This window comes from Uloborus diversus, chromosome 4, assembly GCF_026930045.1.
Source record: "Uloborus diversus isolate 005 chromosome 4, Udiv.v.3.1, whole genome shotgun sequence".
Lineage (NCBI taxonomy): Eukaryota > Metazoa > Arthropoda > Arachnida > Araneae > Uloboridae > Uloborus > Uloborus diversus.
Window position 1 is genome coordinate 161590648 of NC_072734.1, and position 288358 is coordinate 161879005.

Consider the following 288358-nt stretch of genomic DNA (forward strand, 5'->3'; position numbering starts at 1 on the left):
GTTAAATAAACTAGTTAAAACTCCGTACACGAGTCTCAGTGTTACAAGAAACTTCTTCACGCGCGGAATCAGAGAGGGCACTTTTACAAAACGGATAATATTTATATCGCCGTAGATGTCTGTAATAGAGAGGTTTTACTGAAATACAGTAATAATTTTTACTAATAATAAAGTTGAAAGTCTGTCTGGATCTCTGTGACGCGCATAGCGCCTAAACCGTTCGACCGATTTTCATCAAATTTGGCACAGTATTATTTTATAGCATGGGGGTGTGTACCTCGAAGCGATTTTTCGAAAATTCGGTTTGTTCTTTTTCTATTCCAATTTTAAGAACATTTTCCCGAGTAAAATTATCATAAGATGGACGAGTCAATCACCAAGTTATCACAACGTGGAACCGTAACATGGGCAAGCCAATTGGCGAGAAATTCACCATACATTATTCGTAAATATACAAGCGAAACAAAAGACCTTTTAATTTTCTACTGCGGGCAAATGTTTTAGCATTCTTAATTTCAACTTTTGTCTTTTGATGCTTTTAGGCAATTTTTAAAAAAGTGGTTAAAATAGATTATTTCTTCTCATCTCAAATTCGATTTTAGAAGAAAGTGTATTTTAACTACTATAATACAACAAAAAAAAAAGTATTTGCAATACTATGTTCTAAACCTCAACTTACCGAAATTGTTAAATTTAAAACAATAAGTAAAATCGTAAAAAATACAAAATATTTACTCCAAAAAAAAAAAAAATAAATAAATAAAAATTGAGGAATGGAATGTGATTAAGTTTCCAAATTCAAATCGATTTATCGAGCTTTAAGTGGCACTAAAGCGAATCTTGCCTCCCAATATTTATAGTGGAACAAAAATGGAAATGGCAACGAGAAATAAAAGTTACAGATTATCATGATTTCGTTAAGTGATCGATAAATACGTATTGTGCATTACAGTATAATGGCGGGCCATTTATTTTCTTTGAATATATGACGCACAAGATGAAAAAAACACATTATAAATGAAGAAAATTAATCATATTATGCCTCCTTCACTATTGTAATGCATACTTGATCAATATGACCGATATCTTACGGTGTGATTTTCGTTGCAAAATATGCATTATGACATTCTTTTATATATTATTGTTGATATTTATTGCTCTGTTAAAATTATTCCACGCAAAATAAAAAGGGAAGGAAAATTAATTCTTCATAATTATTCTTGATAGGCTTTACCCTCCTTTTGAATCAAAAATTTATTTATAAGTTATTTCTGCATTATTTTTTTCTGGTGCTTTAGATTTTATACTAGCATAAGTACCCGGCGTTGCCTGGGTCAATAATAATTGTGAGAAACAATCGCTACTTTCTTTCGTTTTCTGTTTTAACTGAAAGAACTCAAAACACACCGCTTTGACGTGATTAAAAATCGAGCTTCTTCCTTACCCATAAAAGTAAAATAGCAATAAGTATAAAGAGCGAACGAGTATTCATTTAGAAACGAAAGCACGAATTGAAGCATATAAAAACTTGCAGAATTTCCAAAATATGAACTAACAAAAACAAAGATCACTAAAAAACCGTGCGCTTTATTTGAATAGTACACACACACAAACAAAAATAAAAGCTCTCTACTATGTTTCGGTAAGTGTGCGAAAAGTAGAATTTCCAAATGTGCAAATGACTTTAAACTCGTTTGCTCCGGAGAAGCCTTGATTCAAAATTTTCATTATTACTTTTAACATTGCTGTTGTAAGGCAACGAATTTTCGTAACAATGGGTTTTATATTTATTCATTTAATGGGGAAATTACATGAAATTTATTGTTTTTCATCATAACGCTTTTAAACTAAGTTTTTTATTAATAAACTATGGCCTAAGTTGCTCCCTGATAATGTAGCTATCTATGGAGAAAAAATGGTTAAAATCGGTCCAGTAGCTTTGAAGATTACCCCGGACGTACATACATACACACACAGAGAAGTAGCCATTTATGTATAAAGATTGTTCTTAACGGTGGTTTCAATTGTTGAGTGGTACCGGATATTTCATCTTTTACAGTAATTTTATAAAATTTATGCTCCAGCATCCATAATTCGAACTCGAAGGAAACTAAGAGGAAATACAAATTATTTACGAATTTGAATTTAATATGTTTTTTAAGCAGCTATGAACAAAATTGGTCAATTTACAAAAATAAAAAAAGAAAGAAAGAAAACTTGGCAAAAATTTATCTAATCTGACCGTGCTTTTCGTTAAATACATAAGCAAATAAATAGCATGTTTTTAACATTTTTAATATTTTCAAACGCCTTAGCAATAAGTTTTTTCAATTAGTAACTGGAAAATGAAGTTATTACTTCCCCGTTTATGGGTTCCAATCAGAAGCAGCGTGTGTAGAGCCTACATTTTTTAGTAGTTTGTAGTGCAGCGCACTACTTTTTTAAAAAAAAGCAGAGTAGCGAGTAGTTCGATACAAAAAAGTAGCAGTTTGTAGCGATTTCTGGAAACTACTTTTAAATAAAGTTAAAAAAAAAAAAGAAACAAGTTTCAAACAAATCTCACTGGTTCAAATCTTATGCGCTTACATCAGCAGATGCAATGAGAAATAAGATTCATAAAAATATTAACTGAACTCAGATAAATCATTTTAATGCTAAACGTTCTATTTGACGCCATTTGTTTGTTTGGCATCGTATATTTCATATTTCACCAATATTAGAATTGAATATAGTGTGACTTAAACAGAAATGAATAAGCGATAACTGACAATTTAGTTGCACATTTGTGTTTTCTAAGAAATTTTTGTTGTGTTCCAAGAATGTCCGGCGGATGAACCGCTTGAATTTCAATGGGCTTATTGTTCCTAGGATTCACCAACTGTGGAAGCTACTGTAAATTTTATACCAGAGCATGATATTGAACAACCCTGGTCGACTTGGGAAAATAACAGAAATTTTTCCGCGTCATGCAAACTTTGCCCGTTTAGTAGAAAGCTTTCGGTATCAATGTCATTCGCATATAATTTAAAAATTGCTCATTGAAGTGAGTTAAGCATTATCAATCAATTTTTATTTTTCGAACAGCATCCTCTTATGTATAATAGCCAATGATCGAGTACCCCGCGAGTTTCAACAATGAAACTCTCGCCACGGCATGATAATTTGATAATGTGTTTTGGTAATGTTTAACATGCAGGGAAAGACTTTATTGTGACAAGGCTGAACTCGATCCAGTAACTTACCTGTTTTACTGGTAAGAATGTGTCATTTCATGAGAATGAAGAAAAGAAAGAATGGTCAACAATGAACGCTACCTTACTGGAGTTTAGGGCTAATCCACTGGAGTTAGGGTTGCAATTTCAAGTATCAAAGGCTTTGTTCAAATGTAGGAGCAATTTTCACCCGTCATACCTTGACGGCGATTTTCTAGTTTATTAATATTTAATAATAATGAATACTAGTACACCCCGTTTGGGATATTTTTCATATTTCTTTATTTTTGTTTTTTTAGTATCTTGAAATGTCTATTGAATGTTGATATACTTTCATAACAAAAGTCTATTATTAAATATTTGTAAGTTTTTGAGATTATTTGGAAGGTTTAAAAAAACGTTTTTGTTTCATTTTATCAGTGGCGTAAGAAAGGGTTCAGGTCCGGACCCTTAGCTTGAAATTCGACATTAATGAATAAGTCCCTACAAAATAAGTACAAGTCCCTTAGTTCCCATAATGAAAATTAAAGTTTTTCTCTTCTGTTTAAAACATGTTTTACACCATCTTTTTAATTTTACGTATACAGTCGGACCTCGATATAAGGTCACTCCACAGGACTTCACAAAACTGACCTTATAAGCGGGGTGACCTTATAACCGATTCATATATATTTATAAATAAGGATGTATTTACAAGGGTGTATAACATTAATTCTTTTCAAAATTTAATACGTCCAAAAACATCAGTTAATTAAACTATAATATTTGAATTGATTTGAACCAATTGAAATTTTTGGAATTAATAAGAAATTTTGAAATGCTTTTTTAAAGCTTCCATTTAGAATAAAACTGCATTCAAATATGCCCAAGCAAAGAACTGATGTGCAACCTCAGTTCTTTGCTTGAGTTGCCTTTACCTCGCGGAAATTACATTAATACAGGACTGACGCATTTTTTCTTTAGTTTAAGCACAATGGTTTCTAAGTATCTTCTGAAAATTTTCTTCGGCTTCTAATGACTGGTAAAAAATTGCGATATGTACATACTGAGAGCCCATGTTACTGCTTCATATTTTAGTATCACTGTCGTAACTCTCACTTTCTACTGTTAATTTACTACGCTAATAGGAAAAATGACTTTTCACTTTTTAAGGATCGTATATCGCGGAAAATTCTTGGAAGTGAATCGATTAGGCAATGAAATCATTTAAAGAAGTCAGGCAAAAGTGATCTTATAAGCATTTAATATATTATGACTTGATCATATATCCGATTATACATAACATAGAATTCCTATTCAGCAAGCCGGGACTTTAGAAAAGTGACCATATATTCGGGTTAACCTTCTAAGCGGATGACCATATATCGAGGTCTGACTGTATTTACGTCTACGTGAAATTTAAGTAAAATTATGATTGCTTCTATTTACACGTTCAAGTGTAGCCGAGTTACACTTCTTGAGTTAAATATTCGCTGGCAAGAAAAGACTAAAAATATGAAGGTTGAATTATTTCAACTTTTAATCCTTTCCTGCAGCGAATACTCGTAAAAAACAGTTGGAAAGGAAAAATTAACTCAAAAAAAAAAAAAAAGAGAGAGAGAAAGAGAAAGAGCAAATAATTCTTTGTAATATTCAATGCTCAAATGATCTAATTTATTAATCTAAACCACTTTTCGAATTTATTTCCTTCAAAACTCATGTATATCTTCTTCTTATTTATTCATTGTTTTAAGTAGCGAAGTGGTGATTACATTTCAAAAGTAGTTTGTAGGAGTTAAATTTTAAAAAAAATAATAATAATTAATTTGAATTTTTGGCATCTTGAATTCAAACTATGTTTTTCGCAATCACGAGCGTGTGTGTTTGTGTAGGCGCATGTGTGTGGGTGCGTGGGTGCGTAAGTGTATGTATGCATGTGTGTGAGTGAGTGGCGTGCGTGTGCGTGTAGGTGTTCGTGTGTGTGTGTAGGCGTTCGTGTGTGTGTGTGTAGGCGTTCGTGTGTGTTTGTGTAGGCGTTCGTGTGTGTGTGTAGGCGTTCGTGTGTGTGTGTAGGCGTTCGTGTGTGTGTGTGTGTGTGTGTGTGTGTGTGTGTAGGCGTTCGTGTGTGTGGGACATGGACGCCACCGCCCAGCAAAAGTGGATTTCGGGGGACAGTGCTCAGGACCAGTCGCGCCGCCGCCGGTGGACGGTGGTGCTGCAGCCCTGGTCCAAGCTGAAAAAGGAACCGGAACATCAAGGACTGTCAAATGAGAACAATAAGCAATCGTGATTGCTCAAAAAAAAAAAAAAAAAGTCGTTGTAACTCGTACAAAATAAATGTAGTTTTTCTAGTCACTGGTTCCAGTGCAGTTATCTTTCTTTTAGATATAATCTAACTTCATAAACATTTGTTGCTAAATTTTTGAAATGCCCTGTGTGAGCCATCGATGTAGTATAACTATACCTGGGGAATCCTAACCCGACAGCGTCGTAATGCCGTGATTAGGATATGCGTAGCCTTCACAATGCAGCCAGGTTAAGTTTATCTCAACTATAAATGCACAGCTCCGTTTCGGCTACCACTGTCTGCCATTGAACTCGCGAATCTTGAAGTAAACAGGCAAAAGCGTAGCCTACAAGGATGCAACGCTGTTTGCATCCTATCAGGCTACAGCAAAAGTTGTTTGAGCGCATGCGCTTTTCGGACGCTTGCCCGTCTACTTGAAGGTTTCGGTTGCGCATGGGACCGGTTTCTCATTGTGTATCTAGTTAATCCTGCACATATGGTACAAGTACTGAAGAAATGATCTTGAACTATCGGAAATTTCCTGTTGAAAATTTGAATCGCAAGAACTTATAGGAACATGATGCTTAATTTTGCTGGGTTTTATTTCGCTATATACATTTCTCAATTACAGCAGCACTTCTTAAAACTTAGATGCTTAAACGACCGAATATTTGTTCATTTATATTTTCATAAACTGTCGGAGCACAAAGTGTTCCTGCAAGAGATATAATCATAATCGAGAATTCTGATAATCGAGATCTCGGGAATCGAGTACTTCTCATAGTCGGAGTGATTGACAATCGAGTTCTTCTCATAATCTAGTGATTGCCAATCGAGTTCTACTCATAATCGAGTGAATGACAATCGAGATCTTCCGAAACCGAGAACTCGAACAACTGCAATCGAGATCTTTCGAAATCGAGAATTCGACTTCTCGATTATTTTGAATTGAGGTCTCAGGATCGAGAACTAGAGATGTGAAAATTGAGAGCTCGAGATATTAATTAATAATTTATATGTAGCAAAAACATTTAATTAGCAATGAATTCGCAACTCCAATAAACTATAGGGGGCGCTGCAGCCACTGTCTAATGGCGGATGAAAAAGGTGAAACAAACAGATGCCGTAACCATAGATTAATAATAAGAATAGACCCTTTTGCTGCTCATAAACCAAACCATGTGACTGGTGGATATCCTAGCAACAGCGGGCGTTGATCGTAGCAGGCGATCAACTCCCGCGAGAAAAAAAATAAATAGAATTGATGGAACACGAAAGAATGATCTTTTATGGAGTCCAATTTGTAAATTTGTTATTCTAAGTTGTAATATTTTGTTAATATAGTGAGTTTTTCGTTTAGATAGTATTGTGAATTTTCTTTAGTCAATTTCAATAACTCTCTAAGCAATTAAAGATGCAAGCGCCCAAAAAGAATCGGCAAACGGTAAGATTTTTACCTAAAATTTCAATTTAAGATTCCGATTTGTACATGTTTGCGTTAACGCAAAACGTTTACGCCATTACGTTAACGCCAACGCTGACGTAGCAGTTCCAAATGAAATAAAAGTTACTGAAAACTGTGATCAAAAACTCATTACTAATGTCAAAATAATGCATATCTAAAAGAAAAACAGTTTAATCTCTGCACCTGGAAAAAAAATTGTAATGAAAACACATTACGTCTTAAAATACATGTCGAGTGCCAAACTATAGATAATGTTGCCATCTAGCAACCATGCTGCCAAAGTTTTCGCCAAGCCTCCCACCAGTCACATGATGTATCCATGAACCAATTTTTTCATCAGCTAGTCTGGGAATGCTCGGTCTACTCTTATTATTAGTCTATGGCCGTAACTTATAACTTGCTTTGAAGTTTAATGAATGACAGTAATATTTCATCGTGCTTGTGGGAAACTTTCTTTTCTATTCCTCTGAAATTACATTACACCACAAACTCTCTGAAGCCTGTAATTTTCTCCAAAGAAAAAACGTGGAACGGAATGTTTTACGTTTTTCTTTAGTATTGTTAATCACCGCAAGGTAGCGTATTCGAGCTCTGGAGTTGCGAATAGTTACGAAACATGAAAATAACGACATTTAAATTCCGAAGTTCTAACGTTGCGACATCATTGGGAACATTCTTATTAACTGGAAAACAACTGAGTGTTGCCACTCAAAGTCAGTATTTGAAATACACAAATAATAATTGAACTTATAAAGTAATTTGAAGCCTACATCAATCATGATTTTAAAAAAATCGCCGATAGTGTATGGGAAGAAAGCTCATCACGAAAGTACTTCTATAAAACTATAAGAATTATCATTTAACAGATTATTTGAAAAGTTCAAGAAAAAATTCGTTTTTGGACAGAAGAAATGATAAGGAAAAAAAATTGCTGCATCTGAAGAAAGTTTTTTTTTTTTGAGCAATCACGATTGCTTATTGCTTTCATTTGAATGTTTTGATGTGCTATCATTTTATTTTCCCGCCAGCACCCTCTGCAGCACCATCGTCGACCGTCCGCCTCACGATGCTGCTCTCTAGCGAGTAAAGTCTCCAGGTTGCACCAATATTCTACACTTACACGCATACATACACACACATACACAAACACACGCACTCAAACACATACACAAATACACACAAGCACACAACTACCCACACATTCATGCCTGCACACAGACACAATCACATAGGCCTACACACACACCCCGCCCCCACGCACACAAACACTCATGCCTGCACACAGACACAAACACATATGCCTACACACACATACACATGCCCCCACACACAAACACACATGCCTACATACACATACTCGTGATTGCGAGAAACATAATTTAAATTCAAAATGTCAAAATTTAAATTATTATTATTTTTTTAATTTCTCACATGCTTAAAGCAGTTCTGCTAAATTATTTACAGATAATTATACCTGTTACTTCCAATTTAACCTTTTAGATGAATAAGTACTACTGCTACTCAAAAAATACACTGGCACGTAGTGTCAGCATTCATAGACTGCTAAAGATTTCAAAGAAATTCTGTAAGGATTCTATTTGCTTCTAAAAATAGATCTCACGGGAATCATACAGAAGTCTTTTCTCAGAATCTCAAGAAAGGTGTTTCTAGAGGGTTTAAACAATCACATTTCATTCTATAGAATTGTATTCACTCTTTTCAGTAGCATTTCCAATAGAAGTCTTAGGAGAAAGTTTTCAAAGAATTCTAATACTGATTTTAAATGGCAGCCTTAAATGGAAAAATATTAAAGGACAATTTCTAAAAGCTCTTTTACGTAAGATTTTCACATACTTGTACAATTTTCATATTAAATCAGGGAAGGTAAATTATTTTGAGAAATAGTATTCTTTTATTTGTGAAGTGAAGAGTTTTTCCTTTTCTTTTTTCTTTTTTTTTTTTTTTTTGAGCAATCACGACTGCTTATTGTTCTCACTTGACTGTTTTTGGCGTCTTTTGATTTTTCCCACCGCCACCCTCCGCACCATCACCGTCGACGGGCTCCTCACGATGCTGCACCTCTAGCGAAAGCCGTCTCCAGGTTGCATCCATGACCTACACACACGCGCATACATACACAACTACACACACACACACAAACACATACACATACGCACACATACACAAACTCATACACACATACAAACACATATACACACGCATACAGACACCCACACATACACACACAAAAACATACACACAACTACCCACACATTCATGCCTGCACACAGACACAAACACATATGCCTACACACACATACACATGCCCCCACACACAAACACACATGCCTACATACACATACTCGTGATTGCGAGAAACATAATTTAAATTCAAAATGTCAAAATTTAAATTATTATTATTTTTTTAATTTCTCACATGCTTAAAGCAGTTCTGCTAAATTATTTACAGATAATTATACCTGTTACTTCCAATTTAACCTTTTAGATGAATAAGTACTACTGCTACTCAAAAAATACACTGGCACGTAGTGTCAGCATTCATAGACTGCTAAAGATTTCAATGAAATTCTGTAAGGATTCTATTTGCTTCTAAAAATAGATCTCACAGGAATCATACAGAAGTCTTTTCTCAGAATCTCAAGAAAGGTGTTTCTAGAGGGTTTAAACAATCACATTTCATTCTATAGAATTGTATTCACTCTTTTCAGTAGCATTTCCAATAGAAGTCTTAGGAGAAAGTTTTCAAAGAATTCTAATACTGATTTTAAATGGCAGCCTTAAATGGAAAAATATTAAAAGACAATTTTCTATTACGTAAGATTTTCACATGCTTGTACAATTTTCATATTAAATCAGGGAAGGTAAATTATTTTGAGAAATAGTATTCTTTTATTTGTGAAGTGAGGAGTTTTTCCTTTTCTTTTTTTTTTTTTTTTTTTTTTTTGAGCAATCACGACTGCTTATTGTTCTCACTTGACTGTTTTTGGCGTCTTTTGATTTTTCCCACCGCCACCCTCCGCACCATCACCGTCGACGGGCTCCTCACGATGCTGCACCTCTAGCGAAAGCCTCCAGCAGAGATGTGCAGATTCGTTTTCGTAAATCCGAATCCGAATTTGATTCACAGTTCCTTAACGTGTCAATCCGAATACGAATACATTCGTATTCACAAGTGTGAATTCAAATACGAAATTCGGATTCATACCTATGAATCCGAATCCGAATCTATTCAGATTCAGACCTGTAAATCAGAAATGATTTGGATTCATATCTGTGAATACGAATCCATTTAGATTCACACTTGGATTCACTGAAAAATTCAAGAGCCCAATATAAATAAATAAATGTCTGTCTGTACCTCGCTGCAGGTAGAGTTTTCGGTGTTAGTGAATTTCTGAAGAACAGTGACGATATTGTTATGGGTCCAAAAATTTTAAAAGTGGAATTCTACCAAAGTCATGTAAATTGAAACTTGATTTGTTTATATAATTTTACCACAGATAATTTATCTCAATTTCACAACTTTAAAATGTAATGAATATACTGTGATTGATGTTACAAAGGACCAAATTTGATTGTAAAAATTTGTTGATGTTACAGATACTTATACCGTTGAAAATGCAGATTCTCTCTGAAACGTTTCGTTCATAAAAAAGAACAAATATATTATGATGGAAGAAAACGGTTTTTTATTCAATAATACAAACATACATTTCAACACTCTATCTCCGGAAGGAAGCATCGATCACAAAGATAATTATTTACTAACAGTTCTACTAACCAAATTTCTCACGGAAAAACAGAAAATGCGTAAAAGAAAGCTAGGTTGTATTTTGTATTTCGCATTTATTTTCAACTATCGCAACCGTTGACTACTGCGAAAACGTTCCTGTTAGTACCAAAGAGTACTATAATAGGGTAGAGGAACGACTCGTATACTGCTTCCATTGGCCGCCATGACCAAGCACGGAGACCGGTTTGAGAGAGATTAGAGTGGCAATAACGGTAGTTTCGTTATGAAACATAATGAAATTTAAGCGGCGATAAATGTTTTTTACTGCTGCTGATATTTTTCCTCAAATGCAATTTTAAATGGAAATAACGATGGAATCTGCTGGGAATTTTTGTCAAATAATTTGTGGTTAAACTGCATAAAAAGTTTTAATGAATGATGTATAAAAACATAATGCACTGACAGAATACAGTGATCTTCAACAGATAAATTGGGAAATTTTTAATCAGAACTCAAGAACAGTAAAAAACTCTACATATTTTATTAAACAGATTATAAACTAGTGTTTAATTTGTTGGATCTTACATCATAACAGGGTTGATAAAAATCAGGATTTTTAAATATATATATATATAAACTCGGATTTTTTTTATTTAAATCGGATTTTTCTGATTTAAATAGAATTTTTCAAATTTAAATTTTTTTAAATATAGTATTTGATACTAACAAGTTAAAATGCTCAAGTTAGATGTTAAATCAGATAATTCTTTTCCTATATATGGTTAAAAATTCATAAACTCTAAGTGTCTCTCTCTCTTGAGTAATTCAGAAATCAGTAAAAAATAATTACACATCTGAGCTTGATAAAATCTTACTACAATATAAAGTCCCATATCCATATGGGTGTATTTCCCAGATATTTTTTAACAATCAAAATAAATAACACCTTTCTTTTATCTAAGGGAAAAAAAGGAAATAATATGGAAGTACATAAACTGAGAAAGAATAAAAATAGCGTAGAACATTGAATTTATTTTCCTTTTTTTTTTCGCTTTTTTTTTTTTTTTTTGGAAAAATAACACCTGAAATAAAATGCACGAAGAAAAAAAGGAAACCATATGCTTCTTGTATTTTAAATATTTTTATAAAACTTATCAAGGACTGAAAAGAAGACTGTTTTTCAGAATTCTTATCTTATAAAACGCTTGCATATTTTTTCCCCTACTGTTTTGACTTACGGTAAGTTGAGGAGGATTGTATGTTTATTTTTTAGTGAATAAGTAAATAGCTTAACTAGGGTGGTTCAAAAATACATGTAAAAAATTAACTCTAATTTGAATTCCGAAACTTTGAATTCAAATTATGTTTTTCGCAATCACGAGTTGCGACAAGACTCTACTGGTTAGAGTTACTGTTTCTAGAAATGGCTCCCCCGCCCAAGCATGTCCCTCCTCCTGGGTGGTTACGTGTGTATAGTTGTGTGTGTAGGCTTACATGTGTGCACGTAGGCGTGTGTATGTGTGTAAAGGCCGTGCGTGCGCAGGCGACTGTGTATGCGCATGCGTGTGTGGGACATGGACGCCACCGCCCAGCCAAAGTGGATTCCTGGGGACAGTGGTCAGGGCCAGCCGCGCCGCCGCCGGTGGACGGTGGTGCTGCAGCCCTGGTCCAAGCTGAAAAAGGAACCGGAACATCAAGGACTGTCAAGTGAGAACAATAAGCAATCGTGATTGCTCAAAAAAAGTTTCTAATAGATAACAGGACACCCCTCAATATTTTTTGGACTTGTGGAAAGAAATATACCGGAAGAATTTTGACTTCTTATTTCAACTGAAAGAGAGTGCTCAACTCCCTCCCCCAAACATCGTAAGTATGGGGAGGGGCGTTAAAAATTACATTGAACTGAAATAACAATGCTACACATTATAATATACAAAAGTAATATGCATATACATTGCAAAAAAAAATTATTTACAGAAACACAGCTGGGGAAATTAAATGTTTCCAAATTTGTGACATTTCCCATGCTACGACTAATGTTAAATTGAGCACCCTTTTAAAATTTGAGTAAGAAACTAAAACTTTTACAGCACAATAGTATTAGTAAGTCTGAAAAAAAAAATAGGGTGTTTCCTGGACTCGAGCTAAAAAAAGTTTTTTTGAACCACTCTAAGCTTAACTCTTAATAGGTACGTATCCAATTTTATTTATTGAGCAATCACGTTTGCTTTCATTTGACCGTCCTTGATGTTACGGTTCCTTTTTCAGCTTGGACCAGGGGACCACCGCCCACCGTCCTCCAGGCGCGGCTGTCCCCCGGTCCTGAGCTATCCGCTTCTCCTGGTCGGAGGCGTCCATGTCCTACACACACGCACGCTCACACACATACAAACACACGACTTCACACACATACACTACGCACACGCCTACGTGCATACACACAGGTCTATGCACACACACACACAACTATGCACACGTAACTGCACAGAAGGAGGGGCAGGCTTGGGGGGACAGGAGCCGTTTCTAGAAACAATAACTCCAATGAGTAGGGTCCTGTCGTGATTGCGAAAAACATAATTTGAATTCAGAATTTCAAATTCAAATTAATTTTTAATTTCATTGAAAGGTAATCTCGTTTCATCTTATACATATAAAATCTGAGTATCTATCTATCTATCTATGTCCAAGCTTCTTCTCCCAAATGACAGTGAACTGACCATCGAACCAGGTATCGATGGATTCGTCATCTTCCCGTCTTCATGTTTGGCTATTTAACATAATCCTCCGATAATAATTAGCGGAGATATCAATTAAAAATTATTAATTATGACTCTTAGATTTCAAAATAAAATCCATATTTTTCGAAGGCTTTCCTCCATTCAAATTATTATTCAGTGCTTCAACTCAACTTTCCGGATGAACGCTTTTATTAAAATTTACAGCGTGAAGAAAATCATTGAAAAGAAACATCTGTTGCAATTTTTTTTCTCGAATATAAAGAAATAAAATTAGGCTTTTATTTTAAGGCTTTTCCTGTAATCAGGGTGTTTAAGTTGTTTACTTTTCGATTATTTTGCCGTAATCCGCAGCAAAATTTTGCTGTTTTTTTTTTTTTTTTTTTTTTTTTTGTTCAAGCCTGATTGTTAAATACGCGTCACATGACATAACTTTCATTTTCGAGGAGGACCGTGCACGTCGTAAAGTAAATGAGTGATTTACAAGTTATTTGAGTTCTTTGAGGGTTTGTACCTGGAAAACGGATTGATGTAATTCTTGTACGACCATGTGGATAGAATCCATCCAAATATTTATCTGAGTGGTATGTTGCATTAATAAACACCCGGGCAACGCCGGGTAGTAGACTATTTTATGTAAAAAGCGGATTGTTATTGTGCATAAATATTTCCGACATAGTCTATCAGATGTAATTCAGTTTAACGTGAGTAAAGATTATAGTTGATAATGCATATATTTTCCCCTTTTGTGCTGACTGAAAATGTACTCATAACTTGTATCATTGATAACGATTATTAACGTTGATGAGGTGTTTTGGCAAAAATATGTTTTACTGGTGTTTTGCAAACCTTGCTTTACGCGCATTTATTTATTCCTTAACGCGTTAGAAACTAGTGTCAGTGTACTACAAAAGCATCAACTGGACTGCTCTTACATTTTTTAGGTAGCCCGTGCAACGCCGGGCACGCAGCTAGTATATATATATACTTTGCAAGTTTTTTCTTTTTTAATGTTAATTGTTACTATGATTTTTTTATATATTTTTCTTCGGTTTCAATTACATTTATTTAATAACAATATGAATTTCTTTTGTTTCTTTTAGTAAGATTACTTAATATTCCGACGAATACGAATTATACGAATATAATTGCGATTTTCGCTTAGATCAGCACTAAGTGGTGATTTTTTTTAAGCCGGTGAGTGATAATGCCGATGCTATTTCCCTAGAGAGAGCCTCTCATAAATCTATTCGAGCTTAATGTTTAAAATGTGATGCGAATGTTCCCTCAAAAACTAAAGAAGTTCAGGTAAACATTTTGAATACTTCGAATTTAATACGCCATTTACAGCGATACCACTCCACTGATATTGTGGAAGAATTCAAAGCTAGTCTTATATCTGCTAGGGAAGAACTCGCTATCACGAACCCCCTAGGGAAGTCCCTAACTTGGGAGAATGAACTTTTTTTTTGTTTTATTTTTAAAGGGATAAATCTACACACTTATACCTTGTCTTGAAGGGACGTAGTAAAGCACATCCTGAAAATAGAATACTTCGTTCGAATGGAAAACGTATGATTAATATGCTACTAGAGGTAAAAGTTCAAAACTGTCCCAAGTATGGGCACCTGATTTAAGAAAAAATTTGCGAAAATTTTTAGTGTTCATGACCATAAAATCATGATTTTTAACTTTTTATGGACTTCTAAAACCTGGATCCAGTAGTATTCGACTTGGGGCTCCAAATAGTAGGAAGTTCATTTTCGGGTCAATTACTTAGTTTAACGCCAATAAATATACATCCCAAAACTCGCTAACACCCACAACTCGAACTGTAGCGAGGTACAAAGAAACATTTATTTATTTATATTGACCTTTTAAATTGAATTTTTCAGTGAATCCAAGTGTGAATCCAAATGGATTCGTATTCATAGATGTGAATCAGAAATGATTTGGTCTGGATTCATAGGTCTGAATCCGAATAGATTCAGATTCGGATTCATAGGTATGAATCCGAATTTCGTATTCGGATTCACATTATCAAACATGAATCTATTCGAATTCACACTTGTGAATACGAATGTATTCGTATTCGGATTAACACGTTAAAGTGCTGTAAATCAAATTCGGATTCGGATTTACGAATACGAATCTGCCCATCTCTGGTCTCCAGGTTGCATCCATGTCCTACACACACGCGCATACATACACAACTACACACACACATACACACACAACTACACACACGCACGCACGCACGCACACACACACAAACACATACACATACCTGCACACATACATACACATACATACAGACATCCACACATACACACACAAAAACATACATACACACATACACACAACTACCCACACATTTATGCCTGCACACAGACACAAACACATATCCCTACACACACACATACCCCCCACACACACATTCATACACACAACTACCCACACACTCATGCCAGCACACAGACAAACACACATGCCTACACACACAAACACATAACCCCTACACACAAACTCATACCCCCACACACAAACACACACGCCTACATACACACACTCGTAATTGCGAAAAACATAATTTTAATTCAAGATGTCAAAATTCAAATTAATTATTTTTTTTTCTTTTCACAAAAGTGAAAAGGTGATAAATTTAAATTCGTAGATAGTTTGCAGTTCTTTTTCGAAATTAAATCGTGGAAGTCAGTGGCACAGCTGAGGAAGGCAGAACCGCTGTTTGATACATATTGCCAATTCTAAGATGGTAGTTTATATACATGTTAGGAATGTTCTAAAGTACCCTCACCCTGAAGATATATTCTGGCTGCTCTAGATGGGGGAAGTTAAAGTAAATTTTAAAGTTACAAATGAAACAGATGAAATATCCAGTGCCACTCCACTACTAACGTTAACAAAAAGAGCGTTTTTATGAGGGATTATCAGCTGTACAAAAAGCTCTCGTGTCAGGAACTTTAAAAAAGAAAAAAACCTAAGAAAATTAATTTGAATTCTGAAACTTTGAAATCAAATTATGTTTTTCGCAATCACGAAGTGCGACAGGGCCCTACTCACTGGGAGCTATTGTTTCTAGAAACAGCTCCTGTCCCCCCCCCCCAAGCCTTCCCCTCCTCCTAGGTGGTTACGTGTGTATAATTGTGTGTGTGTGTGCAGGTGTGTGTTTATGTGTAGGCGCGCGTGCGTCTATGTTTAGGATTGTGTGTGTGCGTAGACCTATGTGTATGCACGTAGGCGTGTATGTGTGTGTGTATGAGCGCGCGTGTGTGTAGGACATGGACGCCATCGACCAGAAGAAACGGATTCCAGAAGGCAGTGCTCGGAGCCGCACCTGCAGAGGCCGGTGGGCGGTGGTGCTGGTGTCCCTGGTCCAAGCTGAAAAAGGAACCACAACAACAAGGACGGTGAAATGAAAGCAATAAGCAATCGTGATTGCTCAAAAAAAAAATACTTATTCTAATATTGTTATTCATGTGTGGTAATATTTATCTGAAAAATAGGTATTGAAAAACTTACGAAAAATTTATGAAAAAACATAGAAAGAAAACAGAAATTAAATATCCACCCTTAATTAAGTCAAACAACCTTGTACAACAATTGAAAATCTTTCTAAACATGAGGATGATTTGAGATGTTTGGGCACAGAAAGCTTGGGGAAAATAAGAATGGAAAGTTGAATTATTTTCAAATTTTTTGAAATTTGCTGACATGAAGAAAAATACGGTAGGGAATCTATCATAATCCTCATATATAATAGCCGATGGTCGAGTAACGCGCGCGTTTTAGCAATGAAACTCGCGCCACGGCATGATAATTTGATAATGTGTTTTGGTAATGTTCAACATGCGGGGAAAGGCTTTATTGTGACGAAGGCTGAACTCGATCTGACAACTGTTTTACTGGTAAGACTGTGTCATTTCCGGGGAATGAAGAAACAAAAAGCTGTGTGTGTCAACAATGAACGCTATCTACTGGAGTTTAGGTTAATTCACTGGAGTTAGGGTTAAAATTTCAACCATCAAAATATCACCAAACAGGCAACTGCTTCGTTCAAATGTGGAATAAGAGAAACAATTTTCACCCGTCATACTTTGACGGGCGACTTTCTAGTATAAAAATAAAACGCGTTAGAAATTCTTCTTGATCTATTTAAAAACCAGCAAATGAATTTTTCCGATAAAATTTTTTTTTCAATTGTTTATAACTCGCAGATAAGTATTTTCTTTATATATATATATATATATATATATGAGTTTTGATTCATCGAAAGCTGTTTTAAATTCTCAAAACGCTGGGAAAATATTTTTAATAGTCACATTTTGCAGAGAAGAATGGTCGAACTTGAATGGGGTCGTTTCCATAATTTTAAAAGTATTTTTTTCTGAAAGAACATGCTTAAAAACATAGGATCTGATCATTTTTTAAATAATTTGTTTAAGTTTAATATTTTTAAAAATTTACTTAAATCGGCTTTTTTTCAATGTTTATGCTTCTGTCCGATGACATCACAAATGATGAAATGTCATTCTGTGTTGCCATCCACAAAGCAAAATATTTAATTCGCATCTTTATTCACGTGTATTGGCAACGATATGGTAGGTAGCAAGCGTCGGGCTCAATTTTAATTCGCTTCTTGATTATCATAACGTGGAATCGCGGTAGAAAGATGCGGCAAAGTGCATCATTTGTGACGTCTTAAAGACCACGCCTTGTTTTCAAAACTGGCTATTTTAAAAAATTATTAAAAAATAACTGTTGGAAAAATAAAAGTATTTTCTGGGTCCATGTTTTTTTTTTTTTTTTGCTTAGTTTATCAATTTCAGTGACAAAAAGTACTACTTTTGACTGAAGGAAACAACCCCATTATAAACGTAACTGTGCATCAAAGTTTTTAATGAGCTTGTCGCTATAATTTGTATGCAGAAGGAGCTTTAGACAATTTTATGTTTCATTTCAGATTCTTCAATCATTCTTCGTCCAAAATTTCCAAAATAACAATAACTTCTCTACATAGTATAAAATGAAGTCTCCACAAAGCGTCTGTGTGTTTGAACTAACAAAACTAGAGAACTACTTGGCCGATTTTATTTTGAAATTTTCACAGCTTGTTCCTTTAAGTCCTGAGAAGGTTTGCAGACCAATTCGATGAATAGTTCTTTTTTTATTCCAATTTAGGCCCGATTTTCACATAAATTCCCGAATAGGGGGTGAAAAATTACTCGCAAATAGTAATATTATATATCGTTGGAAAGGGAAGAATTTTCCGCGTTCTACGCAATTTGTTCCAATGCTGTAATTTAATTGCGGCGGGAGTTTTTTACGTTTATAGCTCAATTTTTTTTAGGCTTAGCTGAAATATAGGCACTACTTTCTTCATTAAATCCATCAATAAAAAGTGAAGGAATTGTCCCACAGTTTTCTTTTTGACAGCATTGGAAAGAGCTGCTTTTTTTTTATTCCAAATCTAACTCGACCTCGGGTCGAAAGTTAAACACTCTATCTCCATTAGAAAAAAAGTTACAAGCGAATTAAATGAAGTTCAAAAATCTGTTCTCTATTCAAGTTTTGAACCATTTTATGTTGCGTTTCCACGGTAACGCTTTTTGAAACCTTTGTTCATTTCCATCTCTCTCAGTTTTCAATTCTTAAACTTATTTTATTTTGTGTTTCCATGGTTACGCCTTTTAAATCCATCTTTCTCATTTTATTTTAATTTCTTAAAAGTATTTTAGTATCTGTCGTCATTATTTGGAGCATGCATTTTTTGCATGATTGTTTTTTATTTTTCTTTCATTTAATCTTGGTTATTGAAGATACTTCACTTGAAGCAATGGTTTTTTTTCAAGGTAGACCGGGCAAAGCCGGGCAACGCAGCTAGTATATTAATAATTTTTGTTATTTTTATAAGTCTTATTGTTATTGCTATAGCAACAACAACACATCTTTGATGAACGAATAGCGAATTATGCGACAGTGTTGCATGGCGTTTATAGCAGAGATATGGGGTGGTTTCCTTCATTCAAAAGTACTACTTTTAGTCATTGAAATGGATAGAATGAGCAAAAAAAATTATATGGACCCAGAAAATACTTTCAGTTTCCCAACAGTTTTTCTTTTAATTAATTTTTTAAAATGTCCGAGTTTTCAAACAAGGCGTGGTCTTTATAACGTCACAAATGATGCAATTTGGCGCATCTTTCTACTACGTTTCTACGTTATGATAATCAAGCAGCGAATTAAAATTGCACTCTACACTTGCTATCAACCATATCGTTGCCAATACACGTGAGTAAAGATGCGAATTAAATATTTTGTTCTGCGAATGGTAACATTAAATGGCATTTCATCATTTGGATTTGTGATGTCACACGACAGAAGTGTAAACAATGAAAGCGCACCGATTTAAGTAATTTTTTAACAATATTAAACTTAAATAAATTATTTTAAAATGGTCAGATCCTATGTTTTTAAGCATGCTCTTTCAGAAAAAAATACTTTTAAAATTTTGGAAACGACCCCATTGCCTGAGGTACTTCTTTTGTGTGCCACTGCATGCTGTCATCACTGTCACAATTCTCCAACAAAATTTGAGTTGATTTCTGTGCAATGTAAGCAGCGTTGGAATAACTTTCCTACTTCTCCCCCCTCCCCCCCCCCCCACTAGTTGAATGCATTTCCTTACTTTCATCAAATTTCACAGTTAAAAAAAAAAAAAAACAATAGTGGAACGTTTATTCGCTGCTACGACCGACTTCTATTTTACTGTGGCAAAAAAGCAAAATTGAATGCAAACTAAACAAAATCTAAACGAAATCTGCTTCACGCTGCAAAATAATTTTTAATGCCCCACTTAATCAGTGCGAAAACTCAGCATATTCATTTTAGCCTTTCAGAAAACTAAAAAATCCTCTCAAATAAGTTTTCCTTTCACTGGCTTATTTATTTTACCCCGAAACAACATTTCTTCCTTCAGTTTTCTCCTCGGCGGAAGTGGTCAAACGAAAACGAAGAAACATCATCAACGCCTCCATGCGAATCTTTTCATGCAAATTACGTCATAACATCAGTTGATGACGTATGCTTTTCCGCAGCGACACCTTTCGGATACATTTTCGCTGTTCTCGGGGTTACCATGAATTGGCAGCTTAGCACCGAAAATTTATTGAGTGGGATTAATAAGTTAAGAATTGGAGAATTTGTTTTTATGCGCGAAAAATAATAACCATGTAAACTTTTCATGAACACGTTCCTAAATATAGAACATTAGTACATGTCAGAAACAAAGGATTGATAGACATTTCTGTGCTTCTGCTGAAAGTGGCATTCAATTTTATTTCGTTCCATGAAATGATTTAGAGATAACTTGATGGAGCTCTTATTTTTTAAGAAAGTTTTTAAATTATTTAAAAAGTACAATTGAAAATGTCATCATAGCGTTTGATTCAAGTTCTTTCACATATTGCTCTCTCTTTCATAAAAAATAAGAAATTTTAAATTATGTTTAAAACTACAGCTCATTAAAAAATGGCGCAAAGTGTAACTCTTACCGTTTTGGAAACAAATTCATTCATTCTTTAAGAAAACTAAAACAGAAATGCATTTCACTCGTGCTAAACCAAAATTTTAATTTTTCCTAAAAAAAGTGAAGCATTTCATTAAGTTTTTTAAATCCCTTTTCTTTTCAAAAAAAAAAAAAAATTATTATTTGTTATTTAGATTTTTATATAAGATATTACTTAGAGCTTTAATGAATATGTATAAATCATTTTTTCTTCGATACCTTATTTATTTAAATGCACATTTTATCCTTTCCCGTATAAAAAGAAAATGAAGAAACGGGGTTTTTTACGTAGCGTAATAATATCGCAAAAACGCTAAAAAGAAAGTCAAAACCAAATAAAACAGTTAAATAAGATTTTGAGTAACAAATTTATTTAATGAAAATAATATTGTCTCAGGAGTATCTTTGTATCAAATGTAAAGATTTAAAAATGTGCCTACTCCTGTTTAATTAAAATATAAATATCTATATCAAAATGTTGGTGAACTTATAGCCGGATTGTTCTGTTCGTGACGGTTGAATGGCTCAATTAAGATTTTAGACCTCGAACGAAGTTTTAGGATTTCCACACCTTCGAAGTTTTGTTCTTACAAAGTATTTTTTTAGTTTTAAAATTACATAAAAAAGGATAATACAATTACAGGTTTTCTTCAATTTTGGGCCAGTAATAGTTCTTACAATCCTGATAAATAAACGCTTTTTGGCATTTCAAGATGAACCGAACTGCAATAGATAAATTATTCGCAACTCCAATAAACTATAGGGGGCGCTGCAGCCACTGTCTAATGGCGGATGAAAAAGGTAAAACAAACAAATGCCGTAACTTATAACTTGTTTTGACGCTTAGTGAATGACATTAATTTTTCATCGTGTTTGTGGGAAGTTTTCTTTTCTATTCTTCTGAAATTACATTACACCATAAACTGTCTGAAGCCTGTAATTTACTCCAAAGAAAACACGTAGAATGGAATGTTTTACCTTTTTCTTTAGTATTGTTAATCACCGCAAGGTAGCGTATTCGAGTTCTGGAGTTGCGAATTGCATGCGTTATTATTATTATTTTTTTCATATTATAATAAGGTAGTGATGAAAAAAGAAATCATTTTTATACGGTTGTATGCTTTGGTCTATTAGTATGAGCTTAAAATTTTGCGAATTTCATACCCAATTTTATTCAAATTAAGGTAGCAATGTCTTTATTTACGATATTTTTTTTTCAATTACTGTTATTTAGTTTTCCTTTGGCAACGGTTCAAGGGTAAACGTAAAAATTCTTTTAGAAAAAAACTTTAAAGTTAAAAATTTTAATAAATTTACTTTAGGAAAAAATAATTTTGTTTTGATGTTAATAGTTCGTTTATCGTGAATCAGGCTTATTTGTAAAGTACTCTATGAAATCGTTCTTATTGACTTGATCGCCCCCCCCCCGTTTGAATAAAATGCTATTGAAATGTTACTCCATCTGAATAAGTGTCCCCCCCCCCCCATTATTCAAATGGCGTAAACTTTTTGAAGTATTTATTGTTATCATTTTTTTGCATGATTAGTTTCTCATATTTTTGTCCAATTACTTATTAAGGAAGAAAATGGATCGACTTTAATATGCTTCGGTTTAAAAAATAAATGATGGAATTTTCTGAAATGTAATACTTAAAAGTTTTAGAGAATGAATTTTATGTCAATCCACTTGTTTTCTGTTTTCAAATAAGTCGCGTTTTGTGTCTCAAACTTATTTTAACCGTTATAAAGGTAGAATTGAAAGTATTTGGAATCTCAGACATTAGGGTGGTTTCCTTCAGTCAAAAGTACTACTTTTAGTCATTGAAATGGATAGAATGAGCAAAAAAAAAAAAAACATTCACCCAAAAAGTACTTTTATTTTCCCAACAGTTTTTTTTTTTTAGTTAATTTTTTAAAATGTCCGATTTTTCAAACAAAGCGTGCTCTTGAAGACGTCACAAATGATGCACTTTGCCGCATCTTTCTACCACGTTTCCACATTATGATAATCAAGCAACAAATTAAATATTGAGTTCTACGCTTGCTATCAACCATATCGTTGCCAATACACGCGAATAAAGATGCGAATTAAATATTTTGCACTGTGAATGGCAACACTGAATGACATTTCATCATTTGTGATGTCATCGGCAGAAGCCGTAAACAATGAAAGCGCTCCGATTTAAGTAATTTTTAAAAAATATTAAACGTAATCAAATTTATCAAAAAATGGTCAGATTCTATGTTTTTAAGCATGCTCTTTCAGAAAAAACTTTTAAAACTTTGGAAACGACCTCATTGAGAGAAATATGTACGATTGGAGTTAGAAAATCCATGTTAATAAGTAGGTCATTCCCATCCTTTCAAAAATATCCAGGAGGGGAAGGGGTGCAAAGGGTATGCATTCGAAAAATTAAGTAGGGAAAAAACAACAAAATACATACAAAAATGCAAAATTACATTATGTTTCTGAAATCTACCCCCCTGATCGACCAAATGGCTCTTTAAGTTTAGATGAACTTCTTCTTTAAAAGGAGAAAAAAAATTGAAAATAAAAACTTCTTTTCTGAGCGTTAATAAAAATTTTATGCTAAAAATGTTTTGCAAATAAAGTAATGTATAAAAAACCCGAAAAACTTTTACCGTGATTTTTGTTAAGCCTAAAAGAACGTAATGAAAAGCGACATATTTCGTACAAGCTATTAAACTCATCAGAAATTTCCTGATATCAGAAGAACAAAAGGAAGGGTTGGTACCTGTACTCACAATTGCAAACACCTGTTGCTGTCTGTGTGATGTTTGTTTGACGGCGAATGGGAAATACCCGGCCACTTTATTGCAACATAACAATATGTAACTCTCTTTCTGTAAGACTAGAATTATAGATGTATTAATAAAAATCTCTTTCAACTTTTCAGAAAAACTTTCTCAATTCGATAAATAAACAAAGCAGACATTGTTAACTGCATTTCTCCGGAGTAGAAAACGCATTTCTCGTTGAAAACTAAGTTAAATATTCGCCAGCTTCCAGTCAGTTAAAGGAGGATATCTGTGACATGGTAATCTAAATTTAGTTATGAAGGAAATAATTACAAATTATAATTAGTTGCGTTTTCTAAATTTATTTTCCCTTCTGCGCTTCTAAATGTCGTTAAAAAAAATTGATTTGTTTGAAAAAATTATTTTTTTAGTGAAGGAAGTTTCTCTTCATGTAATATTTTAAAAGTTTTTCATCGTTGAAGAGTTTAAAATTAAATAACTTTGACTTACACTTAAAAATCAAATACTCCATTTATCATCTTTATTTTATTTCATCGGTAAAAATATTGTTATTTCATTTGAAAATATTTCAGAGATAGTTAGAGTTACTCGGTTTTTAAGATTTTACAGTATTATACTGAAAGTTTTATATTTAATATATCGCTTAGCAACTAAATTTGAACTTGAGAAACTTTTACTTCTTACAAGCCGAGAATATAAAGCTGAATAACAAAATAAATGCCAGGTAACTTATCTTAAATTCTGAGAATTGATCTAGAAAATAACTTAATTTTATGCCATTTTTACTTTACGGTGAGCATATTTTTAAAAGAAAAATTCCAGGATAAAAAAATAGAATGTTAGTGAAATAGTGTTTTTAGAAATTATTTGATGGTAAGAGCCCAGTTTATATATAGGGTTGACATCATTGTCAAGCATTGACACAAACCGTTTATGTGCTGTAGAAAACCATCAAAACGTGATTTCATAACTATTTTTTTACTCTATTAGAAATAAAAAAAATTCAATAAAAAAAGTCTAATGAAATGGCTACAATATGCTCAATATATGAGCTGCTAATGTTTTGAACGAATATATTTTCTTTTTAATACAGGAATTTTAAATACTGACATCTATAATTTTTATGTATTCAAATGTGAGTAACCATTATTAATTTTAATATAAAGTATCAATTTTGTACAAAAAATTGCACTTTAAATTATACCCGCTTTGTATATGCTGCGGATGCGGATGTGACGTAAAAGGTCACACACAAAATGAATATGCACTAAATTTAAAAAATCCAGTAGGAAAAAACCCGTTTTAGAAACGGTATAGGAAATATTAGATCTAGCCTCGAGAATAAATTTTAAAAAAACATCAAAAAAATGATTTTGTAACTGTCTGACTTGTCGAAGCTGAAAACGTTTTCACAATGGAAAATGAGATCCTTATAAATCCAAATTCCGTAAAACATGTATGCAAATATTAGTGCAAGTTGTGCTTTGCACAGATCTCCATTGGTACTTTTCTGCGCTTTGTATTTTAGTTAAAAAAGTCGGTTTCTGATTTGTTGAAAAACTTGAAAATGAACAACAGCTTTAATTATATCTGGAGACATTTGCTTATTCTGGCATTTACAGCGGCAAACAGCGGCTGCCAACTGAATTAAATATTTATCTGATATCAAGCATTTTTATTGACTGATAAACTGAGCATTTCAATTGCACAGCAAAAAGAGCAAAGACGGTTCGTGTACGAGGAGTGCAACTGTTCCTCACTTCCAAGAGTAAATGGGCTCTTCCCCTCCTCTTTTCGAAGTTCAAAATTAACAATCCATTAAAAAAATAGTGTTGATCGGTTCACGTGTGTAAAGAAAGAATGACTGACTTTATAAAAGTGTGTGTTTCATATTTCTCTCATGTTATTTCACAAAAATTGTGAGTTTACTTTGAATTTAAAGAAATCTGTTTAATGTAGCCATCTGTCCCAAATTTCAGAAAGGTCAATTGCTAATTATATTACAATCAATAATGTAGCCAAGTTTCCCAAAATTGTGAACTTTAGAACAGTGGCCACTAAACGTCCCCACCCCCGCATCTCATTTGATCCCCCCCCCCCCCGAATCCTCTTCTTTGGTTCACCAGCCGCCTATGAAGAAGAATGCAATATAAATCGATAAAATTGATTTATTTTAATTTATTACTAGAGACAGCTGAACTGTTTATAAAAACAGCCGAAAACTTTGTACTATATGTGTAATATACTGAAACAGTGTGTATAAAATTACGAACCGAAGTGATAAATTGATAGCTAAAAATTAAAAAATAAATAAATAAATAAACTGAAAGTAAACTGCTGTCTTGCGACTAACAGAGTGAACGTCTTCCGTGCAACAAAAAAGAGGTTCGACGATCCCTATAGAGCGAGATAGTGAAGCCTTCTTTTTAAGCCAACTATTGTTTTGATTTTTTCAAGATATTTTCTCTTGATTTACATAGGACGGTTAACACCATATTTCTGTGTAAAATGTGTCTTTTTAGGTCAAGGTTATTCTTTTACTTTATTTGCAAAAAAAACTGAAATCTTCCATTTTTGAAAGAAAAGAAAGTTTTTGACTTCTCTGCAGAACGGACTATAGCAATTTTAGTAAGTGTGTCATCGGGGCATTTCATCACGATATTTAAAACAAATAAATTTAACTTTAATGTACTGCATGTAGGGAAGCAGGAAATTAAAAACAGTAGTTTCCTATTGAAGTCTAACAACTTCGCTTCTAAACGGAAATTGGAAGAAGCCGTAAGATGCACGAAGGTGGTTTTGCTAACTTTAAGCAGTTTAGTTCACAATAAAAAAAAATCTGACTCCAAAAATTTCGGTTTTGTTTTTTAAATTAAAAAAAAAGACCTTGCGTCTCCAAATGATAATTTCAGGAGAGCAAAGCTTGTTATGCTATAATCAAACATATAGAAATGTTGTCAAAACATGCTGAAATTTTCAAAAAATATGACTGATAATGCAACGGTTTCTGTAACCCGCCTGCGGTGATACATTAATTAATGAACAGCACCTTAATTTTCAGCTCGGCGCACCTCTGGAAAAATTCCATCGCCAATCCGCGGCACATCTTTTAACCATTGACTCGAACTATTCAAAGGAAACATTCCAGTTTTCAGCAGAAATAGAGATATAAATTATAAACCGAAGGAAAAAAAAAGCCCATAATTTTGCAGAGGCAAGAGGCAGCCTTGGGAGAGAAGATATGAGGAGGGTAACGGGTATAATACCAATAACTGATGATAGAAACGTTCTCAAGAATTGACGTTTTAATTAATATTTCCGCTAATTAAAGTCGTAGAGAAACAAAAACTGTGTGAATGTGATGTCCGAAAAATTACGGATCTATCGATAACTGATTCGATCGTCAATTCTCTGCTGCGGCGTTCGGAAGAAACTAGTGACATACATAGATAGATACACACATAGATACTCTCGGATTTTAGTATTTAAGATTCTTATTGTTGTAGTAAAACGTGTGGCACAGGAGTAAAGAAAAAAATTCCGTTCTGTACAGGAAAGTTAGACTAGAGTTTTTTTTTTTTTTTTTTTTTTTGAAAAACCGTTCGGCTGCGTCAGTCATGTGTTTAGCTTGGATATTATAACAAATCAGAGCTAAGTTAAAGGCAAATATTGATTTACTTTCTTTCACCTTTTCAATGTTGTTATTCTTGTATAATAGTTAATAATCACTTTGACGATATGGGGTGCCATTGCCTCGAGAGACTGGACTTATTTATTTAGCCCTTTCAGACGTGGCGTCCGGTATACCGGACATGAACTTTAAACAGCTGCTAATCATTTATTAATTGAATAAATTTCTCGATTTTTTCGTAGTTAACTCTTTACAGTCTGCTTATTATTATTTTTCATTTTTGGATTGACAACATTAAGAAATAGGGATTGGGAGAATAGGACTGTCTCATTTTCCCAACCACGGATTCTCGTCGCAAAAGTGAGGGGTTATTTTCTAATTTTTTAAAAATATGTAATCTTTTATTAATCATTTCAAATGCATATATGTATTATGTTTTATTACTGTTTGGAGAATATTTTACAATGAAGTTTGTTTGATGTTTCATCGTTTTTTCATCTGAAATATGTATTTCAATAATATTTGTCCGGATTATTGGACGTGTCATAATTCTTTTAATTTTTCACCTATAAACTTGAAATTTTGTCTGTAAGATGCTCTTTACCATAGTACACTGTCTACCAAATAAAAACATTTTTGGTTAAGTATTTCAAAATTCCGTCTGAAAGGGCTAACCCTTTCAACCCAATTACAACCCAAGAAAGGATTTATAGCACATTGAGGAGGAAATAAGACCCAAGGTCCTGTTTTGGAATCGAACCCACGAACTCCTACATTCAGAGCGACGCTTCTACTGCCGAGCTAGCTACAAAGGCTCCAACTTTTTCATTAAACAGAGTATAGTCAAGGAGGAAAAAGATGTTCTCACAGTCATAGGCAGGGTTGCCAGAATTAAGAACACTAAATACGGGACAGGCTTCTGGAAATGAAAGGGGGGGGGGGCATTTTTAAGACGTCTATTCATGATAAATCTGAAAAATTCAATCGCTACAAAGCATTAAACCTCACAAAATGTCGCTTCTCAAAGTATAAAATTCTGGCTTAGGGCGGTAACTTAACTGCAAAATGTAAAAATTGTTTTCATTGCGATTGACGACGCATGCGCAGGGATATATTTCCAACATTAGTCAATTAGCAAAGAAGAAGCAACCATTCGGTTCCTCATGGTCTGTCGCCAAAACAAAAACATACATACCAAATCAAAAGGAAAATAATTTTTGCGTTTGCTGCCACATGATTTTCTTATTGCTCATTATTTCACATTTTTTGTTTTCTTTATTTTTTCCCCGTAAAATAATGTCTCGTTTTGTAAAATATTGTTATCAGTTAGAATACGGGACTTTAGCCGTCCCGTATGGAAGTTCCCCGGGACGCGGGACAATTTTTCAAAATACGGGACTGTCCCTTGAAATCCGGGACGTCTGGCAACCCTGGTCATAGGACCGTATTCTCGTGTAGTTGACACGACTCCTCCACTCCTGTGCATTGATTTATCTACTCGTGGTAGAATCGTTTCCAAAATACCAGCCTACGGCTCATAGGTTTGAGATCGGTAAGGTTTTGAACTCTTGACTGGAGAGTTGCGGGTTCAATGCAAGCCGGTCGAAGTTGCTCGTATACGTTAATGGCACTTGGTTCACGTTAAATCTGCCATTGTCACACAGTGCTACTAGTTATACTTCAAAGCAATACCTATGGGGGGGGGGGGGGGGGGGGTTGGATTAAGGATTGCTTGACTTCCGGTCTAGATCAAAAAGGCTGTGTTGTCTTCAGGGCCCGATCCTACGGGTAAACCTACTATTTCTGGGAGAAAATGACATGTTATAAGATTAAGAGATTTTTCGTGAGTATGGTTTTGGTTCTCCTTGAAATGGCATGATCTGGATACTAAAGTTTTATTCTAAAACTAGCGGTACTCGCAAAACTTTGCTTGTAGTAGAAAATTATAAGGTCATTTGGTTGGCTTGTATATTTACAAATACTGGATGATGAATTTCTCGCCAATTTGCATGTTCAGCTGCTCGCCCATCTTATGGTAGTTTGCTCGTGCCCGTTATGGTAATTTGCTCGTCCACGTTGTGATAATTTGCCCGGTAAAATGTTCTCAAAATTGGAACAGCAAAAGAACAAAATCGAGTTTTCGAAAAATCGGTTCGAGGTGCGCCCCCCCCCCCCCCATGCTACAAACTAATTCTGTACCAAATTTGATGAAAATAGGCCGAACGGTCTTGGCGCTATGCGCGTCACAGACATCCAGACAGAGAGCCTGTCTTTCAGCTTTATTATTAGTAAAGAAGATAAAAAAGAAGTTTTATTCTAAGACTTTTTCTTTTTTTTTTTTTTTTTTTTTTTGATGCAATTAGACTCATTTTTAATGATTTATGTAGCATTATTTTCTTGCAAGAATGTAATGAGCGTGAAAAGTGGATTCCCAAAATAATAAACAAAAATCAGATAATATTATTTTTATTCAAATAAAATATCATAGTTTGAAATTGATATTGTATGCAAGACAACTACCACATTCCATACAATTTTAGCATGACAACAAATAAAATAATTCAAGTGCTCACCATAGTTCGGAAAATATTACTTATTTTACGTAAGATTGTACTATCGGTATTCCAGAATAGGTGCCTTAAATAAATGTAATCTGACACTGAATACTTAATTAAGTATACTTTTGCATTTTACGATAAAATTTCTGCCAAAAATGTCGCCGAAAACTGTCATTATTTTGGATCTTCGACCAGCGCGTAATTATAAACTCCGTAATATTCTACCTTTCTCAATCAATATGTGTCTACTAATCACCTCCAGGGTGCAACGAGCTTTCTTTAAAAAGTCGACGCAAGCATTAATCTACATCGCTTTAAAAGAAAAATGTTTAGTAATAATTCCGTTGATTTGCATCGGTGAGAAAAAAAAATATTGCTTAAAACTTTCCTTGTTTGAACAAGAAGTACATGAATAATTGGATGTGTTAGAATGATAGTGGTGTAAGGCCAACATTTGCAGTTTGAGCTAAGCGAGGATTTGTGTATATCTTTATTTTCTGTATTTTGTTGTACCAGTTGCGCAAAAATTTACAATGATATATTTGCTCTTAGGAGAGCCACAAAATTGTTCACTAAAACGAACTGATGTTGAAGTGAGAATGTTAGTAGTGTAAGCAGTAGCATCACTACTGGGGGTGGTCCGTCTTGGTTGACACTTCTCTGGAAGGAGAGGGTGAAACCCAAAGTACATTCAAGAGTTTATGAAATATTTTAATTTTTCACGTCTTAATATTTTTAACAAATACATCTTACACTAACTTTAAACAAGAACATTTCATCGCAAATGAAGAACAACATTGCGGAGAGGAGACGGATACATTTTCATCTAGGACAAATTTTACATACAATTAGTTTTTATAATTTAAATTTCTATTTTAATGTAAACTTATGTTAAGTAAAATTTTGTTTCTGAAAACTGCACGAACTTCATGTTAATATTAGACTTTAAAAGTTTTTTTTTCGGGGGGCGGGGGTGGCACAAAAAAATTACCACTCCAGGTGACACCCGTGCTCCACCTGTTGACCCTTCGCTCCGCTTTTTTTTTTTTTTTTTTTTTTTTTTTTTTTTTTTTTCAGAATTGTCCATTTTCGTGAAGGGGTGAAATGGAGAGGAAAGTCGAAACGGAATTACCTAATGCGCCTTTGGTTTTAGAGCTTGGATACGTCACCTTGGAATTTAAGAAAGTAGCCAAACTGGTAAAACATTTAAATTTTGAGCGGTTTAGGCAGATGTCTCATTGGGCAGGTCAGATCCTACGTAAGTCGGTCTTGGTTTTGCTTCTTTTAGCAGCCATTGATCAGAGATAACAATGCCTCCTATAGTTCATTTCAGTTGAAAATTGGCGAGCGCAGGGCTACAATAAAGAATGCAAAGCCTGTCATTTTTACTTTTTTCCCAACTTAATGCAGTTACTGCTGCAGCTTAAACCCTGCAGGTCTAAATATTCGCATAACGAAAATATACAAAGGGTACATTTTTTTCACATCGCCAAAATGTTGCTAAACTCAATATGGCTTGCCTCCTTCCTTCCTTCTCTAATATTTTCATGAATGGACTCGTTTTCCCAAATGATTGACAGGGGTCATTTGTTCGCGGTCGTATTATAGATGATTTTCAGCATTGCGCCAGGTGAGAGCGCAACCAGAATTTACCTTCTGGATTGAAATGGGCTATTTCCTTCAGTCAAAAGTAGTACTTTTTCTCACTGAAATTGATGGAATAAGCAAAAAAATAACATGGACCCAGAAAATACTTTCATTTTCCCAACAGTTATTTTTAATTAATTTTTTAAAATGTCCGATTTTTCAAACAAGGCTCAAATGATGCTCTTTGGCGCATCTTTCCATCGCGTTTCCATGTTATGATAATCAAGAAGCGAATTAAAATTGCGCTCTACGCTTGCTATCAACCATATCGTTGCCACTGCAGCATTGCACGTGAGTAAAAATGCGAATTAAGTATTTTGTTCTGTGAATGGCAGCACTGAATGGCATTTCATCATTTGTGATGTCATTGGCAGAAGCATAAACATTGAAAGCGAGTCGATTTAAGTAATTTGTTAAGTAATTTGTTAGAAGTATTAAACGTAAACAAATTATTTGAAAAATGGTGAGATCCTATGTTTTTATGCATGCTCTTTCAGAAAAAAATACTTTAAAATTTTTGGAAACGACCCCATTGGCAATACGTGTTCAAACCAAAGTTTCTGGGAGGTTGACACTCTTTCATGAACGCCATTTTCAGTTTTCGATGTTAGTTCCATCCACATGTTTCTAGCTAATATTGAACTAATGGAGGAAAAAAACTGATGAGCTAAGGATAAAAATATAAAAAAAGAATTAAGTATAAATCTTCACTAGTTTGTTTTAAATAATTTTTCTTTATCGGTGTAGGACTTATACGCACAAGCGCCCTATATATAGAGCCACAAATGATACAGTTGAAATTCCCTATTTTGGAAAGGCATTTTAATAGGCAGCAATGACTAGAGATTCAAATTCAAGTTTGTGGAAAACATATCTTATCATGTAAACAAATATGTGGGGAACTATAACTAAACTTTTGGTTTGATGATATTCCCAAATTCACCTGTTTTTCTTCTAGCGTAAATACGAAAGATGCTTGAAATGTTTCAAACTCGTTCATTTTGCAATTGAGTACGGTTGCTGATAGACTTTTGTCATACAATCAGCTGTTCAAACACTCTTTCGTGTATGAAAAATATAACATTCATTTACAGGAGCATTATTGATTAAAATAAAAATATGAAATCGCGTATTTAAGAGCCATTGTCTGTAAGGATCAGGCAGGTTGTGATTGTTGACATTTTTAATTTTCTTTATTTTTGCAAATGTTGTTCCTTATCATGAATGTAATGTTTGTGCAAAATTTGAGCTTTGTCTGCCTTACCGTTTTTGGGAAATTAAATTTTTTAATTTAGGGGGCGTGGCACATTTTTGCGTGTTTTTCAAATTTGCAGATTTTGCTTTAAGCGCCCCTATAATGACATGGATTTTTAAATTCTATACTATTATATGGTCTTCTTAGATACTATTACAGCTGTCAACTCGGTGTCACTACGAGGGCGACGGCCACGAACTCCGTTAAAAAATGACCGAAAATGAATTTTTTTCTATATTCAAGGCCAATTTTCTCAAAGCGCCTTCATGGTGACACCAACATTTTTAGATCATTTTCTAGACACACTTACATACATCAAAAATATGTATCAAAATGGGTGTCACTATAAGGGCGCCAGAAGATATTGGAACTTTTATTCGATAAATTTCACAAAAACACAAATATTTAAAATCTAACTACAACTGTCGCCCTCATAGCAGAGATCTGATACTAAATTAGGTTGATAACCAACATGTTTGTCTAACATTTGCACAAAAAAAATCGGTGTCACTTCTATTATTTTTGGAAATATAATCGTTCGAAGTTAGTACGTTATGGCGTTTTTTTATATTTATTTATTTAATCTTTTCACCCCCAGATAGTGTTTTTGAACATATTTATTTTTAATTTAATACAAAAATGTGTATCTTTTAACATAAATAGCTTTGGGCAGTAAGAGCGTCTTTTTCTTGAATAGAAAATGCCCGTTTTGATATAGGTACAGACAGATGTATTGTGCATAATATGTCTAGATTATCATACCAATACTCATCTTGTTTTTTCGGCCAAACAAATCTATTTATTCCAATTGTTCTTGACATACATTTGACCTCAACTTGCAAATGGATTTTATACGAAAGATGTATAGAGAGAAGCTCTTACAAACATCTTATATAAATGCTTCAAATTTTCAACTAATAAATACCCCTGCATTGCCAAAAGTTCAATTTAATGAAATTGGATGGTCCCTATCTTTACGAGCTCAGTTCAAGTTCACTTCAAAGCAGAAGGAGTATTTATAAGAACAATTTACGATTGGTGAAAATACTGGGAAAAAACAACATTCCTGTCAAGTTGCACACTAGATGAGAAATGCAGTTTGTAACGGGGAAAAAACTGTTCGTTGCTTCAGAGTATTGTACTATGAAACAAATCCTATCCTTTTTTTTCGATGGAAGAAACAAAAAAACGAATGCATTATCAATACATCAAATGAGAATATTGAAGAAAGCGAACATTCAGAATCTGAAACTGAATTTGAGGATAACGTAGATCAAAACGAAGAAAACATTAAGAATCAAGTCAAACCAATTTCAGAAAGACGGTCATCTCTTATTGAAAACTGCTAATTTTGTAGCACTAAAGCATGGGAAAACATGGTATCCTAGAAAAAGAGTAGAAATTGACCATTTGCAAGTTTATGTCAAATGCATGTCAAGAGCAATTGGAATAAATAAATTTGTTTGGCCGGAAAAAAACAAGATGAGTATTGGTATAATAGTCTAGATATGTTATGCACAATAGATCCACCTGGTACCTATATCAAGACGGGCATTTTCTATTCAAGAAAAAGACTCTCTTGCTGCCCAAAGCTGTTTATGTTATAAGGTACACTTCTTTGTATTAAATTAAAAATAAATATGTACGAAAAAAAATCTGGGTGTGAAAATATTAAATAAATAAATATAAAAAAAAACCGCCATAACGTACTAACTTGGAACGATTATATTTCCAAAAATAATAGGAGTGACACCGATTTTTTTTGTGCAAATGTTAGACAAACATGTTGATTATCAACTTAATGTAGTATCAGATATCTGCTATGAGGGCGACAGTTGTAATTAGATTCTAAATATTTGTGTTTTTGTGAAATTTATTGAATAAAAGTTCCAATATCTGCTGGTGCCCTTATAGTGACGCCGATTTTGATACATATTTTTGATGTATGTAAGTGTGGCTAGAAAATGATCTAAAAATGTTGGTGTCATCATGAAGGCGCTTTGAGAAAATTGGCCTTGAATATAGAAAAAAATTCATTTTCGGTCATTTTTAAACGGAGTTTGTGGGCGTTACCCTCGTAGTGTCACCGATTTGACAGCTGTAACAGTATCTAACAAGACCATATAGTAATATGGAATTAAAAAATCCATGTCTTAATAATGGCGCTTCAAGCAACAAGCACATTAAAATCTGCAAATTTGAAAAACCGGCAAAAATGTGCCACGCCCCCTAAACAAAAAAAAAATTGTTTTCTCAAAAATGGTGAGTCAGACGAAGCTCAAATTTCGGATTTACATTACATTTATGATAAGGAACAACATATGTGAAAATAAAAAAAATTAAAAATGTCAACAATCACAAATGCTTTAAACTGCCTGATTCTTACAGACAATGGCTCTTAAATAATGCACTAGGCACAGAATGCATTCTCCCGGAAAGCAGAAATTATTTATTTCTAACACGTAAGTTCCAGATTATTCTGCAAGATCTTTAAAACCAAATTTATTTCGAGTTAAAAACAATTTAATTTTCCACTCCTAAAATTTCCGAGGCAATGAGTTAACGAAGCTGTGCAATTTTATATTTTAAAAATTTCCCTTAGAAGTTGATGAAAATATTTTCCCTTCGGCATTTTGGTAAGAAACTGCAGCTAAGCCAGATAATGTAACTATACTACAGTAATTTGAGAAATTTTTCAGCTCTAAAAGCATAAGCAATGTTTGAAGTGAATAATGATGTTCAAAAAATGAAACTTGGTTTGTATTATATAAAGTATAAATAATCTTATTTTTAGGAAATGCATAAAAATTACATCATTTTGTCTAATTACTGGTGCTTCGTGGAAATAAGCAGTTCTTTTGTTCCTAATTTCGAATAAAGCTGCTAGACCATGAATTTCAGGTAAATTTATCTGTTTATAATGAGCTGTTTTTTCTACTATTGGACTGAACTTGGAGCGTAGTTCAGGCAAGAGTAAACTTAAAATTCGTATTTTGCGAGTGAATTAATTCTACACAAACGAAAATTTAAATCGAAATTTTTTAATTTTATGCAAATCGTTTTTTTTTTTTTTTTTTTTTTGACGACTTTTTTAACGGTTATAAAATAACGTGAGCTGTTTAGAACTCTCTAGCAAATGAAGTGTTGGACGAAACATTGCCTTATTTCATGGGCGTACACAGTAGACCATGGGATTTTGATTTCTGAAATAAAAAAATAGTACAAAAAATCGTCACCAGGGGAAATTTTGGCGTTGAAAAGGTGTATTATTGTGAATATTGAAGGATTAAATGCTAACTGCCAAAATATGCATCAATTTTATTCCCAAAATATGATTCTTACTAACAAATTAGGTTAAATATGACCAACATCGAGGTACTTTTCATGTACTGCATACAATGCACAATATTTTCCACACATCCGGAGGGGGATTAATTTCCCCTATCTGCAATATTATTCGAGTTTTCAAAGTTGAGACATCGGGAACATGTCGTAGAAACACAACACCATTAACAAATCCCCATGGCGGAATGTCACAAGGTGAAAGATAGGGCGACCACGGTGGTCATACCGTAGGAAATACAAGACTAATAAATCTGCTATCAAAGAAATGAGAAATGTTGTCGCCGTACACTCAGTACCTAAAGATCAACGTGGGGTGATGCAACCATCTTATATGAATATTGTTCGAGAAGAAATCCTAGCTTCCGCGCCAAAATTTCTTCGCGACGACTTTTAGTATTATTCTTCTCTTGTTACGAATTGAAATTTCTTGTTGGTTTAATTGAACCTTATTTGAAAGCAACAAATATTTGTAGTTAAAAACTTGATGTGTGCTGAATTTTTTAGCATTTAATTCTTCAGTTTTCGCAAGTATCCCCCTGGTGGTGAATTTTATTACTGTTTTTTTTTTATTGCAGAAATCGAAATCCCATGGTCTGCTATGTACGCTCATGAAATTTGGCAATGTTTCGTCCAATAATTCACTTGCTAGAGGGCTCTGAACACCACACCTTATTTTATAACAACCCTGTATTTTTAAATAAATAAGAAATAATAATCAATATGAGTAAGTGCACTCATATTGCACAATAAGTGAAATAGAAATTCTATGTATTTATTCTGTATCTTTACAGTGTTAAAAGAGTCCTTAACCAAACAGGTATTCTGAGAAAAGTTTTGAAAATTGATCCAAAAGGAGTCCTTTAAAATGTTCTGAAAAAAAGGACACAAGTTCATGTTCAAAAATGTTGAAAAGGTTTCTGATGGTTTGCAGTGTAGTAAAAAACTACTTATTGGCGCATTTCTCATGCCGGTTGTGAAATAAAAAGACTTCAAACACACTTCTTGAGGATATTTTGTTTTTATGATATGACTCCATCAAAGATACGCCAAAACCTCTCTGGTACGTAATTTCCCTTTATCATTGCTTTCTGTGAATTAGCAACAATGGCAATTAGAATTCAAAGTCAAGCAGTGGACAAAATGTGTTTTAACGCCGACCGTCAAAAGTAATCTTAGTCTTACCAGATAGCACTGTAATTGATCATATAGCTCAGTAAGTACAGTTGTGTGAGATTTGATCTTCGTTTACAGACTCATGAATTTATACAACAGTTTAGGGCAGAACAAGGAATCGGAGTCAAGGCAGAGATCATCAGTCGCCGTATCCCAACTTGTTTCTTCATATTTCAGAACTTAGGTCTTATCGTAACCGATCGTTTCCCTAAAAAGAAATTTTAGAAATATGAGACTTTTAGAAATGTGAAAAATTGTAATCCTTTCTCGTGTAAACATCATAAACTTCTATTGTCAAGCTTAAAATGTCAATATTTTGATCTCCAAATCCATTTTTATAACTTGGATGGATAGTAAAAGAGTGAATTATTTTTTAAGTGGTTACTGAAATCAGATTTAGACAGCCTTCCTTATTTTCTGCACAGCTTTTTCCGCCGTCAAATTTTTTAGAACTTAAAAGTTTTTAAAATAAACTTTTTTTCAGAAGTAGTTTAACTCTAGTTATTCAGTCTATTACACTCACTGGCCAATGGATTAGAAACCCAAGATCAATATTTTATTGGACCACCTTTTGCACGGAGAACTGCTCTGGGTATCGAGTCTACAAGCTTCTAGAGTGCATTTTTATCCGGAGAATACCATGCATTGGCAATGCAGCTTTTTAAGTCTTGTAAATGATATAGAAGAGCAGAGTGCTCTCTGGGTGCGTCTTTCCACCATATCCCACACATTTTCTATGGAGTTAAGATCCGGGCAACGCGGTGGCCAGGGAAGGTGTTGGAAGTCAGACTATGCTTAGCAAACCGATTTTCAGTACTTCTGGCACGATGTAAAGTTGCATTATCGTCCATGAAGTATCCGTCGCCATTAAGATAAAAATGCAACGTTGCAAGGTGCACTTTATCTGCCAGTATATATAGGTATCGCATGGCTGTTTGTTTACCCTTGAAGAACACCAGGGCACCACTTCCACGCCAGCAGAACAGTAACTCACGTCATATAAAAAAAAAATGCGTACTTCATTCCTAGTATGCATTCAAATGCAAATCTCAAAGGTTTCAAATTCATTGGCCAGTGAGTGTGTTTCATTTTTATTAAATCATATTTTTAATGTGTTTGAACTATTAAAAAAATGCAATGATTGATAGTGTCTGAAGTACTTTTTTTTTTTTCAAACTACCAAATTTAAATTTCTGTAAAAAATGATTCAAATAATATTTGTGTAAAATACTAAAAAGAAATAAGCTTCTTCTCGAATGATTCCATCCTGAAGTTGATATCTTTAGGCATTAAATGGGAGAGTTTTTACAACATCGAAACACGTAAATGTTATTTAGTTTTTATCGTTGTGCGATAAATCTTTGCATTACCGTAGTCAATAAAACGATTTTTTAAAACGAAAACTTCAGAGCATAAAAATTGACTGATAGATTACCACATCCGATCAATTTGTCACTGATAAATAAGAACAAGAACAAGACGAAAAGAATCAAATGAATATTATCCTTATTGTTCGCATGCTCTGCTATAAGAAGACAGATGATGCTCCATTGACAGAATTCTTATTTTAAAATAACAGCAGTCTGCATAGCAGTGTTAGTGCGACTTTCTTGAATGATTGCGTCGGCAATTGTCATTGAATCAATATTTTCTCTGATTTTGAAATATTACATCGCTCATCCATTCATAAACTCAAAAATTACACAAAGGTTTTTTTGCAGAAATTTTTCTTACAAATAAAGTTTGCCGTAAAGTTTATTAAAAGCAACATAACTAAAAATATATAGATTTATTAGTCATTCCCGAAACAAACACCCAATGAGTGTTCCTTCACGGCAAAATAATTTTTTTCGAAAAATTACCTCTAAAACTTATAGCGGTGAAACGCTCAAAGGTCAATCTATTTGTAAAACATTTTGTCCATTATTGATTGAGATTTGTTCACTGTTCAGTCGGAAAACGGTTATTTTTACAAAATTTTGGCAATCTTCGATTCTTCAATAATGTTAAAAATTACTAAGTTCTGAAAATGTTTATTTCTCATTTTCAATGAGAGAATGTCCATTCTCGAAAGCGAAGGCTAGCACTTGGGATAGGTTCCATCTTAAAAGGGGCGACAGGTTGAAGATGGGTCCTTTCTGCTAGCACTTGTTATCTCTGTCTTTTTCAACGCTACTTAGGCAGAACTTCTGAACATGTTAGTTTGCATTTTTTTCTTCTAGGTTTCCATCAATATTGTGATCAAATCAGGGCAGACCTGACGCATGCGCAAATTCCCGGGAGATTTCGGCAAAAGAAAAACGACAGTACTTTACTTTATTCTAACACTTGACTGATTTTTCTCATATAAATAGTTTGATGTTGGTTAGCTTGATATTGGTACCAAAATGGCTGAACGTGAACCATTATTTCTCAAGTAATTGCAAATTTTGCCAGTACGTAGTGACAAATCCAAGATAGTCGAAATACGGCAAAAAGAACTGTTTTTCAAATACCCATACCTCGGGCAGTAAGAAAAAAATACTTTAAAAGTTTACATATTGTGCAATTTGTACAAACAACTCGTTTTTACGCATGTACTATGTACACTTTATTCCCGGAATTTTAAACTTAGCCCTTTACTTTTTACTTTCTTCTATATCTAAATATAGAAGAAAGTATTGAATTCGTGCAAATTTTCGAATTTCGAATTTTAACGGATTCGGACGTTTTGAGGTGTGCTGAGTTCATTTCGACCATTTTTGGAAAATGTCTGTCTGTCTGTGTGTGTGTGTCACGTATGTGTGACCAGTTTTTGCGGCCACTCTACAGCAAAAACTACCGCATGAAATCGAACGAAATTTGGTGCACCTATGTGCCCCTATGTGAACGTGTGCCCATTGGTTTTTGGCGCGAATTCCTCGAAGGGGGGTGGAGCAGTGGGACGTTTCTTGAGTTATGCGTACTTGCTATTACCCAAGAAGTAACTGGCGGAATCAAACAAAATTTGGTCCATATGTTGCCCCTAACAGGAACAGATGCTTATTCAATTTTTGTGTCAATAGCTCAAACGGGGGTTGAGTTATAGAACGTTTTTGTCGTCAATTGTGACTGCTTTATCTCGATAAAAAACGAAGGGAATTAAACAAAAATTTATCGACAAGTAGCCCTTAGAGATTATAAGAGCCGATTTTATTTCGGTGCCAACAGCTAAAAAGGGAGTGGCGCAATCGAACGTTCTTTCTTTCTATTGTGAGTGCCATATCTAAAAAAGTAATGCTACGTTCTGATGAAATTGGGAATAAATGTGAATCCGTATATGTAAACAGGCGTTGGTTAAATTTTAGCGCCAATTGTTCCAAGAGGTGCTGATTTTTTTATTTATTTTTTTTTTCGAATAAAAATAGCTTTATTAATGCAACAATAAGAAATATAAATCTTAATAAACTGTCGTCTGCGTATTTCTCGTGATTTTAATTGTATAGAAATAATCGGAAATATTATCTCAAAATGATTTAAAAATTTTTACTGTTGCCATCTTATGTTTGTTAACAAATAAAATATTCGTAATTAATTCAAGCAAGCCTTTTAAAATAACTTTCAATTTTCGCTCTTTGCTTTGATTTTGCGATAATTCAGACATTCGCAACTCCAGAGCTCGAATACGCTACTTTGCGGTGGTTAACAATACTAAAAAAAAAAGGTAAAACATTCCATTCCACGTGTTTTCTTTGGGGTAAATTACAGGCTTTAGACAGTTTGTGGTGTAATGTAATTTCAGTAGAACAGAAAAGAAAGCTTCCCACAAACACGATGAAAAATTACTGCCATTCACGAAGCGTAGATGCAAGTTATAAGTTACGGCATTTGTTTGTTTTACCTTTTTCATCCGCCATTAGACAGTAGCTGCAGCGCCCCCTATAGTTTATTGAAGTTGCGAATTGGGATGGTCGTCAAGTTTTTGCACGTGTATTTTTGTTTTTGTTGGGAATATTGCTTCCTGAGAAGGGATCAGAATTATAAAAAAAATATAGAAGAAAATTTCGTAATGGCCACAACATACTAGTTATATTTTCGAATATGAAGTATCAACTTTCTGAAAACTTTTCTTGTATTTAAGCAATAATGATTAATACTTGTTAGGGGAAAGGGGGTGACTGTACGGTCACACCCGCAATAGTTATCTTTCAAGTACTTTTTTTTTTTTTGGAAAGTAGATATACTTCATATTAGGAATTATAATGGTTCCTTGCATTCGAATATATTACAATTTAAAGCCAAAGTTTAAAGTTCCGGGAATAAAGTACAAATACATATGAGTAAAAACTTTACACCCATGTGAATGGATTGATCAATATGAGACCATAAGTTTTAGATGTGTTTTTTAAATTAAATCGGTTACTATGGAGTAACAAATATTTCTAATATCGGGTGTTTCATATGGACTATAAAGCATATTGTAACAAGTTTTTTCTTTCTTTTTTTTTTAAATTTACATGTCGACTCTCAATAAATCGAAGTCTTATAACTCGAATATTCCTCCATTTCGAAGTTTTTATTAAAAATAATTTAGTGCTCTCAATACAAAGTAGTCTTTATGTCTCGAATGTACTCCTTTTAAGTCGAAGTTTTTCAAAGAGTTGCGTTTCCATTTTATGCTTAAAAATGCGGCCAAAATAAAAATTAAAGAAAAGTTTTTTTCCCTTTTAAATACATTGCTTTGCTTTTAAATACATTTGTGTGGGGGGGGATTTATTTACAATAGTGCACCTTAATGCACCACAGTGTTTCAAGGTAACGCGAGAAATAGCAGATCGGGCTACTTTTTGCCGTGGCTGACGATCTGAAATTTTATTGCTGGTTAATCTGTAAGACTTAACATTTTGGTCAAAATTGAAAAAAAAAGCCTTTATTTTCTGGATGATTTAAATGATTTTGATTTTTAAGGCAAAAACACTTTCAAAAGCAATATGAACTAAAATCAAGAGAAAGGAAATTGGGGTTTTAAGAATCGGTAAGAATTGTAAACTTATTATTATTAAGTACTTATTATTATATTTTATACAAACTATAAGTATTATTGCCTATTTATTAAGCACCATTCCTGAAAAAGAAAAAAAAAATAGATTCTTCAGAATGTTGGGAAAAGAACTTCTGATAACTCAAACTACCGATTACTCGAAAGTTTTAGCCGGTCCCTTGGGACTTCAAATTATTGAGAGTTGACTCCTTATACTGCGCGAACGCGTATTATTTAATGTATCATGAGGAACTAAAAAAAGAAACACCTTTATCGGGACACAGAATACAATCTAACACAATACAATTTTGTGCTAACAGGTAAATATTTGATTTAAAACATCAGTATTGAATACTACAATAGACTGGTAATTATTTTCAGCTCTCAAGATTAATAATTTCTAGATCGAAACCTTTCACATTATTCTTTATTGAACTGATAAAAAAGAATCTTTGATGGTTTGGAACAACTGCATGACAGCTCAAGACATTGCTCAATCCTAGTTTTAGACGTGAGTACGTAATATAGTGCACCAGAATATTGCGTCGGTAATAACATACGAACGTCAACATTTATAATGTGGACAGATATATATATTCCTTTTTTTTTTGGAACAAATAGAGCCCAGAGTGGAATAACAGTATTCTTCCCTTTTCTCTCAATGAATGTTTCTCAAACACATTCTACATCGTTAGGAAATTTGTTGTGGGAAAAGCCGATAAGTTTCTTTTTTTCTTAGTTTCTTTTGTTTTTTCTTTTTTTTTTCTCATTCTTTTAAAACTTAAACTACAGCTTACTGATATTTTCGACAATGATAATATTGACATCTTAACAGCATTATTTTTTCTCTTTATGAAAAATCAAATCTTAGCAATTATTAGGGGAAAAAAATCAGTTAAAGATAGGGATTCACATTTGTAATTTTTTTATATATTTTTTTTTTACACAATGAAAATGGTTTCAGATTTAAAAAATAATAATTTCTAATTTATTTATTTAAAAAAAAGAACGATTAATGCATAAAAATATATTACTCCTTTAGCTATATCCAATGTATGGTTAGTTTCACCGCACATATCATACATATGTGGAAAAGCTACATTACTGATTACGGAAAACACCGTGAAGCTCTCTCTCTCTCTCGTTCGTTGCATTACTAATAGAATTATTTTTTCAATTTAAAAAGTTCACTTTGGTAAGTTCAGATTCGCCTCGCCAGCATAAGTTGTTTACAAGCGCAATTTTGCGCATAAAAGAAAATTTCAGATACCAGTGGCTCGTTTAAAGCTTTTAAAAAGTTTGTTGTTTATTGAATAATTTAGTTATGGTAGGTAATAGTCTTTTTAAAAAAGAAAACAAAATAGTTAAAGCGTGAACGAACACGAACGCTATTCAAAGTGGAGAAATGCTGAATTCTGAAATAGATCATGTTGTGGAACCTCGATAACCCGACACCCCAAGGGAACATGAAAACATGTTGACTCAAGCGGATGTCAACTTACTGAGGTTTCATTATTTTAATTCTTAAAGAGTTTCTGTATCACTTACTTACTAATGTTAATATTCACATTATGAAAATTAATTTCAGTAAATAAATTTTCTCTTTTTGAAAAGTACATAATAAAACCACTAATATTATTTGGATGCCTCGTGAGGAATAAATCCATAATTTCTGAAAGGAGGTGAAAAAGCTTCTTGTAAGTCAGGCCTGTTAAAGATAAAAGGTCCTACTCACAACATGTGAAAAATATGTGCAAAGCATGTCCTCCAGTGCCTTCTTTCACTAGAGGACTTCCATGGATACATTTATCCTACCCTTTACAAAGTTTTTAGAATTGCACTAACAGCACAGAGTGTAGTGGCTGACTCCCCTGGAAAAAGGATAGAGATCTCTAAGAAAAAAAACTTTTCCAAAAATGTATTGACTGTCCACGAAAACGCAGCGTAAAATTCCAAAAAGAGGTCAGTACAGAAGAATGTTGGTAGCAAAATTTGGAGTACAATAGCAATTGAATGTCGACTTATAGTAGTTTCTAAAAATGTGTGTCAAGTTTTTGCCCATTAAAATTAGCATTGGGCCAACTATCAGAAAAATAAATGTCATGTTACCGTTATAGTCGAGTTACCGAAGTTTCACTGTAGGTACAGGATTTTTCAACTGGCATTTCACAGTAAGATATGCGACAATTTACCTTTTAAATATGAAAGGAAACAAAATAGGGAAACAGTAGGGAAATGTGATCAAAAAAGCAAAAGACAGTAAGTAGTGCTGTAGTTGGGAAAAAAATGTTCTGGAGGTTTGGGAGGACTCACCAAAATAAATAAATAAGTAAATAAAAGTTGATTTGAAACCAATTTGCATTTTTCATGCAAGAAAAAACATATATTTCGGGAGTAGGCGTCACCCCATATCCCCCCCCCCTAACTGCAGCACTGACGCTAATGTACAATGTTTTCAATGGAGAAGCGTGTCAATATTATACACCATATTGGAAGGTTGCTGCATTATATATCTTAAGATAGAAAAGTGTAGGTATCATAGGAAAAACACATAGTTCACGGTATAAAAGGTTTAATTTATCTTTTACGCTGGAGAAATGCATATACAAGGTGCTAGACATTCAGAAGGTAAATACTTCAATCGAAAATTCAGTGAAAAAAAATATGTCACTATGTAATTTAATACATTTTAAAAACACGTCAATTAGCTGTTCACAATCAATGATATACATCGGTTAATAATTTCAAAGTGCGTCGAATTATTGTCAGCAATATATAAACGAATAACTAGAGGGGTTATTATGAAGTCTTAATCTCCCCGCCTGCTGCTGAGTAGCGGGAAGAGCCCGGTAGACATGGACGCTGCTTGGCATTTGGTAACGAACTAGGCTATGATTTAACAGCGAATTTTTAAATGTGTTGCCAAATTTGGTGACAAACAGTGTCAGGTTGACTTCACAACAAATTATAAAAAAGCCACAAGCCAATTTGAAGAAAATATATTAATACATATGCATAAAACTAATAATAGACGCCAATGCAGCAGAAATCGGGATGACGGATTTTTTCTCTCAGAATTTGCTCTTTATTTATGTGTATTATTGATTTTATTCGCATTTCATCGCAAAGCATTTTCGATAATGTTTCAAATATCTACACGTAGTTTAAGTTCTAGTTTGATTTTAGCACATTCACTGTATGTGAATTTTATTAGTTTCTAATTTGGGAAGCACTATATAATTAATGTTTCACAAGGTTTCTAAAAACAATTACACACTATTTTTATAAGGAAAAATATCTTTTATCAGAATTGGAAAATTAAACATTGAAAAATGTCATAAACGAGAAAGAATTTATGTACTTTTTTTAAAACATATCAATATATAATAGCTAGATCGGTTAGACAAGGAACTGATTCTTTGAAGTAATGTTAACTTAAATCACGCTTTTAGTGAAACCGAAAAGTGAGTAACAAAACCTTAGTGCACAAAATTATCTATGAAATGAACATCGGAACCTACAAACATTATCATTGATCGCCATTTTATTTACTTACTGTTCAGGCATTTTTCAAAGGAAGGTTCTCTTTGAAAAATGCTAAACAGTCATTTTTGTTTGCACATATACAATATTTATAACGCCCCTATTAGCGTATGTCACTCATCGAAATTCGGAAAGAGTCTCAATTATTTAGACATGCGTATTTTTAATCTATGTATTTTAAACAAAATTTAACATCGTTGAAAATGAAAAAGAAAAAAAAAACGCAATTGAGATTCTTGAAATATTACATTTGAATGTTTTTTTTATAAGTACCTAATTTCAAACATTCTGAAATGTTGAAAATAAAAGACACTTCTCTTATTTCACAACCATCTTCCTCTTCATATTTACTTTTTTATGGAACTGATCACTATTACTGTCCACTTATTATGTGTATTTCACTCTCTCAAAATGAATTTCAATTTTCTAAAAAGTATCAAGGAGTATATTTACGCCTTGAAAAAAAAAAGCCCAGCGGTATCTCAGTTTGTAGATATAAAAAAGGAAAGAAAAAATCTTCTTGTTATGCACCTACAAAAGTGCTTTAAAAATGATAATGAAAACTCTTTTCCTGTCCGAGTCGATACTTCATTCAACTTCATGATACCGCATTTCATCACTCGGATATTTAAGAGCAGCACATTCCGACAGTAACACACTTCCCAGCCTCGTTACTAACGCACGGAAGCGAATGAGCAAACATTAAAATTTCACGAACTTCATTGAAAACAAACGATTTCGTTTACGTCTGCCAAATAAAAAGGAAAAATGCTGATATCACCTGTTGCCGATCTTTTATGCACAAGTCTCAAAAAATAAAATAATTGAATAAAAATCCGCTCCGGAAAAGCAAAATATTGGATGGCGTAATTTGGCGCGCGTCCTTGGCGACAATCATCCCCCATCTTTCTCCTCGGAGCAGGTGGCCGTCAGTCTTCAGTCTAGCAGGATGAAATGGAGCCGCTCCTTAACAGGTGCTTGTGGGCACTCGGAGGCAGCGACGGCCCGCAACAGCGCCTACCCTAGGCGGCCGCAGCATCACCCCTCCCCTCTCCCCCCGCCGCATCTCGGAGGAAGCAGGCCAGAGGCATCGGCCCAGGATACTTACATCTGTTGCGCCTACAGTCCGAGATGTTTTATCATTCAAAAGGTAGGAGACACTTGTCGATTCTTGTTGACACTACGGGGGCAGGAGCTTCCGCTTGCTCCTTACCATACGCTGCCTCGCGACGGGCAGGTGGTTGCAGAATTTGGATATTCCTGCACGGGACGAAACGTTTCGTGGTGTATTGAGATCGCATGCTCAATTAGACAGAGATGGGTCTTTTCCTTCACGCTGGTTTTCCTCTCTCTGTAATATAGCTTTTTCCACGAATGTACAATGTGTGCAGTGAAACTGACCATACGGTGGCGTATATCTCGGAGAGTAATGAAGATGGAAATATGCGGTTACTGAAATATCGCGTATTCAGTTAAAGATATGTTTCCCTTCATGATGCTTTCCTCATTCTGTAACGTAGCTTTTCAACGGATATACAATATGTGCAGTGAAATTACCCATACGGTGGCATATATCTCGGAAAGTAATGAAGATATTTATTCTCGGTTACTGAAATATCAAAAACTAATTGATGAACTTTTTTCGTCACAGTGTTTTCTTCACTCTGTAATGTAGCTTTTCTCCGGATATACAATGTGTGCAGCAAAACTAACCATACGGTAGCAAATATCTCGAAAAGTAATGATGATAGAAATATGCGGTTACTGAGGTATCGCTTTCTGAGAAAGAGATAGGGTTTTCTCTTCGTGGTGTTTTTCCCATTCTGTAATGTAGCTTTTCAGCGGATGTACAATGCATGCAGTGAAACTAACCATACGGTGTCATTTACTGAGGAGAGTAATAAAGATAAAAATATGCGGTTACTGAAATACTTTTTCGGAAAGAGCTTAAGAAAAGAGTATTCGAATAAATATGTAATTAGTGAGCGTTCTAACTTAAATTACGTCTTTCGATTCAAAGCAAAGGCATTAAACTAATCCATACGTACTATATTATTACTGACATGCATTTAGAACTTCTTATTGGTGTGTACTTTTCTAAAGTGCATATTAAGTGCAAAAAACGCATGCACATATGTTCAATGTATATTTAACAGTGGATAAAGTGTTATTGCATTTATAACCATACAGTGGTAAATATAATAGTTTCGTTTAAAAGACAGCATTGGGTCATTCTACTTATTAGCGAGGGGGAAAATGAACCACTGTTTTATTACTCGTTAGTAAACTACACTGTAGTTATTACATTCACGGTTGAATTACATTCATACGGTCGATCGCTAAAATGCGACTTTTCTTTTTTTCTTATTTATTTTAACAACTCAGGCTAACATGCTAAAATAATCTCAAATTCATCAAACGATTAAATGGCAAGCCTCCTATTGCTCCTCTAGCGGAGCGAAAGCGCAGAACATGTCCACCATATGGTAAGCTTTTGGAAATCAACCACGGGTTAAGCAGACCTGTTGCTCGGAACTCAGCTTCATCCTCTTCGAATGATTTACGTTAACAGCATCCACTTTCGCAAGCGATCCAAATTTTATTTTGACATTTTAAGAAATGTGTTTAGATATTTTTTTAATCTGATTTTTTTTCCTTCTATTATGACTTTATTGATGTTTACATGTATAAGGCATGGCATTCAATTTTATAAAATTTTGAGCAAAATTTAATTTAAGGTTAGCTGATATGGTTATTCTAATAACGTTTTTATTACTTCTAGGCTTAAAAAGTTTCTTTGACGAAATACCAAATGAATAAATATTTTTGAATCAATACATGAAAAAAAAAGTTAATTAGTCTTTTTTGCTATTTTCATATAATTGAGCCTTTTCAGGTAATATTCTGCAGGGACAAATAAATTAAATGCAAGTCTAAAAACTAGTCGTAAAATATTTCTGAAAATAAATAACAAAATAATTGTACAAAAGTGCTTGCACGAATTAAAATTGAATACATTCTGAAATTATTTTAAGATATGTTTCAGGCAGGGAATACAATCTTGTACATGTTTTAGCCCTTAAATGACATAACACTTATTTCTGTAAATTAAAATTATGCACAATCATGTTTTCAGATCATTAAAAAAGAGTTTTCAAAAGAAAATTTTTAGAATTACAACATTTAGTACAATTCTACTTAGCTTTCCATAAATTAGGGAAAAGATGACAGCCTATTACAAATTTGTTCTTTTTTTTCTGTTTTAAAGTTACTTTTAGTATGCCCCGAATTGAAATCTGCTTGTAATAGCATTTCCCTGTTCAAAGACTTCTATTAATAAAATTTACAGCTAGAAATTTTTCAATATGTATTTACGTAACATTGCAATTTAAATAATTTATGGTAATGGGATATGAAGAAAAAAATTTCCTGCACATATGTGTGAAAACTTTAAACAGGATTGTATTTATAAAGTGTCTTCGAAATAAAAGTAAAATCAAATTGGAAAATAATTATCATACATAAACTTTTTCATCAGTTTACTCCATTTGGTTAGATTTGAAAAATATACTGTAAATTATCAAAGGTAATAAAAATTAATTCATAAATGAGAGTTTATAATTCAGACTGCATCAAGCCAAAAAACATTTTATTCCCCCGAGCCAAAGGATCAAATTAATCATTTAATTAATAATAATAATGACAACTTTAAATTTTTGTTAAAAGTATTGTTTAGATTTTATTTCCTTCATAAAATAATTATAAACAAGCTACTTTTTCGAATAAAGTGCTTGAACAAACATCAAAATTTTAAGATGCTTAAAAGTATATGACAAATGTTCATATCACTACAAGGTGAAGCCAAAATTTCGGAAAACAATGTGGTGTCATAAAACGAGGGGGGGGGGGCAAAGTTTTAAAGGCATTTAATGCAAGAAAATAAGTGAATAGTATCTGCTCTCTTGAAACTTTGTTGCTGTAGAACAAATTCGGATAATTCTTTCGTAAGAAAAATGTTGAGAATTTTTTAGGTTAAATATTATGCAATGCATAAAATCACAAAAAAATAGAACTTTATAGCGTTTTTAGTTATTTTTGCTATTTACTTCCTTTTATTTCGCAGAAAAAATGGCAAAGAGAAAAAACTAAAATTCAAATTATGAAATTCTCTGAACTGGCGTGATACTGCTTAAATTCTGTTGAAAAACAAGAGCACGAGTTTCAAAGCACGCATAAATAATGAATTTATATATAATTTATAATGAATAAAGAAAAAATATTTCAAAAAACTGAATTGTATGACACGCACAAAGTTCATAACTGTTTAAAGGTTTCATAACCGAAACTAAGGCAATGTTCGGCGAAATCGCTCTTTTAAATGGGGGATCAAAACAAAATCACTGCAACTTTTGAGGTCCTTGTTAAATTTGCCTTCCGAACTGTTCATTTAAGTGAAATTTGAACTTATTTTTTCTTAAATACTTTCGTTCAAATCCCAGTTTCTCGAAATATATTCATAAGATCATTTTTAATTTCGATTTTAATCATTTATTGTTATATATTGGTGTCAATGGTTTCATATTTTGAAAACACACTAATTTTTTTAATGCGTTTTTTTATTTTTCAAGTTTATCTTTTTATATTCTCTCTCTCTCTCTCTCTCTCTCTCTCTCTGTTTTTCCCTTCATCTAACGTATTTTTGACATTTTGATTTTAACTGCCTGTTATGAAAAATATTAAAATATGATTCAAAGACTACAGTAATTTTTCTTTATATATGTAGAAAAAAAACTGCAAAATATTTCTATAAAAATACAGAGGGTAGCCAAATTGTTATACTGAAACAATTGTTTCTGTATTCTTATTGTTTTTTATTTTTGTTGCACAGTATTATTATTTGAATACATTTTGAACTTTATTTAAAATTTTTTAGTTTATTTTGGCATCACTTTACTTTTCTTTTGTTTGTTTTGATTATTATTTTTAATATAAGGGATTTCAGTGTCAGTTTCCATTAAAATTTCAAGTTATACTAGCTTCTTCTTGCAAGTGTGATTGAGAATACCATCAAAGCATGGCACAGTACTCCGAGACAGCAACAAGTAGCCATACCATGCATTGAAAACATGCCACACTGCATCCGATCCGTGATAGCAGCAAAAGACGGAGTTACTAAATGTTAAATAGTTGATTTTTTTAAATCTATTTATAGTATTGATCAGAAGGTAATTTGCGTTTAATATGTTTAATCTATGATGTAAATAAACTTTAAAATGTGTTCAAATAGCAAAACTATGCAACAACAAAAAAAAATAAAAATATACAGAAACGTTTGAGTACAATAATTTGACCACCCTCTGTAGTAACCACTTGAAAGAAAATCATAAAAGTGTGAAAAAACAACAAAATCAATCATTTAAAGACAGTAAAAATTGCCTTAAAATACATGATTTACTTAAATATCCGTACCAGTATAATGCACAAAAAAGCGTCGTATTTTTAATCAAAATAATAATAATAATAAATAAATAAAACCAAAGTAAAATTTTGAGTGCATCCTCTCCCAACTTGATTTCCTGTTCTCTTGGATTATTTTTGCATAATACATATGAAAATAATTTATTTTCTTCTCATTTGTATTTTCTCAAAATCTACAATAAAGCTACAGGACAAAATATGATTACTATCCCCAGAAGCTAACACCCTGATTACCGATCCGGCATATAACTCAAAGACTTTTTAAAGGCCTACTGAGATTTCGAATGATAAACTGGATAGAGACATCCTATATAAAAGGGGGGGATAAAAAAGCGAAGATGAGATGCTGAAATAAAGAAATTCATATGGGTGTAATTGCAAATAAGTAATAATTTGACTCAACATAGTAGTTATTAAAAGTAAAACCTTAAAAACGGAATTTATTTCAGATAATTTACTATTAGATATACGGACTTGACAGTCTTTTTTTTCTTTTTTTATAGCAAGTCTTTTTATTTTATTTATTTATTTATTTTTTAATATTTGTTTCAGAAATATTTTTGCATTACCCTTTGTGAAAATATAATGTAAAAGGAACACATATAAAAAGCCAAATTAATACAAGTAAAATTATTGTTAACATAGTTTCTAAATGAATCTTATTTTTCCTTAACTCAATAGTACCAACGTTTATTATTATTGTTTTATTAATATTACTAATATTGTTGTTGTTATTTATCATTCTAATAATTTTATAAATAAAAAAAACGTAGTACTTCGGGAAAAAAATCATTTAAGCCTTATCGTTTAAAAAATAAATAAATTTTATTGCACTTATAATGAAAGAGGCACACTTACAATTTTTAGCAAATAAATCAAATTATTGCTTTTTTAATTAACAATGATTCAATTAAAATTTCAAATTTAAAACAATTAATAGAAAATAAATAGATTTTACTGCACTCAATGTCAATTTTCAAATTTGAAACAATTAACTTCCTTTCTTATTTCAAAACCAGAAAATATACCAAAAATATTCTACTTAAATGTGGCATTTGCATCAATCTAATAGCTTTATAAATAACAAATGAGAAGTACTCCGAAAAATAAATAGGCAATTTTATCCTTAACGATAAAAATAAATAAATTTTACTACACACGTAGTGAAAGAGACTCACTCGCAATTTGTGGCAAATAAAACAAACTATTGCCTTTTTAAGTAACAAAAACTCTATTAAAATTCTTAATTTAAAACAATTTAAAAATTAAATAAAATTTACTGCACTGAAAGTAAAATTACAAGTTCAAAACAATTAACTTCCATTCTGTTCCCAAAACCTGAAAATATACCAAAAAATATTAACTTTAAACGTCGCATTTACATCCATCTTTTCGCTTTATAAATAACAAATGAGAAGTACTCCGAAAAATAAATAGGCCATTTTATCCCTACCGATAAAAAATAAATAAACAAATTTTACTGCACTCATCGTAAAAGAGGTTCATTTATATTTCACTCCAACTTTTTTCCCGATTACGATGGAGCTAATTTTAGCAGTCGATTATTAAAAAGGAATTTCTTTTCCCCATGTTTCTTAACACCATCTTCTCTGTCGTACTGCACGAATCGATTGGAGCAAAAACAGCAACAGATTCGGCTTCCTCGCTCCTTCCTCTTATCCCCCTACGCAGGGGTGAATGGGGGTCACGGGGATCTATCGGATCTTTGGGATTCGGCAGAACCGAAGCGTGCTGCAACGCCCCCTCACCTCGGGTTTCTACCATATGGAAGGGAATTCTTCCGGAGATTGTCGTCACAATGGGAATTTTCGTTTTTGTTTGGTACACAACAGGTGTTTATTTTCAACCACCCGTATTTGAAGTTTGTGGTAATCATGTTTTATTATGAATTAATGCATTGATAAGATTACGAAGAGCTGGAGACGGCGCATCGTTAAGCTGCTTTTTATGTTATTTTATAAAAGATTGCATTCAGCAAATTTTTGAGACCATATTGCTTTTTCAATGAAAACAAGAGAAACGTTTCTTCTTCTTTTTTTTTTTTTTTAATTCTCATTTCATTTATATATTTATTCATATATTTTATATTTTTATTTTCATCATGCCACTATGCATTGTATGAAACCTAAGCAATTCAAATGCTTAATAGCTTGAGACGATGAATCGTTAAACTACTTTCGTTGTTAGTGGATAAAAGATTAAATTAGGCAAATTTTTAAGACCAAATTGTTTTTTAATGAAAAAAAAAGAAATGTTGCTTTTTCTTTTTTATTTTCTATTTATTTGTTTATTTATTCATTTATTTTTATCTATTCATTTTATTTTTTATTTTTACTATGCAACTATGCATTGTATGAAACTTCAACAACTCAGATGGTTAACATCGACGAATCGTTAAACCGCTTTTTATGTTATTGGATACAAGATAACATTAAGCAAATTTTCGAGACCTAATTGCTTCTTGAATGAGAGGGAAATGTTTAGTGATGCATTGCACGATACGTTAGCAACTGAGATGTTTAATAACTGAAACGATGAGTCGTTAAACCTCTTTTAATGTTATTGGATAAAAGATAACATTAAGCAAGTTTTCGAGACCTAATATTTTCTTGAATGTGGGAAAATGTTTCTTCTGCTATGCAATTATGCATTGTACGATGCGTTAGCAACTGAGATATTTAATATTTGAGACTAAAAATCATTAAACCACTTTTTCTGTTATTGGATAAAAGATAACATTAAGCAAATTTTCGAGACCTAATTGTTACTTGACTTAGAGGGAAATGTTTCTTCTACTATGCAATTATGCATTGTACGAAAACGTCAACAACTGAGATGGTTATTAACCAAAACGACAAGTCGTTAAACCTCATTTTATGTTAAGATTTGAATAAATACCTTTGGGCTTGAAAAGTAAAATAAGATGTAACAACGTTTTATCGTTAAAAACCTGCAGGTTTTTGTGCGATAAAAGGTTGTAATATATTATTTCACTTTTTATGCTATTGGATAGAAGATTACAATAAGCAAATTTTCGATACCAAATTGTTTTTTGATTAAGAAAGAATGATTTTTATTTAATTTTTTTATTATTATCGTAATTATGCAACTATGGATTGAACGAAATTTTAACTCCTAAGATGTTTAATAGCTGCAGACGACGAATCTTTAAACCACTTTTTATATTACAGGATTAAAGATTACTATAAGCCAATTTTCCAGACCAAAATATTTCTAGAATGAGAAAGAGGGAAATTAAAATGTTTCCTTTTTCTACAATGCAACTATGCATTGCATAAAAAGTAAACAGTTGTGATACAGACGACGAATCGTTTAATCGCTTATATGTAATTGGATAATAGATAACAATAAGCAAATTTTCGAGAAAAAATTACTTCTTGAATGAGGGTATACGAAATATTTCTTTTTTCTACGGTGCAAATATGCATTGTAAGCAGGGCCGCCGAGAGTCAGTTTGGTCTCCTGGCTAGACTCCCTCCATAAAACTTGTTAAACTGTTACTGCTCTAATTCCTTGCCGGGTTCTCCCAAAGGCCAGGCCCTTAGTTTCTGACTAGGCTGGCATGGTCTCTCATCGGCCCTGGTTATATGAAACGCAAGCAAATGAGATTTTTAATTGCTGGAGACAACCAATCGTTAAACCATTTTTTTTTCATTTATTTATTTATTTTATAATTTTTAATGTTATTAATTGAAAGGTTACATTAAGCAAAATTTCGGAGCAAAAATTATTTCTTTAACGACAAGGAATGTTTTCTCCTACTGTATAGGTATGTATTGTGTAAAACGTATGCAGCTGAGATGCTTAATAGCTGGAGACGGCGAATCCTGAAACCACTTTTCTGTTTTTGGTAAAAACTAACATTAAGCAAATTTTCGAGACCGATTTACTTTTCAAAAAATATTTCAAAGAGAAAGCTGAAGCGAAAAACTTGTTTTGCTAACAAAAGGATAAATGTTACTAGAGCATCACATGATCGTGTTTTGGAAAGGAGCGCGTATTAGTAGAATACGAATAAATCTCAAATATAGGTACACGAATAAAGCGTTGCTCTTTAAAAAATGTTACCTTCAAAGTAACGAATGTCAATGTAGCAAGTCAGTTGCTTTTTCGTATATTTATTGTAGTTAAATAAACCTATGGGGCTTAATTTTTCTTTGTTTTATTGTTAGACCAACTAATGTTATTATCGACTAAAAAGTCGCCCGTCAAGGTATGACGGGTGAAAATTGCTTCTACTCTTTTACATTTTAACGAAGCAATTGCCTGTTTGGTGATAATTTGATAGTTGAAATGGTAACCCTAACTTTAGTGGATTGACCCTAAACTCCAGTAGATAGCGCTCATTATTGTCCGTATTTTCGTTTAATCAATCCCTTGAAATAACTCCTACCAGTAAAACAGTTAAGTTACCGGATCGAGTTCAGCCTTGTCACAATAAAGATTTACTGCATGTTAAACATTACCAAAACATATTATCAAACCATCATGCCATGATGCGAGTTTCATTGTTGAAACTCGCGGGTTACTCGATCATTGGCTATTGTATATATGAGGATCAATCTATTCGTCTAAATCAGCAGTGCTCAACCTGATTTTATACGAGGGCCCAATTCACATTAAGATGAATCTCACAGGTCAGAACACATATAAAATATAAATATATTTAAATATTTGTCCTAAATAAAATTTGAAAACACGCAAAAGGACAGAAAATTACAAACCAAGAATTTTTGCTTTTCATTACTACACGCTTATTTTACCGATACAAATTTCCTTCAATTTTAGACACGAATTTCTAACTATAAGGCTCCGAATTTGCAACAACAGTTCATAATACCCAATGAAGATATTCAATTGTTTTGAAAGGTCGCAGAACATAGTCTTTACTTCCTTTTACAAAAAAGGAAATATTGTATTCGCGAAAAAAATTTCACCCAAAAATCGGCCTTAATTTCCATTTTGCTCACCCCCAAATGAGTAAGGAGTTCCCCCTAGGAACGTACAGACACCCCAAATATCCATTTTGACGATCTCCGAGTTAATTACAACAAGTTTTCTCGTGACGTCTGTATGTATGTGCGTATGTGTGTATGTCGCATAACTCAAGAACGGAATGTCCTAGAAAGTTGAAATTTGGTACGTAGACTCCTAGTGGGGTCTAGTTGTGCACCTTCCTTTTTAGTTGCATTTGTATGCTCCAAAGGGGGTCTTTTGCCCCTTTTTGGAGGCAAATCATTGTTAATTTCGATGTAAACTCAAGTGGTGTTATAATTTGGCGGACACTTGCCGATATATCGCCAGTCTTTTGGTCGCCAAGTTTTGTCGTCAACTTTACGACAAATTTGGCGATTTTTTTTAAAAAAAATTTTTAATCTGGTTTTAATTTGGCCACTGTTGGTGATATTTAGAGAGTAAACTATTGATACTCATATTAAAACTGCCAATAATGGGGGAATGACATTAAATTGGGGTAAAAGGAAGTCATGTGATGTCACATCAGCTCGTTTATTCTTAAGATTGACCATAACAAGGTCCCCATGTCCCGCAGGTCGTAAGTTGGGCATCACTGAGCCTTCGAAAAGTTTTATTGGCAACGAAAAAAAAATGATTGCAATAATTTTTTTAATATTTAAGGTCGTAATCAACCGCCAAGTGTTATTTTATTACTTTTATGCCTTTTGGAGATAAAGAAGTTTGATAACGCCCGCATCTGCTTCCACTAAAGAGATCTACATGCATCTGAAATGGAAACAGGATGTTCCGTCTAGAACTGAACGAACCTTTTTTCTCCTATACTGGCATTGATTTTCTAGCATCATACCCATATTTTATCAATTATCTAAGGTGGCAAATTATGCCAAACATATCTTTTTTAAATCCAAAATGAATTTCTAAAACAAAATAGGGCTCTCATATAGGAAAAAAAACTTTATCATATAGAATGTATATCAAATTTAGTTTCTCAAAATGTTATGCTTTTTTCTGTAAATTTCAATTTTTAATGACAATTTCTACCGGGAAAATTTTGAATTTAGCTATTTTGTTTAATATTTTTGCGTTCGATTTCACTAATGGCGAATTGAAGAACAAAGTTACAAAAAACAAAAATTTCTCTGAATATAAATATTACTATTTAGAATCTAAATAGGTGAAAAATAAATAAACAAACTAATCAAGCAAGATCACAAGGCAGCATCTCTACCTTGAAAAAAAGTCATATGCAAAAAAAAAAATTTTAACCTCAAAATATTCCTCAAAATCAAAAGCAATATCGTTTGCAGCTCTGTTATTTCAGTGAAAAATGAAGCACCTTGGATTTCTTTTTTACCCAGTTCACAAAAATTTAAAAAAAATAAATAAATAAATTACAGAAAAAAAGTTTTATCTAACTATATAATTATCAAAAAAAAAATCAAACAAACAAATCATTGCATTTCCTTCTTTTGGGTAAAAATAAAGCAATCTCGATTTGCTTTTATTTTCCGGTTTTCCAAAAAAAAAGATTTAAATATTTTAAATGAAACTTTTCAATAATTACTGTTGTACAATAAAAACATTTGCGCTTTTTATTCACGTCATGTTGATTTAGGCACTTTATCTCTGGTTCCGTCAAGTAAAATCTACGAGAAATGGTATTTCGATTTTTATATAACGTCTATGGAACTTTTACTATTTTTTATTATTTCTTTATATCTTTTAAACACGAAATATTTTTTATCTAGGAAAAAACATGCGTTTAATATATTCCTAATATGCTGAGTAAAATGAAATTTAAACTCTCTTACTTCACAAACTGTAAAATGCTATTTTCCAATTCGAGACATAAAATGCACCATTCTCCGCGATTTTTTCTCTGTGCAGTATAAAATTTAATTAAACATTCGTGGATGACCAATAAAATTATTATTTTTTCATGGTAAAATACAGCATTCATCCTCTCAACAATAATTAATTCTGTTATTGAAATTTATTAAACTATCGTTCATACGATTTCTAAGATAAAGTTTGTTCGAAAATATTCCATCAGATTAGCTTCTGAAATAAAAAGTACCTTAAAAGTAAAGTTAAATGTACACAATCATAAAAGGAAACTCATAACTGTGTATTTATTTTTGCTTTATTTACGCATACGTATTATTTATTTTTATTCATTTATCTACATATTTATTTTCATTTGAAATTCAGTGCTGATATTTATTTTAGTTTTTTATCTATTCTATATGAAGCGTTGAATTCTAATTAGGGGAATGTAGGATGAAGTGAAATAACGGGTAAAGCTAAATTATAAAATATTTTACAGTTTTCAGCACCATCACTCAGGCAGTATTTTAACCATGCTTGACTGCGAATAGATAGCGGGTGAAATGGAAGCGAAAACTGACCACTTCATTTTGTAATAGGTAGAATCAGCGAGCACGCGTAATCGGCAAACTTTCTCGCTGATCCTACCTATTACGAAATGAAGTGATCCGTTTCCGCATCAAGTTCAAGCGCCATCTCTCAGCGGTCAAGCTTCACCTCTAAAGATCTAACAACCAAACGGCACGAACTTGAGGGTCACAGATCTGGATGAACTTCTGGATTTAGGTCAGTTCGCACTAGATATGAACCCAGGTAAAGCGGTTTGACTGCATAGGCCCGAGTATGGCTGCAACGGAGGTCCAAAGTTGTTATTTGAGTCCAGAAACGCAATGGTATTTCATTTGAAATTATATTTTGCCAGTACCTTTTTCTTGCAATTGTATTGCAGTACACTGTAAAAAAAAACTGTAAATTTTGAAGAAGTTATCCGTATTTTTTACAGAAAAAAACTGTTCGTAATAAAATACAGGATTTCTCTGTTTTTTTTAAATCTGTAACCGGTTATACTTTGTTTTTCTTCGAATCTTCGAAATTTCGCCCGCGTGTTTGGATTTTGGTTCTCGTGCTCGAGTTTTTGATCTTATATTTATTTAAAGCGAGTAAGTGTTAAATCGTTTGCAACTTCCATTTCATTGCATCCTAATCAATATTTTATTATTATGTTTTTTTGTCATCTGTTACAGAGGCATATTCGGAAATTTACCTTTGTATACATGTATTTCGTAGTAGTATAGTAAATATTGAAATGGATTTATGAAAGTATAGTTTCATTTTTTAATCTTCATAAAATAATAAATCAGCTTGAATAAATAATAAAAATACGGAAGATTTCTGTAAAATAAACGGAAGAAAACTGGCGTCCTGGCTGACAGTTTTTTTCTGTAAATTTTACGGAATTTTTTTACAGTGTAAGAGCCTACTGAATGCCTTGACAACATAGAATAAATCTCCCCCTCCCCTACTACATTGTATTGATAAGAGATGCCGAACATATATAGAGGGAAAATACTATGTTAAAGTTTCAAATCCCAATGAAATCGCCATTGCAGTTCTGCAGTCTTGGAACTCTTGGTTCTAACAGCAAAAACTTGAGGGTCATGAATCTGGATAAAATTCTGGATTTAGGTCAGTTCGTACTAGATATGAGCCCATATAAAATAATTTTAGTGAATCGGCTCTAGTTCGGTTGCAAGGAGGGGCTAAACTTGCTTGTTTGGCTCCAGAACTGAAATTGTGTTTTCCTTGGAATTTGAAGCTTTGGCACAATATTTGCTCTCTTAACATCTTTCGTGTAGCTTGTTAGTACAACGTAGAGGCGGGGGAATTTATTCTAGATTGTGAGTGCTTTCAGTTGGATGATACTGCAATCCAATAGCAAGAAAAGCGTAAAAAAGTTTAATTTCAAAGGAAAAACCATTGTTTTTCTGGAGCTAAAATAACAACTTTGGACCCCCATTGCGGCATTTGCCTATGCAGTCAAACCGCTTGACCTGGGTTCATATCTACTGCGAATCGACCTAAACCGAGAATTTCGTCCAAATCCGTGACCTTCAAGGTCGTGCCGTTTGGTAGTAAGATTTAAACTAGTGGTACCCGCACGGCTTTGCCCGTAGTAGAAAATTAGAAGGTCATTTGGTTTACTCATCCATGTTATGATAATTTGTTCGGTTAAGTGTTCTTAAAATTGGAACAGAAAAGGAACAAAGTCGAATTTTCGAAAAATCGCTTCGAGGTGCACACCCCCATGCTACAAACTAATTTTGTGCCAAATTTCATGAAAATCGGTCTAACGGTCGTTAGACCGATTAGGCGTTATGCGCATCAGAGACATCCAGACAGAGATCCAGACTTTCAGTAAAGAAGATGTTCTGTATAATTTGTCAAGTGCATGTAGGAAAAGGGAAATAGTTCATGTCATTTATTTATTCGATTACTTGAGTATTCATTAATTAGTTTATTCATTTACACTATTTTTTATTTATTCACTTTTTCATTCATTCACTTTTTTGTTAATTATTCAATATTTTATTCGTTCAATTTCATTTACTCATTCACTTATATATTTGTTTTATTATTTTTTCATTTTTTGTTTGATTTATTTAGTCGTGCATCAATGTATTTATTCAATTTAATAATAATACTTTGAATTATTAAATAACAAATATTTCATTGTAAAATATTTTAATTTAACTCGTTTTGCCCCCAAAGCGATAAATTCTCACTTTTATTTCAAGATAGATACTTACAAAAATGAACGATTACTTTTTAATACAAGTTCTATCATAAAATAGTGTTATCTCTTCATATACTGAAGTTGTCAAAATAAACTTCTAATCTGTTCATTTTGAAACATTTAAGCTACATTAACTTTTTCACTTTGCCCTACATTTCTCGAGACGAAATATATTTATCTAGATTCGAGATTGCAAAAAGACAGAGCTGTCCAATGCAGGTCTTCGAGCGTTTCCTGCTATAGCTATTTTATTTTCATTCATTCGTGCAGTCTTCTATTTCATTCTAAAATTTAGAGTAACACAAAAAACAATATTTTCGATGAAACATAAATGCAAAAGAAAACGTTTTTCAAATCAAAATTTTGAGAAGAAGCTAAAAATAAAAGCGAGTAAAATCAACGAATACTTTCGAGCGTGAAATTTATGCAAAAAGACATCCAGAGAGGCATTTTCATCTATCACTGACAAGTTCATTTGAGTACTGGGAAACGCTCTTCGATTTATTCAAACGGATGGGATTCATTTGATTTTCTGCCATTGAAGCTAATGCTTTGTTTCATAGAAATAAGCTCTTCAAATCAGTGTTGTTCAGATTGCCGCATCAATTGCTTCTGTTTTCAATGTGAGTTCACGTGGAAATAATATAACTGTAGACTGGAAACAGTTAGAGCAACATTTTTGCTTTGTTTTTTCTTGAAATCTCAAGCAAATAATACATGTTCTTGGTAAGTTCGTTTTTATACTTAAATAGAAACGCGGAGTTCATAAGTTTAAACCATTATGAAATTTCAATCATATCAAGTCTATTATTCTAGAAAAACGAACGTTATAAAATTCTTTTGACAAAAATACCAAATCTTTTTCTGATATTGGTAGGTAAACAAAAGCAAACAATTTTACGAAGTAAACAAATTCTATTTCACCGTTTTCTGCATCTGGATTGCAGTTGCTGTGATGCCTTAGGTTGTCAAATAAAATGAGTTCTAATTTTTAAACCCTCTCCTTTATTGGGGGTGTATGCTTCCTGCTTTAAAAAAAAAGTGTTTGATTAGTAGTACTTTCAAAAAGTTTTACTTTTCCAAAATTGGTGAAGTAGCTTACAATGGATATATGAACTGATGAATTTCGTTAGAAGTCTATGATTCTCATAGCCTTAAAATGGGTGAACGCATGTGACTATGTATTGATTGAAGTGAAAAACCAACGTAAATAAAGCAAATTCTCAAAAAATACCACATATAGCTTTTTCAAGGCACAAAGGAGCCTCTTCATCAGTGAAAAAACTCACCACACAACAAGAAACTCGTGAGAGAGTTGAACGTCACCACTTGGACACCGTTATATATACCAATTGGATCAACCAATAGTAATACACGGCAAGAGACGACAATCAACCACTTAGCAAACTATAAGTCAGCCTTGGAGCGCGTAGCAAGGGAGGGGAAGAAACAACAAATTGTTGTTTGTTTGTGGAATTTTGGATATCGAAAAATGTTTTATAAATAACTTAACAATAAAATAAAACGAATTAGTTCTGTCGTAGGAGAACCTTTTCATTCATTAAACATTAATCACAGCAACCCTTCAAGCGGCCGTGACGTAAAATTCCTTCACCCAGCGATGTATTGAAGAGCGGTCGTGTCGAAAAATTTCGCCATGAATATTCTTCCATAGAATTTTACGCCGCAGCCGTTTTCGAAGCAGAATATTCAAGGCCAAATTTTTCGACACGGCCGCTCTTCAATACATTGCTGGGTGAAGGAATTTTACGTCACGGCCGGTTGAAGGGTTAAAATCAATGGTGGTACTACAGTTGAGGCAAACCTAACCTGGCTGCATTGTGAAGGTTACGCAGCATTAAGACGCTACCATATTGGATTTTTGACCCAATCATAGTTCATTCAAGTCTCTGGACGATTTATTTTGGTGAGTCCTTGGTTTTGTAAAAGTTACAATAAAATTACCACGGACAGAATTAATTATAAATAAAATGTTGCACTTTTTAATTAATGCATATGTGGGTCATATTTTAGCTCCAAGAGATTTATTTTTGCAGTGCATTCATTAAAAACAAATTAAATTAAAATAAAATCTTAAACAATAAAGAAAAATTGCTATGTAAGGATTAGTTTCAACAGGAAACGTATTTAAAAAGAAAGATACGATTAAAGTACTTTTGATCTACTTAACTGCTTTGATTAAAGTAAAATTGTAGAAAATCATCTTCAATGACTGATCAAAGTTGATTATCAGACGTGATTATTGTTTTTCCTAGGCATAAATAAAAATTTTAGAAGTTTAAACAATTTAATTTGAGATGATGTCAAAAAGTCGACTGTGATGAATTCTTCAGATAATTTGTCGAGGTTAAACCGAGGAAGATGACCTTTTGGCATTTGGTTACCAACTTATGATTTCAATAGAGATATAAAAGCAATGTGTTTCATTTTTAATTTTAAAAATATTTACTGTGTTGATTGTTATGTAAACTATTTGTTTATAATTTCTGTCGTACTTGATTTAAAGAATAACAACAAATTCCATCTTACGATGAACAATTCGTTCTTTTAAATGATTGTATAAAAATGTGAAGGAATTTGTTACACTTTTAGATAATTTATCAGAAAATTGTCCATAATAAAAAAATAACTACTCATCGCTTTTTGTTTTTCCAAAACGGTCTATAAACCTTCCCAGCACTATCAAAAACAATAATGTCAAAAATATCTACACGTAGCCAAAAAAATGAATAAATTTTAGTTAGATTTATTTCTAATCTATTCTTTTTATACATTTACGTCTCCCTTGAAATACCCCGCCCCCTCCCCAAGTCTGAGAACCCCTTCATAAATGATTTAGTTTTAGGCCCGACAATCTTAAACAATATTTTTCTTAACGTTTTAAATAAACTTTTTGCCTGTCTCTCGTTCTGACTACCGTCCGGGTCATAGGAAATGTTCAATTTATGTGACGGAAAGGCCAAAAGTGGTAGATTTCTCTCATAAAAGCCTTACGTTGCTCTGGCACAAAAATCTAATCCAATCGGACGCGGCAAAGCTTTTGAAGAAAATGCTGTACGATAAGCATAGGAAATAAATCGATTGAGTACCTTGGCGTAGCAAATTACAGAAACTTTATTCTAGGAAATCTGAAGTAAAGAATGCTTTACCAATTTTTTTCTGAATTTCTTTGTGGCTATATTAAGCATTTCTACTATTACTACTTCTACTACTATTACTACTTTTACTACTTCTACTACCATTACTACTTCTACTTCTACTACTATTACTACTTCTACTACTAATACTATTACTACTTCTACTTTACTACTTATTGCGAAGCGTTTGCTAACCGATTTTTCGAACTGTGCTACAATGATGATTTGATGCTTGAGATTTTTTTTTTATAACGCTAAAGCAATTGCTCCAAATAATCACAGTATTCTTGAATATTTCAAACCACAAGAGTTTTTTTTGTCGTCTAAAAGACGTATGCACTACAGGGAAAACGCATTGCAAATTTGAAATCAAACATTCTTCCTTTAAATAAAAGTCCACCCCCTCCCTTCCCGTAAAAAACCCCCATGGTAATTTGGGGACTTCTTGACACCTTAACTCTTTAAGGCCAAGTGGTTTAGTTTGGGTCAACCTAGCCCCCCCCCCCTCCCCCACCGACTTGTAGGATTTAGTGGACTCATTAAATCTACATACTTATGAATCTATGAATCTTCGAAGGCTACTACAACTTAAATTCAAAATAATAGAATATCAGAACTGTTTGAAAAAAAAACTTGTCAGTGAGCCCTGAAAAATGAAAGCATGCAAATTAAAAAGACTAAAACTCGTTATTCATGAATGGGTAAATCAATTTAAAAATATTTTTAGATATTATTTTAACAATTTTTGGATTATTAACACATTGGAAAAATAGATAGATTTTTTTTATATAGGTCAAAAAATTAGAATGATCTATTCATTCAATGTAAATTTTAAAAAGTAGCGAAAATAGGGCGGCAACTTACTGAAAATTTGCATACCTGTTACCCTATAGTTTGTCACAAGTATGGAGCTTGGTGCGAAACACGAAGTTACATATTGTATCATTTCTTAAAGTTAAAAAAAAAAAAAAACTATCAAACTCAATTCAAATGAACGTTTTACAACCTATGATATTTAAGATTTTAAAGGAATATAGACGGACTGACCAACTAAAAAGTAACCGAAGTAAACGAGGTAGAAAAATTGTAACACCTGGCAGAGATGAACCCAAATTAAAATAAATTTTCCAAAATAACCGTTGAAAAATGCTTCTTACGACTATAAGTGTTGGACAGAATGTATAGTTATCTTATCCACTCCAACTACTTGAACGGTTGCATAAACTGCAGTTTTAATTTCGGATCTACGAAGTAAGACCAAAGATAAACGTGAAGCAAAAACGTGCATGACTCTCTTGGAGCAAAGAGAAGCTCAAACAGGGGCAATAACGTTGGAAAAGTATTCAGTGATGAATATCTTTTTGAAATATCTGTGAACAAAAAAAGGTGTTCGGGTTTGACGTTTAAAAAGAAAAGTGTCTGAGAAATCTTGTGTAAGACGTTCTCTCCACTTTGATACATCCTTCTTGGTTTGTGGGTGCATGAGGGCTGCTGGAATTGGGAAATTATATATACATATCTTAAAATAAAACATTGCGTGTCTTCCGCTGCTTATCATTAATACTGCATGATACTTCATCTGAGGCACAGCAGTGACACATTTTATCTTTCAGCAAGATTCTACTCCGTGTCACATCTCTAAATCGACCCATAGATTTTAAAGAGAAAGAGGATTTTCGGTATTAAACTGATTAAGCAACTCTACCAATCTCAATACGGTCAAGAATTTGTGGTACCGTCAAATCTAAAGAAAGCGGTTCAAGACCTGGTGCCCGCCAATAAAATTGAGCTCGTTGCCGCATTGAAGAGGATATGGAAACAGTGTTAGAAACGATTAATCTAAACATGTGGTAGGATCCTTGAGAGAAGGGATTAAAGCATTGAATTCAGCAAAAAAATGACGCATCCTAGTATTAGTATTGTTTCTTTTGAAAGTGTTTTCTCCCCTTTAATTTGAATGCTCCAATTTTTTGGCTCAATGTAAATCTTCAGCACTATAAACTTTTGGATTATTCTGTCTAAGATTATTTTTAATTGAGTATATTTGAAATTAAATGCGCACTTTAAGGTCTAAGAATAGTGGCACGTTCGTTTAAATACCTTATTTGCACTTATGTTTGGTTAAAATAAACTTTTTTCCAAAAAAGTGGGAAGTATTCTATTATTTTGAATTTAGGTTGTATATGGGTTGAAAGACAAAATGATGATAAACTATTTAATAGTTTCGAATTCAATCTGTTTTTCGGGAATTTTTACTGTATGATTGTATCGCATTGTAAAATTTGTGTGATTTGAAAACACATTTTGATAAATAATATAAATACCGATGAAAACTTCAACCATTATGTTCCCTTTTCCCTTACTACGGGAGATCTCGACGGGTATCTACGGGGCACATCTCAAAAATCTTATAGAAATCAAGAAACAGATAGAGAGATTTGATAAGTGTATAAAGGTACAAGACAGCCACTTGAAAATCGCCAGAAAACTAAAGTATTTTTTGCATCGACGGCTATAACCATCAGTAATATCTATCTTAACCTCAGATTTTTAAACTGTGAATAACTTTTAGCAGTAAGTTACCTCCCCTATGCCAGGGCTAAGTCAGAACTACATGCAATATGCCAGACAGCTCGGTTATCTCATCCAGAGACTGCAGTTTCGTTCTGATTCGAACTCTTCAGTCTGGAATAATGAATAACCGAGCTGGAGTCAGATGTCATCTCAATTAAGCTGAGAGCGCCAACAAACTGGTGTGATAACCGGGCTGTCTGGTATATTGTATGTGGTTCTGCCTTAGGCCCTGGCTTAGGAGCAGTAACTTACTGCTAATACCCAAGCTTTGCCTTCAGTTTTCGAGTCGAAGAGCACCAGGCTGCGGTCACTTGCTAGTGAGATTGATTTCCTTTATCTACTAATTTGTTGGCGCTCTGAGCTTCAATGAGGTGAAATCTGCCTCCAGCTCGGTAATTCACTATTCCAAACTGAAGAGTTCTACTAAGAACAAAATTGCAGTCTCTGAATGTGATAATCGGGCTGAACTTGAAAAACTTAATAGAAAAACTTTTGATGTTTATTTTCTTTCTCAATATCTGAATTTTTATCAGCTTCGGTAAACAATGATAAAGAACTATATCTGATCACATCTAAAATAAGTGTTTTCTAAACTCTTCTAAAGCAACGATTTTCAACGAGTCATCCGGTGGCCCGGCTCTGATCCACATACAAATTTGACCAGTCCTCAGAAATTTTTACTCATCCACCATAAAAAAAAATTCTTACTAAAAAAAAAACATATCTTTTGAGATATTTTTCACGTGAATTTTGTGGTTAATTTTCAAAATTGTCTGTTATTTTCTTAAATGAGTACTCACTTTTTTGCGCATGTATATTTGTTGCAATAATTACATATCTACTATCTTTAGATTTAAATCATTTGTGACAGTTATTTAATATTGTGTTAATTTTTATTTGAAAGAAAAAATATTTATTGATATTTTATTTATTTATTTTTCAACAGAGGAAAAAAAACCCATCAACCCGCAACTTATTCAACAACATTCAACAACAGTACGCTAGTTGAAAGTTCATTTAATATTTTTCAAAATAAAAAAACTTAGTTAAAAATATAAAAAGGAAGTAAATGAGGGAGGGGGGACTTTACCGGTCCGATTATTTATTTTTTTTTTCAATAAATTTTTCACGCTCTGTGAGCCAAAAAGTTTTTACTAAAGAAGAAAAGAAAGAAAGAAAAATCCTTACCGGTTTGAGAAAAATAAGTTCAAAAAGTTTTGCCGGTCGGTGGGTCAAAAAAAGTTCAGAAATGCTGTTCTATAGGAGTTTTTTAAACGTGTTGAGACATATACCAAATGTCAATACGCCCCTAATAATACATTTTTCAAAAATCTCTCCAAAATATAACGGAACGAAACGAGAACTTCGGGAAACAAAAAAGAAGTTTAACGCCATGAAATAGCGGAAAAAGTGTTGCAACATATATTGTGGATTCCATGCTTAAAAGAATGGCTGCTATGATCAAAGCCAGCGGCAACCTAACATCACATTGAATGCTTTTCGGCTCAATTGCACTCATTTATTATCTTTTATGCTTAGAAGAGCAAGAAATTGTTTCTTTCTTTCCTTTTCTTCCGAAGGAACCGAAATGGATTCCTATATCTGATATCCCTTACAATTTTTCGCATGTTATTTATTTATTTACTTATTTATTTATTTTTCTCTTTTAAGTAACATTAAAGAGTTCTTTTTGTTCCAAACCTAAATCATTTCTTGGCTTAAAACTAATTTAACATATGAGGCAGTGAGAAGCAAAGGGACGCAAGTGGCAAAATTAAAAATTTCAGTACTCATATTAGGTGAACCTCTCCTCTGTCTTGGGGCAAGAGATGGTACTAGTAGCCCTGGTAGTTGCTGCTATACAGCATGATTTAGGGAAAAAAATCAATGAAAGCCTACCTAGGATGTTATCTTTAAACGTGTTTTACTCGAAACTTGAAAATGTCCACTTGCATCCCTTTGCTTCTCAGTGCGTCATATTGATGTTGAAAGATTAGTTGAGCTAAAAAAAAAATTGTTTCGGGGGGGGGGGGGGGGGGGGATTATTTTTGAAAAATGTTGATAGGTTTCTGAAACTTATTACGCTTTTGGCCAGTAGTGTAGTTTATTTTGTGATGAAAACCATGTTATGTATCTGAAGTCGGTTTGCTTTGATACAACGATTATTGGCGTTGGTTCAATATAAGAATTTCTCCTTTATCAACCTGAACATAAATGAGCTCGTCCGAGGTCAAATATCAAGTTACCCGAGTCACACTATACACATATGAAAGTTTTAATCACATTACAGATTTTTGTTTGAAAAATGTAAAGAATTTTATTTTACACTTTTGGAAAAAATTACTTTAGTTGGCAATCTTTCTTCTCATACTTTAAGTTGAGTAACTGTTTCAATCAAAATGTACACTGCTTTGCTTTCACGTATAGTATTCAATAGATTTCCAGACTACTATTTACTTACGCTATTCCTACACAGCTATTTCTTCTCTTTCTTCATGTTTTATGAAATATTTCTGGAATGAGTTTTGAGCGAAGCAGGAAGCATCAGAAGCATTATTCATCAAAATTAATCCTTAAAACAATTTTCTTGCAGTGTTTCCTGTACTGAGGAGGAAAAAATATCACTGGAGTAGAAAATACAAGCAATTTCTTATACAGCGTAATTTATAAAATGCAATTTCTTAAGCAATTGTTTCTTACATAGCGACCGCCGGGCAACCCTTTCTACAAACGGCGAATAATCCCCAGACAAAACTAGTACTGGAATCAAACCGTCAAACCTTCCGTCATTATCCATAGATATCCTTTTAGTTCAACGATGGTCGTTAATGGAAAGTTAGTCGGCTGGATTTAGTATTTGTAATTAGCATTTTACTTTATTGTACTTGAGTCAAGAAATTCCATTAGTAGGGAGAAATTTTACTCTTTTAAATTTAAGTAAAGGAAACCATTTATCCAACTTAACATTAATAATGGTCTTTTGTCAGTATTTTCCATATGCAAAGATGACTTTTCTTTTATGTCTAGAGTCTGTCTTTGAGGACAAAAAATTTAATAAACTTGAAAAACACACATTATCGACATTTCATTTTATTACAACAACAGTCCCTGTTTAAAGATAAGAAGACAAGCTCCTTTCCTAAAACAATAGAATTTTTAATCTATAGGTTTATGGATTTTTTTTTCCATTCAGCTGTCGTTAAAAATATTTTAATCCTATCACTTGGTTCAAATTTACATTTATAAGAGAAGTCGCTTGAAGAGTAGTATACTTTATGGATTTTACGAAAATAACATTCTTAGTTTATTGCTGGTCTTTTTCGTAAAATCATTAAAAGAAGTCGGATTATTAGTGATATTAGTGATGGAAAACTCACATGCTAATAACAATGGTTATATCTATTCTTCAAAAACAAAATCTTGCTATTAATTTCAAATCATTATTTCCAATAAATGTGACATTAACAGAAGATTTAATGCTATCTGAACTGCGAAAGTTTCAAACCATTGTCGTTTCTGTTATGTAAACTTTCATCAGACAGAAAACATTGTACTGATATATGCTTTCCACTAGAGGCGACATAAACAAAAAACAAAGCATCTGTTTTACCTTTTAACCTACTTCTGTGAATGAAAAAAAAAAAAAAAAATCACGAATTTAGTTTTTAAGCATTGTAAAAACATCGCTAATAACGAAAAACAAAATAAATAAATTATGAAATTGTTTAAATAATTTAATATTGCAGTCTGACAAGTGAATAAGCACCTAAGCTCAATTTCATTTTTAAAAATTTATAACATCTTTAAAAGCATTTGTCACGTGACAGATAACATTTCATTATATGTAAGCATTTTTTTTTAAGTGGGAGCACTTTTATACGGTTTGAAGTCAAGTTTTTTCAGAGGTTAAAATGAAAAAACAAAAGAAAAAAGTGCAACAATCCAATGAATGACACTTGTAACCAGTCGAACAAACTCAACATTTTCTTGTATTTTTTCTCTTTGTAAAGGTGTAGAAGGAAAATTCTACTTGCTGCCAATGGTCCGTCCGTAAATGATGTCACACATTTTTTCTACATTTTTATTCCCCCCCTATTCCCCCTTTTGCCACAAAATATCACACTTCAGTATACCCTCTTTGTCACATGTCACACTATTTTTCAAAAATATATTGTTATAAAAAAAGATGTGATGTCACATTTCTTATTAGCACCTCCCTCCCCTTAGTCACAAACTCACAATTTTACGAACCCCCTCCCCCCCTCGCTCAGAGTTTGACACCATTTGTAGACAGCCCCTAATTCATCTAAGAAAAATCTTTTGGAACTTTAGTTTTACAAAAAAAAAAAAAAAAGAGAATACGAGCTGTTTATTCACTGGTCGGTATACCCTAAATATTTGAAAACTCTTTACGAAATAAACGTATATAACTTTTTATGAAACTTTTAACATATATAACTTTTTATGAAATAGCGGTTGATCGATTTGTATATGTGCTTTTAACCACTTTCTTTGAAATAAATTAATCTTCAGTCACCCATTGTCTCCCGTTTAAGATATGGCTGACCAAAATAATTTTTTGGTCATTCAATTCCTCCTCCCTCCCTTTCCGTAAAAAAAAAAAAAAAAAAAAAAAAGAAATGTTTTATGTAAATATGAAGTTCGTACAATTTTCAGAAACAACCTATTTTTATTTTCGCGGTGTACCGATAGTGAAATTAAAAGACAAGTATTAATTACGATTGCATTTTCTGAAATTCCCCCCCCCCCGATTTATATGTAACCACTCCTTCCCCGTAACATTGTGCTCTAGTTTTTATTTTTTTATCTTTTTATTTTTTTTACTTATTTTATTTATTAATTTTTTTAAAGATGATAAGTCAAACATAATTTAAGGTATATTGCGGGGAGATTTTTGAATTAAAGTATTTTTTATTTATTCCCTTATATCCATTTTGGGTATCACCCGGGGCAGTCCCCTCCCCCCTCCCCTTTAGTGACACTACTGCATTATATGTGTCAAAAATAATCGCCTTAGCCACGTCTCAAACCAACTTCCCGTCCGAAGACAGTTTGATATTATGTACCGCAGCATTGCCTTATGCGGGTAGTGAAAAGGTCACAAGGTTCGACGAGAGAAACGATTTTCCCAAACCGATCGCGATCATTTCTTACGTTTCGATCGGCCCGAGGCATGTCAATTCCCCTCGAGATTGTTAGTTGAATGCATCGACTGTAAACTTTTCTTCTTGGAGCGCTTTTGGGCACAGACTAGAAGTTTATTATGATAAAGATTTGTACGTTGAATTTAGCTATGACTTGGTTATGAAGTAATTGTTCTTTTTAATAGTTCACCAGTTTAAGTTCTTTAATGAATGGAACCTTTTTAAATGACCATTTTTTTTCTTTGAACCCTGGTGTTTCATGAATAGTATAGTTCGAATGCTGAGTACTGGAAATAATTTATTTGCAGGAAAAATGGAAATTATTTCAAACAATACTTACCGATTTCAAAAAGTAATTTAAAAATGTATTAAAATACTTCTCCAGTATATTCAAATAAAATTTTGAACTTTAATGGATACTTACTTTTATGATTTCAGATATATACTTAACACTAGACTTAGAAGCTGAAGCTGAATTCTCATAACTGGTTCAGCATTAAGACAATGTCGGTGTTTATTTTTCGTCAACACATAAGTCGAAACCCCCATTTTACTTGTTTATATAGTTGTTAATGGAATGCCTACATGGTGTTTCATGCCAATGAAGAATATTTATCTTTTCAACTGAAACAGAATTCCGCAAGTTTCATTAGTTTAAATTTTTGCTGTAAAGATGAATTGTGTTCCATTTCAACAAAAAAGCGTATTCTTATAGAAACATAGTTGAAGTGACAATAAAATAGTTTTTTATCCCAATTTCATTCTGGTATTTTCTCTGTTGTTCAATTACAAAATATCAAAAAAAAAAAAGTTTGTCTCAAATTTTAAAATGTTAATTAGTTTTCTGAATAAACGTCTCCATTATTAAAGCCCCCTCCTCTTCTAAAATTTTTTCATTCTTGAAAAAAACCGAAGACATTGTGGTCATTACGCAAGGTGTTTAAAATTACTATTACTATTATTATTATTAGAAAATCGCCCGTCAAGGTATGACGGGTGAAAATTGCTTCTACATTTGACTGAAGCCATTGCCTGTTTGGTTATATTTTGATAGTTGAAATTGCAACCCTAACTCCAGTGGATTAACCCTAAACTCCAGTAGATAGCGTTCATTGTTGACCGTTTTTTCGTTTCTTCATTCCTCTGAAATGACACAGTCTTACCAGTAAAACAGTTAAGTTACCGGATCCAGCTCAGCCTTGTAAAAATAAAGCCTTTCCCTGCATGTTAAACATTACCAAAACATATTATCAAATTATCATGCCGTAGCACGAGTTTTGTTGTTGAAACACGCGCGTTACTCGATCATTGGCTATTATATATATCAGGTTTTTTTTTTCCCCTGAACGCTTTTATTTATTATTTTTTTATTTATTTATTTTATCTATTTTTTTTTCGTATTCAGCAAATACATTTCATATAAATAATGCACACACACACAGTACATAATATTTATTTTCTTTCCTACGATTAGATAACTTTTTGAGTTTTACGATAAAAATGTTCCACATAAAATTATTTCAATCGAAATATTACAATAATGCTCACTCACACCTTTTCTTTTTTTTTTTTTTTTTTTTTCAGAGAATCGTGCCAATACAAAAATCATTTTCATCTTTTAAGTGATATTTTGGAACAAAATTTTCTCTCGACAGTTACTATCATAGTTGAAGCAGCACACGTGAAAACTATAAGTTAGTAACAAAAGTGAAGATGTTATGATAGAAGCAATTCTGTTAAGTTTTCTAGTGTGAACTTGTTCGGATTATGTAACACCTGACGATAATCTTCCACTTTCACATTGTTCATGTAGCGTAGCTGCAGATACTTCTGAAAAAGATTATTGTTACCTATAGCAGTACATTATTTGATATTTTTAAAATTCATTTTTAGCATTGATGAAAGTTCTCACTTTCCCCTGTTTTGATGTAAATGAAATGTGTTCCTTCAGTCCTCCCTTTTAAGAAACCAATACAACAACAAAACCAGAAAACATTTAGTGTGGGTTGGTAACTTTTTTAACCCCTAAAACAAAATAAGTTATCGTAGAAAACACACGCAGTTGGCATAAGAATGTTTTTTTCTCTAGCGATTGAGAAACGACAAAGGTTATGTTTCGATGCAATTTTAAAATATGAAATGAATGTAGAGTGACCCAGTGATCTTTTGCATTTTATGAAGAATAAATGATTACTTGTGTTTGTGCCAGGTATTATAAACTAATGTACTTTATATCAGGGCTGCGGAGTAGGGGGTCGGAGTCAAAGAGTCGTAGTAGGACTGATTCTAAGGAAAAGGAACTTTCTAAAGTTCTTAGGGGTGAGTGAAAGTTTTTAAAAATTCCAAGAGTAGGAGTCGGTCATTTTTCCTCGAAGTCTGCAACTCTGCCAGTGCTTGTGGAATCGGAGTGGAACTGATTTTGGGGTAAAGGAGTCAGAGTGGAACTGATTTTGGGGTAAAGGAGTCGAAGTGGAACTGATTTTGGGGTAAAGGAATCGGAGTGGAACTGATTTTGGGGTAAAGAAGTCGGAGTGGAACTGATTTTGGGGTAAAGAAGTCGGAGTGGAACCGATTTTGGGGTAAAGTAGTTGGAGTCGAACTGATTTTGGGTTAAAGGAGTCGGAGTCGAATGTTCTAAATTCTAAAATTTTCGAAGTCGGAATCGAAGCCTGAATCTTCCCATTTTTCTCTCCGACCCAGCAGTCCTGCTTTTTATAGGAGAGTAATTTTTACAATGTTTTCTCAAAATTGGGTTTAATAAATCAATTTTTCAGACAATGATTATATGAACCAGATGATTAAGGTAACAATGAAGTTATTGCATATTAACTGAAATATATGATCTGATACAATGTTTTCCCTTTAATCTAGAAAACGAGAAATTGCGGAAAGAGATATTTATCTGGGAAAAAAAGAAAGCTGTACGAATTGCAATTTCTCTACTTTTTGTTGAAGACTCAATACTGAGAGCCTTTTTCTGCCTTGTTTTTTTAAATCTGTTTGCAGTTCACTCAGCTTCAGTTTCCGAGTAAAGGGCTCTTTTGTCACCGTTTTCTTTTCATTTGTCGTCAACGATGTCGTCACCTTCTCGTTTGTAACTGTAAGAGGATAATTGTTTCATCATCACTGTTTTTTGAAAACACTGAAAGAATTACTCTTGGGTAGTGTGGTCCAAAAATAGACGTACCCCCCTCCCCGTTTTTTGTTTTTTGTTTTTTTTTTTGTTTTTTTGTTTTTTTTTCTCAACATTATGTTAATTAGGTTTGAATGCTTGTTATACACAGTTACTTTGAAGTCTTGAGAGTCATAAACATCGGCAGAACACCATCCATGTCGTAATACAGCTGAATTCTGTTCCATGTTCTCGCGGACGTTTTGTAGAGTTTCAGTGACGCAGTAAAAGGGAGGTTTTAGTTTCAAAACGCTCTTTCAAAATTCTTGGTTGCAACACATATTTCCAATCCTAATCAAGTAGTTAATGTACAACACATAAGTAGTGTTGCAAAGGAAAGGGAAAAACCGAATTTTTTGCGAAGGAAATTTTGAACCCGGCCATTTTCAAGTACTTTAAAGAAATAAAAAAATATTTATATTTTAACTCTTTTCCTTCACGATTTAAAAATGTCAACGCTTTTCACTGTTGTAAATGCAAATTACGTAACTTTTTTCTGAAAAAATAAGCCAAATAGACTATTACGAGCATCATAACTACCCTTAACTGACTAATTTTTCATTGGTTCGCAATTAAATATTTAATTGATTGATTTGAATGCTTAATATTTTTTCGATAACTACTAATCTAATTAAACACTAAAATGATTTATTTCTACATTTAGTACTCTTAAATAATAGCATTAAAATAAGTCATTATCATTCATAATACTACTTATCATGTCAGCACGATTTGGTTACATAGGTTTTTTTGTATATCAACCAACAATTTGAGTTTCTTTCAACAAAAAAAAAAGTTCAGTAAGAATATTTTTAGTTTTAATTTGATTTCTCAATTTTAAATAGCTTCTTCTATACCGTGAAAATACAAAACTTTTTATCAATTATAGCAGCAGAAAAAAATATTACTTAGTCATGTTGTTAGTCTAGAATCAACGTGGAAAACATAGAGTTTGTTTACTCCCATAATTCTCAACATTCCCCCAAAGTTCCGGATTTATTCCCCAAAATTCCCGGGTTTCTTCCCGTAGCTCAAAAACTGGGTTTTTCGCATAAACGTGGTTATGACTAGAAAAAAAAAAAAAAAAAACACCCAAAAGGTAATTTCTGGCTGCGCCACTGGAGGAGTTTTGAGGGTTCCAAAATGTTTTGCCGAAAATCCCGATGTTTTACAACTCTTAAGACTTCAAAGTAATTGCGTTTAACAAATATTCAACTATAACTAATATTATGTTGGAAATAAAAAGAGAGGGGGTGCGTCTACTTTCAAACTATTCTGTAGTACTTATAGGTTACTGCGCAATATTATCCCAAAGTGAACAAAGTTCTAGTTACGATTGATACAAGTCAACTTTTTTTCTTCGACATCCGGTTGAAAATTTGCACAAAACATTTTTGGGGTTTTAAAGTTAAAAAGTGCTTTAAATTCATTAAAAACTTGATTTTGAAGTAAAATGTTTGCAAAACAAAAATAATTAATTCAAAACTACTAAAAACACCCTTTTCATTACATAAAATACACCGCGAGCTCAGTCATTCCATCCGAGGACTGCAGTTTCGCGTTTTTTAGCACTCACCAGCCCGGAATAGGAAGTAATTGATCTAGAGGCGGAAAACCTCTTAAGGGAGCCAAGACAGTCAAACAAAATAGTAGCTAATGTAGAATTAGTACACCAGATGAGTGACCGCAGCAATGGTGCGGTTTAACTTAAAGATTGATGGTAAAGCATGGTATATTTTGCAGTAAGTTACCGCCCTAAGCCAAGGATAAGGCAGAAATACATAAAATACACCGCCAGTTCTATCCGAGGACTGCAGTTTCGTGCTTTACTAAAAAAAAATTCAACTGTTTGTTGTTTCTTCTGAGATATGGACTAATTAAACGTAGGTTTTGTAGTTGATTACATTGTGTTTCTAATGCGAAAATGCTGCCCGGACGATGAACTTTTAAAATGCAAATTTGACAAGACAAAAGCTGCCAGCTAGCTTCGGAAAGTGGATTTCTAGCATATTCTGACTGAATATGAACATTATTAGTGGTTTTCGAGAAGGAAAGTATTCATACATTTTGCCTTAAATATATTTGATTTTAAATACAACATGTGTTGGTGGAAATATTCCTTAAATTGTATCGCACGTATTTGGTTTAACCTTCGCTACATGCATGAATCTTATCAGATTTCTCTCCCCCCCCCCCCATCTTTAATGAATACAATGCAAAAAAAAAAAAAAACATCGTAATACAGTGGAACTTTGCCATTTGTCCGCCTCTCTACTCATATTGCTCGTTATTCGTCCAACTTTTTCAAGCAAAATTCAAGTCGTCGTTCGTTCTCTTCTCCGCTATCCAGACAGCGTAATTAGTTATAGGAATTGGTCGATGACCACAGAAATGAACTTACAACTAAAAAACTACGTGAACTGTACAGGCAGTAGAAAGGAGAAGGGGTTTAAGAACCTTCTTCAGATGAGGGGGGAGTCAAGACAGTAAAAGAAACTAAATCAAATTTACGATACTGTTAAAAATATTGTAATTTTTTTTTTAAACCTATTTATTTTAAAGCATGCTAAATGAAAAGAAAAACATATTTTAAATGAATTCAATTCAATATCTTTGGTATAAGAAGTTCTTTTGTTGGATAAAATTTAAAGAACAATTACTCATAATTACCGCATATCAGGGACGTAACCAGAAAATAATTTCGGAGGAGCGGGGGTTAAAAATTTGCATGCGGAGCTTTGCGCTATTTGTGCTAATGTTCAAGACGTCGGGTTTATCTATTATGAAAGCGTTTTATGCGCTTAATATACATATAAAAGACATTTGGAACAATACTTTTTGGAAAATTTTAAATAAAATCGCACATTTAAAGGTCAAACCGAACTTTTCGGGGGGGGGTGAACCTAAGGACCCCCCCCCCTTGTATACGGCCCTGTCGCATATATATACGTTTAAAGTTAAATAATATTTGTAAAGTATTTACTGCTAAAAACAAGTAGAGAAACTATCCAATTCAAAAGAAATTTCCAAAGAGATAAAAAAAGAGGGTGTTGTACAGAATAAAGAAATGAAAATGAACACAATTTTTGCATGCTAAAAAATCGGATCAAAAGTTGATTTAATAAAATAATAGTTTAAAAAACTAAAAAAACACGCTTTCGTAGCAAAATGAACTAAAAAGTGAAAAATAATCTTTGGATGATAGTAGTTGACCAATCACTTAATTTTAATGTAATACAAAAAAGCATGGGGTGCTGTCTATTTACATTTTTGCTTGGGCAACAAATGGAAGAAATTCAAGACAAATGATAAGAAGCCCCCCCCCCCCCCACGCTTTTTTATATTACATTAAAATTAAGTGATTGGTCAACTACTATCATCCAAAGATTATTTTTCACTTTTTAGTTCATTTTGCTACGAAAGCGTGTTTTTTTAGTTTTTTAAACTATTATTTTATTTTTCTGTTTTTTAGTCTTATGTTGGAGAATTATCAGGCAAAGTTTTTTTTTTTTTTTGTGCGGTATATGAAAATTTGAATCAGATTGGGACTTAATTGACGAAATTATTTATAAAACGAGTGCGAGGTAATATCTTAAAGTTAAGACAAGGGCACCCCGATGGGAAGCTACTGTGAGTCATCGATGTATGTTTGCGGAAATCATATTTATATTACTTTGAAAATTTGAGATGCATTTGAATAAAAGTTTTGTTCAACAATGGTCCGATCGGCAATGAATTTCCAATTAAAGGCTCACCTAAATTTTAGCATGAAATTAGTTAAAAACAATTATATTTCATGTTCTAATTACCTTAGAACATTGGAACAAATTTTGTTTGATGTAGAAAAATTAAAGGTTTTTGAAGATTTTTTTAAATAGTTTTTGCGAGCATTTTTTAATGTATTTTTTTTTTCAATTTTTCCTTTTTCACATTGTTGGATTCATGCCAAAATATTGATTAAAATGGGAGGAAACTAACAATTAAAAGAGTTAATTAATTAATTTGATTATAGAATACTGCATTGTCATCGGGTCTGAGGTCGCGTGCCAAATTTCAAAAGAATCCGATCGCAGAAAGTGGGCGAAATTTGAGCTGCAAGATTCCGTTACAAGATACATACATACATACATACAGGTGAAGCTAATAATAGCGTTTTAATAAAAAGACGCGATTTTCTCTTCTCAATAGTAAAGCTTTTATACATTTCATTTGTAACGCTAAGCAAAAAATCATGTGACTCGCCGTTTACCAGTCACAAAGCGAAGAAAAGAGGCGTTCTCCAGCCTTGGAGAATGAAAGAAATAAGCATTCTTGAACGCTCAGATTTAGATAATCATTCAATTATTTATTTCTTATTTATTCATTCATTTAAAAGTCCGTTCATTCATGTATTTATTCTTTTAATAGTTTGATCATTTATTCATTCATTCATTCATTCATTACTTCATTTATTTATTCTTAAGTAATTTATTCATTCATTTATTTATTTACTCAAAGAAAAATATTTTAATAATCAAATAAGTATTTTAACTACCCATACATGAGCCAAATTGATAATTTCCCACGTTTATTTGCGGTACAAATTTGCTGATAAAAATGAAAATAGTATTTCAATATTAGTTCGATTGTAAGATATATTGTTATCCTTTTATACACTGTAACTTTCAAAACGAATTTCTAACTGGTTTGTTTTAAAAAATGTAATTCATTGTATCACTTCACTCCCAATTCCATTATATGTGTATGTGTGTGAGAGTGAAATATTCGCTTGAAAAAAAATTTACTTGTCCAAATTCCATTTTGAAAGTCTCCAGGCATTAAGAAGCCAACTGCTAACTTCATAAATTGGCTAGGAAATAACTGAGTTTAGATTCCCCCCCCCCCCTCTAACAATAGTTGTGAAATTTCTTCTTTATTTTCTGTTATAAAAACCAAGATGACTCGGACTTCATCGGAAAAAGCGTGAAATAGATTTATTAATGGATTTACTAGTGAAGTACACGAACGTCGCAAATGGAGTTATAAGTGTAATGTAAGATATATAGTATTTCCGAAGAAATGAGTTTCGAAAGCTCAGATCTTTTTTTCCGTCACCTAAATAGAGACTTTGATTTACTATTTGCTTGTAACAGAAAATAACTAACTCAATTATTAAAATTGTACATGTCGGGTGGGATATAGCCCGTAGCCCTTTCTTAATTCTATTCATTGGGTACCTTTTTTTCACCCATTTGTCCGCTGCTAAAAATAAATTTCTTTACTCAATCAGAAACAAGAAATGCGTCGAGATCTAAACTAGCCTACTTTATCGTGTACAAATATCGATTTCGTGGCATTAGTTAATTCAATTTTTAGACGATCAATTCTTTTCGATGTTCTTTTTTGTAAGTAAAGATAATTATTTACTAGACACAGATCAAGAGATCATATGTTCTTTTAATATATGATCCTGTCCTAAAAATTACTTTCAAACATTTTGCGTTTAACCTTCAATCAATTCATGTAATTTATGTATTCAATTTGGCTTTTTTTTTTTTTTTTTTTTGCGTGTTAAATGATATTTTTGTTGAAATTGTCTAATTTCAAATTTTTATTTATTTTTATCATTGTAGCTTTTACTTATATATATATTTTTTCTTTTTACCTTTTTAAAACAATTACAACAAAATAGGCTAAATTGAAGAAATACTGAAAGAAGTCAGTTTTATTAACTAAAACATCCAGTTTCGAATTGCATTCATATTTTGCTGAACAATCGGTCACGTTTTGAAGAAAATTCATTAAAAGGATTTATCGTTTCGCTTGCTGCTTATTTTCAAAAGGTTTAGCCATGACTGCTTTTAAGCTCCCAGACCTCCCTACTCCATTTCGAAGATTTAAGTTTCGTTCCGTGGCATCTTAGAAACTAAATTTCGCCCTACTGTTGTATGAAAAGTATGAAAACTTAATTTCGTCCCAGCTCCTTTTTGAAAACATAATATGTATAATGTTCTTTACGTACTCCAACATAATGAAGATTAGGAAGTGCAAATATTTTTATGATATTTCATCGCTCTGTCCTAGAAGGTAATGAAGAATTTGATCCCGAATTTAATCTTTTCTGAATTTGTTAAGCATCATCTGTCCGTAAATTGAAACTTCTGCAATTTTTTTTTTAATTTTATTAATTTTTTTATTTATTTATTTTTTGAGAGAATTTTTTAATAAAAATTTTAATAAAATACTTTTTTTTTCCACTTTTATCTTTATATGATATTTTACAAGAAATTCTAAGTTGTTTTCTGATTTTGTCATTTTTTTTTAAATTTTTATATTTTTCTTTTTTGGTGAACAAATTACCTAATATGGAAATCGCTGTGTTTTTCAAAATAAATTCAGTTATTGTTTTTCCTTTAAACACTCTCCTTCTTTAACTTTTAGAATGGGGTCGTTTCCAAAATTTTAAAAGTTATTTTTTTCTAAAAGAGCATGCTTAAAAACATAGGATCTGACCATTTTCTAAATAATTTGTTTAAGTTTAATATTTTTAAAAAATTACTTAAATCGGTGAGCTTTCATTGTTAATGCTTCTGTCCGATGACATCACAAATGATGAAATGCCATTCCTTCAAATGATGAGCAAAATATTTAATTCGCATCTTTACTCACGTGTATTGGCAACGATATGGTTGATAGCAAGCATTGAGCGCAATTTTAATTCGCTCCTTGATTATCATAACGTGGAAACGTCGAAGAAAGATGCGCCACGAAATGCATCATTTGTGACGTCATCAAGACCATGCCTTGTTAGAAAAATCGGACATAATTTAAAAAAATTAATTAAAAAATAACAATTGGGAAAATAAAAGTATTTTCTGGGTTCATGTTTTTTTTTTTTTTTTTTGGCTTATTCTATTAATTTCAGTGACAAAAAATACTACTTTTGACTGAGGGAATTAATCTCATTAAAGAGGTTTCCTGCAATTTTTGCTTTTCGCGTTGAAATATTTTTTCAAAAAACCTAAGCTTTACTCCCTTTAAAAACTATTGTCATATTTTATAGATTGAGTACCTGTGCATTTTAAGCGCGCTTCATAGAAATAACAAACTGCTTTTCGATTGTAGTTTTCTTTTTGAGACTCATTGTTACGTTCAAAACTGTTCTAAAACATTCTGTAAAAAATATGGTACAGTTTTTTGCTGAACGAACAAAATACAAATATCTTTTTTAATCGTTAAATTTAAATTTCTCATTTGAAACCTTAAAATGGAACCAAACTAAACAATGGCCTAACTTCGGTGAAATGAATTATTGTTATGCAATGTAACTATCTCTTTTATTAAAAAAAAAAAGTAATGTCAAAAAAATTGTGGCAGGAAGCACTATAAATTTTGCTGGCTCTGTTTTAACAAGGTTTATGAGCTCAGCGGGAAAACTCTCTCCCAATGGAGTGAGAAAACTATCTGGAGTGACATCTAACGTAGAATGAGACTACTCAGAGATCATTACTCAGAGGTCTACTCAGAGAGATGTATAAATCTTTTGTAATTGCTTATTTATGTAAGTTTCAAATTACAAATTTTGATTCAGAAATTAAATAGCTTCAGAACTTCCTTTCCAAGGATAATTTGGGGGCATTTGAAAACATTTTTGGGGACACATAACAAAAGACAAAAAGATGTGTGATTAAGCACAATCTTCGGTTCTGCAAGTCAAGGGGGCCCCCGCAGGTTTGTTGTGCTTACAATCCTGAAATTTCTAAATCGGGCCCTGGTGCTCTTCAAAGCGTATCATTATGCATATTTTGCATCTCTAATGCATATTTCTATCAAATTCCTTTTGTCTTTGGGTGGGAGCGGGATTGTGTTCTAATTATGAGCTCTTTACTTTCCATTTTCTGTGGGTGGCAGTGGGGGATTTTTGTTTTGTCGAAATGGAACTTGTAAAGCATTTTTTAATCTGATTCTTTCAAAGAGAAGCTTTAAATAAGTACGAATCAAATAATATTGCGCAGCAATGCTCGGGGGATAGAGAGCGCCAGCGAACAGGGGGTGGAGCCCCCTATTGTGATAAGTTATAGTTAAAAAAATTATGACACAGTTGATAAAATATTGCGGAATTGAATAGAGTATTTGAACAACAAGGAGCCATACACGAGCGTGAGGAAGTTTCGGTCAAAGTACATTAAAGGAATAGTTTTAGCAAGTTCCTTTGTATTTTCTACACTTGTCTGACTTTTTCAAATGATTGTTAATTCATTTTTTTAAATGATGTGTTTAAGAACACTTTCAACTAAACTTTCAGCATTTTGCAGTAGGGGAATGTGGGGCAAAGTGAAATAGCGGGGCATAGTGAAATGGTGAAAAATTTGCTCTGCTTTTAGCGCCACCTATCTGGTAATATTTTAACTACATAGTAGGACATGTAATCTATTCCAGTCAGGAAAAAAATATCATCGAAGATAAAAGCATATAATAATACAGGCAATTTTCAGAAATTGATGCTTATATTGTAATATATTGTTGAAAGTAAAAAATTGTTTTCGTTATTATAAAATGATAAAGTTTTTGTTATTAGCATTTTAAATATTTATTGGGACATTTTAATACTCCGTGAGATATTTGTTTAGTTAATATTAAGCTTATTTGTATTTTAAAAATTTTCTACAATCAGCCAAGTACATGCGGGGCAAAGTGGATAGGGCAAACTGAAATAGTTTATTTTGTTTACTCACTCAATTATTTACTAAATCATTTACGTATTCATTAATTAATTCATTAATTTGCATTCCTCCATTTTGTAATTCACTTATTTATTCATCATCCACTTATTTAATGAATAAGAATTCATTCACTCCAGTACTTTTTCATTTATTTTTCTTCTTACGTTAATTAATTATCTAATTTAATTTGCTGTTTAATGTTTCAGCATCGCTTCATTTATCCATTAAACCTGTTATTTACTGATTTATTTGATTAAAAATATTTTCTATAATTGAATAGAAAATATTTCATTCAAAAAATATTTCATTTTCACTTTGCCACATGAAAATAATTTCCACTTTGTTTTGAAGGAGCAAATTTACTGCCAAAAATAAAAAGTACTGTTTCGATGCAAGTTTTATTATAAAATGCAATGTTGTTTCTTTATGTACTGTAATTTTCAAAATAAATTTCCAATTTGTTCATTTTGAAAAAGTTCAGTCATCTTGACTATTTCACTTTGCCCCACATTCCCCTACTTTCAACTAAAGACCTAAGAATGCCAGAAATAAATTGATTTAAAGTCTCGTATGAAACACATCACCCCAAAATTGTGGCAATTAATTATAATAGCTTGTAATTATTTCAAAAAGTTACAGATATCTAATGATATCAAAGCTTTCCGATGTTTACTGCAATGTAAAAGTATATTAGTATTCATACACTCATTACTGCAATCCAATTGAAAGGCTCGGGGAAAGAATGTGATATGCCACACGATGTGAATTTTCAGTAGGCCAATTTCCATCGTATAAAAAATATTTGTAGAATAAGTGAAATACGTTCTATATCTGGTAATACTAAAACCAGATTTTTTTTCCCTCTAAATGACATAATCCATTGTCATGTTTATTTCAATTTTAGTTTTGAAAAACAAACATTTTTGATCGAAAAGTCACTCACTCCTTGTGTCTTGTCACTTTTCTACCCCGAGCGCTTCAACTCAATGTTTCGTATTTTAAAAATTGTGTACTATTGTAAGAATGTGTAAGAATATGCTTGGCGTTCTTTCATCAATGTGATTTTTTTTTTTTTTTTTTTTTTTTTTTGCGATATTGTACTAAATGCGGCGATATACATATTTTCCTTATGTTGCGAGACCTGTAGGAATGACGCTAGTTTTACTTAACTTTATTTTTATTTTATTTTATTTTTGTTTGTTTGTTTTTTTTAATATTGAGAAAATTGAGATCGAAGTAAAGCATTTCAATCTTTGCCGTAGTTTTCAATTTGCGCTTGAACAAGTCCAGTTTCAAGCAAGAGATAAAAAAGTCTTACATAATTCTGAAATATTATGCAGGAAACATTTTAATCACAAAAAAAAAAGATATTTCTCATTATCTTTACATCCAATTACCTAGCAAACGTTCATAACAGATTTCATCATTGTATCATTGGTTAGTGTTACTAATCGCACTCTCAAAAACTGCTTCTGAAATAAGGGGCACATTTTGAATTTTTGTGCCCTTGAAAATTAAGAGGCACCTTTGAATTATAAGGCACCTTTGGTGCCTCTAAAATTAAGAGATACACACATTGCGATTCGTCATTGCTTCAGTGCGATCTTCAATTCAGAAAAAAATTCTGGGGGACACTCAACCCTCCTCCCCCCTTCCCGTTACCCTAACATCGTCAAAAATTGCATAAAATTGCGATTTTGGAACTTTGATTTCGAAAATATGCCGGGGAGAGAGAGCGCCGGAACCACATTCTGTCTCCGTTCATTGTTAGGGCCTAATGTCATCACAGGTGTCTTACAATTGCGTTTTTCGGAATTCAACTACAAAAAATTTCCGACGGAGAAACCCGAGCCTCAGTTCCTTTAAAATTACCGAAGTTTGAAATTTGCGTTTTGGAAACTTCAATAGCAAAAAGTCGCTGATAGACTCTTTGGGCCTTTCTCTTACGTTTCCAAAGATGACCTGCAACCGCGTATTTTTAAACCTTCAACTTCAGAGAACTTGCGAATCGTCTAAAATTGCGTTTTTGGAACTTTAATTTCTAAAAATTCCGGGGCAAAGGAGAGCCCCGAACCCCTTCCGTTCCAGAACATCATCAATGATGGCGTGAAATTATATTTTTCGGAATTTCATTTAAGAAAAATACTTTATGGGGAGAACCTCTAAACCCCTCTTTCGTAAAAATCATCGAAGGTTGTCTAAAATTACGTTTTTGGAACTTAAATATCGAAAAGTTGCCGGAAGAGTCCCTGACGTCTCTCTCTTACGTTACTAAAGGTGTTAACTTTTATTTTTAAGCATTTTCAGGGCTAGAAAAGATTTAACAGTTCGTTTAATGGGGGCCTCAGTGACTGTGTGGTCAAATCTACGCGATTACTTCACCTTCACACGCTTAAGGGGACGGGTTTGACTCCCACTCTCGCTCCGCATGTACTTTTTTTTTATTTGAAAGTCATTACTGTAAATGTTAGGCAACAAAACCGTTTGTCGACAGTTGCTTTTAGTTAAAAAAAGTTTCAAGAAAAAACAAGCAAACTAGTGGATCTGTAGCTACTACAGAAAGTGAAAATTCGATGGATAAAGAAGCCAGCTAGTTGCCAATGACAGTCATTTTCCTATCAGTAGGTCTTTCGAACAAATTTGTAGTCAGTTTCTTTAAAAAATGTAAGAAGAGTAAGTGAAAGTTAGAGAATAAATAGAAGCCCGGAGTCGGAGTTGGTATGGTTTCCAACGATTCCGACTCCGACTCCTTTTTCTCAAAATCATTCCGACTTTGACTCTTCGACTCCGACTCCACAGCCCTGGCAATAAGCACCAAAAGAAAGAAAGTTAATCCAATGTTGAATCATTTTGTAAACTATTTATGGGTTTCTTAATTTATGTCGCAGACTGCTGAAAGAAATTCTGCTGCCGGTCTTATTAATTCATTTCAGAGTGGCGATCGCCCCCCCCCCCCCCGCCACCACCTTTCCTTCCTTTAATATGTGCTTGTCCCCCTCCCCCCCCGCCCCCCACAGCACTAAGCATTTCAAGGCAACGCCGAGGAAACATGCCTCCAACGTGAGTTTAAAGTGTGCTTTTCTTTTCTTTCAGTTTTTCCATTATATCTCGAAAGCTTGTATTTAGTAACTCAACTGTTACTAAAACATGGAGCATAAAATAATTTTCGAGAAGGCGTTTTTATTTTTTCTGCAACTTCAATAGTTACGCAGGTATTTGCGTTCAAAGTCGATGAGCCTCTGAATTAAAAGCAATTTCCCTTAACCAGGAAAAGCCATTGACACGCTTCTTTTTGATTAAAAATAAAATAACGCCATTGAAATGATTCGGTTTCTTGAAACTAGAGAACAGGATAACGTGGCTGAAGAATTACGAGTAACGCTCTTTTGTCATTGTTCTAAAATCATCCCAAGACCGAACAATCATCCACCAAAATGCAATTTTCCCTTTTCTTTCTTTTTTTTTTTTTTCGATTCAAAGACCAGTAGCATTTGTAAACACATTTCGCCGAGCAGAGACCGGTCAGTAGAACCCTATTATTATGAGACGCCATCCGGTAGGTTTTATTTTTGTCGTAAATACAAATATCGTATCTGTAGTTCAATAATCTACAAGCGCATTTCACGCCCCGCCCCTCTCTCGCAAATGAAAATCAGAAAAAAGTCGACTCAAAAATTTAGTCAATAGTACTTTCTTCTTATGAGTATTTTCAGCAAACATTTAGCGTCGTGAACAATGGAGTGATGAGATACAAAAGAAATTCGACCAATGAATATTTACGTCTTGAAAAAGAGAAAAAAAAAACATTTAATTTGAATTTTGACATCTTGAATTCGAATTATGTTTTTCGCAATCACGAGTGTGTGTGTGTATGTAGGCGTGTGTGTTTATGTGTGTGTGTGGAAGGGGGGTATGTGTGTAGGGGGGAATGTGTATGTGTGTGTAGACAAATGTGTTTGTGTCTGTGTGCAGGCATGAGTGTGTGGATAGTTGTGTGTAGGTGTGTGTGTAGGTGTCTGTATGTATGCGTGTGTGTGTGCGGTAATGTGTGTGTATGTATGTGTGTGTATGTGTTTGTGTATGTGTATATATCTGTGTGTATGTGTTTGTGTATGTGTGTGCATGTCTGTGTATGTGTTTGTGTGTGTACGTGCGTGTATGTATGCGTGCAAGTGTAGGATATGGATTCAACCTGGAGACGGTTTTCGCTAGAGGAGCAGCATCGTGAGGCGGCCGGTCGACGATGGTGCTGGGCAGAAGGTGCTGGTGGGAAAATAAAAATGATAGGACGCCAAAACAGCCAAATGAAAGCAATAAGCAATCGTGATTGCTCAAAAAAACATAACTCCGTGCCTGCAGTTTTTGGTCTAGCGTTTGCATATCACGCACTCCAGGTCAGTGGCGGATACAACGGGAGGATCATGGGGGTCATGACCCCCCCCCCCCTTAAACCGGCTGCAATAGTATCCGTCTGAATTGTGTTCAAACACTGTATGAATAAAATGTAAACGATTTCAGTTGTCTTTTCAATTTATTAACTATGTTTAAAAATAAATGTTTGAAATTTCTACTTTTATTGCTTATGAAATTCATTTACTAATTTTCTAACTACCGAATAAATACCTTTTGCTAAAAATTAAAATAATCAGTTATCCAACGTTTTGAAGCACGAAAAATGTAAATTATTGCATTTTTTGTGCTTCAAAGCGTTGGATAACTGATTATTTTACTACATTTCTGTCTGTTTGGACTCCAGACCGATTTCGTGCTTTTTATTGACACCCAAGCATTTTAAGAAACTTTTCGTGTCCAAAGCTGGATGTTCGTTCTGGGTGCGGGAGGTATTCTTTAGCATGACCCCACTAACTAAAATGGTATTCTGTATCCGCCCCTGCTCAAGGCAAAGGTCTTTTTTTTTTCGACACATGAGCCCGTGTATTTTTCAAGTTTAGCAACTTGTCCTCATCCTCATATATATAAAATAGCAAATGATCGTGTGACGCTCCTGACGTCATCAACAATGAAACTCGCTCCACGGCATGGTAATTTGATAATATGTTTTGGTAATGTTTGACATGCAGCAAAATGCTTTATTTTGACGAGGCTGAACTGGATACGGTATCTAATTGTTTTACTGGTAAGACTCATTTTAGGAGATGAAGAAACGTAAAAATGGTCAACAGTGAGCGCTGTCCACTGAAGTTTGAGTTAATCCACTGTAGTTAGGGTTTAAATATAAATTATAAAAATACCACCAAACATGCAATGGCTTCGTTCAAATGTAGAAGCAATTTTCACCGTCATACCTTGACGGGCGATTTTCTAGTATGAATATATATATATATATATATATATATATATATATATATATATATATATATATATATATATATATATATAGCGAATTTACTGATTGAGTAACGCTTCTGATGTCACCAACAATGAAACTTGCGCTACGGCATGATAATTTGATAATATTTTTTGGTAATGAAGGATGATTTTCTAGTTTTTAAATATTTTTCGGGGTTCATTTAGATTTTTCGATTAATAATAAAATCTAATTATTATTAATCAGGTTTATTTTGCAGACTTTTTTAGAGATTTTGATTTTGCATCGCAGACTGCTGAGAGAAATTCGACTAGCCGGAATTTTTCGCATAAGTGAGCGTAATCAGTGTTTTTCTGATCAAAATTTACAGCCTTTGCCCCCAACCCCTCCCTTCTCGGAAAATTCGAAATGACCACTCAGCATGTGACGAATTCTCTTGATTTCTGTGTTCATATTCAAGCAATTATTTTTTCTAAATCAGACACTGAATCATCTCTCCCTCTCTCAAATAAATATGGCAAAAAGGGGCACATGTGAACGTGATATGTTTTACTAGAGTAACGTCAAGCAAAAAATCTTTAACTATTCTCAAGTAATGGCTGTACCAGCCTTACTTCTTAAAGTTAACTTTCAGAGCAAAGAACCAGTTTATGTATTCCTGTGGTGACATCTTCTTTGTTAAAGCATTTGCTGATGTACTTTTACCACTGTCTTCTTCGTGTAAAAATAAACACGGCGGGAGTTATTCGCGTTTTTAAATCGAATTTTTTTAGTTAAGCTGAAAATCAGGCACTATTTTATTCGTTAATTCTATAAATAAAAAATGAAGGAATTGTCCCACAGTTTTCTTTTTGACACCATTGGAAAGAGCGGTTTTTTTACTCCAGATCTAACTCGACCTAAAGTCGCAGGTTTAATCGACTGTCTCAATTAGAAAAAAAAATTGCACGCGAATTAAGTGAAGTTCAAAAATCTGTTCTCCATTCAAGTTGCTAACCATTTTATTTTGCGTTTCCTCGGTATGCTTTTTGAATCCATTGTTTCTTTCCTTCTTTCTCATTTCAATGTCTTATAATTATGTTATTTTGTGTTTCCATTGGTTACGCTTTTTATAAATCCATCTTTCTCATTTAATTCTTAAAAGTATTTTAGAATCTGTTGTAATTGTTTGGAACGTAAAATTTTGCATGATGTTTTTTTTTTCTCTATTTAAGCCTGATTGTTGAATATACAGTGGCTCTCAAAAGTGTTCGTACACTTTGAAATTTTTTAGTAAAACCGAAATAACACGAAACTGAATTCGAATATGAAGTCCAAAATTTTTTCACATCATTCCTATGTCATTCTAAATACAACCCAGTAGTTTTTTTCAAAATATTGACGGATTTTCTTTTTGAAATGGGTCAAAAAACGAAGAGACAGAAATAACACGCCACAAAAGTCATCGTAAACTCAAATATTTTCGAATAAATTCATGATTAAAATTATCATATGCCGTTTTTTTAATATTTTGGCATTGTGTTGACCCTTAAAGGTCATTTAGCTTCAATTTTTTGTTTATTTATTACTTAATATTTTGCTTATTACTTTAAAATGGCTGGTATTCGTAAAAAACTACAAACACCATTTGAAATTTGAATTTTTTCCTCGCAGTGGCGGTAAACTGGTTTAAAATATCTCTAAATTAGTTTATTTATTCCATTCATTCTAAAGTAAAGTGCTTGATAAAATGCTTTGAAGAAAATAATCGGACCGAAAACAAGGTAAGAAAAGGTCAACCGACGAAGTTGACAAAGCGTGATCAAAGATTTACAGTTAAAAAATTTATGAAAAATACACATTTGATTGCTGTAAAAGTTTCTACAGAGTTAAATGAAAATTTTTAAACTTAATTTTCACTCAAATTGTTCGCCAAGTCCTCTGATTAGCTGGATTAAATGGAACTTCCGCAGAAATTTTCTTGGCCGTGAGAAAAACAGAAAGCTTTCGCTTTTCGTCGCAAAATCAATGATAAATAAGCTCAAAACGTTTTGGAATTACGTCCTACTTACAGATATAAATGAATTCAACATATTTGGCTAAATTGTTGTATAATTATAAATAGAAGAAAAAAATTAGGAACTTAATCTTAAAAACTTAGTTGGGAGCTGTTAATCATTACGGTGAAGGTGTTCTTGTGTGAGGGTGCATATCAGCACCAGTACTTGGTAGTTTGGAATTTTTTAAAGAAATAATGAATCAAGCTGTTCATTTAAATATTTTAAGAACGAATTTTAAACTCTTAGCCGAAAATTTGGTTATCGGAAACAATTTTGTTTTTTTATCAAAATAACGATAAGAAGCACACGGTTTTTAACATTTGCGTCTAGTGCCTCGAAAATTGTCCTAAAGTTTAGAAAATACCCCTTCAATCTCCAGATTTGAACTTAATGTAACATATTTAGAGATATCTGGAGACTAGATTACGAAAATACGGCTTTGAAACGAAAATAGCGCTAGAAACAGTAAAACTCGCAGTGTGGTTGAACACTTATTCAGAAATTACGCAAAAAAAGGAAAGAAAAAAGAATGAAATCTATTCTCAGGACGTTTAAAAGGTGTTGTTGATACTCATGATTTCTTCTAAATAATAACTTAATAAAAAAATAGATTATTCAATAATATATAGACATTTTTTAAAGTGTACGAAGACTTTTATGGGATAAAATTTCCGACACTTTTTGGTTTTTGGCAAAGTTGACAAAGCGTTATCGGAGGTTTACAGTTAAAAAAATTATGAAAAATACACGTTGGAGTGCTGTAAAATTTTGTGCAGAGTTGATTGAAAATTTTTACATTTAATTTTCACCTAAAATTGTTCGCCGAGTGCTCCGGTTAACTGGATTGAATAAGACCTCTTTCCGCAGAAATTTTCTTGACCGTGCGAGAAACAGAAAGCTTATGCTTTTCGTCGCAAAATCAATGATAAATAAGCTCAAAACGTTTTGGAATTACATCTTACTTACAGATAAAAATAAATTCAACATTTTTGGTTAAATTGTTGTATAATTGTAAATAGAAGAAAAATTAGGAACTTAATCTTAAGAACTTAGTTGGAGCAGTTAATGAGGATGGTGGAGAATTTCTTGTATGAGGGTGCATATCAGCATCAGGACTTGGTTGTTTGGAATTTTTTGATGAAATAATGAATCATGCTGTTCATTTAAATATTTTAGAAACCAATTTTGAACTCTTAGTCAAAAATTTGGTTATCGGAAGCAACTTTGTTTTTTATCAAGATAACAATAAGAAGCACAAAGTATTCAACGTTTGCTTCTAGTGCCTCAAAAATTGTCCTAAAGTGTAGAAACTACCGCTTCAATCTCCAGATTTGAACTTAATGTAACATATTTAGAGATATTTGGAGGCGATATTACGAAAATACGGCTTTGAAACGAAAATAGAGCTAGAAACAGTAAGACTCGAAGTGTGGTTGAACACTCACTCAGAAATTACGCAAAAAAAGAAAGAAAAAAGAATGAAATATATTCCCAGATGTTTAAAAGGTGTTGTTGATACTGCATGATAGTTTACTAAATAATAACTTATTAAAAAGTTAGATTATTCAATAATATATAGACATTTTTTAAAGTGTACGAAGACTTTTGTGAGATAAAATTTCTGCCACTTTTTGGTTTTTGATTTAAAAAAAAATTAAGTTTTAATATTTTTTAAAAACTTTTTATGTAGTTTTCGTAAAAATTGATCATAGATCTTATAATTAAATACCCATTCCGAAATATTAATTCTAAGAAATGGATACTGGCCTATTTCATTGAAAGTCGTGATGTGCGAACACTTTTGTGTTATTTCTGTCTCTTCGTTTTTTGACCCATTTCAAAAAGAAAATCCATCAATATTTTGAAAAAAAAAACTACTGGGTTGTATTTAGAATGACATAGGAATGATGTGAAAAAATTTTGGACTTCATATTCGAATTCAGTTTCGTGTTATTTCGGTTTTACTAAAAAATTTCAAAGTGTACGAATACTTTTGAGAGCCACTGTGTATCATTTGGTCTATCGTTTCGCACCAACTTCTAAAATTGTGTTTAAAAACAATATCGATGTTGTTTATTGATTCAATTTACTTATGTTCTTTAATTTTATTCATTGTTGTCGCAACTAAACATAGAAACTCATTGAAAAAGATTGAAACAACAATATTCAAACCGACACCCACAAGAAAATTTTCGTAAAACCGACAACAACGGCTTTTCTTTCCTTTAATGAATACTGAATTTCAAAGAGCCTCATTAGCTAAAAAGAAATTCGAACTATATGTCTTTCATTCCACTAGTCATAATATAAAAGAAAGGGTAATGTAAAAGACAAATAAATCGCGATTCTAAAGAAAACTTTCAGCAATGATAAAGTTTACGAACAAAAGAATTCGGCGACTCGAATATAAATGACACACTGTGCACACAAAAGTAACTGGACTATCTTATCCGATTGCTTCGTCTTTACGAATAATTGAAAAGGTGATTTCTGCCAGCGGGACTAGAAAGAATGACTAACAACCGAGTCATCATGATAAAAATCCTACGTTATCTTGATATTTTGAAGATGGCGGTGTTTTCAAGTTTGTCACCGCAACTATTATATCAAAATAGTAACAGGATATCAAAATGAAAAGATAGTCACTAGATTCTCTGGAAATAAAATTGTCCCTTTCAAACTACATTTTAACTCTCTAATAAGAGACATTAAAATTAGACAGTTTAAATTCATACATCGCTCGTTTGCAGGGGCGGATTCAGGGGAGGGTCAAAGGGTCAGCTGACCCCCCTGTGACAAGATTTTTTTAATGATTATTATTCAGATTTCAAACTTTTAAATCCGAAAAACTAGTATTAAAAAGAATGTTTTCCCTTTTTTGCTTCGTTCTGTAAGGTTTTTCTTCCTAATGCGTCGTAATCCAAAGAATATGACTGAATTCGTTTACTGGGCTACTGCTATTATGAGTTTTTTGTTCATTTTCAAAAGAACAATCACCTCTAATGAGCTTAAAGTCAGAGCACTCTTCCACTTCAAACCACAACGTTTTGTGTGCTATAAAATATTTATATAAATGTGTCCATCTATTTAATATGGTAACGTGACCAGCCTGTCTGCCAAAGAAATATGATTTTTAGTGAAAATTTTGGGGTATATGATCCATGGAACAGGTTACGCCATTGAAAAATTTAGGGGCAGTGGGTAATTTGAAAGGGATTTGATTTAAATTTTTGGTGGTGGGGGGTCGTAACCTATGAGGAGGTATGCCATCACACTTCGGGGGTGGCACCCCTGTTTAACTGATTTTTTATGCGGTATAACACGCTGACCATTGAAACTTGACCCCTCTTTCAAAACATTCTGGATCCGCCCCTGCTCGTTTGGAAGAAGAGTGCCACAATACGAAATTTTTAATTTTCTTTTTCTTCCGCTTAAAAGCCTTCAAAGGACGTTATCTTCTTTGAAAAATAATGACAGATTTTTTTTGTTCGAATATTCACCACTGGAGAGCGTAGCAAACTTACTTTTCTAAATGCTAATTGCCTGAAGAGTTCAACTTCAAACGCTTTCCCCTTAAAATTTCATTTCTTCGTATTCTGGCACTCTTTTTTTTTTCCCAAATGAGCGACATTGCTTTAAAATTTTTCAAAAGTCACTAGCTCAAAAAGTTTATTTATTTATTTTTATTTTTAAAATTGTGTGAAAAACATGCTAAAACCACGAAAAGCATTTGCGTTACATATCAAATCAAAGTGCGTGTAATTTCCTTTAAAATTAGCTATTATACCACTCAATCTCCAATAGAATTTGAGTTACAACGTTTAAAAGTCCAACCGACATGTGATGCAAAGTACTTCCGAGCTTCGAAAATTAATTACTGATTAATAACGAAAGATAGATTTTTGTAAAAAATGTATATAAACTTAACACAAAGAGGAAGATTTTGAAAGTTTTATGATAGTAATCAAAGAAGGTTAGGTTGAATGCATTGTTGATTTCACATGGAACGACTCGGATACATGTATTATATTTCCTGTAGTCGAAACATGAAGTTAAATTTTAAGTTGTTTCCTCATTTTTTCAGTTTTAAGCTGTAAATTTAAGTATCTATGCCTTTGCTTCATATAATGGTAAAATAGATTAAATTCTGGAATTACGAAACGTTGAAGCACATAAATTATGTTTATTTCTATCAGGAAAAACTGTTAATGGTTGAAAATCTATATTCACCGTAACGACTTACGTTTATGTTTGACCATTATTGCTATTGTGACATAAGCAAACAAAAACGAGATACCCTCTAAAAATTATAGTGAAACTAAAAAAGTACCATTGTAGAGCCTTTCAGAATAGTTCGCAACTAGGCCTTCAAAGTTTGGGAGGTCGGTGTGGATCAGGGAAGGATGAGACGATTTGTATCTCTCCCAGAGCTATTCCTCATCACTTTTTCCACATTTCAGCAACATGGCTAGAGGCATGCTACTTTTAGGTTTATCTTAACTGCTAATTTATAAATTGTACAGTAGGGGAAAGTGGGGTAAAGTGAAATAGCGGAGCAAAGTGAAATGGTGAAATATTTATTCTGCTTTTAACGCCATTTATCTGGTAATATTTTAACAATATAGCAGCACATGTAATCTATTCCAATCAGTAAAAAAATACCACCGAATGTTAAAGCATATGATAATACAGGCAATTTTCAACAATTGATACTCGTATTGTAATATTTTGTTGCAAGTATAAGTAATTTTTTTGTTATCTTAAAATTTTCAAGTTCCTGATATTAACCTTTTAAATATTAATTGAGACCTTCTAATACTCTGAAATATTTTTTTAGTTAACATTAAGCTTATTTGCATTTTAAATATTTTCTACAATCAGTAAAGTACATGTGGGGCGAAGTGAAATAGTTTATTTTGTTTACTCGCTAAATCACTTGCGTATTCATTTATTAATTCATTCAATCACTTATTTTCTTATTTATTCACTCTTTTAGATGTTCATTTATTTTTCATCATGCATTATTTAACTAATTTTATTTTCAGTTTAATGTTTCAGCATCTTATCATTTACCCATTAAACCTTTTATTTACTGATTCATTGGGTCAAAAATATTTTCTATAATGGAATAGAAAATATTTCATTGGAAAGATATTTAATCTTTCACTTTGCCCCATGGAAAAAAAAATGAAAATTTTCCACCTTTTTTTTTGGAAGGCATAAATTTACTGCCAAAAATATAAATACAGTTTCAATGTAAGTTTTATTATGAAATACAATGTTCTTTCTTTATGTACTCTAATTTTCAAAATAAATGTAATTTTCAAAATAAACTTCCAACTTGTTCATTTTGAAGAAAAACTCAGTCATCGTAACCATTTCACTTTGCCCCACATTCCCCTACGTATTAAGTGTGTAAGGCAGGAAAGAAATCGAGAACTTACCTTTAAAAATAAATTAGTCGTTTTCTTTAGGTGTTGTAAAAAATAGCCTTTTCTTGAGATTAACTCCAAAACACATCAAATAAAATTGGTCATTCATAGTAACAGGTAAAATATTTCATTTACTGAAAATTCAGAAATTAAACAATTTTTGGTTTAGACATGAGATAACATCCGATGTAGCACACTTTCTTTCATAAACAGAATTTTAAAATGGTTGTCAACAATGCTGCAAACATTTTAAAACATGTATGAAACGTTTAAACATAACGTGTGTGACCTGGGATTAACCCCTATACAGACTACTATTTTAGGGGGAAACATGCTAAAGAATGCCCCCCCCCCTTTTCCAACGAACTTACGGTTTTGGGCACGAAAAATTTCTTAAAATGCTTGGATGTCAATAAAAAGCACGAAATTGGTCAGGAATAGGGTTTCTAACAGACATAAACTTTGCAAATTAATTTCATAAACAATGGAAGAAGAAATTTCAAAACTTTACTTTTCGAAAATATATATATAAGGAACTGAAAAGACAACTGAAATCGTTTTCATTTTATTCATACAGTGTTTGAACCCAATGTGGACGGATCCTACTGTCGACGGTTTAGGGGGGGGGGGGGGGGGGGTTCAAAAAAAAAATTTCAGCTAGAGTCCGGAACACCCCCTATTTTGTTTAACCTTATTAATAGTATTATGCTGTAAAAGTTTTAGCTTCTTACTCAAAGTTTAAGAGGGTGCTCAATGACCCCTTAATTTAACATTAGCCGTAGCATAAAAAATGTCCCAAACTTAGAAACATTTCCCCAGCAGTTTTTTTTTTTTTTTTTTTGTAAATATTTTATTGCAATGTATATGCATATTATTCATGCATATTATAATATGTAGCATTGTGTTTTCAGTTCAAAGTGTTTTTAACCCCCGTCCCCATACTTATGATGTTCGGGAGAGGGCGTTGAGCACTCTCTTTCAGTTTAAATAGGAATCTTTAATTCTTCCAGTATATTTATTATACACAAGTCAAAAAATATTGAGGGGTGTCCTGTTATCTAGGAGAAACTTTCTTTTCTACATGCATTTTTTAACCACCAGGGGGGGGGGGTTACGACCCCATGACCCTCCCCTTGTATCCGCCACTGCCCCTATCCAGGTACTACACATGCTACGGCTAATACATAAACGATTCATAAACGTTTTGAAATGGTTGTCACAACGTTGACAACCATTTTAAGATGTTTACGAAACGAAGTGTGCATTTATGGTGTGGAACCTTTTTTCTAAACAGTTCGTTGAAACAGTCTTTTTTTCTTCTTTCAAATTTAGACAACGATCGATGTATTTTTTTTTTTAAACTGTTTAAAAAAAGCTATTCCAAGAACAAGTATGCAAAAACTGCTGTATGAACACTTTATGCATTTTTTAAAAAACTTACGCTCTGTTTAATAATCAAAGCAGTACAATTTGAAATGATGCTAAGTTGCTGCTTTTAGCGTTTTTATCGTGTATCGTCAAGTCAATAATGAGCAGCTTAGCAAAAATATACCTAAATGAATAAACCATTCGCTTTTTTCAGTCTGAACCAAATAATTTTTCAGAATTAAGTCATACTTAATCTAATTAAAATGTTATTCTTTCTATAAATCATGTTAGAAAGAGTTCAAGCAATCATTAGTTATAATTAGTTCCTGTTGAATGAATTTTGCATTTGATAGTCATTAGAATTGGGAACTATGATTTTTATAAATTTCTATGCTATTTATATTTTTACTTAATCAGTGTCACGCTTTAATTCTTTATCAGCGATAGATACATACTTTAATGCTTAAGTAAATAATATTTTTTCATTTAAATTTGGCATCATACAACCCACGCATACATATGAATGTGGGGGTGAGGGGTGGAAACATAGTGAATTTAAAGTCAATTTAAAACTACAATATAGTTAGAAATATAGATAACTGACTGCGTAAGATTTTTATTGTTCATAAAGTAGAACTGATTAGATGATATTTATTCTACTTAGAATTTAATGCGGCACACTATTTGTTAATAACAGTGCTTATTAATTGGTTAACAGCACAAGAAGTCGCATTTGCTCCAGGGTGCAGTATTTTTTTATGCACCAGTTGTGGTTTTTAATTTTATCTTAATTATCGTAATCATAACCTCGTACTTTTAATACTTGTGGTTTCCACATGAGGCAGTGAGAAGCAAAGGGATTTAAGTGGCAAAGGTAAAAATTTGGAGATTACCAGTGAAAATGGTAGATGAACCTCTCCTCTGCCTACGGGAAGAGATAGTAGGGGAATGTGAGGCAAAGTGAAATATAATAGTTAAGGTGACTGAGCTTTTTCAAAATGAGCAAATTGAAAATTTTTTTTGAAAATTACAGTACATAAAGAAAAAACATCGTATTTTATCATAAAACTTGCACCAAAACATTAAATCCTACTTTTGGCAGTAAAAGAAAAAAGTGGAAAATTTTCACTTTTTTTTTTATTGAGCAAAGTGAAAAATGAATTATTTTTCGAATAAAATATTTTATATTGGATTGTCAAAAATATTTTTGAACAAGGTTTTGAGCAAATTAAAGGATAATTTGCTCAATAAGGTTTTGAGCAAATTAAAATTGTACCTTCAAAAAAAAAAGTGGAAATTTTTCACTTTTTACTTTCTTCTATATCTAATATATAGAAGAAAGTATTGGATTCGTGCAAATTTTCGAATTTCGAATTTTGACGGATTCGAACGTTTTGAGGTGTGCTGAGTCCATTTCGGCTATTTTTGGAAAATGTCTGTCTGTCTGTGTGTGTGTATGTGTGCGTGTGTGTATGTGTGTGTGTGTATGTGTGTGTGTCACGTCTGTGTGTGACCAGTTTTTTGTGGCCGCTCTACAGCAAAAACTACCGCATAAAATCGAACGAAATTTGGTACACATATGTGCCGCTATGTGAACTTGTGCCCATTGGTTTTTGGCGCGAATTCCTCCAAGGGGGGTGGAGCAATGGGACGTTTTTTGAGTTACGAGTGCTTGCTATTCCTCAGGAAGTAACTGGCGGAATCAAACAAAATTTGGTCCATATGTTGCCATTAACAGGAACAGGTGCTGATTCAATTTTGGTGTCAATAACTCAAACGGGGGTTGAGCTATAGAACGTTTTTTGTCGTCAATTGTGACTGCTGTATCTCAAGAAATAATGAACGGAATGAAAGAAAAATTTATCGGTAAGTAGCCCTTAGCGGGTATAAGAGCTGATATTATTTTGGTGTCAACAGCTAAAAAGGGGGAAGCGCAATAACCCGTTCTTTTTTTCCATTGTGAGTGCCCTATCTCAAGAAGTAATGCTACGTTCTGGTTGAAATTTGGAATATATGTGAATCCATATGTAAACAGGCTTTGGTTCAATTTTGACGCCAATCGCTCCAAGAGGTGTTGATTCTTTTTACTTTCTTCTATATCTAATATATAGAAGAAAGTATTGGATTCGTGCAAATTTTCGAATTTCGAATTTTGACGGATTCGAACGTTTTGAGGTGTGCTGAGTCCATTTCGACCATTTTTGGAAAATGTCTGTCTGTCTGTGTGTGTGTGTGTATGTGTGTGTGTATGTATGTATGTGTGTGTGTATGTGTGTGTGTATGTATGTATGTGTGTGTGTATGTATGTGTGTCACGTCTGTGTGTGACCAGTTTTTTGTGGCCGCTCTACAACAAAAACTACCGCATGAAATCGAACGAAATTTAGTACACATATGTGCCCCTATGTGAACTTGTGCCCATTAGTTTTTGGCGCGAATTCCTCCAAGGGGGGTGGAGCAATGGGACGTTTTTCGAGTTACGCGTGCTTGCTATTCCTCAGGAAGTTACTGGCGGAATCAAACAAAATTTGGTCCATATGTTGGTATTAACAGGAACAGGTGCTGATTCAATTTTGGTGTCAATAACTCAAACGGAGGTTGAGCTATAGAACGTTTTTTGTCGTCAATTGTGACTGCTGTATCTCAAGAAATAATGAACGGAATGAAAGAAAAATTTATCGGCAAGTAGCCCTTAGTGGGTATAAGAACTGATTTTATTTTTGTGTCAACAGCTAAAAAGGGGGCAGCGCAATCACCCGTTCTTTTTTTCCATTTTGAGTGCCCTATCTCAAGAAGTAATGCTACGTTCTGGTTGAAATTTGGAATATATGTGAATCCATATGTAAACAGGCTTTGGTTCTATTTTGACGCCGATCGCTCCAAGAGGTGTTGATTTTTTTTTTTTTTTTTTTGCGAATAAAAATATTTTTATTAATGCAACAATAAGAAAGATAAATCGTAATAGATTGTCGTCTGCGTATTTCTCGTGATTTTAATTGTATGGAAATGATAGGAAATATTATCTCAATGATTTAAAATTTTTAACTGTTGCCATCTTATGTTTGTTAACAAATAAAATATTTGTAATTCATTCAAGCAAGGCTTTTAAAATAACTTTCAATTTTCGCTCTTTGCTTTGCTTTTGCAATAATTCAGACATTGAGATAGTCGTCAAGTTTTTGCATGTGTCATTTTGTTTTCGTTGGGAATATTGCTTCCTCGTCAAGCATGGGGAGGGATCAGAAAAAAAAAAAAAAATATATAGAAGAAAGTTTCGTGATGGCCACAACATACTAGTTTTTTTTTGCGAATAAAAATAGCTTTATTAATGCAACAATAAGAAAGATAAATCGTAATAGATTGTCGTCTGCGTATTTCTCGTGATTTTAATTGTATGGAAATGATTGGAAATATTATCTCAATGATTTAAAATTTTTAACTGTTGCCATCTTATGTTTGTTAACAAGTGAAATATTTGTAATTAATTCAAGCAAGGCTTTTAAAATAACTTTCAATTTTCGCTCTTTGCTTTGCTTTTGCAATAATTCAGACATTGGGATGGTCGTCAAGTTTTTGCATATGTAATTTTTTTTTTTTTTTTTTTTTTGGAATATTGCTTCCTCATCAAGCATGGGGAGGGATCAAATAAAAAAAGAAAAATATAGAAGAAAGTTTCGTGATGGCCACAACATACTAGTTTTTATTGGGCAAAGTGAAAAATGAATTATTTTTCGAATAAAATATTTTCTATCGGATTGTCAAAAATATTTTTGAATAAGGTTTTGAGCAAATTAAAGAATAATTGACTAAATGAAAAGATAATTAAACAATATACTAAAAAACATATTAATTAATTAATACATGAGGAAATATAAATAATATATAAAATAGTGAATGAGTAGGAAAATAAGTGAATGAATGATCTAATAAATGAAATATTAAGTGAAAAAATGAAATAATTTAGTTAATAAACGAACACGTAAAATATTTAGTAAATGATTGAATGAGTAAACGGAATGGACTATTCCACTTTGCCCCGCATGCGCTTGACTAATTGTGAAAATTATTAAAAATACAAATAAGCTAATTATTAACTAAATAAATAATGCGTCAAATATTAGTAGGTTCCAATTAATATTTAAAGTACGTAAAATACATTGCCAACTCAGTCATTCCATCCGAAGACTGCAGTTTCGTGCCTTTTTGCACTCATCAGCCCGGAATAGGAAATAATTGAGCTTGAGACGGAAAACCTCTTAAGGGAGCCAAGAGAGCCAAACAAACTGGTAGCTAACGTAGAATTAACACACCAGATGAGTGACCGCAGCAATGGTGCGGTTCAGCTCAAAGATTGAAGGCAAAGCTAGGTATTTTGCAGTAAGTTACTGCAAACTTACTTACTGTAACTTACTGCAAAATATTTAAAGTGTTAATATCAAGAACTTTATCATTTGATAATATCAAAATATAATTTGACTTACAACAAAATACTGTAATTTGAGCTTCAGTTTTTGAAAATTGCTTGTATTATCATATACTATGATTTTCAGAGGTATTTTTTTCTTGACTGGAATAGACTACATACAATACTACATACAGTAAACTCTCGATTATCCACGGAATATGTTGGCAAGGTAACCGCGGATAAGCGAAAACCGCGGATAATCCGAATAATAGGTAAAAAACAATACTTAGTGTATGCAATAGATAAAAAAATATTAGTGACTCACACTTTCATTTAAATTATAACTAAAACTTTGCTACATTGCATCTATTAACATTGAATATAAAAAATATATGTAAAATCTAAAAGCGAACAACAACACAATCATAAGTTTTTGTTTTTTTTTTTTGACCCGCGGATAATCCGACCGCCGATAATCGGGAGTTTACTGTAGTTAAAATATTACTTGGTAAGTGGCGCTAAAAGAGGAGTAAATATTTCACCATTTCACTTTGCCCCGCTGTTTCACTTTGTCCTACATTCCCCTACTAGTAGACCTGGTAGGTTCTGACGTTCTCTTATGCAGCAATATTTAGAAACACTTTTTTATGAAACCCTACCTAGGACCTCATCTTTTAAACGCATTTTATTCAAAACTTGAAAATGTCGACTTACATCCCTTTGCTTCTCACTGCCACATTTTATATACGGCAGTGTATATGTACATTTGTGTTGTATATATACATTTGTGTTGTATATATACATTTGTGTTGTATATATACATTTGTGTTGTACATGTACAATATGTATATGTACATTCGTCTTGTAGTTTATCATTAAATGAGTGTAAAAAAAATCATGATTCTTTTTAAATTCCCTTGCTTCAAAACTTAAAATTTCGTTATCATTTTATCGAAATAAAAATAATATTCCTCTATTTTACAACAGAAACTACAGATAAGTTCAGAGCTCAAATTGATCTGACGACAAAAAGGGTAAAAGAATATTTAAAAGTTCGAAACGTGAAAGAATTTATATTCACTGAGAAAACTCTGAAGCACAGAGTTACTCAAAATCATAGCTTGCACCATAAATATCCATTAGGATATGGAAATCGAAGAGTCCGTGTTTCCATTCCCTTTGAAATAAAGCTGTCTAGCGAAGACTAAAATAAAAATTCATATCAAGGAAAATTGAAGTCTTAAACAAATGAATCGAATTTTATTTTTAGAACGAAAATAAAGCACTACTCGTAACACAAAGAATAACATTCATACATTAAAGCAGAAAAGGAAGAATAAATAAGAAAATCTTAAAGTAAGTTTAAAGCCGATAATTTTATTCATTAGAAGAAAAAAAGAGCTCTAGTATTTTTTCTCCGTTAAATATTGTGGAGTGAATTTTAAGTACATTTTCATTCCTACATTACATTAGATTTATTGAATAAAGCTTTACAAAAACATTTGTGTAAAAAGAAGATCTGAAGTAAAACCAATGCAAGACTTTCACATCTTTATATTACTAATAATAAAGCTGAAAGTCTCTCTGTCCGGATGTCAGGAGGATGTCTAGATGTCTGGATGTTTGGATCTCTGTGACGCACATAGCACCTAGACCGTTCGGCCGATTTTCATGAAATTTGGCACAAAGTTAGTTTGTAGCATGGGGGTGGGCACCTCGAAGTGATTTTTCGAAAATTCGATGTGGTTCTTTTTCTATTTCAATTTTAAGAACATTTTCCCGAGCAAAATTATCGTAAGATGGACGAGTAAATTACCAAGTTATCATAACGTGGAACCGTAACATGGGCACAAGCCAATTGGCGAGATACGAAATTATCATTACGTGGAACCGTAACATGGGTACAAGCCAATTGGCGAGAAAATTCACCATACATTATTTGTAAATACACAGGCGAACCAAAAGACCTTCTAATTTTTCTATTACGGGCGAAGCCGTGCGGGTACCACTAGTTTTTACATAGAAATAAATAATTGTTTCAAGGCTTTTGGAACTTCTACTGTCATGAACATGAACTGCTAGAAAGGTGTTGAATAAAAGCAAATAGCTTTTTCAAGGCATTGGTAACTTCTGCTGCTATGAGTTCAAGCCCGAAAGGTGTTGCATAAAAGCAAATGAGCTCTTTCAAGGCTTTGGAAACGCTTACTGTCATGAACTTAAACACACAAAAAAACTGTTGTATAAGAACAAATTGACTGTTTCACGGTTTTGGTAGCTTTTCTACTGTCATGAAACTTAAACAGTCGGAAAGTTGTTGCATAAAAGCAAATTAGCTCTTTCAAGACTTTGGAAACGCTTACTGTTACTGTCTGTTTTCGTTAGCTGAGAATTCCTGCCAATTTGCGCATGCGTCATGTCTGTTCTGATTTTATCAAAATAGGGAGAAAGACCCAGAAGTAAAAGGTACAAAATGACGTGTTCAGCAGTTCTTCCAGTGCGAACGGAAAGTGCCCATCATCAACCTATCTCCCCTTTTTAAAATGGAATCTATCCTGAGTGCTAGTCTTAGCTTTCGAGAACGAACAGTACAGTATAACCTCGATATCTGGAATCTCTCGGGACGGGAAATGTTTTCGAGATATCGAGTTTTTGAGTTATCAAGGTTTTTAAAAAATTACACTAGTAACTCTCATATTTACACACACGTACGCTATATGCATTTATATATGTACTGGGACCACTTCGAATTACGATCAATAAAGTAGTCTTCAATATTTCACTAGATTTGAAATTTTCTAATTGTCGAAAGTGCACAAGATGAGATTTTGAAATGAACTACAATTTCAACTTGGTTTTTCACCTAAAAATTTAAAAATTCTAATTTTATCTTTAACCAGTAACCTCAGATTCAAAAAGTTCTCAGCAGCCATTTTGTAGGAGTTAAAAAATCTGAATGATGAAAATGAGGAACGCATTTTCCGTTTTCGCTTGAAAACTGACGGACGAAAAACTGAACCCCTTTACTTAAAGTGGACAACATGTTCGAGAGAAATGCATAAAGATTCTAAACTCTGGGGAAAACACAGCACCCCCTTCATACCAACATTCCCCTATTATCTTCCCCAATCCCCTATTCACAAAATTTCCAAGAAAAGGGATGAAAACGTTAAGCAATGTCTCTGAACTGGTTTTACTACAAAAATTTGCCAAAGAAAAACTACAATTGAAACTTGCTTCTGTGCAAAAATTTCGACATATCAAAGGTTTCGAAAAATAAATTTCGAAATAACTATGGAAAATACATAGGGGTTTTTATGGAAAATGCTGGGGAAAATTTTTGTTTCGAGACATCAAGGGTTTCCTGATATGGAGGTTCGAGATATCAAGGTTTGACTGTATTTACTTAAGAAGTCAAAAAGCTGTTGCATAAAAGCAAATTAGCTGTTCCAAGGTTTTGGTAGCTTACTACTGTTATGAAATAGTCAGAAAGTCGTTGCATAAAAGCGAATTAGCTCTTTCAAGATTTTGGAAACGTTTTTTGTCATGAACTTAAGCAGCTGAAAAGCTGTTGCATAGTAACAAATTAGCTATTTCAGCTCTTTGGAAACGTCTGCTGTCATAAACTGAAACATACAGAAAGCGGTTGCAAATTAGCTGTTTAAAAGCTTTGGGAACTAAGTAGTGTCATGAACTTAAACAACCACAAAGTTTGAGGAACTTCTTTGTCAGTGATCAGTTGAAATGGCAAGATAACCGTACTGCTTTCACAAAAAGAAAACGAGCATCACATGACTTCCTTTTACACCAAGTCAAGATTATTTCCCCATTATTGGCAATTTTAATGTGATTCAATAGTTTACTCTCTAAATATCGCCAAGAATGGCCAAAATGAAACCAGATTTAAAAATTAAAAAAAAAACGCCAAATTTGTCGCTAAGTTGGCAACAAAATTTGGCCACCAAAAGCTTGGCGATATATCGCCAAGTGTTTGCCAAATTATAACACCAGTTCAGTTTGCATTGAAATTAGCAATGATTTCTCCCCAAAAAGGTGTAAAAGACCCCTTTTGGATTATAAGGGAGGTGCACAACTAGACCCCACTAGGAGTCTACGTATCAAATTTCAATTTTCTAGGACATACCGTTCTTGAGTTATGCGACATACATACGCACATACATACGGACGTCACGAGAAAACTCGTTGTAATTAACTCGGGAATCGTCAAAACGGATATTTCGGGTGTCCATGCGTTCTTAGGCACTTATCCACGTGTGGTCGGATTGAAAAAAAAAAACTCAAAATTCTTTCGGGGAAGAACAAAATGGAAATGAAGGTCGATTTTTGAGTGAAAATTTTTTCTCGAATACAATACTTCCTTTTTTGTTAAAGGAAGTAAAAATCAAAAAATTACTTTCTTCTTCGGTGCTGACTTAGAATCGCGAAAAAAAATTAAAGGCGTTTTCCCATTCTCAGTTTTGAGTAGAAATACTGTACTGGAGCAAAATAAAATAATTTCTTTCCTGAACTCAGATAGCGAAAAGTGGTCCTTTCATTGGTTCTTTGAAATTGCTAAGACTGATGCGTACATAACAAAAACGAAACTGCAGTCTCTGAATTTGATAATCGGGTTGTCGGTATAGTGCATGTAGTTCTGCCTTAGCTTTGGCTTAGGGGTGGTAACTTACTGCTCAATGTTTAGAAAATTTTACTCCAAAATATAAAGTTCGATTGATGAATTTTTAGCTTTTTTGTTCATAAGCTGCTCTTACGGGGAAAGAGGAACAACGGGCGCGACTGTTCCCTCATTTTCAAAAGCAAAGGGGCCTTTCCCTACACTTTTCTAAGTGTCAAAATTATCGATCGATCAAAAAGTGTTGGTATTGACGAATTCACGTGTTTCAAGTAAGAAGAATTAACTTAATAAGTGTGTGTTTTATATTTTTATCACGTTATTTTTTTCATAAAAATCAAAATGGAATTTTGAATTGGGGGGTGGGGTGGAGGAATGAGTCTGTTGTAGCCATCTGTTCGATTTTGTGGATAATTTTACCAAGAATGACGTTACGACCCAATACTATATCCCAATTTCACAAAATAAATTCAACTTTTAGAGCACCACCCACCGAAACTCCACCCCTAATTCAGCGTCTTCTTTGACCCCCCGAATTTTTTGGTGCACCAGCAGCCTATGATTTTCTTGATGCGATATCTAAAACACTTTCACGTTAAAAATGTTTAGCAGAACTATTCAAAATGCACTTGCTGGCTATTGCACTGTTTTGTTCATCATGTAATATTTTTTCTAATTTTGTGTTAAAAAATGGTTTTTAGTCCTGTATTTTTAACCTATAGCTCATATATTATATTTTTGTTTAACAATTTCCTTGTTACCATAAAATAATATCAATAATTGAGCTGAATAACCGTAACTAAGTCACATTCAATAATACACGGGATTCCGAGGAAATATTTTTCATGTTTGTGAAAACGAAAGAAATTATTATTTAAATTTTCTTGAGAAACGAGCTGATGTGTGCATCACATGACTTCCTTTTACACCAATTTAATGTTATTTCTCCATTATTGCAATTTTAATGTGATTCAATAGTTAAAATATCACCAACAGTGGCCAAATTAAAACCAGATTCGAAAAAAAAAAGAAAAAAATCGCCAAATTTTTTATTAAGTTGGCGACAAAATTTGGCGATCAAAAGACTGGCGATGTATCGCCAAGTGTCCGCAAAATTTTAACACCACTTGAGTTTGTATCGAAATTAACAATGATTCCCCCCCCCCCAAAAAAAAAAGGTGCAAAAGATCCCTTTAAAAACTCCCGAATGCAACCAAAAGGAAAGGTGCACAACTAGACCCCACTAGGAATCTACGTACCAAATTTCAACTTTCTAGGACTTACCATTCTTGAGTTATGCGACATGCATACGCACATACATACATACGTACATACAGACGTCACGAGAAAACTCGTTGTAATTAACTCGGGAAACGTCAAAATGGATATTTCGGGCATCTATACGTTCTTAGGTATATATGCACGTGGGGTCGGGTCGAATAAAAAACTCAACATTCATTCAGGGGTGGGCAAAATGGAAATTAAGGTCGATTTTTGAGTGAAAAATTTTTTCGCGAATACAATACTTCCTTTTTTGTAAAAGGAAGTAATAATAGCACTATAAAACCGAAAAAATTCAATTCTAGTACTGATGGACATAAACTGCGACATTAAAGAAGGGAAAGGCAATTCTTTTCATACCAAAGCGAACAAATCCCTTTACAAGAAAAAGGAGTAACTTATACCCCATTTGGAATGAATTACACAACCTCGATTTGAAAAGCAGAAGGGTAGCAAAAACATGAATTGCACTGAGAGACAGATTCCTGAGGTTGGAAGTCTTAACCGCTACCGATGTTAATGGAGATAATACAATGGATATAATCTTCAAAACTCAAGCTGTTGAATGCATTAGAACGTTAGTTTGAAAATGGAGAAATATTTAGAGCCCGTTTCGAGCATTTACTTATAAGGTATGAAGTGTATTTTTATTTTTTCGTGCAGAAACTCAGGCGAAGAAGAAAGGTTTCCAAACACCAATAACGATAATCGATGGACACAAAAGTTACTTGCAAAGAAGCTCGAGTATTGTCAAACTTCATCATCGGAAATTTTGTTCGAAGTCGAGACGTTTTCTTCATGGCATCTCGTTTAGAGTTCATTTATTTTTTTAACTTGTTGCTAAAAAAATAAATGTGATAGTGACGTGAAGAATTTTACTCTGAAAGCCCGAAGCAATACGAGAATTTCAAAAAAATAATAACTGCAGTGACGTACCTAGTATGGGTGACACCCGGGGTGATAATTTGTGGTGTCCCCCCCCCTTAAGACGCAAAAGAAAAACAAAATTTTATGTAAGCATGACGACGTTCATGCAATTTTCCGAAACAACCACATTTGTGTCGTAACGAATTATTTTTTTCTGAAAGAGCATGTTTAAAAACATAGGATCTGACCATTTTTTGAATAATTTGTTTAAGTGTAATATTTTAAAAAAATTACTTAAATCGGTACGCTTTCATTGTTTACGCTTCTGTCGTATGACATCACAAATGATGAAATGCTATCCAGTGTTGCCATTCACAGAGCAAAATATTTAATTCGCGTCTTTACTCACGTGTATTAGCAATGATATGGTTGATAACAAGCGTAGAGTGCAATTTTAATTCGCTTCTTGATTATCATAACGTGGAATCGTGGTAGAAAGATGCGCCAAAGCGCATCATTTGTGATGTCATCAAGACCACGCCTTGTTTGAAAAATCGGACATTTTAAAAAATTAATTAAAAAATAACTGTTGAGAAAATAAAAGTATTTTCTGGGTCCATGTTTCTTTTTTTTTTTTTTTTTTTTGCCTATTCTATCAATTTCAGTGACAAAAAGTACTACTTTTGACTGAAGGAAACAAACCCGTTTTCATTTGCTAATTATTATCCAGCTTTTGCGATACACGAAAGCTTTTGCTTTGGAAAAGAAGCTTCTTGTAACCTGAAAACACGTGTTTACAATATTTTTGCCATGTCTGAAAAAATAACTCGAATTTTCTTTCATTATTTGTAGATGATCCTTTTGCTAAAAACAAAACGAGAATATTTTCCATCTGACATCGGTGATCTCCAAAAAGGCTTTCTGCAACTTTATTGACGTAAAATCTTAAAATCACGATTTAAATTACTTATATGACGACAGCAAAAATGTCACCAAGTTTATTTGTTTGTGTGTTGGGGGGAGATTTCTTTGGAGGAGATAATATTTTTCTGCAATTAATTACTTTTAAACTGCAGTATGCTTTTTTCCCACAGAGAAAAATAAACATATATACGTAATTGATCATTTTTCCACAAAAGCAAATAAAAAGTTATATTATACTGCACTGTTTATGACCAAATAATGAAAATGGACCATTTTTGGAAATGAAAAGTAATTAATTATAACATTAAGCACGTTGCGTAAATATTTGCCTCATTAAACGAAATAAAGGCAATTGTTTAACAGCATAAAAGTAAAACGCGAGAATGTCGTTTCAATGCCTGGTAATATCAGATTTTTTTTCTAAGAAAGTTTCATGCGGTAAAGTTCTTTGCGAAAAGATAAATGTTTACAAAAATTGTTAACATTAATTAAAATGAGAAAATATCTACTTCACAAAATGAACTGCAATCTTTTAGTGATAAAAATATTAAATGGGGTCGTTTCCAAAATTTTATAAGTATTTTTTTCTGAAAGAGCATGCTTAAAAACATAGGATCTGACTATTTTTCAAATAATTTGTTTAAGTTTAATATTTTTAAAAAATTACTGAAATCTGTGCGCTTTCATTGTTTACGCTTCTGTCGTTGTGATGAAATGCCATTCTGTGTTGCCAATATTACAGAGCAAAATATTTAATTCACATCTTTACTCACGAGTATTGGCAACGATATGGTTGATAGTAAGCGTAGAGCACAATTTTAATTCGCTTGCTGATTATCATAACGTTTAACCGTGGTAGAAAGATGCGCCAAAATGCATCATTTGTGACGTCATAAAGACCACGCCTTGTTTTCAAAATCGGACATTTTAAAAAATGTATTAAAAAATAACTATTGGGAAAATGAAAGTATTTTCTGAGTCCATGTTATTTTTTTTTTTTACTCATTCTTTCAATTTCAGTGACTAAAAGTAGTACTTTTGACTGAAAGAAACCACCTCATTACAACAGTTTGTTTTATTTGATTGCTTTTATACTCTGCTTGCAAGTTACTTACTGTGGTATACTGTAAAAGTACTTATTTTTGCTAGCTGTAATTTTCGCAAAAATGAAGATATCGGTCATTCCGAGAGTTGAAAATCTCGCGAAATTTAAATATAAAGCAAAATTTATGCATAAAAAATAATTCGCACATCGCGAAAATTTAGGCCTTGCGAAATATATTTTATGCATAAATTTTGCTTTATATTTGAATTTCGCGAAATTTTCAACTCACGAAATGACCGATATCTTCATTTTCGCGAAAATTATAGCTCGCAAAAATAAGTACTTTTACAGTACTTAAAAAAAACGATGTGAAAATGAGCGCCTAACGTGAGCAGTGCATACACAAGAAATCTTTCAAATTGTATTTTCTAAAAGTACCACAACTCTCTTTCATTTATTCGTTTTACTTTTATTCTTTTATCAACTTTTTTTTCTGTTATTTATTTTTCTTAAATTTTTGAATACCAAAAAAAAAAGTTTCATTGAGACATTGCATTTTGTCTTAAATACTTCACAAGGCTTCGATGGATGAAAAAAATGTTACCTTAGTGTGAAACATTGAATAACGATACAACACGTAGACCAGCGAAAAAAAAACAACTCAATACCACAGAAGAAGTGTACCTATATACAACGCAATAAGTCACAGTATTGTGTCCACAGTCGTCAAAAAAAGAAAAAAATCTTAACTGATAAATACTCATAAAATGAAAGTTATTGAAGAAAAGATTCCGAATTGTATACACGTGCTTTGGTGTATTAGGAACCCCCTTTTATTTTTTTTCAATGTAGAAAATTTTGATTCTTGCTGACGATTTGTTTGTACTTTAATTGGAGACTGCAGCTTAATATCTATGATTGAAATTTTTTTCTGGATTGAAAAGGAAATTCCTTCTGCCTTCGGTGAGTCGAGGCTAGATCGAAATTTAATTGCCGTGCAATTTATCTTGGAAAACGCTAGATTTAAATTCGAGCTTAAAAGTTATTATAGTATCTGCATACAGTGCTGATAAAAAAAGAATTGCATCACCCTAGCATTTTCACAACAATGGGGTTATGTGAGAAGTTTTGTCGACCGATTGACGATGATAGGTAAAATTCTGCAAAAGTTATGAAATGAACATTTAACAGCTGGAATCCGATAATTGTTTACGTAGATCGGAACCTGTTTCCGGGCCAAGGCTAACTGCTGACCCCATGCTCATTTTTCCATTTCCGAACCTGCGTGTGAGTTTAGAGAAAAAAAAGTACTTAACCCCATGTCGAATTAAGTCTAATGGCAGGATAAAGGTTTTTTAATTGTTACTTACCAGTTTTGCCCAATGGCACGGAGCAGAATCATCCTGGAAAATGACGTTTAGAACTGAAGTAAATTGATCCCGGATAGTAGGAAGCAATTTCTCCTCCAAAATGCCAATATACACCAGAGCGTCTACTGTTCCTTGCACAAAGTGAAGCCCACCAACTCCTTGATCAGAAATACATCCGTAAATCATCTGGGATACGGGATGCTTGACTGTTAGTTGAATGAAGTCGGGGTGATATTCCTCTCTTTTGCGGCGAGGGTGATGCAATTTGTTTTACCACCACTGTAGTTTTTACTCGCAATTTATATGTCTAAGTAATAAACAATTTTATCATATTAGAATTTTACTCTCTTATGAAGGCATGCAAAAAATAAAGCTGCTCTAAATTGTCTGTGTTACGATGACTTCCTGAACGCTTAATACGAAAACATGCTTTCTTCCAATAGCGTGACTAGGAATTCCTCCTACCTAAAATCAGCCAACTCTGATACTTGGAAGCGATAATTGAATCAGAGATAATTTGACTTTAATTTTACACACGCAGTATTATATACATTAAAATGATTAGATGATGAAAAACGAATTCTAAGTGAAATGGAATAACTTTAACATTAATAGGGTAGTTTTCGATTTCTCAATTTTATTTTTATATGATAGAGTAACATGTATGAACATCATAGGTGAAAAAAATTTTGCGATACGATAAGTAGTTTCGTTTAAATTAATTTTTAAAGTTCAAGCGATTGTGACGTCAAATGGCACAGGAAGTGACGTCATGATATCTTCCGCCGCGGGAGAAGCCGAAGGACGTGCAGTTGGCTTCGAAGATGAAACGTAAAGCTTATCTCTTCGCATTTAACTCCTCGCGCTTCTGGAACATTAAAGCTCTCATCCTCTCGGAAATATTAGAATACCATCATTAATGTTACTTGAGGAAGATTATTAGATTGTGCTTTAACGAATCCGGCCCCCATAGTGTGTTCAAAAAGGATTATTGAATTTCTAAAAAATAAAAATATAAGCGCGCACAAAATGTCCGAAGCGAAAACAAGGGATCTTTGGCGGAAGGCTGCCCATTAGTGCCCTGTGACGTAAGCTCGTGACGTTTCAGAAAAGCGCACTTTTGCACGTGGATTTTTAAATATTCATTAAAAATCAATCACGGTGTTTTAAAATTCGGCGATGGTGAATTTTTTAGTTTTGAGAGTTAATTAACAATATCCAATAGTCAAAATATGAAAATTTAATAGGTTGCAACTTCCCTATTATGGCTGCTTAATTTTAAGGTTCAAGGGAGGGGTTCGGACCCGACGGGTACCATCCCTTTCCTACGCCACTGCTTTATTCCAATGTGTTGTTATTTGTGCTGGCTTCTAAAAGATTTATAAATTCCACTCAATTATTTGTAGTAATTTTAAATGTACTTTTCTTATTTATTTATTTCTGTTTATTGTTTTTTTTTTTTTTGTTGATTTATTATTATTATTTTCTCAATTTTTAACCTAAGTATTTATGTTTTCTTACCTCTTTGAATCAATTGCTGTTGATGTAAAACAAAAAACTATAATGTGTTGAAGTTAAAATTAGTGTTAAAATTTGGGGCTCGGGCTAACAAATGTTCTTTTTCCCCACAACCCTCCTATGCACAGTCCAAAATCAACGGTAAAAAAACTAGTCATAAAGTGAATTTCATAATTTCATGTGCATAAAAGTTTAAGCGTGAAGCAGCTAAAGTGTTTTTACTGTATTCTCACCCAAAAATCAATAAAAAGATCGATTTTTCAGTTTTCTGTTTAAAATGTAGTTTGACACCTTTAGTGTAACTGGGAAAAGTTTTGAAGCGATCTGATCAATATTAATATTGTAAAAAGGTTTTTAAATACGTGCTATTGTAGTATTTTCTAATAGTTTTGCTCTTTTAATGCTGTTTCTTTAGCTTGAATATTGCACAAAACCGTAGCAGCATTTGAAGTGCTTAAGATTCAAGTTTTTTTTTTTTTTTTTTTTTTTTTTTTTTTTTTTTTAGTTTTATACAGTCGAACAGAATTAGGGACGGGTTTTAGTATATCTTAAAAAGATAAAGTACTTTAAATGAAAAAGTAGTCGAAATCGTGTTTCCATGGCTGCAAAATTTAAAATTAAAAAAAGAAATCTAAAAACTTATTCATTAAGAGCAAAACTAATCTCTAAAGTTGTTAAGCATATAAAAAAAGTTTTGGTTACAAAACCTAGACAGATGAAAAAGACTTTTAAAATCTTTACATTAAAAGAAAAAAAATCAATTTTTTTAATTTCATATTAAATTTAATTTTGTTTTCATGCGGAATTTATGTTTTTTCCTTATAACCTTTAACAACATAAACCTGGGATAAGTGTAATCCTTGAAGTTGCTCTAAAGGAACTAAGTTCCCTTAAAATGCGCGATTTGATTTTTCAGTCACAAAAAACAAATTCTTTTATAATATGTAATCTCGTTTTGATGTCACAAGTATCGCTGATCCACCTACGCCGTTGAAACAAGGGACGCCCCGATGAGAGGTCACGGGAAGTCACTGTGACCTCCCAAAAATTTCTTGTTCGGCAAAATCATTGCGGCAAAATTTGCAGTTCTCGGCAAAATTATCATCATTCGGCCAAATTTGGAGTTCTATTCGGCAAAATTTTCATCATTCGATCAAATTTGGACTTCTATTCGGCAAAACGTGGAGTTTCGCTACGCAAAATTATCATCATTCGGCAAAATTTAAAGTTCTATTCGGCAATTTCGGTCTGACAGTTCGGTCAAATTCGGAGTTCATTTGGCAACACTTTCATCTTTTGGCCAAATTTGGTGTTCCATTCAACCAAATTTGGAGATTCATTCGGCAAAATTTTCACCTTTTGGCCAAATTTGGAGTTCCATTCGGCAAAACGTGGAGTTTCGCTACGCAAAATTATCATCATTCGGCAAAATTTAAAGTTCTATTCGGCAATTTCGGTCTGACAGTTCGGTCAAATTCGGAGTTCTATTTGGCAACACTTTCTCATCTTTTGGCCAAATTTGGAGTTCCATTGAACCAAATTTTTAGATTCATTCGGCAAAATTTTCACCTTTTGGCCAAATTTGGAGTTCCATTCGGCAAAATGTGGAGTTCTATTCGACACATGGATAATTTCCGCCCTCCCAAAAGTTTAAGTTTGGGGCACCCCTGACTATCAAATTTTTAACGGTTATTTTAACTGAATTTATGAAATAATTTTTTACACCTCAATTCAGATTTTACACAACAATAATTATTTATTGCATGCTTGGAAAAGCGTTCGCAGTGCCCAGAATCATTTTTTTATTTAAAAAAAGACATTCCTTGCAGCAGTTTCATCCGCTTCAAAAGCTGCTGAGCAATTTAGAGATATTTAATGAAATCCTTTAAAAAAAGATAAAAACGAAAATATAATAATAATAGCAATAAGGAGAAACATTGCACTTCATTAATTTTTAATAAATGAATCCTCATCTGTTAAAAAAAAGCATTCTTCCAGTGAAATTAAATATTACGTAGGAATGCAGCAACTTAAAAATACTTAAGGGGATTTTTTCATTATTTGCCTCTCTTATGTTCAGAATTTTAACGTTTGTGCAGAAAACCCAAGATAATTTATTCTTATTTGCGTTCGATTTATGTATACATATCAAATTGCGGTGTGAAAGTATCATTTTAAATATTGGTTTTTGAAGACTTACGGTATTCTGCTCCATGCTCATTTAAAAATTAGGATTTAACTGAAATTTAAGTTCACATCCATGTACTTTTTTGAAAAGTGGGCCTTAGGAAAGACAAAATAAAAAATAAAATAAAAGTAGAAAAAATTAATTGAAATATGTTATTGATTTTTTTTTTTTTTTTTTCATTTTCCGCTAAAAAAATTACAATTGCTTTACATTAAATAACAAACTGAGAAAAATTATTTAAAAATCAGCAAACAGTTTACTATTGTCTTAGCAGGAAACGAAAATTTGTCACCGTTGCCTCCCTAAATTTTTTTTTCGGCAAATTTAGCCGACTATTCGGCAAATTTGGAAACCGTATTGCAGCGTTAATTTTTTTTTTTTTTTCCAAAAAGATTTCTTTAATATGTCTAATGTTCCGTCTAATTAAATGGACTGCAGTTATGCTACACGCGCTTGCTCGTATACAGTCGGATCCCGACTTACGAGAGGGATGCGTTCCAAGACTCCTCGCGTAAGTCGAAATTTCGCGTTGTGGAAAAGTGTTGCGTATATGATTTTTTTTATTGACATACCCAATCATTTTAGACATTTAAACACCTTTTAAACTGTTTTTGACCATTTTTTAACTATGCATTAACGTTTCTTACAGAAAGAGCTGAATTTTTACCGATTTTTAAAAAACGTTTCATTATTCAGCATAAAATACTGGTACGATACACGAAATTAGTGATCAATGGTAGAGAGCGTCATAAAAAGAAACAGTACGGTACGTACAGTATGTAGTAATAATAAAGCACTGCACTGTAAGAGTACTATACAGTAGATACAACAAGTTACATTTATAGCTTAAAAATTGAAGATGATGATTTATCCTGCGTGATCTAATCGTCATTCTAATATATTTTTAAATACAGTAGCTTCGCATTTACTTTTATAACATTTACATCTATGGTGACACCCCCTCTGGGACCCCCTGGATTTATATGGATTGCCTTCTCTTCTTGACCTTTAATTATACGTATGAAAGATTCCCCCATACCTAATTGTCATGCTACCTCGACCCACTTTCTAGTTGTTCAAGCATATTGTTGCGCGTCAAAGTAAGTTTCTAAATTTAAAAACTCTTACCATCTATTTAACTTCTTCAACGCTTCCAAAAGTCGCGGGGCAATGAAATCATTTGTACTGAAGTCTTCAGATATTCCTTCGTGTAGAAATTGTGACACAAACACTTGAACTTTTTAACTTAGAAAAATTTAATTACAGCACAATAAACTACAATGTTAGTTGCAAATAAAAACTTGTTAATTTATAAACACAACATAATGAAGATATCGGCAACGAACTCTCTCGAAAATAAAATCTCAAGAATTTTGAATATTACATACTGCTATAAGAACTGCTACGAGGTGCGCGAGTCCGGCTAATTTATTTAAACTTATCTACTCAGTTCAGTTCAGTTCTTGGGCGTTTTCCACACTCCCCACCTTGAGTTCAGGGCTCGGGACTCCGGAACTCAACTTCAATGCTGTCAGGCTAGGTGATGAACTGGTGGTGGTGGTGCAACACAAATCCTCAAGAACAGTCACAGGAGGGGGTTTTGACTTTTGAAGCTCACAAGATGACACCGCTCCCAACTCCAGAGAACACAACTTTTTAACAGGACGAATGAAGACACCCGTTTTTGTCTTGACTTTAGCAACTCGCACACATCCATCCTTACTTGTGAACACTTCTAGAACTCTTCCGAGTGGCCAGTCAATTCTTTTACAGTTATCTGTCCACACGATAACTAAGTCACCAACTTTTAGAACTGGAGAATTATTTCTATTAGTCACAGGTTGTCGCAACTGTCCGAGATATTCCACTCGAAATCTCGAACGGAGATCTTTTCGTATTTTCTGTGTATACGCGTGACGTTTATTTAATTTCTGATGATCCAGCACATCTAAGTCTGGAACACCGATTTCTCTAATCTCTTGCAAAAACATAGAAGGTGTAATCGGGGTAAGATCTTGAACGTCATCACTAACGTAAGTCAACGGTCGCGAATTTATGATACTCTCACAGTCGCAGAGGACTGTTAACATCTCTTCATAATCCAACGATGTTTGACCCAAAACTTTTCTTAAAATTCTCTTCAAAACTCCTACTAACCTTTCCCAAAATCCTCCCCACCAGGGAGCAGAAGGGGGGATAAAAATCCAAGCAATAGAAGAAGCAGTAGTTTCATCTTGAATCTTTTTCCAATCAATCTTGCTTAATTGTTTTTTTTGCGCCAACGAAGTTCTTTCCGTTATCGGAATAGATAATTGACGGTCTGCCTCTTCTCGCGATGAATCTCCTCAACCCCAAAAGAAAGTTATCTGTAGACACTGAAGTCAACATCTCAACATGAACAGCTCTAAAAACAGCACAGGTGAAAATCAAAATCCAAACTTTTGAGTTATCTTTGAGGATCAAGGGTCCTGCTAGATCTATTCCTAGAATTTCGAAAACTGATGCATCTTTTACACGATTTTCCGGTAAAACACTTTCCTGAACTTCGGGCGGTTTAGAGTTGAATCTTCGACACACAATACAGGACTTGATTGCCTTCTTAATGGTTTTCCGGCTCTTCAAAATCCAGTACTTTTCTCGAAGCGCTGACATAAGCAGTTGTACGCCACAATGTCCTAACTCTTTATGTTTCCACCGAATGAGACTAAGGACAACCGGGTGTTCGGAGGGAAGTACAACTGGAAGCCGAAAATGCATGTCATCATCTCTAAAAAATATCTTCGTTTTCACTCGAATCAAGGCATCGTCGCCTACGATTGTATTGATCGACCTTAATCTTGCGTCAGGATTTCTTCCAAAAGCTTCTGATTGAATTTGCTTTAAAATTACTTGTTCAGCCTTTTGAAGCTCTTTACTGTCAAGAACACCAAATCGTCTATCTTTTTTGGATTTTTTACAATTTTCTACAAATCTGTAAATCCACGCGGTGATTCGTAGTAGTTTAACGTAAGAAGAATATCTGTAGTAGTATTTTCCCTTATCTTCGGAGTTAGTAGCTGTGATTATAACTTTCTTCTTTTCTGCGTTCACTACTTCCATGGCAGGCGGAAATTCGTCTTTCGGCCAATATTCGGCAGATCTCTTCAACCAGTCCGGTCCGCACAGCCATTCCGTACGCAATAGCTTTCCTAAGGTACATCCTCGGGACGGAATGTCAGCTACGTTCATTACTCCTGGTACGAATCTCCACTGTTCAATTTTTGTCAGTCTTCTGATTTCTTGAACACGATTTTCTACGAATGTTGCCCACGGGCCTTCCTTTTTTATCCAAAATAGCACATCCATAGAATCTGACCAAAAGACAGTTTTTACGGCTTCGAGACGTAAGTCGCATATGATGGTGTTTGCTAATCTAGCTCCAATCGAACAAGCTAAAAGTTCAAGACGAGGAATCGTAATCTTTTTTAAGGGAGCAACTCTAGCTCTAGCGGCAATCAAATGACAAGTTACTGGGGATCCAACCTGTTCCACTCTAAAATATATGCACGTAGCATAAGATGTCTTGCAAGCATCACAAAAAATGTGTAAAGTTATGTCTTTAAGAGTAAATGGCAATTTGGATAAACGTCGGGATATTTTTAGACTGTACAATTTTGCAATCTCATTTTTCCACTTTTCGAAACGCTTCACTAATTCATCGGGAAGCCGAGAATCCCATGAAGCTTTGATTTTCCAACATTCTTGTAAAATTATTTTGGGTATCAAAGTTATTGGGCAAGTAAAACCAATCGGATCGAAAATTTGATGTGTAACGGACAAAATAGTTCTTTTTGTGATTGGTCCATCTATTGTTATTTTTCTGACATCGCACGACAGCGTGTCTTCAGCGGTGTTCCACAAAAGTCCTAAAACCGACACCGGTTCACTTTTTTCCAAGTTAGCGATTTCAGGAATTAATGCATTACTCTGCCAACCTCTAAGATCAAATTTTGAGGATGATAAAAGCCTACAAGAATGTTCACGGAAATTTTCTAATTCTGCTACGCTGTCTACGCTAGCCACACAATTATCCACATAAAGAGAATCTCTAAGTTTTTGCGCAGTTTCTTTAAGTTCATCTGGGGCTTGATCGAGATGGTAAGCAAGTGTACCGGCCAGAAGAAAAGGGCTGCAACTTACGCCAAAAACGACACGAGCGTGGCGATAAATTAGTGTCTTTTCTGGATTGCCCTCTGCCCACCACAAAAAACGCAAAAAATCCCTATCGGCTGATTGCAAAGCTATCTGTAAAAAAGCTCGACGAATATCAGCAACCACCCCAAACTTTCCAATCCTGAAACGGTTCAAGATGGTAGGGATCAATTCTATCAAATTAGGCCCTTTCTCGTTGCAATCATTAAGAGATAAACCTCCTGGTAAATGAGCGGATCCGTCAAAAACTGGACGAATTCTAGTAGTCGAACTTTCCTTAACTACTGCTCTGTGTGGGAGATAATGAGAAGCAGTTTCAGTTTTATTTTCTGAAATTGGAATTTTTTCTATTATTCCCTCTGTTTCCCATTCACAAAAGACATTTTCGTAGTCCCCTAAGTTTCTTGTATATTTAAGATTTTTTACCGTATTTTTCAAACGTTTTTCTGCCAAATTTTTATGATCATTTAGCAAATGAGGATCTTTTACCCACGGTAAAGAAACAATATATCTCCCATCCTCTTGCCTTCCTATTGTATCTCTAAAATGCTTTAACGCCAATTCTTGGGCTTCTTTTTTATTTATTTCCTCACTTGGATCAAGAATTCCCAAAGAATCTAAATTCCACAAATCATTTATTTTAGCGTCATTAACATGAAGAGATAACAGTAACAGTGAATTATCTACGTTAGCTTTATTTGAGTCTTTTCCCATGAGTGTCCATCCCAACTTAGTTTTAACAGCAACTAAACCGTTCGAAAAATGTCTGATTCCATTCGCGTATAATTTATCCGCTATATCCGCTCCTAACAACATGTGTATTTCATTATTATTTTCTTCATACAAACATGTTTTACTCATTGACGATATATCACTCAAAAATATACCAGCCCGCTTCAAAATTTTAATACACTGACCTGTCTTAGCCTTCGGAATAAAAGCGCAAATTTTCTTCTGATCCATTACTTCAATTTGAAAACTATGCTTCCGATCAAGACTACTCAAGAGCACAGAATAACGATTATGCTGTTCTGTAGTTTCTATCCCTCCAAAAAGCCCATGCTTAACAATTTCAGTTCCCGAACTCTTTAACCCCATTTTATTTGCAGCAAATTCCGAAATGTAACTTTTTTGTGACCCTGAATCGACAATTACACGCAGTAAATGTTCTAAACCTTGATTTCGAATACGCACAATTAAAGTTTGCAAATAAACTTCATTCGACGAAGATTGGTTTGAGAGGACGGAATTTTCAGGAGGGACATTCTTATCTACGTTAAGTTTCTGCTTATATTTAGTAAAACACATTAAAGAAGAATGTTTTCCCTTACAATGCTTACAATTTACGTTTGCTTTACAAAACCGAGAAATATGCTTCCTAATTTCTAAACACTTGAAACACGCTCCCTTTTTCATCAGGATATTTTTCCGTTCTTCTAGCGATAAATTACTGGCAGATTCACATTCAGAACTGAAATGGGTAAATGAATCGCAAAATACGCATTTAATTTTTCTGGGATTTTCTATCTCATCGGTAGAAATCAGTTCAGACGCGGTAGCGATTTGTTTCCTATTCTTCCTTGAATCATTTCTAACACGGTTTTCGACAGTGTTTTGCCTATGTGGCGCGAAAGTCTCGTTGGGGGAAATTTGATTTATGTTAACTGACATAATATGCATTGCTCTTTCTCGCGACATCAAAGATTTTGACAGAAAATCAAGTAAGTTTGTCAGATTTGAATGGGTATTACTTTCTAATTTGCTATATTCTAAAACTAAATCCGCAGGAAGGATTTTTAATAGCAGGGGGCATAATACACTAGTGTAATTTTCCGATGACAAACCTAATGCTTCTAAACACCGTATTTGCGTTGTACAGTTGTCATAAAATCTTCGAAATGCACGAACATCATTAGAGTCTCTAAGAGGTTGCATATTGATGATATTATTCATATGAGCACTAATTAATAAGTCGGTTTCAGCATATCGGTCCTTCAATGCTCTTATCGCGTTATCATAATTTTCAGCTGTAATTGGAAATCCTTCAACTGTGTTCATGGCAGTTCCACCTAAATATGCCTTTAGGTAGTTGAATTTGTCAACATTATTCAAAAGTTCATTTTTATGTATCGCAGATTCAAAACTGTTCCAGAATGTTAACCATTGGCTCACATCTCCGTAAAACTTCGCGATAGTCAATTTCGGAAGTTTAACTCGTATAGTACTGTTGCTGCTTGTTTCAAAGCTTCTATTTTGATTTTCGCTGATGCGACTGACTTCCAACGAATTCTGACGCATTTCATTAATTCGTTTAGTAGCTCGAAACTTCCAAACAGTCACTTTCTCGCGATATTCTTCCGAAGTTTCAATTTCTTTTTCGAGTTCGTTCGGTTCAAAATTAGCTTCTAGTTCGCTATCTACAGCGCTTAGCATTTCAAATTTTAAAGTTAATATTTCTACAAGTTCTTCCACGATGTTTGCATCCACCTCACTCTTTGCCAATTCTGTTTCTAGCTTATTTACTGCTTTTGTTACAGCAGCTCGCATTACAGCTCGCTTTTTACATAAATTTTCTACACTTTTTGACATTTTAGGTTGAATATCTTCATTTGTTTTAGACATTTCAACAAGTTCTTAACTTTTAAATACAAATCAAATAACTTCACTGCAGTCCCGGCAGGGATGCCATGTTGCGCGTCAAAGTAAGTTTCTAAATTTAAAAACTCTTACCATCTATTTAACTTCTTCAACGCTTCCAAAAGTCGCGGGGCAATGAAATCATTTGTACTGAAGTCTTCAGATATTCCTTCGTGTAGAAATTGTGACACAAACACTTGAACTTTTTAACTTAGAAAAATTTAATTACAGCACAATAAACTACAATGTTAGTTGCAAATAAAAACTTGTTAATTTATAAACACAACATAATGAAGATATCGGCAACGAACTCTCTCGAAAATAAAATCTCAAGAATTTTGAATATTACATACTGCTATAAGAACTGCTACGAGGTGCGCGAGTCCGGCTAATTTATTTAAACTTATCTACTCAGTTCAGTTCAGTTCTTGGGCGTTTTCCACACATATTAAGAATCTTTCCTTTTTATAAAATTGTCTCAAACTTACGCTTTTTGTTTCCATCTTCAAGCTTTAGATGAAACAGAGTGCCTTGGTGCCACAATATTTCATCACCTTCCATATTTAGAATAAATAAATGATAAATAACTAACAATGCTATGTTTATAGTGCGGTATGTGAGAACTTGCACAGTCAGCAGTGCTGAAAGGATGAAAGTACATCCACGAATTTTTGTTGAGTAGTCAATAACAAAGCCGAAACATTGCATCGCGATTCCTTTCCAAATATTTTCGTGTTGAGAGCGAAAAATTCGCTTTACCTCTAAAATTCGTTGCTCCTGAAAAAGTCGCGTTATACCATTTCGCGTAAGTCGGTTCGCGTTGTAGCGGGAGTCGACTGTATTATCATTTGGTAAAGTTCGAAATTTCATTTGTTAAATTTAGAATTTTTCCACTCCCAAAAATGTAAGTTCGGGCTGCCCTTGTTTGAGTGTACAAAACAAAGATTTTCTTAGATGGTTAAATGCGAAAAAGCAATTTTTTACTGTACCAGTTTTCAAAAGTAAATAATTCTTACTTTCTTCTTTTTGACAAGATTTTGTAACAGTAAATATTATAAACTAATATAAAACATTATCTGTGTATTTTCAGAAATAAAAACTTCATTAAATTTACAGCATGACTTAAAGACGAGAAAAATGTGTACGTGAAACTTGATGTTTTAAATTTTGAATCAAATCTCGATTTTGTAAAAAATCAAGTTTTTTTTTTTTTTTTGATAAGAACACTAAACTGCGTGAATTTTTCTGTGTTTCATTCGGATTTTTTGATGTAATAACGTACGTTCTCACACATTTCTATACATAGGGGAGGGTGGTCCAAAGCGGGTAGGTCGCCCAAAGCGGATAAGCGGGTAAGCCTTCGTATTTTTACGATAAAATTCCAAAAACTACAAGTTTCGAGCGTTCTTCGAAAACCTACCCGCTTTGGGCCACCCTCCTCCATTTCTAAGTAACTAAAATTATTGAGTTAATTTTTTTTCTACTATTCATCAGCTTAATAACAGGACATTTAGCAGCATATTGATTCATGACATAAATTTAAGCGAAATCATTAACTATAATAATATTCTATAAGCACAAACTAGGAAATTCCTCAATACAACTTCACTCTTTTCATGCAATTAGTACCGTAAATGTCATAAGTGTATACTTTCTAAATATTTTAAAGCCAATGTTAACTAAAGCAATTAAAATATTCGATGATAACGAAATGAAACATATTGGATCTACGTAATAAAACAATGAATGTATATTGTTGAATGGCTAAACAATAGTTTTTGTTTAAAAAAAAAAAAAAAAAGAAAATAATAATAATCGCGTCTAAAATGTTTACTGCTGGTTGTTTTACTTTAAAATGTACGCGCCGATATTGAAGTGACTTATAATCTAGATTTAATTAGTATGAGCATAACTAACAAATAATGAAGTACTGTCTGATCACGGATTGTATGGAAAGACAAACACCGTTTTACAGCCGGAAATGGACGAATCTATTAGTTTTTAGCGATGTCAGCTTTTGCAGAAGCAGAGTCTCATTCAAATGAGCGGAATACGTGCATCAAATTTTTACTTTTCCCCCTTATTCACATAGATTCGTCTTATCTGGACGTTTGAAAATTCCATGTAATCCGTGGTTGGACAGTACAACTGGAACTCTGGAACTTTAGTTTAAGCTTTAATACTATACCCTTACTTTAAAAAGCTATCGATGAGACCTTTTTTTTTCTTCCTTTTTCCACCTCAGATGAAAAGCTCCAGAAAATAACATCAAAAAGAAAAAAAAGAAAGATTGCGCTGTTTCCATTGGAAAAGCTTGTGATTTACTCGAAAAATAAATACAATTTTAAAAAATGCAAGAAAGGATTTTGTTTTAAGCAATGTAAAAAACTTAAGCTTAAGTATAAAACATGCATAAAGTTTAAAAGATTTCATGTAATTTTAAATTTTACTTGGAAAAAAATTAATGATAGTTTTCTTTTTTTCCACTTGACACAACAAATATTAGACACTTTAATTCAGGCATCATTAAAGTTTGGACTAACAAAATCAAATTAATTAAAGTTTTTGAATTTCTTGAAAAATAGCAATTTTTTATTAATATTACTATTTGTTTATTATTTATCTTTACGTACTTGTTACTCAACTACGCAATGTTAAAACGCTCCTTGTTTACAATAAATGTGATATTCAAATCTGCACGACAGTAGAGAGATGTTCATAAAAACACACTAAATACACTGCAAACTGACCATAACGAACATTCTATTTCTATTGTCTGTCCAAACATATTTCTCGTTATGTTAAAAATACGCTCCACATTTGCGTTCGAAACTGATATTGATTCAGCTGTTGTCAGTTTTTTTCACTTACTGTCGAAGCTTTAGTTGTGAAAAATATTTTTTTCAAATTGGTGACTGTCTTTTCTTTCTCCGCATTGTTTCTTGTTGATGCATATTTGACCTTGAACCAGTAAATTTAAGCCTTTGTATTCTATTGCAACAACTGTTTGGCACACGACACACTTTTAATCTTTGGATGATTTATGATTGTTAATAAACTATAAAAAGCTTAGGAATAAATCTGCAATCCTTTTTCATATTGTAAAGTTCCTCCCGCCGTAGAATAATTAGAAAATTGCCCGAAAGTTTAATCTAAAATGTTCATTTTAAATTTATTCATCTTTATCGTTTTATAGCTGGAAGACAGGGTCAGAAGACGGGGTTTTACGCCCACACATCCTCTATAGAATCCTTGGCTTCGCGCTATGTTGCCGTGCTTGTAGTATGTTAGCATTGGTTGCAAAGATATCTATAAAAATTATTACGCCCCCCCCCCCCAACCCCTCAGAAGAGAGTTTTAGTTGAGCCGCTAGAAGAAAATAATAATAGATGTCGCAGTACCATATTACTGTAATTTGTAACTTTATTTTAATTTATTTTATATGTGAAATTAATTTTTGTAAACGGAAACAAAAATTGAATTGCAAGTGACCCGTGATACCCAACTGCTTGCCGTAACCCAAATTCAAAAACACTAAACGGTAAAAACTATTTTCTGTTGAAAAAAAAATAATAATAATAAATGCTTTTACTATTCTTGTGAAGAAAAAAAAAACAAAAAAGTAACTCGTAAAATTGCTGCACAAAATAATTGCAGTTAAATTTATAACAAAAGAAGTGAAGGTCCTCGACATTCTTCAAAATTTATATTAAAACTAGTGGCACCCTCACGGCTTTGCACGAAGTAGAAAATTAAAAGGTCTTTTGGTTCGCCTGTATATTTACAAATAATATGTGATGAATTTCTCGCCAATTGGCTTGTCCATGTTACAGTTCCACGTTATGGTAACTTGGTAATTTACTCGTCCGTCTTATGATAATTTTGCTCGGGAAAATGTTCCTAAAATTGGAATATAAAAAGAAAAAAAAAACGAATTTTCGAAAAATCGCTTCGAGGTGCACACCCCCAGCTACAAATTAAGTTTGTACCAAATTTCGGCCAAACTGAAAATTGGCCGAACGGTCTAGGCACTATGCGCGTCACAGAGATCCAGACATCCATACAGAGAGACTTCCAGCTTTATTATTAGTAAAGATGCAAGTGGTCAAAAATTCAAAAGAACCTAAGCCCCACTAGCTCCTAGTAAATTAAGTCCTCATCCTAGTGAGGGTCTTTCCAAGGAACCCTCCTGGGGGATGACGGAAATAGAATTGAAAACCTCTTCCTATTATGTGTTAGCTTGAAAGTAATTTTGTTAAATTTTGACATGTTTTTTTTTTCCCCTCTTCCTTTTGGAGGCAGATAAAGCTCCTTTCCCAACTCATCCGTTGAAATACGGATAATTTTTTCCAGGAAACACCACAACAGCCATTTCACCTGTCGAGGCTCATATGGGCTCATACGAGACCGATTCGCGCGGTACCGGCTCACAGCAGTTTATTGAGCTCCCTCGACACCCCCACTGCCCACATGGGAATGTGGTCAAGTGGACTGTGAAGCTCTTGAAAACGTCGATTGTTTTTTAACATCTGTCCAAGCGCATTGTTCCATTCGAAAGCTGTCAGCTGTCTTTTCATCCCATCCTTCTAGATCCATTCTCAACTTTTCCTTTTCAACAAGTGTCCTGTGTAACCAGTTTTTATGTTTAGTTAGGCTTTTAATCCTTTTGTATGTAGTTGTGTTGTAGGTGCTTCATCACTCCGTGGGTCGGGAATGCAAAAGAAAGGACAATTTATTTTCCCCCTTTTGATCCAACGTATTTTCCTACAAGTAAAAGAAACGAACAAAGTCAGAGGGTTGCGGTTTGACTAAATAATAAGTCAACAACATTAAATTCTATCTTCTTTGCCATTACAAGCTTCAAAAAAATGGCTCGATTTTTCTCGTGTAAGCGAGTTTGACAGTACTGTAATACGCTTGTGAAAGGCTTGTTAGTGAGATGAATATCTTAAAAATGAATACATAAAGCGATGATAGTAAAATCATTTTCAAGTGATCTTTTGCACCATTTCATGTATTTGAGAAGCAATCAAAATGAATTTCGGAATTCCAGAACTCGTGACAAGTCGATATATGAATCCGGAAATCAGATATCGTTCGAAAAATATGCCCGGACATTCCTATGTATTTGCTCGAGACAAGCGACCAAGAAAAGTGGGTACTCAAACCAAATCCTACTGGAAATGCCTAACTTGTAAAAGGAAGAGGTACCTAGAAAAACATCCCGGACCAATTGCAACATTGCAGCTTTTGCATAGTGATGAGGGTTTGATTATTATAACCGATCCAGATACCGGACATCACAAAAACTGCGCTCCGTTCCCTGATTCTGTGATAGAAGCGAACGAACTCATCCAAAGGGCAAAGATTCAACTGAAAGGTGGCGTAAAACGCCCAATGGAAGTGTACACGGAGATGTGGGAAACAGTGGCGAAATATCCTATTGAGGAGCAAATGAATATCGAAAATAAGTTGCCTTCTTACAAAAGAATTCGTACGGCACTTTACAGAGTGTCACACTTAGCAGCATCTCCTGTTACAGATCAATGCAATTTATCTATGGGACACAAAAAAGTGAGTGTGGTTAATTTATTTTTTAGTAGCTTTAGTTAAAATGTGTAGATCAGTGGTGCCCAACTTACGGCCCGCTGACCATATATGGCCCGCAAAATTAATTATTTTATCTTAATTTATCATAGAAACTTTGCTAAAGCGTTTTAAAGAAGGAAACCTGAAGGTTCTTTACCCCCCCCCCCTCCCCCGCTTAATACCAACCCAATTAAAATTATTTATGATTATCAATCTTAATAATATCCACCAGTTAAACAAAATTCAAAAGTATCAGACATGATTGGTTGGTATTATTTTCGTGAGAATGACCTGAAAAAACAAGTTCTAATTTCAACTTCACATTCGTCTGCCGAAAGGTTACATAGCAATCAGGTGCGCCCCGATGGGGAGGGGGGGGGGGTACTATCATGTTCCAAAGATTTACTTGTTCGGGAAAGTTTGTCTGACATTCAGCTAAATTGTCATCATTCCGTGAAATTTTGAGTTCCATTCTGCAAAATTGTCATCATTCGGCAAACTTTGTAGCTCCATTCGGCAAAATTTGGAGTTTCATTCTGCAAAATTATCATCATTCGGCAAAATTTAAAGCTCCATTCGGCAGAATTGGCATTCTTCGGCGAAATTTGGAGTTCCATTCGGCAAAATAATCATCATTCGGCAAACTTTGGAGCTCCATTCGGCAAAATTTGGAGTTTCATTCTGCAAAATTATTATTATTCGGCAAAATTTGGAGCTCCATTCAGCAGAATTATAATTATTCGGCAAAATTTTTAGCTTCATTCCGCAAATGGAGAATTTCCGCCTTCCGAAAAATTTTAGTTCTGGGCGTCATTACTAACAAATTTCAGCAATGATAAAATAAAAACGACCGCTTATATGTGCAGCAAGCAGAAAAAAGAACAAAACATCAATAAAAATGTGAGCAATATAAACCAAATGGTAATTTACATGTCGGGAAAAACAGCTCATCTGCATTACAGTCGCGAAAGATTTAAAGTTTTTGTTTTATCTCTTTTTCCTCACTGCAGTTTTTCTTTCCTTAAATAAAACCAATATTTTGTTTTCTTCCGTACATAATAAAAGAGCAAACGTTTTCAGTTCTTACTTCACGTGTTTAGTCAATAGATCGATATACTCGATTTGCAGATGCAAGTTTTAGAAGTCGAGGAGCAACAGAAGTGATTCCAAGAAATGAAATGCTAGATTTCAGAGCAGACAAAGAGAGAATATTATTTGGGAAAATATAAGTGCTCAATCTGTATTATTGGAAATGCGAAAATGGTTTTTTTGCTTGCAAATGGAGAAAAGTGGAACGAATTAGGGCTCGGTATGCATATTTAGCTTTTACGATAATGATTTTTTTTTTTTTTTTTTTTTTTTGAATTCCTCGCTAAACAGATATCCCTTGTAAATCACGAATTTAATTTGGAGTCCCATTCTATATCAACTGAAAATTGAGTAAAACAATTTTTTCTGTGAAAAACCTTTTTGATATCTATTTCGTAACCATTGCGTTTCGCAAAGTTACAATGAATCATTCCTTTAGTTCGTTAGACTAAACCGTGATTCACTCCTCACCGTGACACCTGTTGTCTCTGCTACAGATAATTAGTGTTTTGTCATACAAAAAAAGTTTATATTTTTTTAATGTGGTGAAGTACTGTTCTGCATTGAATTTAAAGTAAATTATCATTATTTTTTTCTCTATTTCATATTTAAATGTTTAATTAAACTAATGCTTCCAAACTTCGCTATATTTCAAGCACATTCAAAGCTATATAAGGGTTCCCAAACTTTTCTGATTAGCGGAACCCTTTGAAAAGTCAGAATTCTCTCACAGCAACCTAGTCTTTCCCTATTATACATATAAATACATCGTGATACCGTGTACTAATGTGGACACTTCGTGACCACCTTTTCCTCTCCCTTGGGCACCACTGGGTACCGCGGAGCCCGCTTTGGGAACCCCTGCTATAGACAATAAAGTATCTTCCTGACTGTAAATGAATAGTTGCAACTGATAGCGAACACTTTACGAAAATGATTATACAGTGAATGATTTCTATTCATTCACAATTATAAAATTGTAGTTGATACTCTAGGTAGAAATCATACTTTATCTATCAAAAAAAAAAAAAAAAAAATACTAATCCGTTTAAAACTTAAAAATGATTCAAAACCGTTCAAATCATAAATATAATTGCACGGAAAAATGTTTGAAAACGATAACGTTTGCCGTTTGTTCCAGAATCCCCTACATCTATGGCAAATGCTAGCAATATATCACAGGACTTTCACACCGGGCCCATGAGGATTTAAGAAAAAAATATAGTTACCTCGGCAGGTTCACCGTGCGTTGTTTGCGGAGTCGGGGTCCGAAGTTGGGATCCACTAGTTTACCCACTGGCCAGGCCCGGCATATAGAGGGGTTGGGGAATCAATTGCTTCCCCCCTGGATTTGAAAAACAAATGTTTTTATAAGCGATGTGCTGGATATCAGAAGGAAATTAAAGGTCTATATCCGTATCGCTTTTGATCTTTTATGTTCTTAAATTTCAACACATATTTGATTTCTAAATATAAGCAGGGGCGTACACAAATTTGGGGAACGCCACAAATGACTTTTTCTGGCCCCCTTCCACATTGTTTACCTCTATATCTCTACATATATTTCACCGATCTCGGCCCCCATCGCAGGGCCAACAGGTGTGTCCCCCCCCCCTCCTGTGCACGTCCCTGAATATAAGTAGGTGTAAAGCACGCTTAAGTTCCCCTTAAGTTGAGCTTTTATATCTTATTCAAATTACAAAGTATCGTTTTTGAAGTCAAATTGTAACATCCGACGCAAAAAGGAAAGGGGATAATAAGTTTAACAAGTGTATCTGCTAGTGACAAAGTAGCTCCTGAACAGATAAACAGATTTTGGTAGGGGAGAGTGTTGTACCTTGGAACGTTTGTATCTTGGAACACTGATAATTTCTAAGAATCTATATTTAGCAGCCATGTTTTTGTAATTTCTAATTGTAACCTTAACGACTAAATGGGGCCACAGTAAAAATCAGAATCAAATGAGTAAAATTGACGATTTTGTAAGAGAAAGAAAATTTTATGACACCAAAGTAAATATTTTCTTTATTTTCATTTCATTTCTTGTCTTTGTACTTGTAAATTTAATCAACTGAATTTTAATTTGTTGTAAAAGAGAAGTACTTTAAATATTTTGCTTATAAGAAAATAATTGTAGTTCGTCTAGATTGACCATCATTTTGGTTTTTCTTAAACCACGTGGGGATTGTACCTTGAGGCAACCAAAAATTTTGTGCTTTAGAACACATTCGAAGATACAACATATGCATGGTTCTTAATAATTAAGATATGTTTAGGAACATGGAACAATGTTCTAATCTTATGTATTGTTTTAAACACATTTAATGTTAGATAATAATTCATTATTCATAATTCATTATTAAATTTTCATAATTTAATTCACTACCATAAAAAAAATATTTTTTTGTTTTCTGGTGCGAAATTGGTTTAAATATATTGCATTTTCCTAAATCATGAAGACTTTCCAATAGTACACCAGGATGTGTCCCAAGGTACAATAGGATGTTGTACATTGGGACAGCTTGGAACTTTTACTTTAAATGGCTGGCAACATTTTATTTTTAAACTGTCTGAATTTCAAAAAAATATTTTGCATGGAAATATGTTGGGGTATTTTAATCTGACTTTTAGGTTTTGAATTTGATTCAAATAATTGACGTTAAAAATTAAAATATGAAAAGTGGCTCAAGGTAAAACACTCTCCCCTACGGGGGTTTTTTTAATTATGTTTTTTTCATTTATTTATTTCTTTATTTATCTTGTTTAACGGGTGATTTGATCGAAAGTGTTCTAAGCTTGTTTTCGTCTTTGTATAACTTTAATAAATACAAGATATATTAATTAAAAACCGACTTAGCATTTTTTACAATTTTGGTAGAGAAAACCCACCCGTACGTTAAAAATATTGGCACTAATCGAAAAAACAAATTTTTCTGTGTTTAATATTTATTTGGAACTTCCAAGTTATATACAACAGAAGTTATAATCTTGTTAAGTAAATTTTAAGTACAAGCGATTGGTAGTAATTTTATTGATAGGAGATAAGGAGAAAAAGCTCAATGATTTAAAATTTTTATCTGATGTCAGTTTTTATTTGTTAACTAGCTGTACCCGACGTGCGTTGCTGCGCCAACAAAAAAAAAATACATCATTATACTGATTTTCATGACAATCGGTTGAACGGGGCAGAAGTTGCTACTCTGCAGTGCCACCTGGTGGCGAGTGGCTTCAATGAGCATATTATGCACCTTCTCCGTGGAAAAATACATATATATAGCAATTTTCATAATAATCGGTCCAGGTATCAAGTGAAGCCGTGACTATACTCAAATTTTGTACTCACGCAGTTTGCAAGATCAATCAATCGCTAAAAATATCAAATAGAAAAAGTTTTAAATCCTCCCGTTGCATGAAAAGACATAAAACAATAAAGAAAGAATTTATTTGTTCAAACTCAAGAAAAATGGCAACAGCTAACTTCTTATCAATGAGATCTTTCACGCGAATTAATTTCTGCAGTCGATAATTTTATTCGTATTTATCCAATGGATTGTGAATTAAATTAGAATAAAAAAGGAACTATCGATCGGATTTTTTTCGAACTGGTCTATAAACATTCCCAGTACCAAAAATAACAAACGGTGAAAGTTTCAGCCAAATCTGCCGGGTAGTTTTTGAGTTCATGGATGACATACAGACAAACATTCATTTATATATATATATAGATAATGTATGCTCTGACCCTGGAGATTCATCCTAATATGAGGTTGTCCCTCTGGGACAGGGTTCTTTTTTTTTTTTTTTTTTAAATTTTTAATACCTTATTAGTTATTAGTTATGGTTATTGATTTGGGGTTTGTATTATTCTTCATTCTGGTTTATCTCGGCATTCTTTGAAAAAGGTGAGACCTTTACAAATAGTAAATTCTATGTTTACTATTTGTAAAGGTGGTCTCGGCTGTGTGATTTCGTCGGCAGGGGCGAGACAGGAGGAATGGGTCACCGCTGCATTTATACCGAAATAAAATGCGAAAAAATACTTCTAGCCTGTCCAGTAGCAGTTTTAGACTCTTGCTACTAAATGTACCAAGCAAGCTAGAAATATTGTTTCACGTTTTATTTAAGCATGCAGCTCTCTCCCATTCTTCCGAACTCTCACCCAATTTTAGCAGAGACTTCTTTTAAGAATTAGATCATATTCTTGATTATGTTTCCGTTGTAGATGAAATTTTAAAAGCAAAAATTCCCTTATCTTCATGCGGGAGTACCTACAGTGACAAATTTTAAAATCGGGTAATTGAATTAAGTAAAGATAAAAAAAATTGAGGTCCGTATCCGTATTCGCGGGTCTAGACTCAAATGATCCGTATCCGCGGATCTACATTTTTAACGATCCAGGACATCACTAGTTTTTATGCATAAGTGGGTGTGATTTTTCCCGTTTTCAGATAAAATTTGCATTGATTTTACACCCTCAGCCCCCACCCCTGAAAGAACTCGAAAAGACGGGCATGCTCACTGCCGAAAAAAATGAGCAATACATTAGAAGTAAATAAACAACCTTTTTCTTTTATAATTCAGTTTCCAATGTTTCCACAATTAGTAAATAACAATATTTTGCGAGAAAAAACTAACACTAGTCTCGGATTACTTCTTTGAAGTTCACGAAAGAATACCCCGACATGTACATTCCACGAAATAAAGAGATCCATATTTATCCATGGAAAAGGATAAAGAGTTTCTAACGAGGAGAACATGCGGGAAAATGAAAGAGCAGAGAAAAGAGAACTTTCACTTCCTAATTATATTTTTAAAATATTTGGATTCATTCTACTTTTAGAATTATAAATATTTAGCAGCACGGAAAGAAAACACCTTAATCTTTCTTCAAAGAGCACGCGCAGATAACGAAGATGTTCGGAGAAATCGCGATACACGCCGAAAAATTGATCTTCCGAACTCCATCCACCTTTATTAGCTCATAATAAGAGCTCGCTTATTATCTGATGCTATTTTGAGCCCGAGTCGGATGTTGTAAATCTTACCCCACGGAGAGAGAGGGAAGATTAATCGCAGATGAGCACAATGATCTTCCGATGCGTTTAAGTGTTTTCTCTTTGGAGGAATGTTGCTCAGTGATACTGATGGAAATGGAAACGAGGCAGCTTTTAATTGCGATTTATTGTTAAATTAAACTTCGCAGTTAATTTAGAGATCTGTTTATCAGATGTTATCATTTTGCTCTTTCTGAAAACTGGCGCTAAATTTGATGGATTTTTTTTTTCTTTCTTCTTCTGAACAATATTTTCAATAGTTTAAAAAATAATGCAGGTGTTAGATAAATTTTGGCTTTTTTTTTCTTTTTTCATCTGAACACATTTTTTCTGTTATTTGTCAAAATGTTTTTCCTGACTTTTTTTTTGACCGCACATAACCATTTAATTGAAATAAAAATGTCATAATTATATTTAATTTTGTATATAGCATCCTTTTCCTCTACTACAAATGTAATAATATTCGTATATATAAATATATATATATATATATATATATACAGGGGTGATTGTGGTCCGGTATTTTACCGAATTTCCGGTATTTTCGGACGTATTTCCGGTATTTTCATGTTTGAAAATACCGGAGTTATGTTCTTTTTTCGTTATGCTTTTATCTCCCTACCTCAGCAATTTATTTTAAATTAGATAATACTCATCAAATATACCTGCAAGAGCCTTAAGATGGACAACTATCCCTTAAGATGGACAAATGTCAGGATAATTTGTATAACACCAGCTCAAAAGTAACTTTGTAATCCATTAAAAATTTAATTAAATGTGCACGCAATATTTTGACTCAGAACTATTTAAAACTATGGCAAAGGTGCACTTAAGTAATAGGGGCCAAAGATTACCCCCCCCCCCGTTCTCGCTTTGAAACTTTCAGGTATTTTTTGATGAACTCACAATCACCCCTGTATATATATATATATATATATATATATATATATATGTGTGTGTGTGTGTAGTAAATATAATATTTATATTTGTTATAATTACGATATGTTTCAATAATAAATCATATTAACATTACGTAACGTTTTTCTGATTAAGAAATACAAGTATAATATATTCATATGTTATAATACCTCATGAGGTATGAATTCATATAATAATTATTTATTCATGCATTCAAATATTAGAATATATGAATATATTATTACTATGTATATGATTATATTATTCATATAATAAAATATTCATAAATTATAATACCTATATGAGGATTATTCTTTATATTGTACTATAGGAATACGCTCAATATGATTTTAGCAGAACATTTGGAAATAAAATATCTTAGGTTACTGTTACAAACTGTGACTCATTTGAATTTAGATTTGTATTTAGTTGATTCATGACAATATATGACTGATTTCAAAATTATGTCTGTTTTTCCCGACGTGAGTTTTGGAGAGTACCCTCCCCGTTGTTTTTTAAATTGGGTTAGTCAGCTTTTTTTTTTTTTTACTCATTCATTTCCTCTTTAACTATTAAATGAATCAGTTTATGTGTTCATTTATTGTTTCATAATTAGTCAAATCATTCATTCAGTGGAAAAAAATTAAGTAATCAAATAAAAAAAATTTATTGAAAAAATATTTTATTTTTGACTTCGCGAATGCAAAATAAATAAATAAAAATGAAATTTTTCCCTTTTTTTAATTATGAAAAGTACTGTCAAAATGGAAAAGTAACTTTTCAAAACAAGTTTTAAATGCATTGTTCTCTCTGTGTACTGTACTTTTCACAGCATTTTTTTTTTTTTTCACTTTGAAAACTAAGTTATCTCAACCGTTTCCTCGAGCCCCTAATTTTTCCTAAAAAGTTTTGATTCTTCATCATCGGTTCACGATTCGAAATTAGGATGTGAAAGCTATTCATCAATCGTTATTGGCTCCTAGCTTTTTTGTTGCAATTGCCAAACTGTTCTGCCTAGGTGTATTTTTTAAAATAATTCAATTAGTGTAAGTTTAGTTTCATTCATAGCATATAAAACTAATGAAAAAAAGGGCATAAAATTACATCGTCAAATTAATTTTTTAGCAAAAAGTTTGGCGTCAAACGGAACTTCTGAAGGTAAAATTCGGTCAAACAAAATATTTTAGTGTAAAACACGCATAACGCCCTCTTATTTTAAGCACTTGTGGTCCTCTATTGCTCTGTCCTCCGGTGCGCCACAGTATGTGCTACATATGGATGCATTTTTTCTCCGTGTGTTGTATAGGTGTGTGAAAATGTAATATGCATTTTTAACAGTTATGACCATCGACTGAAAAATACCATTTAAATACTAATAAACTGAAAATAATTTATGAGAATGACATATTTCTCGTTCGTTTATTTATTCAGTTGAGCACCGTGAAAATGCTCATAAAAACCAACGTTATGAGTCTTTAAACTGAGGTCGATCCTGATTAGCATATGGAAGACGCAATAATGCTTCTGGACAGAGCCGTCTGAGAATTGCTAACTCGAAGTAACGGATTTGTTCAGCTTAAGAAAATAAAATGCATCATGTACTGTTAAAACGGAAAGGAATCGGTAAAATCTCAAGTATGAAATCTTTATTTTCAAGAAATTGTAAGATAGGGTGCTCCATCCAGGGTTCGCCGATATATATCATGATATATATCACGACATATATCGGGTATTTATTTTGAAAATATCATGGTATTTTCGATATTTTGTTTTTTAACTACGGTATTTTCAATATAAAAATTATATTAATCATAGTAATATTGTTCATTTATTGTCAAAAATAACCAAAAAGTAATGCACTATATTTTTGTGATGTATTAATACAGCAAAGTAATATAATATTTCTTTTTATTTTATGTTCATTTTTATTATTAGTAATGCAACAATTTTAATTCATATTAATAGTAAATAATTAAACATTAAACGTGGTCAGAAAAAAATATAATGTCTTATGACTGTGCACTAACTGATGCATGTTTTTTATTTCGAAATCATATAACTACAAAAGTAGCTAACAGAAGAAAAATGAGTGAGACAGCTAATGCTAAATTAAATTCCTAATTGATAAAAATGTTAAATGAAATGTTAGATATAAACAATGAAAAAAAAAACTTTAATTTTATGTCTGCATATTGTAAAAATGTAAGAAAATAAAGAGTAGTTTGAGGATGCTTTTACTATTTTGAAGATTTTAGTTTGTGTTGATCGAAAATATCGGATATATATCAAAATATTGGATATTTTCAAAAATATCATGATATTTTTGAACTCTGAGGTGATCTGACAGGTAACTGAATACTTAGGACAATTCTATTTTCATAAATTCATAATAGTAACGTTAAATCTGTAGCAACCGGTAACTAGTACCTGACATTAAAAACATTTTAATTAATGCAGATCCGTAATTATACTGTACGGCAGTGACTACTTAAGGTTGAAAAGACTACTTAATTTGACTAGATTACACTGCGCGTAGTAGAAAGCCCCTTCATAATGCTACTGGCATCATTCTTACTAATTCTGACATTAATTACCTCCTGAAAATCTAAACATGGTCAGTGTTTCCCCATCTGCTCAAAAATCAGCAACATTCCTGGATAATAATGGGCCGCTAGTGTGCCTATTTTTTATCAGTAACATACCTAGTGAAAAAAAAAACACATGAAAGTTTCCGCTAACAGTCAGTACCCTTCCTGAAATTAACCAGGAATTTTTCTGAAGAATAATCATAAAGGTCTGGTTAAGAATTTGGAGGCCCCTAAACAGCTGGGGTCAAGGCCTACTTGGTCTATTCAGTAATCCGGCCCTGCCAATCGTGTTTCTGTATTTAATCAATAAACTTCCAAGAAAATGTATATGTTTGTAGTAAAAGCTCGGCACCTTTCTGATTTACAAAGATAACACTTAAAGCAAATATGACCGAAGCAAATATGGCCGAAGCAAATACGATCTAAAGACTATGGGCCTCAGCCAATCAGGAAGAGCCGATTGAAGAGATGATGGCGAAACACCTAATAAAGAATCTGAGTATATCTTTATACTGGTAGCTAAAAATATTTTCCAAAACAGTAAGAAGTCTGTAATCATGCAACTTGTAGCGATTTCGAAACCTTCTGGCGAACACCGCAGGCACCTTGAAAAGAATTGCTTTCTCTCGAATTATGCAGAATAGGCTTCTTTACAAGGCCAGATTAAGGTATGGACATATGGGGCGCAGGCCCAGGGTACCAAAACTTGGGGAGCACCAAATCTGTTACTTTTATCTTTAAAAAAATGGAGTTTTTCCGTATTGCACAATAGCAAAATGCAATATTAAATCTTCAAAATAAAAAAATAACTTAAAAAAGTTCTCAATTTTTAACATTTTTCGCAAGTTTTAAGGGAATCCAAAATATTCTATTACCTTACTATATAGGACTAAAGGAAAATTGGCGGCAGGGCCTGATTACCCAAAAGGCTCAGGAAGCTTGAGCTTCCTCTCAGAATTAATAGGGGGCCCAAAAATGACTTTAAAATTTCAGTTTTTGCTTTTGAATGTATTTCTAAAAGTATTCAAACATTAGAACTCGCAAAATAAAAATTTTGGAGGAATTTTTAAAGTGAGAACACAGTTCATAAAATGTGGTAGCAAGCTATTTCCAACTGTGAAATTTACCCTCGACGATGTGCTACAATATACTTTTATCACGCTTGATAAATTTTATGAAATGATAAATCTGAAACAGCAATAAACCACCTTTATCTGCTGCGAATGGGAGTACAAAAATGTGCAATGCACAAAAGTGTTCAATATGTGGGGGAGGGGGGAGAAATAAACTTTTATTGGAAGACTGCTTGGCCGTTTTTGGAAATACAGTCGAGCCTCCATATCAAAATTTTCTATGTATCGAAATCCCAGCAAATTTCCATGTCTATTAAATAGAAAAATTGTTTCTATATATCGAAAAAAATCTCTCTATATCGATATTTTTTTTACGTGACATTCGTAGGTTTTTTTTCCACTTTAGACTTTTTATCTCATGAAAAATGCAGGTTAGGGGAGAAAATTATTTTCACAAAAGGCTGCTACAAAACTCACAAGGAATCTGAGGTTGAGGGTTGTGTAGATAGGTCGTTCTGGAGTTCTTAAAGTTTTTTTCAAATCGTAGTTGCAAGTATAGTAAAATCAGTTTCAAGTTTTTCCTTTTGTCGGTTGATTATCATTCCTAATCTTTTTAGCTTCAGTGAAAATCATTCACAAGTTAAGTAAATTGATATTTTACTTATCTCTCGATTACATTGTCAAAACGAAAATCCCCTAACGTTGCGGATCAAGTTGAATTGCCGAAGAATGGAGATATATGAAGGCACAAAAATGTCATTCTTGGTAAATTTAATATTTCCGCAAGCAGAGGGCCTGCTGTTATGAGAAATTGGAAAGCCCTAGTAAAAGTACTGAAACTTACAGAAAACTTTCACTAAAAAACATGAAACGACATTACAGTTTTTTTTTTTTTTTTTTAGAAACAATGCAGTGCTCAGTAAATGTTTCACATTTAATTTTTTAATTATTAACTTTAATTTAATCCGATGCTCGTATGAATTAGAAATTGGGTTTCATACACGAAAATTAGCTTTAAATTTAATGTTTAAATAGGTTTTTATGATAAAATAAGATCGTTTCTATGTATCGAAATTTCTATATATCGAATTTTTTCTCGGAAATTTGCTACTCAGATATATGGAGGTCCGAATGTAATACATATAGCATCAGTGAGTTTTGTTTCAATGTGCGTAGAATTTTTAGAAAATGTATACTGAAAATCTCCTCTTTTTCCGTAAACCTATTTCTCCCCATACGGAAACTGATAACAATGTTTGCAAGACGTCACAGTCGGACGTCAGAGAACTAACTGAACAGGTTGCTTGGCTGACACAGCTGCGTTATCTTCTTTCACGTGAGTGTGAAAGAGAACATCGCAGGAATATTGTCTTTTTGAATGTTATGAACACATGGCGGTCATCAGGGACAGATTAAGGCATGGGGGCACGATCCCAGCAGGGGTGCCCACCTAGGGGGGGTCATGGCGCAGACTGCACCATTGATATTCCTAGGGGGTGCTTTAGGGCAGAGGCGTAGCTAGACCCGACTTTCGGGGGGGGGGGGGTTACTAATAGGTAAATGTTTTTAGTATTAAAAAAATAAGAGGGAGGTGAATCTTACATACTTTGGAATGGGGTGCCCCAATTCCGATACTTTGTGTCAAACAAAACAAAAGCATTTTTTTTTTTTTTAATGCTATGGAAAATTCAACTTTTTTTTTCTTTTCTTTTCCCTCCATTTAATTTAAAGTGAAATTTTCTAGTAACGTCTTGTCAAAACCAGTCGATCTAAATCAGGGGGAAATCACATATCTGATGAGCGTGTTCCGTTCATTTCAGTGTGACTGCTTAATTTAGAGGCTGACACACATCTACAAAAGCTGGCATTCCTAAAAGCTAATAGATACTTCCATTTCCGCCTGTAAACTGGATGTTTGACTTTCAATCTCATCGGTGGTCAGACTATAAAGACTATTTTTACTAACTTGGTTTGCACTAAAAGTATGAAATAAAATAAAAAAAAGACTTCTTGAATTATAACCTGCAAAAAAATGAAATTGCTTTTCATATCGTTGCATTTATATGTTGCTTTTTATGTATTTACATTTATGCTAATTCTAAAGCAGCTAATAAAATTTGAATAAAAAAAGTTAGGGGAGAAATATAGGCGGCAGAAAGTTATTCGCTCAAATGCATACCATCTGTTCTCTTTTCAAGTCTTTATTTTTAATTTTATTAGCTGCTTTAGAATTTACATAAATATCTATTTAAGAGAGCAACAGCAATTTTCGAGTATTATAAACAGAAGTCTTTTTTATTTTCTACTTTTTAATGCGAAACAAGCTAATAGAAAAGATCTAGATTCATTTCGTTTTTAAACATTTTATTCATGTAATGCTATGCAGTTTTTCTTTTGAATTAAAATAAAATTACCTTTAGAAGGGTCCGATGGGACTAATGCTGCTTTGCAGACTGTACTTTGTTTTACCAACTTGGTTTGCACTAAAAGTATGAAATAAAATAAAATAAGACTTCTTGAATTATAAGACCAGACCAACAAAAACCTCTATCGTCTCGAATTCCGGTTATGCTATCATTTTTGGATTCGAAGCCCAATGATCTTTAAAACAAAAACATTTTCTTCAACTCAGAAACAGAGGAATTGTCTTCAAGAGTTGAGGAGGCAGTGGAAAAAAGGGAGAAATGCGTTCCACAAATAGGCTTTCCAGGGAACCAAAGGACAGTCGTTTCGCCCACTTTCTTGGAAGAAAAGTAAAGGGGTGAAATTCACAGGTTTGACATGTAAGATGAAAATTTCAAGTTCATGGTTAAAGGTCATTCAAGTTAAAAGCCATTTCGCTCTGTTATCTGCATTAGTACTGTTATTTGGTTGCACTCTTTCTTAAAATTGTGGTTCCTTAGAAAACCGAAATGATAGGAGTGAAAGGAAAGTAAATTTTTCTCAAGTGATGAAAAAAAGAAAACCGTAGAATACTGGCAAAGTAAGATTTGCAGCAATTGCTAAACTCAAGAGGATAAATAATGAATAAAAAAAAACATAAAAATAAAATAAATAAATAAAAAATCAGGGACCAAAAAGTAATAAAAGACTTTTTCTTGAAAAAGACATGCTTAAAGTTTCTTTTACTGTCAAAATGATTCCTTAAAATCGCAATAAATCACTTAATAATGTAATAAAGTAATAAATACCTAACAAAACCAATAAAGAGGAATTTTAATCAAGAGCACATATTGTCTTTAGTATTGATTTCAAATTTTCACCATCATATTTCAAATTTCTATAAAAAGTTTCTTAAAGCCCCCGTATCTCAAAACCTCTTTATCTCGATTTTTTTCTTTAATGTGAAATTCGAAAGATAGATTCGACTGTATGCAATATTCCCACTGCGCGGCTCATAAAATTAAACATATTTAACAATTTGCAGAATCTATGACAAAGAAAGGTTGCATATACGTGGATTTAACTAATCAATCTCATTTCTAAAGCAAAATGTCAAATTTCCCTCAATTATCAAAAAATTGTCGCAGCAGAGGGAGGCGTCTTTATGCTTGAGGGACACACATGGAGCAGATTTTCAATGGCATTGGGGGGGGGGGGGGCGGAAGCGAAGTGAATTTTTGACCTTTGTTACTCAGAAAAAAGTCATTTTGATTTTTTTTTCCTTTTTCTTTTTTTTTTCTTTTTTCATTCTCTTCTTTCTTCTTTCTCTCTCTTTTTTAGACTAACCTTTCGGGGGGGGGGGTTTGTCCCCAAAACCTCCCCTTAGCTACGCCCCTGATTTTAGGGGGTATTTTTCCCGATTGTAGGGGGGTCTTGCTTGGGGGGTCTTCGCATAACTGAGGGGGGGTGCCCTTGCTCTTAGGGGTGGTGGGCACAACTGGATCCCAGGGCCCCAAAATTTTGGGACAATTGGAGGGTCATTATGAGGGCCTTGCCCCCCCCCCCCCCCCATTCCCCAGCCCTAAACTATATTCTCCGTTCCCATTATGATCAAACATTTTATGAACAAAATGTAAACAATCTCAGTAATCTTTTCAATTCTTTTTTTTTAAAGCAAAAAACTTGAAGTTCTATTCATTACTTATGAAATTCATTAGTTAAGCTTTATTAGCTGTTTTATTCCTAGCCGATTCGGTGCTTTTCATTGATACCCAAGCTATTTCAAAATTTTTTTCGCAACCAAAAGCGTTGGTTCATTCGGGGGGGAGGGGGGGGGGCAATCAGCATGGGCCCCTTTTCTAGTTAAAGGGGGTGGGCAATGAATCTTTAGACTGAAATGGCATTCCGTGTCCGCCCTTGGGTACCGTACATACTCAAATTCCACCACAAAAAGATGTAAAAATAGAATCTATTGAAACAATATTCATAAAAATATACCTATTTTGAGGATCTCAAAGCCACTCTTGGTTTAGCTCCATATTTACACTTTTTAAAAGTTACATAATATTACTTTTAATATTTATGGCTTATTGCAACCATACAAGATTTGACGACATCTTTTAATGCAAATTAAATATATACATGACGTCTATGTTATAACTAGCTGCGTTGCCCGGCTTTGCCCGATCCACCTTGAAAATAAAAATTGTGTCAAGTGACGTCAACAATCAAGCTTAAATAAATAAGTACAAAAAAAATAAATAAATAAATAAACATCATGCAAAATTTTCCTCCCAAACAATGACGACAGATATTAAGATGCTTGTAAGACATTAAATCGAGAACGATGGATTAAAAAAAGCGTAACCAAGGAAAACACAAAATAAAATAAGTTTAAGGAATTAAAATGCGAAAGAAAATGGTTAACAATTTGAATGGAAATGAGATTTTTTGAACTTGATTTAAAAAAGGCTTGTAACGTTTTTTCCTTTCGAGATAGAAGCTTAGTTTTTCGACCATAGGTCGAGATGGATCTGGAGTAAAAAATGTCGCAAGTAATTTTTCACTCTCATATTCGGGAGTTTATGTGACATTTGGACCTAAATTGGAATTAAAAAAAAAAGAACTACTCCTCGAATTTTTTTTTCGAACCGGTCTGCAAACCTTTCCGAGGCTGAAAGAAAGACACTGTGAAAATTTCAGCGAAATCGGCCGGGTATTTCTCGAGTTTTTGTGTGTTTAAACAAACAGACGCTTTTTGGAGACTTCATTTTATACTATGTAGAGATGCTTTTTTATTGCTTATAGCCTGTCGATAAATTTAGCCTGATTGTGTGATAAGCAAGTATCAAAATATTTTTTTTATTTCACTACGTTGTGTCAACGGGGGGAGGGGGGCAGTAAATAAAGTTCGCGCACAGCGTCCTTAAAACTGATAGTCGAGCCTTGGCGATCAATAGTCGTGTTCAACCACATCTTCTTTGAGAAATGAATAAAGCATATCTTAGTGCCACACAGTAACCAAACAAACAACGTATTTAATGCACAAATAATGCAAGAAGTGCTCGGAAGCCTTGACAACTAAAGCTAATACTTTTCTGCATTGAAAAGGGGGATACGATTTTAGTTTTTCATTATTTTAATTCAGTCGGTAGGTCTAAGCATAAGTCTTCGCAGGAGTCATGTTGGACATGGGGGGGGGGGGAGCTAGGAGGCACCATAGCGTTTCATGCTTTCTCTCCTTCCTTTTGCGGTTTTTTTTTTTTTTTTTTTTTTAATTATGAAGGAAAATGCATCAGTAAAAGAAGTGTATATATAAAATTAATATTCCTAGGACAATGCAGTTACTCTGACAGGTTACAATGATGTCGTTTTCCAGCCCATTTAATGAAGATTTCTTTGCTAGTTGCCTAAAGAAGTATATTTTGGTCAAGAAAAGATAACAAGCTTTTTTTTCTTCCACAAAATGCGAGCAGAAAGTTATTAAGACACAGAATAATTAGAAAAGCATATTAAACTGCCTTCAATATACCCTATGAGCTTAATATTTTCATTTCACAAATTCTAAAAATGCATTCCATTATCCATTTCGCTTCTGATTGTGGATGATACAAAGCAGTCCCCCATTCCTCTCCTTTCCATGAGTGAATGTGAAAAGATGGCTCAGTTTCCAGAACACTCTTGCCCGATTGCAATTCCTAGAAAACGTATTAGGAATGTGGGCAATGAAAGGTGAAAGGGAACAACCTGTTTTAAAGGCGATAGTACCAAGCAAGTCGTTTCAGAGTAAGTTCGTTTCTTGGCAAGTGTTACTGCTTTGGAATTTTAGGGTATTTTGCTATGGTTACGCAGAATTTGTCCAACCTTCGGACAGCGGCAGATTCAGGGGAGGGTCAAAGGGTCAGCTGACCCCCTGTGACAAGACTTTCATTATGAATATTACCAATCTTCAAATGTTTAAATTTGAAAAAATAGTACAAGGAAACCTGGGGGCAAAAAAAAAAAAAAAAAAGAACTAATAAAAGCCATAGGACTTTTAGCGGCAGCGAAAAATGAGAAAAAAAAAGAGAGAGAGAGAAAAGTTACAAATTTTGGTTTTGAGAGCAGATGAGTGGTAATTGATGTAAATCTCCCAACTTAACTCATATTTCTTTTACGATTTTGATGAATTTTGTACACAACAGCTTAGACATGAATTAAACTTATATTAGTACCCCTACATTATTTACATATTAGAACTACTTACATTACCCCAAAGTATTTTGAGGTGTCACAAACACTTGGTAATAATTTCATTCAACAAGTAGGACTTGTTTAAGTAAAACAATCGATTTACTAATATCTAAACAATGAATACATGAATAAAAAGTTACCGCACGAGTGCTGAATAATGTTTCGTAAGAAGATTATACAAGGTAAAACATATAATTATGTTCTGAAAATTTTGACATTTCCTTTCATACATTCGTTATAGTTTTTAGTTTTGGTTCCTAAACTGGAAAATAAAATAAACAAATGAACCATAAAAAGTGGGGTGGTGGGGGGCAACCGCAATCTCCCGAATCACCGCCACTGATGATCAAACATAGTTTTGATTTTCAGGGGGGATGACTCCGCCCCCCCCCCCCCCCAATCCTGTCTCCTTGGCTGCGTCACTGCTTGTTGTATGGCCCCAAAATGTTTGGGTACCAAAAATAGGGTAAATGTCTTTCTTTCTTCCCCTTTTCTGAATCAACTAAAATGCGCGGATTTTCTTGTAAGAGGGCACCAAATTTTACCAGGACCACTTTGGTCTGATCTGGTTCTGTTGGTAGTTATGGAACATGAATTACAATGTATGAACTATATGTCCGTTGTTCATCGAATTTTTTTAAACTTATTGTCCACGTCAAAGCAATAATTTCTAACTTATTGACAACCTGCAAAATTTGCAACTATGTTAAGTCTAACTACCCACAGCTGCACATTCAGTAAAAGTTAGGGCACAGAAACTAAGATACGGATGCATGATCTTCAATATTAAAATCCGACCGGGGGTATTTCTCGAATGAAATGAAAAAATGCTGTAAAAGTATAGCATTGAACTATTTTTAAAAATGTATGAAATTGTCCAAAGTCAAAAAATTAAAAATGTATACCTGATCGTCAGTACACTAGATTTGCTATACTTTGTGACACACTGTATACAACAAGTGAGAGAGGAAAAAAAATCGGTAAAAACACCAGATTACTGTTCTAGCCAAATTCATTTCAACTTAGATTTTAAGATTTTTTTATAATTTACTAGTGGTACCCGCACGGCTTTGCCGGTAGTAGAAAATTAAAAAGTCATTTGGTTCGCCTGTATATTTACAAAAAATGGATGATGAATTTCTCGCCAATTTGCTATGCTCATTTGCTCGTCCACGTTATGGTAATTGCTCGTACACGTTATAATTTACTCGACCATGTTGTAATAATTTACTCGTCCATGTTATGATGTTATGATAATCTTCTCGATAAAATGTTTTTAAAATTGGAATAGAAAAAGAACAGAATCGAATTTTCGAAGAATCGCTTCGAGGTGCTCACCCCTATGATACGAACTAAATCTGTGTCAAATTTCTGGAAAATCGGTAGAACAATCTGGGCGCTGCTATGCTTGTAACAGACATACAGAGATCCAGATGTACAGATTTTCAGCTTTATTATTAGTAAGGATAAGAATTCACTGAATACATTTTCGTTTTTGCGTGGGATGATTATAAGATATGATACTTTTATTACCCTTAAATTATACCCTTAATTATTTCTAACGTGTCCCAAACACAGGGGAAAGTGATGAGGAAGTCACTACTAGGTCTACGTTATTTTGACAATAATCTAATCCTGAGCATAATATTCACTCCATGATGTGGGATGGGGGTAAGGGGAGTCCAGGGTTCCCCTTCGGAAAATTTTCAAATTTGTAGTCTCTAAAATGCATTTCAGCTTTATATTTTTAAAAAACTTGCAATTCCACTTTGATTGTCACCCCCCAGACGGGTAATAGCCGCGGTGATCCCCCCCCCCCACCCCGTTGTGACACCACTGGTTAAAATACATATTATCGTAAGTGAAGGAATGCATGTGTATTTTGAATTAAAGAATGATTTACTGAGCGAACGATAACTAAATAACGTTCAAATGTCTTATTTATTTTGTTTAAAAGAAAATGTTCTAACATGTCTGCGAAAATCTTTTGCTTAACCTACAGCAGCTCACCAGGGAATCACTCGAATAGTGCAATAATGAAAGAAAAATTAAACAGGTAGCAGCATGAAGAGAGATTATATTTTTTTACGTAAAAGGTATTTGCACTTGTGCCCCCGTTTTCGAGAGTAAAAGTTCTTTAAAGTCTGCCGAAATTGAAAGCAAAGCGCCATATTTAAAGATTTGGCGACGAATTGAAGATAGCAATTTCTTGCGAAAGATTTCACTGTTGCATGTGACAGGACATCCATCTGCAAAGCGTGTGAAAAATGTCTTCCATTACTCACTGAAACGCGCTAAATTTGGTCACTTTCCGACTTTAAGACATCATAAGTTCACCTTACCCCCTATCCTCCCCCACAAAGCGTGACAACATTTGTGAACGGCCCTTTATTGATGAATTAGAAGGAAGAGTCTACTCCAATTCACTGTTTGAGAACTCTCGTACCCCCTCCCCCGTTCGACCTTAGACCATTAGAGATAGACCTTAGACTATTAATGGTCTAAGCGTTCGACCTGCCGAATACCCCCCCCCCCCCCCAGATCCTCGGTATTGTAGCATCCCTAGAACTCACAGCCTAAGGTCGCTATTAGTATCTCATTGACCTAATTTTATGTTTGAATTGAAATTTGTGCTTCAATTCCCGGAATTCTTTCAGTACATGGTTTTGATATGGGGAAATGCGGGAGGGGGGAGGTGGAGCTGAGGGAAAAACATTGGGAACTCCCAACGACATTTTGAATTGTAGCATAGCAGTTCACTAATATATTTTTTGATAAAATACTTGAAAATTATAACAGTGTTAATGTGACTAAAAAGAAAAAATACGAACTTGATCGTTAAATAGCAGAATGAGATGTTGCAGATGTTCATATTTGGAAACACATTTATACCAGATTGTAGAATAGTAAATTAACGCAGCATAAAACTGCTTTTTCTGGCAGGATATGGGGCCCCCAAACAATGGGGGACCTGGACAACTGCTCTACTTGCCCTTCCAGAAATCAGGGCATGAGTTATTTTATGAACAGTAGTATACAGTAAAATAAAATTCTCAAACTCTTTTTGAATTATTTGAATATTTAGCTTACAACTTTTTGGTAATTAAAATATTTAACTGTACATTTCAAAATTAAAAATCTTTTGTTGTGTTGCAGGTCAAACCATCTAACCAGATTACGGAGGAGCTACTTGATAAGGAACTTCCAGCGATCGAAAATGCTTCCTCTTCTAGTGATAATAATACCGAAGAAAATCCAGTGGACTCTTTAGAAGTACTTCCCACATCAAGCAATGGTAAGTGATAGCATAAAACTAGTTACTAGAACTGTAAGGCAAGAAAAACAATAGAAAACTAATGGAAAATTTTGAGTTAATTTATTCAAAACTAGCGATACCCGTACTGCTTTGCCCGTAGTATAAAATTAAAAGGTATTTATTTCGCCTGTATATTTACAAATAATGGATGATGAATTTCTCGCCGATTTGCTATGTTAATTTGCTCGCCCATGTTAGGGTAATTAGCTCGTCCACGTTATGATGATTTGCTCGTCCACGTATGATAATTTGCTCGTCTATGTTAATGATAATTTGCTCGGTAAAATGTTCTTAAAATTGGAATAGAAAAAGAACAAATCGAGTTTTCGAAAAATAGGTTCGAAGTGCACACCCTCACAAACTAATTTTGTACCAAATTTCATTAAAATCGGCCGAACGGTTTAGGTGTTATACGCGTCACAGGGATCAAGACAGAAATCTGGTCAGATATCCCGACAGAGTTCCAGATATTTTGAGCTTTATTATTAGTAAAGATATGTAAAACGTAAATGCTTGTGTTCATTAACATTAATCTGATGCAAATTGATGCATGAAAAAATGTCTTCAACCGCAAAATTGGGTATTGAATGATGGTAATATTGTCTTTGAGGGTATCGACATTGTCAGGGACTTTGAGAGCCAAGACCAAGTGTGTGCACATTTCCAATTTGACTGACATTCTCATCTCGGCGGCCCCGAATATTGTTCTATTCTACAAAGACTTCTGTGTTCACATTCGTTTTAGTACTGAAAGGAATTGGACTTCATACCATCATTTTGCTACTGGACGAATGCTGCGAAAACTCTGGTGGACACAGAGAAACTCTGGTGGACTGGAGACATGGAGACTCCAGCGCACTAAAACGTGCGCTGGGAAAGTGGTTTTAACCACTACGATTTGGCGATCGGAACCGTCTAACTTTCAGTTGCGCAAACTTAGTTTAACGCATGATTTCACTTCCATCGTTTGCTACTGGACGAAGGCTGAGAAAACTCTGATGAAGCTAGAGTAACGATAGAACTAGAGCACGAGCTGGAGTTACTATTTGACGTGTGTAGAAGAAAGTGGTTTTGACCTATTTGGCGATCAGAACGGTCTAATTCTCAGCCAAGCGCGCTAACGTAGATTTTACTTCATCATGATATGACTAGAAAGATACCAAATATAGACCCCGCCCCCTCCTCCCTCTTCTTTGACCACTAATAAAATAAAACATTCGCCCTTTTTCCCAATAATTATTTAGTCATTTCCGTCATTCTGGGCTTAACTGAACATCCAATTTGAAAAAACACTACAAACATTTGAATTGTCGTGGAATGAACTTTTTCCTCGCCAACATAGTTTAAATGAATTCTTAATTACAATAATTTGTATTCAATCATATTTCATACTTGGTCTATTTTAAAGAGCTTTCTTAATGGAATTTTCATGTATACAAAGACTAACCCTATAAAAATCACGTTAACATTTCACGTCATTTTCTGTTTGAACTACTTTGAAAACCTTTTAAATTATCGGAATTCCTGACAAAAACACATACAAGACTTAACAATACTAGAAGTAGGAACTCCAATATCAAAATTATTTGCTTTTGATTCAATTTTAAGAATTCAAAAGTTACAATTTTGTGTACATTACTTAACAACATCTCGCAATAATGCAGAGTTAATCTCACAGGTATTCACGCTAAAGTATTTCTTAACGAATTCAGTTCGTATCAATATTAATTTTTATAGTACTCGCATCACATTATAGCGAGGAGTGCTCTCTTGCATGGATGAAAATACAGTAACCTTTAGTTATATCGCTCTTCTCGATAAACAACAAAAAAGCACTATAGACGGATTTCGATAACTCGAAGCTTATAACTTGAATATTCCTTTATCTCAAAGTTTTCCTTGGGTCCCAAGCTTTTAAAACTGTTGTGGAAACTTCCTATTCCTATAACTCGAACTACCAAAAACTCAAACGTTTTAGCCGGTCCCTTGGGACTTCGTCTTATCGAGAGTTGACTGTATATCCGAAAACGCAATATCAAGGTCATTAAAAGTAACGTTTTAATTACCGTACAAATTAATGACTTATGCAAGTACAAAAAGATTATTTTATTATCATATTAGAACGTTTTTCGTAACAGAAACTGAAAAAAAAATAGTCTACTAGTTTTTATTTCAATATAAAAAATAATAATCTAAGATATTTCTATTGTTTTCTGATGGAATACGAATGGAAAGTTGCAGGCTAAGTTGCAACGAATTTATGATATGGAGAACATATAAGTCCTTTTCATCGGTTATATTTAAAAAAATAAATAAATAAAAAATTTGGGAAATGTAACTTTTTTTTTTTTTTTTGCGTGTGATGTCAAATGCAAAGCAACATTTTTTTTTTTTCCTTTTAATATAAGTTTTTTTGGTGACCAAAGAAACGGTGATATATCCGAATGAGCGATGTGACAAAAGGTTACTAGTTCTTTTTAGTAGAAGTAGTAATGCAACACGTATCATTAATCTGTCTTTTATCGCAATTGGCTTTGTGATAAAGCATTGTATGCAATAATTTAAAATATTGTTGCTTTTCGTAGATGTGCAAAATTTAAAAAATGAAAGCTATTTTTAAAAAAGTAAATACAGTAGAAACTTCGTCGTTCGGATTCGCTGGCACCAAAGGCAATCCAGATAAACGAAAATCCGGGTAATATGGAAAATAAGCAAAACAAATCTAGGGGAGTTGGTGCCCTAAAACCTCAAAAAATAATCATCGTTCAGTTTTATGTATTCAAAATATTAATATCATGAACATTCAAGTGACATAGAATTCATGTTTCTATGTAGGTTAAAAGTAAATCGATTTAAATATTAATGGGGCAGAAATGTATTAAATTGAAAGTTGAGGGATGTGGGACGAAGTGAAATAGTTAAGATGACTAACTTTTAAAAATGAACAAATTGGAAATTTACTTTGAAAATTACATAAAGGAAGAGCATTGCATTTGAAATAAAAACTTGCTTTGAAATAGCATTTTTTTTCGACAGTAAATTTTCGCTTTAAAAAAGGGGGGAGGGGATTTTTTCAGGGTTTTTTTTTTTTTTTAATGGGGCAAAGTAAAAAATGAAATATTTGAGAATGAAATATTTTTTATTCGATTATAAAAAATACTAGTGGTACCCGCACGGCTTTGCCTGTAGTTGAAAATTAAGAGGTCATTCGGTTCACCTATATATTTACAAATAATGGATGACGAATTTCTCACCAATTGGCTATGTTCATTCGCTCTCACATTCCACGTCATGATAATTTCGTAATTTACTCGTCCATCTTATGATAATTTTGCTCCGGAAAATGTTCTTAAAATTGAAATAGAAAAGGAACCACATCGAATTTTCGAAAAATCGCTTCGAGGTGCACACCCCCATGGTACAAACTAACTTTGTGCCAAATTTCATGAAAATCGGTCGAACGGTCTAGGCGCTATGCGCGTCACAGAGATCCTGACAGACAGAGATCCGGACAGACAGAACCACATCGAATTTTCGAAAAATCGCTTCGAGGTGCACACCCCCATGCTACAAACTAACTTTGTACCAAATTTCATGAAAATCGGCCGAACGGTCTAAGCGCTATGCGCATCACAGATATCCTGACGGACAGAGATCCGGACAGAGGACATTCAGCTTTATTATTAGTAAAGATTTTCGATCAAATGAAACAGCAAATAAAAAGTTGAATGAATAAATGAAAAGATGTGGAAACAATAAACGAATAATTAAATAGATTAATTGGTTAATGTATGAGGACAAATAAATGAGTGATTATAAGGGTGAATAAATTAGAAAATAGTTGAAAGAATGAATAATTATTTGAATTACTGAATGCGTAAAAGATTTAATAAATGATTGAATAATTGAACGAAATTAAGGATTTAACTTTTCCCCGCATGTACTTGTCTTTTTGTACAAAATATTTAAAATAAAAATAAGTATATTAAACAAATAAATACTGCACCGAATATCAGAAGATCTCAATTAATGTTTAAAGTGTACCAAAAATAATTTTCGACTTACAACAAAATATTACAATGTGAGTATCAATTTTTGAAAATTGCTTGTATTATCAAATTCTGTGATTTTCAGAGATAATTCTTTCTTGACGGCAATAGACTATATGTTTTACTACATAGCTAAAATATTACTATGTAGGTGATGCTAAAAGTAGAGTAAATATTTCACCATTTCACTTCCCCATGCCCCACATTCCCCTACAAATAATTTTATTTTCACAAGCAATTTTCTCAAAACGTCAGTTTTAAAATCTCATGTTCCTTTTTCTAGAAAACTACTCTGCATATTGCTTTGGAATTTTCACCACATTTCATTTATATGATGTTCATAATTATACTGAAGTGACATTTTTGCTTTAGGGCGGACACTTTTTCCTAAACAGTTGTTTTTATGCTCAAAAATTATTTTTTTTGTAAATTTTAATTAAAAACTGACTATTGGTAACAATTTCGTAAATTATGAAATCATCAGAATTGCTTCAAAAATTCACTTCAATAGAATAGCCACTTAGATATAACTTGAAAGCATTGTAAAAAAAAATTAAGTTTCTAGCATCGAAACTTATTGAGGAAAAGGTACATAAAGCTCAGCAATTTTCACATTACGCTGATATAAGGTACTGACTCTTCTACTTAAATAAACATAATATGTATCTTTTATCACATCAAAAAGAAAAAGCTTTGTCAAAAATTACTTTACATAATTTACACTTTATCATTTATATATTATTCAATCAAACAGTTAATCATTTAGTTCAGCTGCAGTGGTGTCGAACTGACACTCCTAAGTACACCATGATATTTATTAGATTGCTATAATATATTGCGCGAACTATGCTGAGGATAGATTTTATCAAAATAAAAAGCAAAATTTATGACGCACTTATAGTTCAGAGATTATAATTTAAAATTATTATTTGTGTGTATAAAAAAATAATTAAAAAAAACTTTTTTTTTTTAACTCTACGAATTTAATCCGAAACAACCGGAAATCCGGGAGAGCGGATGTCGAATAAAGGAGGTTTTATTATATAAAACTTAATTTAGTTTTAAAAGCTTGGGGGGTCATTTTTATAAATGCCAACGTTTATCATTTTTACTTTCATTCATTATTTTGAAAATTAGGAACTTCAGAAAATTTTACTCCTCGATAGCTGTAATTTTAACTACTGTGTAAGCAATTCTCACTAAGAATGACAAAAAATACTTCAGAGAGGGAAAAAAAACCTTTTCCCCATTTCGATAAATACATGAAAAATTGTTAAAATTAAACTAAGCAAAGCTTTAAAAAAAAAAAAAAGAAAAGAAAAAATATATATAAAACATTTTTTCTGTTTAAAAGGCTGTTTTATGATTTCAATCCAGATAGATCAGCCATTGTTAACTTTTATGAATTATGGATATGGGGTACATTTATAAAGAAAAATATTAAAATATCTCTTGCATTCAGTAAAAAAATGTATTCCCAAACATTATTTGGTTGTAATGGAACGAACATAAAGATAATGGGATTGAAATAGAAATTTATTTGGACATTAAATCATTATCCTTTCCTTTAACGTAATCCTTTACTTTCTTTAGCTTAATTCATGGTAGCACTAGAAATTTCGTGCAATTTTTAAAGAAAATAGTGAAGATGAATAAACCCACGCAACGTCAAACATAAAGAAATAAAATACATGGTTTCACACCTTAAGGAAAATTCTGGATAGTTCTAAGCGAGGAAATTTAGAAAAGAATCAAAGGCAATTACTTCGAAATGGGCAAATTTAGATTTAAAATAATTATTTTCGTTTTATTTATCTAATAAGTAATTCAGGTTCTAGTGCTTATTTGTATATCAGGGGAATATTGTAAACTTCAATATCTTAACAGATCTTCCGCAGGTTTGAGTGAGAAAAGCAAAAAAGAGAGATTTAACGCCTCTGCAAGCGTATATCACGCATTGAAAACCAGAAATACGCTGCAAAAATTTAGTCAAACTATGTATACATCTATTTCTATATTTATAACTGCTCTGTATTTATTTATCTCTCTATTTAGTTATTCATCTCTTTCAGCCTATTTTATCAATCTATATCTGTAATTATATCTTTGTATTTATCTATATCTTTATTTAGTTTATCTCTTACTACCTATTATTTATCAGTCTATACTTACCTATGTAAATAATTTTCTAAAAACATTTGCTATATGTATCTCAGTAACTCTTATGAATCTGTGTATAGGTATCTCCATACCTGTCTTGATTATCTATCATTCAACCTGCCTGTTTGTATTTATATACCAATAATCTTAATCTCTATAATTATCTATTTATCTTTCTATATCTATCTATGTAAATGATAATTTTTTGAAAACATTTTCTACATCCATAACCATTAGGAACCTGTGTAGAGCTATCACCATATCACTCTTGATTATCTATATATCTGTTTGTTTGTATTTATATGCCAATCTTTATCTCTATAATTATCTATTTATCTCTCCATATTTATTAATCTATCTATATACATTTTTATATTATTTATTTTTCTATCTATACACATTTGCATTTATCTATCTATCTATTTAGTTATTATCTCTTACACCCTATTATTTATCAATCTAAATAATCGTATGTATATCTATATATCTTTGCATTAATCTATAACTCTATTTAGCTATTTATCTTTTACTGCCTATTATTAATCAGTCTATACTTATCTATGTAAATAATTTACTAAAAAAAATTGCTATATGTATCTCTGTAATTATTACGAATCCGTGTATAGCTATCTCCATATCGCTCCTGATTATCTATCAATCAACCTGCTTGTTTGTATTTATATACCAACAATCTTTATCTCTATACTTATTTATCTATTTACCTCTCTATATCTATCTATGTAAATATTATTTTTATGAAAATAATTTCTATATTTATAACTATTATAGCTTTGTAAAGCTATCTCCATATCTTTCTATTTATCTCTCTATATTTATTAATTTATATCTCTCTACGTAAATGCTAATTTTAGGAAATCTCTTTGTGATAGGTCACTCATCATGTTTATCAGAGTTATCAAAAGCATTTTTCAATCTGTATCTATCTTTGTAAATATTAATTTTATGGAAAAAAAATTCTGTATCTATCCTATAACTATTATGAATCTGCCCGTAGAACTATTTCTACATCTCTCTTAACTATCTATCAATTTGTTTGTTTGTATTTATATGCCAATCTTTATCGCTATAATTATCCATCTATTTATCTCTCTATATTTTTTAAACCACATCTATCTATATAAATACTAATTTCAGGAAAATTTTTTGTGATACATAATTATGCCCTCAACATGTTTATCAAAGCCTCCATATTAATCAATCTATCTTCTATCTAAAAAGAATAATTGACATCTCTATTCCGAATTTCATGTTTTTAGGCTTTGCCATTTACCAGGATACTCGTCACACACAAGTGTACGTGTTTGTTTGTTTGTTTCTGTTTATGTGTACGTGTGTACACAAAATTATAATTTTCTGCAAGTCACGTACGCCTCTTTTTTAATTGGTCTTACATGGTCTTTGAGAAAAAAAATATTGTGAGGCTCAGAACTTCTTTCAAGCATCGAATCGCCTATTTTCCTGCATTCTAAGCAAATGGCATTGGTTTTGAAACTAAGTGTTCGATCTTTTCAACTATGCCAAAATATAAGGCTTACAAAACAAAGGGAAGCGAACCAGAAATGACATTCCATACGTTTTCATTCTATGTTCCTTTATTGTCCTTACAAAATTAAATAAATAAACAGAAATAGTAATAATAATAATACTTTTGATTAAAAGTAAGCAAAATCCCACGATTAAAACGAAATTGTGTCAACGGATTTTCCTTGACACTTACAAGAGTTGGTTCATTGTTTCGTTTCTTGAGTCAGAGACATATTGTTCAACGTCTTTTAACACTTGATTGCGCAATACATTATGGACGATTCCTGTGAATCCCTATTATGTCGGTTTTTTTTTTTTTTTTTTTTTTTTCAAATAAAAAATTGATTATTGAAAATCTTTAGCTTTTTTTTTTACAGTTTATACTTCAGTAAAGTTTGCTACTCACTAATCTAATGTCTCAGGACCGTACACAGGAATTTATTTTGGGAGGAACCGAAGCGTAATATTATGAGAAGTTTTCAAATTAAAGCTTGAAAGTATTAAAATTCTTATTCAAAATGAGTAGTTTAAAATTTATTTTGGGAGAGGCTAGGGTCCCTTCGGCATCCCCCTTTTTTTTTAATTAAAAGAAAAACCATAGAATTTTGTTATAATTATTGAGATTTAAGAGAAAAAAAAAAGTTTTTGAATTATGTGGGGTAGGTTGTTCCGGTTCAACATGCCCCACTAAGAATGGACCAACCTACCCCACCTTCTTGGTCTAAAAAAGTGATGTCATAATTTTTTTTCTTTTTGACAAAAAATTAACAAATTGCCAATTATTATGCACTAAAGGAAGTTAATTTAAGAAAGAAGTTCAATTTTTTTACCGCAATCTTGATGAAAACCATTAAAAAAAATAAAATTACAGTTTTCTGAAAATTACTCAAGACTACTGAAATAACATTTTCTGGAATAAAATTTGTTCAATATAACTGTACCATGTGATTTTATTATAGGATTTGTAGGGTCATAGGTGCTATTTGTTGGTCATAAAATAAAATAAAAAATATTAATAGTATTAAAATAATTGAGACCGGTCCAATGTGCCCGCGGTCCAACGTACCCACCCCACCCCACCTCCCTCTACATCAGCGGATGCAATGAGAAATAAGACTCATAAAAATACAAGATGACCTCAGGCATATCATTTTGACGCCATACGTTCTATCTGTTTGACGCAATTAGTTTGTTTGCCATCGTAATTTTCCTATTTCGCCAATATTTGTATTGAATAGAGCTTAACTTCAAAGAAAAGTGTGTGATTTTTCACAAAATAAAAAAAAAAAAAAAAAAAAAACCCTTATGAGATATTTTGTACTAAAGCCAAAAAGTGCCTTATTGATATTTCCTAAATTGAATTGAAATTATTTCTTTAAAATGTCCTACCACCAAGAAAACCAAATATCGGCTACCAACAAAACCAGATATCCACCGCCAAGAAAGAAGAAAGAAAATAAACGTGCGACTAAGGACAATTTACATAACAGAACAAGTTGGGTTTTTCACTCCTCTGTATCTCAGCCTCATGAAGACCCCCCGAAGTTGATTTTTGGTTTACTCTATCTCTAGTGACCCCTGACGAAGTCTTGATACATCGATTAAAAATATTTTAGTACAATGTTATGCATATTTCATTTCAGTGGTAACAAATTTTTATTTTCGCAACTGTCAAAGTCAACTTGACGGCATCGGCAGTTGTTTGCGAAATAGTTAGCCTCAGTTGTTTGTAGCATCGAGTTATGTTTTGTTTTCTGAGTATGTAGTGCGTCATAATGAGATCAAGAATGTGTAAAAACAGTCCCGATGCATTTTGTTGCGTGTGTGGTGATTTAACGATAACAAAACATCAACAAAACATGAAAGTATTTATCAAAAAAGCTTATCACGCTTACTTCGGGGTAAAGCTTGGTGATCAGGGCAAACATTGGGCTCCAACAAAGTGTGTTTAGCTACTGAGAAAATGGACAAAAGGTACACGTAGCTTTTTTACCCTTTGGCTATTTCTATGGTATATAGTTAACCAAAAAACCATGGAGACAACTGTTACTTTTGCTCCTGCGATGTCAAGGGTTTCAATTCAAAAAATAAACATACAATTCAGTATCCTAAATTATCGTCTGCTACATTGGCAGTACCTCCATGAACTAGGAAATTCCTATCCCTCCACTTTTCCCAACCATTCAACAGCAATCATCAGATGAAAGTTCAAACGACAAAACCGATGAAGAAAAAGCAAGAAAACCAATTTTGTTCAAAAAAAAAAAAAAAAACGAACAACTGGCTAATGGTGATAAAACTGTCTTGTTTTTTTAATGAACAATTCAATTTTATAAGAATTTTTTATGAATACAGATTCAATAAATATTCTCTCAGAATTTTTGGCAGTTTCTATGAAAATTTTCAAACACTTTTCTTGAATACCTGACGTGCTGGAAAAAAACTAAGCTTAGATTCGTGATTAGCACACCTCATTTACTATAGGGCACCTATTAAACTTGAAACACTTATTTTATGAAGACAAAAATGTAGGCCTGTGTAATTCTTAGTAATAATCTATGTTCAGATGAGCTGATTTATCAATCTAAACCTATTTTCGTTGAATCCTCTTACGGTGGGTGTGTGTGTATAGATATATTAGGGGGTCCCAAAAAATCGAAAGCTGATTTTTCAAATCGCACACCGGCATACCCTCTTATGTATTTCCTTTTACGCCAAAACAATTGCAAAAAAAAGTTTCATATGATTCGAAGAACGGCCCATCTGAAAGTGTGAACCAGCGTTTGTAATGCTAGGCCAAATTTTAAAAAAAAAATTACTAACTCGAAATTTCTGTTGATCAAACGTTGCCCCAAAATCCCACATGCAGCACAAAAACATTTATGAAATTAAAAAAAAAAGATATTTAGGTGTGCCACACTTGGCCTAAAATTGATAATTTTTGTTCAAAAAATGGATTTTTTCCGATACATATTTTTTTTAATGTTTGGTAAATTTTATGAAATTATCAAGCTGAAAAATATGAACCGTGAAGTAGGTAATTAGCGTTAAATAAAAATTTTAGCTCTAATGCAAGATTTAAGTCTCTCGCATAGTACTCAGTCATGATTTTTTCAAGGTTAAGTTAAATTTTTCATTATATATATATATATATATATATATATATATATATATATATATATATATATATAAACTTTTTTATTATTCATTTGCAAGTGTTGATCTGAAAATGTGTTCGCTATACTTTTTGAACTCGATTTTTTATTTGAATTTATATGTAATGTTTTTCAAGTTAAATAGAAAAAAAAAATCAATTTTTTGAAAAATATTATAAATTTTTAGCCAAGTTATATCAAAATGTATTATTATTATTTTTCTAATTTTGAATAAATGTTTTTGTGGTGCTGGGGTGCGTGAGGCAAAGGGGTAACGTTTTATCAATAGAAATTTCGAGTTTCTAAAAAAAATTTTTTTTTTTTTTTTGGCCTAGCATCAAAAGTACTGGTTTACACTTTCAGATGCAAGCCGGCACTGGTTGCCGTTGTTGATAAAATATGATTTTTTTTTCCCACAATTGTTTTGACATAAGAGGAAAAATATAAGAGGGTATGCTACTTGAAAAATCGATTTACATTTTTTTGTGGGACACCCTAGTGTGTATGCTTTTTATTTCTTTATTTTTTGAAAAGTAGCGAAGTAGCGACTACATTTCGGAAGTAGCTTATAGTTGCTACATTTGAAACAAAGTAGTTGTATTTGTAGTTAACTACATTTTTAACGAAGTAGTTGTAGTTGTGGTCGCTACCAAAAAAAATGTGGTATTTCCAACCACTGGCTCTATCCATACCCATTACTGAAAAAAAAGCATGATAAATGATGTACTTAAATGTACAGGGTCCGACATATCAATCACCCGTATTTTGCAGAGGGCGTTGTAGGATCCGTGGAAAGAATACGATGGTGGAGGTGGTATAAATTGATAGCGGTATTCGCGTCACTTGTAATGGGGTCGTCTCCTAAATTTTAAAAGTATTTTTTTCTGAAAGAGCATGCTTAAAAACATAGGATCGGACCATTTTTTAAATAATATGTTTAAGTTTAATATTTTTAAAAAATTACTTAAATCGGCGTGCTTTTAATGTTTATGCTTCTGTCCGATGACATCACAAATGATGAAATGCCATTCCTTCAAATGATGAGCAAAATATTTAATTCGCATCTTTTAATCACGTGACGTGTGATGGCAACGATATGGTTGATAGCAAGCGTAGAGCGCAGTTTTAATTCGCTTCTTGATTGTCATGACGTGGAATCGCGGTAGAAAGATGCGGCAAAGTGCATCATTTGTGACGTCATAAAGACCACGCCTTGTTTGAAGAATTGAACATTTTAAAAAATTAATTAAAAAATAACTGTTGGGGAAAATAAAAGTATTTTCTGGGTCCATGGTTTTTTTTTTTTTTTTTTTTTTTTTTTGCTTATTCTATCAATTTCAGTGACAAAAAGTACTATTTTTGACTGAAGGAAACAGCCCCATTGTCGCTATGACGTGGTGCGCAGTGGCGTAGCCAGGATTTCATTTCGGAGGGGGTCCAATCGAGGGCTGGATTTAGACTTATCGGGGCCCTAAGCTATTTCAGGTATGAGGCCCCTTTTGTAGTTCGAACAATGTTTCTTGCGATGGTGTAAGAGGCAATTTTTATTATTATTTTAATTCCTTTAATATGTTTGTCTCTTTCTTCTGATACATACAGCATATATACTTTACATTTTATTTTTTTTGTTTTTTGTTTTTTGGGTGTTTTTCCTGCTGTCTTTTTTGAATTGAGCTTAATAGGAGAAATGGTATCAAAAGAGTGAAGCAGGACTGCCCTTGAAGTGTAGTATAGAATATCCCCAATTGTAGGGGGTCCGGGCCCGGGGGAAATTTTGAAAAATAGACATAAAATTCTGTGTTTTGAAACCTTATAATGTGTAGTTGGAACTACAAAAATATCAGGACAGAAACAGGGAAACAAAACTTTTTAAAAGTTTATACTAAGCACGAGAAACTTCTTTCAGCAGACCACGTTGTAATAGGAAGTGTGCTTAGTACTTTAAATTAATAATAATGAGTAATACATAAACATACTTAGTTGTTCAGCAAGAAAAATGAAGCCGAAAATAAAATTCTCAATATCGTTATCTACGACGGGGGTGCACTTGCACTGAAAGTATTTTTTCCTTGACTTGACCGGTTCTCTGTCTTGTTTCCAAGCTAGATTCCCCACTTCCCCCAGAAAGTCCAAGGCAGGGGAATTCCAAGAAATTTGGAGGGAACTAAACAAAGGAGAAGTACCTTTTGTTACATTCTAAACAGGTATATGTTCTCAGAATTTGGTTTACCTTGTATCATTGAAGTAGATACAATGTTTTGGTGACTGGAGAATCATTGCAATAAAGCTCTAACCTTAAGTCTCCACCTCATTTCGTGCCCCTCCTCTCCCCCGTATACTTAATTTTACTGAACCAATTCTCCTTTTTTTTTAATTTAGGTTATATATTCTACAGGAAAAATATAAAAACATATTTTTTCTTGTTCCCTTTGTTTGCTTGAGTATAATGCTTATTTTCAACAAAAGGCCTTTTTTTCTCCAATCATATATTTACACTTAGTCACTTCGGGAAGGGGGGGGGAGTCGGGACCCCCCCCCCTTGGCTACGTCACTGGTGGCGCGGTGAGTATCTTCGTGTGTTATGAATGCGTCTCTTAATGTCTGCTCTTTGAGTACTACTCAGCAAGCATTTCACATTCGATTCCGACAGGCGTTTTTGTTTTTAGTTCAGTACCTGAGTCTCTGACATAACTCTAAAAGCTAAGAGGTGGGAGGTGTTGTGGAGAAAACTACCTGAGTCACCAAATAGAATTTTGATACCTAAACGTGAACAGTTTTACTGTCTGAAACAAGATCACGTCGGTTGAGTTGGAACCGAATGCAAAATACTTGCTGAGTTATAATCACAAACCATCGTTACGAATATACTCCGCCACAACACGCGACGATGCTCGACGCGCCGCGCTATTGAAACCACTGCGAAGGACACCTATATTGCTATCGATTGATACTGCTTCCTCAACCGTTCCAAACCGCAACTCACACAGCGCTCTATCCTAATACGGGAGGTTGATATTCCGGACCCTGTACAACCGAAATGTTATTGATTTGTTTGTTTCAAAAAAAAAAAAGAGATACTGTTACTATTGCTACTACTACTACTATTAATTATAATAATAATAAAAATAAACATTTTAAAAACTCATTTGTAAGTTACGTTATATTTGCACATTTCAGTTACAATATTTGTTTTTTGAACCTCTAGTTAAATGACTCACGAGCACCTGCATAGCAATTTTCGTAAAAATAAAGTTGCCTTTTACTCCCCTTGTTTCGAATTACGTTAAAACCTAATCACCACATGCTGCACGTATGTTTCCTAAAATATTACTAACTAGTGGCACCCGCACGGCTTTGCCCGTAATAGAAAATTAAAACATCTTTTGTTTTGCCTGTATGTTTACAAATAATGTATGGTGAATTTTCTCGCCAATTGGCTTATGCCCATGTTACGGTTCCACGTTATGATAATTTCGTAATTTACTCGTCCATCTTATGATAATTTTTCTCGGGAAAATATTCCTAAAATTGGAATAGAAAAAGAACCACATCGAAATTTCGAAAAATCGCTTTGAGGTGCACACACCCATGCTACAAACTAAGTTTGTGCCAAATTTCATGAAAATCGGCCGAACGGTCTAGGCGCTATGCGCGTCACAGAGAAACCTGACAGACAGAGAGAGAGATTGAGAGATCCGAACAGGAGAGACTTTCAGCTTTATTATTAGTAAAGATAAAGAAGATATAATGAAGCTTTTTAAAAATCAGCTATTTTTTATTACAAATAGATTGCCTTGTTGTAGCTCGAAGCACTGTGCTCGTGCAGAACTTTAAGTTTGAGATGCTCACTGAATTACGCTAATCACGATTTACGCTAATCATGGCTTCAGTAAATAAGGAAGATACTTTTCTACATTGTGAGAAAAGTATATACTCAATGCATTTTATAAGAAAAAAAATCAAAATACTTGCAAAATATATAATTACGTTATGTTTTTAAAATCCAGAGCTTGGACAATTGCAACCCCCCGCAGGACGCGTAAATGACGATAAAGCTGCACAAGTCAACAGAAAAATTTAACCAGTCCTCACTACAGTACATGTAACAAAAGGGAGCTAAAAAAGTAAGAAAGAGAGGAAAAAAAAAATCCTTCTTCAAAAAAAAAAAAAAAAACATAAAAAATAAAAATATCCCATATGACATTTTTTACGTGGATCATCGGCTGTTATTTATATGAGGATTTTGAAATTTAAATATTTTTTGCGATAGTTCTTTAATATTAAGAAAAGTTTTATTTTTTAATCTATTTACTTTAAAAAAAATGATCTACCGGACTGCAAACCTTTTTCAAATTTTTTCAAGTCCACGAGTCGAAAACTTCCTTATTCTTTTTAAGGGGAGGAGGAAGGAGCCTTACTTTTTAATTTAAAGTTTATTGGCTGCTTTAGAATTAACCTTAACATAAAGATATTTAGATTAACTGCAATTTTTTACTGTTACAATCAAGAAATCGTGTAGAAGAAAAAGAGGTACATGCGAACTTTTTTTTTTTTTCATTTCTTCATTTTTTAAAAAAATATTAGTAATTTTTCAGATTAAAAATGTCCCCACGACTGAATAGTCTTTTTTTTTTTTTTTTTTTTTTTTTTTTTTTGCGTCATGAAATTAGTTTTTTTTTTTAAATATTCCTTTACTTTATGGTCTTTTTGAAAAATGTCTTCAATTACGACCCTTTGCCCCCTATAGGGGGACACATATGAACACGATTAAAAAATGTAAGACAAGCATCACATTTCAACGAAAAAGTCTTTAATATAAAACGTATAGTATATACCAATTACATTGAAGAGTTTGTAACTTTAAATGTGTCAGTTTGAATTGTAGAATAATTGCGTCATTAAGAAAATATTCTTCCCAAACATATAACCCTGTTCACTTAAATTTTAACGTTTCGTAGCATGATCTGAATATACTGAGTATATAAGAAAAAACCTGTAAGACCGCATAATACAAAAAATATTTTATTAAACAACGTGTTATTATGTATTGCTTTTAAGCTTCGTACATAGTATGATAGTAAATTTGAAAATTATTTTAAACTTCAGTTTTTAATTAAATAAAAATGTTTTGCTTTTTCTTTCCTGCAAGTTTTATAGGACACTAAAATGTTGACCAACTATTTAGTTTAAAACATTTTTTTAAATAAAAAATAGTAAAAACAATTGAGTAAATATTTAATATATATATATATATATATATATATATATATATATATATATATATATATATATATATATATATATATATATATATATATATATATATATATATATAATAGTAATAATATTTAACAATAAATTTACAAACTGATTATAAGATTAAAAACAATAACATTACAATAAGATTAATGACAATAATAATTAAGAATATTTACACATTTTTAACACTTATAAATACCTTACACTAATAATAGTATTTAGAATGGATATGGGAATTTCCTATGTGCTCCTAGATGTTGTGTTTTCAAGTGCCTCAACAACTACCATAGAACCAAGTTGCAACAATAAAGGATTCTTACTTTAATGAAAAAAATTCAACATTTTCATAAATTTACTTGAATGTTCATATAATGGCTTGCAATAATTTAGTTTAGCTTATTAATTCGTTTAAAATATGTTTTCACGCGAAGAAGACAGTGATAAAATAAAACACAGCACCTGCTAAAAAGAAAAAAAAAGTTGTCACCATAGAAACATGATCTGGATAAACCCTAAATGGTTAATAGGTAGAAGTTTGGTCAATAGGTAGGAGTTAGTTCAATGGACTTGAAGTTATCACATGTGCCCTTCCCCCTCTCCCCTACTTATTTTTTTTCACACGTGCCAAAAACAATGAAAAATAATTAATTTTAAAGTTAACATACTTTTGCTTATAATTTCTAGCAGTACCCGCACAGTGATGCCTGTGCTAAAAATTTAAAGAAAATCCGTTGAATTAAAGAAAAACAAATTACATCAAAATTACATTTATAGTAGCTTTCAAATGTAGAAAACTCCATAATCCATCGCCAAATTCGCCAAGCGACTTTCTAATTGAAAAGAAAATCAATTAACATACGCACAATGAATCTTACTAATATTATATATGCGAAAGTTTGTCTGTATGGATGTATGGATGTATGGATGGATGTTTGTTACTCTTTCACGCAAAAACTACTGAACGGATTTTGATGAAACTTTACAATAATATAGCTTATGCATCAGAATAACACATAGGGTAGTTTTCGTCCCGTTATGGGGGGCAAAACCCCCTTAGGGGGGCAATAAAACACAATTTTTGTATAAATTCTCTAATATTGGGATGAAAAAATACTTGCACATATTTACATTTACTAATATTATATATGCGAAAGTTTGTCTGTATGGATGTATGGATGTATGGATGGATGTTTGTTACTCTTTCACGCAAAAACTACTGAACGGATTTTGATGAAACTTTACAATAATATAGCTTATGCATCAGAATAACACATAGGGTAGTTTTCGTCCCGTTATGGGGGGCAAAACCCCCTTAGGGGGGCAATAAAACACAATTTTTGTATAAATTCTCTAATATTGGGATGAAAAAATACTTGCACATATTTACATTATATGTCCATCGAAAGCTCTGATTTTTCTGCTGAAGATGGCACCTGTTCGAAATTTCTAAGTAGAATAAAAAACGAGTTATGAGCTTTTTAGATCCATGTTCGAAGGCTTTCCTCAACTCAATACAGTATTTAGTGTATCATCTCAACTCCCTGTCGATAGCGACAATTGTTGTATTGTTGACTTTCTTTGCTTTTCGTGATTGTTCAAGGCTTTTCTCAAGTCAAATCTTGAAGTAAGATTTTTGCACAAAATTGGCAAATAATACATGATTTGGCTGGTGATTTTCCATTTAAACGGAACTTTAATGTAATTAATGGTTTTTATTATTATTTATGCTGATTGAACACTTACTCATTATCCAAACAACCAGCAGATCGCCAAAATTTTTGCAGTAAGATTTCCGTAGCTGATGTATTTGGCAGTTTTTTCAACGTTGCTGCTTTTGAAGCCGAAGACTACGTCATAATGTTTCTCAGCTTTCACCATGTAAACAAAATATCGCCAATCAAAGAATTTTCAAAAGACTTTTTTTACTGTGTTAAATAATCCAGCAACTAAATTAGGCAAATCCATAAACAGCACAAAAACTTCCATTAATCTTCCTTTTTGCACAATTTCAAACAATCACCAAATTTTATTACTTATTTTGGTAACATTTTGGATGAAACTGTTTAGCGCCATTTTATGGTGACCAAAAATATCTCAGCATCTGGCTACGATATCTCTGTAACGAAAATTAATATCATATCGTTTTACAAAGTAAGGAAAGAATGGGGGAGCATCATCGAAGGTACCCCGAAACGACTTTCGCAAATTCGGTAAAATCGCACCAAGAGCCACAATGATTGAAATTTCCCGCAATAACTAAAGCAAGTATAAGGGGATTACGAGCGCAGCTACTTTTTTTTAATCACTTCGTACTTCATTAGCCATACAGAGAAGGTTTTAGACTCCATGTTAAAAAAAAAGTATCAACAGATTAATCTTTTTAAACATGAGAAGATTAATTTCATGTTTTTTAAATTTGTATATGCTTAAATATAGTGCTTTCGTTTCTAAATCTATACTACTTTGTTCTTTATACTTATTGCTATTTTAGTTTTATGGGTAAGGAAGAAACTCGATTTTTAATCACGTCAAAAAGATGTGTTTTAAATTCTTTCACTTAAAGCCAGAAAACAAAAGCAAGTAACGATTTTTTCTAATAATTATTACTGACCCAGGCAACGCCGGGTATTTTTGCTAGTTTAAAATAAAGTAATGACAGTAAAATATTCATAAGCAACAACGGCAACTTCCTCCAAAATGTTTAAAAGAAAGTAATTGAAAAATTTTCTGGAAAATGGACCTAGTGTTATAGTTGAAAATTGTCTGGAAAGTGGACCTAGTGTTATAGCTTTTTCTCGAAAGAGTAGCCTTGAAAATTGGCTTAATTAGAATCGCTTATATCTTCGGTTCTAATTAAGTGAGAGAAATAGAACAAACACCTTCTTATTCAGAAAAAAAAACCCTTTCCAACGATACATAATGTTAGGGGATGGGGGGATTTTTTCAACTACCAATTTGGCAAAACATGTGAATTTTTAGCTTAATTAATTAATTAAAAAAAACTAATTCGAAATTCAGAATTCGGGCTTCGAGGTGCACACTCCCGGGGTACGTTCGAATTTTGTGCCAAGTTTCAGGGCTGTAGGTGCTATGGGGTCTTCTGGCCATCGGGTACAAACAAAGAAACACCGTCACCTTTTTATATTTAGATGCCAAAAACAATGCAAAATAATAGTAATTATAAAGTAAGTATGGTTAATACATTTAACAAATTAATTAAGCAGACATATATTGGTGGATTTTTGGGCATTTTAAACTTTTTTAATAAAGCAGGTTTTCGAGCTTTCTTTGATTCAAGTAAAGCATCAGTTTAGAAGCGTTTTTTGAAAGAATTTCCTTTTTTTTTCACTAGTTCAAAATTGCTTTTAAGTTCGAGCATACAAACTTGCAATATTAAGAGCAGATAGTAATAGCGAGGCTTCACTGGACGCGCATCGAGTGAAGCCTTGGTAATAGTATAAGGTGTTCTCTCTTTATGCGTAATAGCGTAATGCATTTATATTAAAACGAAAGTAAATCAATCAATCAATATTTTAAAGCATAGGTAACAGGTAAATACATTTTAAATTTCAAAACAATTCACCTGAAATAAATTTCCAAACGAAAAAACTTTGGAATATAATATGAAAAATGTGCTTCTATTCTAAAGGCTATTTCTATAAGCTTGGTACGCATTAAACAGTATGAAATTTATTTATATGATTTCTTGATTACAACACTCAAAAATTGCAGTTACGCATTTTTAACATTTATGAATACCGTACAATAATAATAATATTTCGGAATGGATATGGGAACTGTCCACATGTGTTCCTAGATGTTGTGGCACATGTGGTCTTGAGGTAAATTCTAAAGCATTGTAAGATTTTATTTAGGTGGAACTACTTTGATGTACCCCCCCCCCCCCAAATCGGAAATTTGGCGACTTTTTTTGTTTTTGTTGACTCAAAACTTCGTTGCCACAAAAATTGTTGCCACAAAACTTTTTAAAAAACTCAAAAAATGGTACAAAATACATGAAAATACTAAATTTGGCAACAGTAAAAACCTAAAAGCTGAAAAAACCTAAATTGGCAACACCAAAATAAGGAACAGCAACCCTAAAAAGTCCGTAGGGAATGCCAGATTTGGCGCGTAATTTTTGGGGGTGTATATCAAAGTTATACCATTTAGGTAAATTCTAAAACATGAAATTTAGATTCAAAATTGAGAAAAGGAGAAATGTAGGCGGTACAGTAAAAGCTATTTTTACGAAGCAGCATTCTGCCATTAACTGAAATATAATATAAGGATTAAGTGCAGTTTTTGATAGTTGTAATCGAGAAATCAAGTACTTATTTTATTTCATACTTTTTAGTGCGAACCAAGCATATAGAAATAGTTAGAAACATTTTAAATATTTTATTTCATTTGTAGATTTATTTATTTATCACATTTTGTTTTTACAATGATAATCAATGTATAACCACGTTTATAATAAAAAATTAACTTTAACCAGGCAGGCTCGATGTATCGAACTTTTCCGGGGCGGGAGCAATTCAATGCAAAATATATAAAAAATAGAAAAAATCCCACCCCCACTTAAATGTAAATACATTAATTTCTGAAAACCGTGACTAGCAGTTTCTTACTCCTGACACCTCTAAGTTACAGGCTTGTATCCAGAGAAAATAAGTACAAAATTAAACGCAGGAAAAATAATTGCAATAAGTTTACGTCAGGGGTGCTCCCCCCCCCCCAAGAGCAAAGGCGCACCCCAGGGCCGGATTAGCCATAGAGCAGAAGTAGCAAATGCTACGGGCCCCGCGCCATGAAAAAAAAATTCAAAGAAAAAAAATATGCTTCACGGGACGCTCGGCAGAAGTGATAACTTTCATAGAATTAAATTACTGTCATTATTTAATCCTATGAAAGTAACAATTGGCTCATGGTAGCTATGATAGGCAACGAAATTTTTGCATTGTATGTAATCTAAAAATCTTGCAAAGACTGCATCAAGTACAATTCCGTGACTTGTAGTGGCTTCTTCTGGCTTATTAATCATTTGTAATTGTAATTTGGATTGTAGAAACGATACAAAATTTTTAGCTCGATCAGAAGCAAAATTAACATTGAAATCTCCGGTTAAAATTAAGGGAATTGTGTAATAAATAGAACCGACTTCAAAATTATTCAAAATGAAAAATAATTTTATTCTTTGATCACCATTCAGACTACTTTTAAACATAAGTTTAGATGTCGCCACAAAAACAATAGATTAAGTGACGCGCCGTTTCTAAATATTTGTTTATCAGAAAAAAGACTCAAACTTACGAAACATTTTAGATTTTACTCTGTGATGAACAAATTAAATGTTTATTTATTATTTTGGTTTTCTCCGCCGTCCCCAACCCCCGCGTTGCGGAGCCTGCGGGGATGTAGTTCGTTTAAAATATGTACACCTTATCACAGTTCAAAACCCTAAATGAAGCGAGATACTTTTAGTATAACTAATCGCAAAAATGTTTATGTTTTGAAAATAAATTTAAAGATTTAATACTTTTTACTTTCTTCTATATCTATATATATAAAAATGGAGTTTGGTAAATTTGTTCCCTAAGATCTCAGAAACTACCCGGCAGATTTGGCTGAAACTCTCACCGTTTGTTCAGTTTGGTACTGGGAAGGTTTATAGACCAGTTCGAAAAAAATCCGATTGATAGTTCCCTTTTTATTCTAGTTTGTCCACATTTTCGCATAAATGCCCCAATATGACGGTGAAAAAATACGTGCACATATTAAAATTATGTGTCCATCGAAAGCGCTTATTTTTCTACTGAAGATGGCATCTGTTAGAAAGTTCTAAGTTGTATGAAAAACGAGTTATGAGCTTTTTTTGTTCCATGTTCGAAGGCTTTCCTCAACCCAATTCAGTATTTAGTGTCATCTCAACTCCCAGTTCATAGTTAGAATTGTTGAATGTTTTTATGTTTCGTCTGACTGTTTGAGGCTTTTCTCAAGTCAAATCTTAAAGTAACGTTTTTTCCCCAAGATTTGCTAATAATAATTAAATTTGGTTGATTATTTTCTATTTCAACGGAACTTTAGTGTAATTAATGGGTTTTTTTTAAATAAATTATTTGTGCTGATTGGATTTTTTAATCATTATCCAATCTAACAGCAGAAACCTCGCCAAAATTTACGCAGAAAGATTTCATTAGTGGATGCATTTGGCAGTTTTTATAACTGTCGCGGTTTTTGAAGTCTAAGACTACGTAATAATGTTTGTCAGCTTCCACCATGTAAACAAAATATCGTCAATTAAAGAATTTTTAAAAACTTTTTTTACTGAAAATAATCCAGCAACTAAATTTGGCAAATCCATAAACAGCACAAAAACTTCCATTAATGTGACTTAGTGCACAGATTCAAACCATCGCCAAATTTTACTACTTATTTTGGAAACATTTCGGATGAAATTGTTTAGCGCCATTTTATGGTGACTAAAAGTATCTTATCATATGGCGACTATATCTCTTTGACAAAAATAAGTAACATACCGTTTTACAAAGTAAGGAGGGGGAGCATTATCCAAGGCATCCCAAAACGATTCCCGCAAATTCGGTAACATTTTAAATCGCACCAAGAACCCACAATAATCAAAATTTCCAAAATAACTAAAGCAAGTTTAAGGGGATCACGGGCGCGCGGCTACATTTTTTAAACAGTTCGTTCTTCAATAGCCATACAGAGAAGGTAAGACTCCATGTACACAAAAAATAAGTATTAACTGATAAATCTTTTTAAACATGTGAAGTTTAATTTCATATTTCGGAAATTCTTCAAATTTGTATACGCTTTAAATTTCGTGTTTTCGTTTCTAAATGAAGACTATTTTGCCCTTTTTACTTACTGCTACTTTAGTTTTATGAGTAAGAAAGAAGATTTTAAATCACATCAAAAAGGTGTGTTTTAAGTTCTTTCACTTAAAACAGAAAACAAATACAAGTAACGATTGTTTCTCATAATTATTACTAACCCAGGCAACGCCGGGTATTTTTGCTAGTCTAATATATAGAAGAAAGTATTGGATTCGTGCAAATTTTCGAATTTCGAATTTTGACGGATTCGAACGTTTTGAGGTGTGCTGAGTCCATTTCGACCATTTTTGGAAAATGTCTGTCTGTCTCTGTGTGTGTGTGTATGTATGTATGTGTGTGTGTGTGTGTGTGTGTGTGTATGTATGTGTGTCACGTCTGTGTGTGACCAGTTTTTTGTGGCCGCTCTACAACAAAAACTACCGCATGAAATCGAACGAAATTTAGTACACATATGTGCCCCTATGTGAACTTGTGCCCATTAGTTTTTGGCGCGAATTCCTCCAAGGGGGGTGGAGCAATGGGACGTTTTTCGAGTTACGCGTGCTTGCTATTCCTCAGGAAGTTACTGGCGGAATCAAACAAAATTTGGTCCATATGTTGGTATTAACAGGAACAGGTGCTGATTCAATTTTGGTGTCAATAACTCAAACGGGGGTTGAGCTGTAGAACGTTTTTTGTCGTCAATTGTGACTGCTGTATCTCAAGAAATAATGAACGGAATGAAAGAAAAATTTATCGGCAAGTAGCCCTTAGTGGGTATAAGAACTGATTTTATTTTTGTGTCAACAGCTAAAAGGGGGGTAGCGCAATCACCCGTTCTTTTTTTCCATTTTGAGTGCCCTATCTCAAGAAGTAATGCTACGTTCTGGTTGAAAATTGGAATATATGTGAATCCATATGTAAACAGGCTTTGGTTCTATTTTGACGCCGATCGCTCCAAGAGGTGTTGATTTTTTTTTTTTTTTTTGCGAATAAAAATATTTTTATTAATGCAACAATAAGAAAGATAAATCGTAATAGATTGTCGTCTGCGTATTTCTCGTGATTTTAATTGTATGGAAATGATAGGAAATATTATCTCAATGATTTAAAATTTTGAACTGTTGCCATCTTATGTTTGTTAACAAATAAAATATTTGTAATTAATTCAAGCAAGGCTTTTAAAATAACTTTCAATTTTCGCTCTTTGCTTTGCTTTTGCAATAATTCAGACATTGGGATAGTCGTCAAGTTTTTGCATGTGTAATTTTGCTTTTGTTGGGAATATTGCTTCCTCGTCAAGCATGGGGAGGGATCAGAAAAAAAAAAAAAAGAAAAATATGGAAGAAAGTTTCGTGATGGCCACAACATACTAGTTTAAAATGTTAATTGTAAATAAATGTTATCACCATAAACAAACCACAAGGTTAAGCTTAAATCTGAAACGATAAAATTGGCGTATTATTACGACCAGGCTAGGATCTATATTTTGCCCCCCCCCCCCTCAAATAACTATTTAACGAGTGATTGTTTTTAAGTTAAAGTCAGTTTAGATTTTATTCTGTGATGCACAAATTAAAATGTTTATTTATTATTTTTTGTTTTCACGATCGTACCCAACCCCTGCGTTACGGAGTCTGCGGGGATGAAGTTCGTTTAAAATATGTACACCTTATCACAGTTCAAAACCCTAAATGAAGCGAGATGTTTTCTGTGTAACTAATCGCAAAAATGTTTTTTTTTTTTTTTGAAAATAAATTTAAAGTTGAAATGCTGTTTTGAATATATATTGTATTGTTAAACTCCCCTTTCGTTGGGAGATTGCGTTATGTTGCGACGATCATCCAGCTTCTGTTAGTTTCATTACTTTTTCTACTATCACTTAACGCTTAAAGCTGACCCAAAGAGTAAAGAAACAGAATTTCCCCGATTACACGTGCTTCTGTCGTATGCACGAACGAAAGGAATGCCAGACGAGAGTTGCACCGTTACGCGTTATGTCACAAATCGGTCCCCCCCCCCCCCCAAAAAAAAAAAGTTATCACTTCAAACAAAATCCCGTGTAAACTTTTTTTTTTCTCAATCTTTCTCTCCTTTTTTTTCGGATACAGCTTTTCTCAGCAAAAATAAATTTCCAGATAAAAGATCATTACTTTTTCTCCATAAGAGCGCAGACTCATAACGTATACCGGATAAAATCGTCTTGACCATTATCAACGACTCTGGGCGGGAGGGGGCTTCTTGTGGACACCTTCGAACACCCCGACCACCACCAACAGCATTAAAGATCGTCCAAAATTTTATTTAGGATTCCACTTTCAAAAAATTATCTGAGGAGAGTCGCAGCGAACCAGGTCCCACATCCAAAAATGGCATATAATCGCGTTTTTGATTTCAGTTTCAAAAAATTTCCCAGTGAGAGCCCCCGAACCACTTTTCCCACTAATGTTATCAAAGGTAATCAAAAATTGGGGTTTTGGAACTGTAATATCCAAAAATTTCCGAGGGTAAGCTCGCGGAACACTCTTATATCGTCTAAATTGCATTTTGGGATTTAAAAGCTCAAACAATGCGCAGTGAGGAATAGTGGAAAACATAAGTGGGTAATACCCCTAACAAACCTTTAAAAGTATATGCCTATGTATTTATCATAAGCAGGGCTGGATTTACGTATAAGCTAAACAAGCTGAGTTTAGGGTCGCCACTTTGTTGGAGTCGGCCAAATCCATAACATCGCAGGATTCGTTTCTAAAAAAATGAAAAGGGCTTGAAAAAATAAATTTCATTGCCAAGTACTTGAAAATCTTGAAAATTTGCAAAAGTGTAGTTGAAAGTGTACCTTGAATTTAAAAATTTCTAACAAATGTCAAGTTGAGGGGGATACCAAAATTTGCCAAATTCAGCTCCTTGATACATCCTGCATCAAAAATGCGAAAATCGTGGTTCTTGCATTTCTGTAGCATATTGCTTGAGATAAATGTCTGTGACTCACACATGTTTCATATCTTGATATTTATTATTTTATCCCGAAAGCTGTATTTCGGGAGTTCTTATGTTATTGTTTGCTTTTATCTTAGTTCGACTGCATACTGTTAACCTGTTTAGAACTAGGGGGAAAAAAGTACTGTGAGGCTCTGAGAAGATGAGCTCCGACTCTGACAATATTTACCTCTTTTTCGGAAAATAGGGAGGGGATAATTGGCACTAAGTTGAGTTGAGAAACTTTCTTAGTAGTTTTTCAAAAATGTTCCAACCAAAATCCGAGCCAATAACACGTCTATTTTTCACTAAGCTCCCCTAAAGCAGGTAAACAAAGGCAAGGGCACAGCTCAACTAACCAGCGTTGCATTATGCACTACCCTTTTTTTTTTTCCACTGCGTATGATTGAAAAAAAAAATGTTGCTATGAGAAATCTTTCCTTTTTTTTCAAACATAAAACAGGTATTTCTTACAAAGTTAGAACAATCCTGTAAAATTATAAAATCAAATATTAAAACGTCAGACGGAAAAGTGCAAGTTAATTGCCTTAAATAAATTAACTGTTTTAGACCCCTTGAAAACAATGAAATAAGTCTTTAAAATTCCTTGAAAAATGCTTCAATTTTATTTCTTACAATTGTCTAAATCTGTACACTAATTATTTTAAAGCATTTTTTTTTTTTTTACATTTTTTACTACTGATCAATTTTTATTTAATTCGAAGCTGTGTTAGTCGGTTGATCAAAACCTTACCTAACTACTATACCAAAAGCCGTTGTGAGCAAGTGACGGATATAACAATGACGAGATTTCTTTTTTCATTTCTCTCTCTTGTTTCTTGTCGATTCTCAACAATGTGACGAACCACAAGCAATTTTTATTTTGATTGATCTTAACTTGGAAAAGAATGTATAACTTAAAAGGTTTTTGTTTGTCTAATTTTTTCCTGATATTTTTGTAGTTCCAATTATCCCTTATAAAGCCTCAAAATGCAGAATTTTACATCTATTTCTCAAAATAATTCCTTGGAGAACCACACCCCCCACCCCCTGACATTGAAGATGTTCAGTACTCCACTTAACGGGGATCCATGAATCACTCGCCCGATACCCATATCCCTCCAAGATCACTGAAACAAAAACAAAAGAATAACCGCGGAAAAAAAAGCTTAAAAATCGAACAAAAACATGGGCTTCAGTATCAGCGAAAAGAAAAACTTACACACCACGAAAAAAGGTATGCTCCTTTGCCTCCAACGCAGTTGTCTAGGCTACAAAAAAAAAAAAAAAAGCGCCCCATACCGGAACTCGCTACTCGTTAAATCTGAATCTGGCTCTTATCATAAGAGTACCCCCCCCCCCCCCCCGTCTCCATGAAGAAGTCTGCAACGGTTTATTATCATATGAAAACGAGGGCCCTTTGATAAGCATTTGTTACGGGCTCCGTGCTTGCTTAATCCGGCCCTGGCGCACCCCCTACAAATGTCCCTCGAAAGCATTTTAGTACTCTCGCCCCCTAATGGGAAAAGTACGTCTTAAAACACCCCACCAGGTGGGCACCCCTGTATACATGTGCATTGCTCTCTCGTCCGCCCTAGCATATGCAGTATGAGCCCTTTAACCAGGCACTTTATTTACAGTTCTACCATTGCCAGATTGAGCCATAGTGTGGCCCTGGCCTAGATAACTTGTGGGATTTCCCCTCATACTGTTCTCTCCCCCCCCCCCTCAATCAGATATCTTAGTTTTCTTACCAACAAACGGGGCACAATCAGACCCAAGGTACCACATGTTCTCGTAAAACTGGTGTCCCTCTCAAGGAAATTCGAACATTTTCAAAGTATTAGTTTTGAAGAAAGATGAGGAAAGAAAAAAAAAGTTTCCATGCTTTCGTGCCCCTAAAATTATGGTGCCCAGATTCGCAGGAATGTGAGTTAATTAAGCAGGAATGTGAGTTAACTTTTGCAGTTTTTAAAATTGTTTTTCGCGATATTTTTACAATACATTGAGCTTTAAGAAATAAATAATCATCTTTGTGTAAAAAAAAGTAAATGTATAAACAACAACGTTAAAAAACAGAAAATGTCAAAAACATCACTGAAAGGTATCGGGATTTCTTTTTTTTTTTTTTTTGTATGAGGCCGTTTTTATTTTTACGAAAACCTTTTTTATATGTTTTCTGTCTGTTTGTATGTGTGTGTGTGTGCGCGCGCGTGTGTATGTGTAAGCCACATCCGTATTTAAGCATTTTAACTCCTTGGCGAAAGGAATATTTACTTCTACGGAATGGCAACAAGCGCAGAAAGTCATCTTAAATTTCCCTTCGAGCAAGCCGCCCCGTCGCCCTTCGGACTATTCAATTCCGAAATGCGATTTCGGTTTTGTGCTGGCATTTGCCAGTGATGATGTAAGACGGTGGTGAGTAATTTTCTTTGCAATCGTTATGAATTTTGTATACTTTTGCGTTTTTTCTAAGTGTTCGCTTTGAATGTGAATTCTTAGTTTGCGAACGCACTCTAACTCTAGTGATCTAGATTACCGGGAAGTATCGTAGTGTAGTTGTTCAGCTCCATAAGAGGCTAAGCCTAACTTGTGTTTTCTTATTTTTATGGTGAAATTTTCCACGTAATTATTTTTTTCGTTGCTAAAAATGCTTTTATTTACAAATTAAAGTTTCGTCCTAGTGAAATTGGGTTAAATATAATTGTGCATTGTTTCTGCTCACGTGATTCGCTTCTGGAAATTGGTCCAATGCGATTGGCCTGCGAAAACGTGTTCGCCTGGATAGGCCATCTTAAGTATCGTCTTTACTTACTTCTAAATTGATGTGATTGAATTTTTCAGATCATATGTTCTGATGTATAAATATCCACTTATTTTGATAAACAATGAGCATTTATATTATCATTCGATTGTTCTGAGTATGCGCAATGCTTCAAAATGTACGCTGCCCCCAGGTATTCAGTACATGTTTAATCGCAGTAGATAGAGCGTGCAAATTTAGGTACATAGCTTATTTTTTTCTTCATAACATTTATTTCGGCTCTTTAATTTTGTTTATTAAACGATTTCAGCCCTTTAAATGTTTTAATATTGAATGTATGCATATTAAGAAATAGTCCGATTTCCCGATTTTTTTTTATTAATTATTGTTTAGCATTAGTATTTAGATACATGATCAGTGGTCTTTTAATGCTGTTTTAAAATATTTATTTATATATTTATTCATTTAGTTAAATTATATCCTGTGTTAAAGGTATATCTGTTGTAATCTATAGAAATTCGTGATGCCAGAAATTTCTTGTGCATAATTGAGGAAAAACTTGAACCAAAAATTACTTTAGCCAGTCGGTTTTTTTTAATATTTTTAATGACATGTAAATTAATGCAATGATTTTCGAATCACAAGGACACACTTTTAACTGTGATTGTATTGCATCAGAAAATTGAAAATTCAGAACTTGTTGTGTACATGAATATTTCTTTTCCTTTATAAGGTGTGTGTAATGTTATAGTTTTGTTTTGTAGTGTTTAAATTCATTTTTGCTCATAAAATCTATTGAAATTTATGTTGAACATTGAATGGCCTATCAAGAGTTAAAATTTTATGCTTTGACATTTAAACAAGCTATATAATGTACAAATATGCTCTATTTTGTTCGAAATCTTTAATATAATGTTTATTAATGTCAATAAAAACAAATTTCTTTTAAATGGTATTACATATAGTGTCGGAATAAAAAAGCTTGGATCCACCTGAGCAAACTTCATTTTTGTCGAAAATATGCTCTATATTTTTGTATAAAATAGTTTTGTTTCAAGAGCGCAAAATATTATGTTTTGAGTTATGTTAATTTTGACCAGGGGCTGAAAAAATTATGTATTTTTTTTGTAGTGAACTACAACAAATGATGCATAATACCAGAGTATTTGACCCAGAGTGTACGTATATGTGTTGAATGTACAAAAAAGTTATTGAACCAGTATTACAAATTTTTAATTTTACGGACCAAAGATAATTATTTGGAAACACCAGATGTTATAAAACATTTTTTTTCATGCAATGCGTGATTCAAATATATATCCTTTTGAGTAGTAACAAAATCGCCGACTATAAATAAAAGAAAACAATCTTTAAAATTTGGAAAAGAATAGGCGGCTGGTGCACCAAAAAAGTGGGATATCAAACGAGAAGGGTTGTACCAGTTTGGTGGGCGGTGCCCCTGAAGCCGACTTTTTAAAAGAAGTTGTGCAATTGAATTTTCATTATTAATTAAAGGAATTTTTTCTCTAAAAAAAATATGGACACCGCCACAAATTGTTGAGATTAAACCTACTTCTTAAATCGGTACAAGCGGCAATTAGGAAGAGAAATGATAAGCGCCAAATTGGGGCCGCTTTGCGGCCCCTTCACAAAATTCCGCATGGCAAAAGCGGCCCCATTCACAAAATTCCGCGTCGCAGAAGCGGCCCCAATCACAAAATTCCCCATCGCAAAAGCGGCTCCATTCACAAAATTCCGCGTCGTAAAAGCAGCCCCTTCACAAAAATTTATAAAAAGGCAGCCTTTTGACAATATTTTTTAACCGCAAATGTGTACGCATCTACGCGGGAGCCTCTTCCACCTTCCCCCATCTTATCTTTTTGCTTGCTGCGTGAGGTGTTTTTGCTTGAGAGCGTCAGAAGGGGGACGGGAGAGGGAAAATTGTGATTGGTAGCTTGTTTTCAGGAAAATCTTAAATTTTACTTTGATTACGCAATATATATTTAGTATTAATTTGTGTTGAGTTTCAAAATCCAATTCTAGAATAACTTTACTTAAAATAAAATTATTTTACATGCTGTTTTTATATTTTTGTTTTGAAGATCTTGATTTCCTTACATCGGCCATGGTAAACGAAATTTTCGCATTTTTGATGTTTACTGTGCTTTGTTAAGAGGCAAACAAGTAAAATTTCTTATATATTTATTAACATCATTAAATCACAAAGTTTTAAACAAAATACCTACTCTGTAAGAACGTCAAAAGTCAAAAAATTAAACGCTGAATGCTGGTGCAGTATTATTTTGGGTTTTAATTACTTTTAAGTTTTTCAAACACATACATGGAATCTTTAATGAGTATTTCACTTCTGTGTTAAGAAATATGTGATATCTTTGAGTCTGTTAATATTGTATTTATTAGGAGTTATCATTACGTTCAGCAGCATGTGCAATTTTCATTGCTCTTAAAGTGTTTGAGAGGGGCAAACAGGAAATCTGTTGTGAAACTTTCACCTTAAGAAAGTGTGCCTTGCATATGTATATTTGTAAAAAGCAATAAATGTAATGTATGTGTCAAATTACGAATAAAATGTTAAGGGTCTTACTTCCCCCCTCCCCCAGCACATTTTCTCTTGACAGCTTTCAGGTATTCTTCAAGAACTTGCAATCACCCCTGAAACCTGTCTAAGGCTTTTCTATAACGATACGACAGCAAAAAATGCTTTAATATAATCTTTTCCAAGAAAAAAATCACAAGGTCTTTTTTACAAAAATAAAGAAAATTCACAAAAATATTTTGCTTTTTCACAAAAATAACGAAATTTCACAAAAATATTTTGCCTTTTCACAAAATGGGGACCCAAAAAATAAAACCTGGATCGACCCCTGAGAGTTAAAATTTTATGCTTTGACATTTAAACAAGCTATATAATGTACAAATATGCTCTATTTTGTTCGAAATCTTTAATATAATGTTTATGTCAATAAAAACAAAAATTTCTTTTAAATGGTATTACATATAATGTCGGAATAAAAAAGCTTAGATCCACCTGAGCAAACTTGATTTTTGTCGAAAATATGCTCTATATTTTTGTATAAAATAGTTTTGTTTCAAGAGCGCAAAATATTATGTTTTGAGTTATGTTAATTTTGACCAGGGGCTGAAAAAATAATGTATTTTTTTTGTAGTGAACTACAACAAATGATGCATAATACCAGAGTATTTGACCCAGAGTGTACGTATATGTGTTGAATGTACAGAAAAGTTGTTGAACCAGTATTACAAATTTTTAATTTTACGGACCAAAGATAATTATTTGGAAACACCAGATGTTATAAAACATCATTTTTTTTCATGCAATGTGTGATTTAAATATATATCCTTTTGAGTAGTAACAAAATCGCCGACTATAAATTAAAGAAAAGTCTTTAAAATTTGGAAAAGAATAGGCGGCTGGTGCACCAAAAAAGTGGGATATCAAACGAGAAGGGTTGTACAAGTTTGGTGGGCGGTGCCCCTGAAGCCGACTTTTTAAAAGAAGTTGTGCAATTGAATTTTCATTATTAATTAAAGGAATTTTTTCTCTAAAAAAATATAGACACCGCCACAAATTGTTGAGATTAAACCTACTTCTTAAATCGGTACAAGCGGCAATTAGGAAGAGAAATGATAGTAGATACTAGAGACGTACCGAGTAGCACTTTGGCCGAGTTACTGAGTGCCGAGTTCCAATTATGTTTTAAGAAGAACCACGACACAATAAACCTCCATGTCCAAATAATAGTTATTAAAACAAAATTCCAGGTGAAATTTAATGACGCATTATTGAAAAAATTTTGTTTGTGTCAATAATTTTAAATAAGTTATTTTTTAAACTAAAATTAAACAAATACATAACAGGTAGGATTAATCAAGTTGGAAATTAAAACAAATTATTTAAATCTATACTTCTAGTCCGCTAAACGTAAATAATTTTTAAAAGCAAATGGAACAACATTAAAAGCACAATACAGGAGCACTGCAGACACGTGTTTCTGCATTATAGGGAACATCTTTTTCAGTGCATAAAATGTAAGCTAATGAATGTAAAAAAATCTGGCTTTTTTACGATGTCTTTAAATCCACAAGCTCACATTTTGTGCATTAAAAAAAGCATTACTTGTAATGCCAAAATAGGTGTCTACAACGTTCCTGCATTTTTTGTGCTTTTCACGTTTTATTTTTTAAGAAAAGGTATTTTTATAGTTCAAAAATCCATTTAATAATATAAAAAAGCATAACAAACTTCATTATTCTCAAAATTGTTAACGATTGCGGCATATTACATGCTTGCAGTTTTTTATTAATTGTAAAATCTGCTTTGAACAATATTCAATTTTTTACAACTACTCAGTATTGTTAGAGTACCTGATCAAAATTTGGCCAAGTACCGAGTACTCAGCAAATTGGCCGAGTACCGATGCACTCGGTACGTCTCTAGTAGATAACAAAATGAGATAGTCAGGGTTCGAAACTATCTGATGTTTTGAAATATATCTGATATTTTCAATCAGTAAACTGAAGTCTTTAAAATAATAAATACACTAGGCACTTTTTATATGAATTAAAACTTACATTTCTAATAATATTAAGAATATAAAATAAGTTATTTTAATGATGTATTAATTCATCTTAAAAATCTAGTACATAATATTTTGGTTATTTTTAATAAAAAACAAACATTATTACTATGATAAATATGATTTTTATGTAGAAAATACTGTAGTTGAAAAAATAAATATCGAAAATATCATGATATTTTCAAAATAAATATTGGATATATATCTGAACCCTGGAGATAGTTAACTCTTGTTTATTGCAGTTAATTTGTTCCAGGCTTTACCGTGATAACTGAATTTCTGTGAAGTAAGTTTCCGTAATATGAGAAAATGAGTTATATTGGACATAATCGACGAAACATTCTTAACTTTGGCTCACATTTTAATGTGCAAAATAAGTTTTAGTATTTGTAACATTACTTGCTGCACTTGTCTTTCTATTTTCGTTATTCTTAAGTTTTAAAAACTGCTGCTTTTATCACAAAATGCTATGATCCAGATATGCCTTCTGCCAAAAACAGCGAAGTAGAATCATCGGGCACCACATGACGAAGGCAGAGTCAAGTGCCTTCTCGTGGAAATCGGACAATACTAATCTATGAAAATAGCTCAACTTGATCGATGATGAATTAGTTGCCACTAAGTGACCGTATGTGTCCCCTTTCTTCCTCTACATTTATCCTCATTAAAGGTATTACATATACAACTTAAAAAACTAGTATACTGTTGAACATCACAGATGTATTTACTCCCAGACTTATATAAAATGAAAGGCTTTCTGCAAACACAAATCCTAACTGGAAAATTTTCTGCAAATAATTATTTTGCCTAGTTCACCCTTAAATAATTAAATTCATATTCAAAGAAAGACAGAAGAAAAAGTGCTTTAAATCGAACCAGGTATCAAAATTCATAATTTTCCTACCTTCATGTTTAGCTAGGCGTTAAAATTGTACAACTGTAACTAGTGGAGATATTATTTAAAAATCAGACTTTTCTCCTCTTCGTTCTTCTTTCAGAATCACTTTTAGATAGCTTCTCCTTTATAGACAGTTTCGCTTTTCCACCTCAAAGCAGTTTTTTGGCAACCTGCCCGTTTCTCCTACTTAGTCGTTCTTTCCCAAAGCCACCTTTTGCCCCAGCAAAATTATAACCACTTTTTCCCCCGTGGTTATAATTTCTCTCTTTTTATGCTTTAAGCAGAAGTGTTCTGATCTTTAAATGGTTCAAGTTTCTGGTTGAGAGCATAGACATGGGAAACTGGATTCTCAAGTCTGGTGGTAAAGAGGTGCGGTGGACTGGCAATGGAATAGTTCTAGAGGTGTGCCGTGCTGAAGATTAATTTACTAATCATCATTAATTGAGTTAATGATGAAGTGCAAATTGGAATGGAATGGTTCCAGAGTTATGTAGGGTTAAAAATTAATGAGTTACTTACTACGTAATGTACCGCTGCAGGTGGCAAAAATAGGACGAAGCCCCCGAAGTACATCGGAGAAGAAAGCTAATCTGGCCACCATGGCGGCTAATTTATATATGGGGTGACGTACCCAGCCATGTCGGGGGTTGTTTCGCATAAGGCTAACAGCTAAGAGGCGGGTGTGTGCGAGAAAAGTCTATATCGCCTCAGAGCAACAGTAAGTCGTCTAATCCCACAAATAACACTAAGATATTCTGCTGTTGCTCTGAGCAACGATATATGGGGTGTTCCTGTTTAATCTGCTTTATTTTCGTAACCATTCGTCTTAGATGCATACTTCCACAGAGCTTCTCCCAGGATAAAAAAAAGGCAGGCTGCTTTTTTTTAAAGGGACGTTTTCGAGTTGAATGCATTTTTTCTGTACTAAAAGGCTTGTCGTCGCCTCCTAACAACAGTGGTAAAGGTCAAGACCAGTGGTTGGAAGTAGCGACGCTACTGTAGTAGATACATTTTTTAGTAGTTTGTAGTGTAGCACACTACTTTTTAAAAAGAGTAGTATAGTGAGTAGTGCGATACAAACAAAATAGTAGTTTGTAGCGATTTCTGGAAGCTACTTTTGAATAAATTTCAACAAAAAAATAAATAAAATAATCAAGGTTCAAGCAAATTTGATTGGAACAAGTTTTGCACAAGTGCATCAGTGGATGCAATGAGAAATAAGATTCGTAAAAATAACAGCTGACCTTAGGTATATCATTTTGACGCCATACGTTCTATCTGTTTGACGCCATTAAGTTTATTAGTCATCGTAATTTTCATATTTTGATAAAATTTAATAGAGCTTGACTTAAAAAGAAAAGTACATGAATCAGTGATAACCGATAATGTGGTAACTCCATTGTTTTCTGGCTGTAGAGAATGTCCCGTGGTTGAATGTTTTAATTTTCAAAGAAATTTTTGTTCCAATACTGTAAAAGCACTTATCGTGAAAATTAAGTATTGGTGATTCTGAGAGTTGAAAATTTTATATGAAGAGACCGAAATTTGAAAAACAGAAATATTTCATTCTTAAACTTTTGTAATTACAACGGGGATGTTTCCGAAATTTTAAAAGTATTTTTTTTCGAAAGAGCAAGCTTAAAAACATAGGATTTGACCATTTAAAAAATAACTTGACTAAGTTTAATATTTTTAACAGAGTTCGTACACCTTTGAAAAAACTTGAAAAGTGCTTGAAAAAAATTCATTTTCAAGTGCTTCTTAAGAACCTTGAAAACGTTTTAAAACTTTGAAAAAGTTTCTTAGTGCTTAAATTCTCTTAAAAATCATTGGATTGTGCTTAAAAGTTTTAAAAAAAGTATTTCACCAATGCAATTTTCTGAACTTGTGCTCAATATACAACATCACAAAAAATTGCTTCCGAGTTTGGGATTTTAATCCTTTTGCATCTTGTAGATATTTTGATGTTTTTTACAACCGAAAGATATTTTGACATGTGGTACCTTAGATTAGTTTATTTTTTGTTTAATTTCATTAGTTTGAAATTTCAGTCTTTTTGCATCTTGGAAATATTTAAATATATTGACTAATTTTATGTTATTTTTATATAATGCTACCTTAGATAAGCGTATTTTATGTTTAATTTTAGTAAAATGCAAATTTATTTTGTGGGAAACATGACAACTTAATTCGCGAATATTTGCTTCCCTTGTTTGAGATTTCAATACGTTTGCATTTTGTAAATATTTTTATATTTTTGACAACTAGAAGTTATTTTGACACATCCTACATCAGATTAGCTTATTTATCTTTAGCTAATTTTCAGTTATAACAGATTTTTTGAAAAAAATTTAAATTTAAGCAATTGAGAACCTCACAAATTAACTTCAAGTTTGTATTTTAAATATAAAGTTGAATTATATAATTTTATAAAGTCGAATTTATAGGTACATAATTTTCTTCATGTCTGCTAAAATAATTAAGGTGTGTAATGGGTGTTTGCATTACGATTATTCACTGGAAATCAAAAAACTCCTCTCTGGCAATGCCATTGATCTTGGGTATTTTGGTTTCTTCCCATAAAAGTTAAAAGCATGCATGAAAGGTTTTTTTTTAAATATTAATTAGTTGATTCTACAAAATATACTTCTTTGAATGTGGAGATTGCAAAATTAAACCTCTTGGGATCTATTTCTCTTTATGACTGAACTTTTGAGACATTTTCAGAAAAACTTTTGACACAGTAGATCTTTCATCAAAGTCTCTTGTTGTTGAAGAAGTAATTTTGTTTTCCTATTCTTTTTTGAAAATTATTACCTTATTTCTACGTTTGCAGTAAATGATCTGCATACAATATTTTTTGTACAAATTTATGATATTGCCTTGAAAAAAGTTTTTTTTTTCTTTGAAAAGTGCTTGAATTTTTTTGATCGAAAGGAGAGCTAATCAAGAGTGTTCTTAAAGATAGCTTGCGTCTTAGGATGACATTAATTGATGAAAATATTAATTAAAAACCTCTAAAAGGTTTTTGCGATTTTTGCAGTGAAAACATATTTAAAAATTTAGTACCAAAAAAGAGTAATTTTTTCTGCGTATGATAGAATGAGTTTAGAAATTCATGTTGTGTAGAATTAGAATTATAACGTTTTTTAAAAACATTTAAATAAGCCAAGTGGTGACTGAATTCATTGTTGACCGACAACGAAATTTAAACGTAATGATTGAAAATTTTTAATCTGCTGCCAGTTTCTATTTGTTGACAAATAAAATACTTCAACTGATTTTCAATAGTACAAGGGCCTTTAAAAGCATTTTCAATTTTCCTCCCTCCTACATTTGCGACCCAGTGAGGGTTTTTTTAATTTTTAATTTTAGTTACTTGTTTTAAAGTGTTTTCAATGATGTTCAATTTGCTCCTACGCAATAGATGTTATGTGTGCAATGCTTGAATTTTATCATTCTGTAAAGTTGGGATTTCCAAATTTGGCATATTCAAAATTCTCCCCTTCGCAACAATTTTCGATCTTCGCCCATCATTTCACATAAATTTAATAAAACCTGTAATATTTTTAATTTGTAAATAAATATAAATGTACGTTCTTGAACCATATGAGGATAAACATTTTAAGTTCAGTTTATGTTTTTTTTTCCTAAACAACTTCAACTTTTAATAGAATTTGTTTGAAACCATTAGGAGAATGTAAAATAATAATAATTTACACATTTACTAAAAGAAAGAAAGAAACCTTCATTTTTTTCAGAATAAAAATCAAATTGCTAATTTGAAATTGACTGAAACACAACATACAGGCAAAATAAATGTACTATATATTCGCTATTTTGTTCAATTCAACTTATGCTCAGATTTTTATAATGAGAATAAATACTTAGTCCAAGAAAAACTATACACTTCAAAGTATACATGACATGATGTTGTCACCTCCCCCCCCCCCCCCAAAAAAAAAAAAAAAAGTGGATCGTCCGGCATAGAGCGCCTTCCACCTCCCCTCCCTGGTATGCATATTGTGTGTTAAGTCATTAGCTAACTCAATGAATCAGAATAGAATTTCACATCACGAGTGAAATCCCCCCCCCCCTTTATTTTTATTTTTATTTTATTTATTTTTGAGCAATCACGATTGCTTATTTGCAACTCCAATGAACTATAAGGGGCACTATAGCCACTTTCTAATCGCGGATGAAAAAGGTAAAACAAACGCACTTGGTAACCAAGAAAATGCTAATAAACCTAGTAAATTTGTTCAGTAAATTACCGCCCATTAGCCAGGGCTAAAGCAAAAATACGTGAAATACACCACTAGCTCAGTCATTTCCAGCCGAGGACTGCAGTTTCGTGCTTATTAGCACTCATCAGCCCGGCATAGGAAAGTGACTGAGCTGGAGATGGAAAACCTCTTAAGGAAGCCAAAAGTGCGAAACAAACTGGTAGCTAATATAGAATTAGCAGACCAGACGAGTGACCGAAGCAATGGTTCGGTTCAACTCGAAGATTGAACGCGAGGCAAGGTATATTCAGTAAATTACCGCCCATTAGCCAGGGCTAAAGCAAAAATACGTGAAATACACCACCAGCTCAGTCATTTCCAGCCAAGGACTGCAGTTTCCTCTTTTGCTTTAGCCCTGGCTAATGGGCGGTAATTTACTGAATATACCTTGCCTCGCGTTCAATCTTCGAGTTGAACCGAACCATTGCTTCGGTCACTCGTCTGGTCTGCTAATTCTATATTAGCTACCAGTTTGTTTCGCACTCTTGGCTTCCTTCCTTAAATGGTTTTCCATCTCCAGCTCAGTCACTTTCCTATGCCGGGCTGATGAGTGCTAATAAGCACGAAACTGCAGTCCTCGGCTGGAAATGACTGAGCTGGCGATGTATTTCACATATTTCTGCTTTAGCCCTGGCTAATGGGCGGTAATTTACTGAAAACATCAGGATAGTCTTTTCATCATTTCCACATCGTCACTTTTTTCCGACCTGCAAGAAAAGAGGTAACCATGAGAGTTCCGCTGAGAATGAGTGGAATTCTCCTAGAACAACTGATTTTTGCTGACCGAATTTGTACGCTAAGTCTTGGACTAATATAAGTCGAAAGTGTTTTCCAGCTCCAAAATCTTTATACCCTTTTTGTACAGCTGATGGAAGCATCGTTGTCAACAGTTCCAACGAGTATGCTCATGTGTCCTCTTATTGCAGCATGCAAAACATGAATGAAGATCCAGAAATTAGCGTCTTCGTGATTTTATGGCACTAGAGATGTCTTATTCGATGAAAATCACCGTCACATCATTAAGAGCAAACATAAGATCATATAGCTAGTGCAATCATGGAAAACAATTCTCTTATCTGCGTTTAGTAGAAACTGAACCAGTTCTTAGAAAGCAAACCATTTTCTCTAAAATGATATCTTTCTCTTATTCTTCTTATATGTCTTACTTGTTGTATCCTGAAAAGAATGCAGATAGTCCACCGAAAAATTTTCTGTCCTAGGTCGTTTTATGCGACTGATGAAAGAACCATCATAGACAATGGCGTCACAATGTATCTCCATTGCACTTATTTTAAAATTAGCATTCATCATTTGCATCTTCATCATCCCATCTTTACTCGTTTTCTTCTTCTCTCAAGTTGTTTTCATCAGTAGGAATACTATAATTTAACTCACTGAGCAGGAATGTTATTGACCAGACTTATTTCCCGTTCAAAGAGCTCCATTTCTTAAAATCGATGGAGGGTGAGGTTGATTTTCATAGAGGAGAAATTCAACTAGGTTGAAATTTACGGTATTGCAAATAATGAAAAGCTTTGAAACGAATCTGTATCGGATTTTAATCTTTTCAGTAAAAGAGCAGACTTACTGATTTTTCTGGAAAAATGAAATGCTATAACGTTATTGTTTTTCTACCCGTGAACATAAAGTGACTTTTGAGTCACAACTCTTTTCTCTATAAATTTGTTGCACTGTTTTTTTCCTCAACTTGCCCAATCTTCATCAGTTGCTCCACATATTCTTCGTGTACTGCTACATTCGTCTCCAATGAGAACAATTCTTTCGATGACTTTAAAAATGGATCTCATGTTTAGCTATTTCTCTTCTAGAACTTTCTTGAAAACATGCTTTGGAAACTGAACATTTCTTCATTGCGCACATACAGCGTTTCTTTAAATGAGCAGAGGTAACTTTTTCAAACTGTGTAATTAAATCGATAGTTTGAATACTAGCCAACATCCATCTTAACGCAGTTGGATCTGTGAAAGACCAATAGCCCCACCATCTCCTTTCACTGTCGCATTGTTTTGCGAAGTATGGTCCGATCCAATTACAGAAAACACGTTCATTGTCTTTTTTACAATAAACGTTTCTTTTTCAAAGGCTTTGTGTACGTCTGGAAGGTTTGTGGGTAAAAGAAAAAGATTTTGAATAAAAACTAGTAACCATCCAGCAGAGTTGCCAAAGTATATGTATAGCGTACAGCAATAAAATGAAAAAAAACACACACTCACACAAAATTAACTCCTTCAAAGTTTCAGTAAAGATACTAAAGTTGGTTGATATCTATGACCTAATAAACTTTAATTTTAAAAGCACCAGCTTTAATACGGTGCTCCAAAACTTGAATTTGTTTATATATATGTTTTTTTTATATATAAAAATGAGAAAAAGCTTACTGATGATCAATTGGGTGACGGAGAATTAACAGCAGCAACAATAGTAATAATAATAATGAACAGAAATTTAAAATTCAACTTTAAATTTCTTTCTATTAGAGTTATGTTGTCTCGAAATTAATTTCTCCATTTTTTCTTTAAGTCCTTATTCTATTATACCCTTCGCAAATAGTTTCAATTATGTGTGCTCAGTCATTTAAAACGAGGGGCATCATGACCGGATAATTGGACAGTTCAGGCAATTAGAGTTTGGATAACTGGAACCCTACTTTGATATAACACTAATGTAATGTATCTTCAAATTCAGAAACCTGTAATTATGTTATGGGGGGAAAAATCACTTCAGGGAACTCACAATTTAAAAATATCTATTTAAAAAAAAAAAAAAACACTTTTTGAGAAGTTATTTCTGAAATTAGACATTTTTTGGAGTTTTAAATAGTAAAAAATGTAATAAACATCCATAGAATGACATAACCAATGATTTAATAAATTTTAATATCGAAAGTTGAAAAAGAATAGCCTTTTTTGGTTTTGGACCAAAAATGGCCGCCAGGGGGGTTTTGAGGGGGATTTTGGAATGCCTCCCCTTCCTAAAATTTTTGTTTATACAATCTCTACAAGCATGCCAAGTTTCATAATTTTATCACAATTTGCAGTTTCTTCCCCCGTAGCCCCCCGACTAAAAAGATGGAATAACAAATTGTTAAAAACTTCTGGTACGAGTTGTGCGCTGATCCTCCATCAGTATTCGATGAATCTGGTTTCAGAAGGAGAGAAATCTTGTATCGTTAAAGTGCTATTATCTGAAGCAAAAGATTCATCCACCATCACAAAACGAACAGCTGGTGTCATGTATGAGGCAGTGAGAAGCAAAGGGATGTAAGTGGACATTTTCAAGTTTTGAATAAAACGCGTTTAAAGATAAGATCCTAGGTAGGCTTTCACTGATTTTCTTTTCTAAATCATGCTGTATAGAAGCAAGTACCAGGTCTACTAGTACTATCTCTTGTCTCAAGATAGAGGAGAGGTTCACCAACCATTTGTACTGGTTATCTCCAAATTTTTAATTTTGCCACTTACATCCCTTTGCTTCTCACTGCCTCATATGTAATAAATGGAAGATACCTGCTTGGTCATATTTTTGGTAATGATCTGTAAGCTTCAAGGAAATATTCCAGCAACGCAATGTATAGGTCACTTGTACGTATGGGAAAGCTAGTGTCATTTTTGATGGGTGCAAAGAAAGCACCACAGAAATATAATCTGCGTCCTGTTACAACAGCCAAGCCTTCTGCTCTAGAAGACTTTCTGCGTCTCAAATCTTGTGCTTGCTCTGAGGGGTTCATTGGATATAATGAATGTTTGAAAAGTCTGAAAGTGAACTGAAGTGCTCAATTATATGCTCAAACTGTGTTAGACATAGCTGCAACAATAACGATTTCGCTAAGGATCTAGATTCCAAAAAACATCTTGATAACGAAGACTTTTTGTTACAAGATTAGGAGAAATCATTTGAAAACAAAAAACAGGTCAGCGTAATTTTTCTGGTCATTTAATCAAATGTGCACCATCAGAGAGGGTGGGCGGGGGGAGGATAATATTTTAGTGTATAATTTTGTTTTGGGAGATGAGCTATGTTCTTATGGGGTGGACAGTCCTGATTTAATGCATTTTAGATTTGCATGGAATAATACTTCTACTTGAAATAAAAGGGGGGGGGGTGAAGATTTATTTTATTTGACGAAGGGTGGGGGGAGTGCTGTAGCTTTGAGAGGAGGTGCACCATCGATCTTGGAGGATGGACACACTCGATTTCTAACTTTAGCATAGCATAAAATAATGTTTCCATATGAAATGTATGGAGTGAGGTTCGGGGGTACTGCTTCGTTTTACGGGGATAGGGGGGCTCTGTAGCATTGGTGGGTTATGTCATCTGTCTTGGGGGTCAAACACCTTTAATTTCATGCTTTTAAATTTAGTATAACATAATATTCTCACTTTAAATTTACTCTAAAAATTCTGGAAAAATACCCAAAACAGCAATTTTTAGATGCCCCCCGTTCAAAAACCCGACGCACAATGGGGTGGGACTTTTTACCTGTTCTTATTGGGAGGGTAATAAACAATTTGCACCAGGTTTAGCTTTTTTTTGGATGTTTGGGTCCGACTCCTATTTTTACTGTACTATGTCAAAAGGTTTCATCTGTTTTGTATAACTATGTCAATTAGTTATATAAGAATAACTACATTACTTCTATTCTTTCACTATTACTTGTTATTCTTGCAACAATTATTATACTGTTTGAAAATTTAGTTCAAAATAATTTCAATAAATACACATATGTTTTTAAGAGTGATTTTAATAGTTTTTTAAAATTCTTATGCTAACTGGTTTCTGGAAGTAAAGTATTTAAAAAAAAAAATTCTGATATCTTTCCTTGTAGAAAAATTTAATATACTGTTTTGTAGGTTTTTTTTTTTTTTCCAAAAAAAAATGACTTGATATGTTTTTTTTTAACCATTTTGTTAAAAAAGTAGCATCTTTTTAAAATATATCTTTAGTTCATCAACTTTACACAACTTAAAACGTTTAAAATACCACATTTTATACAAACATACAATGGATTTTAAGTAGAGCAAAGAAAGGAAACCATTATCATTGATAACGTAAATCAGGGAAATTTGATGAACATAATCAGGGAAAAGTCGGGGAACTTTTTTTCACAGTTCCTGTCGCCACCCTGTATTAGATCCTCATTAATTTGGAAGCTTGCTATAAACTAAAACATTGATCTAAAATGCAGTTTCCTGCCAACTTCTCATTTACTAATTTATTTGTTTATTCATTTTTTGAGAAAAAAAAAGTCAAAAACCTATTTTTACTTAAATTTACAATATTTAAATAAAAAAAATATTGAATAATTGTTTTTCAAAGCGCACAGAGTTCTATTTATTCTTATGAAAGTGTGAAAACTCCCCCCCCCCCCCCCTTGTACTTTAAAACTCGGCGACAATAGCCGACACTAAGTTTTTCGGGTCAGTGGCCGCTGGCCCGTTGGAAAATTTCCGAGTCTTGACCTTTACAAGGGACTTCTGTATTTTATGAAAACTTAAAAATGATACTAATAATAATGCTGCAGATTATTTTCAACTGCCCAAAATAGTGTCGCAGACTGGCTAGAAAGATTCTGCTACTGGGAGAACACACATGCATACATACACACACGCACATTCGTACACACACGCTCGTGATTGTGAAAAACATAATTTGAATTAAAGATGTAAAAAACAAATTGATACATATATATATATATATATATATATATATATATATATATATATATATATATATATATATATATATATATATATATATATTTTGAGCAATCACTAATGCTTATTCTCACTTCACCATCCTTGCGGCATTTGGTTCCTTTTTCAGCTTGGACCAGGGGTCTCTGCCGCACCACCGGCCTATGGTCCTGAGCACTCCTCCGGGAATCCATGACTCCTGGTTGGTGGTGTCCATGTCCTACACACACACGCCTTCACACACCAATATACACTGACACACGTAACTGCCCAGGAGGAGGAGTAGATTTGGGGGACAGGAGCCATTTCTAGAAAAAATAATGCCAATGAGTCGAGTTCTGTCACAACTCGTGCTTGCGAAAAATATAATTTGAATTCAAAATCTGACTTCAAATTAATTTTCTTCAATTTTTTTTTCCTTTTTGAGAATTAAGGATTATTTTATTTTCTACTGTAGCTCTTTTTCATGTGAGACTTTTTTTTTTTTTTTTTAATTTTTATTTATAAAAGCATTTCTCTTATATGATTGATTATGTATGAATTTTCATATTTACTGTTTCTGTATTTAAAAACATAATGATTGGTATATCTATGGATTTGACTGTACATTCACGCTTGCAAGATATACTAATTATTATTTTGTATTTAAAAATTTTTTTTTAGAGTTCATATTATGGTACACAATGGTTAAATGAAATTTAGAAAAACTAAAGTTGAAAAATCCTGGTTTAAATACAAACATCTGAGTAAATTTTCCCACCCAGCATTATATGGCTAAAAATGTCCCAATAAAAGGCAATAGGAAAACTTATAAGCCTTGATGTTCAACAAAATCCATGTGATTTGGCTGTCTTTTTTATATAAGAAAGAAAAAAAGTCTAAGTCAATAAAACACAATAAAAAGGAGTTTTTTTTAAAACTTATCTCAATTTATAATTTTGTTCTGAATTTTGATTATAAAATAAAATGAATTATAACTAAAATTTTTTACAGGCCATGTCTCTCACAGTCATCCTGGCAGTTACCTTAATCAAGCAACTGCTCAGATATGCAGTTCCAATAACCAAGCTTCAACATTTAATTTAGAACCTCGTGAGTAGTTATAAAATATTACATTGTATAAAGGTTTATCATATCTGTAATCCTTTTGCTATGTTGTTTCACATTGAGTTCTTTGGGAAACCAATTACATGCTGGAAGCATGTAATTGGTTAATTTATTTTTTGCTTCTTTCCTTTTTTTTAAAGTGAAAAAGCACTTCAGTTGACATTTAAAAAAAGATGATTGTCTTTTTAGTGTGTTACATGTAGTAGCCATACATAGTGATATAAATAGTGTCTTTATGTTTTGAAGATTTATTATGCTTTGAATCCTCTTGGTGTGATTAAATTCCCATTGGAATTTTGCTCATAGCGAGGAGCGAGCTGCTACATTACACAACCAAGGGCCAATCTGGGGTTTTTTTTCTCACTACCTATTTTTGTGAAAGTGTTTTTTTTTTTTTTTATTATTATTTTATAGGCTCATTCTCATTTTTGGTAAAGAAAGTTAGAGCAACTTAAAAATTAGTTTAAAAAGTGCAAATGTCATCTATTTAACAGTTTTTTCTTTGGGGGGGGGGGGGGGAGCTTAAAAACATAAGAGGTAGGAAAAAATACCATTGTATCTCAGCTCAATAGGCTTTGTACTGTGTACAATTCAGGAAATCATCAGATAAATGCCTCCCAACTGATGCTAAAAGATTGTGTAAATGCAATTTGACAAAAATACAAAAGGTTACAGTTAAAAATGAGTTAAAATACTGCAAAAAAAGTTGTTACCTACGTGATTGATTATTATAAATAATCTTAGCATTTTTTTGTATGAGTAAATTGTTTTAAATAGAAAAAAAAGTTTTCTATTTTAAAATGCTTATTTAAAGCAGTTCCCAAAATTAGCATCAGACAGTTAAGTGCCAATAGCACCTCATGTTTTTTTTTTTTTTTTTTTTTGCCAAACTATTTGGTTTGGCTGCAATTTCCAAATTATGTTGATTAGATGCATAAATCATGCAAAGATTTATGCAAAACTACAAAATAGACATAAACAGGGTTCGTACGGGTCATGGAAATCCTGGAAAGTCATGGAAAAAAAATAACAGAATTTCAGACCTGGAAAAGTCATGGAAAATTGAAATTTTCATTGAAAGTCATGGAAAAATGTCCTGGACAAAGAGAAAGTAACAGTAGCTAAAGGAGCATTAGAAATCTTGAGTGATTTAACAGTATAGCACATAAAAGCTATTAAAAGTTGGAAATTGAACGATCGAAAAGTCAAATCTGAATTTTGAAATCTTATTGCATCCACTTCTGTCGTAGCCACTTGCCATTTTTTGCGATGTGATGTTACTGCCTGGACATCACTTATTTTAAATTTTCTGTTATTTTCAACACTTCTTATATTCATATTCTGTAGTAGCAAAATTTCACGTTCTTAGTTTTGCCACGCCCACTCAAAAAAAACAATTCAGTTGCATGCAAGTTCGATTCCATCACTCGTAAGGACTTTATTATCAAATTTATCAGAGTTTATCTTAATTTGTTGAATGTTTTAGAAAATAAAGATCTTAAGTCATGCGATAGAATACAGAAAAAGAGGAATTATAATGCTCTAAAACAGTAGTGCCCAACGTACGGCACGCAAAACTAATCCATGCACCCCACTGCTATGTTCAATGTCCGGAATTAACAGTGTTCTGGAATTTCTGAACCTATTAATTTATATGCATTTGAAAATATGCAAATTTGTAAACAAAACAAATATACTTTTGAATCAGAAGATTGATTCATTACTGAATGTTTTTTTTTCAAAAAAGATCTGGTTTAGAAACAAAGAACTAAACTATGGCTTTACTTTAAAGAACCAAAATACTGTCAAGTTATGTGGAGGATTAAATGCACTGTTGACACTAAAAGGTAACTTTTGAAGCAAATTTTTTTAAACTTAGTGATGACTTATTCAACCTTTGTCCCATTCAATATCATTCTGCCTGTTTTTCAAAAAAAAATCAAACATTTAAGCATTATCATATTTGCTTCACTGCATTTTTACTTTATTTAAATTTGTATGATGAAGACAAATAAGAGTAGATTAGTTTTTTAAGTGTGCACTTATATTTTTTCCATTACAAGTAAGTGCTTCAATGAGACTGTGGCATTCATATAGACGTTTTGCTGATGCTCATTTCCAAATATTACAAAGTTTGAGGTTAAATAGTGCTATTCTCTTCATGTAACAAGGTCATGAAAATTTTCATTGAAGTCATGAAAAAGTCTTGGAAAAGTCATGGAATTTCTTTATCTAAATAGAGTATGAACCCTGCATAAAATATTTAATTAGCTTTAGAAATACTTTTTACAAAAACCTGAGAAACTTGGTACAAAGTTATCGCTACAGTACATGTTAATATGAAGAATAGAATGCCAATTCCTTTCTAAAGAATAAAATGTTCAGCTAATAAACTTGATAAATTTTAAATTCAACTGCTATTTAAATTTTATACACTACAGCATAAAGCAAATAGGGCATACAACATATAGCATTTTTTTTAAAATCCTCTCACCACCATTTATTTAGTTTATATGGCTTTGATAATTCATAATTGTGTAACACAATTTTAATGAAGAAATTTAATGCATACTCTTTCATGCCATCCTTTTTTTTCCACAACAATAGATCACATACACGGAAATTTCCGAAACTAGGTGAAAGTTTTTTTTTTTTTTTTTTCGAATAAAATGTTTCAAAGATTGATGCTCACAAGTAGAAATATCCACTCTGGACCCTGACATGAACTTCAGAGGATAACTTTATTATTTTCTTTAAATGTGGTACACTAATTTTTTCTCCATTGATGGATAAAAAAATCATAATTACCATTCAATAAATGACAATGAATAGGGTTAATAATAGAAAAAATAAAATACAATCATAGGGTTAGACAATTAGTGCCCTAATTTATCTCATACTGTGTAAAATAAGTCATTGACATTATTATTTGTAACTTATTTATCAGTACCAGTATTTTGCTCTTTCAGAGATATTTACCTAAAATATATTTATTTGCATATCCAAATATTTTATTCACTGCAGGGTGTCCCATATCTGGAAATTCATAAATTACTAAAAACTACTTGGTACTCGGCCAATTTGCCAAATACTAGGTACTTGCCCAAATTTTGAAAAGATGCTCGGCCAATACAGAGTAGTTTTAAATATTTGAAAATTGTTCAATACAGATTTCACAGTTAATAAAAGAGTGCAAGCTTATAATATACTGCTATCATTTACAATTCATATTCACAAGCCAAATTTAAATTTTGAGAATACTGAAGTTAGTTATGCTTCAATAGAGTAAATCTTGATTTTAATGTCCCCCAAGTTAATAAAACTTATTTATTAAAAATGGGGCAAAAAGAGATAAGTATAGAATATGAAATTTTTATATTATTAAATGGATTTTTTCTACAAACAAATATTGTTTATAAGAAATGTAAAAATACCTTTGCTTAAAAAATAAAACAATGTTAAAAGCACAAATGTGCAGGAACGCTGCAGACACGTGTTTTGGCATTACAAAGAATGCCCAAAAGGTAAGCTTATGGATTTTAAAGACTTCCGACAAAAGTCGAATTTTTTTTTTGTCGAATGTCTTTAGCTCACATTTTATGCACTGAAAAAGAAGTTTCTTGTAATGCAGAAACACATTTCTACAGTGTTCCTGAACATGGATTTGTACTTTAATGTTTTATTTGCTTTTATAAATTACGTATGTTTGGTGGACTAGAATAGATTGATATAATTTGTTTATTTTGAATTTTAAAATTTTTTTTTGTAATTTTTGACACAAACAAAATTTTTTAAATTTTGCATAATTTTAGCTTGTGAAAAAGTAATGTTTTCCTGGAAAAATTGCATCCTGTGAGTCATGGAAAGTTACGAGCAGAAGTCATGGATTTCAAAACTCGAAGAAATGTAGCTGACCCTGTCACTAGCTGAATCAATGTATTTTTTGCTATCAAGGTCTGATTGTAGAATTGCCTCACCTAAACTGCTGTTACAGTACAGGGTCAAATTTGTAAGCATTTGGACGGGACTGGCACATATGACTATTAGAGGACAGATATCCTAATCTGAGAAAAGAAAACAGTATTTCAATGAAATTTGAAGTGATCCAATATGGATTTTTGCAAAAAGTAGTGATTGTGGTCATACATTTCTCTTCCTTACATGTGACAGGGGAATGACAAAAAATAAACTCGGTTATTGTTGTAATTATATTCAAACAAAAAAAAATATATATATCACTAGAAATAAGGTTGAAAAATTCCATACAAACGAGTTGATCTCTCATTGATTCTTTATTACAATATTCAATTAACAGAGGACAGGGCAATAGCAGTCAATAAAAATACTTAACAAGATTTGATGTAGGAATGCTCATCATCTATCCGTGACTCAGTTTATTTTTGCAAAATAAACGAATTAATAATACTTCTATAATGAGATCACTGTTCAAAGATTGAATTAATGGTTAGTATAACTTTTACCAGATGTGAGAATCATTAATTTCATTTTTTGAGAGGGGAATGAGAGAAAAAAAAATTGAATGTTTTTTTTTTTCAAAATAGTATAAAAATCTTAAGAAGTTTTTACTTTTCCAACATTGCATAATAGTTAATATGTTCAACAATAATTTTTTTTTACAAATATATTTGGGTTTCTGAATTTTTGAACTGATTTTGCGTCAAGATGGAGGTAGGCACACACCGGGGAATGACATTTATCATGCAGAAAATTTAGTTACATGCATAACAATAAGCTTGTTTTTGTCTATTTTATGACAATGAAAATACATTATTAAAGCATTCTAGTGTCAAGTTTCAGTTTTATACAAGTTAATTTGTCATTTTTGGATCAAGGACATGAATGTAGCTGTTTAGAGAAAATGACCCTGTTAAATAAACTTAAAAATCTTCTGAAAGACGCTGAGATGTTTTTGGTTCTTATGTGTGGAAAAAAGTAGAAAACTTGGTGCCGTGGGCATTTTTGAATGGATACGTTCAAAACTACATCAGTGATGTCATTTTGTTTCTTAAATAAATGTTTCTCTCTTTGCAGGCGACAAAAATTCAAAGGTTCAAGCAGTTTTTTCAGAAATGGAAGAAACAAGTGGAGTTGTTACTTCTTTATCATCCGAAGTTGTTAACAGCACTGCCAGTGCAAACTCTCTTTCCTCAGAATCCTTAAATTTTCAACCTGCCCAATCACATGAAATAATATACCCCAATCAAATTGAAGGTGTGTATAGCTATGATATTTTTTACTGTCATATATTATGGGTTCTCAAACTGAGTGCCGTGGCATCCTGTTTATTTTTTAAATGTTATATATATCTATAAATATTTCTGTATGTAAGTTCCTTTATTCTTGAAACCTATTATGTTTTCTTTTGAAATATGCACACCCTGCGTCATATATATTACTTGTTTGAATTAATAGATTTTAAAAAAAAATGTGGCTCATTCTTTTTTCAATCCAACTTCCTTCCTCACTATATCTCTTATTTAAGTTGTAATATTCTATGCTTATTTTTTCAGTGGAAATGGCGTCTGGAGAAAGGACAATTGCTATTCCTGAACTGAAAGCTATGCTTCGGACTCAATTAGAATATTATTTTTCTAGGTACAAATTTTTTTTTTTTTTTTTTTGCTGTAAACATTTAGATCAACTTATTTTCTGTTGAAAGTTCTCTAAGTGTTTCTGTTTCAACTATTTATCAATATTTTTGATCCATTCATATGCATTTTTTTAAAAAAAAACCATGGTTATTGTAAAAATTAAAAAATATACTTAACCACCTAAAGTTTGACATTATTATTTTTAATTGTCAGATAATTATAAAACATGTTAATTTATATTTTTTTCTCGCAGAGAAAACCTTTCAACTGATGCATACCTTATATCTCAAATGGATAGTGATAATTTTGTCCCAATCAGCACCATTGCTAAATTTAACCAAATTCGACGCCTTACTGAAGACATCTCTCTTGTTGTTGAAGTTCTTAGAGGTATGTGGTAATTTGTTTTTAATTTAATGTAGATATATGGACTTGTAAGTTATTTATTAGAAATGACTAAATACTTGTGCAATTCATTCATGCTGGAGAGAAGGGGGTAATGTGGCTTTTAAGTACTTGAATTGCATAACTAAATTTTTGCAGTTTAATATGCAGTGGAAGCCGTCTGTAGTGCGCCTAATTTACACCAATAGCAATAACAATAGAAAGAAATTGCATTTTCTCAACACTTGATAATGAATTGAATAATCACATATACAGTAAAACGTCGATTCAACGATTGTCAAGGGACTGAAAAAGTTATTGTTAAATTGAGAAGCATCAACATTTAATACAACCAAGCTTGGACTAGTGAAATGTATCATTAAATTGAGGAAATCATTAAATCAAAGTTATACTGTAATTGTACAATCTAAAATCTGAGATAATGAAAAGAATTTAAAAAAAATCCATGTATTTTAAAATCAAATTGTCAAGAAAATATTGCAAACGGCCATTTTAAGGTTACAGGCCTTTCATCAGTGCAAAAAAGTGCTCAACATATAGAAGAGCTAATCTAAGAGAGCACAATCAATATGCTGATAAAATCATTGGCAAGCCTGTTATATTTCAACACAACTGTTTATTCAAGTTTGAGAATTTAATTTTGCAATTTTTTTATCCTGAAACAATGAAAGCAAAAATAAATTTTATTACATATGCTGTCACCTTTTGTGTTGCAGAATCAGCTGTTGTCCAAGTTGATGAAGCTGGTGAAAAAGTTCGTCCAAATCCTCGATCAGGTGTCTTAATTTTGAGAGAAATTCCGGAAACTACCCCTCTAAAGGTTCGTGTTTGTTTTATTTGTTTTCTATTTTAAAATGTATAATGAATATGTCAATGAAGAGTCAAGGAAAACATTAAATTAAATGCTTAGTGATGGTACCAATTTTTCCTGCAGGAGCTTGAAGAGCTGTTCAGTAGTGAAAATTGTCCTAAGTTCTCCAGGTGTGAATTTGCACATAACAATAGTTGGTATGTTTTGTTTGATACAGATGAAGATACCCAAAAAGCTTATCGATACTTAAGGGAAGAAGCAAAAACCTTTAACGGAAAACCAATAATGGTGAGTTGGGGTTTTTTTTAATCCTTAATATTTTAACATGCATGAATTCTGCACATGTCAATTGTGAACTTTTGGTTAAAAAGGTGAAAAGGTTAAAAAAAAGTTTCAATGTATTTTTTCTTTTATTTTTTGCCAATTTAGAAAATAGATTATTATAAGAAATAAGTTGAAGCTTCTTCTGGAAGAACACCAGAAACAGAAAGCATTATTTCAGGAATTGGTTTAAAATTTTATTTGCAAATTAAGCTTTTCAATAGTAGTCTTAATGTAAAGAATGACCACAAATCAAAATTTCCAAATTAAGCTTGGCTTATCAATATTTTAACAATATAAAGTTTTTTTTTTCCTTTGAAAAATTGGCCCTTTCATAAGCAGTGTTTCAACTTGACTCAAAGATTTTAAAGGCTGTAGTAAGCACCATATTTTATTTTTTTAATGGCGCCTAAAGATTTCATTTTGTACCTAGAAAGCTTATCCCAGATATGTAGTGCTAAGCTTCAATTCAAGGCTATGAACTTTTTGAACTTAAAAGAGGTTCATAAAAAATGTTAGAGATAGCATGAGAGTTACGATTGTGATTCTGATGAATGGTAATTTGAATTAAACCTGGAATTGCAACATTTTGGAGAACCAATTCATGATATAAATAATGCAGTCAGTAACTTTTTTACAGCAACTAATGTTTCCAACCCCACACCGATTTCAGTCCCGCATGATTTCAGTGATTGTAAGGAACCAGTTCCGCAAGATTCTTCTAAAAATAGTAAACGTTGTGATTTTTCGGAGGGTTACTTCAGTTAGTAGTTCTTTGAATTTTGTATACCAATTGTAGAGCACTAAAAAGTCGGATCCTAATTAGCAATCATTGTTTGGTAAGCAAAAGTGTGCCCTAAAAAAGTCTAATGCGTCGCTCGTATAGGATGTGAAAGAATTTTTGCTCAAAAATTAATGTGCTTTATGTAAACGTGCTGTGGCTCCATTACAGTTGCTTTTTCTAAGTTTAAATAATTGGACATTTTGTAAGAGATCCCCATTCGCTTAATCACCTTCTGAAGTAGAGTTTTCTATTCTGGTGCTTGGTTTTTGCTCAAGAGCTGCAGACTTTGGACAAAAAAGATGGCCATTGGAAGTGTTTGGCTGCATCCAGTTTAACTTGCATTGAGAATACCTTTATTGCTTCATAAACGTTGAACATTTGATCCGTGCATCTGATTCTTACAGCAAGGGGTGAGTGCTGCTTGGTTTCACCAAGTCGCAGTCTCAGTCAAATTTTTTGGATAACTTAACTAATTTTACCTCATTTAAAGAGACATTCAAAAGCTTGCTTATAAATTCTAACTTACTGCATTGTCATGCGAGTCATCCTGTGTTTCAGCTAAGTTTATGTTGCCTCTTTTAGGGTTGTGCCGAATATATAAAAGTCAAGTTTTACATTGCTTTCTTCTTTGGAGAAAAATAGAATGCACTTTTCGTAAGTTAAAGGCTTTGAGTGTATTTCTTAAGCTTACAAAAGTGCTCCTATATTGCATTCAGGCTACCCCAATGGGTTTTGCAATCTGTATTATCCTTTTCCTATTTTTTCTAAAGCTTAATTTTCTGAATTTTAAGTTTTAGTGATGGTTTTCAAAAATGCTTTTAAATTGTACGCATTTTCTTAATTGCTGAATGCATGAAAACTGATGTTTCGAATGAGAGTACCAATTTATTCTCAGAAAAATATATTTCATTTTTACTGTATTCTTATTTAATGGCAAATCCGCTGCTCATCATTTGAGACACAAGATTTTTCTTGCTCTTCTTGCAGATATATTAGGAATGTGATTCAAACTTCAGATGAGGTATGAAAATAGTCGTTTTATGAGAGGCAAAAGTTGGAAAACGTTTGCATGAAAAAAAAATTTGCGGGATTGGAAGTCCCGCAGGATTTTGCTCTCGATCACGCGAAATTAATTTCGCTGAACATATGGGATCCTTCAGGATCGAGATTGGAAACCCTATCAGCAACACTGTCCTTTTGATGAAAATCTCTGAATCTGCTTTAGCCCCCTTTTTAAATGGGCTAAAGCAATTTTTTCTATAGTTTTACACCTAATTTGATAGATTAAACAATGCGTTTGTCCTAACAGGTAGTTAAAAGAGATTAGTTTTAAGGAAATGTATTTTTAAAATGCTTTTAATCTTAAAAAAACAATTTTATTCAAAAAACAAGGACATTTCCTTTTTAACTAAAAAGTTGTGTGAAAGAAATAATCAAGTGCCCATAGTAGTGGAATTGTGTTGGGTGGCTCAGAGCAAGTTTCTTAGTATTAAGGTCAAAGTGTTTGGTGAGATGAAATCGCTCTTTGAGTGATTTGGAATCTTATGGGTGTAGATTTTTTCCCTCCATTTTTGACGATAGTCTGCAACTTAGTAGAGGTGATTGGTTTGTCCTAGCAGCTATAATTCGGTGAAATGATCACCATGATGAAGCTCTTGCTCAAAGTCTTACTCAAAAGTGTGACCAATTCCAATAATAACAATGCAGGGGCTACTTAATTAGACTGGATTATATTGCAGCAAAACCTCTTCAAAGTATTTCTGAAATAAATCTTGCTAATGCTAATTCTTGTGTAAAATAACCCCCTGAAACCAAATACAATCCCCGTTAAGTCTCACTTTTTTCTTTCTTCTATATCCAATATATAGAAGAAAGTATTGGATTCATGAAAATTTTCGAATTTTGACAGATTTGAACGTTTTGAGGTGTGCCAAGTCCATTTCGACGATTTTTGGAAAATGTGTGTCTGTGCGTCACACCAGTTTTTTGTGGCCGCTTTACAGCAAAAACTACCACATGAAATCGAAAGAAATTTAGTACACATATATGCACTAAACATGGGGCATGTGAACTTGTGCCCATTGGTTTTTGGCAAATTCCTCCAAGGGGGGCGTTGGAGCAATGGGACGTTTTTTGAGTATGCGTGCCTGCTATTCCGCAAGAAGTAACTGGTGGAATTAAATAAAATTTGGTCCATACGTTACCCTTAACAGGTACAGGTGCTGATTCAATTTTGGTGTCAATAGCTCAAACGGGTGGAGCTATAGAACGTTTTTTGTCGTCAATTGTGACTGCTGTATCTCAAGAAATAATGAACGGAATCAAACAAAAATTTATCTACAAGTAGCCCTTAGAGGGTATAGGAGCTGAATTTCCATTCTTTGCTTTGCTGTTGAGATAAATCGGGAATTGGGATGGTCGTTAAGTTTTGGCATGTGTAATTTTGTTTTTATTGAGATTAATGTTTTCTCGTTAAGCTTGGGGAGGGATCAGAATTATAAGAAAGATATAGAAGAAAGTTTCGTGATGGCCACAACATACTAGTTTAAAATGCTTATTTTCTTTTTCTTTTTTTACTTTTTGGCAGTTTCAGAGCCATTATTTTTGTCTGGAGGGGAAGGGAGCATTATAATAAGTCATTAACACTATGGGGGGAGGGGCTAAAAAAATGCTAAGTTCAAAAACATGAACATTTGGAGCAAGTCAGGAGACTCATAAGGGTATTTCCCTCTAAAACATGTTTTAAACCATCAAAGCCAATCCTTTTTTTTTTTGCTAGCGGTTTTGATTTAAAACTTTCTCACTTATTTTTTATCATAAACCAGAGTATAGAACTCATTCCTTATAGCCCCGCGTCCAAAAAAAAATTTTAAAAAATATATTGGAAGCAACTCATTTTGCATGGTCAGAATCACAGCCTAGATCTTCGGTAAAGAACATTAAGCAGAATATTCTTTTAACCGACTTTCTAATAAGCAGGCTTGACTATATATTATTAATGCTACTTCATAAGCATAGCCAAGTACATAATTTTTTGTGATAACGTTATTTTAAAAAAAATGAAGTTTCTTTACTGACTTCAAAATACGATGCGTCCCATATTTTTTCCATATGCATAGGAGTGGGTCCCTTGCTCTGGTTTTATGAAGAAAAATAACTTTTAAAAAATATGTTTTGATGATTTCAACAATATTTTAGTGTCTAATTCAATATCAATTATATATTTATTAGTCTCCTATCATGCTCCACATATTTATGCCTTTAAATTTTGCCCCTCTATAACCCCTCAAAAGAGTCAATGACTAAAATTAAGTTCTCCCCCCCCCCCCCCCCTTGCCAATAAAAACTGTTTTGAAATTGCTGAAAACTGCTAAAAATTGGGTGGCATCCATTCCAAAAAGGGGATGTAATGGCTGGAAGTGATCATATATTTGGATTTTACGTAGTTACTAGCGAGGATTGTCAAGCATTTTGAAAGTGTTTTTTTTGCTTGTAGTGGTATTATTGCCTCTCAAAGTATAATGTTCAGAAACAAAATAATTTAAGTTTCAAGAACATTTTAATAAATTTATTAGCTTGCATTTTAGCTAACACATACGTTGTGTACACTTACTTAAAAAATCAATATACAAGGCTGCTTCCTTTTCTTGGTTGTTAGTGCTACTTCTGATTATTTAAGCAGTGTGCTTTAACGCATGTAAACTAACCATATATAACCGGTGTGCCCATGTAGCCAATTCTGACTGTAGTAATGTATGAAATCATGATCGTGACTTTATGTTTAATATATATTTTCAGGCTCGCATTAAAGCTAAAGCGATTACATCTGCCCCATTTACGACTTCCTACAAAAATGGTGTGAATAATACTCAGGAGACAGAAAACTATAACTCACCTACTGTAAATCCTCAGCAACAAACTCCTGTCCAATATACTTATACTAATGTTCCAAATGAAAACTACAGCAATCAAGTAAGTATCTTTTCTAAGATTGTGCAAAATGTCAGTACTTCTGTTCGTGTGATTTTTGTAGCTGCTAACAAAGATCTGAAGATAAATCAATGAAAAATGTTCATTATTGCTTTCATGATTACATGATTGAAAGCAAAAGGCATTTTTTTACTAAAATTTTACCTACCCACTGCATGTTGATTTTCATCCCTACTTATAGTTTTGAGCTATGTGTGCAGATACTTTATATTTTTATCTTACTTTGCTGATGTTGTTGAAATTTTTCAATTATTTGTCCCCTATTACTAGGTATGTCCGCCATTCTATCCTCCAACCATGCTGCAAGCATGGGCCCCTTCAACTCCTGCTTGTGTTGACTTGGGAACGGTAAGTTCCTGCAGTTTTATTAAAATATTACCTGTTTTATGTCTAAGATTATACATTAAGAAACTAAAATTCTTGAGAACCATGAAAAAAAAAAGTTCTGATTTTTAAATCAATTATATACTGCAAGCACCTTAAGTATGCACCCTTCCCCCCTCCTCTAGATTTTCTCTTGCAAAATTTCAAGTATTTTTTCATGAACTCACAATTGCACCTGAAAAGAACTGAACTGTGGTTAAGCTTGAAAAGAATGATTTTTTATAGCCATATCCTGAACTATTTGTGCTTCAGTATTTTTCTATTGTGGATTTGGAAGTTAGTGACAAGACAGTTAAGATTCTGTAATTTTAATAGACTAATTATGTTTCGAAGTCTGTGTCATATCATGGCATTAGAATAAAGCTGTACTGAAATTGGAAAGAAATATTTCGAAGTTCAAAAAAACTAGCGTACAGATGAAGGTGCCAAAACTTAATTCCCAGCAGCTATGGGTTTTTTCAGAAATCAGTGACATAAGTTTCAGTTTTCTGCTATTATCAGCTTCAGCATAAAATGACCTTGTAAGCAAATAAATTCATAAAAGTAATTTTGTTGCACTCAACTGTAATTTCTCCTAACTAAGCAGTAAATGTTTTTTTAAATATTTGATCTGTTTGATACATATTCAGAGTATATTAGTAAAACACTTGTTCTGAATGTCTTTATTTTAGGTTCTTTCTGTGAATGGACTTTCCCCACAGGCTGCTTTTAGACCATTAAACAATAATACTAATAGACATAGTTATTCTTCTAGAGATAGGTATGTGTTTAATCTGAACATTTATGTAATCTTAAAATCTTCCTAAAAATTTATTATTAAAATAACAAACTTAAATTTTTTTAAATATTTCACTCAAATGTGATAGTTATTAATGCATGGCTTACCATATTATGACTACATGATTATGTGTTAACTGAATACATATTTTTTAGCTTTATACATGGTTTGTCTAATAAACTGCAGAATTGTAAGAGTAGTTAATAAATGAAAATGTGTGGGCAGGCGTGGCGCCATCATGCAGATGTTACAGTGTTACCAATCAGTGCAAAGGTGGAACAAATCTGCATCGATTGTGTTAGCATTTGCAGTTTGTAGATGGTTAATACAGGTGGGTTCTATAGAGCATGTGTTATGGTCGATGATGGAGCAAAGAATGAATATAATGTTTGTTTTACAATTGGGGAAAACACAGAATGAAACCTTCCAGTTACTGAAAATTGCATATGGCATGCACGCTTTGACAATGCCAGGGAAAATGTAAAAACTAATGCAGTAGGCATCACAACAAGATAAGGAAATGAGAACACATTACACAAGATTTTTAGGGAGGATTTGGGGGCAAGAAAGATTTGATGGTTTTTGATCCCTTTTTTATCAGCCTAACAGACTCTATGTAGAGTGGAAACTTGTGGGAACTTAATCAACGCTGCTGGCCAACATCTTTTCTGCAGTCTTCTGTACAGGAGACTGATTTGGTGTTTACCAGTATGATTCTGAAACAAAAGGACTAAAAGTGCTAACTAGAGATCACCATCTTCTCCAAGACAAAAAATTTTGTTTCCAGAAGTTGAAGGTTAAAAGTAATGTTGATCACTTTGATGCTCATAGACTGATCCATCACGACCTAATCAAAGTGTCAACAAAGAGTGCTATGACGCTGTTATGCACATAGTGTGTGACCAAATATAAATAAGGGCAGCTAGCTCCTACTAGTGATGAAAGACCCTACTGTGATCTCAATGTGAAGTGCATTTTGACAAAACATGACATCATAGAGGTTAATCATCCTCTGCGTTCTCCAGATTTGTCACTTCCTGGCGTTTACTTGTTACTTATACTAAAGACTACTGGAAAGGCATCTATTTCAGGACGTATACGACATAAAGAACAACATAACCGCTCTCAACTTAAGAACATGTTTTTTTAAGGACTACAAGGCGTTAATCCAAAATTTGTAAAGCCGCGCAAATATGTGTGGATTTAAATGTATGTTTAATTTTTATTATTCATGCTGTTGTATAAGCCCAAGTCCTGGAATTTAATAGACACACAATGTACATCTAGTTGAAAAATCTTATTTATTTTTATTATTCAGTATTTTTTATTAGATAAATTAGATGTGATATTGAAGGTGGCAACATTGAAAACATCTGAGCATTAAAAAGAAATTTTAAAATAAGATTTGTTCATTTTGTAGGAACTTAGAATGTGTTGTTATAAGCTGGTCATCTCTTCCTGTAAAACCTTTGCGATCATTTATCCTATTAGTTTGTCCCTTATTTTATTTGTATTTTTTGTGGCAATTTTAGTATTTTATTGTAGTTTTATTTATTTTTTATTCCTGTAGTTTTCACATGAATTGAACCTTAATTTTTTTATTTTGTTTCTAGGCCAGTAAAAACATACACTCCACAAAATTATAATTTTTCACGTAGTGAACAAAGCCGGTATTTTAATAGAGGACAGTCCACATCTTACCTCCAAAGGCAGCAGTTGCATCAGCAGCCATCATTTCCTAGCATTGTTAATACGAACAGCTGTGGTTTTGAGTATATGCCATACACTTCAAGGTCACGAAATCTACCTAACTTTGGGATGGATATGAACTTCTTTACAGCTCCAAATCTTTATTACAATAAATTACCCTCACTATATCCAGCACATGCATCGCAGGCTCGGCATAATCCAGTCCTAGTGCCTCGAAATCAAGTGGGATTAGGTGCAATAAATAGTCAAGACCAAAGCTATCTTACAGTTGGCAGCAGTACCGTACTGCCATTTTCAAAGGATTCTGTGTTAAATAGTACGTCTTCTAGTATATCTTCTAAACAAAATACTGAATCCCAAGCAAAAGATAACTGGGGAGCAAGTCAAAGGTAAGCTATAATACATTTTCTTCCTTGTTGTTTGAAATACCAAAAAATTTCTTGTCAAAATAATAAATATTGTTCATCTTATTTAAATTACGTTTTTAATAAATTTTCATCGTCGTAACTTACTAGTCAAAAATATGCACGTAACTACAGGATAATTCCAAGTCCTAGGTGCAGGTTTTTCCAGCTTCATTTCTAAGAAAGATACTCGATTTTTAGAATAGAGCATGTTGGTGTCTTGAACGTCAAAGAAAAATTAGTAGAGAAGTGCTATACACCCTTGTGTGTATTAATGGAATCAAGCCAATTTTTTTTACAAAATCACCTTTATTTACATCATTTAATTATAAAATCAAAATCACCACTTAGTTTGCTACTGGTCATAGTCAACTAGAGTTTTGCACTTTTCTTTGAATTCTTGATCTCTAGACCATGTTTTTAGCAAAGCACAAATCATTTTTTCTTTTGTTGTGCAATCAGTTTTTCACTCAATGTCACAATGGCCTGCCTCTTTCGTTTAGAAATATCAATGGCTAACGAAAAGATAAAATGTGACCGGATTGGGAAAAGCAGCAAACATTAAGAAAACACAATATTTATGACAAAAAAGCGTGAGGTTATAGCGCCTAATCAACTGGTAGGCTAAACCTGTTATAAACAAAGATAACCTAAACAACCTAAAAAATTCAAAAATTAAAAAATTCCCAACTTGATTCTATTAATTCGTGCAAGGGTCAGGGTTCGTACGGGTCATGGAAATCCTGGAAAGTCGTGGAAAAAAACAATTTCAGACCTGGAAAAGTCATGGAAAATTAATATTTTCATAAAAGTCATGGAAATTCATTTTAAGTCATGGAAAAATGTCTTGGGCAGTAAGAGAGCAACAATTGCTAAAAGAGTGCTAGAAATACTGAGTGATTTAGTAATATTGCATATAAATTGAACGATCTCGAAAAGAAATCCCAGTTTTGGAATCCAATTTCATCCGCTTCTGTAACAGCCGCTCATCTTTTTTTTGTGATGTGATTTTACTACTGGGGCATTACTAATTTTGAACCCACCATTATTTTCAGTACTTCTTATATTTTATATTGTAGTAGTGGACTCTCACTTTCTTGATTTTGCCACGCCCCCTCAAAAAGTGTAATTCAATTGCATCGGAGTTCGTTTCAACTACTTGCAAAAAGTTCATCATTAAATTAATCAGAGTTTATCTTGATATGTTGAAGGCTTTAAAATGAAGACTTTAGTCAGGCAGAACATAGAAATTTCATAGAAAATTCTTTATTCATAAAAATAGTTCAGAACATAGAAATAGGGGAAGTCTAATAGTATTCTAAAACAGAATTGTCCAACATATAGCTCGCAAACCTGATCCTTTTAGCCAGCTGAAATATCTGGTTTGGAAAAATGAATTTGCTGTAAAATGTGGCTTTACTTTAATGAACAAATATGCTGTCCAGTTACATGAGTGATAAGATGCACTATTGACATCAAAGGGCAATGTTTTTGTGAAGTAAATTTATTATTTTAAACTTATTCAATTTTTATCCCATTCATTACTATTCTGCTCTATTTATTAAATATTTATTAGACATTTAAACATCAGTGTAATGCGTTCATTATATTTTTATTTTACTTGAATTTGTGTGATGAAGACAAATAAGAATAATTTATTACTTTCAGCAGTATGCAGATATTTTTTTAGTCACTCATGTAAAAGTTTTTCTAATGCCCATTTCCAAAAAAAATGGCAAGTTTGACTTAAATAGTTGCTATTCTCTTCATGTAACAAGGTCATGAAAATTTTTATGAAGTCATGAAAAAGTCATGGAATTTTTTTATCCAAATTGAGTATGAACCCTGAAGGGTGTAAGATGCTCACCATACTAGCTAAGAGCAGACTTAAGATCTCGAAGGGACTGGCATTAATCGGCATTTTACCTCAGCTTAAAATTTTTAAAACTATTGAAATACAGTAATTCCGTTACAACAAACTTCATGGGACCAGATATTTTGTTCGCTGTAACGAGAATTTCGTAACGGACTAAAAATTCATTTTGTTGAAACGGAAATTTCGTTGTATTGTTATTTGTTCTACTGGGATTTCACTGTTTTCCTTTTAACATAGGTATTGTAAGGGCTATTGTATCTCACCAAAATTAAATCATACTGGTTTTGACTTTTTTTTTTCAATTAAAAAAAATGAATAAACTCATAATTTAATATACAATTTTAGATTAAATAAATAAGCAAAGTACACAGTTAAAGTTATTAGAGAAATTACTGTGTAGGACCCCTTGCAGGTATTCAAGACAAATATGACTTATCATTTGCTTTCGACTTATCTCTTTTTTAGAACTTAAAATGTTTAGCTTGATGTTTGGGTAATCTTTCCTTCAAAAAAAAAAATGAAGCATGAAAAAGATCACTTGTTTAATATTTTTAGTCCCTTTGCTAGTTTATGATTTTAAAACTTTTTTGTAGAAATTTCTTTTAAAGCTTAAAATTCTTAAATTTTTGGCCTAATCTTGATCTTTAATCCTTCTTTTTAAATGTATATTCTACTGTTTATATGTTTTAAATTTTATTCTAGGCAGCAGCGAGGGAAAAGGTATTGGAAAGAAAATGGCAACTCAAACAGCTCTAAAAGTGTAAGTAATTTTTGAATGTCTTATAAATCCTAAATGTATTGCATATTATGCTAAACATTTCACTTTGCAGCAGCAAGCGTTTGCCAAAAGTGCTATACAGTCGACGTATGTTATAACAACCTTTGTCGTACAATCAAAATTGGTCGCTGTAAAGTAAATGTAAAGGATACAGAACAATTGTTTAGTCATATTTTTAGAAACACTTACTGTGAACAGTTATGCTTCATTTTAAAATAAAACAAAGAAACTAGGAAAATACTAAATGATTGCACTTTAAACTTTTTTTAATATTTATTAATTTGAAAACTATCTTACATTTGGGTGAATGCATTAAGCAAAATGTACCCTGAAAAATTATAGACCATGGTTTGCTTCTGCTTTATTTGAGATTGTTTTCGCACCATCTTGCATTTGCAGTTCTTGGGACCTTTCACGTTCAAATACCCCTTTCATTTGAAATATTTAATCATTGAAAACATAAAATTGTTAATTATCAGTTTTCAAATTGATAATATTGAACCACTAAAAGTTGAAACTTAATTTGGGACGTTATATTGAATCGAGCAGTTCAGTTTTCACGTTCTAACGGACGTTAAAATAACATGTTTATGGGATATCAAACAGGACTTCATGCATCGGTTGTTGTAACAGAAGGATCGCAGTAATGAGGGGTCATTCTAAAGAGAGTTGACTGTATTTTTTACTTCCTTGTACTTCAGTAATGTTAGTTTTCCAACTTTTGGCGGATTTCCATCTTTTTGAACAAGATAAAAGTTAAAAAGTAATGAATAATCTGAATGAGTTAAAATATGGAGAAAATTCGTTTTTTTGTTTGATTTGTATGATTATGATACAGAACCACTATTCATTGCCATTTTTCGTGGTTCTTTATCATTCATTATGTACATGTGTACATAAGTGTGTATGGACAACAGAAAGATCTATACTGACATTGCTAAGTTAATCATGAGTTTTCTCATGACCTGTCAACCTGCAGGGTGTAGCAAGTTGAAATTCTTGTGTTAAGGATCTCGTTGGGCATGCCCCTCCCCCCATTACTTGATTAAATAAGAGTGGCATAAAATACATCTAATCCATATAATTTTTTCAACTTTTAAAAGTATATTAGTAAGGCTCAATAGTATAAAGTGACCTAAATTATTTTTTAAAGCTTTTTTACTCAACCGAGTACAATCCGTCTGTTTTTATTGGTCAGATTGCAAAATGTTATGTCTTTTGAGTTTTTTATGTTATGAAGTGTCTTTTAAGTATACTTACAAATAATACTAGTTTCTGAGTTATTGTTAGAAAATTTGATGGTATGAGAATTTTTGAATCTTTCCTGGTTTACTGAACTTTTTTAGTCAGCAGCTGCTTTGAAGCTGCTTCCCCCTTTGAAAATTGTTTATTTCTATATCTACTTAGATAAATGAAAGGGAAAGTTATTCGGAAATTTGACTGAAATTTTTTTTCTGGAGTACAATACTTCCGTTACTTTTTATAGAGAATAATTTACTATTTTTTTAAATCCTCAATTGAGGTAGTGAGAAGCAATGGGATACAAGTGGTAAAATTAAATATTTGGAGATAAACGGTACAAATGGTGGGTGAACCCTTCCTCTGTCTTGGGGCCATGGGTGCAAGAACTTCCGTCTCAGGACGGATTTCCGAGACGGAGGTCGGGACAGAAAGAAATTCGATGTTTTTCCTTCAGTTTTTACTTAAAAACGAAAAATTGAGTATTTGAAAAATACGCTTTAATTACTGGACCGTTCCATAACCACGAATTAACATCGACATTCTCTCGATTTTTCGCCGGGCTTGTTTTGTTTGCAACGTGCTTTTGAAGGAGTGGCTTTTAGACTCGCGCCGTTTGACTTTTTTTTAGGTATAGCTCTGTTATTTCCAAATCACTGCATTGGAGACTGCGGAGTTGCTCGCTATTATCCGTGTTTTTTTTTTTCTAAATAATCGTCTCTAATTAAAAATTTAGCCTTTTCTCTTTATATCTTTGATTATCCCTTCTTTGGGTTAAAAAAAATCGAAAACTGTCGTCTTAAAAAACACTGTTTTAGGCAATCTTTGGTGAATTTATGATAGATGGTTTTGCTGTTCTAACATGAAAATGTTTTGTAGCTGATGTATTAAAAACTATATGAGGCTATACTTCAATGACTTAGAGAAAGGGAATTTGGGACCCTCTCCCGAAAAGTGTTTGTAATTGAAGTCTTAAAACTTAGGGCTGTCTTTGGCAATGTCAAGAGAAAAGGTAAGGGGGCTCTCTTTAAACGAAATTCTGAAACTAGAGTCTTAAAAGCGCAACTTTAGACCGTCTTGGGGTTCGAGGTCCCCCTTCCCGGAAACATATTCAAAGCTGAAGTATTCAGAACTCAGCTTTAGGTAATCTTTGGCGTACTTAAATTCTTAAAATTTCGGTGATAAAAAGTCGGAACCGCAAATTTAACTCAAATTTAGTGAACTTCGGGGAAACGGACTCGAGGGTCTCTCTCCCCCGAAAATTTCTCCATGCTGAAGTATTGAAATGCTATTTTTGAGTGAGTTAAGAGTTAAAGAATTCAGGGGTCTTCCTCGAAACATTTTCGAAATTGACATCTTAAAACTTTGGGTTGTCATTGACGATGTGGGGAGGGGAGTTGTTCTTTCAATAGAAAAATTAATCTTAAACTCAAACTTACACTACCTTTAATAAACACAATGAGAGGGGGATATTTCCCAGCCCAGCCTGAAATATTTTCGTTTCTAAAATTTTAAGAGCTAAAAGGGTTTGGGAATTCTCATCCAAAAACTCCCCCATGCCCACTTTCTCTAATATTTTTGAAGGTCGCCCAATATTGTGATTTTGGGACTATCAGTTTGAAATAATTGATGTAAGAGTCCCTGAATCCCTCCTTTCCCTGAATTTTACTAAAATGATCTACCATTGCGTTTTTTGGACTTCAATTAAAAAAAAATTCTGAGGGAGAACCCAGACCCCCCCTCCCCCCGTTACTGGTGGTTTTATGGTTTTTGGAATTACGATATCAAAACGCTAAAATATTACAATTTAATGATTTAGGAAAAAAATTCAATGAAAGCCTACCTAGGAGCTTATCTTTATATGCGTTTTACTCAAAACTTGAAAATGTCCACGTGCATCCATTTGCTTAACACTGCCTCAACTGTTAACACCTTGTATTCTTTTTGTCTAATTATGCTTCAAGCCAAAGCCATTGCTAAAATTTCTTTAGGGGGAGGGTTTCTTTTTTTCTCGCGACCTTTTTACAAAAGAAATGATAATGGTGACCAATCTGCCGTGGCCTTTATCCATATTATTCTCTCTTCTTTTCTACAATTGCTAAGCAGAAAAGAAGGGAAAATAATATTTTACCTTATTTTTGAAAGAAATATATTGTCAAATTTTGGGAAGTGTTTAATGCCCAAAATCCCTTTCTGACTACTGCCCTTCTTCAAAAGTAATCTATGAATCAGGTAATAGCTTTTGCAGCATATCATAAGTTTCTTCTGTTGTTAATCTAAACTTGTTTTGAAGATCATGATGTTATTGATTGTGTGAGCATTAAGTGTAGTGAAATTAGACCGACTACACCGCTAGTAGAAGTGAACCTGCAAAACATGTCCACAGCCTGAAGTTGTAGAAAATAAAAAACACGTGGAGCATTTTTCCTCAAGGAAAATCTGTATTTATTATCTTTAGAGATTGCTTAAGTTGTAGAACAACATCCTTATTAATATTTAAAAAACATTTTGAAAAATAAATACAAAAGCCGCTATGATACAACGAAACAAAGTTCAATTTACGAACATGCTGGTTCCATTGAATATAAAGCATTTCTGTAACACACAAAATAGGCCTAAAGGCATTTTAGAACTTTAAAAATGACATCACGTTGTATTACGACCTGCCAGGAGTAAAGAGCACTGGCAGACATCACAAATTACGACCAATTACTACATGCAACACATGATGGCTATGAGAGGTGAGAGAGAGCGAAAAAGATTGCTCAAAGTATTTAAAGTCTTCACATGGCTTTCAAATTAAGAATATGCAAAACACAAGATGTGTTGCCAATGCAAGAAAGTTAAAGATGTGTTGCCAATCAAAAAGTAACTCAATCTAAAAAAAAAAAAAATCTCGCGGTTATAAGATACAATGAACTGGTGACTGGGTTCACCCAAAAGTTCATTCATTGGACTGAGTTATCGCGACCGATCGCACAAATGATGTCACAACGTGATGCAATGTTTACATTGAAAAATCGATTGATTCTGCATGATGCAAAAACGTATTGTTAATGTTTTTTTTTTTTTTTTTTCAAATTAAGTGATTCTTTCACTTTTTGTGAAAGTTTAAATTAAAAAACCAACAGATTGTGTATCGTTTTTAGTTGCGCCAAAAAAAAAATAGTGAAGAAACTGCTGTGTTGTTTATTATTACTGTTCATCACAAAAAAATATTGGTTTTGTTTCTAAGAATTGCAATTCTACATGTTAATAATTTCGTGAAACTTTCATCTTTGGATTTGTGGTTTTTGTTAAGAATTCATTGCAGTTTAAATGCAGTAAAACCTATCTACAACGATACTGTTGGGACCTTAAAAAAAAGTAACGATAATCGGCAGGTTATCGTTACAGACAGTTTGATTATTAATGCTGACATTTTGCTGGGGCCAAAAAAAAAAAATACTGTTATAGACAGTAACGTTACACAAAGGGTTCACTGTATCTCAATCTGGTGAGAGGACCTATTTTAGGATGGTGTCTTGAAACCGATCTGGGGACATTAATCTTGGACATAAAAAAAAATGTATTTGGACAGGAGTGCTGTGTTTAAAGCTCTGCAGCCCCTCTTTTTATAAGTCAACACTAGAAGTAATCCTCTCTCAAAAGTATGTCTTCACCTCCACATTGCTCAGAAATAATGTACACCCTCCACCCACCCTTTCTTTTCTGACTTCAATCAACTAGGAATTGAATTGATGACGATAACTTTGCATTTCCAAATTGCTTTGAGCATTCAGTAATCCATAAGATTGAGCATATTGGTTGCGTTTAACGAGCTCAACCGGTCGACCAGTGACTAACCAGTAGCTAACCTCAATTTTTCTTGAGAGCTACCGGTTAACTGGTTGCTTCCGATGTCGTTCTATGAGCCATGACATTTTTGACCAGTTATAAGTATTTTTCACTTGCGTGTTATTGGTCTGCGCAAGTAACCGGTGATCAACCGAAAGCGTTCGATAAAGCACTGGTTTGTTAACAACCGGTTAGTAACTGCTGACGTCATTGTCGTTACGGGATCAACCAAACCGTCACTGCCGGTCGTGCTTGTCGAAAGTAAGCATTGCCTATTTTATTTTCTCCATGGTATCAATATGAAGAAAAACAATTTAGAAGGAAAACTGGATATGTGTGATTTTTACTTAACAAAATTACATGATTTCATTCTTGCTTCTTAAGTGTTTAATTTCAAGGGGAGAAATTAACATTGTATGATCCATAAACAATAGTTTTTTGTATTTGTTGTACTTAGTTTCATTGTGCATAGTCTGTAGACAGAATAATGTGTAATACATAATGCCAATAAAGTTTCATAACAAAATCAAGTCTTCGTTTATAACAGGGTTGGCAAAAACCTGGGTTTTTTAAAAAAGCCCATGGACCCAGGGTTTTTTGGGTTTTTTAAATAAAACCCAAAAAAAACTGGGTTTTTTAAAAGAAATGTGGGTTTTTTTTGTCTTTTTTTAGGGAAAATGTGGGTACCTGTCGCATATTGTAGCGTAAGAATATGAACAAAGCACAAAAATTGTCTTGGGGTAGAAAAAAGCTGGAAATTCAGCGTTTTCTGAAGAAAGTATAAAAGACGACAAAACCCAAGAATGGTGGACATTTTAGTTTCCATGATTACCAACAGTTAAGGGGAAAAGTTACTTCGCGAGTGATAAAATCTATTGTTCGTTTTTAATTACTACTTTTTTTTTTTGAATTTTACTTTATTGTTTTTCATTTTGTTACACAAAACTACTGTAAAACCTCAAGTAGTTTCAATCCTTTTTTTACTGAATTCCAGCTTAATCAAGACATTTCTTAGAATTTTATGTTGCCTGTTTTTCTATTTCTGTGTACAGAGTAAGAAATATTAAACTTTTTCGTAAGATAATGAAAATACTGGTCATCCTATTCTGTTTTCTGTCCGACCATTTGTAACACCTGTTAATTTCGAAAAAATACACCTTGTTTATTCGAGATTTGTGACGTGTTGGTTCGCAGAAAATAATTCACATGAAAGCCTTTTAGCTAGAGTAGTTTCCTCTGTACAATCTACAAATATTGAGAAAATCAGACGTGGCAGGACTTAGTCAAGATAATTCGAGTTATTTATTGACCAGTTAAAGAAAACAGTTAAATATATTTATTAAAATCTTGGAAGTATTTTTTTAATGCCATTAAATGTTCATTGTCTGTAGTGAAGAACAAATAAAAAAAAGTTTAAATTGTGAAAGTGTTTAAATTAATTTTTTAAAAACTTCTCAGAAAATTTTTAAAAACCCAAAAGTGGGCTAAATAATGGGTTTTTTCAAAATAACCCATTGGGTCCAAATCCGGCCAACCCTGGTTTGTAATCATATGCATTACAGCTGTTGGTATAGATCAGCTGGGGGTGGATGAAGCCTTAGGGGGCAATAGAGGATCTATGAATCTGTAAGGGGGTCGCCAAATTTAAGTTAAATGAACCTTGCATCAACTAAGAAACAAAAGCCATAATCCCAATGCAATTGCTCCCATGAAAAAAAAAACTGAATTTCAAGATCATTGTCTACTTTTCAAACCCGCAGAAGGGAGAGGGGGTTGCAAATTGACTCAACCACCCTAAACAGGCCTGCTTGTAAATACGCTTAACATGTAAAAGTGTTAACATTCAATTAATTATAGTGAAGAAATTCATACCATGAATGTTGCATAATATTTTCTCATCTCTTGAACTTCCTTTTATATCAGTGCATGGCCCCACTTGATTATTATGGTCTTTGACAATTTCTGCCTTTTCTGTGTTAAGTGGTTACATTACCTCTCGGACTTTTTTTTTTTTCAAAATTAAGTAAATTTCATTTTTTTAAACCATAACATGCATACTTTTTTTGTAGTCAATAATTTATTTTCAATATTTTAAAATATTTCCTACTTTTTTAAAAATTAAAAAATTTGGAAATTTTCAAATTTTTGAAATTTTTAATGCTTTTTTTTGTACTAATATAAATTTTTTTTTTTGCTAAACGATCACAAAAAAATCTGTACATTCATTTGCTTATGTGTTAATTAGAAAATTTTCTGATTAGCTATGTAAAATTTTTAGTTTTTAAAGGTATAACATACTCTTAACATTTGAGTAATTTATAAAATGCTTATCCAATGCACAGTTTTGTTAAATATATTATCCTAATTGCAAAAAGTTACTTGTTAAGTATTACTTGTAAGCTGTATCTTTAATAGAAAAAAAAATCCTTTGGAATTCTAATGACATGAAAACATAAAAAAAAAATAAAGAAAAAGCAATTTAAAGTTTTTCTTTTGCATAAGAGCACATAGCGAGCACGACCTAAAGTCCCTCATAACTTTTAAAATATTTGAGCTAAAGCAACAAAACTTTTTTCCTGTGTTTGGAAAAGTAGTAGATGTGGTTGCAAGAAAAAGAGAGCTCTTTACCCATTATTTTCTGAAGAGAAATCCATATTGTAAGTGTATAATTTTTCAATTTAGTTTAATTAAATAGTCTAAATGTCCTAGGTAGCTGCATGCAGAAGAAAAACCATGTGTCCCATCCAGTTTTCATCTGACCTGCCCTCTGATTTTTTTTTTTTTTCCCTGAATGAAAAAAGCCCTAAAGGAAAATAATTGCATAAAAGAGAAATAATGAAGAAAAATCAATAGAAGCATGGGTCAGGCAGCAAAGATTAATTTAAAAAATATTTTGCTTAGTAGAATAAAGGGGGGGGGGGAGGGGGTATGATAATTAATACTTCAAAGGAGATTCAAGAATTTTTTTGTGAATAAACTGGATAATTCCTTTTTTTTTCTTCTGACCCTCTTAATCTATTAACTCTGCATTTTTCCTTAGAAATCGATGTCAATAGCATAACATGGTACTTGATGTTTCAACCGCTTAAGCCTTTCTCTTAATTTAGAACACATAGTCTAGATACTGTTTAAACATTGTAGTTATAAAGTTGTCTTATTAAACGTCATATATGAAATACATAATATGTTCCTATATCCAAAACACACATCAACATAAAAAATCTTGCTATAAGTATTACAAAACTCTGGTAACATTAATTTAATTCAATCTGTTTATGCTATTCTGTTTTACTCAAAAAAATTAAAAAATAATTAGATTACAACTTTAACCAGTCAATAAAATATTGAGGTTATTATTTCAATGTATACATATTAAACCTATTAGTAAAATATTTTTATTCGCCCCTTTTAAACAGCTTTCAGAAAATTCTAATGGAATGATAAACAAATCACTTAACGAAAATGATGCTAAGCCAGACTCGCCTAAATTTGATTTGGAAAATTCTTCTTTTCCTCCTTTGCCAGGTTGCTTGGTACGTATATTTTTGACCCATTATGCTTGATTTCATACTATAACATTAGGTATTATAACACGAAAAATAAATTCCTTGTGTTGATTTTTCTTCTGTCAGCCTCTGATGAAATGTTATCAACAAAATAGTTTCATCTTTCAACATTCTTTTGTAGAATTAGAACTATTTTTTACTGATGCAAGCTTCATAAAGTGTACTATATTTTTGGGGACCTAAAATTGCTCGAGTATTCAAGTCTAATATTGTAAACATCTCATTCTGGAAAACAATATTAGAAATGGAATATTTGAAAAATACTGTTAATCATTGAGTTTTCAAGTTTTGTTACTCTTTTTAAGAATAAAATGTTCTCCAAACGACTGATGAGAAAAATGTTTAATATTCTTTTTAGTGATTTAACTAACATTTTATGTGTAAGTTTTAGTTTTTAAAAATCATTAAAATTCTGTACCAAAATGACTACTATGAAATTGGACTGCAAATTAAGTCTGGGAAGGAGAAATATGGATAATTTTTCAATGGTAAATCACAAGATGTATATTTTTAAAATATCCTATCAAACTATCTGGAGTAAAATAGTGTAGTTCAGTTTAACAGCGTCAATACCTTTTGCCGTTGACTTGAATTGGAAGCTTCGATAAAACAGACCTTCTCCTTTAAAAAAGAAAAACTACATAATAAAACCAAACAGAAAATCAGTTTTTAAAAGATTATAATAAAGAGAAGAATCTATTGAAATCTAAACAAATGTTTTGTGTTTTAAATTCCCTCACTTTCGTGATTTCGTAGTGATAGTATATGGATGCTTTTTTTAAGTTTCGTAATTGCAGCAATTTTTTAAAAGTGGAACTTACTGAGGTTTATCTGATTGTTGCTTTGTGTCGCGAAGCCTAACATCAAATGCAGCTGTACCTTCTATGCAGAATTATTATTAATTTTATTTTGTTTTATTCTTCAACTTCACAAATATCTTTTCTTAATCAAGCAAATTATAGCATTGTTTGTAATTTCCCCCTTTTCATTAATGCCCTGTGAAAACTTAGCGTCAGCTTGCCAATAAATATTTCCAGGTGCAAAACCAAGCCAAAGTTTTTCTAAGTTAAAAAGTTTTCAAGCATGCAATATGTGCTTGGAGTTGATTGATGAAATAGGATATACAGTCAAACCTTGTTAACAGGAACTCGACAGGGATGCCAAAATATTTGGTGTTAACCAAATTTTGCGTTAACCGATTTCCATGTTTACCGGATTTTGTGTAAGCAGAAAAATTGTTTTGTTTTTGTGTCTCAGAAAATATAGGAACCAAAGTACCTTTGTACAAAAATGTACACCCAAGCATTTATATTTATCTATATATATAAAAATGGACTTTGGTAAATTTGTTCCCTAAGATCTCAGAAACTACCCGGCAGATTTGGCTGAAACTTTTACCGTTTGTTCTTTTTGGTACTGGGGAGGTTTGTAGACCAGTTCGAAAAAAATCCGACTGATAGTTCCTTTTTTATTCTAATTTGTCCAAAGTTTCGCATAAATGCCCCAATATGACGGTGAAAAAATACGTGCACATATTAAAATTATGTGTCCATCGAAAGCGCTTATTTTTCTGCAGAAGATGGCATCTATTAGAAAGTTCTAAGTTGTATGAAAAACGAGTTATGGGCTTTTTTTGTTCCATGTTCGAAGGCTTTCCTCAATACAATTCATTTTTTAGTGTATATCTCAACTCCCAGTTCAAAGCTAGAATTGTTGAATATTTTTGTGTTTCGTCTGACTGTTTGAGGCTTTTCTCAAGTCAAATCTTAAACGTTTTTTCCCCCAAGATTGGCTAATAACTAGATTTGGCTGATTATTTTCCATTTAAACGGAACTTCAATTGTAATTACTGTTTTTTTTTATAATTATTTGTGCTGATTGGACACTTAATAATTATCCAATCTAACAGCAGAAACCTCGCCAAAATTTATGTAGAAAGATTTCAGTAGCGGATACATTTGGCAGTTTTTTCAACTGTCGCGGTTTTTGAAGCCAAAGACTATGTAATAATGTTTGTCAGCTTTCAGAATGTAAATAAAATATCGCCAATCAAAGAATCTTTAAAAACTTTTTTTACTGTAAAATAATCCAGCAACTAAATTAGGCAAATCCATAAACAGCACAAAAACTTCCATTAATGTGACTTTGTGCACAAATTCAAATCATCGCCAAATTTTACTACTTATTTTGGAAACATTTCGGATGAAATTGTTTAGCGCCATTTTATGGTGACCAAAAGTATCTTCGCATATGGCGACAATACCTCTTTAACAAAAATTAGTAACATACCGTTTTACAAAGTAAGGAGGGGGAGCATTATCCAAGGTATCCCAAAACGATTCCCGCAAATTCGGTAACATTTTAAATCGCACCAAGAACATACAATAATTGAAAATTTCCAAAATAATTAAAGCAAGTTTTAGGGGATCACGGGCGCGCGGCTACATTTTTTTAAACAGTTCGTTCCTCAATAGACACACAGAGAAGGTAAGACTCCATGTAAAAAAAAATAAGTATTAACTGATAAACCTTTTTAAACATGTGAAGTTTAATTTCATATTTCGGAAATTCTTCAAATTTGTATACGCTTAAATTTCGTGTTTTCGTTTCTAAATGAATACTATTTTGCTCTTTTTACTTACTGCTACTTTAGTTTTATGAGTAAGGAAGAAGCTAGATTTTAAATCACATCAAAAAGGTGTGTTTTAAGTTCTTTCACTTAAAACAGAAAACAAATGCAAGTAACGATTGTTTCTCATTATTGCTAACCCAGGCAACGCCGGGTATTTTTGCTAGTAATATATAAGTAAGAAACACAAGTTATTCGAAACAGAGGCAATGGCTATTTGGACCATTTCTCTACGACAGTGCATTTTCAAACATCTGATTTTTCCTTGATCTTAAGACTGGATTTTTGCTGCAGTGTTTATGGGTAAAAAAACGCTTGATTGCTTTTAGACCTTAAACCTCTACATGGGCCGAACAGGTGTCCAGAATTAGACCCTTTTTTTTCACGATGAAATTTTGTCTAGGTTTGTCAGCCACTTGTTGAAGATTGTTGGTCTATTGAAGACTGTTGGTCCAAGCTTTTTTACTGTAAGCATAGTCTACAATTCATACTTTCACCATAATTCATACTTTCAAGTTCATGCTTTCTTGAACAAGGTGGTTTTCCCGATTTTCCTACACAAGAGGAATTTTCTCGCTGCCATCCATGTTGCTCGCGTTCAAGTGCAGATCTTTTGACTTTCGAAAGTAATTTCATGTTAAATTATGGGGATTTTTTTCTTATCTCTTTTTTTCTTCAAGATTTAAAAATTTTCCTCGTCTTATGTGGGATTTCGTCTAAATCCTCTTTGTGTTAAGCGATTGATTCAGCACTTATTTGTAGTTTTATCTGACAGGGAATGGTATTTATTTTGCGCTAAGTGAAAATTCACGTTAAGCGCGTTTATGTTAAGTGGGTCTGTTTTTATTTGTCCCAATATTTACTACTATTGACCGATGTCTAGACCTGTGCATTGAAAGCAGTTCAATCAAAATTCTGATTACTATTAGACTAAAAGGTCTTTGTGTGACCTTTGAGTGCCTTGAGGTTTAATTATTTAGTAGGAGTTGTCTCTCTAAAGGCTTAGAAAGGAAGTTAACAATGGACAGCAGAAATAATAAAGTACTCTTTTTGTACCCTCGGATCTGTTTATTTACTCGGCTTCAGATAGTTCATTGCGCTACTAAACTACTAAATTGTCTACTACTTAACAAAACACAGTAATAAATCTATCATACAACTGTAAAAGTTTTTGTGCAAAATTTTTAAAAATGTGTTTAGAAACAGGCCAGATTTAAACAGATGAAACAATGAGTGTAATTTCAATTATGTAGTTGACTACAAATGACTATCACATGAGACTGCTGGACTCTTGGTTATTCAGTATTTTATTTTCAATGGTTTGATTTCATTGTATCCCTATCAGAATGAAAAGGGGGGGGGTCATATTTAAAGATTAGCAAAACTTTGAAGCATTTTTTCGAATTTTATTAATTTTTTTATTAATGCACATTTGATAAAGGTAATAGTTTGTTAATGAATTGATTCAACTAGAGAGCAGTAAAATATTTCTATTCTATCTCTGAATGCTGTAAATATGACCTATTGCTTGAAAATTTTGGATTATGGCTCTTGCCATTAAATGATATTCATTTCTCTATATGAAAGTATACAAAGGGGAAAAGGCTCTAAGTTTCTTAAGATGAATTTGAACAGCTTAGACTTTTGCTTTCAAAAATTGAGATGTTTATTGTAACTAGATTGAAATCAAATCAAAGCCATTGACAAGCTATTGTTCTCTTGATTAGCAAGCATGAATTATTTCTTTATTAAATGATAGCCACAAGTTGAAACATAACAAAGAAACCTTTGCTATGCCAAAATCTTTGCACTTCTCACTGTTTATAAATTTTAGCATTCAAAATAAATTCATGCTTTGTAATAAAATTTGGTTCTGTTGATATCTTAAGCCGTTTGCTTTCTTGAATGTCACTAATAACAGCTAAGTTCATAAGAAGGAAATAGTTACTCAACTAAAATGAATTTTTGATTGCCTTTGATATGTATTGTATTATAAGATAGTACAACAAGGTAGTTTTACTAAAAAATATTATATTGCACTGCAAAAAAATAGAATTTTATGAGGCAAATATATCAGTTCACCAAAAGTAAAATAAATTATATTTTAATTAATGCAAAATGTTAACATTTGTAAAAAAAAAAAAAAAAAGATTCAAGTTGCATGTAATATACTTAAAGGCAGAACTGACTTGTTTAAAATATATATATAACTTTTTTAACGAATGTTCCCTTATAGATGTAAAGGAAGTATTGCATTCAAAAAAAATTTCTTACCAACCTAAATTTCTATTTTAATCATCTTCAACCCTGTTATAACTACATTCTGCATGATTATACATATGTGAGCAACTGTAATCGGAACTTATCTAGGACCACTTTGATGATTTTTGTCATAGTGTTTACGTATGGTATATCTGTGCATAAGTTACATAACTTGAAACTGGTGTGATTGCTATGCTATCCCTTATTTTCCCAGTGTTTTGCATCAAAAGAATCCTGGAATTCTTCTATTTTAAACATTTGATGTTGATAAATGAATGGAATATGAATGTTGATTTATATACATACAAACTCGCATACAATGAAATAACATAACTTGAAAGAGAGAGGCAAAGCTGGATGTTAAAACCACATCTAATTGGTGTTTTCACTTGCATTGAACAAGAATGGCCGATAGTTTCTTTTTCAACCAAAAGTAGATGCTATGATGCTGGATAGATACATGTTGCAAAGGTTTTGACTAGTTCTTGCAAATTTCCCCCCAATTGTTAACTACCATCTAAATGGCCATTATTTTGAGGTTATTGACTTACGCACCTGTTATTTCTGTGTCATTTACTTGTTAAATTGGTACGCAGGTGCGTCAGTTTAATCTCTGTTGATAGCAGTTAGTCATAGAAGGTTGAAATTTTGTGTCACATGCACTACATTCTACATGTACAGTAAAACCCCTCTAATGCGGACACTAACGGGACAACATTTTGTGTCCACAGGACAGAGGTTTAATAATGTTATTCACATTGGAATCGGGGAATTAAAAAATGTCCGTATAAGAGTAGTGTCCGTTAGGAGGGGTTTTACTATAGTTGCTAATGCCTCTTTTTGATAGCAATGAGCTGTTCCAAAAGGTTTCTTTACTTTCTGTGTCAAATCAATGTTAATTTCATGTTTTCGGTCTTTTGACGGATTTCCGTCTGTTAGAAGAAAATTTAAATGATTGGAACAAATCGGGATAAAGTTTAAAAAGTAACAAAATACCCGTAATTGATTGAAATCTGGGAAAACTTGAGAGAAATAAGCATTTTTATTGAGTTTGTATCATGTTAATGTGACCACATTTAAGAGAGATACTGCTCGTAGAAAAACTCTACGTAGAAAAAGGCACTTCTGAACTTTTTCCTAAGCCTTAAAATATCTTTGAAAGTTTATGACATTACTGGGAATCTTTTTATTCCTCTCTCTTTTCGTAGGCTGAGACCTAGGGGCTTAGCCCCTTTAACTTGCGAAAGAAATAGATTTGCTATTGTTGATTAACGTTTATTAAGCCACTTAGGGGGCAGATAGCTTCTCTCTCAAATATGCCCCATGAATGCAATTATCGAATATGAGGCTGAAAGTCAAGAGGACAACTTTTCTTTTTTAATGCAGTCATGGTCAAAATGGGACCTTATTGGTAACCTGAGTGTTACATAAAAATTTGTTTTGTGTTATCCTTTTCAATTAAACAGTTTGGGTGTTAAGGTATGGTAGTTATTCATTTGTACAGATAACTTTTTAGAAGTCCTGGTTCACTGAATATAAGTTCTTTATGTATTATCGTATATATAGTCAGGTCGCAATACAGTAATAGCTTATAAGGTCACTTTTGTCTGACCTTCTCTGAATGATTTTAGTGCTTAACGGATACACTTACAAAGAATTTTCCACATTATATGATCATTTACATTACATTGTCATTTCTTATACTAACATAGCATGAAGTGTAGATGAAGCAGCAGAAAGTGGGTATAATGACAGTGATACTAAAAAAGGAAGTAGTAACACAAGTATGCACGCTTTGAGACATTTTTTTACCAGCCATGCGAGAGTAAAAGGAAATTTTCAGAAAATGCTAGAAACCATTTTCCTTAAATTAAAGAAAAATTGCATCAGTGTTTTATTGTTGATAATTTTATTAATTGATTTAACTATTATAACCTAATAAACTGATACATTTGAATGTATTAAATTTTGAAAAGATTTTATGCATATGCATTCTTATTTATTAACAAATATATATATGGATCGGTTATAAGGTCAGCTCTGTAAAGTCCTGAGTGGTGACCTTATACTGTTGGACTGAATTAAAGTATTTAATGGTTTTTTGTTTTGAAGCTTTTTTTTTAATGATTAACTGTGTGTATTTCTAGGAGTCGGACGTTATTGATGTTGACGTATATGAAAGTAGACTGTCCGATATTGTGAAAGGAACTGTCAAGCCAACAACAAGAGACACCAAAACACAAACATCAGAATCTGCTCTTGTGTGTACTACAAAAGATAGTTCCACTATTACAATTGAAGAAACAGTTATTGCTCCAGATGGTGCCTTTACTCCACCCATGTCTCCTGAAATGTAAGAAACATTTAATTTCTTTCCTAAAGTTCTAAAGTAACTTCTTAATTTTGCATTTTTTAAATATTGTTTCATTATAAGAAGCAATTTTCGATTATCTAATACTTAACCCACTTGCATAATGCACAGAAACTTCCTGCTCATTAACATCAAAAGGCATTTCAAAGCGCACGGGTAATTCCATATCAAATCAACCAATGGTCAAATCATGCCTTTAGATGTTGCTCATTTTTTGTTCCAATGGAGTATTACCACAACAGAGAAAATATACAAAGTTTTGGATTTTCTCACTCATTTGTTTTCGAATTATAATATTTTAAAGTTTTGACGAAGTTGAAAATTTTTCCTGACACGTTTTCTTTAAACGGCCGTAATTAAAAAACTAATTGACTCAAAGAGTTAAAACTGGTAGTGTTTTGTTCTGTATTTAATAAGGTTTTATAAAATATAGGACATGACCTAGTTCTACCTTTTTCTTTTTTTTTAACATTTTTTTGAAAAAAAAATTTTTTAATTAAAAAAACTCAAAATTTTTAATTTTTTTGAAAAAAAATTATGTTATTAAGTCTTATTTTAGCAATATTTATGCAAAATTTCATGATGGCATTATTGTGGTATCATAAGAAAAAAAAAATATTTCCTCTTTCAGCATCTTTATTCATGTAACAATTCATACAGCTGGATCATCCGACGGGGGTGGAGGGATGGCAAAGATATTATATATCAATATATATTTTACTGGGTGTCCTTGAAGGTCATGGGAAATCGTGGATTTCAACTATGATCGAATTTGGTACTGAAAAGTCAGGATTTTCAGGGGGGAAAAATGGTCAAAAAGTATCATATCAGAGATTTTTCTGGAAAAAAAAACATACAGTATACATTTAAATTTTTAATTCACAAAAAATATTTTGCGTTTTCGCATAACGGGGACTTAAAAAATAAAACCTGGATTGACCCCTGATATTACTGTGTGACATGCTGACATGTGACTTTGATTTTAGCATAGCACATGTTTCAACAACTTATAAAACTTTAAGTTTGGCTTTTACTGCATTGTTAAGTGATAACATAATTAGAACAGAACTTTTATTCACGAATTTCATTCTAGAGTACAGCTTGCCCATCGCAGTATCGGATCATGCAAAATCTTTCATTAAAAATTAGATCAGTGACACAACTATTTTAAGAAAGATTTGTGTTCATCTACAAAAAGTTTCGTCTATTTTTTTTTTTATTTTTAAAGAAGTATGCCTTAATATGTTATTTAGTACAAATTACAGTTTTACGCTCTTTACTGTTTGTAAAATTGATTTTGTGTGTATTTTTAGACTTATTTATGCGTATGTATTGCACTTATGTCAGGTAGTGTAATTACATGTTTTTAATCGAATAGTAGTATTGCATTTTGAAAAAAAATGTCATACTGGCGAGCTTTGTTATCGAAATTCCTGTATATCCTTTTTTTTTCAAAATATTCCTATATTATTTTGAAAAATTCCTATATTGTTTGCAGAAAATTCCTATATTTTCCATCGAATTCCTATATTTTTTTCAGAAAATTCCTATATTTTCCTATATTTTTGTTGGCAAATGTCACTTCTATCCCTGCAAATGGTCCATAATCGAAAGTGTTGAAATAATTCAGTAAAGCAAAGATCTCCAATCAACATTTTTTCAATCCTATGTTCATGGGTTGATACAGTAGAAGGGTTTGACCATCATGAGTCATGCTTCAGCACCTACATCCCTGCTACCCATCTCTTAAGTAGCCACTCCCACTCATCAGCTGCCTGCTGTAACGAACCCTTAAGCTTTCTCTTGGTGTAATATGAAACCCACTACAGAGGCATTGAAATCTTCAGTACTTTGTATGTTTTTGGACAGTTCACATTCTAAATTTTACTGCTTGCTTTCTTTGAGAAATTTTTTTTCAAGTTTTATTCTTATTTTAATGTTAATTTTATGCATATTTTTGTTGTTAAGAGCCAACTTTCAGTTGAAAATGGATAAACAATGGAGCATATTTAGCTGCAATCCATTTAAAAAGGAAGGACATTGGGTGAAAAAAGATCTAAGAACTGCAAGCTTGTGGATGACAACACTAACATATGGCATTAAAGAAGGAATGAAAATTTGTACTGCTTGTCGCATACAATTAAGTAAGCAAAAACATTCTCCTGTTCCTGAAACTCATGATGTTATGAGTGAGTTCAGTAAAGATTCAAAACCAGGCTCTAGTACAGAGAATCCCGAGTTCATGAGCCCTCATAATGGGGATGTACAGTTTGAAGAAATTGTGGGCTATATTTTCTTGTGCCTATGACAGCAAATGGTGGATAGGATATGTAGTTTCAAAAGATCAGGTAGAAGAAGAAATCCAGGTTTCTTTCCTTCATCCTAGCGAACCATCATCATCATTCATTTACCCAAGAAAAGCAGACATTTTGACCATTCCTAAAAAAAATTTCTGTGCAAATTATATCCTGTCACTGCTACAAGCAGAACATTCCAAGTCTCGAAATAGGAGATGGCAAAAGTAATTGAAATCTTACATAAAAAGAAAGTATATCTATACTATAGGACTTACAAATCGAGTTCTATAGTAGCAAAGTGAGTTACACACATCTCAAACTGCTTCTTAATGGGCTTAAAAAAATATTAAATTTTATTTTGTAGCAATTAAATTATATATAAGTAAAACTTAAATTTGCTTTTAAAATATGGCTAAAAAAGCTTCAGTAACTTTTAAATTAAAGTTTTCAAATTTAAATAAAATTTAGATTTTTTATTCAATAATAAATATTTTTTCACCGAAAAAATTGTTTGAACTTGTTAATATGCTTGCAATACTGCCAAGTACTTGTTTTTCTACGCAATAGTCCCGATTTAAACCTTAACTACTTTTCATTAGAACAAATGTTTTTTACAAATAAAATTAAAGCAACTTTTGAAAGAGAATTTTTTTTTCCCATGATACCACAAAGATGCCATCATGAAATTTTGAATTTATGTTGCTTAAAGACTAAGTACCCTGTTTTTTTTTTTTTTTTTTTTTTTTTTTTTTTTTTTTTTTTTTCCCCAAGAAAATTAAAAATTTTAATTTTTACAAAATATTTTTTTTAATCAAATGATTTTGTAGGAGCTGTTTTGTTATATAATTTTTAAAACCTCCTAAAATACTGAACAAAACAGCACAAGTTTTAACCTTTTTAGTCAATTAGCCTTTTAAAGTTTAAAGATTACTAAACAATGTAAAATTTAAGATGCTTCCAGAGTTAAAAAAATTTATAACTTTGGAAAGAATTGTTGAAATAATTTGAAACTTCAGATTTGTCATCATGGAGGTGTGTATCATAGACAGATAAAAAATCATTACATTCTAAAACATTGACCTTAAAAATTTATTTTTTATTGGTTGATTTGACATGGAATGACCCATTAAAGCACTGTTGAAAGAGAAAAATTTTATTTTCTGCATGATACCAAAAGAATGCCAGCTTGAAATTTTGAATAAATGTTGCTAACAAAAGGCTAAGTAACATATATTTTTTTCAAGAAAATTAAAAATTTCGATTTTGAATTTTTACAAATTAAAAAGAACTTTTTTAATAAAAAAATTTAAAAAATATTTTTTTAGCAACTGGGCTTTGTTATATATATTTGAAAACCTCATAAAAGACTAAATGAAACAGCACCAATTGTAGACTTCTAAGTCAAATAGTACTCTAATAATAGCCCTTTTAAGATTTTAATCAATGCAAAATTTCGGATTCCTCCAAAATTTAAAAAATGTATAACTTTGCAAAGAATTGTTGAAAAAATTTGAAACTTCAGTTTTTTCATCATCATTTTTCAAACAAACAAAAAATCATAATCCAAAACATTGACCTTCAAAATTAATTTTTTATTGGTTGATTTGATATAGAATGACCCGCATGCATGTAGGTGATGTGAAGTGACAGTTGTAAAGGATTGAATGGTAAAAGAAATTTGAAACAGGGTTCAATGCTCTTTCATTCAGGAAAATTTTTTGAAGGGCCCTTCGAACTCCTTAATTTTGGTTTTAACTCCTTCAAAACTCCTTCTTTTTTATTTCAAGACTACATAATTTTTCTATGACAGTGACTTAAAACTTCAATCGAAAACTTAACATCGTCACAAGGGCAAAGGTATAAGGACTATTTTGATGTAGTAATTTCATATAATTATTTTTTTCATCAAGATTTGATTTACAAATTGATCATAGAAGTTGTTGAAGGTGAAGATATTATTAGATGACTAAGACATTTCGTAAAGGAAGTAAAACATGCTTACATGGTACTTGGCTATTTTTTCAAGTTTTATTATTATTGCTTTTCCCTCTACCACACTCTCAGCAGCAAAAGTCAGTTTGTCTAATTATTATTTAACTTTAACTATTTAAAGATACATAAGTAGATGTACTATATTAAGTGATTGTATTAAAAAAGAATTGTTTAATAAATCACAGTTACGATATTGTAAAAAGGGTCATACACATCCATATAAGAGAAGTAGTAAGGTGAAGTGAAGCAAGAGTATAAGGTGACATTTTGTGACAAAGGGGAAGGGGGGTCAATTATGATTTTAAAAAAAAGTGCGGCATCATTTAATGACAGCCCATTAGTACTCCTTCAAAATTTCATTTTACTCCTTCAAAACTCCTTCATTTTATTTCTGAAATTGAGTACGAACTCTAAAAAAAATATTGACTTAAGAGAGGGAAAGGAAAGTGGTATGTAATGATTATTAAGATTTACTAACCAATATTTTCTTAATACCCATTGAAATAACTTCTCCATGAACTTGTAAATGTTGTGTACTTTATCATGAAAAGAAAAAGGTTCATTTTGTAGGCGTGGCTTAAGCGGCAGTTTAACGACCGTCCAATGAGCATGCTTCTAGTTCCTCTTAACTCCATTATTGAAAACTCCATTGCTACAGCTGAAATTGTCTTCATCTTCTAAGTATTTCCTTTTTGGATAATAAGATCATCCTTAACTCAATCTTGCCTCTTAAAAATTGTTTTTTTTTTTAAATTATTAAATTTTATTTACTTTAGATGACGTAGGCCTGACCTGCGATCTGATGAGAACCATTCAGAGAAGCCTTTTTGGGTGTTCTCTCTGACTGGTTAATTTAACTTTTCTGTAACATAATCCTATTGAGACTGATAAAAAAAAGAAATTAATGCTCCAGCACCAATGACTCCCGCCGACGCCCGAATGCACATCCGAATGAAGTGAAACTGATTTCTCAAATTATTTTCAATTATGATTGAACTAAATCAATATAAATCCTTTGTATGTGCCCTTTTAGCTTTTTACAAATTCAAAACTTTGGTAAAATGAGTCATTTTTCCACTTTTTTGGCTAGTTGGTTAAAGCATTAATTTTTTATTCCATTAACTTATCTTGTTCTATTTTCAAAGGGTGAAAGAAAACGTATCTTCAAGTGATCCTATGCCAGCTGACACTCCAAGAGATGGCAACGAATGGGAAACGTTTGTGGAATCTCCAAATGAAAATACACTATGCAACACCAGTATTAATGCTTTGAATGTTGTGCCTGATGTACCTGCAGCATTCCCTGCTGGCAGCTCTCCTGCTTTCCATTCAGTGTCTACGAACTCTATGGTGAATGGCTCAATAGTTGGGTCAGAGACTTCTGGTAATGTTTCAGCTGTGACTGAATCTGAACCAACTGTTAATGTTCCTAGTGATATTATAGAAAATAAACAGACGGCTGTAGTTAAATTGCCAAAAGCAAAACAACTGGACTCATTGCCCAAAAGTAGACCTTGTGATTTACCTTCACCAAAGAATAAAACGCCTGATGCATCATCAGCAAAAAACAAATTTGATGCATTTAAAGAAAGACAGTCATCTAATTCTAAGCACAGATCATCATTTTCTAATAACAAAAATGCTGAAAGTTCCTCTAGTAAAGAAAGGGTAAATGAATTGATTTCATGCAATACAAAAACTGTTGAACATAATGTGACAAAAAATGTGGAAGTTTTCCCTTTAAAAGAAAAACAAAACCAAGGTTATTCTAAAGGTAGGATATTAGAGTCCAACTCAAGCAAGTCCAAGTCACTTGACACTGATTCGTCTTTGCTCTCTGTTAATGGTCATGCTGATAGTGAATCAACTGTTAGTAGTGAAGTAAGAAAGTTATTTCACTTTAATATTTCATTTATTTTTAAATGTGGATTCTTGTTTTAATTGTTTCATTTATTGTTTGAAATGACTCTTTTTTTTTAATCCTTTAGGATGAAAAACCCTTTAGAAAATTAACTTATTCTGAAGTGGCAATGCGTGCCAAAGAGAAAGTAGAGAAAATTGCACAAGAGTTGAAGGAAAAAGAACGACAAGAGGCTATGGTTCGTCATCACAGGCAGCAAGAAATCGTAGCCCAGAACAAACAAGCAGCGACACGTAAGTGCGTGTAATTTTCATGATTCTCAAATTTAGTTTTAAGTTAGTAAAGCTATTGATCTTCCATGTATTTTACAATGATTTTTCCCTCTTAGTTTTTTAGCTACCAATAATTTTAACAAAATTTTAAAATTGTTTAAGGGAGGCTATGATGTGACTCTACTTAAAAATATGAATTTGATCCCCTGTACATAATTTTCAAATTAATGTAAACACTGCATCAACTAATCAGACAGTAAAAAAATATTTTGCTCTTTGGTCAACTATGGTAAACAAGTGGAGACTTCTTGTTGACATAGTGCAAGAAAGGGTCAAAGTATCAGCTGACCCCCCTGTGACAGAAATTTTACTATGTTTGTTGTTAAACTTCAGTTTTTTAGATCTGAAAAAACTACATGGTATGAATTTCAACCTTTTTTGGTTTGGTTCTGTTAGGTATTTCTTCTCAGCTTGTCATTAGTCAAAGGATTGACTGGGTTCCTTTACTGGGCTAGTGCTGTTCTGATGGGGGGAAGGGGGGTATTTTCCCCCACTTTTCAAAAGAATAATCATCTGATGAGCTCAATGTTTTTTCAGAGCACTCTTCCACCTTAAACCATGAGTGTTGTGTGTGTTTTTCCCAACTATTTTGAATCTAATATCATGTATTCATTTTGGTAACGACTTTCCTGTCTGCTTAAAGAAATATGATGTTAGAAGAAAATTTGAAGAAATATGGGCCATGGTCTAGGCTGTGGCATAGGAAAAAAAATGTGGCTCTGCAATTTTAAAAAGTTATAAATAGCTATTTTTTGTCAATTTGCAATGAGAAATTACTATAAATATTTATATTTCTTCAAATTTTCAACTTCCAATTTTAGTATCGTTATTCTCTTGTATGCTGTCAAGTTTTCTGATAGTTTGATAAGCAAAGGTAGAAAACTCTGCATGTTATGAGCCAAAAACATGCAAGCAAAATTAATATTTTTGAAAGAAATGCCGACATCTTTAAAGTGATACTTTTACAAAAATCTACAAAATTACTGCACATAGTAACTTATTGCTGAAATTTGCAGCTAATTCCATGCTATTTACGATGCAGGATGATTAAAAAATAACTTAAATTAACATTTTTTTCTTGATAGTGGTGCCCTCTAGTACTTAAGAACATTTGGGGGGGGGGAATAGAATATGGAAAACGGGATTTTCATTTGATATTTTTAAAAGCTCAATAAATTTGTAAGTAATAAATTTGTATACATTGTAAATTTGATTTAACACTTTCCTCAATTTTATGCTACATTTCACTTATCCGGATTTTAACTGCATTGAAGGTATATGCTCTTTGATTTAATTATTTCCTTGATGTAACAATAACTTTTCCCAGTCCCTTGACAAACGTTAACTCGGGGTTGTACTTGTACATGTAAATTCTTTCTTACCGGTTAAAAATTTTGTATAATTTGTCTTAACCAGAAAAATTGTCAAAAATTTTTAATATAATTGGGTATCCTTTGTAGCAAAATAGGTATTTAAAATTCATAATTATTTCTTGTGTATCACTTGTCATTGTTCATTGATTGTCTTTTAGTTAATATCTTAGCTCAGCTTGTTACTTTTTGCTTTAATTTGATTTTTTTAGGAACATATGTACAAAATGTAAATCAGATAGTTGCAATTTTATTTTCACAGAACACTAATTTAGATACTGTGAAAGTTATATGTTCTTTCTAGAAAAATTGCATCTTGCAAGTCATGGATTTCAAAACTCTAAATGTAACAGTTAAAGGGAAATACCTAGTTATAATGTTAAAGGGAAATATCTATTCTAAAGTATTGTGTGTTGAGTTAGAGATCTTAATTATTGGTTTATATCTTCAAATTATTTCCTTTGGATATCATTCATATCTTAATTATCGTACCCCATGGGACAATTTTAAACAATTCAACGTAACTTTAGTACAGTTGATTTTTATTATACACTAGCTGTTTTGCCGTGCTTTGCACGATCTTCTTTGAAAATAAAAGTTATGTCAAGTGCCGCCTGTTCAACAATCAGGCTTCATTTAGAGGGGGGGGGAGTAAAATTTCCCATCCAAACAATCATTCTTAGAGAAAGAAAACCTCAAATAAAAAATTCCCGAATAAATTAAACGCAACTTTTCTGATTTTTCTTCTACTGGCAGTTTAAAAAAGGGGGATTAATCGCCTAATAATAATAATCAAAAAGAGAAATTTTTACCGCAAAACCAAAAACACCATTTTATTTTGTCGCTGTTGAGTAAAAGTGGCAACCTTCTGAAACTTTATTTACACTAATTTAAAATGAGACACTCAAATGATAATTTTCCAAGATGAAAATGGAGTTCCATTTGGCTTAAAAGTGCTTTAAATTGTTTTCCCTGTGATTTTACAGCTTTTTTGTTTTGAAATTCGAAGAATGTGGATGAAACTCATGGGATTTTTTCACAGGCTTTCGAATGGGATCTGAATCAAAGAAATTGAATAATTATTTCGGGTAGGAAGAGCCACTTTCGTCTTAAAATTCAAACCGCTCGGTTCTTGTTTGGCATTTGAAAACCCCCCTATGTTCTTTCTCGGGTGCCCAAGTACCTCTGTCAAATTTGGTCATGATCCAACGAAAACTGAATTTGTATAGGGAACACACACACACATTCTGTTTTATTTATATGGATTAATGCTAGTGTAAATATATATTTTATGTTAAAAACCTACCTCTAAAAAATCATTTTGAGTTGTTAAATTAACTTAGATGTGATAATATATTTCCACTCAATTTATATATTATATGCAAGTGTAATCTTAGTGATATTTCTATTATTTTATCAGTATTCAACTCCTGTTTCATAGTCTTAGTTAAAAACGGATGAGTGAAAGAATTTTTATCTGATATATCCTACGGCTGCTTTTGGGTTTTTACTTTTCTTAACCTTTGCTCTCTTTTTTTCATTTTACAGTTTTAACAGGTTTATTTTTGAGAGAAACAGTATTATAACAAAATTTCAGTACGACCATTGTATTCAAAATTCATTTTTATGTCCAGTTTTTTTGCCGCATTCTGCAATTTTCTGCTGAAAGTGTTGACGGTTTTAAAACTTTAATATACACATGACCAAAATCAAGGTTTCAAACATAAAATCTGCAAAAACTCAAACTATTCACTGTGTTGCCACTAAATATGGCACTAAGGTATGTTATAATGAGAGAAAGAACTTAGAAACATACCAGCATGAAAACTATATTAATTGGGCATTAAGAAACAGGGTGTATCAAAAAGCATTTAATTATGAATGAGTGATTTAGCAGTTATCTCGGGAAAAGTTTAATATTGAGTGACACCGTGCACTGCTATGCAAGCTTCACAACGAGCTTTCATACTGTTTATGAGAGTGTCAATAAATGCTTGGGGGAGAGGGGTTATGCTATGCAATTTGGCTCTTCCTGTGCCATCCCAAACAGGTTCAATTGGATTGAGATCAAGAGACCTAAAGGGCAAGTCTATACGTTGAATCTTCTCTTCCTCAACATGTTTGGGACCTTAACTTTGGACTTGGGTATAGTTCTAAACCAGTGGTCGGCAACCTGTCGATTGCGAGCCCATTTTTAGTTGATCTTGGCTTTATTTTGGGTTTTGCTTTCAGTCAGAGAATTATTAATATATTGGAACAAAATTAAGTTTAGTCTGGACGTCAGAGTCGGAATTGAAGAATCTAAAATTACTAAAATTTTTAGTCTCAATTTTATCAAGCAATATAGTTGTCTGAAAATATTTTTATGTGTGTTGATAGTGTTTACATAGCATTATTTTAGCAATTTATAGCTACTGTTTAATAAGCATCAAAATCTGTTTTGTTAAGAGTTAACCTAGAATTTGTAGGCAGCACAGTCTCAGCTTAAACCGTGAATGCAACAAGTTTATAGTCTATACATCTCCTCTCCCTTCCAAACTAGTCGATATTTGTGTTCACCAAACTTAAAAAATCGATCTTCAGTCGATTTAGGTTGCCGACCGCTGTTCAATTCTTGAAAGAACTAATTTTGAATGCTTTAAAAAAATAATTCCACCTGGTGTCATTTTTTAGTTTTGTAAACTTTGATCAGATTTATTTTAGATCTCTAAAAGAATTTCTGTTTCAGGTGGCCCTTTTAGAGAATTTCCTAGGGGGCGAATAATAGAGCCTCGCTCTGGTTCAAAAGAATGGCGCGAGAGGCGGAAACCTGCTCGGACCATATCTCTTCCAGCTGCTGGGCAATGAGACTGCCAATAAACCCTGTGACATACATAGGGTGAATTCATATGCAAATATATTGTGATTTGATTTCATCAAGCTTCGAACTGGACTGGATCAATCTAATACTCTCAAGGAAATAACATAGCTTGCTATATAAAATCTTGTGAGAATATTTGCTTCACAGCTGTTGAGTCTGACGCAGTGACCATGATTATGAGTGTTTGGAAGTGATCAAGGTGCTAACAGTGGGAATGAATGTCAGCAAAGCCCAACAGTGTGTCAATGCAAATGTAAATACAGCTTTGGGAGAAATTTTTTTCCTTATCAGGTGCCTCCATGTAAGATACTTGATGAGATTATTAGAGCAAGGACAAAAGCTAGAAAATAGCATTATGAATGCCGTTTTTTGTGATGCAAAAATTTATAAACACTTGAAGATGCTTGTCAGCCCTAAATTAATGGCAAGAGCTTCCATAATCTGGGTGGTGCTTCATATGCAAGTCAAAAGCACACCTAAAAATTTCCATGTTTGACACAGAATTTAAGTGGTATATGAATTATTTGCACACATCTTTATAAAATGTTGAGTTTTGTTATTGTATCGATTATAGAAAATTCATTTAATATAACATCTATGTTATCAGGATATTGTATACAAGGTATTATAATAATGTAAAAAATATTATCACCTTGCGGCTATTACATAAAATATGCCACATGCTTACAATTGTGTTGTAATTTCTAGTCCAAATTTATTATGCATTTGTTGCATTGGCATATTGTAAAATCAAAAATTATGGAAGCCAAACAAATGACTATAAATTGTAAATTTGTTATTGTTTGCGTATCTGTGTCGGACTTCATTCTTTTCCCCTTTAGGGTTTTAGAGACCCATATGTGATAATATATGCCTTAATTATGTGTGGGGATATCTTTTGTGAATTATTAAAAAATATCTGCTAAACACATGGAACTTGTCATACTTGTATGGTAAGGTGAATAGGTTGTGGTACTTATAAACTGTAACAATTTTGTTGCAGCTTTCAAGTATATTTTTAGATAGAATCTGTTTTTTCACCAAGTTTCTTTTCGACAAACTCTTCTGCTTAGTTCACACACTGTGTTAGTATTAAAACCGACTCCCAGCTCTTATCCTTTTTTCCCAGCAGGCCTTTTTTTTTCCTTTTTGTCTTCCCCATGTTTTAGGTTATAATCTTATTTATACTCCAGCAATGTGATGGGTCCACTTGTTTTCCCTTGCTGGGAATTTTTACCCTCCCTTCACTTGTACTTACATAAAATCATCTGTCATTTGAAAATAATTTTTTGTGTGTATGTGGAAACATAACTTTTGCTTGTTGTGAAACGAGTGTGGGATTATTAATGAATGGTGATTCGCATGAACCTTACTACTGTAGTGAGTTTGCTAAGCCGCAACAACAATACAGTATGTATATATGAAATGTAGGTTTCCAACAAATATAGATGCTAGTATATACATATATCTCCTGCACTGCAGAGATATAGCAAGTGACACAGATGATAGTTGAAGCAAATGAACTTAGCTGCTCCCTTTATACAAGGAGATAAAACCTGCATGGGGGAAAATAGTTGTGCAGTGCTTTTCTAACCTACCATGTAAATTAATAACACATCTGTAGTGCAGGGCAAATTTGATTATTTTTTTACTTAAAGTAATATTGGTCCGTTTATACTGTTAGTTGCTTTAAAAAAGAAAAAAAAAAAAACTAACTTGATTCGATGTGTATCTAGAAATAAATACCAAAGAAATGTGCATAATCATTAAAAGCTGCTCCATATGCCTTCAAAGATGAATTTGGTTTCATATCTTAATATATCAGGTGGCTACAATATTTGGAAAAAGCATCTCAATGTAATCACTGCTTATGGTGTTGCACAAATCAACTGCTTGAATTTTCTTAGCATATATTGTGACAAATCATCTAGCATCGATGGCCATCATAACTGTTGTACTCTGAAAATTCATTTTAGACTCGATTCTGATTCAATTTTGACAGATGCCTAAAAGTTTTATTTATGTCTGTATATTTCACCATGAATGTGTAAAACTTGCAGCATGAACATAGGTTTCAGGATCATCTGCTTGAATATGCCATATGGAGAGTTGTTCGTTTCAATCCGATGGCTGTATGTTGGTGTATTTGTGTCCTGATTTGAGAAGAAAAAAAAATCAGTAAAGCAGTTCTAATAGAAGTTGTTGCTTTTTTTTATTAATGTAACATTGATTCATTTCTTCACTTACACAAAATTGACAATGCAAATAATCCTGCCTCTGACTATATTGTTTTACTATAGGTTATTAGAGTATATCAGAACTGCCTCTTACATTTTTATAGTGCTTTTTTTTTTTTTTTTTTTTTTTTTTTTTTTTTTTTGTTACCTTTTTACTTTAAAACTTTTAATTAGTAATATATTAAGGAAAACAACAAGTTTTCATTATTTTATAATTTGCCGAGGTTTTTTCTTTTTTTTCTTCCTTGTGTGTAAAAAAAAATTTGGATCCTAAAAAATCCATTGTGAGAGTTTTTCTTTGCTCCTTTGTTGATTTTATGTGGTATAAATATTATTGCCAAACTTTGTGTGTAAAAACATGATGCATTATATTAAAAATCAAATTTGTGAAAGGTTTAATGAAGTAGTAGATGAAACATTTTAGTTACCTACGTAGACTCCAAAATAAAATCTTTTTGGAGTTTTTAAAAATCGGGATTAATAAATACCTCACATGATATGGGCCAAGTGCCTAATGTGCACAATATCTGAAAATATTTGAAAGAATATTTTTTTTATAATGAACATTGTGTCTCATTTAGCAGGCTGTTTCTAGTTTTATTTCTGGTCATTACTCCTTTTAAATGTTACTGGATCTTATTTTCAAATTGAAAACTGAAAGGTTACATTCAAATCATATTTTTAAGCTTGCTGTTATAAGAATGTTTGTCTGTATGTAATAAATGAACCATCTATAAATATTTGAAAACAGTATGGCCCTATTTTATTATATTTTTTAAATTAATAAAGTTTCTTATGATTTTTTGAAAAGAAAATACTTGGAACAAAGTTTTGTGAAAAGTGTAATATATATATAGAAATGTGCTATAATAAACAATATCTAACATTTTCCTCATTTAGAGAAATAATTTTTAATTTGGTTTTATATTTATCCTTCACCAGACAAGCTAGCAGATGATCTTCCATTGTGATTTTTAACTAGTTGCACAAATTTTTCTTCTGTGATTTCATATACTGAACGCTTGATTAATTTCTCATCAGTCAGTACAGAGCAGGGGTGTTTGTGATCCTAAATTGGTGAAAAATTTGTTTTGCTGTTCCTGAAAAGTTTTGGGCTGACAACACATTTTAGAACTGAAATTTTTTTTTAAAGTTTTTTTTCCCATGGAGTTCAATTATTTTTGTATGCGTATTCAAAGGGGGGGGGGTCAAGCTTACTCTCATAGCTTTTTAAAATTTGTCTTCAGAAAATTTTACTTGAGTCCACTATCACTCCCTGGTACAGCGAAACTTCTATGAGTGACCACCTGCATTATAAATCAATTTTCTTAGGTAATAATTTTCTCCCATACTTATTTAATATTAAAAATCCTCCAGGAGAGGCCATCAAAACCTCTCACAACGACCAGGAAATCGTTGAATCAGCACCAACAAATGAAGAAATTTTCAGTTAGAGAAAAGTAAAATCAGGGTGGCGACAGATCAGGGAAAAGTCAGGGAAATATCAAGGAATTTTGAAAAAATAACAAAAAATCAGGGAAAATTGATTTTTTGAAGAAAAAAATTTTTTTTGCTTTACAAAATTAAGTACTCTTAATTCCCTATGCATTTTCCGCCAATTATCTGTTCCAAAAAAAAAGTAATTAATGAGGTGCGATTATACACTGCTGCTTATTTGTGCATCTTTTTTCCTCAACGTCAAAGTATTGAATCTTGCTTATTAACCACAGGATGAACTTCCTAAGATTGCTTTTGTGTCTGTTAGGTTGTTTATTTTACCTAGCTTGAAATTTCCTTTTACGCTTTCAATGATACGTAAAATGAACAACCATACAGGCAAAGAGGAAGCCTTCAATTATGCCTTAGCTCTTTTGCCTTTATTCCATTGTCTTGAAGTAATTAGCGTACTATAATCACGATTTCAAGAAGAAATCTTTGGTTTTTGAATTAATACTATAAAAGCTTTCTAAGTTATTACTTCTTTGCGTCTTTAATTTAATTGCTAAAATTGAACTTTCAATTAAAAAAACTTTGTTTTTTGACGTCATACTATTTGTTGTCACCGGAGATTATAAAGGTTCTTTTCTTCAGACTTTAGTGATTCTTTAATTTTATAACCAAGTTGTATTCTTTTATATATTTTGAAATTAACTAATTGCTTTTTTTTTCCTTTTTTTCCCCCCTTGCATTTCAAAGTTGTTTGTTACAAAAGCAATCTAAGATTTTTTTCTCGTTACATACTGAAATCATTTGAAATAGAGTTAACTTCCGTACTTAAGAAAATATCTTTATTTTTTTATTGTTAAAATGCTGTATTCATTCGTTAAAACCTATGTTCTTTGATTAGAGAAAATCTCCCTATTAATGGTTGTCAAATGGTTTCATCTGTTTTGCATAAATATGTCAATTAGTTATATAAGAATAACTACATTACTTCTATTCTTTCACTATTACTTGTTATTCTTGCAACAATTTTTATACTGTTTGAAAACTTAGAACTAAAAAGTAATTGAAATTATTTTGAACTATCATAAATACACATGTTTTTAAAAGTAATTTTAATAGTTTCTTAAATTCTTATGCTAAGTGGTTTCTGGAAGTAAAGTTTTTTTTTAAATTTTCTATAATCTTTCCATTGTATAAAAATTTAATATACTGTTTTGTAGGTCATTCCCCCCCCCCCCCCCCAAAAAATTGTTTTTTTAAACCATTTTATTAAAAAAAAGTAGCATCTTTTTAAAATATATCTTTAGTTCAACAACTTTACATAACTTAAACGTTTAAAATACTGCATTTTATACAAACATACAATGGATTTCAAGTAAAGCAAAGAAAAAAACCATTATCATTGGTAACGTAAATCAGGGAGATTTGGTGAACTTAATCAGGGAAAAGTCAGGGAACTTTTTTTCACAGTTCCTGTCGCCACCCTGAAAATAGAAGCGAAGAAAGAAAGGGCATCAGTGGACTCTTGCTTGTAAAAGTGGAAAAAATACTCAGAATGAGGGGTACAATTTACTTCTTTGAGGGTGTCAAATGAATTCCCTTCGTACCGGGTGCTCCCTGTGTTTGAAGTCTTAAAATTACAAAAAGGAGTATAGTTTTTCACACCTTTAAGGATTCCAATGTCATAATTGCCAACTCTGTTTTTAACGGTTCTCCCGTTTATTTGCTTCCATCTCCTGTGTGTGATTTCCCGTTTTTTAAGATTTACTCCCGTTTTTGCAGTTTTTTTCAGATAATAATCAAATTTTCACTTTCGTCTCAATAGATGGCCTCCTTTTCTAGTCTTCCAATGTCAGGGAACAAGAATTTTTCCAATTAATAACTCATTTAGTAAAAATTAATTTTTGCATGTTCAACAAAGCACGTGCTTTGCCGAAAATTGATGTTGATTTTTTTTCTTTTCCGGATTTTAGTAATTACAGGGGTGATTGTGTTCCGGTATCTTACCGAATTTCCGGACGTATTTCCGGTATTTTTATGTCCGAAAATACCGGAATTATGATTTTTTGTATACTTTTATCTCCCTACCTTAGCAATTTTTTTAAATTATATAATACTCATCAAATATACCTGCAAGAGCCTTAAGATGGACAAATATCAAGATAATTTGTATAACACCAGCTCAAAAGTAACTTTGTAACCCATAAAAAATTTCATCAAATGTACACGCAATATTTTGACTCAGAACTATTTAATACTATGGCAAAGGTGCACTTAAGTAATTGGGGCCAAAGATTACTCCCCCCCCCCCGTTCTCGCTTTGAAACTTTCAGGTATTTTTTGATGAACTCACAATCACCCCTGTAATTAAATTTTTGTAGCTAGTTTTTTGGTAGAGACTGGAGAATGTAACCGAACTTTAAACAAATTCACTCCTTATTATTTAGTTTTTCCTTTGCAGTATATTTTTCTTGCTGCTACCAATTAGCTTACATTTGCAAAAAAATCCCCATTTCACTTTAAATTTAGTACTCATGTTATTTAATAATTCTGTTGTGAAGATATGTCGCTGGTGAATCACCTACATACCTCTAGTGGAATCTCCTGTTTTTTTTTCTCCGAAGGTTGGCAAGTATGCAATGTGATACGTATATATTTCGCTGCAGGTTAGGCATGCATTCGTCATTGTGGAAGGTTGATAAGAGAATCAGCTTACTAATAAAACATGAACACTCCCAGATCATTTTAGTGGTCAGAATAGACTTTTACAGGGATGAGATTTTTTTGGCTTTTGCCGGAATTCCAGCTTTGTCTGCTGGCTTTTAAAACCTTTCCTTTTTTTGCTCCTTTCAGGCCTTATTTTTCGCAAAAATCGGAAAAAAAGTTTTTTAAATTTTTCGGTCCCCGTTTTCTTATTCTTTCTCCCCCCCCCCCCCCCCCCCCCTCGAATCTTCATCCGCGATGTCTGCCAAAAACGTATGTTTTGGAATCATGCCAACAACGTCAAACGTGCTGCGCCACAAGTTTCATGAATCGTTTGAGATTTCTATCTTTTTTGCATCCTGCAAGTATTTCAATTATTTTTAATGCTACCTTATATCTGCTTATTTTATTCATCCTTTCAATAATATTTTTATTTCTTTAATTTATTTTAGAAAAAATGCTAAAGGCAATCAAGAAATTTGGCTTAGCACCCACAGTCTCGAATTTTATTGAGACTCGGCATGGTTACTTTTTTTGTGTATTTAAGAAAGTGTAAAAAGTATTTATGGTGAATCTCAAATGGTTTAGGCTTTACAGCAGCCTGAAAAAGTTTTGAGATTTCATGATTAAAGAGGCAGCTGCAAGTTGTTCTTTGATTCCGAAATCGAACTAGGAAGTTCTTAAAAACAAATTTTGGGTTTCAATGCAAGGGAAAAAATAACCAATCGTTTATATATATATATATTTATTTTCAATTCTTATTATGAAAAGTATGTCCTACCACATAAAGAAATTTTTGATTTTTCTCTCTGTTGTAAATTTTTACTTTACAAACATACCTAATTTTAAAATTTATGTTCTTGTTCGTTTAACACTATAAACTCAAATGTTTTTAATGGAAAAAAAATGTATTTTTCTCTAAAAAAATATGAAAAGTTGACACTATTGTGTGATGCAGCCAAGATTAATCTCTGACTCCCCCAACCCTTTGTTCAAGGACGCGGGTTAGAAATTATTGCCTCTTTTTCAAAATTTAGATTTATTTTGGTATAAACACCCTTGCAAGAAATGGTACAATGCAGCAAATTGTACAAAATTATTACTTATACTTAAATACGTCTTATCTTTAAAACTGGTAAATTAGTCATTTTTTGTTAAATTTTTGAATGTCATGGCTTCTAGGTTCTATTTTGATGCGGTTTTGGATTTCATCCCTTTCACAATTTTTTTTTTTTTTTTTTTTTAGATTTCCTTTTTGCTCTCTGACCACTCTCATCCCTGCTTTTAGCTCATTTGAACAGTTGAGAAATAGTTAAGAATGGGGTCTAAAAGAGCTAGTGTTTGCACTCAGGTTTAACTAACTAATTATAAATACATTAAAAATTTTATTTTCAAAATTTCTCGTATTTTAAAGCAAATTAGTTTATTAATGGAAAAATAGGTGTACAAACAGGGCCAGGGTAGGCCCCTTGTCACTGGTTGCTGAGCTCCGCCCCCCTCCATCTAACTTGTAAAATGTATACTACTTGGCAAGTCGGGCCTTGTCTAGGATCAGGCCCCCTATTTCCGACTAAACGGACATGGCCCCTCGTCGGTCCTGTTAAGAAGTATATTTTGAATTAAAAATTTGATAAGTGAATTCTTAATTCCTCCATTTATTACTATAATAAGGTTCTTAATGTATTGAAACCAGGATATAAAAGATTTTAATAGGTGATATTACTATTTCTTGCATGTTCAAAAACTACCTCCAAGAGCAGCCTGCCTTCATTAGCAAATACTTTTTTCAAGAACAGAGAGTGGTCACTCCAGAGAAGTTTCGTTGTACTTTTACCTGAATATACTAGGGGAAGCTGCTGTACCCACGGAGGTTGGTCGAGGAAATTCCAGTAATTCCCCGGGGCCCTCTCCAGTACCCCAGGAAGTTTCAACGCTATCAAATGAACATTTAAGATTCTATCGTATTTTTTCGGTTTTAGTAGGATCTAAGGTAAAAAAAACTTGAGCAAATTCTTTTTTTTTTCGTCCGTCATGGATAGTATTATTCATTTTTGTTGTAGGTATCATGATCAGAGCCGGCCTTAAGCCGATTAGAGCAAAAAGACCCAATTGGGCCCCGCGCCAGCAGGGGCCCCGCTCTAAAAAGTCTTGTTTTCCCTTTCTCCTGAAAATAAATAAGAAAAAAAGAAAAGAAAAAGTTCAAATGAACTTTACTGATATTCATTATAATACGCTTAAGTGATACTTAATTTGGTATTATGGAGCTATTTTCAGTTCGACTAATGGATTTAGGGAGAGTTTCTTGTCTATATCCAAGGCCGTATACCCACTGTACCCCATTAATTCCGATCTAGAGAAAGGGACTAGGTAGTGTGGAACCAATGGACAAATTTTTAATGATTATCGGCGATTAATACGGTGAGCATTAACATACAGGTCAAGGGGCCCTATCCCAGGACCGTAATATCTTATGGGCAATGCAGGAATTTACCCAAAGCCCCGAAAGTTTAGGAATTCTCAAAGGTTTTAGTTCAGGAATTCCCATTTTCATTTATTTCACTTAATATATTAACTTTTATTGTTATTTTTTTTTATTTCTTCATTTTTGTTGAAAAAAAAAATGCTAAAACTCAGCAGCAATGACAATTTCTCTAATATACAATTAAAACTAAAGTAGGTACGTTTCTAAAAAAAAAATAATAATAAAATAAATAAATAAATAATTGAATAAATAATAAACTTCAAATAGTGCTTGCTTAATATGCGTAAAAACTTTTCTATAACCATTCTAAAGAGAACAAATTGCCTATTGCTTTCATTCCTCTCCTAACGTTATACATTTAGCCTGAAATTTGGTTTTGAAATCTTCAATGTCTACAAATTTCTAGGGCCAGCTATCAAACCCTGACATTTCTTCTAATGTAAACGAAGGTAACTTAAAATGCTTTTTTAAGACTTCAATTTCAAAAAATTTCAGGAAGAGGCTACCCGAACGCCTACCCTTACCTCAACTTTACCACCAAAGACTAATTACATCACGAAGTTTTCAGTTTCAAAACATTTCCAATCAAGGAAGATTCATAAATTTCACAACGCCCTCCCCTTCTCCCCTAACATCTCCAAAAGTAGTCTAAAATAGTGTTTTTACGATTTAAATTTCAAAACATTTCCAGCGGAAGGTCTCTGAACACCTCTTTCTAATGACCCTTTTTCTAAGTCTCAGCACAATAGCTTAAAATTTCGCATTTACAAAATATTACCACGAGAAAACCCTTGAATTCTTCCCTTTCCATGAATAGCCTAAAATTGATTTCATTTTCGAAAAAGATTCCGGGCAGAGTCTCCTCTCTTGTTCTCTATCGTTACCAAACAGGGCTTTAAACTACGTTTTTAACACATCAATATCGAAAATTATTTGAAGAGTCGCCGAATCTTCTGACGTCACTAATGATAATTTAAAATAGCGCCTTAAATCCTTTGATTTTGAAAGTTTTCTGCAGGCGATCACCAAATTCCCTTTCTTCATCTTCATTAAACATTACCCAATTGGGACTACAATTGCGGAAAACATTTCTGAGAGAAACGCCCAATTTCTTGTCGTTATCAAAATTAGCCTCAACTTATCCTAAATTTGAAAAAATAATTCGGTAAGTAGAAACCTCCGCCCCCCCCCCTCCCTTAATTTCACAAAAAAATGCCCTCATTTGCGGTTTCAGAGGCCAGCTTTGAAGACTCTTCCGGGGACCGTAGTCAGTTTATCTAACTTCTAACTCCCTCCTCATTTCCGTATGAAAACTGCTCAGAAAAAAAGATTTTAATTTGAAGAATTTCCAAGAGGAGGTCTCCCATTCCCTGCAACTCCGTTCTACTTTCGACAACAACAAAGACAGTCCAAATTTTCTTTTTTAGAACTAGAAAATTTCGGTGAATTTTACTTTTCTGTCAAAGCAATAAATTGCTCACATAGGCGGCTCGTACGTGAGGGAGGGGAGGGGGGAGAAACCGCCCCCTTACTTTTCAGAGTTAAAATTAATGATCTATAAGGAAATGATTTTTTACTCGGTGGATTGATTTATTTCCCTCAAATAAAAACTGAAAATTCCAACTAAATGGACCTTTTCGTGTATCTCACGATAATTGAACTTGATTTTAAAGTGGGAAGTCTACGGTGATCATTCGGCCCTATTTTGGAGGCCATATTCCACATGTTTTGGAGATTATTTAATCATGTTGAAATCCCGTAATAAAGTCCGATTTTACAAAAAAAAAGAAAAAAAAAAATCAACACCCGGGCACCGTTTCCTAATCCCCACACTTCTTTTGACCCACCACTTTTTTCGTGCACCAGCCGCCTAAGATAGTGCATAAAGAATTTCACGGCTACTTATCTTACGTTCTTATAAAAATAACAGATTTTTGTGGGAATTCATTCATTCATTTCTTAATAAATAAATGAATAAATCAAAATAAAAAGTGATGTAGCAACTTGATGGAAGACGGATAATTGCAGTGATTTCGAATAATTGCCCGCCGCGGAAAAATCGACGCTATTTCTCAAATTTGTAATAATTCTATAAAGGGCCCCGCCAGAATTCTGCAATCGGGCCCCGCATGTGCTAAGGCCGGCTCTGATCATGATTCCCTATATTTTGAAGGTTTTGTTTCTGATTTTTAATGTTGTAAAACTGGTCTTGTCGCTTTGACTGGTTTGCAAAACCAAAATGGCGTACCTTTGTACCCAAGGGCTGTTAACCATATGTACCCACGGACGGCCATTTTTAGTCTCCTTGGTTCACACCTGAGTCTTCTAACAATATGAAGTACCTCAAAATGGTACCTTGTCATCAATGTGCGAAATTTGCTTTCAAAATAATGATGAATTTGAAGTAGGGTTCGAAGATATAGTGTTAAAGTAACCCCCACCTGTTGTAGGATCTACAGACCTTCAATCCCACCTGTTTTCATTTGAAGTCGACTTTTATAGATTTTTGTTGGTTTAATCTACTCTTTTTTTGTAATGGATTAATTTTGGTTTAAGGTTTCAATTTGCATATAAATTGAGGTTATTATGTAGGTACAAAGAGAGCCATAATATCATGGATCTAGTTATTTTTTTGTTTAAAAACATATTAAGTATTCATAACATTATTAACTCTTAAGAGTAATAACTTTTTAAAGAGTTCACTAATGTTAATTAAAATTTTAAAAAATGGGAAAAACCTATTAATTTTCAAAGTTTTGTTGGATATTTTATTTAATGTTATTTTCAATAAATGTTTGAAGTATCTCTACATAGTATAAAATGAAGTGTCCAAAAAGCGTCTGTTTGAACTCGCAAAACTCGAGAACTACCCGCCGATTTCGCTGAAATTTTCACAATTTGTTCCTTAAGTCCTGGGAAGGTTTGCAGACCAGTTCGAAAAAAATTCGATGAATAGTTCTTCTTTTATTCCAATTTAGGCCCAATTTTCACATAAATTCCCCAATATGGGGGTTAAAAATTAGTCGCGATTCGTAATGTTTATATATCGTTGGAAAGGGAAGAATTTTCCGCGTTCTACGCAATTTGTTCCAACGCTCTAACTTAATTGCGGCGGGAGTTATTTACGTTTTCAGCTCGAATTTGTTTAGGCTTGGCTGAAATTAAGGCACTACTTTCTTCATTAAATTTATCAATAAAAAGTGAATGAATTGTCCTACAGTTTTCGTTTTGACACCATTGAAAAGAGCTACCTTTTTTACTCCAGATCTAACTCGACCTATGGTCGGAAGTTTAATTCTCTATCTCCATTAGAAAAAAAGTTACAAGCGAATGAAATGTAGTTCAAAAATCTGTTCTCTATTCAAGTTTTTAACCATTTTATTTTGCGTTTCCACGGTAACGCTTTTTGAATCCATTGTTTCTATCTTTCTCATTTTCAATTCTGAAACTTATTTTATTTTGTGTTTCCATAGTTACGCGTTTTAAATCCATCTTTCTTATTTTATTTTAATTTCTTAAAAGTATTTTAATATCTGTTGTCATTGTTTGGAGTTGAAATTTTGCATGATGATTTTTTTTTCTTTTATTTATGTCTGATTGTTGAATATACGTCACTTGACACAATTTTTGTTTTCAAAATAGACCGGGCAACGCAGCTAGTTTCAATATAAAATGGCTTATGAAAATATATTGAGCATAATTGAGTTCCTCAGACCTATTTATATTTTTTTTTTTTTTTTTGTATGTCCACGGGTACAAAGGCACCTCTCTGCGGGGTGAACGCGGTGTTGTACCCAGGGACAAAATAGATGATTTTTAAGAAAAAAATTTTGAAGTTGAAAGCTTTGATATTTTCACCTGACAAAAATTGCCTAATTGGATGATAAGTTGTATATTCTGCCAGAAATTTCTTTTCAATCGATTATCCATTCCCAGACACCAGGAAAAATTGAAAAGTAAATTTTTCCGTGGGTACAGCAGCTTTCCCTATCTTTTAAAGACAAACAAAACTGGTATAAGGAACTGGGCTGAATCAAAATATGGCATGGATTATTTTAAAATTTCCTGCAATGGGTGTCGTGTGTCATATTTTTGGGCTAAAGATAGTAACCATTTAAAAATTAGATTATCTTCATTATACGTATTTGATGTGCAAAAGGTGGCACCTTTCTCTTGTGCCTCAGCTTGTGTTGCAGCATCACTAAACTGAGTCTCAAAAGACAAATCTAACTTAGGTTCATTTTGTGTTTCGAGTATCAAAATGCAAACGATCGCTTGCCTAATTTCAAAATAGGGCATGATTTAAGATAGGGGGTTTTAAATCAATTACACAACTTTTATGCTCAGACAAATTAATGTAAAAAAAAATGAGTAATCCCCTGAGATTTCTAATAATGTGATTTTAGAGTTTATGGTACTAATCTTGTCCATTATTCTCGAAAAAGACTTTACTTTTTGTTTTCGTTTCCAGGTCAAAATTTGTGCTAGTACTAGCAACAAAAATATGCTACTTTTTGCTATTTTGTGCTATGTCTGCTAGATTTTACTACTATGATATGCTTTTTTATGCTAGCAAGCATCACAAGCTAGAGAGCTAGCTAACACAATAATAGCTTGGCAAGCTATATACAAGCATCTTATGCTTATTAGCAGTTCCAGCTTGTTCGAAAGCATGTAGTGGTAGGTACCATCATAAGCTATTTTATGCTTTTTTATGCTAGTTAGCATGATTTGCTATGCAGCTAGCTTTCATAGTAATAGCATGACAAGCTATGTACAAGCGTCATATGCTAATTTGCTGGGCAAGCTTGTACAAGAGCATGTAGTGGTAGGTACAATGATAAGCTATTTTATACCTTTTTATGCTAGCTAGCATGAGTTGCTATGCAGCTAGCTTACATAGTAATAGCATGGCAAGCTATGTACAAGCATCATATGCTAATTAGCGGTACAAGCTTGTACGAGAGCATGAAGTGGTAGGTACCTTGATAAGCTATTTTATGCTTTTATATGCTAGCTAGCATGATTTGCTATGCAGCTAGCTTTCATAGTAATAGCATGTCAAGCTATGTACAAGCATCATATGCTAATTAGCTGGGCAAGCTTGTACGAGAGCATGTACTGGTAGTTACCTTGATAAGCTATTTTACGCTTTTTTATGCTAGCTAGCATGATTTGCTATGCAGCTAGCTTTCATAGTAATAGCATGGCAAGCTATGTACAAGCGTCATATGCTAATTTGCTGGGCAAGCTTGTACGAGAGCATGTAGTGGTAGGTACTTGATAAGCTATTTTATACCTTTTTATGCTAGCTAGCATGAGTTGCTATGCAGCTTGCTTACATAGTAATAGCATGGCAAGCTATGTACAAGCATCATATGCTAGTTAGCGGTGCAAGCTTGTTCGAAAGCATGTAAAGGTAGCAACCTTAATAAGCTATTTTATGCCTTTTTATGCTAGCTAGCATGATTTGCTTTGCAGTTAGATTACATATTAATAGCATGGCAAGCTATGTACAAGCATTATATGCTAATTAGCGGTGCAAACTTGTTCGAAAGCATGTAAAAGTAGCAACCTTAATAAGCTCTTTTAAGCTTTATTATGGCTAGCTAGCATTAGTTGCTATGCAGCTAGTTTACATAGTGATGGCATGGTGAGCTTTGCACATGCATCATATGCTAACTTGCTGTGCAACCTTGTTCGAAAGCATGTAGGGTAGGTACCTTAATACCGCATTACCTGGCATGATCTGTTACGCCGCAAAATTCGGGGTCACCAGATTTTCAGTAACACTTGCCTAGTCCTTTGCGGCATGCCGGAAAAATCGAGGTTAGGAAAAAAAAAATACTGTATAAAAGATATATGTCCAGATTAAAAATAAATATAAGTTCTATACATAACTTATTAGTATTAATAAACATTTTAATTTTGCGAAAATATTTACTAACACCGTCATTTGTTATTTTAACAAGAAAAATATTATTTAATAACGAATAAGTTTTTAAAAATTAAATTAAAACTAAGTAAGCAAGCATCTAAGCAGCAATTTACCTCCCGCTAAAGAATTTACCATGGCTATTCAATAACTAAAAAATAAATTTACCACTCTAAAAGGAACCTAAAATAATTTATTTGATAAATTATATAAACAAGTCGCAATGACGATTATTGCTTCTGAATTTGATTACTTTATTGGCATATCATTAATCAGTTCATAATGATCTACCATAATTAAGCAGCACATATTATAGGCAATATATATATATATATATATATATATATATATATATATATATATATAGAAAGAAGGTTACTTTCGGGATTTATTTTTTTTTCCTTAAAGTGGTTTGCTTTCTGGTTGGAACTGAATGGGGAAATTTACTTTTGTTTTGTTGCAAAATAAACCTCGAATCATACGGCAAGCCGGAAAATTCGAATTTCCCGTTATGCTGGTGAACCTTGCCTTTTTTCGGCACGCCCGGATAATGCGGGGTAATACGGTAAGCTATTTTATGCTTTTTTATGCTAACTGGCATTATTTTCTATGCAGCTAGCTTACATAGAAATAGCATGCCAATCTATGAATATGCTAACTTACTATGCAAGCTTGTTAGAGAGCATGTAGTGGTAGGTACCTTAATAAGCTGTTTTATGCTTTTTCATGCTAGCTAGCATGATTTGCTACGCAGCTAGTTTATGTAGTAATAGCATCGCAACCTATGTACAAGCATCAAATGCTATCTTGCTGTTCAAGGTTGCTGGAGAGCATGTAGTGGTAGGTACCTTAATAGGCTATTTCATGCTTTTTTATGCAAGCCAGCATGAGTTGCTATGCAATTAGCGTACGTAGTAACAGCGTGGGAAGCTATTTACAAGCATCATATGCTACCTTGCTGAGCAAGCTTATTCGAGAGCATCAGGGGCGTAGCTAAGGGGGGGTTTTGGGGACAAACCCCCCCCCCCCGAAAAGTTAGTCTCAAAAAAAAAAAGAGAGAGAGAGAAGAGAAAGAAAAAAAAAGAAGAAAAGGAAAAAATTCCAAGCGATTATACATATATATATATATATATATATATATATATATATATATATATATATATATATATATATATATATATGTATATATATATAACATATATATATATATATATATATATATATATATATATATATATATATATATATATATATATATATATAAGAAGTAACCCCCCCCGAAAGTCGGGTCTAGCTACGCCACTGGAGAGCATGTAGTGGTAGGTACCTTAATAAGCTATTTTATGCTTTTTTATGATTGCTACCATAAGTTGCTGTGCAACTATCTTACGTAGTAATAGCATGGAAAGCTATGTACAAGCATCATATGCTAACTTGCTGTGCAAGCTTGTTCGAGAGCATGTAATGGTAGGTACTTTAATAAGCTATTTTATGCATTTTTACGCTAGCTAGCATGATTTGCTATGCAGCTAGTTTACATAGAAATAGCATGGCAATCTATGTCGTAGCATCATATGCTAACTTGCTGTGCAAGCTTATTCGAGAGCATGTAGTGGTAGGTACCTTAATAAACTATTTTATGCTTTTTTATGCCAGCTAGCATGAGTTTATATACTGCTAGCTTACATAATAATAGCATGGCAAGCTATGTACAAGCATCATATGCTAACTAGTTGTGCAAGCTTGTTCGAAAGCATGTAGAGGTTGCAACCTTAATAAGCTACTATATGCTTTTTATGCTGGCAATCATGAATTGCTATGGAGCTAGCTTGTGCGGTAATAGCATGGCAAGCTAGATTCAAGCATCTCTGTGATTATTAGCTGTTCGATCTGATTCGAAAGCATGTAAAGGTAGAAACAAGCTATTATATGTTTTTTTTTATATTTGCCAACTTAACAGGCTTAGTTGGCCAAAGTTTCTGTAAGCTTTGGGGGAAAAAACAGCATGACATGCTATTGTATCACTAAACGAGCTGATGTGTGCATCACATGACTTCCTTTTACTCCAATTTAATGTCATTTCCCCATTATTCGCTATTTTAATGTGATTCAATATTTATTCTCTAAATATCACCAACAATAGCCAAATTGAAACCAAAAAAAAAAAAAAAACTCCGCCAAATTTGTCGCCAAGCTGGCGACAAAACTTGGCGACCAAAAGACTGGCGATATATCGCCAAGTGTCCGACAAATTATAACGCCACTTGAGTTTACATCGAAATTAACAATGATTTTCCCCCCAAAAAGGTGCAAAAGACCCCCTTAGGAACATCCGAAAGCAACCAAAAGGGGAGGTGCACAACTAGACCCCACTACGAGTCTATGTACCAAATTTCAACTTTCTAGGACATACCATTTTTGAGTTATGCGAGATACATACGCACATACGCACATACACACATACGCACATACACACATACGCACATACATACAGACGTCACGAGAAAAGTCGTTGTAATTACCTCGGTGATGGTCAAAATGGATATTTCGCGTGTCTATACATTCTTAGGCACTTTTCCGCATGTGGTCGAATCGAAAAAAAAAACTCAACATTCATTTGGGGGTGAGCAAAATGGAAATTAAGGGCGATTTTTGAGTGAAAATTTTTTCGCGAATACAATACTTCCTTTTTTGTAAAAGGAAGTAAAAATGCTCATTTACATCACAATCTTCTGTAGATCAAGGATAACCACAGAATCAGACCCGGATCTTCATGCCCACAGGCCCTGTAATGCGGGGCCCTACACCCTAAAGGGAGCACAAAAGCAGGCCCGTTATTTAGGGGGTCAGGAGGGGCAATTGAGCCTCCTCCACCCACCCACCCCCGACTTTGTGAAATCAATTTATATTTCCAAAATCTGCACATGGTTTGTTGTTTCTCGCTATAATATGCTGAGTATACCCTCCCCGCCCCCCCCCCCCCCTAGCAAAAATTTGAAATGACCCAGAAAGCAAGAAAGCGTGAAAGAAGGGCATATCTGACTTTTGGGCAATCAAGAGACAGGTATCAATTGCCCCCCCCCCCCCTCCTCTGCGCTGATTTTGGAAACCACCTAATTTGTATGTGTGTGTGTATTTTCCTGTTTTGCCCCATAAAAAGCATTGAGTATATACCCCCCCCCCTCCTCCATTTGTAAAACTTTCAACTGACGGACCCAAAGCGGATCTCTTTTTATAATTTAAATTCTTTTACAATTTAAAGGGGGGTTGGGGGCATAATCGCGTGAAGGAACACACTTTTGCACGGAAAGAACACTTTTAATTGGAGAGTTCGCAGAAAGTACTTTAGGTGCAATAGTATTAACCTTGCGTTACCTTCATGATGGTACTAACACAAATAAACAGAAAGAACTTTCCTTCTTTCTTCTTAAAATCAGCCACGAAGTTACTGCAACCGAATTCATGGATAGGTGTAGAAATTTATAGAAACCACATATTTATCTTTATTCTTCTTTTTTAAATTTCCCTCTTTTTGATTTTATATTAATTATTTTCTATTTGGAAGGGAGGGGCAGCAGCCACCCTATACCCTCTCTGGATACGCCCATGCCGAGTGATATTCAAAATGTATATAGAGTTTACGTAAAATATAAATAGTTCAATTCGGAAATTTCCTCCAGTATATTTAATTTATTAAACGTTATTATTATTATTATTTTCAATAACACGTTCATCACACAATGCGTTCGTAGTTAAAACTTGCCTTTTAATGTTCATTAACTCATTAAAGTTTCGCTATGCCACATAAATAAATATGAACTCTGTTTCTGAAAATTGTATGAACTTTGTAATAAAAAAGTTAGAAGATGACCACAAAATCTTCGAATTTTAGCGTCGGTTACCAAATTCAAATTTTTTTGACGGCTGTGTCCCAAATTTTTGTATTAGTACGGAGGGAGTTGGAAATTGGCTCGTACAAGAAGCAGGGGAGGACCGCCCCGCCGGCCGATACGCCCTCCCGCCAATGCGCCTTTTTTGCCCTCACGTCTAAACACTTAAAAAAAAATATTCAAATTTATTTTCTTTTTTGGAGCAACTTCCTTATTATTATTATTATTTGAGCAAACAAACCGGTTTCGACTTCACTTAATTTTTTTTTCTTTAACCCCCTAATCCTGTGTACTAGCTCCCCCCCCCCTTTTTTTTCCTTTTCTTTACACTTTTTTTTTTCGCTTTTTTTTTTTTGTGTCCTTTGGAGGCCCAGGTTGGCGCCCTCTTGTGGTTCTCAGTCCGCTCCTGACAAGAAAATCTTATTGGTGTTATAAGATAACTCAAATTTTTGGTTAATGTCCAAAAATAGTCCATAAGTAATCATTGCTTGCATCATAATAAATTATAATGAACTGTTTGACTTATTTTAGTATTGTTATAAAATATTGTCTTTTGTCATTTAAGATTTTTTTTAAAAACCAATAAAAAAATTGCAACTGTAGCAGAAATGATAGCCCTATTTTTATACGAAAATGCTTAAGAAAAAATTATGAATAGTCAGGGGTGGCCAACCCCTATAAGGGCAAGACGCACCCCCCCCCAGAAATATCACGAAGACCCCCCAAAGCAAAAGCCACCCCCCCCCTCATAAAACTTTCAATGGCGCAGTCTGCGGTTGAGTCCCTATTTTAAAACATGATGGGACTCAATCGTTTAAGAACGCTTGCTGTGACACCGGTGCCTGTTTTTTTAACTACGCAAAAATTACAACGAATTGTCCCAATTGCCTTAACAAAAAACGAAGTTGAATACACACGCAATTATATTGAAGAAAATACACAATATGTCCCCAAAACTATTTAGAAGTATCCCCAAATCGTTCCTGAATTCTGGGACATGTCCCCAAACTGAGGTTCAAAAATACGCTCACCTTGACTAAAAAGGAAAAAGTAAATTAAATTTGACACATATTTGAAAAATGAAACACTTAAATGAATCCAGAAAAGAAAGTTTAGGTTTGCACGTGGATGTTGAAAAAAAAAAAAAAAAACTTGAGACTTTTCCGTTTTACCGTCTCACTGATTAACTGTAACTTTCTTCTCTCACTGGCGCCACCAGCGCGCGGAGTAAGAGCGAACACGTGGTCTCTCGTAGAGACTCTCTACGCTTTACCTGTGGAATTACGTTATTTAGGAGGTAAGTTTTATAATTTATTTTTCTTACAGTTATTGCAATCTCTATCATAATTCTCGCAAAAATCTCTTCATTACGTTAGTTAGTTTACTAATGTGTGTGTGTTTTTTCCCACGGCCAATTAACATGATGGGGGAATATTCCATAAATGTGCGATGTGTTTTATTTTTTTAATTTAGTCTTATATCGTGCGCTATTTAATTTAATTTTTCTGTGCGTATTGCATTGATATGTTCTAATTTTTATTCCTCATTCCAAGTATTTCTTTTTACGAAAGTAACTTTTCGATATAAACATGTAGGAAATAGAAAGTTTAACTTTATCTGCTTGTGTCATTTATTATTACCCTAGATTACGATCCATAATTCGTAACCATTTATTCATAGCATGAGAAAGATCGAATGATACCATCTAAAAAACCCTTAAAACCAGCCAGTCGTGTAGTTCCTCAAAATGTAGTTTTGGATACATACAAGGGTTTTGAATAGGACAGTAAAAAAATTGCCAACCCTGCTTTCATTTGCACACATGCATAAGCAAAATCGAAATTTGGTTACTATTATCAAAAAAAAAAAAAAAAAAAAAATTAGAATAAACTCATGCATACAAATTGAGATTTTAGTCAAGAATTCTACTTCTGTGTATTTAAGTAGATTAAAATCAACTGCATAAATAAGTTGAATGTTCACATTGAATAAATGTTTAATATAAAATATAGTTTTAGACACTTTCGGACATTAGGGTTTTGGACAGGACGGTAAAACCAGGGTTTTTACCATAGTGTCCAAAACCTTGCCAACCCTGGTTATAAGTGTTTATCTACTAGTTTATTTCTGTTTATTATGATCTATAGTCTAACCTCTGAAAAACAAAAAAAAATTAAAATTGTTTTTTGTTTTAATTTATTTTAGGTTTTAATTTATAAGAATGTCAAAATAATTCTACTTCCTTAAAATTATCTCTTGTTACAATCATTTTTATTCAATAAATTATGAATATATATATAATAACCAGAGTTATAACAAACACTCATAGTAGATAGTCAGTTCTTGGGGGAGGGGGGGGGAGACTGTTATTTTAAACATTTTTGACTCGATTTTTAACAATTTTGTAACAAATTTTAGTCTTGGTATCCATGTCATAATTACTTATTTTGCCTTGTGAAATATCAGAATAACATTTATTATCTATTAATTTATTTCAATTTCCTTGTTTTATGTGAATGGCTCGAGTGACCACAGATGCTGCACAGCACGAGATAAGACAAGTCAACAAACTTCTCTCAGGTCAGTTTAAAATTCTGTATGTAAACTTTAATTCAAGAAAGAATTGGTCTGTTGAAGGGGGAGAAGATATTTAAAAAGAAAAACAAATTATTTTGAATTAAATTTGCCTTTTTTTGAGTTGGACATTTTACTTGACTGTTCTGAATTCTATTTCACAAAATATATTTTATCAATAGATTATTTTTTAGTGAGAGGGTAACACTTTAAATTGAAGTAGATAAATTCAAGCCGCCTGTTGTCTACTTAAACTTCTATCTCCAGGTCCTGATTTTTTAAAAAATTTTTATTACTGTGTCATAATATCTTTAGTTGGGCATTTTTGTTGCTGCTTCAACTTACAGCGAAGAAAAAAAAAGAAATATTAAAAAATAGAAAAAAATTAATTCGAATTTTGACATCATAAATTCAAATTATGTTTTTCGCAATCACGAGTGTGTATGTAGACGTGTGTTTGTGTGTAGGCATGTGGTGTAGGGGGTATGTGTGTTTGTGTCTGTGTGCTGATATAAGTGTGTAGGTGTATGTGTGCATGTGTGTAGTTGTGTATGTATGCGTGTGTGTGCAGGACATGGATGCAACCTGGAGATGGCTTTCCCTATAGGAGCAGCATCGTGAGGAGCCGGTCGACGGTGATAGTGTGGGGGGGGGGGGGGGTAAATGATAGGAATTCAAAGCAGTCAAGTGAGAACAATAAGTAATCGTGATTGCTCAAAAAAATTTCTATTTTTAATCTCATCTTTTGAAAATGGGTATATGGTTAGGCTTATCATTCCAGCAAGTTGTTTTAAAAGATTCAGTATATTTTCCTTGAAATGAATATTAATTCAGTTGTGGTTAATTTAAAATGATTTAAACAGAAAAGTATGCAATGTCATGACTTTATGAAATAAACTTCGCTCCATCATAACAAATAATAAGAACCCAGCGGTATACTTATTCTAGAGCTTGTGTGCACCTGCGCACAAAATAACAATTTCTTCAGAATATGCTGGGCCCAGCCTGTTGCTGGTCTTCACGTTTGTATTTGATTGCAATCATATGCTACCAATTTCTCTAATGTACCTTTAAATTCTCAGAACTCATCCTCGTTTCAATCCAAAAAATATACGTCACAAAGCACCATTTTGTCACCTTATAAAGATTTGAAAAGTGCAATATTGTCTGTAATTTCAACAAGAGCTTCAGATTTGACAACTACCTGCATGAGTTATTTAAAACAACTTAAATGTATGCTAGCAAATACAGGAAATATTGACAAAGATGTTTTAGAAAGGCTAAGAGTTGAAATTGAAAAAAATAATGAATTAAAAAACAAGAAAATAAAAATAGTGGGAAAAGAAAGATTCCATTCAGAGGAAGTATCTGGAATAGAAACTGCTAAAAATATACTTATGAAGCAAAGTTTAACCACAGGTGCCTGGGTATAAATATTACGCCTAGAGGAAACAAGCAAGAAAATTTATCGGCAAATATATGGCTGTTGAAGGCAGGGCCAGATTTGGAAGTGTGGGGACAACGAAGCAGTGGAAGCCCCTAATCAGGGTTCGAAAAGATCATCATAGTTTCGGAAATATCTGATACTTTGATATATATCCTTATATTTTTATATGTATATATATATCTGATATTTTGGCCCTTGAAAGTTAGGATGTTTTGTAAAACCTTTATTGCGGGGTCCCCGGGGCGGTAGCCCTGCCTGCCCTCCCCTAGTTGAGGGAAATATTATCAGATGAAATATTTTTTAGAAATCCGAGATGGGAGTTTTTTTTTTTTTTTTCCTGATGTAGACAACATGGGTTTCATTAAAAAACATCAAATAATAAAAAAAAATTAATGGGCCAGAATGAAACTATAGAGGCTATTACTTTTTTTTAAGAATGACAAGTATGGATATCATGCATTGAAAGAAACCTTATTAATATTTTGTCAAATTTACTGTTAGCACTATTTTTTTTAAATTAAATAGTTAAATTTTGTTAACTGACTCTTAAGTCTATATTATCACACTGCAATGAACAAATAGTATGCGTTTTTATCGCTTCTTAGACTTTATAATACCCATTTTACCCCCACAGGCTACCAATTTTCACCTGCATGGGGTAAAATGGGTATAGAAAACGACACTCCTCTCAAAAAATAAATTTTATCAAATTATGTATGAAAATCATTTAATTCTACTCATAACATATGTAATGTATACATAACACAAAAAAAAAAAAAAAAAAATATTTTGACAAAAATATTTGAGTCAAAATCCAAAAGTAGGCCATGGGTTTACCCATTTTACCCCACCTGACCCTACTAACCGAATATTCGGTTCCAACACAATTCAATATTTTGCAACCAAACAACAAACATTTAAATATTCGACAATTCGTAAACGAACATGTTTTTTTTATACATGAAAGTTACTATCGAAAAAATCACAATACAACATTTTTACTTCTTAATTTTATCTAAAGTAAATTTAATGTAAAAAGAAAACGTATATATGTTAAATTTTAAAATCTTATGACACATTACATTAGCCGTACTAACTGCTTTAAAAAACTATTGCACACTAGCCAGAAAAAAAATCATAATGTTAAGTTGTAGTTATAAATATGCAAAATCAATTTATTGCTGAACTTTTTATATAAAATACACAGCTAAGAAAAAGAAAGGAGAACACTTGGTTGTCAGTTATAGACTAAAAACCACCTGTCTGTCCAAAACCCAACCCTGAATAACACTTTATCAATTACCAAAAAGATTGACAGATCAGAAAATTACTTGAAAGAAATGTAATTTATTGATATTTTAAGCTTCGATTTGTATTTGTAAGGAAACAGCATGACATAACATATTATCGTGATTAACAGTTACCAAATTGTATATCAGGAAAGAAAGTAATTATCCATTTATGCGGATGCAGATAAACATAAACCAAATTAGCCATTTACAGTATTAATTTATTTTTTCTTTTGAAATGATTAGTAATAATTATATTTATTGTAGATTAATTTACATTACCCAAAATGGATTAATATTTTCAATTTTGAATTGCTGTAAAATGTAAGCAAAAAAATTTCAAGTATTTGGTATTTATTCTGCAGAATATGGTATTCAGTGCAATTATATTTTTTGTGATACAATATTTCGTGTTGAGGTTTTACAATCTGATTTGCTCGATTACTCTCGATATTATAACAATCTATTAAATTTTATCCGCAATACAAATTAGAGTGGAATTTTGTATTTCAGTAGATTTTATCTTAATTATAGTTGTGTAGATTGTAAAAATTGAATACATCTTTTTTATTTTTTAATTCTTTATTTCCTTGTGTTTTTGAGTTTGTTACCTTTGAATCGTATTCCCAGTCATTTGATTATTATTTTCTTATTCATATTAGTGTCCTGCACATGTCAGTGAAGTGCTGTTATTTTTTTTTTCTTTAGCAATATTTGAATTTGATGCTATTTGTCTTAATCAGTGTATTTTAATCTAAAACAATGTGTCTCTCAAGAGTCAGCATGTCAAATACAGTTGAACTTGTTTAATAAGGTTAAGTTTAGCTATTTAAATTAAAAATTTCATTATAATACATACATTAAATTGAAAGCAGTGATGATACCATCAATTTTTCTGAGGGTAAACTCCCGGTAATCCACTATACACAGTATGTGTATGCAATCATATGCATAATTTGAAAATTTTTGAAGCTTGAGGGCATATGGAGTTATACCCTATGGAAACACCACTGATTGAAAGTCTTGGCTCAGATGAACAAAAATTTGACTTCTTTACTTAAAGTGTTCATGATTAAATACTGTAATTTCCTTTTTAAGAAATAATACAACATTTTGTTAGGTAGTAGAAGCGTCATTGTATATTGAGAAAAAAAATTAAAGGCCCGTCCATTTGTTTACCTGTGGGCATTTCAATTTACTGAAAGATAAATCTTCAAATTATATAAATTGCAACTTATTCAGCGATTATCCATTATCACCTTCCTTTTTCAAATGTATTTACAACTTTCTGAATGTACGACTAATTAGATTACAATAGGTGATAGTAGTAATATTTTTAAAAGCATTTCTTTATTTTTCACAGTTATCACTCATTCATGGTTCTTACGCATAACGGCTAATTTGAACAAAATCCTGGGTTTTTTATATTTTGCATTTGAGTTCAACTCTCAACATGATGGTACACTGCTCAAAACAATTAGGGGAGCAATTTGACAATCACACAAAAGTGAAGAAATCGTTGTGAGGTAGCCTTGCAAAGAGATACAATGAAGTATACACGTGTAGTAAGATGCAATACAGCAAAGAAAAAAAAAAAAGAAAAAAAAAGGCAGAAAACATTTGACTGGGAACTTTACTCCTCTAGAACAGTGAAACGAATTATGCCTATCCAACATCGTCTGCTACTGTTCTTTGTGTTTGCCCGGATTCCAGTCCCCCGATAAAATGTCAGGCCATGGAATCCGTAAATTACGGTGTTGTTGCATTTTCCAATCAAAAAGGCAATGAACGGTTGAATTTTACCGCTCAGACAGTGAAAAAATGAGCTTCTGTTAAATCACGATTTCTGCACTTGTATCCTTTTTCTGCTTTTCGACGACAGAAACGTTGATTTGCTTCCGAAGTTTATGTTTCATTCTCATGTTTCCTGAAAATATGGAGGCTTTATTGGAAATTTGTTTCCAGAATAATGTTTTTTTCAATTTTGTTGAAACCATGTGCTCCTCTAATTTTTTTGAGCAGTGTAGTTCAATTTTACTGTTATATCACTTCAATAATATAACAAGCCAAGTGTACTGAATTATTGTACTAAAAAATTCTTTGTGGTGATATAAAGTGCCTTCTTGGAATACTTATTTACCTTTTGATTAGGGGAAATTTTGAATAATTATCATATTAAATTAATCTTACAATTTACCACAAAAAGCATCTTATCTCCTTTCTCAATGCAGCAGCTGATGCGATAGAATTCTCGGTTCGAAGGTTTTAGAAAACATTAGATGGTTTATAATTTTAACAAAATACTGAAATATTTGGCTTCCTGTTTAAATTTTGTACTCATATAAGTTAAATTTTAAACAGGGAAAATTCAGGAAACTTTAAAAATTTCCATTAAAATTGGAAATTTTACTATTCCAATAGAAATTCCCAATTTTAGAAATTTAAGTTGCTAAATGCAATGTCTAAATATATTAACTACAAAATAAATAAATAATTAAAATGAAATAAAAAATTAATTACATTTTTTATACCTAAGTAAATATTAAAATTTCTATCATAAGAACAATAGGTTACATTACGTTTTTATTGACATATAGCTTGAATTGTGCAAAATTAATTCAAAGAGATTGAGATAAGTTGTCTATTCTGTTCAGTTTAACTTTTTCCTTTTAAGATGTAAGCAATACATGGTTAAAAGTTTTTTTTAATAAAAAGCTCAGCCTAAATGTCAGTTACCATACTGCTATTTCAAATATGATAAATTTTTCTTTACTTATTCTTAATTGTTTTTCCCCCCTGTAATGAGCAATACATGGTTAAAAGTATTTTTTTTAATAAAAAGCTCAGCCTAAATGTCAGTTACCATGCTGCTATTTCAAATATGATAAATTTTTCTTTACTTATTCTTAAATGTTTTCCCCCCTGTAATGAAGCTATCAGCAAATAAATGTTTATATTAGTGTTCTTTCATTTTAAAACTGCATATTCATATAGGGAAAACACTTGAAATATCCCCCCCCCCCCCGACTTGAGTGGTAACCGTGTTAATGAAACAGAGAAAACTTCATCGCAATTTTTTCCCCCAATATTTATGAAGCATGGAAGTACATTGCTTGTACATGCAGTAAACAATAAGCATCATGATTTTTCTAATTGTGTAATGATTATTAATAAGGGCTGTAACAAATACTTTTTTGAGATATTTATTGTAATTTCGCAAATTTATTTGTTAAAGATAGCCAAATGTTGTTAGGTACAAAACATGTTCTTTTTTTTGGGGGTGGGGGGGCTGAAAGGAAATAAACTTTCAGAAAGTTAAGTTGTTTCATCCCCTCCCCATCCACTCATCCCTTTATAATTATACTTCAAGGCATTTGAATTAATTGTTTGTTTTCATATGTTTCTTTTATCTATCTAGGATTGGCAAAAGGTGCAGAAAAGTTGAGTGGTGTAACTTCTGGCTCTTCATGATTATGAGTTATCTTTTTCCCGTTATAATATATATATTTTCTGTATTACTTGTTTCAGAAATAAATGTTTCTTCTTATAAATTGGTGTGTATATTTTTTAGTCTTTTTTTTTTAGATTGAGTTCAACTTGCTGAATAAAATCCCATATGTGTATAACAAGACCGACACTAATTTTATTGATTTACTGATAAGTAGATACTGATATGTTGTTGAACAATTTTTTTCAGGCTTAATGCAGCATTTTTGTAAGGTAAAATTTCTACAGGTCATCTTAGAACAAAAGAAACACTAAACAATGCAAATTGTTACTAAATAATTTACATTAAATGTGCATTGTGAAATCCTGAAATAGAGGATGGATTTGATAACTTAGTGTTTGTGATAAGAGTATTTATAAGTTATTTATTAAGCTCCAATATAATAAAAGAATACATGAAGGTTGAAATTAAAAAAAATTGTTAACAGTTACTATTTAAACATTAATTACTTTTTACCCATTTTATTATTTTTTAAATATATATTTTTTTAATTGCTGTAATGCAGCATTATTAGTTTCATTATTAATATTTTAATGAATATACAAGAAAAATGTTTCATACATAAAAATAAGAAGAGGAAGTGTTACACAACTCTGCCTTTTTTATGGGGATGCTACTCACTAAGCTTCAAGATAATGATCTGAGAGTACAGTGAAAATGTATTATATGTATGTTACAAAGTCATATACACATAGCAGTAATAAAGAACCAGGAGTAGTTCAAAAGAACAAAAAAAAAGTTAACATTTTCATTTCTTCTTCAAAACTAGAATTTCAAAAGTAAATACAAACTTTTTTGGTATGACTTTTTTTTTTTTTTAAATAGAAAACCAATTAATTTTTTGGGAGCAATTTCAAACACGGATATTTTACAGTTCAACAAATTATGAATTGATTAATAATCGAAACAAATTAACTTCCAGCCTTCTGGAGCTAAAAACGTAAGCAAACATTAAATGAAAAGAGGCATGTTTTTATTTTCAGGAAGATTATTGTAGATTTTTCAATAAGAAAAGAAATGTACACATTTAAGTTTTTCAAAAACTAATTTTTAACTTCTAATGTTGACGGTATGAAAAAGCCGACACTGAGAAGTATAATTTGGGGAAATTTTAAAGAAGTATAAATAAAGTTATCTTACCAGCAGCCAACAAAAAAAAGTTCTAAAACATAATCAAAAACAATACGAGAAAAGGATGGTAGAAAAGCTTAAACTAAAAGCATCAGATTTTAAAAATCATGTTAGGAAAGCAACTAATATGGAAGGTAACTGGAAAAAAATGCAGCTGGTGGTAGTAAATTACTGCTAGAAAAGCAGCAAGTGGTGCTAGTATTGCAGCTAGGTTAGCAACTTGTTCTAGTAACACAAACTAGAATTTGTATGCTAGCTAGCATTAAAAGTGGGCCAAAACAGTTCATGGCATGCTAGCACGTCTGCTAGAACTAGCAAAAAATTAAAGCAACACATGGTAAAAAACTTGCTAGAAAAGCTTAAAAAAGATCAATGGATGATTGCTAGCAAAGAAAGAATAGCATCTGGTGGTAGTGCATTTATGCTAGAATAGCAGCAAGTGGTGCTAGTAATTGCTGCTAGGCTAGCAACTTATTCTAGCAACACAAACTAGAATTTGTATGCTAGCTAGCATTAAAAGTGGGCCAAAACAGTGCATGGCATGCTAGCACGTCTGCTAAAACTAGCAAAAAACTAAAGCAACACATGGTAGAAATCTTGCTAGAAAAGCTTAAAAAAGATCAATGGATGGTTGCTAGCAAAGAAAGAATAGCATCTGGTGCTAGTAATTTCTGCTAGGCTAGCAACTTATTCTAGCAACACAAACTAGAATTTGTATGCTAGCTAGCATTAAAAGTGGGCCAAAACAGTGCATGGCATGCCAGCACTTCTGCTAGAACTAGCAAAAAATTAAAGCAACACATGGTAGAAATCTTGCTAGAAAAGCTGCTAAAAGAGCACTGGATGGTTGCTAGCAAAGAAAAATTAGCACCCGGTGGTAGTAAATTACTGCTAGAATAACAGCAAGTAGTGATAGTAATTGCTGCTAGGCTAGCAACTTATTCAAGCAACACAAGCTAGAAATTGGTATGCTAGCTAGCATTAAAAGTAGGCCAAAACAGTGCATGGCATGCTAGCAAGTCTGCTAGAACTAGCAAAAAATTAAAGCAACATGTGGTAGAAATCTTGCTAGAAAAGCTAAAAAAAAGCAATGAATGGTATCTAGCAATGAAAAAATAGCATCTGGTGCTAGTCAATTACTGCTAGAATAGCAGCAAGTGGTGCTAGTCAATTGCTGCTAGAATAGCAGCAAGTGGTGCTAGTCGATTATTGCTAGAATAGCAACTCATTCAAGCAACACAAGCTAGAAACTTTATGCTAGCTAGCTTAAAAATTGGGCCAAAACAGTGCATGGCATGCTAGCAAGTCTTTTGCTAGCTAGCATAAAAAGTGGGCCAAAACAGTGCATGGCATGCTAGCAAGTCCTTTGCTAGCTAGCATAAAAAGTGGGCCAAAACAGTGCATGGCATGCTAGCAAGTCCTTTGCTAGCTAGCATAAAAAGTGGGCCAAAACAGTGCATGGCATGCTAGCAAGTCTGCTAGGACTAGCAAAAATTCTTGCTAGTTTATGCTGTTTTACTTGCTGGGAATAAGCAAGTGATGCTATACTAGCAAAGAAATTCTAGCATGAATTTTGACCTGGGTTGAAGCAAAGATAATGAAAATTGTGTTAGTTTTCGTTCACTTGTCCGTTATTGGACTGTTTTTCTCCCTGTTTCACCTTCCTGTTCATATTATCAGCCTAACTACTCATGCATGAAAAATGCGATAAGGCACTCAGGTTAAAAAAAGCCAAGCATCGTCCGCAGTTTATGGTCTAGTTTCATGTTCTTTATTGTTTCATTTGTAACCATCTTCTCAGACAGCCATTTAGGATCACTGGTCACGCATACAGTGGTGATCAGAATTATAAGGGCACAGAAAATCGCACAGTAAAAAATATATTCCAAATCTGTCCTTATATAATTTTGTTCATATGGGGATGTCTAAAAACTTTATTCTATGAATACAAAATTCCTATTCCAATAAAAGTACTTAAAAATCTTTATTTTACCATTAGTTTCCAGTAATAAAATTTGCATAACTTTCCGACCAAATGCAGTCAAGATTTTTCGGAATTTTATTTTATCCTTATGATTTTAACCATCACAGTACGCATTCCGTACCAGGGTGAATTCTCCGAGGGTTGCTCACTGGTAAATCACAGCAGTGACATGCATAGAGGGCCATCGGAGGGAGATGTACAAGGGTGAATCAGAATACATGAAAGAAGAAAATTTTAAAAACCCTTAAAACACACCGCCCCCCCCCCCTGTCTAAAACCTTCAACGGTGCGAATCACGCCAACAATTCCCTTCAGAGCTATAGCTAGGCATTGATATAAGGTAGGGCACTTCAAAAAAATTTTAATGAAGAAAAGAGAAAGAAAAATTTTAATCATCTTCATGGCCCAGTGCTGTCACAATGTTAAACTAGTATGTTGTGGCCATCACGAAACTTTCTTCTATATTTTTCTTTTTCTTTCTGATCCCTCCCCATGCTTGACGAGGAAGCAATATTCCCAACAAAAGCGAAATTACACATGCAAAAACTTGACCACCATCCCAATGTCTGAATTATTGCAAAAGCAAAGCAAAGAGCAAAAATTGAAAGTTATTTTAAAAGCCTTGCTTGAATTAATTACAAATATTTTATTTGTTAACAAACATAAGATGGCAACAGTTAAAAATTTTAAATCATTGAGATAATATTTCCGATCATTTCCATACAATTAAAATCACGAGAAATACGCAGACGACAATCTATTACGATTTATCTTTCTTATTGTTGCATTAATAAAACTATTTTTATTCGCTAAAAAATAATGATAATAAAAATAAATCAGCACCTCTTGGCGCGATTGGCGCCAAAATTGAACCAAAGCCTGTTTACATATGGATTCACATACATTCCAAATTTCAACCAGAACGTAGCATTACTTCTTGAGATAGGGCACTCACAATGGAAAAAAAGAACGGGCGATTGCGCTACTCCCTTTTTAGCTGTTGACACCAAAATAAAATCAGCTCATATACCTACTAAGGGCTACTTGCCGATACATTTTTCTTTCATTCCGTTCATTATTTCTTGAGATACAGCAGTCACAATTGACGACACAAAACGTTCTATAGCTCAACCCCCGTTTGAGTTATTGACACCAAAATTGAATCAGCACCTGTTCCTGTTAATGGCAACATATGGACCAAATTTTGTTTGATTCCGCCTGTTACTTCCTGAGGAATAGCAATCACGCGTAACTCAAAAAACGTCCCATTGCTCCACCCCCCTTGGAGGAATTCGCGCTAAAAACCAATGGGCACAAGTTCACATAGGGGCACATATGTGTACCAAGTTTCGTTCGATTTCATGAGGTAGTTTTTGCTGTAGAGCGGCCACAAAAACTGGTCACACACAGACGTGACACATACACACAGACAGACAGACATTTTCCAACTAGTATGTTGTGGCCATCACGAAACTTTCTTCTATATTTTTTTTTCTGATCCCTCCCCATGCTTGACGAGGAAGCAATATTCCCAACAAAAACAAAATGACACATGCAAAAACTTGACGACCATCCCAATGTCTGAATTATTGCAAAAGCAAAGCAAAGAGCGAAAATTGAAAGTTATTTTAAAAGCCTTGCTTGAATTAATTACAAATATTTTATTTCTTAACAAACATAAGATGGCAACAGTTAAAAATTTTAAATCATTGAGATAATATTTCCGATCATTTCCATTCAATTAAAATCACGAGAAATACGCAGACGACAATCTATTACAATTTATCTTTCTTATTGTTGCATTAATAAAAATATTTTTATTCGCAAAAAAAAAAAAAAAAATCAACACCTCTTGGAGCGATCGGCGTCAAAATAGAACCAAAGCCTGTTTACATATGGATTCACATATATTCCAAATTTCAACCAGAACGTAGCATTACTTCTTGAGATAGGGCACTCAAAATGGAAAAAAAGAACGGGTGATTGCGCTGCCCCCTTTTTAGCTGTTGACACAAAAATAAAATCAGTTCTTATACCCACTAAGGGCTACTTGCCGATAAATTTTCTTTCATTCCGTTCATTATTTCTTGAGATACAGCAGTCACAATTGACGACAAAAAACGTTCTATAGCTCAACCCCCGTTTGAGTTATTGACACCAAAATTGAATCAGCACCTGTTCCTGTTAATACCAACATATGGACCAAATTTTGTTTGATTCCGCCAGTAACTTCCTGAGGAATAGCAAGCACGCGTCACTCGAAAAACGTCCCATTGCTCCACCCCCCTTGGAGGAATTCGCGCCAAAAACTAATGGGCACAAGTTCACATAGGGGCACATATGTGTACTAAATTTCGTTCGATTTCATGCGGTAGTTTTTGTTGTAGAGCGGCCACAAAAAACTGGTCACACACAGACGTGACACACATACATACACACACACATACATACATACACACACACATACACACACACACACAGACAGACAGACATTTTCCAAAAATGGTCGAAATGGACTCAGCACACCTCAAAACGTTCGAATCCGTCAAAATTCGAAATTCGAAAATTTGCACGAATCCAATACTTTCTTCTATATATTAGATATAGAAGAAAGTAAAAATAGTCGAAATGGACTCAGCACACCTCAAAACGTTCGAATCCGTCGAAATTCGAAAATTTGCACGAATCCAATACTTTCTTCTATATTATATATAGAAGAAAGTAAAGATGGTATATGACTAAATGGCCGCCTTGATTTTGTTCAAACGTATACAACAGATCCAGCTACTGATATAGGAGGGGATCCATTACTAGAATATGAGTACAACTAATATGTTGTGGCCATCACGAAACTTTCTTCTATATTTTTCTTTTTTTTTTCTGATCCCTCCCCATGCTTGACGAGGAAGCAATATTCCCAACAAAAACAAAATTACACATGCAAAAACTTGACGACCATCCCAATGTCTGAATTATTGCAAAAGCAAAGCAAAGAGCGAAAATTGAAAGTTATTTCAAAAGCCTTGCTTGAATTAATTACAAATATTTTATTTGTTAACAAACATAAGATGGCAACAGTTAAAAATTTTAAATCATTGAGATAATATTTCCTATCATTTCCATACAATTAAAATCACGAGAAATACGCAGACGACAATCTATTACGATTTATCTTTCTTATTGTTGCATTAATAAAAATATTTTTATTCGCAAAAAAAAAATCAACACCTCTTGGAGCGATCGGCGTCAAAATAGAACCAAAGCCTGTTTACATATGGATTCACATATATTCCAAATTTCAACCAGAACGTAGCATTACTTCTTGAGATAGGACACTCAAAATGGAAAAAAAGAACGGGTGATTGCGCTACCCCCCTTTTAGCTGTTGACACAAAAATAAAATCAGTTCTTATACCCACTAAGGGCTACTTGCCGATAAATTTTTCTTTCATTCCGTTCATTATTTCTTGAGATACAGCAGTCACAATTGACGACAAAAAACGTTCTACAGCTCAACCCCCGTTTGAGTTATTGACACCAAAATTGAATCAGCACCTGTTCCTGTTAATACCAACATATGGACCAAATTTTGTTTGATTCCGCCAGTAACTTCCTGAGGAATAGCAAGCACGCGTAACTCGAAAAACGTCCCATTGCTCCACCCCCCTTGGAGGAATTCGCGCCAAAAACTAATGGGCACAAGTTCACATAGGGGCACATATGTGTACTAAATTTCGTTCGATTTCATGCGGTAGTTTTTGTTGTAGAGCGGCCACAAAAAACTGGTCACACACAGACGTGACACACATACATACACACACACACACACACACACACATACATACACACACACAGACAGACAGACAGACATTTTCCAAAAATGGTCGAAATGGACTCAGCACACCTCAAAACGTTCGAATCCGTCAAAATTCGAAATTCGAAAATTTGCACGAATCCAATACTTTCTTCTATATATTAGATATAGAAGAAAGTAAAAATCAGGAGATTTGTATCATGTATCTATCTCTATCTGAAGAAAAAGAATTAGCAGCTATTGAGTTGGAGACTTATATTGAACATGAGCACTAAAATCAGAAGAAATGAGTCATGCATATATCTTAAGAAATCGAATTTGCAGTATGAACTTTGCCGTAAAGTAATCTGCGGGAAAAACTGGTATGTGGACTTACAATCTGATCATTGTCGAAATTGTAGTTTTGAAACGCAATTTTAAACAATCTTTGGGAATATTAGGGGGAAAGAAGTTTCAGAAGGATCCTTCCTGGTAAATTTTTCAAAATTAAAGTCTTTAACATTCGGTGGTGGACCATATCTTTGGGAACATGAGTGAAAACGCCCAGATTCAAGAAATGTATCCTAGAAATGTTTCGAAATTGAAATTTTAAAAACTCAATTTATATAATTCCAATTTTGGTAATACATTGAGAAATTTTCAAGCCATCGAATATTATTTCATGAGTTTTCACCACTTGCGAAAAAAAAAGCATCTTTTCGAAAAGTTACCTGAACTGTTACCAGTTGCAGTTGCATTAAAGCTGGCTTTTCACTGTAGTGCAACATATTTTTTGCTACCAATGAGAAACATTCATCTTTATTACGTACTTCGCTTAAGTTCTGTTGCGGTTTTTCTAAATTGACTGAGCGCTAAACAAGAGTGAAATGCAGTTTCAGGATATTGTATTTTTGTAAGAGTGGTTGGCAAATAAGCTATATTTGCTTCTTACTAAGAATTCTGCCTTAGATTCATTCATACTCTAGGAGTCTTCGTGATAAATCAGGAAGGTGGTAACTTTAGAGGAAGGAATGGGGTTCAGAGACTTTCCCCAGTAACTTTTTGAAACTGAATTTCCAAAACCCCAACTGACGACAATTTTTGATGTTTTCAGGGGTTCTCCTCCGGAAAATGTTCGAGATAACATTTCTTTAAAAGCAATTGCGGGTCACCTTTGATGACATTAGGGGAAAGAAAGGGATTCGGAACATTTCCAATTTTTTCGAAATTAAAATTCTGATAATGCAACTTCATACCGTCTTTAGTGATGTTTGAGAGAGGCGAGGTTTGGAATCTTTCCTTCTCAGAATCTCTTTCCAAGAAGTCCTAAAAATGGTATTGTGCGCCAGTTTTGATGAAGTTCGATACTATCTTCCTGTAACATTTAGAAACTGAAGCTGCTAAAATGCAAGTTCAGAAGATTATGTTATAGGAAAAGAGCTTATAGGATTTTCCCCTTTATTTTATGTAAATTTTAAGGGTAGGGCTTCCTTCACAAAAATTAGAGCATTGCCTACTAATGCCACCTCTAGGCTGCAGCCCCCCCCCCCCCCGTGGACAACCCTAAGCTTAGGGGATTGAAAAAAAATCTTTTGTTTTTTGCTTATTTAGTAGCTGCTTCGGCCTGCTTTGCACGGCCTACCTCGAAAATAAAAATTATATCAAGTGACGCGTGTTCAACAATCATGAAACAGGCTTAAACAAACAACAAAAAAAAAAAAAAACTATAAAATTTCCCGACTGATTACGGTAAGATAACCAGAAAGAAAATTTTTTCAATCCCCGATTACAGAAAAAGCCTCAAAACAAAAGCCAGATTTTAATTTATTTATAGTCGAGAAACGAAATGGCAAAAGATCTTTCTTCTCAGCGATTTTTTTCATGCTACAAATTTTAATAAATGCATTGTTTAACAACGACCGTGATCAACAATGGATTTCTAATTAAAGGCTTGCTTACATTTTAGGAACTAATTTTATCTGATACAGAAAAATTAGGGGTTTCTGTGGGTTTTTTATTTTAATTTTTGCTAGCATTTTTTCGCCCTCAAATTGAAAAAAAAAGAAGACATTTTCGGGTCTTAAAATTGAAATTCGAACGGTTCGGTACGGTACTTTTTTGGCGTTTGAAAACCCGCCTACGTCTCTTTTCCGGCGTCAAAGTGACAAAATTGGTCAAGATCTAACATAAACTGTGGATTTGTATAGGGAACATACATACACACATAGATATTCTCTGTTTTATTTATATATTTAGTTTATTATTAAATCCGTAAAAAATAGTTTTAGTTATGGGGTCGTTTCCGAAATTTTAAAAGTATTTGTTTTTCCTGAAAGTGCATGCTTAAAAACATAGGGTTTGTCCATTTTTAAAATAATTTGACAAAGTTTAATGTCTTTTAACAATTATTTTAATCGGTGCGCAGATTCAATTTCACTTTTTACGCTTCTGCACATGACATCACAAGTGATGAAATGCCATTCACTGATGCCATTAGCGCAGAGCACATTATGTAATTCACTTCTTTACTCATATGTAGTGGCAACGATATGGTTGATAGCAAGCATAGAGCGCAATATTTAATTCGCTTCTGAATTATCATAACCTGGAAGCGTGGTAGATAGTAAGCGTAAACATTCAACGCGCCTAGGTACATCTTTTGTGATGTCATATAGACTACGTCTTGTTTGAAAAATCGGACATTTTAAAAAATCAATTAAAAATTAAACGTTTTTAAAATAAAAGTTTCTCTCGCTCCGTGTTAATTTTTTTGCTCATTAGCTCATTCCATCAAATTCAGTGACAAAAAATAGTACTTTTGACTGATGGAAACAACCCTATTCTATGATTATATTTTTTCATTTTATTTCCAAGTTTTAATGGTGTACATTTATAAAATAATAATAAACTCTTTATTTAAAAGTTTGTTACTTACTAATCATTTTGAATTTGTTTAACGGATTTAATAATAAACTAAATAAATTTTAAAACGCAGAGTATCCATCACTGGCGACTAAAAAAAAGTGACCAAAGCTACTACCCAGACTATGATCAGCAACGACTTTTGCAATCGAGTGTAAGAAACGGTGACTATTTTAATGAAAGCGCGACTAAAATGCATTAAAACTCCCTTATTTTTCTGTTTTTTTCCCAAGGTGAAAAATTTAAAAATAAATATAAATTCCCTTCTAAGTTTACAACCCCGAATTAAAAACAAAATATTGAACATCATTAGGCAGACCGACCTACTGTTTGCCACGTGACTTGCTAGCGAAAGGACTTCCTGTTAAGAAGCCATTTCTCTCTCCACCATTGCTTCGCACTTCACTAAAGCTTTATGCGCAAAAGCTTTGCGCATTGAACTCATTTTTCTTTCTGATAGTTTCCCCAACTGAAATCAGACTTGATTTTGAGTTGCTAAGCCTTCGAGCTAGCCTATTAGTTTGTATATAATTCTTACTTCTCCTGCGAAATTCAAGAGGTACAACAAAAGCTGATCAAATTTTAGCATTCGTGCAGGTTAATAAAAAATCTATGTCTACCGGTATCCAGAATTTAAACACTTTTGGTAAGTACGCTTACGAGTCCTTGAAATATTTAGATAAATATCTTGAGTCATAGTTACATACTTTTTGTTTGCACTTTTTACTAATCTGTTTTAAGCGTGTATTTTTGAAAATATTTTGCTTCACAAACAGTATTCTCTATTTTAACCATTTGTGAACTTGGGTTCAATGTAGGTCATGGCCCTGGCCTTTAGAACGAGGTAACTACGCAGCTCAAGCTTACCCCCCTTTTTTGAAATATATTAAGCAATATGCGTGTAAAATAGGTCTTAAAATGTGTTTTAACTTCTCTTTGTGGTGGCGATTTTTACTGTTTATTCATGAAATTACAATATAATTAACGAAAATACTCCCATTCATCTGTCAAAAATATTTAATAAAAATAGTTGGTTGAATCATTTTTATGGAATTAAGAAGTCTTTTAAGTTCTAATTTTCTTAAAATTTTCCTCGCGATCTTTCAACTCTGTCTTTCATTTTCAATAGCTATTTTCTTAATGCCTTGATTTTTACTTAAGAGATTTAGACATTGAAACCTATAGTTCAGTATAGTGTAGTTCAGATTTTAGTAATAATCAGATGCTTTGTAAAAACAGTTGAGAATTCGTATCTTTTTTTAAGTTGTAGGGGAAAAAAACAACAACAATCTGAATGTATCAAACATTTTCAGACATTTAGAGGTAGTATCTGTCAAAATTTGGATGACATTTTTACCTTGGACAAATTAGTTTTTGCTTCCTCATCTTTTCTCTTATTTCCTCATGCCTGGGTCTTTAAATCATGCCAGTAAAAAGCTTGGCATTTGGTGTGTGCAGCAGGTTTTTCATATTGTAGGACTGTTATTTTATTAAGCAACAATTTTTAAAAAGTCTTAAGGTTGAATAAATAAATGTATCAGATTTTCATTACCACTTATTACAGTTAACCAATTGTAGCGATGTGAGTAATACAATGACTCTAGGCGGATACAAACCAGACATGTTTATTAAGCTACGGACGATCACACACTACGCGGGCGGGAACCGCCGACTGTGTAGAGACACAACTGGCACATGCGCAATAGGCACAAGTGTGACGTATGTGACATCTTCCCCTGTAAAAATAAAAAAAACACAGAACATACAATATTACAAGAAACAATTAAAGAGAGTTTATAAGTCCAGTCTATTAGGTGGCCTGACAATGCGGCCCGATTTGGTTTGGACATGTTTGGGAGAAAGTTCGGAGAGTTTTGTTGGTGAGGTGTGTCTTAGAGCTGGTGAAGTTACTGGAGGTGGGGGCGATGAATGGACTTCTGCAGGTGACTTGTCGAACTTAAAGTCAACAAAACTTTTATGGGAAACAGGAAGGTCTGCTAATGTTGGGGCTACTTGAATAGTGTTTCGCCGGAATACTTGCTCTCCACTTTTAATGATAGCGGATCTTGGATTAACCATTTTTTCTACCTCTCCTCTGATCCATCTTTTATGATCTTTTTGCACTCTGACGTGATCACCAGGACTGAAGCGGGATCTTTTGTATGTCGATTAGCGAATTCTGTCTTTTTCATCCGTGCTGCTTCTAGTAATGCAGACGCATTTTCAACAACTTTTGGCATTAGAGCTTCTTTAGTAGTGGGCAGAAGTGATCTGGTTTTTCTGCTCATTAAGCGTTGATTGGTGGACATGAGATTGTTTTCTCTTGGGGTGTTTCGGATATTTAGCAGAGCTAAAGCAATGTCTGTGTTATTTTTATAACATTTTTGAAGAACAGTTTTTGCTGCTTGAACAGCTCTTTCTGCTAAGCCATTCGATTGAGCATGATATGGACTGTAGGTTTCTCTTTTTATGTCCCAGTCTTTCAGAAATGCTTTGAAAGGTCTGGAAGAAAATTGGGGTCCATTATCTGATTCCAAGACTTCGGGAATTCCGTGTACAGAAAACCACCTTTTTAACACTTTTATGCAGTCATAAGAAGTAGGACTTTTCAATTTTTGAAAGTCGTAGAACCCGGAATAACTATCTGCGATAACAATATATATTTTTTTATTAAACTCGAAAAGATCTGAACCAACCCTTTGAAATGGGTATTCAGGTATAGGCTTCATCAAAACCGGTTCTTTTTGTTTGTTTGGTTGATGTGACTGACAAATCGTACACTTTTTAATCATTTCTTCAATGTCATGGCACATCATGTACCAATAAAAAGATTCTCTTGCTTTTCGAAGTGAGCTTTGGATTCCCATGTGCCCCTGATGAAGTTGATTTAGCAATTTATTCTGCAAAGATTTTAGTACAACTATTCTTTCACCTTTGAAAATTAGTTCATCATAAATTGATAGTTCCTCTCTAAAGTTCCAGTACTTTTGCAACTCTGGTGGCACCCTAGCTTTTTCATCGGGCCACCCAAATTCGATAATTTTTTTAAGTTCATTTCATTCAAAGTCATTTTCTGTCTCAGTTTTAAAATCTGTTAATGCCTTTTCAGACATAGGCATTACGATATGTAATACGTAAGTATCATTATCATCATTATCGTCATCAGTTTCTAGACAATCTCGACTCAATACGTCTGCAACAGGAATGGATTTACCCTCTTTGTAAATTATTTTAGGGTTATATTGTAAGATATCGTAGAAAATTCTTTGAAGCCGTGGTGGGCCCTGATTAACTGTTTTTTTCCAATAATTTCTAACGGTTTGTGATCAGTTTCAATTGTTACTTCTTTCCCATAAATGTACTGGTGGAATTTTTCGCACCCAAATAAAATGGCTAACGCCTCTTTTTCAATTTGAGGGTAATTTCTTTGAGTTTTTGTCAAAGATTTAGTGGCATAAGCGATTGGTTTACTATTTTGACTTAACACTGCACCGAGTGCTGATAAACTCGCATCAACGGTTACAGTAACCGGTCATTAACATTATAATAACCTAATACAGGTGCAGACGATACTAGTTTTTTTTATTTTAATGAATGCATCATTTTGTTCTTTAGCCCATTCCCGCACAATGTCTTTCTCTAAAAGTTTTCTTAATGGTTCGGTAACATGCGAAAAATTTGGAAGAAATTTCCCCAGATAATTTGCCATCTCGAGAAATCTACGCAATTCTTTAGTACCAGTGGGTGTTTTGATGTTTTCAATAGCTTTAACTTTATCAGGGTCCGGAGCAATACCATTTTCATTAAGAACATGTCCTAAGAATTTAACTTCGTTAGAAAACAAAATACATTTTTCTTTATTTAAACGTAACCCTGCCAAATAAAGTTTTTTCATAACTTTTTCTACTATGCCATTCAATTGTTTTTCATTTTCAGCGTATAACAAAATATCATCCATAGAACATTCGACATTCTCAAAATCTTTCAATAATTCTGACATTTTCTGCTGATAAATTTCAGGTGCAGAAACTAACCCAAATGGAATTCTTTTGTAAGCGTACCTTCCCCAGGGGGTATTAACTGTTAGGTATTTTGAAGTTTTATCAGTGACTCGTATTTGCCAAAAACCTCGTTTACAATCTAATAATGCAAAACATTTTGCTCCTTTAATTTTTACAGCAATTTCCTCAACAGTTCTTAACGGAAAATGACGTCTTTTTACATGCTTATTTAATTTGGAAGGATCAATACACACTCTTAATTTAACATTTTTTCTAACAATTACTAATGGACTTACACACAAACTAGGTTCAGTTATTGGTTCAATTACACCCAATTCTATCATTCAATCAATTTCTTGTTTTACACTGTTTTCAATGGCATAAGGAATTTTTCTAGGCGGGCATACATCAAATTGAGCTTTTTCATCAATATCATATTCAAAGTCTTTTAAACAACCTAGCCCCTCATAAATTTTTGTTTTCCAATTTACTGGAACCATTTCGTTCTCAGCAGACAGCACTCTTTTTATTAAGCCTAGTTTTACACAAGTGTTACCACCAATAACAGGTTTTACATTACCATTAGCTACAATAAATTTTAAATTAACACTTTTGTTCTTAATTTTACAAGTAACATTAATTTCACCTTTAACGTTCATTTCATGATTACTAAACGAAATCAATTTTTTTACTTTTGTTTTGACAATCGGGACTTCCAGTTCTTTAGCTAATTCATAGCTAACAACGTTACACTGAGCCCCCGTATCTAACTTAAATTTAACAGATTTATTAGAAAAATGAACAATTTCATGCCAATCATTATCAATAGAATTTATATTGAAATTTACTTGCACACTGTCTAAGTATACTTTAGACTTACTACTAGAATAACATTTCAAATTCTCATTATTGTTGTTCTCAAAATTATTTAAAACATGAATATTCTTGGATTTACAAACTTTAGACATTATTACATTTTCTATTGTTAAATGCCGGACACGATTTAACTCCGTGTTTTGTACCACAACGCTAGCACTCGAACTCTTGATTTTTGTAAAATCCACTCCTGTTGTTTCTGTATGAGTCGGATTTCTTGATTTTTTCAAAGTTTTGTTTCGATTTGATACGATCAACTTCTAATTTCGGATCGTTCTTTAATTCTTTTAGCTGTTTTGACGCTTGTTCTGAAATACGACAAATTTGTATAGCTTTCGTTAATGTTAGATCTTCCTCTGCTAATAATTTTTTTCGCACGTTGTCATTAATGATACTGAACACAATCTTATCTCGCAAGAGACCGTCGGTCAGTTCGTTAAAGTTGCAGCCTTGAATTCTTTTTTAGCTTCGGTGACGAATTCATCGAACGTTTCGCTTTCGCTTTGCTTCAATTTAAAGAAATTCCATCTTGTGAAGGATTCATTTTTCTTCGGAGCGAAATAATCTTCGAAGTTCTGCAAAATAACATCTATATTTTTGGAATCTTCATCACTTAATTTGAAAGTATTAAATATACTTATCGCTTCATGACCTATTGTTGTCATAAGCACCGCCGCTTGAACTTCTGCTGGTTTTGCTTTGATTAGAAGCTACGGAATACCATTGAAACTGTTGCTTGAAGTCATTCCAAACGTCTGCCATATTATCTTGGCGAATTTTGAGTGACATCGGTGGTTTTAAACCACTCATTCCTGCCTCTTGCTGTGTCATTTTTTTATTTTAATTATTACTTCTGGCACCATGTAGCGATGTGAGTAATACAATGACTCGAGGCGGATACAAACCAGACATGTTTATTAAGCTACGGACGATCACACACTACGCGGGCGGGAACCGCCGACTGTGTAGAGACACAACTGGCACATGCGCAATAGGCACAAATGTGACGTATGCGACACTAATGATTGCTTATTTTAAAATTTATAGTAAAAAATGATATAACCATCGAGTTAGTTTATATATTGATTTTTATTTTTTAAAATAAGAGATGGGAATGGTCAGGAAAAAAGCGAAGGGGTTTATTTCTGTTCTCGGAAAATTTTGAAATTTCTGGCACAATTATGGTTTTCAGAAATTTATAATACTTGTACTTGATTTTTTTTTTAATTTCCATTATTCCATTTGAAAGCAATAACTTTGTTATTGCTAACACATTATACACAGGATAATCTAAAAAAAAATCCCTGTATAACAAAGTATTATTTGTATGCGTCACTTGCCAACTCGATTAACTTCATAAAACAAAAAGTCGAGAAAAGTTATGAAAAAGATGGTGTTATCCATAGGAGTTTTTCTGCCATCACATGGTCAGAAATCTACTGAATCAAAACTTTAATATAAATTTACATACTAAGCATTGATTAAGTGCTATTAAAGCAGAAATGATTTTTTTTTAAAAAGTGGAGTTAATCGATTTGACAACTAAGGCATTTATTTGCTACTCTTCTAATCAACACTAAATGTGTGCTAAATGTGGAAATGTTAAGTAAAAATTTTAATTTATTCTCATTCATGTATGTTTATATATATATATATATACACACATATATAAACTACACTACATGCAACAACTTTCTGAGCTTATGTTGTTTTCTCATTTTTTAAATAGACATTACTATTAGTTAATATAAAACTGATATTTGTATCAAATTTGTTATTAAATCCATAGATTGAAGTAAAGACGTACCAAGTACCACTTTAGCCGAGTAGTCGAGTACCGAGTACTAGGCCTTTCACTACTCAGCCGAGTTACTGAGTACAGAGTACTAATTATGTTTTAAGAAGAACCACTGACACACACATGATGAATTTTGAACTCATTGAAATAGTAGTATAGAGCTCCATCTCCATATAAAAGTTCTTTACAAAAATTCCAGCTGAAATTTAACTATGCATTATTTAAAAGATTTTGTGTCAAAAATTTTACAAAAAAGTTATTTAAAAATTAAAAATAAACAACAGGTATGAAGAATTAAGTTGGAATTAAAAAAAAAAATTATAGTTCTAGTCCTCCGAACATAATTTTTAAAAGCAAATAACACAACGAAAAAAGCACAAATGTGCAGGAATATTGCAGATACGTGTTTCTGCTTTACAAAGAGAGTCTTTTTCAGTGCATAAAAGGTGAGCTAATGAATGTAAAGACATCTGACAAAGAAATCCGACTTTTGTTGAAAGTCTTTTAAATCCATAAGCTCACATTTTGTGCATTGATAAGACATTCCTTGTAACCAGGGCTGCGGAGTCGGAAAGAAAATGGCCGACTCCGACCCCGACTCCTGGATTTTGAAACGCCCGACTCCGACTCCAAAATTTTTTTATTTTTTTTAATTGTATTTTTTCAACTCCCTCTCTCCATTCAAGGGAAGGGGGAAAACCTCTTAACACAGATTGAAATATTAATTCCTTTTTATGAAAATTTCGCATTTTGTGTTTTATTGTAAACCCAAGACGCCATACAACGTTAGAAATTCAATTTAAAAATCAAACTTTCCAATAGTTACGAGTTAAAAAGTGAGATGACTTAAAAGTCCCTTTTAAAAATTTTAAAAAGGATTCTCTGTAATTTTCCCCCCTTTAATGTTTAACAAATAGATATTGATCAAATCGTGTGCTTTCAATTTTTGAAAGCTGTAACTTGAGAGAAAAAAAAGCCTTTTTTTCTAAATCCAAGTTCTTGAGAGGGGGTGGTTTGCCCCGGGTGACACCCATCTGGTAGATGACACCCAAATTTAATTTCAGAGTTTATAAAAAAATATAAATACTTTAATTCTGAAAATTTTCACAAATATATTTTAAATTATATTTCATCAAAAAAATTTCAACGAAAATAGGGCACATATACGTCAGGAGCTAATTTTACATAAAACGCGGCGGTATACAAATTCGTACGAATAACTTTTACTATACCTATATTTCTTCTTCGCTAAATTTTTAATTTAAATTTTATTGGCTGCTTTAGAATAAACCTAAATATGAAGATTTTAAGATTAACTGCAATTCTTGAGTGTTGTAATCAAGAAATCATTTACTTATTTTGTTCCATACTTTTTAGTGAGAATCAAGCTTACAGAAATAGTCTTAAAAAAAAAAAAAACAGATTATTTCATCGAATCTTTTGGATTCGTGCTTTCGCGCCAGAACTTCTTTGAATTTGCCGATCACACTTAAACGTTTCAACCTTAGCTACGGGTGTCGACTTACTAATTTGTTACGTTTCTTTTACTATTTTATAAGTGAGATCGAACAAAACACTATATTTCATTTTTATTTGAAAGTGATTACTTGAAAATGTTAGGCAACAAAACCGTTTGCTGACAGTTGCTATTAGTTAAGTTAAAAAGCAAGCAAACTAGGGGACGGCTACAGAAAGTTCGGTAAGTATTCAAGCTAGCTAATTGCCATAATGGCAGTTATTTTCTCATTAGTATGTTTTTATACATGTAATCGAACCAATTGGTAATCAGTTTTTAAAAAATGCAAGGAGAGTCAGTGAAAAGGAAAGAAAAAAAGAAGCCCGGAGTCGGAGTCGGCATGATTTCTAACGACTCCGACTCCTTTATCCCAAAATCAGTCCGACTCTTCGACTCCGACTCCACAGCCCTGCTTGTAACGCCAGAACATGTGTCTGTAGTGTTCCTGCACATTTGTGCTTTTATAGTTTTATTTTTTTGGCAAAATTTTTTTTTTATATATCTTATAATTTTTGTTTGTAGCAAAAATCCATTTAATAATATAAAAATTTCATATTTTCTATACTTACCTTTTTTGCCCCCTTTTTAATAAATAAGTTTGATTAACTTTGGGGATGTTATAAAGATTTACTCCATTGTAGTATAACATACTTCATTATTCTCAAGCTTTAAATTTGAATTGTAAACGTTTGCAATATATTACATGCATATGCTTGCACTTTTTTTATTAATTGTAAAACCTGTCTTGAACAGTATTCAATTTTTTTTACAACTATTTGGTATTGGCTGAGTATCTAATCAAAATTTGACAGAGTAGTTACTGAGTACTCGGTACGTCTCTAGATTGGAGATATCTTGAAGTAATCATTAAATTTTCTTGCCAAATGCTAACAATTGCTGTCTCCCTGATAGAAAAGCACCAAATTTTGTTCTAATGCCAAAGAAATTTTAGTTTGCTTTTAAAAAAAATCATAATTTACGGTTAATTTAGAAGTCTTAAAAATTATGCAAGACTAATGCTGTTATTCTCATTATTTTTACAGATCCTTTTGCTGATGCCATTCGGGCTGATGAGCAAGGAGGTCAGGACAAATTAATTCACGTAAGAATTCAACAACGTAACGGTCGTAAAACTTTGACAACAGTACAAGGAATCTCCGATGATTATGACAAAAAGAAAATTGTAAAAGCCTGTAAAAAAGTTAGTTCAAATTTTATGTTCATATTTACTTCTGTATCGTTATCATTAATAATTGTTTGACTTTTTAAAGGTGTTTGGTGCTGTAGTTTATTTTTTTACTTAAAAGGGGTCTTCCATTTACATTGGGATAATTTTATTAGCTGAACATGAAACCTAAAAGCATGTATTATTTTTAAATGTTTTCTTTCAATCTACAAAGCAGTGGAAATTTCACAGAAAAGAAAACTATGGTTTAAACTTTCCCCAACCTATTGAACGTTATTACAAAACAGGTTACAAAAGCAGTTTACCATAGATTATAATTTCATGCATACAACTCAATCGGGTTGAGTTGAGCATCTCCCTTTTTTAGTTGATGTTGTAAAACAGTTACTTACTTGTTCTTTGTAGAAGAACAATGTTAATATCAAGTCATTTTCATATCAAATTACATATATTCTTCAAAGTACAGTCGCTCTCACTTAATCAGATAACGGATAATCGAATCCCCCCTTTTAAAGGAATATAAATCTGAGGGGGGGGGGGATTCCTAGAGCAATAATGTTAAATTTCTCCGCTTTAAGAAATATTTTTTTGATCCATACCCTTCTTAATCACATACATATTCAAAGTTTCTTGAGCAAAACCTTTTTCAAGTCGAATTTTTCGCCTATTTCATGGAGAAATCTCAGTTCACACCTTGAAAGTTCAAGGTCATTTGTAACAAAGCACAAAAGAAGAGCTAATAGCTATCCTTGTTGTCTAGCTCAGGCTGTAAAATGCATCAGTGATTGGATGTTTGGAGAGTTGCAAAGAATTGGACCACATAAAGTGAGCAGGGATTGAAATGTCCCTTTGATTGGCTCTCGTCGTGTCCAATCCCGTTCTGTCTAATGGCCCAAGGAACTCTGCTGTTTTCTCTACAGAAAAGTGGTTCCCATGGCTCTTTAGTTCTTGTTCTTGGAAGAGAGTTGTCAATGACATTGGAAGACTTGGTTTGATGTTTGACGAGGTCGTAGCTGGAGAATACAGAAAGGCTTTTTCCGAAATCGGTTAATGGTTGGTTTTCTGCTCTGCTTCGGACTGATTGTGTGGGAAAATGAACGTAAAAAGGAAAGATGTAAGCTTATATGTTCAGTTAAAAGTTTTGGAAGCAATTAAAAATAAGAAAAAATAGAGTAATAGTTTTGTAAGGATTTGGAATTTCTTAACTCAGATTTTGAGAATAAGCCAAAATGCTGATACAATTGAGAAAAAGTTCTTTAAGAAGAAATGAAATTTAGGTAAATATAAATTTTATATGTATGAGGCAGTGAGAAGCAAAGGGATGTAAGTGGCAAATTTAGAAATTTAGAGATAACCAGTACTCATGGTAGGTGAACATCTCCTCTGTCCTGGGGCAAGAGATGATACTAGTAGCCCTGGTAGTTGCTGCTATACAGCATGATTTAGAAAAAAAAATCTATAAAAGCCTACCTAGGATCTTATTTTTAAACGTGTTTTACTCAAAACTTGAAAACCACTTACATCCCTTTGCTTCTCATTGCCTCATATGCAGTACATGAAATTTTTTTATCATTTACATAAAAGCATTAAGTATTTTAATTTTGTATAATACCAGCAAAATACTTGAAAAATATGTTTTTTGTATTCTCCGTATAATTGAATAAGGCATGTCGGAATCGTTGATATTCGTTTCAGCAGGGCTGACTGTATACAGTAAAACCTGTCTACAACGATACTGTTGGGACCTAAAAAAATATTTTTGTAGACAGGTTATCGTTATAGATAGTTTGATTATTCATACTGACATTTTGCTGGGACTAAGGAAAATATCGTTACAGGACAGGTTTATTGTTATAGACAGTATCATTATAAACAGGTTTCACTGTATCTGAATCTATCTCTAATATTTGATGAATATTTCTTGCCAATTGGCAAGTGTTTTTGACCTAGACTTATTAAGACCTTTTTAATACTTAATTATATGTAATTAAGCAAGTTTTAAAATAGCGAAAACTTTCAATTTTTTGGTTTAATACAAATCTTTTTTTATATTAAAATATGCCTTAAAATGTCGCTCAAGCGCGACATTGAGACTCAGATCTTCAAGACTCTACTGTAAGTGTATGACACAGGGTTTAAGCAGAGTTCAAAAGTTCTTTAGCATAAATGCTGAAATTGAGCAAAAAGTTTTATCAAAATGCTGAACTGTTACATGTTCTCATATCTCTCTAAAAGCCTTAGTATGCGTCATCTGCAGTTGAAAATTTCTTTATAATATCATTAAAGAAATACAGTAGCAGGTTTTTAAATGTAAAATAAAGAATCTTTGATTGTGCTTACCATTAAGAAAACACATGTTTGGTTTGTAAAACGTTGCAAGACCCCTCCTCCCAATAACATATTTATTGCAGTCATAATGCCCATTAAGACTAGGTATTGTCGAACTTAATTGTAATTTAACCATCTCTTTAAAAAGATTAAATTGACTGTCATC

General features: G+C 32.9%; 3 protein-coding genes across 7 annotated transcripts in view; 2 read left to right on the forward strand and 1 right to left on the reverse strand.

Annotated features, from left to right (window-relative positions):
• The first annotated feature begins 46989 nt into the window (after positions 1 to 46989).
• LOC129221595 (la-related protein 4-like) lies at positions 46990 to 242134 on the forward strand. Of its 5 annotated transcripts, XM_054856114.1 has the most exons (18): positions 46990 to 47099; positions 149144 to 149282; positions 194564 to 194662; positions 199730 to 199909; positions 200209 to 200293; positions 200543 to 200679; positions 201411 to 201514; positions 201629 to 201793; positions 206409 to 206582; positions 206871 to 206948; positions 207656 to 207744; positions 209376 to 209861; positions 212455 to 212512; positions 221023 to 221139; positions 228211 to 228416; positions 233869 to 234604; positions 234712 to 234877; positions 239015 to 242134. In XM_054856114.1, the coding sequence occupies exons 4-18, from the start codon at positions 199768 to 199770 to the stop codon at positions 239131 to 239133; spliced, it is 2862 nt and encodes a 953-aa protein (XP_054712089.1). In that variant the 5' UTR covers positions 46990 to 47099; positions 149144 to 149282; positions 194564 to 194662; positions 199730 to 199767; the 3' UTR covers positions 239134 to 242134. The 5 variants fall into 5 exon arrangements, with proteins under 5 accessions (XP_054712089.1, XP_054712088.1, XP_054712085.1 ...); XM_054856113.1 differs by lacking the exons at positions 46990 to 47099; positions 149144 to 149282 and adding an exon at positions 177588 to 177707; XM_054856110.1 differs by lacking the exons at positions 46990 to 47099; positions 149144 to 149282 and adding an exon at positions 178133 to 178246 and having other exon boundaries at positions 234712 to 234881.
• On the reverse strand, positions 117685 to 118323 carry LOC129220960 (uncharacterized). The gene has a single exon (XM_054855395.1). The coding sequence runs from the start codon at positions 118321 to 118323 to the stop codon at positions 117685 to 117687; it is 639 nt and encodes a 212-aa protein (XP_054711370.1).
• Positions 242135 to 278312: 36178 nt separating the features above from the next.
• The window catches only part of LOC129220961 (guanylate cyclase 32E-like), a 207724-nt gene continuing 197678 nt past the window's right edge, over positions 278313 to 288358 (forward strand). Inside the window, exons 1-2 of the mRNA XM_054855396.1 lie at positions 278313 to 278430; positions 285722 to 285780. Of these exons, the coding sequence (XP_054711371.1) occupies positions 278313 to 278430; positions 285722 to 285780 (177 nt within the window). The remainder of the gene's footprint in view (positions 278431 to 285721; positions 285781 to 288358) is intronic.

What these genes read in the sequence shown, in the direction of transcription:
- LOC129220960 (XM_054855395.1), bottom strand. Translation starts at nt 118,323, where the DNA reads ATGTTAACAGTCCTCTGCGACTGTGAGAGTATCATAAATTCGCGACCG.
- LOC129221595 (XM_054856109.1), top strand. Translation starts at nt 178,147, where the DNA reads ATGTATAAATATCCACTTATTTTGATAAACAATGAGCATTTATATTAT. An exon ending in ATACCCCAATCAAATTGAAG is followed by an intron (nt 199,910 to 200,208) that starts GTGTGTATAGCT and finishes TTATTTTTTCAG; the next exon opens with TGGAAATGGCGTCTGGAGAA. An exon ending in AGTTATTCTTCTAGAGATAG is followed by an intron (nt 207,745 to 209,375) that starts GTATGTGTTTAA and finishes TTTTGTTTCTAG; the next exon opens with GCCAGTAAAAACATACACTC.